Source organism: Phascolarctos cinereus, unplaced genomic scaffold (genome assembly GCF_003287225.1).
Source record: "Phascolarctos cinereus isolate Bilbo 61053 unplaced genomic scaffold, phaCin_HiC Scaffold_726;HRSCAF=1367, whole genome shotgun sequence".
Taxonomy (NCBI): domain Eukaryota; kingdom Metazoa; phylum Chordata; class Mammalia; order Diprotodontia; family Phascolarctidae; genus Phascolarctos; species Phascolarctos cinereus.
The window spans coordinates 159,664,458-159,952,815 of NW_027556098.1; the positions used below are offsets into that span (position 1 = coordinate 159,664,458).

General features: G+C 37.5%; 1 protein-coding gene, 1 long non-coding RNA gene and 1 pseudogene across 2 annotated transcripts in view; 1 reads left to right on the forward strand and 2 right to left on the reverse strand.

Annotated features, from left to right (window-relative positions):
• Window positions 1–79,451: 79,451 nt before the first annotated feature.
• On the reverse strand, window positions 79,452–236,085 carry NXPH2 (neurexophilin 2). The gene is made up of 2 exons (XM_021009491.2): window positions 235,556–236,085; window positions 79,452–82,367 (listed from the first exon to the last, which is right to left on the reverse strand). Exons 1-2 carry the CDS (start codon window positions 235,604–235,606, stop codon window positions 81,624–81,626), a joined length of 795 nt encoding a protein of 264 aa, XP_020865150.1. The 5' UTR covers window positions 235,607–236,085; the 3' UTR covers window positions 79,452–81,623.
• On the reverse strand, window positions 195,783–197,514 carry LOC110223782 (phosphatidylinositol-binding clathrin assembly protein pseudogene; annotated as a pseudogene).
• An 11,759-nt stretch (window positions 236,086–247,844) lies between the features above and the next one.
• Window positions 247,845–288,358, forward strand: part of LOC110223774 (uncharacterized) — a 47,001-nt gene continuing 6,487 nt past the window's right edge. Inside the window, exon 1 of the long non-coding RNA XR_002328780.2 lies at window positions 247,845–247,904. This is a non-coding gene — a long non-coding RNA (uncharacterized LOC110223774). The remainder of the gene's footprint in view (window positions 247,905–288,358) is intronic.

The window sequence follows — 288,358 nt, forward strand, 5'->3', positions numbered from 1 at the left end:
GGTTCTTTGGATTTTTTCCCTAAAATGTACTTTCTCATTTTTATCATAATTTTCTTTATTTTCTTTATTTTTATTGTCATAAGAGTGAAATTTGAGCCACATTCAGGTTTTTGTAAGCTTCATTTCAATGGTGAATCAGCTGTAAGTAAATTTGTAAAGCAGCTGTATTCTATCCAAATATGACACTTAGAAGAATTTTGTTATCAAGTAATCACTAAATCAACAAAGAGCTTCTTGAGAACTGAATGGTTGCATTGTAAGAGGCATTTCTGAGTCTCAGAGTGTAAATTAGGGGCACTTTGCTTAGTTGAAGCTGTCTAAGGAGGACATCTGGCTGACTCAGCTTAAATTCCTGACCATGTGTAACTTGTAAGTCTGTTTATATGTTCCAATCCCATAAATTCTGAGCAGGGAAGGACCTCAGCAGCCAACCAGCCTAACTCTCTCCTCTGATAGATGAGGAAGGTGAGACCCAGTGAGATCAAGTGAGTTGCCTAAGGTTGCCCAGCCAGTGGGCCTCAGGCAGGATTTGAACCCACATCGCTTTCTTTTTCCACTGTACTGTAGTTGCCTCTTCAGAGTGCATGAAACTTCAACAGGAAGTGGAAATTAGCTTTATAGTGCATTTAACAAGTAAATTTGTAAAAATCATGTGACTCACTTTTCCATTTGTCTAACTTGTTAGGGGGATTATGGAGTGAGATTAGCCATAAATAGAAAAACACCTCTACAAAAATAAAGTAATTTTTGAAGTTACTATTAAATGTGATAATGTTTATTGTGTGTGCCTTGGGGATCTTTTTTTTTTCTCTTTCAGAAGACGTGCTAGAAGTCAGTGGCAATCAGTATGATTGGAGATACATACACATGCTCATGTATTTACTCATAGGAAACAATTTTCATGCCTAAAGGAAATTAAACTTGTGGGATAGGGTTAGAGGAGTAGGGTGAAATAAATCAAAGGAATGGTAAAACTTTCAGATAGCTTAGGATCTCATGGGGTAGCACTATTCAACAAAAAAAAGGTACACATTTGGGGGACATTGTGGGAAATGTAATCATTCCCTATCTTCACCCATCTGTTAAATACTGCTCCAGGCATCTGGGAAACATAATCATTACCCCCTTCCCCCCCACTTTGCCAATGCTTGTAGCTGGAGTACTTGTATTCTAATCCATGCACCGCATTTTTTTTTTTGAAAAGTACCGACAAACTGAAGTATGTCCAGAGGAGAAGGACCAGAATGGCAAGAAGAATGAAAATAATGCCACATTAAGAATAATTGAAGGAACATAATACATTTAACCTGAAGAGAAGACTTTTCATAACTATCTTCAAGTATTTTAAGGCTGTCAGGTGCAAAATGGGTTGGACTTATTCAATGTGGCTCCAGAGGTCAGAATAAAGAACAATAGATAGAGATTGCATAGAGGCAGATTTTGGTTCAAGGAAAGTCAAAACTTCCCAACAATTAGAGCTGCCGCCAAAGGACAATGGATTGCTTCCAAGGATATGCTAGAGCCCAGTCATCCCTAGGGAGAGCAGATTGTTAAATTCTCCGTCTGAGGATTCATACCTCAGAAACTGGTAAATTCTATAAATCAGTGCTTGATTTATTGTTTTGTTGATTGACTAGATTTAAGAAAGCGATGGAGAAAATATTAATAATGCAGATTAAACTTTAAGAGTGTCATACGTACCTTCCTTCCCTCCCCCTCAAGAGTCAGTTGTTAAACATTTACCAGCACTTCCCCAGTTGCCTCTCAAAGAAGTGATTTCCTCATCCCTGAAGATCTTCAAGCAGAAATTAGGGGAATGGTATATAAAGAATTCCTGTTCAGGTAAAAGTTCAACCAATTTACTTTTGAAGCCCTTCATATCCATTAAGAAGCTGATTCATGAGATGTCCTCTGAACCTGAGAAAATCAGTAAATAAGTATTTACTTAGCATTTACTCTGTTCCAAGCAGGAAAGAGCTGTTAACTGGGTCAAAAACTGAAGAGAGGTCAAGGATGAAGATTTAAGGGTTGGGGGCAGAAAGGCCAATCAATTATGATATCATTAATGACCTTAGAGAAAATACTTTCAATGGAAAGATGAAGATTTCTCTTTTGGAACACACATAATAGATTTTAACTCCATTACAAAAGGTTGAGTAAAGATTGGATAGTCAAGAATTGAAGTCCTCAGATGAAGATAACTTTTTCAATGAATTTGGCAATGAAGAGAAGGAAAGATATGGGACAGTAGCTAGACCTTGACCAAAGGTCAAGGAAAAGCTTAAAAAAAATGGGGAGAATTACTGGACTTATACCCCAAGGAGGCCATTGATGAGAAGAAAGTCTCCATATACACCAATATATTTATGGCAGCACTTTGTGTGATAGGAAAATATTGGAAACAAGTACATATCCATCCACTGGGGAATGGCTAAACCAACTGTAATATATTAATTGTCACAACAGCCCTGGGAGGTAGATGCTGTTATTATTCCCATTTTACATCAGAAGAAACTCAGGTAAACAGCAGTTAAGTGACTTGCCCAGGGTCATTCAGCTAATAAGTGGCTGAGCCTGGATTTGAATGTAGGTCTTCCCATTCCACAACCAGCACTCTATCCCGTGTGCCACTGAGTTCTAAAGAATAGATATACGAATACACTTCCTGCTCACCCTTTTGCAGAGGAGGGAGGTTCACAAGTGTTTCATATCACATATATTTTCAGACTTTTTCAATGTATTGATTGGTTATTGGGCAGCTGGTTAGATAGAGTGCCAGGCTTGGAATCAGCAAGAGCTGAGTTAAAATCCAGTCTTATATTGTTGCTAGTTCTGTGATCTTTGACAAGTCACTTAATCTCTATTTGCTTCAGTTTCCTCACCTGTAAAGTGGGGGTAATAATAGTACCTACCTCCCAGGGCTGTTGTGACAATCAAATTAGATAAGAATAGCAAAGTACTGAGCACATTGCCTGGGACATAGTAAGCTTTATATAAATGTTAGTTGTTGATGCACATTTCCCCCACATTTTTGTCTTTAAAAATACAATTTGTTATATGAGATGTCTCTCTGAGAGGTGGAGGGAAGAAATACTGGGGGAAAGTGTGGTAATGTAAAGGCAAAAGATATCAATAAAACCTTATTTTAAAAAAGAATTGGAAAGACTTGAACATGTTTGTAGAAGGATGGAAAGGAGTAGTTTTGAGAGACTGACAACGTTATCAAAGAGAAGAGTATCAGAGAGTGGGAGTAGGACAAAGGTCACAAATAAAAGGATTGCCCTTGGTGGGCATTAGGGATAGCTCTTTTTCTGTGAGTGCAGGAATAAAGGAGACAGAGAGAGTGAGAGCATGGTCATGATGGGAAGTTTTGAGGAAAAGAAATGATGAAAGAGTTCATGTCAGATGACCTCAACAAGAGCAGGAAATGGAGGGAATTGGAGATGAAGAGAGGAGAAAACTGTGCATAGTTATCGTGTGTGCATTTTAGCATGAGGAGTTTACAAAAGGAAATTTTTGTTGTATGCTGCATTTTCACACTAGGAATCTGGAGTTGGTAATTCCAGTTTGATTTCATGGTTAAGGGGGAGCTCAAAGTCTTTTCAAGTTTTGTTGGCCATATCTGTGCAAGAAAAGGCAAGAATGTACCTGGGTAGGTAAAGAAGATAAGGACCTCTAATGCTCTCCCTGAGAAAACCTAAGAAGTTTAAAGTTTACAAACTAGGGAATTCCAAATCCCAGAGCTGCTTAGTAGTTGCATGGATAATGATCAGGGTAGCCTAAGCTTCACACATTAAAATCAGTTGGTGGAAGAAATGCCCACCATCAATAGGATGAGATATATGAAAGAGAGACTCGAGCTTCTGGACCAAGGTATTAGTTCAGAAAGATAGATTGGAGCCTGAGGGCACTTGCTGCAGCTAGGAAATTTGTTCCTTTTCCTAAAAGTTTAACAGAGGACACTGAGAATCTTCTGCTTGGGGGAAGAAGGATTTCAAAGCCAAGACTTTGAAAGGAACAAGACAGGTCATCCCATAAGAGAAAGAAGCTGAGATTTTTTTTTTTTGTTGTTGTTAATGTACTTTTTATTTGTTTTTAATGTAATAGAAGAAAAGAGTAACACTGTCAATACAGAACATAGAACTTTTCTTGAGCACAATCAATCAGGTAGCAAAAAAGAAGATATTACAGATTCCCTTCCTAAGCCTTCATCTCAAGCCCAGTGCCCGCTTCCTGTCTATCCCTCACTTGGCTCCTTTTCAAGGTCTTCCCAGATGATGTCTACTCTTCTGGGCATTAATAAGGTAATTATATTGACTATAGTTCCTACCCTTCTTTCCATATTTGTTCACCATCTGTCCTTTCCTCCCACACTCATTCCCACTTCATGCAGATGGCAAGGATTCTAGAAATCAAAGTCCTCAACAGTCACATCAAAAGAAAACTCAGGGAAATTTACGTATTGAAGATAAAACATTGAGGAGTCCTGACAACTCATGTGTGAAATATTAGGAAGAAGAAGGATTAGAAAGCAGCCAAGAGGACAATTAGAAGATTATGAAGATGAAGTAGCAGAGGAGGAAGAGAGTGGGGAAGAAGACAGAGAAGAAGAGGAAGAGGAATTCAGTCAAGATAACCAGGATGCTATAGACAGAGAAGAAGGATCAAAATATGTAGATACAGAGGATGAAGAAGAAAACTAAGATGAAGATTTTGAAAATATAAAGGAAAAAGAGGGTTTGAGTAATCAACAGAATCTTTCTTCATACTATTAAATATGATAGAAATTAAGCTAAATGTAAAATGAGTGAAGAAAAGCAGTTAATGAATATTCCTACAGAATTTCCCATGTCAAGTATAATGGCTATTTATGGAAACGGAAGTGCAAATTTATATGCCACTACACTTAATATAAAAAATAGCAATATTTTGTTTGGTTAACAAATGATTTTTCTTAGAAGGGCAAGATTTAGATCTAGAATGCACCTTACATCTTACCTAATTCATTCAACCCCTTAATTTTAAAGTTCTAAAACTTAGTTGTTCTTAGGGCAGATAGGTGGCACAGTGGATAGAGCGTGAGCCTTGGAGTCAGCAGGATCTGAGTTCAAATCAGGCCTCAGACATTTGACACTTAGTAGCTGTGTGACCCTGGGCAAGTCACTTAACCCCAATTGCCTTCCCCCTCCGAGAGAGAGAGAGAGAGAAAGGGGGGGGGATTTTTTCTAGCTCTGTTGCTAGTCCTATGGCTGAGAGCAGCTGATATCCTAAAAAGCCTCTCTGACTTTTGAATTGAAAGAGTTTTATAGGACACACTATTTTCATGAGGATTCGATAACTCTCCTATTCTCAAGGGTTTTAGCTGAAGCCAGAAGTTGGAAGTAGAAAAAGGTTTCATAGCCATGTTCCCACTCAGACTCTGCCTGGTAGCATCCAACAGAGACTGTTTCTGGTGGAGTCACATCCATTTGTGGACCGTGGAGTCATGTCTGGCAAATACCTGCCCAGCAAGACCTGGAAAAAATGAAAATAACAAAAATAGGGAAAGAGCTGTAGAAATGGATTTCATGTTCCTCAAAAAAAGAAAAGGCAATTGAAAGATGGTGGTAGAGTAACTATATGAACCTAGGGGTATGTCAACCCTTCCACCTGACTGAATGAGTTTGGCAGAGTGGAAAAAAAAAACAGTGTCTATTCATGTAGAGGGTGGTGATGAGGACAGAGTCATAGATCTAGAGTTGAAAGTGACCACAGAGACCATCTGGTGTGATCCTCTTATTTTATAGGATAAGTGAGGCCCAGGAAGACAAGTGACTCACCTAAGGTCATAAGTCAACATCAGAAGTAGGATATGAACCTAGATCCGCCGTACCATGTATGAGGAAGTACAAGAATTTGTTGGCAGTATGTGGGGGTTGGTAGGAAACAATTGCCAGATGTGTCAAATACTCCCAAGTGTACCAGGACCAGACTAAAATGTAATTGGGAAATATTTAACAAAATGAATCAAAATACAATAAAACATAGCTAACATTACTTTTCAAAACACAGTCAATATGGGATTAACAAAGATCTTGATGTATGCTTTAGTGGCCCCTGTTCCACCGAGTTTGACACCACTGGTCTAGGCCATGGGTAAACTGGATTCAAATGGACTTGGGTAAAGGTAAGGGTTTGAGAGGTAATTTGGGTATGCTTCTGGAACAATCAAAATAGATGACCAGGTCCAATGGGAGGCAAATTATTGTGGCATGCTTTCTTGGAAGCACCTTAACTCCTGCAAATTCTTAGATAGTTAAAGTTCTACCAAGAAGTATGCCAACACTAATTTACCTCCTGTTGGATAGGCTCTCTCATTCTGGTCATGTTGTCAGGCTGCCTTAGGTACAAGAAGTATGCACACAACCTCCTCTAAAACTCTCACCTTTACTTAAATCACTTCTACTTCTCTTCAGATGCACTTTATCTTACTGATTCCACTGTGCCTTTTGGATCCCCATATATAGCCAACAAATTCCTCTCTGTCTTCAAGCTGTTCAATGACTATTCCTTCTACCTTCTCACTTTAATGGTTTTCTGACTACAAAGTTTGCTCTCTATCCACTACAAGGCTAGCCCTGTAGCTACTACTTTGCACAGAGTCTTCCATGAGGCTATTTACAAAGGCCTGGCCTTGGATTGAAGTAGCAGACAGAAGATTTATAGTTCTAGAAGACTCATAACCTTATAACTACAAGACTTATAGCCTCCCTAACTTATACTTAGGAATACTGGATTTATGTTCTGCTTCTGACACATAATAGCTGTGTAACCATGGGCAAGCCTAATAACTACACTGTCATCACTTTCCAATGACCCCTCCACCCCCACCACTTTCCCTTATAAATGTACATTTAAGCAAAACAAACTAACACATTGACTATATCTTGCAAATTCAGCCTCATTCCACAGCTACAGTCTACAGTCTCAGTGTTTTACTATATCTGGAGGGAGTTTCTTTCCTTGGTGTTCTTTTCACGCTGAAATCACAGATCCTGAGGCCCCTTCACCCCTACCTCCCAAACAAGTGGTTTGGATTACATATGCTTCTGCAAGGTTTCTCCCCAGGTGACCTTCAGCTTCTAGGAAGGCGGTGCAGTGGGAAAAGTTCTGGCTGCCTGGGAAGATTTGCATGAACTGATGCCAGATGAAAGGAGGAGAACCAATGGAACAATGCATACAATGACAACAACTGTAAGGAAGAACAGCTTTGACAGGAATAATTCTGGAGAGGCAGCTGGTATATGATGTAAAATGAAATATATATTGTTAGACATGGACAATGCAGGAATTTTTTTTTGCTTGACTATGCGTATTTATTACAAAGGTTTTGTTTTGGTTTTGTTTTTCCATTGGGGCATGAAAAGGAAAGAAAAGATTTTTAATTGAAACTAAAGTTGATAGAATGAAAGAAAGGAAGGAAGGAAGGAAGAAGGAAGGAAGAAAGAAAGAAGAAAGAAAGAAAGAAAGAAAGAAAGAAAGAAAGAAAGAAAGAAAGAAAGAGCAAGTGAGCACTGGTACCCTGTCTCTGTCCCTTCCTACCTCGATCACTTAGTCAAGTCATTAATCCTCCCACCTCCAGACCTCAGTGTCCTGTATCTGGAAAATGAAGCAGTTGTCTAGACTATCTCTGAGGCCCCTTCAATCTAGATCTGTACCTGTGACAACACTTGTGACAGATCCTGTTCTTCAGGCAAGAAGGGCCCAAGAACTTCCCAAAAGGGGGTTGAGCCTTTATGAATTTTCTTCCCTAGTTTTATTTCTGAGTCATCCTTGCTACAGGACCTGTCCAGCATCTTGGGATTGATGTAGAGCTGGAAGGGACCATGAGGGTCATCAAATCTCTTATCTATTCTTTTGTAAATGAGGAAACTGAGACCCAGAGTGGTCAAGTGACTGTCCAAATTCATACCACTACTAAAGGCAGGGTTGGGATTCCAATCCAAGTCTTATGCCCCCAAATTCAGTGAGCCGTACTACATAATGTCCTGTCTTGTAGAGAAGGCTGAATGGGGGAAGGCAATGAGGCTGGGGGTGATAACATCTTTACCAAGTATGGGAATCAGGTTATATTAGACTAGATCAGAAAAAGTTTAGTGACTGATCAGGGTACTTTAAGTCCTAAAGGCTAAGCTTGCTAGGTTGTAGCCATGGGACAAACATATTTCTTTGCAAGTGGAAGGCCCTCCCCATTCCCTACTTCTCAGCATCATCATGATTTCACTCTTTATCTCTTTTTTATCTCCACAGAAGAAAAGCTAGCTTGAATATGCACTAAAACAGTGTCTTTCTTCCCAGACAATCTCAAATAATAAGAACTCAACTGGAGGAATCTTATGCTCTGTTTCTTAGTTTTGGCAAAGTCCATTTTGGATGTTTGAATCTCCTGTTGTTATGGTTCAGTCCTGTCTGACTCTTTGTGACTCTATGGACCTTACCATCCATGGAGTTTTCTTGGCAAAAGTACTAACGTGGTTTGCCATTTCCTTCTCCAATGGATTAAAGCAAAGAGAGGTCAAGTGATTTGCAGGGTCATGCAGCTAGTAGGTTTGAGATTGGATTCAAACTCAGGTTTTCCTGACTCCAGATCCATTGCTCTATCCACTGAGCCATCTAGCTGCCCCTGTGGATCTCCTAGGAAGCCTTAGAAGAATCCTAGAAGTACTTTACCTGCTTGTTATATTAATTCAGTGGTTCAATTCAGCAATTCAATTCCTCCCAAGTATATTGTCTTCCCAGGGTTTAATTGAAGTGGAAGACAGTCCACATTCTCTGAGTGTGATCTAGGGATTCCTCTTAGGTCATTGAAATGTTGGAAGGCAAGATGACTTTGCCAATGCAGTCATATTCCTGGGAGAATGAGGCTACCTCTAGAGGCAGCTGATCCGGAGACCAAAAGCTGCTGAGGTTTTTTCACCCACTGGGCCTAGGAGCAGCTGAATAAATAGAATGGCTTAGAGGAAGAATAATTAACCCCTTATGATAGCTAACATTCATATAGCAATTTAAGCTTTACTTAGTACTTCACATTTATTATTTCAGTGGATCTTCACAAAATCTCTGCCATTATTATCCCCATTTTACAAATGGAGAAACTGAAGCTGAGGTTAAGTGATTTGCTCAAGATCAATGAGTAAAGCCATACACACTTATTAAGTGCCTTCTCTGTACTAGGCACTAAGTGCTAGTAAGTATCTGAAGCAGGTTTTAAAATCAAGGGTTTCTCCCCACCAAGTCCAGAGCTCTACATATGACATCATCTAGTTGCCTAACTTACTTGCCTCCCTTATTTGATTAGTCCGGAAAAAGGAAAACATTGGGAAAAAAGAGAAAGAAATATGTAAATTTTTATGAAGAGGAAGCTGCTCACTATTATTTATCCATGAATTAGTTAGCAAATATTAAGTGCCTACTATGTGTCAGACTCTGTGCTGGGCTCTCAAGATACAAACAGGAAATGAAACATCTCTACCTGCAAGAAATTTGCATTCTAATGAGGGAGACAACACATACTTATATGAGTATAGTAGAAAAAGCAGAGAGATTATTTTTCCCACTCTTTTAATAATTGTTTTAGTTACAAATAAATATTTTACTTTTTGCTATAGATGTTTCTTATCTTGCCAACTTTTGTGGTAGGAATTGACTTCAGATAACCCTAGAATTTCCCAGATGAGTTGAAATGGGGGCCCTATCCAAATGAAGTACATTAATCATCATCTGCCTTTAGTTATAATTAGGAGGAAAGTTTTCGCTTACATCAAACTGAAATATGCCCTTCTACATCTTTCAACCATTGCTTCTAATTCTGGCCTCTGAGGCCCAGCAGATCCCTGGTTTCTTCCTCATTTGAAATTTTTAGGCTACTGCTATTCCAAAAAGTTATCCTCAACAGGAAGAGAAGTTGGTCTATTTCTTAGGCTAGGCTGGCAGAGTAGGAATCAGGGAAAATAATTAATTGCCTCAGCCCTCTGATTCCCATTAGGATAGTGTCTCTCTCATTTGTTATCTTTAAATGAGGTGAAATGGGTGCTATCAGAAAAGTGGTGTGTCTTACTCAGCTTGTTTGTGAAGTTTGGGGTTGGGGGAAGCAAAAATCTTTTCCTTACACTGATATTCATTGGAAAATTTCACTAGAAATTCTGTTTGCTTTTTGCGAAAGATTGAACAGGAAAGAGGGGGAGAATTTGATTAAATAAATAGTATATAGCTTCCCTCCCCAACTCCCTGGCACCTGTCTGAAGTCAATAGCCTTGCAGGAGCATTATTGTAGTATTTTTGGTGGGAATTTAAAATCATGAACTAGTATCAGCCTACTTGAATGGGGAGGATGATTCCAAAGTTTAGTTAATCAAAATACTATTGAATCATAGAATAGTAGAACTAGTGGGCATCCACAAGAATTGGATCACTTTTTACTTTACAGATGGGGAAACTGAGGCTCAAAGAGGTTCAATGTCTTTATCATAGTTGTATAGTGAGAACCCATGTCATGAATCCCAGATTGGTGAAAAAGGTCTATGTACTTTTTCTTTACTCACAATTCAATGATTTTAAAAGATAATAGAACCACGAATCCAGAACTGGAAAGAACCTTAGGGGTCAACTTGTCAAATGAGGAAGGTGAGTTGCATAGGGGTTAGGTGCCTTGCCAAGGTCACAAGTATTACATAAGTAATAAGTGGCAGATTCAAGATGTAAACTGAAATCCAATGATTCCTGGTTCTGTGCTCCAAGTCTAGGTCTCTTTCTATAGCACAATGTTCTAGTCCATCCTTTACTAGCAAGACCAGCCCTAGGCAAATATGTGACAAAGGACCCAAGTTTATTTTGGGGGTCCTGCCTAATCTCTCCTCCAGTATCATTTTGTATCATTTCCTGTATTCTCAACCTCCTTCCTGCAAGATCTTGAGCTGAAACTAGAGTCAGCAACTTTTTAGAAGGTATATGCTAAGGTGAATAGATACCCCTTTTAGGTTTATAGGGAGAAAAAGGCTAAATTAATAGTCAATTCATGTGATCATGGAGGGAATGTCAACCTAAAGTATATAGTAAGTGTTAAGAAATTTTCCTATACCCACAGTAATGCCTGTGTAAATCCTTAATATGGAAGGGTTATAGAGTCATGGTCATTGTAAACCACATAGGAAATGTTTGTTATTGGATGAATCAGTTGTCCTTTGGGCCTATATTTAAAGGAAACAAACTATTCAGAAAAGAGAAATATAGGCTTAGGAGTTTTTGTTTTTGTTTTTGTTTTGGGGGGGGGTTGTTGGGAAACTGTTTCCTCCCCCTAATAGATACGTTATTGGAGCTATTGGACCAGTAAGAAACAAGGTATCTAGACAGGAACAGTGACACCTTGACACAGAGGGATCGTCAGCCTAAGGAGGAAGTAACTTCAATAAAGCATGTAAGAAGTCTGGCTATTGATTCAAGAAAGTAGACTTTGAGCAACTAGATGAGGAGCCTTCGCAGCAGAAATGGGCATGCTAAAAAGAAAGGAAGGACTTCCAGGTCCTGACATACTAGAAATTATGAATTACCCTTGCAGCACCTATAGCTTACATGTGTGCCTCACCACCATTATACTTTAAGTTTGAGCCCAGCCTTCCCATGAATTCTGTGTGTATTTGTGGGTGATCATGGATCATGAAGAGAATGTTTTGTACCAACTGTTATTACAATACTAGCTTAGTAAATAGATGCCTTAGATAAGAGCTAACAGTGACTTTTGGCTGATTTTTAATGAGAAGCACCAAGTGAGTGTTCACGAACTACAGTAGTACAATAATTCTGACTATTATCCACTGTGTTATGCTTAGAATCAGAGGTAGAATCCACATCCCCAGAACCCAGTCTTTGAGTAAAAGTACAAGTTGGTTGAAGTGGCCTCCAGAGAGAGTGTTATAGCTAAATGCCCCAAAATAGTTTGATATCAATTTGGAAGGAAGTCTCCAGTGATCTGTGCTGTTTAACATTTTTATTAATAAAACTGGATAAAGACATAGATAGCAAGCTTATAAAATTTGTAAATAACACACAAATGAAAGGGTTAGGATCCAAAAAGATCTTGTCAGGTTAGAACATTGAATCAGATCTAAAGAGAAGTGTTACACTTGGGTTCACGAAATTAACTTAGGTTATCAGCTGGTAGAGATATGCTAGACAATAGTTTGAGAAAGATCTTGGGATTTCATTGGAATATCTCTCTGGCATAAATGAAGACACTAAACCCACCACTACTGTCCCCCCACAAAGTTTTCAAAGTAGGGAATCACTTTTCTAAAGATAAAGAATCTACTTTTGATTGATACAGAGATACAGTGAGTATAGAAAATAGACCAGGGTTGGAAAGAGAGAGGGTTGGAGGTTTGAAAAAAAATGTAGACCATGAAAGCATTTACCTTATCTATACCTACTAAACATGGTTCAACTGGGGAGTAAAAAGAAAAATAGAATCTCTGCTTTGGGCTCAAGGGAAGAAGGGAATCATAGAATATTCAAGTTGGAAGGCAACTCAGAGGCCATCAGGAGAACTATCTTCTATCATCCCTGATGGCCTCTATTTAAAATTTTCTAGAAATGTGGAACTCTCTAGACCTATTTCATTGTTGGATAGGAATTTAGAAAGTTCTTCCTTAGGGTTATTATCCCACTAAAGAAACCAAGATATGTGAGTTGGGTGGGTAAAGTTAAGGGAAGAGGTATATAGCCATAAACCTGAGGACTAGACCAGTCTCTCTCCTATTCTGAGGACAATTGAAGAAAGTTCCCTAAAAGCAGAGAACTAAAATCCTGGTTCTATACTCCAAGTCTAGGTCTCTTCTAATCTAGTCCATCCTTTACTGACAAGACCAGCTCTAAACAAATACATGACAAAGGACCCAAGTTTATTTTGGGTGTCCTGCCTAATCTCTCCTCCAATATCATTTTGTATCATTCCCTGTACACTCTACCGCCTTTCTGCAAGATCTGGATATGTGAGATTACACTGCTTTTGCACTAGTATTTCATTTGGAAGATTATAGGGTCATAAATACAAAGATGGAAGGGATCTGATAGTCCATGTAGTACAACTGGCTTATTTTACAGATGGGGAAATTGAATTTCAGAGAAGTTAAGTGACTTGCCCAAGATCATACGGATAAGCAAGTGGCAGGGCTGGGAGTTAAACTAAGGTTCTCTGGCCTTTAAATCCAGCTCCTTTTCACTGACTACACTGGTTATAGGTAGTGAACTTTTCAAGCCCTCTCTAGGATGGAACAATATAATTCTTGGAGTCTGTTGTTTTGGGGCAGCATTTCCTGTGAGTTTGTTTTGTGTTTTCCATTATGGTGTATGTCTCAATATGGTATTTGTAAATAATAGCTTCTTGACCTCCCTGTATGAATTTCATTTTTAAATTCCATACAACTTTCTCCTAACTTTCATCCAACAAGGAGAAATTCTATATTGGATAAGAGTTTCAGTAACAAAGAGGAATGGGTTACTAGCTTAAAAATTGTGGGAACCTTTAGGAGAGGTAACTATTGTCCCTTATAGTTTGTTATCAAGAAGGAAGGGGGAAATGGGCAGTCTGTCATACACCCTAGACTTGGGGAAAGCAGATTGCAGAGGAAATATATTTAAGATCTCATGGACTAAAACTCTACAGGGAGAGTCAACCCAGGAAGGATGGGAAACTGTCAAGAATCAAATTCTGAAGACAGAAATATAAACAATTCTAATGAGAAGGGAAATCAAGAGTTGTCTGATAGTACCCATATGGTTGCCTAGGGGACTCACAAATCAACTTACATTTTTAAAAGATATGTAGAAAAATTAGTAAGTGAGGGCAGGCAATAGAGGATGAATGTAAGTGCCTGGATAGAATAGAATAGAGATGTTGGGATGGAATATTGGAAAGAATAAAATGGAATACAAATGCTAAAGCAGGAAATGATTTGAGGCTGGTGAGAGAAACTGAGGACAACAAAAATGGTTTGGGCAGTTCTTTGAACTATGTTGGGACCAAGAAGGGGATCAAAGAAGGAATAGAATTGCTGTTTAGAGTAGATGGGACAAAAGAGAGGAGGTCCAATTCTTATTGCTCCTCTCTATTCTCTGCCAAGGAAAATAACCTTTGCCCTGGAAATGTTAAGAAAAAAATGGCTAATAGTGAGAAGTTGTTGTTGTCATTTGTCTTTCAATTTTGAAGGGGACCAATGACTCTGTGTGTGTGTGTGTGTGTGTGTGTGTGATGACTTGACTTGAGTGTGATTTGGATTTAAGTGAGACAGAGTTGCTCAAAGTTATCAGCCTCACTCTGTCTTCCAGAATCATCAAAGTCCAGTGGCAAGATAAAAGTCAAGAGGATGGGTGATGGCTCAGAATGCAGTGGATGACCTTGGTGTCTATGATGTCTGATCAAGTTTTGAGTGTTCCACAGCATCTGCTTCAGCTACCTTCATGACTCTTGGGACAAATTGTTCTCATTCACCCATTCCTCTGGGGGGAAGTCTTCACATGCTTGAAATAGACACCCATCTAACTCACTGCCAGGTTCGAGGCCTGTCAGTTGTTCTCAACCAGGTTAAGTAAGGGAATTGTAAGACCATCTAGTTGCCCTAGGCATAAATGAGTTGAAATTGCTTGATGCTGATGAACTATATCTTTGAGTACAGAAAAAAACTAACCAATGTGGTTTCAAAAAAGGGACCCTGAATCTTCAAGCTATAGGTCAGTGTACTTTACCTCTATTCTAGGGAAAATTCTGCAACTAATCATTATAGAAATTGCTAGCAAATATAGTCTTCTTTCCACCACCCCCCCACACCCCTATACCCCCAGCCTGCCAACTTCCAGGACTAATTGAATAACCCACTGTGGGGAGGTAATTTGTGATCAAGCCTGCCTGGGTCTAGAGAGTGCAAGAATCTACCTCCAAGACTCCAGAGCCCAAAACTTCCCACTTTGGTTAGTATCCCTGGAAGTTTTAAGGAGGGGCTGCACAAACATTTAGCAAAGAACACAAAGATGTCAAAGAGCCATTATAACTTCATCAAGAACAGGTCATGTCAGACAAACCTTATTTCCTTGTTTTGACAGGTTTATTAAACTGGTAGGTAGGTCAGGGGGATGCTAGAGATGTTGTTTACCTAGATTTCAGCAAAGCATTTGATAGAGTATTATGTTCTAATTTTATGGAAAATATGGAGAGATGTGGAATAATGGTAATACAATTGGATAAATTTGGAAATGGTTGAAAGGCCAAACTCAAAGAGTAGTTGTTCATGGTTTAGAGTTGGTTTTGCAAGAGGTCACCAGTAGAAGGACTTAGGGATCTGCTTGGCCTCATGCCATTGCATATCTTTATCAGTGATTTGGATAAAGGCATAGATAGCATGCTCATCAAATTTTCAGATGATACTAAACTGGGAAGAATAATTAACATGTTGGATGACAGTCAGGATTCATAAAAGGCAAAAATAAGGAAAAAAAACTTCCTAAAATTTGTTGTTGTTCTTTAGTCGTAGCCAATTCTTTGTGAATTTTTGAAGTTTTCTTGGCAGAGATACTGGAGTGGTTTGCCATTTCCTTCTCCAGCTCATTTTACAGATGAGGAAACTGAGGCAATCAAAATTAAGTAACTTGCCCAGCATCATATAGCTAGTAATTATCTGAGGCTAGATTTGAACATGGGTTTTCTAGACTCCAGGCCCTGCATTCTATCCACTGCACCACCTAGCTGCCCCTCCTGAAATTTAGAGCTGTTCAAATGTGAAATGGGCTATTTTAGGAGGTGTGGGGGGAGTTCTTCATTGGAAATCCTCTGGGAGGGGAGATAAACATTTTGTGGGGCATGTTATAATAGGGATTTATTTTCACATATATAGTAGGCTAGATGGCTGCTGTAGTCTATAGTCTATCAGCTCTAAAATTCTGTGATTCTGTGGTGTGGATATGTACATTAGCACATCTACTCTTCTACTTAATGTCCTATGAGATGTTTAAAGATAGCTACCACATATCTATCTTCAATATTCTCTTCTCCAGACTAATATTCCCAGTTCTTTCAACTTTTACCCATAGGACATGGTTTCTTTAATCAGGGTCTTTCTCCACTCTGATTGACCACCTCTCTTTCATTTGTTTGTCAAAGATGTAATGCAACGCAAAATTGGCTCCATTCCTGGAGTGTTTTAGAGGCTTCTGGAATGTCACATTCCTTCTGTAAGCCTGGACCATGTAATATTGAAGCCTTTCCTTGGCATTGTTCTCTGCATTCAAGGAAGACAGTTGGAAGGAGTGACTTCCCAGAACACTCAGAACTGCATGATCCCAAATTTTGTCATTGTATGTTGCTTTTTTTTTTTAAAAGAACAAGCTTAGTTCATTCAACCAAAACTAACAGATGCAATTCTAAGGAGAACTATCCAATATATTGGATTTTTCCTAGATATATAGCTGCACTGCAGTGCTCGGCATGATTTTCTCTAAGCCTTATGTGTTTTCTGTCAGTTCTGAGAGCTATGGATTTTTTCCCCCATGTGAATATTTGACTTTACCTTAAAGTTAAAAATCATTAAGGAAACAGAAAAGCATTTCACTCTTTGAATCTGCAATAAATATGTAGTTCAAATTCTTCCTGTTTTGCAAGTAAGCAGATTTCCAGGAATCAATTGACCACTGGTAACTTTTATTTAATTGTGCTGTGAAAGCATACAAAGTGACAGCAGTGCCTAAAAGAAACTCTTTTTGGTTTGGTTTAAACAGTCCCATGTGCATCTGACTCATAACCCTGTTAAGGGGCAACGAATATTGTTTCCAAGGTATAAAGAAAAGGACTTAGTATATGGTATTTAAAATAATAAGACTACGAAATACCCCAAAGAAATCAAAGAAAGAAAGAAAGAAAAGTCCAATATACATACAGAAATTTATAGCGGTACATTTCGTGGTAGCAAAGAATTGGAAACAACATAGAAGTCCATTAAGTGGGGAACTGTTGAACAGATTGTGGTACATGAATGTAATAGAATATTACTGTGGGGTAAGAAATGAGGAATATGAAGTATACAGAAGTATAGCAGTCATATGCAAAGCAAAGTAAGAAGAATCAGGGAAACAATAATCATAACTCCAGCAATGAAAATGGAAAGAATAACAATGTCCAAACTCTAGAACTGAATACTAATTATAATGATTGCTCTTGCCCTGAAGAAGAGAAGATACTTATGTCTCTTCCTTCTCTATACAGGTGGGTGACTAAGAGTGTAAAGCATTGCATAGCTGGTCAAACTTGGTTGACATGTTAATTAGTTTTGTTGAACTCTCTCTCTCTCTCTCTCTCTCTCTCTCTCTCTCTCTCTCTCATTTGCTTTGTTACAAGGCACAGCTCTCTAGGTAAAGGAGGGAAAGAGATATATTTGAAAGTTAAAGTGATGTAAAAACAAAATATATCAACACAAATTATTAAAAAAAAGTTTTGTTTGCTTTTTTTAACCAAGCTGTGTGTGTGTATATGTGTGTGTGCGTACGCGCAAGCACATGTGCACAAAGCCTCCAAAACAAATCACAGATTCAAGAAGGCAGAAAAATACTACAGGGCTGCAATATTTCAAGTAAATACAGTGACTTAAACTTTAAAAACACATATTAAAAAAATGAAACAAAGACAATATTTAATTCCAAACTTGGTGAACATTTAGAAAGCCCTAAATCCAAGAAAGATACCATTACTCCCTCCTATCATTTTTGATGGTAACAAGACACTGAGGAACTTAAAATATCTTCATCATGAAGGATAGCCCACAAAGTAGAGCTACTTTCAAGATACCCTTTTGTCAAATTCCACCCCAGTTACTTTGGCATTGGTGAGGCTAAAGGCCTATATATCTCTTGAACTTGTCATCTTTACCAGTTCTAATCCTGCCTCCCTTCTAAATTTCTTATTTTGCCTGTAGCAGGATAAACCCTGAATGAGAGTCAACAGTATATAGTGAGTGGAGAGAGTCTGGGTGTTAGGAAAACTGTGGCTCACATCCTGCTTTTAACACAAGCTACATGGCGAAGACAGTTAAGTGGCACGGTGGGTGGAGTGGATGGAGGACCTGAGCTCAAATCCAGCCTCAGACACTCACTAGCTGTGTGACCCTGGGCAAGTTACTTAATTTTGTTTGCCTCAGTTTCCTTATCTGTGAAATGAACTGGAGAAGGAAATGGCGAACCACTCCAGTGTCTCTGCCAAGAAAGCCCCAAATTGGGTCACAAAGAGTCAGATATGACTAAACAGCTACAACAACAAAACCTATGTGGCCCTGAGCAAGCCTCTTATCCTTTTAGTATTTGAGGCAAATCATTTATCCTCTCAGGGCTCACTGTCAGAGTCAGGGTCAGTGTCACTGAACTCAGATAGAAATGGGGGCCACTCAACCTTTCGTCAGGATCCCTGTGAATGCATATTGACCTCAACAACCACATATCAACATTATTTATGTTTTATTGTATTTTTATGTACTTTTGGTAAATATTTCCCAATTGCATTTTAATCTGGTTTGGCTGCACTCTAAGTGTTACAGCAGCAGCAGCAGCAGCCAGTGTTCCACACCTCCACTCGAGGCAATTCTCTAAGTTTATCCTTTCCAAGAGTTGCTGATCTATATCCCTGGGGGAGTTTCTAGGCTAGAAGTTTCCCATATCTGTGGATTTACAGGTCTAAACTCCATCCCTCCCCATAGAGTACTGAATTTGGAATCAGCCTAATACACTTAGGGCTAGAAGAGAATTCCAACCCTATCTATTTGGGAGAAAACTGAAGCCCAGAGACATTAATTGACTTACTCAGCGTCACTCAACTACTAAGTGTCTGACATATGTGTAGATAGTTCCTTCTGACTACAAGTCCTTTGTCCTATCCACTACATCATACTGCCTTTCATTGAGATTGAATTTTGGATCTGCATGACCTTACCTCTCTGAGCTTCAATTTCCTCATCTATTAAAAAGTGGTATTAATCAGCCTTGGCAAACCTGCAGCCTCGAGGCAGGTTCCCCACCCGTGGATTAGATGGTCTTAAAAGCTTCTTCAAGGGGCAGCTAGGTGGCTCAGTGGATAGAGCACCAGCCCTGATGTCAGGAGGACCTGAGTTAAAATCCAGCCTCAGACCAAACACTTGACACTTACTAGCTGTGTGACCCTGGGCAAGTCACTTAACCCTAATTGCCAAAAAAAAAAAAGCTTCTTCAGCTTTGAATTCTATGATCTTATGTTGATGATGTCACCATTTTTTCCAGTCACCCAAACTCTAAAACCTGGTTTTGTTCATTTGGAGCCTTCACTTTCTCTCACTGTCTTCACCTACATTGCTGTGTTCTACAAATTCTAGTTTGTCAGTCTCTCTAATGCTACCATGTTCTTTCAACTTCTACGCACAGCCCTTTGGTTAAGACCTTCATGACTTTTCTTCTAGACTATTGTATTATCTTCCTAATTAGTCTTGCTAGCTCTGTTCTTTCTCTTCTCCAATCCATACTTCGCACCTTAGCCATCTTCCTAATATCCTATTCTCACCAACTCCTCTTCCTCCTTTCAGAAAGCTTCTGTGGTTCCCCATTGCCAAAAAATGATCAACTTTTTAGCTTGGAATTTGTGACCTTCTCAAACATGGTTCTTATCTATCTCCTATATTTATTTCCTCTTGTTCTCTTTCATGTGTTTCTGCCTCCCACCAAAACTAGATTACTCTTAGTCAATGTTCTTGTTCTTCTCTCTCTTTGCTTTCCCTTTCCACTATGCCTGAAATTAATGGCTCCCCCTTCACCTCAATGTTATGTAACCCTTCCCTTCCTTCAAGACTCAGTTCACATTGGAAGAGAACAAAGATAACTTTTTGGGGAAAGAATGAAAGAAAAAGGAAAGGAAGAGAAGTTGTGTGACCTTGGACAAGTCATTTAACTTCTCTGTTCCTCCATTTTCTCATCTGCAAAATGATCTGGTAGGATTTGGCCTTCTTCCCTTTCCTTTTCCTTGAAAGTTATCATTTCCTGTTGATTTTTTAAAAATAGTATTTTTCCCGGACCTTACTCTCTACCAATTTACATTCTTTCCTTTATCTCATAATTATATTTGAACCCACCTATTAGATTATAAACTTCTTGAGAACAGGGCTATCCCATATGTACTTTGGTAGTTAGTGAATTGTACATGCTTAGTAAATATTTTTTGAATTGTTTCCTTATTCCCTCCACCCCATTCTGGTGGTCATTAACTTTACATAACTATGGAGTAAGGGAGTCTTATATTTATGAGGCACCTAGTGGTATAGTTGATAGAATGTTGAACTTGGAGTCAGGTAAGAGTTCAAATCCTACCTCAGACATTTACCAAAGGTGAGACTTTATCTGTGCAAATTACTTAATCTTTTTAGCCTCAGTTGCCTCATCTGCAAAATGTGGATAATAACAGGACCTGCCTTATAAGATTGTTGTGAGTCTCAAATGAGATACCGTAGGTAAAGTGGTTTGTAAATCTGAAAATGCTATACAAATGCTAGCAGGTGTGAGGATGGTGGTAATTCTGAAGGGTTTGCATTACTTGATGCAGTCATCATACTTACTTTTGTTATAGCCCCTACTTGGAAATCTTATCAAATATCTCCATTTGTAAGCCCAGTGAGAGGGGTACATTTGTCAGCTTTCAAGTACATTGACTGTCATGCATATTAAAGAAGATTTATTAAAAGAACAAAAATCAATAAAAATATTGTATGCAATGAGCTAGTGATAGTAACCTACAAATATACATGCTGTGATGTTCCCTACACACAATGTCCAATGTGTAGATTGAGAAATCTTTTTATGTTGAAGACTTCTCTTTACATGACCATTGCAAAGAAGTGTAAAGTGACCTGTCTGTTGGTATAAGCTTCTTCTATGAACTAACTACATCTCAGTCTACCCCATGTTGCCCAACAGTCACCAACACTGACTATTCCCAGGCAGGGTGATTAAAGTCTCATTCCAATAATAATGGCTTTCGTTCTCCAAAGAACTATTTCTTACTTTTCTAGGGACTGGTGAAAGATCCATATTATCCCCCAATTTCCTTTCAGCAGTTACTGCTTGGGAATCATTCCATGTACATAGCAGATACTTAATAAATGCATGTCAGATTGAATAGCCAAATTACACAAGTCCCCCAGTGTCTTGTTCTGATCACTGTATCTCATTCCAGATGTGGCCCTAAAACTGCTCCCCTCTCCTGCTGGAACCTGCCTTTTCCTCTTCTAGGTATGAACCATTGTGAGAATTGGGGAGAAGATCAGATTATCAGGGATCAGAATCCTCACTCTAACTAAGCAGGGACTATGCCTATGTCAAATATTGGCTAGAGAAGAGTTCTAAATAACAGATTAACAGATATGATGGATTAATACATGATTTTTTTTATCTTTACAAATAAATACAGAAGTGAGGCAGTCTGAATAGCTTATGTCAGTACTCTCAAAAGGAAGAAGACGTGTGAAATTAATGTGGAGCCAAAAACAGGTAGAATGACTGGTGAATTTATTAAATACAATTCCTCCACCAAAGAGATTTTATAAGCTTTTATATTTTACCTTATCTAAACTATTCAAGCGTGGCATATTCAAAGATGGCTGTCCTCTCTTTATACTAGAATGGTACATTTTTAAAAAAATTATATATATATATATATATTTTTTCAGTGAACAACCATTTGTTCTCTGTTACTTTCATCTCCCCTCATCCACTCGAAAAATAAAAATGAAATAAAACCGTTATTACAAATATGCATGAATCAAGCAAAATAAATTCTGACATTGGCCATGTTAAAAAATGTATGCCATTCTTCATATTTAGTCCAACATCTCTATTTTAGGGGATAACATTTTTTGTCATCAGAACTCTATAATCCTGGTCGTGATTCTTTCAAAGTTCTTCCTTTGTATTATTATGCTTATATTTATTTTATTATTTTTATTCTCATATTATTGTTGTTGTATAAATTTTTCTCCTGGTTTTAAAATCTCATTTCACTCTGAATCAGTTCATACACATTTTCTCAGGTTTCTCTGAAACCATCCCTTTCATCATTTCTTATAGGATAATATATTCTATTGCACTTATTCATTCATTCATTCATTCACCTATTTATTTATTCATTCATTTATTTATTTATCTATTTACGTATTTATTTGTTTGTTTGCTTGTTTCTATGATTGGGGTTAAGTGATTTGCCCAGGGTCACACAGCTAGTAAGTGTCAAGTGTTTGGTCTGAGTCTGGATTTTAACTCAGGTCCTCCTGACTTCAGGGCCGGTGCTCTATCCACTGTGCCACCTAGCGGCCCCTCTTACACTTATAAACCATAATTTGGTCAGTTTTTACCCAGTTGAAGCATACTTTCTTAGTTTTTTGGTCCTTGCCCCTACAAAAAAAGCTGCTATAAATATTCTTGTACATAGGGGTCCATTTCTCCTTGCTTTTGGGTAAAGGCCTAGTAATTGTATCTCTGGGTCAAAGGGTAGCGTAGTTTAGTTTTTGGGAGGGGGGGCAAACTACTAAATTGTTTTCCAGAAGGGCTATACCAATTCATAGCTTTATCAATAGTGCATTAATGTGCCTGTTTTCCCTCAATCTCTGAGAGTGCTGCATTTCTAAAAAGCTCCAGAATTGTTTTCTTTCTTCTGAGTATATAGTAGTACTAACCTGAAGCACCATGGCCCATTCCGAATCAGCCTGCAGTTATGGTCTAGGTGGGTTCCCTGCAAAGGTGTGCTGGTAAATGTATAATAACCAACTCTCCAGAAAAAAAAAGTTCCTACAGCACATTTTAAAGTTTATTCTGCATTATTAAGATTTTCTCTATCACTTTATAAGTCTAGACAATAAACAAACAAATCAACAAATAAAGAAAACAAGCCCTGATTTATATTGTTTGCCAATTGCCAAAGTATAAATGCTCACATTAAAAATTTTATAATTTACTCTTGTGAGCCCATAAGAGTTGGCTCCAGCACACTCCTGGTTCCTGGGACAATCATGTGTTCCACTTCATGAATTAAAATTAGAAGCAACATTCAGACCTGGGAAGCGTGGGATAAAGTAGGTTAATAGGTTCCTATTTGTGTGTGTGTGTGTGTGTTGTGTGTGTGTGTGTGTGTGTGTACCACAGACTAGTCTATATACCATCAATAACCATCATGGTATGATTATCCAAGCATAGGAGCTCCATTTCTATTCCTTGTCATCCCAAATTGAACTGGGAGACTAACACCATCATTGTCAATAAAGGCTGTGCTCCCCACATACACACACAGACACATAGACACACACACACACACACACACACACACACACACATACCTCTTTCTAAACTTTGGCCTATTGTTATACTCTGGCTTTTTGTCCATCTTACCCCTTATCTTTCTTGGTGTCACCTGTGGAATTTACAATTGATCCTCACTATCTTCTATTTTTCAGTCCTGAGAATGCAGGTTTGTGAATTGTGAATCTGTCACTTCTCCTATTTGTTGCTTCTGGACCTGCTTACTGATTCAAGCCTTACTCTTCAGTCATCCACAGTAGATGTATTTGTATATGGTAATTTTGTATAATTATTTTTCTTTAAATCTCTCTATATGTTTTTCCTTTCAGAGATCTAATTTTAGGAGCACAGCCTATGTTTCTGGGTGGACTATATTTGGACCAAAATGGTAACATGATGAAATGAAAGTAGAGAATGGGAAGGGGGCGGGGGGAAGAAAGGGGCAGAAAATCCAGAGAATATGATGCCACTAAATATATGTTGGGCATTTGAGATTTAAGTTGTTTCAGGAAAAAAAAAATGTATATGGTACTCTTAGAAAGTGCAGTGTGCTATTTTAAAAGGAAGGGGGTCTTAGTAAGATGAAATTTCATTTCTGTTCTCAGCTCTTAAAGTTCTCATAAATGGCTCAGAATGATGGCTATGTCAAAAACAGATTGAAAAAGATATGGAAGGAAGGAGTAAAAAATAAGGAGAAAATGATGGCCGTAAGAAGAAGTCGAAGAATAAATCAAGTGTAACTCTCAAATCACACAACATTGTGGAGAAAGAAGAGGAAATAAAGAAAACAGCTTCTGCTTTTGGAGGGGTAGCAGAAGAAAAGCACCAAGTCCTAACTTGTGCTCATTTTCAGGATGATGAATTTGTGTGGCTCTATATTTATTGGCCCCCACAGTATGCACAAATTTGTACCAGGCACCTGGGATTCATACTAAAAATTATACTCGGTGTTTACTCTTCAGGAATTTATGATCGAATAACAGTTAGTGAATCTCTGGGCTGGATGGATATGTGACAGAAGACCTCATCCATTCTTTTGCTATCAAGCGGGACTGTATCTAAACAAAATGGGCTTTTCTTGAATGAGCAATAGCTAATCAATGTTGATGACTCTTTCCAGGCCCATTATACTTAGAGTCAGTTCCATGAAGCCATTGAGATGGTATGACCATGCCTTCTTTACATGACAAACATGAAAACATAGCCTTTGCCTTAAAGGTAAGTATTACTTTTGTCACAGTTTCCCCCCACACACACACAATAGCCATTCTTGCAGAGAAGTCCCATTTTGGCAGGGAGGTGACCTAGAGTATTACAGGACAGGCCAGTGAAGTATAAACTCTGGCAGGTTCTCCCAAATAGGAGAGGCTCTGAGTCAGGGCTTGGCAATTTCATTCAATAGATATTTATTATATGACTACTACATACAAGGCAGTGTGTTTGGTAGATGGAGGGAGTGGGAAATAATTTTTTTTTTGGCGAGGGAATGGGATCAAGTGACTTGCCCAGGGTCACACACCTAGTTAATTGTCATGTATCTGAGGCCAGATTTGAACTCAGGTCCTCCTGAATCCAGGGCTGGTGGTCTATCCACTGTGCCACCTAGCTGCCCCAAGGGAGTGGGAAATACAAGAGCAAAAAAACGAACCAATCTGAACCCAATGCTAAGTCATGATTCCAGAAGACCCATGGTGAAGAATACTACCCACCTCATAACAGAGAGGTGATTGACAAATAGGCAGAATGAGACATGTTTTTCAGACATAAGTACGGATATTTGTTTTACTTGACTATACATTTTTACAAGATTATTTTTCCCCCTTTGGGGATGGGAAAAAATGAATGCCTGATAGTTGAAAAAAAGTAAGAATGAACCAATCTTCCACCCCCACCCCCCAAGGAGTTTATATTCTACTGGGGAGAGAGTCAGGGTGTGGAACTACAACAAGACACATAGATAAATAAATACAAAGTAATACAAAACAATTTGAAGAAGGAAACACACCAACAACTAGGGGACTGCAAAGGAGGGAGACTCAGAAATGCTTTGTAGGAGGTAGCACGTGAGGTAAGCCTTGAAAGATGTGCACATTATAAGAAGCAGAGGCAAAAAGGGGAACATTGCAGACATGAGGGACCGTTTAGGAAAAGACACAGAATTGGGAGATGGAATATGAGGAGAATTCCAGTTTGACTGGAATGGAGAGTGTGTGAAGGGGAGTAATATGAAATAAGACTGGAAACGGTGGGGGTGGGGTTAGATTGTATAGGGTTCTAAATGGTAGGCTGAAATTTTTGTATTTTATCCTGTTAGGTTTTGTATTCTGTCTAGACAATAAACTCTGTGGCTACTGTCTGAGGGTTGCTTTTGTAATCATACCATCAGAATACTGACCACCAAGTAATTTTTTTTTATCCATGATGATCCATGACTTTGCTTAAAACATACACACACACACACACACACACACACACACACACACACACTCACACTGGTCCTCCATCCTATGTAGTTCCCTTTCAGTGTTGCAGTGAAAATGTCAGTATGTTGGAAAAGGGGTTTGATTGTGCTAAGAATAGCACATATTGTAGAGCTCTACAAATATTAACTGCAATTTCTCAGTGTGTTATCTTTATTCAAAGATCATCAAACTGACATACTGTAAGACAAGCTGAATCATATTCAATTCACTGTATTTTCCTATGAATTGAACCCAAATACAAAGAAGTCAGATTGAATGAACAAAGGAGTTGTCCAAATAAACTCCATTATGTATCCACAAGTAATAAGAAACATCATGTTGTGGGATAATTTGGTCAATTTTCCACTCACTGTTCAAGGAGAACATAGGTAGGCAGACTATAATGAAAGGATCTGGCTTTTGTACCAGTATGAATTGCAGAAGATGAAGAACTAAAGAAATTCCAATATTTTCCAGTTAACATATATTGATGACACTCTATAACTTAGATGAGAAAGTGGAAATCAGGGAAGATAGCAAGAAATATGTTAAAAATATGATTATGGATCAAGAAATTGAAGAGGCCACAGACTACCTAATAGACCCACATGTACACATTATGAATACCTTTAGATGTCTGTCTGAAGGCACTGGATGTTGTAAACACAACAACCATAGAAAATGAAATTTACTTTACCTTAGAAGGCAAGAAATGACTCCTATGGACACAGTAATCCTCTGAGAATCAGCCTTGGGCAGGTAAATCTTCATGTCACCAACTTGTTAGGTGAAAGAACAAGTCAAATTAGAAGAAAGGACAAAGATGAGAAGGCAATGTATGTGATTACAATAGTTCAAATATGACTTGTTTCAACAGGCTGCTAGTTCTGAAAATGGGAAATGGACAGAAGTAAATTTCACTACCACCATTTTGTAGGCAACTTTCGTAATGCAAGATGGTCACCACAACAACAAGGGCAAAAAGGACTTAGATAAATCTCTGTGCCAAATGAAGAGGCGGGAAAACACTGACAACACTACTTTAGAGTAATATAGGGTCTTTTAAAAAATATTTTATTTATTCTTTCCTTTTGTTATAGTGATTTCTGGATGTCATTTATCCCAAGTAAGTCTTCTCATGTAGCAAAGAAAAAGCACATAAGCAAACTTGAAGGCACTTGTGGTGGTGTCCGATAGTATATTTCACATTCTGCTCTCATATTCCTCCACATATTCAAGTAAAGGAAGAAGATAATTTCTTCATTTCTTCTCCAAAAATAAGATTTCTCAATATACATCATAAATAGTACTATTCTTTCATTTAAATTATTGATACAAAATTATATATTGTTTTCCTGGTTCTGCTTGCTTAAATCTGCATAGTTTGGAAAATTCTCTTCAACTAAAAACAATTTTGGAAAACATTAAAGAGACTGAGGGAAGACTATGCGTAAGGACACTTCAAAAAACAGCAAAAAAAAAAGGAAAGAAGAAAATGAGAGCTTGTCATGACATCCAGCTAAGCCATATTATCTTCTGAGAATTTACACATGAAAATAGAACAACAAATGTTAAACCTAACAGATCTGGCAGCATATTTATAAAGATCTTTTTTTAAATAATAAGACAAATATCCAATTAACTATTGGTATAATTGTTTAATCATTTCTTTTTCCATCCAGGAGAATAGTGTTCCTTCACAGCAGACAGAATGATTTCACAAACAGTGCTTACTTAATGGGATACATTGTTTGTGTGCATGACTATTTGGACATAACCAGCATGGAAAACATTAGACCTTTGCCATAGTCTCAGCAAGGTTTTGATTTCCTTCTTCAGCTCATTCTTAGTAAGTTCCTGGATCAATAGTCCACATAAGGCATTCCTGACTATGGATTGCCCTATTAAGAACATTTCTCTGGCAGACTGAGGTTCTAGATAGTTAAGTGACTGTTCCCGAATAAGAGACAAGGAGAAGGTAAGGCAGATATATACATCCACCATATCCAACATGCATGTGAGGGAGCCTCCCCAAAGTAATTATTCATTGGAACCATCATTTGGATTCAGATGATTTCTTCCACCTAGGTACCTGATGCATTTTATAGGAAGGGGTGGCAACAGTACTGAAAGTAACATTGTGAAGTGGTTGTACCTGAACAAAACCACACCCGGAAGAAATCTATGCTGGGTGTGAAACAGTTGTACAGGCATTTAAGAGTTCAGTCTTTTCTCTAAAAAAGAAAAAAAATTCCAAGGTTAATTTACAAATCTGAAGCAGGTACTTTGTTCCATGTGGTTCAGGAATTAGCCTTCCTTTTCTACCCTCACCTAATTGCTCTTTCCTCTGTCCAGCAAGGTCATAGACTCTTGTTCCCATGTATTTTCCTTGAGTTTGGAGATAATCTCTCCATTGATAGAGACAAAATGGATCAAATCCATTGGTTAGGGATGTAGTCATTGGTGCTTTGGAACCTGGCTATGACCTGACTTCCAAAGCTTCCTTCCTCTGACCCAACCTGCAAACCCTTACTGCAGGTAGTACCAGGCTGGAAAAGATTGACCCTAAATCCTATAAACTGAGAGTCCCAGACAAGCACATGGCAGCATCTGAGTTTAATGACAATATCCTGGCAAGAGGGAATGTTTCTATTTGTTCCCATTTTAAGTCTTAATTTGGATTTCTTTTGTGGCCTGGGCTTCTACCCCCACACAGGGCTAAGTTTTGTATCTCAGTAGCTGACATTTTCCTGGGACTGAAATAACTCTATATTATGAGTTGGGAGTGAGATGGGGTCGGGATAGGGAAAGGATTCAAGAAACCCAGTTTAGAAGCTCGAAAAGAAATATCATGGACTTTATGAAACGGAATTCAACCTGGGACCCTAGAAGGTTCTGAAGAATGAGGGCTGCTGCTTCTAACATGTTTGACCTAGAGGGAAGGGGAAGGTTGCTTATCCCAGGACTGAAAATCTTTAAGGTATGGAGGGAGAAAGGTGCTATCCCTATCCCTCAGGGATTAATCTTTGAGATATATCAGTGAGGAAAAGACTCCTAGAGAATAGAAAAAAAGGTCACAAGTGGTGTTTTACCACCAAAAAAGGGAATGGAGAAGATACTAGGAACTATAAGCTAAACACCCACTTTCTCATCTCTGTAAGATCTTTATCAGAATAGTTCGTTCATACATGTATAGCAACTGGAGAGTTCCATGACACCCATCTTCCAGAGTAAATTCCCCTTCAGGGAGTAGCTAAATACTGTTTAAGGCTTGTCCTCTTAAAACTATTGCTCAGGGTAGGTAGGTGGTACAGGGGATAGAGCACTGGCCCTGGAGTCAGGAGAACCTGACTTCAAATCAGGCCTCAGACCAAACACTTAATACTTACTAGCTGTGTGACCCTCGGCAAGTCACTTAACCCCAATTGCCTAAAAAAAAAAAAACCCAAAAAACAAAACAAACAAACCAACAAAAAACCACTGTGGCTCATGAGCTTCAACTAGTGTGTTTACCTTTAATTGTCAGCTAAAAGCCACAATTAGCTCAATGCAAAGGTATTTACTGAAATGCTGTGATATGAAAAGTAGTGAAAAAAGATCTCCACCATAAATCTGAGGCCCCTTATTCCGTAAATATTCCCTGTATCAGATGGGAGAATGGACACATAGAAAAAGCAGAGAGAGACAGAAACAGAGACAAAGACAAAGAGAGACAGAGAGACATCAGTGGACTTGTTTGGAGAGGAAATTTCATGATGCTGATGTTGCATAGCCATTAATCTTTTCACAGGCCTTCAGCTGATCCAGTCGTTCCCAATACCATTCTGTTGGATGTTGCTAAATCCTGCTCTGATGGACACCACTCTTCTGTAGTCTCTACCACCTCAAGCTTCTAGTTCAGTTGAAATCCTTTTATGGTATTTCTATGCCCTTTTAGGAACTCTTACCTGGTTTCATGATCCAAGTAGGTTGTTGTGCAGAAACCATGTGAACTCTCTTCTTCCTTCTTTGAAGAGTAAGATACATAGAAATCTCTTTCTAGATGATTCAATGTCTGGAATTCTTAACTCATGAACAGAGTTATCTGCAAGATCACTTTCAAAAATGGTGCTATCCCACAAGTCTCCTTTTTCTGAAAGAAGAAAAGATTCTGGGATAATGTAGATTATCAAAATCCTCCCTCTTTTAAAAAAAGAAGGTTCAAGGAGCAATGCCCTTGAGTTTCCCTCTCAGGCTGTGCGAGCACATATCTTCTATATCCTATATACATTTGCTGCAAGTCACTATAACTGCTTCTGGTTTAGGGATGAAGAGTTTTTGTTTAGTTGTTTTCAGTCATGTCCAACACTTTGTGACCCCATTTTCGGTTTTCTTGGCAAAGATACTGGAGTGGTTTGCCATTTCCTTCTCCAGCTCATTTTACAGATGAAGGAACTAAGGAAAAGATGGTTAAATGACTTACCCAAAGTTGCATAGCTAGTAAGTGTCTGAGGCCAGATTTGAACCCAGCAAGATGAATCTTCCTGACTCTAAATCCAACACTTTATGCACTGTACCACCAAGCAGGCACAAGGGGAAAAGATTAAGAACAAATCCTCAAGTGCTGAGAGCCAGTAGAGTCAGGCCACCTTGCTTTTTATAAGCCAGGAGAGATGAGGCTGATCCTTAATTAGTCAATAACTAGAAGTTTTGTGAGTCCCATCAGTTGCTTTCATCCTATGATCAATTCTCTATAATCTCACCAGGTTATTTGAAGAACTTCTTCATTTTTATTTGAATGATAGTCAAAATCTTATTATATTATCAAATTGTTTAGGAAATTCCTTGATTTGATCAGGGATTTCCCCATCCATCTCCTTTATACATACATCCAGTTTCTCAATGAACACGTGAGAAGAAAATAGGCAGGCTTTATCAGTTGATTTAAGCAGCACACATCTTTATGGTTATACAACCCACTCAAAGAAGTGATTGTATGAGAATATAAATTCTTGGTAGAACAAAAATCAGCCTTGAAGGATCCCCTCAGATAAAATGTCACCCATGTATACATAAAAATTATAACCAATTCTATGACAATTGTGCCCACAGAGATAAATTTGTTTAACAATCCTTTGAGTATTGACATCAAGGAAGGTATAAAACAGTAAAACAAACTCTCTTAACATATTTACCATTGTCACAGAGGATATATGGTGCAAAGTCCAAAGAAAAGAAGTATGCTCTATTGATAGTAAAACCCACTAAATCCTCCTTTTCACAAATGGCATTGTATTAATTGCATTGAGCCTTGGAACTCTACCAAGCCTCTTCAGTGAAATTAACAGCATTGTGAAAGAGATCAATCTCATCACACTGGAAAAACAAAGAGGATGAAAAATACATATTGCCTAGATGTATTGCTGGGTGAATAACATATCAAGTCATTCTATCAATAAGTGCATCTTGGACATCTGCTGTTAATGATGAATAAGCTGGACCAGAACTGAGCAATGGGAATTTTTCTGGCTAGATCTCTTTGGGAAGGCATATATCATTTTTAGTTTCAGAGATCCTAAAATGTTCACTGTTAGAAAAAGTCTATCACAATAATGCATGAATGCTAGACCTGGATTTAGGAGGATTCTACTTCTGCTATTTAACCTCTTTAAGTCTCAGTATTGTCACCTGCAAAATGGGGGGGGAAAGTAATACTTATCTTACAATATTCTTATGAGAATAAAATATATATATATATATATTATATATACATATATATGTATACAAAAACATTTTACAAATGTTAGTGCTATTATTTTAATCCTGTGAATCATGAAATGCTACAGTCTCAGATAAATGAAAATTGCATAAAAAATGGGTGGAGACTGCCGCTGATGGATGCTTTCCAACGTGGCTTTTTGTCTGCCCTAAGATGTGAGACAGGGTGGCTGTTGTTCATTGGAGGAAACACTAAGGTGCCGGGCTCTTCTGAGAGATCTTGTGCTAGACACAGGAATTGGTGATTTGGTTTAAACTTCAAAAAGGTGAAGAATCCAAGGGCCACTAAGAGAGAAAGAACAGAGAGAACCAGAACTTAGCACTGAAGACAGTCAAACTTGGAGGGCAACGTAAGATGCAAGAAAAAACTTGCAGGCCTTTGAGAACTGAAGTTGCTAACAGGTGGCAGCTTCAACACATCAAGTGGCAGTTAGGGTAGAGAGAGAAAAGATCCCATGATGCTGACTGCAGTGCCAGGAGAAACCTATCAACCGTTCTCTGGCCTGGTCCAAGGAACTCCTGGGAATCGCTCCAAAGCCTGGCACTTGTTCCACTACACCATCGTGAGAAAGATCTACCAACAAGAGCAGCACACATTGGAAAGTGGTCTGAGGGCTGAATCTGAATCCCACATTCACCAGTTACTAGTTGTGTAGAAATGGGAAAGTCATGTAACCTCTGAGCCTCAGTCTCCCTGTGTGCAAAATGGACTTAAATAATACTTGCTTTTCCTACCTCTCAGTGTTTTTTTGAGAAGAAAGTGCTTTGTAAATCATAAAGCTCTATGTAAACAAGAGATGTTACTATTGCCCCATACTATCTCTGGCTGTCATGAACATTCCACCTGTCTAGGCATGTGGGCCCATTAATCTTCTGGCTCACAGGAGAAATACAGACTCTCTTTTATTTTGGCATTCTTTCCCGATACCAGAGCAATAGCTTTGTAAGTTTGTACAGAAATCGTAGGGATTTTCCATACCCTATTGAGTAATGTCAGGAGTTTTGTTATTACAGGATTTGCATTACTAAGTAAACATGTTTATTTGGTTTTAATATATCAGGTTTTGTTATTTGGGAGTAGATTAAGTTGTCAATCATATTCTCCATATTTCATATTGTGTCCTCTAGGCAGGAGCACGTGTGATGTTACACATGTCTCTCCAATAAAACAGCCCTCTGGACTGAAATCTGTTCAGGACATATAGCAAGATGTCAAATTAATTGTACCGAAATAATGAGTTAGCACCAAATGCTAATTAAATATTGATGAAAGTCATACTTTCAATTATCTTCATTATGGCACAATGTTTTATGTAGGCATTAAATGCTTGCAGTATGGGCGAGTCCCGTAATTAGCTGGGGACTATAAAAAGCCAGAGTTATTGCCCTCCATGTTAAAAGGGCTTGGAAGCTTGAGTTTGAAAATGACGTCCTTTAAAAACAAGGTTGTGTTTTTCCTTTCTTCTTAAAAATGTCTAAAATTCTATTCTTTAATTGTAGTTTCAGGTTAATCCTTCCCACATTTTAGTGATATCCCTTGCAAATATTGTAGAAACCTGAACCAAAAGTCATTAGGATGTTAGAATTCCATTCAAATGATGGAATTTACATATGCTCCACCCATATTGATTCCTGTTAGTCTCTTCCCTTTCTATTCATTTAAACTTACTTTTATTTATCATCTTATAGCTAGGCTGATAGACTCATTAGGACTTGGAATAATTTAAGAGAGGGAAATTGTGGCATCTCCCTGCTTAGTTCTCTCAGCTGGGTTGGATTATGAATTAGAGGCAGGAGAGGCGAGATGACTTCTTAAGGGCATGCTTTCCAGTGCTAGTATGCTTTGAACATTTCCATATTTCTGTCCCCTTTTCTGTTTGCATTTAAAGTTGTCCTGGAAACACATGACAATTCTGACTCCAATTTTTACTATACTATTACTTTGAAGGAGAGGAGGAAAACAACCCTCATTCTATAAAGCCAAATTTTTCACAGACTGAGGGAAGAGGAAATTAGATCAAAACTGATGATTGAGCGGTTTGCCCAGAACTGCTTAATTAAGCAGACTTCCCTGCATCGGCCATCTAGGGAATAGATGGGCAGTGAATAATTATGACATGAAAGATGGTGGTGTAAGGACAGTTCACAGGTGCAAAGGAGCTGTCTGAACCCTTGGAATTTAGGTAAGTGAAGAGTATGTTGCGGACAAGAGCCATGAAAATCAACAACCATTCTGCTCAGAATTACTTTTGCTGCTTGTACTGGACCAGTGATACTTGAGTGGAATTGGAGGAGCATTTGAAGAATCCTAAAAAATTTCCCTTACCTAAGGCCACATTAAAATTTCCCCTACTAGTGATGTGTTCTTTTGGCTTAAGCATTACTTTCTCTTGTCCCTTTTAAAATGCTAATGACCTAGTGTTATCCTTTATTTAATTTGGCTAACACTTCCTGATGTCTTCTGACCCCATTTGTAGAAAATGTCAGTATTGATGTGATTTATTCCTCCATTGTTTATCAGTTTATGGGACAAAGATAATGACATATTTGGGCCCTGGGAACCTCCCTCTCCCTTCAGTTTTCTCCTTTATCCACACGGTCAAGTCTCTGGTGTTTGCGTGAGGCGTCGAACTATCCTTGTCATCCACCCAACTGACCTTCCATTGTGGCTACACCTAATCTCCCTTTCTGTTAACTCCTATTGTGTTACCTCCAGACTGACCTGGCCAATTTCCACTCTTAATTCTATCTAGACTCCATTCTCCCTTGGCCACATGGTCCAGATCCCTAGCATTCTTTGTTACCTCATAGTTAACTCAGACTACTTGGCCACTGCTAGATCCCTCCCACAGTCTTTCTGCCTCCAGGTTCATCTTGGCCTCCAATTAAGGTGCTCAGTTTCAATTTGGCCCAGCTGCTTTAGTGATACAAATGCTTAGATTCCTTAACTCTGGCCAATACGGCAGATTTTTAGAATCATGTCCACCCTCTATCAGTGTTTTAATAAACCTTGTCTTTGGCTGAAAGAAGGTTTGGGTCAAACTCATTTAGGCAGGACCTTTGTGTTGTTATTTTGGGGTCCCAGCACCCCTAAATCTCAACAATATGACATCTACATTGGATGTGGTGGGGTACTGCTGTAGTCACTACTACTGGGAGGCTGAGGCTGGTAAATTGATTTGAGTTCAGGAGTTCTGAGCTACAGTAGGGCTGATGTTGATCAAGTGTCCACACTGAATCTAGTACCAATATGGTGAGCCCTGGGAAGCAGAGAACCACCAGCAGGCCTACAGAGGGGTACACCATCCCTTCTTGTAAAAACAGAGCAGGTTAAAGCTTCTGTGCTGATCTGTAGTGGGGCTGGGCCCTTGAGTGGTTGCCACACTTATAGCCCATGCGAGATAAGGAGATCCAGGCTCAAAACAAAATGAAAACTGTCATTTAGAGAGCCAATAATTAATACTTTGAAGTGTCCTAAATAGTATGTGTCTTAGCACCCCTGTGACTCATTTCCCTTTATTCTGCTACCATTAATATAGTAGAAGCAGTAGAGGAGCTCATAGAGGACTGAGGAGCATTTTATATTTTTTTTGTTCATTTTATGAATTGCTATGGCCAGATAAGTAATCACTCATTAGCAACTATTGGTGTCATCTTCTCTAAACATAGCGAGAAAGGAATTTAGTTTGAAAACAAAGTTTGTCCCCTTGACTATATGTTTTCCAGTTTGGTGGAACCTACTAGAATCTGTTTTCCCAATAATGAATGCACTCTTTTGACATGGCTTTCAAGAACCCATGAAGTTTGGTGTTAGGCAATGAGCATTTGTTAAGCATTGCAACGTATGAGGCACTGAACTGTAAAAACAAATACAAGCATAAAGAAAGACAATCTTTGTACTCAAGGAGTTTATATTCTGAGGCGGGAAGATAACACTGAAAAGGAAGCTGAAAAAGGGAGGATACACAGCATAGAGGCATGGGAGAGAAAGTTGGGTGTGAAGCTTAGCTCAGGGGAAACAAGGGACATGACATCTTTCTGTAACTTATACCAGTGGAAGAGAAGTTCCTGTCTGCTAGGTGGATGAATTAGGTTACAAAGCTGATGCTGGAATCCCAGGTTGGATCTCTCTCTCTCTCTCTTTTTTTTTTTTGCTTTTTTTGGTGACACAATCAGGGTTAAGTGACTTGCCCAGTTACACAGCTATTAAGTCACACAACTAGTAAGTATGAAGTGTCTGAAGCAGAATTTAAACTCAGGTCCTCCTGACTCCAAGGCGGGAACTCTACCCACTGTGCCACCTAGCCACCGCCTGGATCTCAGTTTTGAGGGAATTTGCATTATCTCAGAGGTCAATTACAGTTTATAAAACAAATGGCCCAAACACTTAATTTGAATTCAGAGGACCTGGGTTTGAATCCTATCTCTGCCATTTACCCAGCCCTGAATGATGCTGTTCATTACTTAAAATCTCTGGACCTCAGTTTCCACATCTATAAAATGAATAGATTGAATTAGTTGACTTCCAAGGTCCTTTTCAGTTGTAGGTCTGTGGTCCTATGATCTGTAATTCTGGCTGGCTTTAGTATAGGCAGTTGCCAATGGACTGTGATTTGAGGTAAGGCTATACCTAGCCCACTGCTGTGATTATACTACCTTAAATTCTGTTACTGTCAATTCATTCTTTTGAGTCAATTAGTATCTAATTTTAAAAAGTAAAGGCAAAGAACTAGAAATTGTGAGGATGCCCGTCAGTTGGGAAGTGGCTGAACAAGTTGTGATGTATGAGCAGGATGGAATACTTCTGTGCTATGAGAAATGATGAGGTTGCTGCTTTTAGAAAAACATGGAGAGACTTGCACAAAATGATGAATAATGAAGTGAACAGAACCAAGAGAACATTGTATATAGTAATAGCAATATTGTTTCAAGAACAACTTCGAGTGGCTGTCTTTTTGACTACTTTAAATACCTAAATTAACTATAAAGGACCTATGAAGGAAGATGCTATCTGCATTTAGAGAAAGAACTGATATGTAAAAGTATGCATAGGAAGATTTTACACACACACACACACACACACACACACACACACACATTTGTGTCTAATGTTCGTCGTCTCTGGGATGAGAGAAGGGAGGGAAGAAAAAAGGGAAAAAAGAAAGTTACTTGATAACTATTATTTATTTAAAAATGAATGGCAAATTACACACAATAGATTTGCAGTTACATGTGCATAACCTCTTATTTATTTATTTACTCATTTACTTATTTATTTGTTTATTTAATTGTTTATTTATTTATTTATTGCTTTTTGGTGAGGCAATTGGGGTTAAGTGACTTGCCCAGGGTCACACAGCTAATGCAGTAATCTCTTTTTAAAAACTCTCCTGTTATATAAATGCTTGTTTCATTTCATAAATTCAAAATAAAATAAATAAAATTTAAAAAAATGTAAAGGCACTTCCTCTCCCCCCCAAAAAAACCTTTTTGATAAGTGTAAATATCTCACAGAAAATTAAACTGGTTATTATTTTTGCGGGGATAAGGGAAAGGAGAAAGGGAAGCAGGTGATTTTGAAGCAAAAGACTGTTCAGAGACATAGGCCTGGATGGAGCATGAGGCAGGAGAAGACAGGAGACAGGCTGGCTTTAAGCAGCCATGGGCACCAGGACAGGAAATGCACTTGGGAAGAAAGAAAGGAATTAAGAAAGAGAAGGTATGAAGTCTACAAATACAAACTGTACAATTTTGCCGAAGAGGCGCTTCCTGTGTGCCTCCATGAATGGCCTATGCAGTGCTTTTTTGTGTACCTTCTTAAGGTTGCAGGAGGGAAGGAGCAGTTTTTGAGTACATGGAAACTGTTGCCTAACAATCAGTCATTGGCACCATTGGTCTGACTTTTGGGGGGGAAGTCATGTAACTTTAGTTACTCCAAAGAACTGAAACTCTGTAACAGGGATTATTCTCCATCTTTGGAAGGTAAAAAGAAAGGATTTATCTTCTAGTTGACAACAGTCTGGTTAGACATAAAGATTTGGCCAAAGATTTTGAGAGAAATTGAGAGAGCTTCTTGCCCCCTATTTATCTGGAAAAAAATTTTTTCTTTATCAGCTATGGAAGGATTACATATGAGTCTCTGAAGCATGTGTAGTAGAAATACTAGTAGACTTGAAGTCAGGAGAAACTCTGGCTCCAATCTGCCTCTGACACGTGAATGGCGTTACCTTGGGCAAGTCACTCAACTTTTCTCAGTCTCAGTTTCCACATCTGTAAAGCAGGGACAATAATCCTTGCACTACCTACATCATAGGGCTGTTGTAAGGATCAAGTGGGATAATGCATAGAAAGTGTTAACAAACCTTAAAGAACTACAGAAATGTGTTATAATTATTATATGAAAAATAACCATGATGTCCCATAACTATTTTTTAATTTTTGTTTTATTTTATTTCATTTTTAAAAAATTTTTTGTTAACAAATACTAAGACAAAACTTCTCTGCCCAAATGAGTGTCGGTATGTTCAAAGTAGGCTCTTTGGAAAGTTAAACACTTTTATCCCAACAATGTTGTCATTGTTCAAATCATTTGAGGAACTACCTTCTGGTAATTGTCTTTAGACCCTTAAGCACATTCCTTTGAATGTCTTCAGTGATGGCAAATCTTCACTTTTCTGTGGGTGAATATGATTTTTTAAAACTTCTATGTATTTGGTTATATAGCTCAGAATTGCTGGCTTTTGGTCTGTGTTATAATAATAACTACAACAGCAGTAACAACAATAATAAATATTAGCCTTTTTATAGTGCCTGCCATGTTCCAGGCGCTCTACTAAGCACTTTGCAAATATCTCATTTGATCCTCACAACAAACTGAGGAGACATATTCTGTTATTATTCCCATTTTACAGCTGAAAAAAGAGAGGCAAACAGAGGTTAAATGACTTGCCCAAGGCCACATAGCCAGTAAGTATCTAAGGCTATATTTGAATTCGGGTCTTCCTGACTCCATGCCCAGTGCTTTGTTCACTGTAGTACCTATCTGCCCCATGAAGCATGCCCTGGCTTGCCTTTTATGAAGAAGCCTAGTTAGAAGCAGAAGGCCAAGATGTGTAGCTGCTTTTCAAGTGCCACCTCAAATCGAGAACCTGGGCTTGCTGACCTCCAGTGGTCACCAGTCAACTTACGATTCTGTGATTATTTCGTGAGTTATCACACAAATTAGATGCCCTTCTACTTCCATCCCCATCTCTCAACACATTTCACTGTCTCATATCTTACTTTCCCCCTTTTAGTTTTGTTTTTGTCTTCTTTCCTATATGGAAGCAATGACCATGTATCACCTTTCAGGAGAATCACCAGTCAGTTCATTTGGAGCTCTTAAGATAAGGGAAAGGAAAGCCTAATTGACTACAGAGTGATGAGAGAAGGTGCTGCCTTGCAACTGGAAATGAGGTCTGGGAAAGGAGAATTGGATTTATTGCAGCAGTGATAGTGGAAATGGGTGTCAAACTGCCAAAGTCTGACTAGATTCATAGAGCTGAGACAGCAGGCAGGTTGGTAGAGATCATTTAGTCTAATAATCTCATTTTCCAGATGAGGAAACTGAGACCCAGAGAAGTTAGGTGATTCTCCCTGAGATCATACAACCTGATACCAAATCATAAAATGTTTAGGCCTGGAAGGGCTTTTAGAAATCATCTAGTCCATGAAAAAAAAGACCCAGGAGGGCATTGTGGAGAGAGAGCTGGCACATCTGCCACCTACTGGTGTAAAATAAGCCCTTTGTGCTCTAGGCAATTCTCTGAGACTATCAGTGGCAAAGAAGGTGCCAAACTTGCATTGGTAGAGGAAATTTCTTTATCTAGGAGTTCTCTAAAGCAATGAAATCACAGATCCAGCTCCTAGTACATAATATTATAGATAAGGAAACCTAGGCCCAGAGATATAAGTAATTTGTCCAAAATCACATAACTAGCCAATAACAGAGCTAGAACTAAAACCTAGGTTTCTTGGGTTCTGTTCCTTTTCTTTGCCCATTATACTAGTTATCTTTGCTACTGAGAGGTAGGGGTGGAACCTGGAAGCTTGTGAAATGATCTTTGATCATATCTGGGAGTGTAGAATGGGCCTGAGGAGGTTAAGAAGGGATAGTTAAAGTAGAGAAATTATAGAAGGGAACAAAGTCTGAAAAATTGCTCCTTTATGGTGCTTTACAATCCACCAATCCTGCCCTCACAACAACCCTGTGGCATAAGTAGAAAAAAAAAGTATAACTTCAACAGCTCAAGGACATGTGATTTCTGTTTTTGCACTCACCCCTCTCCCCACTGATGCAGATCAAAACCCCTCTGCCTTTTACTGGAAGATCTTCTGCACTGCTGTGGCTGAAAAAAAAAATTGTCCTCTCCTGACCCTCCCTTCCAGAAATCAAGACTCTTTATACTCGGCCAGACTGAGTCTCAGAACCCGGGCACATAGATTATCCCAGAACCTGAACTCCATGCTTTCCTAACTGGGGGGAATTGCCAGGAATCTTTCTTGGAAGAGAGATTTCAAGCATCCAAGGTCACCATTATCCCATGATGAGGTATTCAAGGAAGACTTCAATAGAGAAAATGAAAACTCAGAATGATGAAATGACTTGCTTAGAGCTTGTAAGTATCAGAGTTGAGTCTTGAACAGAGAAAAGAGAATTGGTTCTGGAATCATAGGGCCTGGGTTCAAATCCTATCATGTAACCATGGGCAATATTTTACCCTGGGCCTCAGTTTCCTCATCTGCAACATGAAGGAGTTGGATTCAATGTCTCCTGTGTTCAGAATTCTTCCAGTTTCATATCTATGATACTATTCCACTGGTCTAATGCTCTTTCCACAGCTACCAGGGGTTTTCCTAAATAAATCCAGGAGCAATTTCGAAGGAAGTTATATTCCTGGAATCTAGAGTCTGAAAAATGAATGAAGATGAAAGAAAATAGATGATGGTGACAAAAAAACATTCAGAATGATAAATAAGAAGCATGAAGCAAGAAGAAGGGAAAAGATCCCTGAGGGGAGAACTCCAAAAATAATTACATCTTATCCTTTGAATCTGTTTGCAACAATTGTTGGACAGGGAAACACCATGAAAAGAAATTTGAGTGATGATGTTGACAGAATGAAGAATGTTATTTATGACACTTGTTTGGCAGCCCTCAAATTATTCATCCTTCTCTCTCCTCTGGTTTCCAGAACTATGACTTACAGGTAAGAAAAGTACAAGATTCAAGGTGTTAACTCAAGGTCAGCAACCAGCTCAGGGGTTCTGGGCTCCAACCCCTGTTTTCCCAAGGTTAGGTCATGAAGCAATGATGGATCCCTGAGAACTGGGAGGTCAAACAATACAGCCTCTTAGATTCTTATGGACAAATTCTCCTGAATATCTGTGTTAACTCTAACAGTCACAGATACCTGGGCAACCTGAATGAGACTGTGGCACTGTCCTGGAGTTCAAAGCGGTCGTCTGGCATTGACTCTTGAACATGATCTAAATGGAGAAAAAAAATCTAAGGCTGGATGCGATAAGAATCAGTCAGCCAACAGGTATTTATGGAGGATCTTTATGGGACTAACTTTTTGTTGTCAGAGATATAGAATAAAAATTTAAAATCCTGAGGAACAACACACTGCATGGCAGAATCAAGATAGAATCCAAAAGCTCTCAGATTGCTGTGGGCTGGAACTAAAAATGACCTTTTGCTCAAAAGCTCTGGTGACCCCCTCAAAAAACCAAGGGGCATTTTGGGAGGATTTTCTCATATATCTTGGCTCATATGTGCCAAGGAAAATCTATGTCTGATATTCCCCAGCATACTATAATTGACTCCTAGTATGAAAGTCTAGTGGTCACAATGTTGCTGAACAAAACTTAATTAAAAGATGACAGAAAATAAAACTGAAACTTTGGGCTCAATCAATAAATCAAAAACATCTATTAATTTTTTATCGTGTGCCTAGCACTGTGCTAGGCACCTGTGGGAGAGAAAATTTAGATGAGACACAATTCCAACCCTCGTGGAGCTTTTTATGAAAATAATACAGACAACTTCAATCCATAACATAAGTGCATCAAAGAGTCGTAAAACAAAACACTATTGTGAGATCTGAGGATGGGGGAAAGGGCATTCCAGACATAGGGTACAGTGTAAGCAGAGTCACATAGGAGGAAGAACAACAGAGCATGTTTCTAAGACAGAACTGAATAGTTTGGCAATGAAGAGGAAAAGTAGCATTGCTAGAAAGTTACAGTAGGTTGGGTGATACCATTTTTTTTAAAAGATGGGGTCTCTCCAGCTCACCCAGGCTAGAAGTAACAGGGGCTACTTGTAGGCTCAATCCAACTACGGATTGGTACAAGAACTTTGATCTTCTCTATTATTTGGTTTGGTTCCCCACCTTGCCACCCAGCCCTCTCCCATTCCTAAGGACTTGCCATGTTGATGCTTGACTTCATATGGGCACCAGACCGACTTAGTTCACTGCATTTCAGAAATCCTGAGCTCAAGAGATCTGTCAGCTTGAGCCTCCTCAGCTGGGATTATAGGCTTATGCCACCATTCTAAGAAGTACCAAATTTCTGAGTCCTTTGAATGCCAGGCAAGAGTATGAACTTTATTCAGAAGGGAGCCACTGAAATTGTATGTGTGTACATGTTTGTTTTGTTTTGTTGGCTCATATAGAGTATTTGTTGCCCATGTAGGTTATATGTGTCCACCTGGTTCTTTCTAGATGAGGCTGCCTGGGAGATGTGAATAGATATATCACTAGAATTTCTTCCTCCACCCGTCTCCATAGGAAACTTTAGTTCCTGCATAGGAGAGGAGTAGGATATTGGCACTATCATCCTGACTATTATTCTTCTTTGAGAGGGGACACTAGACTAGAATTACAGATCTGTCCCCTCCCAATGTTAGTCTATTAAAAGTAAAGAAATGTATACGTATGTGTATCTATCTCTCTCTATATATATATTATATATGTATGTGGGTGCATATATACATATACATATACATATACATATACATATACATATACATATACATATACATATACATAGATACTTTTCTGATTGCTGTCCCTTCTTGGGTAAGTAGTGCCCCAAGCTCTACATCCAAAATGTTGACTCCCTTCCCACCAAATGCCTGAATAAAGTGCTAAGCCTGGAGTCAGGAAGATCAGAGTTCAAATCTAGTCTCAGATGCTTACTAGCTGTGTGACCCTGGCTAAGTTACTTAAATGCTGTTTGCCTCAGTTTCCTCATATATAAAATGGGGATAATAATAACACCTACCTCCCAGGGTTGTTGTGAAGATCAAATGAGATAAAAATTATAAAGGGCTTAGCATAGTGCCTGGCACATGGTTAAGTACTATATAAATGTTAGCTATTATTAATAACAAGTAAACCCATTTATCTAAGCAAATAGCCAACAGAAATTACACATGTTAGAATATAGTGGACAATACACTGAGTAAAGTGAGATATCTTAGCTCAACTGAAAGGAAGGAAGGAAGAGAGAGAGAGAGAGGAGAGAGAGAGAGAGAGAGAGAGAAGATAGAATCCCAGGATCCTGGGGAGGCTCCAGAAGGAGTGGGTGTTTGGTAGCTGTCCTGGTCTCCAGGGACTGAGGTGGTAGAGAGGAGAATGTGGCCCTGGTTTGGGGAGGTGTTTTTTTTATTTTTGCTTTTGCTGTATATTCTCTGTGTATATTCCTTTAAAAGTTATGTTAATTGGTTAACAAGAAAGCAAATGGTGAAATTGATTTTGGGGTCCTAATCACTGGGTCAATCAATGATATAGGAGAGATAGCAATTGTAATTGTTGATTGCTATTAACTCTTAAGCTGATAGTATTAGAAGAATTACCTCACCTCCTTGGGGTTACTCCTAGAGCCTAGAGGGGGAAATGTGGCTGACTTTCCCATGTGAATGGGAGTATATACCCTCTGCGATATAGACACTTCATCATCATTTGGAGAAGCACTTTCAAGGCTTACCAGCTGCTATTGCCTCCTATTTTGAGATTACCTTTTCTCTACACAGTAGATATCTTGCCCATACCATGATTTACATGTTATTTCCCCAGTAAGAATGCCCCTTGAGGTCAGGGAAAGGCTAGACATCTCAGCTCCTTCAGTCTGCCCCATCTGACATTGACTCAAGTACTTTCACCATGCTAATGTTCCTCCTCTGGACCTTCTCCATCGTATCAACGTCTCTCTTAACCGTGGTGCCCCAAATTGAACCCAATACTCCAGATGAAATCTGATGAGGGATGAGGACAGTGAGACAATCACCTCCCCATTCCTGGAAGCTGAGGTCCTTCTAACGTAACCCAAGATCACATTAGCTGTTATTAACTGCATCAAGTCGCTGACTCAGGTTGAGCTTTCAGCCCGCTAAAGTTTTACGTTGTTATGTAACAACTGCTGTGTCTTCATTTCTTTCTCATCTTATATTTGTGAGATTGATTTATTATTTTTTTTTTGGTGGGGAGGTGCCCAAGTATAAGATTTTACATTCATTCCTATTGAATGTCATCTTATTAGAGTTAGTTTAGCATGTCAAGATCATTTTGGAGCCTGATTTTGTCATCTATTAGCCGTACCTCCCAGCTCGGTGTTACTTGCAAATTTGATTGACATGCCAACTTTATCCAAATTATTGATTGAAATGTTACGAAGCACAGGGCTAAGCTCAGATCCTTGAAGTATTCCATTAGAGACCACCTCCCACACTGACAATGAGCTATGAAAAGATAATTTGAGTCCAGCTATCCAACTGTTTCAATATCTAGATGTTCAGCAACTTTAATGGTCTATTTTAGACTTTTCCTAGGGATCATAGTTTAGTTCACTGACCCATACTTTACAAACTGTTTCTTTCCATTAAAAAAAATTTTTTTGGACATTTGCCCTTTCTCCAATCATCTGATAATCTCTCCTGTTTTCCATGATCAACTACCTCCTGAAGTTTCTTGGTTGGGGCAGGGGGAGGGGGGAGATAGGACAGAAGAATGATGAGTGGGGGCCTGAATTCTGCATAGGACCCAGAGGTAGGGAAGGAAGTATAGTTCTGACCTTGGCCCTGACCTTGGCAGCATATAGTAAACAACATGTTTTTAGTGGCTTACTGGTGTCCTGAGGTCTCCATCTCCCTCGCCCTGGGTCAGTGTCTGTACCTCTAACTTACCTCCACCTAAGGTTCCTTTTGTGGCGATTGCCCCAGGTTCAGATAGAGGTACCATCATCCTCATCACCTGCCCGTGGGAAACCTGGACTCTATTTCTGGGACGCTGACCTCTGATGAGTGACCTCTTGTTACATCTGGCCTGGAAAAAGATCTCTATATTATTTCATGCTCATTTTCACACCAGTGTAATACCATCCTCTACTTTCTAGTTCCTCTTTATATGTTGTGTTCCTCCATTAGAATGTAAGCTTCTTGAGGTCAGGGACTGTCCTGTTTGTTTGTATGTATGTCCCTAGTATTTAGTGCAAATTAAGTGCTGCTTTAAAAATGCACATGCTCTCTTTCTCTCACTCCCTCTCTGTCTCTGACTTTCTGTCTCTCTCCCTCTGTCTCTCTTTGTCTTTGTCTCTCTTACTCTCTACCTAGGTACAAAAATTCCTACTAATGGCTATAGTCTATAAACAGTGGCATCATTAGGAATATCAGTTGCCTCATTTTAGATCCTCATTGCCACTATTTGAAATGTTGGCATGTTCCCTTTAGGAACTCTTTTAAATCTACTTCCAATTCCTGTCCCTCTCCCCTTTTCCCCCAAGCCCCACACTTGAACACATTACCTACTACTTCTCTGAGAAGATTGAGTCTCTATGGAATGACTAAGTGTCCTGTACATTATACAGAGGCTCAGATTTATCTATGGAAACCTCTGTGTCTCTCTTAGTGCCTATTGCAGGGCTCTGTAGGTAGAAGATACTTGCAGGAGGGGTGAAGAAGAGATGTTATAATCCTTTCTTCACTACAATCCTGTTCATTTCCTTGCCCTACTGATAGGTCTCTATTGGGATAGGATAAAGACTCTTTGTTGTTATTGTTGTTGTTGTTGTTAGAAGGGGGTAGGGATTTAAATATCAGTGTGTGTATGTGTGTGTTTGTGTGTTCAGTGTGAAGCATGACAAAGACAAGAAAGAAGTAAATAAATAGTATATGCTGTTATTTGAGAACTACCTGTTTATAGACTAGTCTTGAGGAGCAGATAGAAAAGTCTTGCTTACTGATCAGCCAGAAACTTCCTTTTTTTCAGAAAGGACTTAGACCCTGTAAGTAAATGGATCTGACGCTAACCGGAGAAGTAACCTGGTGTTAATCCTACAAAGAATCTCAGCTTGCTGAGAAGATCCTGTGTATTGTTATGTGACAGTGGTAAAGACCAGGAGGCAGAAGGCCCTTTGCACTATCAAATGGTATGAGGTACAGCTTTATTGCCACTTAATTTGTAACCTGACAAAGGAGAAAACATGTGTGCCATCCCCAGATCTTTATCTTTTCAAGGCTGTTTAATATTATGTGTTTATATTATGTGTGTGAATATGCACACACATATATGCGTGCATGTATGTATATATACACACAAGATGCTATGTGTATATATGTGCATATATATATTCCATTATATGTATATAACTATATGTAACTATAATTCTCTGTCTCTCTGTCTCTGTCTCTCTCTCTCTCTCCATGGATAGAGCAATCAGAAAGACCTGAGTTCAAATCCAGCCTTGACACTTACTAGCTGTGTGACCCTAGGCAAGTCACTTAACCTTGTTTGTCTTAAATTTCCTCATCTGTAAAATGTATTGGAGAAGGAAATGGCAAACCACTTCAGTATCTTTGCCAAGAAAACCCTAAATGGGGTCACGAAGTGTTGAACATGATTGAAATGACTGAACAACACAAATACACACATACACACACACACACACACATGCATATAGCATCACACTCTAGATAGCAAAATACCAAAGAGCCTTCTGCTTAAGTCTCTGGGCCAGTTGCTGAGCTCCACCAACAGCACTGAGACCATTACTGAAGGTAATAGGACTTTGTGAATGCTCCTGTAGGTGATCCAAGAGCCTCCTCTTCAACAGGTCAATAGCCAACCGGAGCCAGTCTGGAAGATCCAGTCTGTCTCTTCCAAGTTACTTCCTTAAATATCATCATGATTCCACAAGAAGCAACTACTTAATATCTTTTGTGTGGAGATCCCATCTCAGATGGTCTAGGCATGCATCAGACTCTCATATGTACACACACAAATGCACATAATATTTACATATATGCATGTATGTATATATTATATATAATATTCTCTATATAGGAAAAAATATATTATATTCTGTAATCCCAGTAAAAATCCTGCTGTTGGTCTTAAATTTACCCCCAGGCCTCATTTTTCAAGCCACCTGGGGCCCCCATGAATGAGGAATAATGACTGACATTTCACAAACTGAATAAAAATCTAGAAAAAAGGAGAATGCTATTGCCACATTAAAGCAAGCCAAGTGGTTAATTCCATGAGAAAGTTTTAAGTAAGCAATCAAAAATATCAGATTTATTTGACTAGAAAGTATCCCAGACTATAAATACATATTTTGAAATCTCAAAACTGAAGAAAATTTTAGTTGGTCTTGAAAAAATAGTGCCAGTCACATGACCAACAAGATGGCAGACTAGACATTTTCTCTGATGCCCATGGCCTCTCCAATCTCTCCAAAACAGAAATTACGTGCCAAAGACAAAACAATTGCAGCTGTTTCCATGGTCTAGGAAACATGGGATCTAAAAGGTTAAAAAAAAACCCCATGAACTGACACCTACCCTGAACTCACTTAGCACCCCTTCCCCATCTCCCACACTATCAGCAGCACAGTTGTTTTGCCATTTTAGATTCCTTGTGACCCCATTTGGGGTTTTCTTGGCAAAGATACTGGAGTGCTTTGCCATTTCCTTGTCCAGTTCATTTTACAGATGAGGAAACTGAGTCAAACAGGGTTAAGTGACTTGCCCAGGGTCATACAGCGGGTCAGTTTTTGAGGCTGGATTTAGGCTCAGAAGATGAGTCTTCCTGACTCCAGGCCCAACACTGTGTACGCTGTGCCACCTAGCTGCCCTGAGACTTCACTAGTTGACTCAAAGACAAACGAATAGGCTTGCATCAAAACCTCAACCTCTCACTCCAGTGCCCTCTTCTTCTTTCCAGTGCATCAGAGCCTCAGCTCTAGGCAGGGGACATTTGCTCAGGCCTTGACATAGCACTCTAGAAACAGAAGCATGCTGGGGCCCTGACAGCCAGCCAGCCAGCTCCTCGTAGTCAAGCAATGGTCTGTGCTGCAAAAGATCTCTTCAGGAGAGCAGAGGAACAGAGAGAAAGGTATAGGACACCTGTCAGGGCTTGAAATAAAGCCTCCCTCCTCCCACAGCCTGAGACCCGAACTGTAGAAATCATCCCCTCAGCACAAGTGCAGCAATGCTTTGATCTGCTAGTGTTAGACCAGGTGTCAGGCACGAGAGCCGAGGAAGAGTGAAAAGCCTTTGATGTTAAAGAACTTAGGTGATGTAATGGATAGAGTACTGGACTTGGAGTCTAGAAGAATCGAGTTCAATTCTTCCTCACATACTGTGTGTTCCTGGCAACTCAACTTACTTTTCTCAGCCTCAATTTTTTTCATCTATAAAATGAGGATAATAAAAACACCTACCTCACAGGGCTAGTGTGAAGTTCAGATTAAATAACAAATGTAAAGCACTTTGAAAACTGGATTGTGGTAGTGTGCTTGTGTGGTTTGTCCTTCATTCTCGAACAGGGCCATGGCATCAGGGAGATGATGACACGACTAACAATTGACTACGATTTGAATGTGGGCAGGCTGTGTAAAGCCACCAGCCTCACTTTCTCCTCCAGAGCCGTCTGCGTCCAGTGGCCAGATATAGATCAGGATGTCTAGAGACAGCCCAGCTTGAAAACTTGAAATCACTATATCAAGTGAGTTTTTACTAATATTATTAAAGACCAGTTATTATTATTATAATCTAGCTGGGGTTGACAACATGTACGTAATTACATATAGTACATACCAAAGAGATATGAGGTACTTGTACTAGAGGCACTAGCATCTGGGGGATCAAAGATTCTTGCTCCAGAGTCCATAAACTATATTTTTTTGGGAATCGATGAACTTGGATGGGAAAAATTATATCTTTATTTAGTATAGTTAGTTTCATTTGGAATTCTATTTAATTTTAACATTATACATTAATTTTTTTTTTCTGAAAAGGGATCAATAGGCTTTGCAAGATTGCCAAAGGGGTTAATGACACAAAGAAGCTTAAGAACCTCTGGTCTAAAACATGACATTTGAGCTGAACCAGTACATAGGGAAAGGAATAAGAATAAGGACTGGCCCAGTGATTTCATTGTATAGGGAACCAATTTGATCTTTTCCTAGAGCCCTGAGAAGTTAAGTGATCTGCCCAGAGTCACTCAACTATAGTACATGTTAAAAGCGTGACTTGAACCCAGGTCTTTCTAGCTCAAAGACCATCTCTCTACTATACCAAACTGCCTGTCAAGCCAGAACATATATACTGTTGTTCTCTGTGATGCTATAATAATAATTAGCTTGTTTTAAGCCTAGGAACAATATAATGAATCTTAAGGTCTACTTGGTTTCCTTCTCTTTGACTTTAGGGAGTTTATTTTAGATGAAAAAATAAGAGTACAGTCATAATCACCCTAAGCCCTTAAGAAAAATTCCTAATCCCTAGGTATTGATTAGGTCTCTTTGCCTAACCTCACATTTTTATCTGTCTCTAGTTAGCCCTGTTCTTTTTGTGGCTGAATCAAACTTGACTTTACTGGAAACATTTGAGTAATGATACAGCAGATTATGTTACAGTGTTGTGCACAGACAGGTATTGAGAGGGGAAGTTGGGGAAAGAGTCTACCTTTTCTTGGACCTTCGATCAGCCTGGTTCCTCCTCTTCATAATGAACCAAGGACTCTGCTAGATAGCTCTCTCATCCTTTTGCTCCAGGCTTGCTCTCACCTCTTGAATCCATAATGCTCAGAATCTCTGTTTCTGAATCTGAGATTGTTTCTCCCTTCTATAATATGGCATGACTCAGCCTCTCACACAATGGCTTTGATTGTTTCAAGGAGATGTACAGACTTTGTTCACAGTTCTGACTGATTTTTTAAAAAAGTCTTCACACAAGAGTTAGAGAGAATTATGAGATATAAAATGGATAATTTTGATTATGTGAAATTAAAAAGGTTTTACACAAACAAAACTAATGCTGCCAAGATTAGAAGGAAAGCAGAAAACTAGGAAACAATTTTTACAGCCAGTGTTGCTGATAAAGGCTTCATTTCTCAAATATATAGAGAACTGAATCAAATTTATAAGAATACAAGTCATTCCTCACCTGACAAATGGTCAAAGGATATGAACAGGTGGTTTTCAGAAGAAGAAATCAAATCTATCTACAATCATATAAAAAATGCCCTAAATCACTATTGATTAGAGAAATGCAAGTTAAAATAACTCTTAGGTACTACCTCATATGTATCAGGTTGGCTACTATGGCAGAAAAGGAAAATGATAAATGTTAGAGGGGATGTAGGAAAATTGGGACACTAATGCACTGTTGGTGGAATTGTGAACTGATCCAACCATTCCGGAGAGCACTTTGAGACTATGCCCAAAGGTGTATAGATCTGTGTAGATCCTTTGACCCAGTAATACCACTACTAGGTCTGTATCCCAAAGAGATAAAAAAATAAAGGAAAAGTACTCATATGTACAAAAATATTTATAGCAGCTCTTTTTTGTGTGTGTGCATGTGTGTGGTGGCAAAGAACTGGAATTTGAGGGGATGCCCATCAGGGGAATGGCTGAACAAATTGTGGTACATGATTGTAATGGAATACTATTATTATTCTATAAGAAATGATGAACAGGGTGCTTTCAGAAAAAAACCAACAACAACATGGGACATTTACATTAACTGATGTGAAGTGAGGTGAACAGAACCAGAATATTGTACACAATAACCACAATATTATAAGGATGACCGACTATGTATGACTTACCTATTTTCAGTGATACAATGTTCCAAGACAATTCCAAAGTACTCATGATGGAAAAAGCTATTCACCTCCAGAGAAAGAACTGATGGAGTCTGAATGCAGATATAAGATACTGTTTTTCAGTGTGTGTGTATGTGTGTGTGTGTGTGTGTGTGTGTGTGTGTGTGTGTGTGTGTGTGTGTGTGTGTGTGTTTGGTGGGGGAGGTGTCTGTGTTTTCTTTCACACCATGGCTAATATGGAGAAAAAAGACTTCTGCACCAAATTTTTCTTTAAAAAATTAAGTAAAACAAAAGTGGTGTCATCCAGAAAAAAAATGAAGTTTTTACACCTAGTCAAGGCACCAAAGCTATATGGGGTTGGTTTCAACTATAGTCTTATACTAGGATGTTAAATCATCCTAGTAGAACTATGTGACCACAACAAAGTCTACCTAAATTTCACTTTAGATACAGGTTGTATTAATCACTGAGAAGTATATTTTTTTTAACAAGGAATATAGAAAAGTATTCATGAACGTGCTGACAGTATTAAAATAGCATTTTGGAGTATTAATGATTGTTGTACCCTCTGTCATGTATGTATACACACACACACACACACACACACACACACACACATATATATATATATGATGCTATTTGCAAATAACAGGGAAAAGAGTTGACTATGAGGGGAAAACAGACTTAAAAATGGGAGTTGAAATAGAGAGAGCACAAACTAAGGAGTAAAAAGGAATCTGAAGGAAATGGGAAGTTGTGACAAGCAATGGCTCCTGAGCTCACAGTCATTTTCCAAGGAAACATCCCTGACCTACAAGTGAGCAGCTTATTCCGTAGTGGACGTCAAATTTCTTTTAGTACCAAAGGCTACCATGGTCTAATGGAAAGGGTCAACTTTTATTACTCTGGGCAAGTTACAGGGCCTCTCTGTACCTCAGTTTCCTCATTTGTTCAACAGTGGTAATTATTATTCTAGGCCAGTCTAATGATTCTTCAGGTTCATGGGTTAAAATACAACAAAGAACTCATCTAACATAAATCTGTAACTAAAAACCACTTTAATAAAAAGATTAAAAGATTTCATCTAAAGGCATTTAGCAAAGGTAAATTTTAGCAAGGCTTAAAAAAAAAATCTATGCACTTCTTCCAGTAGAATAAGTAGAGTAAAAACCAGGAAAGCATCCAAGGGAAGCAAAAGAAATGTGGTGAAGCTTTTCTGCCCGACTCCCCTTGGGATGGGGCTTTTGTATCTCAGGTTAAAAGCAATTTGGCCTCTTCCTTTCTTCCTTTCTCTCCTCCCTCTTAGAGGGCCAGTCTAGTCTACATAAAATAGGTGTTGCTCTTACCACCATCATAATGACCTTTACCTACCTCAGACAGCAGGCCAAACTGAAGAAGGCTGATCTCTTCACCATTTTACCAGTGTATCCTTTGGCCCACGAGACTGACAAAGGGGACCAGGCTCACAAGGAAAGGTTCAGTCTGGGAAAGCCTGAACCCAAAGAGGCAGGAGGGCTCAGATCTCTCTATCTGGCCCTGCCAGGAAATCTCTAAAGCAAAGCTTAGGTCTACAGTCTTCCCTAAATGTGAGTAATAGGGTCCCTTCTAGAGGAGGTATTATACAACAAAAGAATTGTATATAGGGCAACCTATATTTTCTCTACCTTTTAAGCTCTATAAAGAGCGAAAGCATGCATAAACAATCACAGAAGACATAAGTATTTCCCAAATAGTCCATTATATTCATTTTATCCTCCCAAATCCAGAAAGTAAAGATAACTTTGAGCAATGCTAGCTTGTGCAGTGGATGGAGTACTGGGTTTGTAGTCAGAAAAAACTCTTCTTGAGTTCAAATGAGGCCTCAGACACTTACTAGATGTATGACTTTGGGCAAGTCACTTAACCTTGTTTGCCTCAGTTTCCTCATATGTAAAAAGAGTTGAAGAAGGAATTGGCAAACCAATCCAGTATCTTTGCCAAGAAAACCCCAAATGGGGTCATGAAGATTTAGACATGACTGAAAGACTGAAGAATAACAAAGATTACTTTGTGGGACTTCTGAAAAGACCCAAGCTTAAGAAACCCTGTGAGATGATTCCTTTCCTGATATTTTAAATGCTTCTCAGACTTGCATTATCTGAGCAGTTGACAGAGGCCAGATCTCCTGTCCAGCCAGGGCATAGCTTTCTCTAGCTCCTTAAGTGCAGGATAATCCTCTTGGTAGACATAGTCTCTTAGAGAATCTATTCTTAAGGAATGAAAAATATTCCTCCTCTGGGGAGCTGGCATACAATTCAAGAACTCAGAAGCTCTTGAACACACAACATAACCACTGAAGCTAGAAATATGCACTTCTCAGGATCGGCAGTTGCTGACCTTGGTCAAGGAATCAAACAGAAAGTCAGAAGGTGGCAGCCAAGGGCTACAAGTCCAGTCTCAGGCCTGTACCAACAAACACATAAGCAAGCCACCATGTGATTATGCTACCAGCCCCAATTGCTGTTGGGGGAGGGGGGATGGGGAAGGGGAGAGATATCCCCTCTCCTTGACCAGAAATACAAGGGAGAGAAAATCAGGACTTGCCTGAGATGTGTCCAAAAACAGAGTCATTTCCATGGTTCTTATAGAATACAGATAAAAGAAGTTGTTCCATGGAAGTCTGATCTCCCCACAGAAGACAGTCCTCCATCACCAATTAACTTTGAAACAACCCCAGCCCTTACTTCTAGTCACTGGGGGCCAATCAACATTTCCTCATGTTACTCTAGCAAGTCCAAGGTTTCTCAAAAAGGAGGCAGTGTATATGTCTAGTCCCATGGCAGATGGTCCAATTAAATTTTAAAAAAAAATCAAGGGTTCCTCATCACTCTGTCATACTAATTTTTTTTGTGTGTGAAACCATTGGGATTAAGTGACTTGCCCAGGGTCATACAGCTAGCGAGTGTTATGTGTGTGGGTCTGAGGTTGGATTTGAACTTAGGTCCTCTTGACTCCAGGCCTAGTGCTCTATCTACTGTGTCACCTAGCTGCCCCTATACTAATCTCTACAGAGTCATAGTACATTAGAGCTAAATGGGACCTTTGGGTCAAGTCCTATCCCTTCTTTTTCCTGTTGAAGCTGTGTGAATTAAAGGGAGTTGCCTAAGCTCATCCAAGTAGTCATAAGCAGAACCCCCTATGATGATTTGTTCCTTGCCCAGCAGGTAGGATTTCCTGCATGAGGAAGAAATTACCTCTTGGTCAGTTCAATCAATACACCAATCAGCAAATAACTACGGCAGACACTGAACTATGCAATGGGGAAACAAGTCCAAAGAATGACACAATCCCTACCTGCAATGAACTGGTATTCTAATGGACAAAGCAAAGACATATAAACATATGCACAGCATAAATATACACTTTATAAAGGCAAACATATGTACATACATGTAACAAAAACAAAGTATTTTGGGAAGGAGGACAACTATTAGTTGGGGAGATCAAGAAAGGCTTCATGCAGAAGATGGTAAGTTGCATTTTAAAGGAAGACGAGGAATTTTTGAGGCAGAGGAAAGAAAAGAATGTGTTTGAGGTATAGGAAATGGCCAGTGCAAAGGCATAAAGAGAGGAAGGGGAGTGTTTTGGGTGAGGAAAAGAGAGAAAGCCAATTTGGCAGGATTTCTGAGATGGACAAATAATGTCTAACCACGCTGCAAAGATAGGTTGGGGCCAGATTGTGAAAGGACTTTAAAAGCTCAGTAAACGTATTTATATTTTATCCTAGAAGCAATAGGAAGTCAATGGAGTTGGTTGGTTAGAAGAGTCATGTGGTCAGATCTGTATTTAAGGAAAATGACTTTGGTAGCAGTGTGTAGGATGGACTGGAAAGGTGAGCGACTTGAGGCAGGGAGACGACTTAGGGGACCGGTGAGACCATCGAAGTGAGAGGCAACGAGGGCTTGAATTAAGCTGTGTAAAGAGAGAGAGGGTGAGATTTGGCAACTGATTGGATATGTGGGTGACAGAGGGTGAGAAGGGCAGGTTGATTCTGGGATGATGAATCTGAGGTACAGCAAGTCTTGCCATTTCTGGTATCTTGATTTGTCAGTGGAAAGAGTGACAAATTAGAAGACAGTAGACCTGATTCTGCTACCCACTATAGTAGTGGGCCAATCATTGAACTCTGCCATTTCTAATTTGCTCATTTGTAAAATGAAGGGATCAGGTTAGATAAGTCTCAACTCCTATGTTCATATTCTGCTTGCCTAGTTCCTGACCCACTGTTTTACCTTGACCTGCAGTACCTCTAGGACACTTCCTGATTCCTCCATGTTCACTTAATGGCTTTTGAATTTCAGCCCCATCTTGACTACTGGCTTCCAGGTAGTTTTAGTATCTAGCTCTCTCTCAAGCCTAATCCCTGTTTTTGTTCCTTATCTTTTCTTTTTCTTTCTTTCTCCCCCAGTCTTTGCTTTCAGCCCAATCTCAGAAACTCTTTATTGATCATGGCCCCAGCATGATAGAGGCTGCCAAAAACTTCTGAAAATCTCTTGATATGATGCAATTGTCAATAGCAGTAAAAGATAGCTCAAAATTAAATAGCATTAAGGAATGGAATACTGCTTACTACATATTTCTCTACAACATGTCTGGAAGCTTGGGAAGTCCTACCTAATCACCAGGCACTAGATGATTAAGCAGATATATGATGGCACCTCATCTTTGTCTCTGGTACCTTGATCTTCCCTTCAACATGTCTGCTCAGTGAGCTGTTATCATAGATCTCTCTGTGAGTTTGGTATGCTCCCACTGCTTCTCTTCTCCCAGCCTTTCACATTTTTGAAATTTATCTGTTCTATATCTCATTCCTTCAGGGCCCCAAGTATAAAGTATGTAACCTATATGATCAAGAGATGCTAAAGTATAGCTAGGACCTGATTACTGTGAATAATAAATCCTACTAAGAGATGGTAGTTTTGGAATTCTTGCTTCCTATTCCCACTGGGCTGGAACTAGTTACCATACTTTACATAATTATAAATTTTAATAGTGTGAATTTGAATACATGGGACCCTTTCATAAGATTCATTATTCTCATAACTTGGGACCTCACTGTACTTCTCAGATAAGATGTGTGTGTGTTTTAACTGGGGCTTTCTGGAGGCAGCGCACCTCACTTTCCTCATCTTGTTTTGTAAGCCACTAGTGTCTCTAATGGTGGAAATCACTGGCTGGGTTATGTGGGAAAATGGAGATATGGGGAATAGTTGGAACCTCTCAGATCACATCCTCTACAATTTTGAAACATCAAGCTTATTGGAAATTGATAAATGGTCAAAGTGTATGAACAGATAGTTTTCAGAAGAAGAAATCAAAGCTATCAATAGTCACATGAGAACATACTCTAAATCGATATTGATCAGAGAAATGCAAATTAAAACAACTCTGAGATACCACCTTATACCTATCATACTGGCCAACATGACAGAAAAAGAAAATGACAGTTGTGGAGAGGACATAGAAAAATAAGAATACTGATGCATTGTTGGTGGAGTTGTAAATTGGTCTAACCACTCTGAGAATAATTTGGAACTATTCCCAAAGGGCTATAACACTCTGCATACTTTTGACCCAGCAATACCATTGCAAGGTCTGTATGTCAAAGAGATCAAAGAAAAGTGAAAAGGACCTATTTGTATAAAAAATATTTATAACAACTCTTTTTGTGGTGGCAAAGAACTGGAAATTGAGGGGATGCCCATCAGTTGGGGAAAGGTTGAACAAGTTGTGGTAGAGGATTATGATGGAATATTATTGTGGTATAAGAAGTGATAAGCAGGATGGTTTCAGAAAAACCTGATAAACCTTACATAAATGCATTCAAAGTATGCAGAACCTGAAGAACATTGTACACAGTAATAGCAATATTGTAAAGATGACTAACTGTGAAAGACTTAGCTACTCTGTCAAGACAATGATCCAAGACAGTTCCAAAGGACCCATGGTGAAAAATGCTATCCGCCTCCTGAGAGAGAACTGATTGCCTCTAAGAGCAGATGGAAGTACACTTTTTAAAAACTTTTTTCTTCTTTTGTGTGTGTGTTTTCTTTTGCAAAATGGCTAATATGGAAATATGTTTTACGTGATTTCACATGTATAATCTATATCATGTTGCTTACCTCCTCAAGGGATGGGGGAAAGGACAGCAGGGAGGGAGATATTTTGGAAATCAAAACCTTAAAAAATGTATGTTAATTTAAAAAATGTAAGTGGGAAATATTTTTAAAAAATAAAGAGATTTTTTTTAAAAAGCATGCAGGCCTTCAGTAACAGGATCCAGTCATAGCCACGTAGGACCAAAACCTAATAACTGTAACAGCTAACATTTATATAGCACTTACTATGTGCCAAGCACTGAGATAAGCACTTTGCAATTATTATCTCATTTGATCCTCACAACAACCCTGGGAGGGATGTGCTATTATTATCCCCATTTTATAATTGAGGAAACTGAGGCAAACAGAGGTCAAATGACTTATCCAGGGTCACACAGGTAGTTAAGTGTATGAGGCCAGATTTGAATTCAAGTCATCCTGATTCCAGGCCTAGCACTCTATCCACTGTACCACCTAGAGAGCACAGACGCTATGTAACACAACCCCTCATTTTATAGATGGGGAAACTGAGGCCCAGGGAGGTTAAGTGACTTAAGGTCAGACAAGCAGTGATTATTAGAGGCGAGATTTGAACCCCCATTCTCTGACACCAGAGTCAGTATTCTTTGGTGAATGTTGGTGGGAGGATATTTAGCTGGGCATTAGGATACAGAAAGAATCTCCCATAGCCTTCATTCTATAGCCCATCAGGACTTTGGCTTTCTACTTATTCTATATTACTCTATCTTTTGATATGTTTAATTGCTGATGTAATAAATTGTTCTACAATCAATCTATACTACACTAGTACATTATGTATGTCCTGTTCTCTCCCAAAGAGTTAACACACAAACAATGCTTGTACCTTCTAATTCTTTTGCATCCCTCTAGTGTGCCTGGAACAATGTTCTCTGCAAAGCAAGGCCACACAGCTTCTTATTACCCATTGAGGGAGGAAAAAGACCTGAATCTACATGCGTAGGCCCTAGAACCTGAACACATTCCAAAAACAACGTAGATATGTTCCCCTTTGAATATTCTTGCTAGAAAGTAGACTATTAATTGAATGTTTAATTGAAACAGCCACATTGACTTGAAACCATAAGGCATGCACTAGGCAGAGCTCCAGACTAGAGGACTCAAAATAGGTACTGAGATCAGAATGAGGACAGTGTCAAATGTCGCTTTCTGGCTGCTTCACTGGGAGGAAGTTTTCTCTAAAACTGAGTGTACGGGCAAGGCATGCTGACTGGCTTTCGTACTCTGCTGCCATCATCAGTCTTGACATCAAAGTCTGGAATCCAAAGCTTTGAGTGGACCCTACATTGCTGCAGGAACCAGGCCCTTAGCAGATGGGTAGTGATTCAGGCAACTGAGGGGAGAGCAGAGAGGCAGAGTACTTTGCCAGCAGATGCTGGTCCTCTATAATTGGCTCGTAAACTAGTCCCCATACTCCCTCAAGCACATCTCTTCCCCTCTCCTCCTCACCCTTAGATTAGATATCCCCTTTTTATGACTCTGTTTCTCTTTAAAGATTCCTGTTCATACTCATTTTTAAACTTGATTTTACCTGTATGGATATTTTCGTGAAGGTTTTGCCTGGTCCCAGCATCCCCCAAACTGCCACACTGCTCTGAAGCCAGTCATGATTGGCAGTGCTCTTGAGACCTGAACCCTGGCCAGATTGTGAAATAGGCAAATTTTGACTTTCTCTCTCTTTCTGCATTGATACCCTGTGCCTTCCCTCATCTGCCTTCCTCTCCTCTCCCAGCTTCCCTCTTTTATCAAACAGGTGGCCTGGGCTCTCCTGTTTTTGCCTTCCTTCTATGAAAACCAGCTGTCACTGCTTTAATTTATATTCCTCTCAGAGGAATTTACATATTAAAATGCAAATGTGCAGAAGTAATGAATCAAAGTTCTCAGAAGCAGGGGGTAGAATGAACTGGGTCAGGCAATGTTTGGTTACATTAAACTGTAAACTGCTAATAAGACAGGCTGAGACCCTATCCACGTACAGGGCCTAGCAAAGTAGCTGGCCTAAAGAGGAGGTTTAATAAATACTTTGAGGTGGCTGGATTGTTTTTAGATGGGAGTCAATCCAGAACTCCTACTTGCTACATCAGTTTCTTTTCCAGAATGACTTCCTTGACATTTGTGAAAGAAGTCATATTCTTCCCTACCCCCCATGCCTGAACTCTATAAAGACCCAATTCTGTTTCCTTATAGGAAGCTAGCAATCAGGTCTTCTAGTCTCACTTGACACCCCCTACAATTAACAGAATTTAGAGCTTCCTACATACCCATAGAACCATAGAATGATGCAGCTAGAGGCAAACCTTAGAAATTACTGAATCTTCTTTGCTGAAGTGGGCACTATGGATGTGGAGTATTACATATGCTAGGTTGATGTGCTGGTCATTTTGACTGTAGCAGTTCTTCTTTTTCTTTGTTCATAAGAGAATGTTTGCTGATTTGGGAAGAGGAAGGGATATAGACAGGAATGGAGGTTATGTTAAAAAAGGACAGCTTATTTTATTTTTTTGTTGTCAATCATTTCAGTTGGGTCTGACTCTTCCTGACCCCACTGGGGTTTTCTTGGCAAAGATACTAGAGTGGTTCACCATTTCCTTTTACAGCTCAGTTTACAGATATGGAAACTGAGACAAACAGATTTAAGTAATTTGTCCAGGATCACATAGCTAGTAAGTGTGTGAGGCTGAATTTGAACCAAGGTCTTCTTGACTGTAAGCCATGCATCACCTAGCTGCCTCATTATCTTACAGATACATGTAATATGATATATTACTGAATAATGATAACATTGGCATCTTCATAGTGCTATAAGGTTTGCAAAGCACTTAATAAATATTATCTCATTTTTATCTTCACAGCTATGATGGGAGGTAGGTGTTATTATTCTCATCCCTGTTTTACAGATGAGGAAGCCAAGGCATAACTAGGTTGAGTAACTTGCACATAGCCACAGCTAATAAGTGTCTGATGCTGGATTTGAACTCAGATTTTCCTGATTCTAGGACCAGAGTGCTATCAACTATTCCACTTTACTGCCTCTAGGTGAATGAAGCCCAGAAATGTTCAGTGACATTGTATTTCTTAGAGGAATTAGAAATATTTTGTTTTCACTCAGTACCTACTTCACAAGGTGGATATTACAATCAAACTGACATAATATGTTTCTTCATTGGAGGGAATGACCTTCAAAGAGGAAAGTGCTTATATCCCCTCTCTCTCTCTCTTTCTCCTTTCTCTTCTCTTTTCCTCTCTTCTCCTCTTTCCTCTCCCCTCTTCCCGCCTTCTCCCTCTCTCTTTCTCTTTCTCTGTGTCTCTGATTGTCTCTGTGTCTTTTGACTGTCTCCCTGTTTCTATCTATCTGTCTATCTCTCTCTCTCCACCTCCCCCCTTCTCTATTCTCTCTTCTATATCTCTGTCTCTGTTTCTTTCCCTTCCGTCCATCCCAAGGCAGGTCTTTATTCATGGTGCCATCTTCCCTTTCTCTTCATACTCTTTTTGGTGAAATAAGATTTTATGGCACTCAAAGGCTAATGGGGTAAAATAAAAAAAAATTTTTCTTCTCTGGTCTTTTAGAAGAAAGTACTAAAATTAATAAAATTGAGGAATCTTGGTATCTGGTACATACATTATCATAATTTATGTGAGATGGAAGAGGATAATATAAGATTGACAGCTGAAATTTAAAGCTGTATGATTATTTATAAATAAATAGGCCTCACCATCATTATTATTTAATTCTTGTGACCATTATCACCTCATTTTTCTGATTTTTTAAATGAAGGGTGCTTATATTTTTATTGACAATTATAGATTTTGAAATAAAGGATTTTCTCTTGAGCTCAGATCCCTTCTAGCTCTATGAAATGAACCTGGGAACAGAGAAAGGAGTTCCTAATTAAGGTTAGCAGAAGAACTATTTTGATTCAGGATAGCTTTCCTGAGTAACCAAAATTCCTGAACCCAGAACTGACCCTCAAATCCACATTCAAAAGCTAGGAATTTGCCCTGGTTTATTTGGGTGGGGACAATACTTCTACCTGTTTGGAATGTGAAGCAAAGGTGACAGCCAAGACAAACAGGGCCAGGTTCTCTTTCTCCCACTTCTTCTCTTTGAGGAAGGAGAATTAGCAGCCTCCAAGTCATCGGGTGCTAGAATATGACACTTAGAAAAAACCGGTATGGAACTTCTTTTTGTTGGAGTCCACTGAAGTAGTGGTGATTCCCAGTCTCAGACTTAACCAGGTAAGACTTCTGAAGACAGATTTCTCTGAAGATTCTTGGTGAGTTTTCTGGCCACTTCCTCCTCATGAAAAGGTGAATTGGCAACTCTTAGCTTTTAAAAGCTTCATTTATGTTGAACCTTATTTGACGTCCTTTCTCTGCTCATGATTCATTGTATACGACCACAGAGCTGGAAGGGACCTGAGACCATTTAGTTAGTCCAACTCCCTTATTTCACAGTCTAGCATTATTAGTAAAATAAGAATATTTGAAGAAATTTGAAGAAAATTTTAATTATAGGTAGGATTTGGTTAAGTATCTTAAAAAGTCAATTTGGGGCAGCTAGGTGGCGCAGTGGCTAGAGTACCAGCCCTGAAGACAGGAGTCACTGAGTTCAAATCTAGCTTCAGACCAAACACTTGACACTTACTAGCTGTGTGACCCTGGGCAAGTCACTTAACCCCAATTGCCTAAAAAAGCCCCCCAAAACCCAAAAAAAGTCAATCAGTCAGGCAATAGTCATTTATTAAGTGCTTACTATGCACCAAGCTAAGCACTAGAGGAAAAGAGAAAGGCAAAAACACTGGCCTGGCTCAGAAGGAAGACAATAAGGTGCCAAAGGGTGGGGAAGTGGTGGACTGCATTTTATGAGAAAATTTGGAAAAAAATTCTATAGCCAGTTTCTCAGATAAAGGTCTTATATCTCAAACATATAAAGAACTTTGTAAAATTTATAAGAATACGAACAGTCAGTTTTTAGATAAAGGAATCAAAACAATTTATAGTCATATAAAAATTTTCTAAATCATTATTGATTAGAGAAATGCAAAGATATTTCGCACCTATCAGACTGGCTAAAAATGTTTAACAAGAAATCAACATATGTTGGAAGGGAAGTGAAAAAATTGGGACACTAATTCGTTGGTGGAATTGTGAACTAATCCAGCCATTTTGGAGAGCAATCTGAAATTATGCCCGAAGAATTATTAAACTGCTTGTGCTCTTTGACCTAGCAGTACTACTACTAGGTCTATTTCCAAAGATGACCAGTGAAAAAGGAAAAGAATCTATATGCTCTAACATGTTTATAGCAACTCTCTTTGCTGGCAAAGAACTGGAAACTGCAGGGAGCCCATCAATCAGGGAATGGCTGAACAAATTGTGGTATATAACTGTGATGGAATACTACTGAGCTATAAATATGATGTGCTGGATGATCTTAGAAAAAAAACATGGATAGACTTGCATGAAATAATGAAGAGCTAAATGAGCAGAACCAAGAGAACACTGTATGTAATATCAGCAAAATTGTTTTAAGAACAACTTTAATGAATGTCATTTTGACTATTATAAATACCCAAATTAACTAAAAAGAACCTATGAAAGACACCACCTGCATCCAGAGAATGAGCTGATAAATAAAAGTAGGTGTAGAATAATTGTATGTATGTATGTATGTATGTATGCTTGTGCATATATGTGTGTGTATGTATATATATACGTGTATATATTATATATATATATATATTTGTGTCTAATAGTGGCCATCTCTATGGTGGGAGGGAAGAAAAAAAGAAATTTATGTGATAACTTTATTATATATTTAAAAGGAATATTAAGTTGTACATAATAGATTTGCAGTTCCATGTGCAATTTTTTTTATTATGCTGTGTTATGAAAATGCTTGTTTTATTCCATAAATTAAAAGGAAAATAAACTAAAACAAAAAGAAAACAAAAAAGTTTACCCAGAAAAAAAAGAAAAGAAAGAAAAGGGCTTATGCAAGAGGTTTTGAACTTAGTCTGGAAGGAGGCTAGGGAAGCCAGGAGGCAGAGATGCACAGCAGGAGAATTCTAGGTAAGGGGAACAACAGCCTGTGAAAATACAGGAAGTTCTGAGATCAACTGACATGTGTCGAGATTAGAATGTGTAAGAAGGCTAGAATGCTCGGAAGAGGCCAGATTGTGAATGGCTTTAAAATCCACACAGAGGATATTTGATGCTGGAGGTAATAGGGAGCCGCTGTAGTTTATTTGGTTGGGGGATTGACATGATTAGATGAGAATTTTTTTTTTGGTAAATTTTTTGTTCATTTTAAACTTAAATACCAAACAAGAAAAGAAAAAAAAGGAACATATCCATGTATGCAACAAAACATGAGAGAATTCAATATAAAACAATAAATTTCCATTTCAAAAAACCTACATAATAAATACTGCATATTGTTTTTAAAGCTGCGCAGCTTTTCATTGCTTCCTTCTAGGTTTTCTTTTGTTCTCTGCTGTGTACTTTTTACTTTTTTTTTTCCTTCCACCCTCTCCCAGATGTGCTGTTTAAGAAAATTACTTTGATAGCTGAGTGGAGGATGGATTGGAATGGATAGAGATGATTCAGGGAGACTGACCAAGAGTCCAAGAAAGAGTCCAAGAAGGAGTCAGGAAACTGAGACAAAAAGAGAGAGAGAGAGACAGAGACAGAGACACAGAGAGGGAGACAGATATAGAGGCAGAAACAGATATAATAGATGGTAAATAGATAATAGCAGATAGATAGATATAGATAGATGTCAGAAGACTTTTTATTATGAAATACCACAATGTAGTGGATAGAAAGACAACCTCAGATTCAGGAGGACCTGGGTTCAAACCTGTCTCTGACATATACTGGCTGTGTAACATTCAACCTGTCACTTAATCTTTTGATGCCCTAGATAACTCTCCAAGAATATAAATTGTGAAACAAATATCAACCTGCATTGGTAGCAGGAATTTCCTCCTGTAGGGGTTCCAGGAAAGCTTCATTGAGGAAGTGATCGAAGGTATCACCCCTTGAAATGTGGGCAGGACTGGGAAGCAGTAGGAGCAAAAGCCCCCAAATTGGAAATAAGATGATGTGTTTGGGAAATAGTGAAGGCACAATCTTGGTTAGAGTGATTTAATAGGTACAGAACCCATTGTAATCCTTAAAGCACTATATACATGTTATTGTTGTGATTATTATTTTTATAATATCTGGAAGTTTAAATGATGCAGCAGAGTCAGGATCTAAAACGCAAAACAAGAAATCGAGTCTTTTATGAGCTAAACAGGGTTGAGTTCATACAGAGGTAAATTTACAGTTTGACCTGCTGAACTTGATGGCTCTGTAAATGTCCCTTTGGGGTTCTTGTCTTACTTGGGAACTAGCTATCGAGACTAACTGATTCCCCTTATTTGCCTTGATCTTCTAAGTAAGATTCTTCTGCTAGCTTCCTGTCGCTGCTACCATAATATTTCCCTCCTACTTGGGAAATGGCTTCCATTGAGCAGCTATGGACATAAGGGTGGGAGAGGGTGGGGGGTGGGGGTGCAGTGGGGGATTAATGAGATATAAGGTTGTATAAGTAGTATTAAACCAAGTTATAGGAAGCCTTAAATGCCATCCTGAGGAATTGGGGTTGGGACTTTGTCCTATGGGCATTAGAGAGCCATTGAAGGTTATTGAGTAAGGGAGTAACATGACAAAAACAATGTTTCTGGAAGATCATTCTGTCAGTGAATTAGAGTGTGGAGAGTGGAAGCAGAGACTATTTAGAGGCTGTGGCACTGCTACCATTGTGGAGAACTGAGGGCCTGGATCAAAGTAGAGGTTGATTGAATGGAAATAAAAGGATGTCTCTGAGAGATAATGGAATGAGAGACTCAGTAGGATTTAGTAAATAATTAGAGAGGGGGGATAGCTAGGTGGGGCAGTGGATAGAGTGCTAGGCCTAGAATCAGGAAGAAAGATTTTCCTGAGTTCAAATCTGGTCTCAGATACTCACTAGCTGGGTGATCATGGGGAAGTCATTTAACCCTGTTTTCCTCAGTTTCCTTACCTATAAAGTGAGCTGGAGAAGGAATGGCCATTTGGGAAATTATTGATCCTTGTTAGCATCAGTAACAATGACAGGACATGGGTGATTTGGATTATATTGGCTTCAGGAAAATGAAAAAACAAAAACATCAGACAGCAACAACCACAAAAACAAAAACAGAAAACCCAGAAACAAAGTCAGAGACTCTGCTCCTGAGAAGGTCATGTTGCAAAGCAGGAATTCTTAGGGGGTGGTGAACTTGGGCAGCAAAAAAACCCAAAACAAGCAAAAAAAATCATTTTCACTAACCTTTAATTGAGATTTAGCATTTCTTCCAATTATTTTATTTTATTTAAAATTTTTTTTTTTTTGGTGGGGAGTAGGCAATCAGGGCTAAGTGATTTGCCTTAGAGCCACATAGCTGGTAAGTGTCTGAGGCTGTATTTGAAATCAGATCTTCCTGACTCCAGGGCCGGTACTCTATACGCTTTGCCAATTACTTTTAAAATGTTATTCTGAAAAGGATCCCTAGACTTCCCTACACTGTCCTGTGTCCTGAGATCTACAGAAAAGGTTAAGAGCCCCTGGTATAAAGGAAAAGATAGTAAAAACATGACTCAAATGACAGATACAAATTACAATTCACAACGTGCTAGAATTGGTCAGAAAGAACTGAATTCAAATCCTGCCTCTGACATTTATTCACTATATGACCCTGGGCAAATCATCACTTTTTTTTTTAGCCTCATTATCATACCTTAAAAAATGAAGCTATCCAACTCTTTCTGTGGTCGCCAAGAAGTATAAATTGAAGGGATGCCCATCAGTTGGGGAACAGCTGAAGAAGCTGCGGTATATGAATATAATAGAATACTATTGTTCCATAAGAAATGATGAGCAGGTGGACTTTAGAAAAACCTTGAAAGGCTTGCATGAACTGATGCTGAATGAAATGAGCAGAACCAGGAAAACATTGTACATAGTAACGGCAACATTGAGTGATGACCAACTTTGATAGACTTAGCTTTTCTCAGCAATTCAATGAACTGAGGCAATCCTAAAAGACTGAAAATAGAAAATCCTACCCACATCCAGAGAAAGAACTATGGAGTCTGAATGCCGATCGAAGCATACTATTTTCCCTCCTCTCGCTTTGTTCTAATTCGTCTTTACAACATGACTCATGTGGAAATGTTTGATTGTACATGTATAGCCTATATCAGCTTGCATGCCAGCTTGGGGAGGGAGGAGAGGAAGGAGAGGGAAAAAAATTAAAACTCAAAATCTTATAAAAGTGAATGTTGAAAACTAAAATTAACTACATAATTTTTTAAAATGAGGCTATCATTATCTGCTATACCTATTCCACAGGGTTCTTGTGAGGATCAAATAAGACGGAATGTGCAATAAGCTTTGCACATTTTCAAATGTCATACAAATGTCACTTCAAAAACAATATCCCCATACATTGTACACGTGTGTTAAGAGTCTTGCATTCTTTTTGGACCAGACTTGGGATTTCACTACCATAGGGAGTACTAGCACTCTCTTCAGACCAATGTAGAGCACCTTCTCTGCAACTTCTAGTTTTCAAATAGAGTCACTGAGAAGTTAAATGACTTGTCAAGGGTTGCACAGCCATTATGTGTAATGGGAAGCATTTGAATCCAGGTCTTCTTGACTCCTAGGACAACTATCCACTGTCCTGCAGCAATGATACCTGTCTCTGAAGAGCATTTTAGAGCAGTTTTAGCTCTCTGTGGGGCATGGGGGAGGTACCCAGAGCCATGTGAAGTTAGTTTATTAAGGTGACAGAGGTGAATTTTGAACAGTCTAGGAAAGGAAAAGGAGGAAAGGGGAGAATTATTATTAAGAATGTTAATAATAGCTAGCATTTATATAGCACTTATTATATGTAATATGACAAGCACTTTACAATTATTACCTCACTTGGTCCTCACAATAACCCTAGCAGATAGGTACTATTGTTATCCTCATTTTACAGATGAGGAAACTGATGCAAGTGGGAGTCACTGAGTCAAACAGAGTCACTGAGAAGTTAAATGACTTGTCCAGGTTCACACAGCTGCTTAGTGTCTGAGATTGAATTTGAACTCAGGTCTTTCTGACTTCATGCTCACTGCACCATCAGCCACCCTTATTAGGGAACAGAGGCAGCACCAAGTTTCTCCCAGGCTAAGACCAGTAAGCTGGTCTTACTTACTTATGGACAGGAGAACTACAGAATGTTACCACAGAAATCATGAACAGCCACTTAAGAGGTGCCTTCAATGACCATCTCTTTCATTTTGCCTCCATGAAGAATTGGGGTAAAGAAGACCTCACGAATGCAAATGCACACGTTTTATAAAATTTCTTAGTGCATGAAGATGGAGGCTAGAACAAAGCACTAACTAGGCATCAGCTGCTAGATGCATTTTATTATTGTGTTTGGAATCCTGGGAAGAGCAACACCTAGCCCACCTCTAAAACTCTTTCTGCAAACTATTTAGCTAATGTTTGTTTCTTTGCTATTTGGGGTTCAAGACAGAAAACTAAAGATAAGTTGCTGGTGGCACTGATGTTATGGATGGTGATACCACTGCATAAACTAGGAGAAACAAATGGGAATGGGCTTCATTGGTTTAACCTCTACAAGAATCATGGGGCCAGGAAGAGAGGTTGTGGGAGGGGATCAATATTTGACAAATGAAAAGAGCCACACTTGTTAAGAAGGACATTTATTTTCCTGTGACATAGCAGAATAAATCACTTGTGGGATCTAGCATTTTTCAAGACTAAGTCTTTGAGGGGGGGAAAATAGCAATAAACCACAACACCTGTTACTCCTTCCCTAACATTTATGCCATGAAGTTCCTTTCTACATTATGTAAATTGAGAACATAAAAGGAATCCATAGGGAGATAAAAACATAATTGCCTCAGTAGATCTTCCATGGAAAGCAAATCTTTCTGAATGGATACCTTCCATTACCAAGGACTTAAGGCTATTTTGGTGATTGCTAATTCCAGCTTCCTCCATAGCATTGCTTTGTTTTCAGTTACTCATCCTGTCACATTATTTCTACCTCCAAATCATAGAAGAGGTAGAACAGGAAGCCACTCCCCCAGTAGAAAGCAAGTTTCTTGATCGCAGTAATTGTATTGTTTTATCTTTATGTCCCCATACCTGTTGCAGCACCTTGCGCACACTAGAGGCTTTAGAAATACTGAATTTAACTGAGATGAGGATGGATTCATTCTCCTTTAGCAGCAGCTCTGGTAAAAAGCTTAATGCGGGAATATTACTTAAAATGAAAGTTTGGAATTATCTGTGTCTTCAAATTACACATATATTCACATTTACATATATGCATGTATATATGTGTGGGCAGAGAGGACTTCTAGAGCAGATAATTGAGTTACACCTGGTCACACATATTTCTTACACTGTACCTCACTATTATGATGGTCTCGGTTTAAGCTTACTCCTCCCATAGATGCTACGTGTTAGTGTTGTGGTCTACCGGTGGTGGGAGCCCTAAAATGCAAGGGTATAGGGCAGGAGTCTGCCTCAAAAGAATTTTACCACTCAAGCCTTCTTTCAGTCCAAATAGTGAATTTATTAAGTTTATTAAGACACCAGTTGGGTGGGCCAGACTCCAATAGTAGGCCTGATTTTTAGAAATTGAGTAATTTAGTGGAGGCAAGATTAATACTTTTATAGAGAAAGACTGTGGGAAGATCTGGATTCGATTAAGGAGTGTGAAGTAATCTAATTAAGTAATCAAGGTGGGCTAGGGTAGGCCAGATGCCCCAGACAGATGCCAGGGATCTGGGTTCAGGGGCTGGGTTCCTGAAGTTTGTGGGAAAATTCAGGGCCTTTTAAGGGTCCATCATTAGTGCCCCATCATTAGTAGGTTTTGTATTAATTGCCTTTACCATGTTATCTGAGAATAGTAATTAATAGCTTTCCTCTGGGGACCCAACCTGCCAATTCAAATAGAAATTGGAAAATACTTCTATTACTATTATTATTTCTTCTCCTCCTTCCATCTTCTCCCTCTCCCTCTCCCTCTCCTTCTTCTTCTCCTTCTCCTTCTCCTTCTCCTTCTCCTTCTCCTTCTCCTTCTCCTTCTCTCTTCTTTCTTCTTCTTCTTCTTCTTCTTCTTCTTCTTCTTCTTCTTCTTCTTCTTCTTCTTCTTCTTTTTCTTCTTCCTCTTCTTCCTCTTCTTCCTCTTCTTCTTCTTCTTCTTCCTCTTCTTCTTCTTCTTCTTCTTCTTCTTCTTCTTCTTCTTCTTCTTCTTCTTCTTCTTCTTCTTCTTCCCCACCTTCCCCTTCCTCTTCCCCTCCTCCTCCTCCTCCTCTTCCTCCTCCTTCTTCATTTTTTTTCCAAAAAGCTGGGACAATTTACTTTTTGCCCTGAACAGTTTTCATTTTTGATTTCTTGAAATATAGCTCTAGAAAAACAGATTTAATTGCAGCTACTTGACTAACTCCCTAAACCCAAATCATTCTGACTTTCATTGAATGGCCTGCAATAGCCCTAGCCCAAGCCTCAGTGTCTCATTATTTAGGTTTGGTGGCTCTGATTGAGTTTTCTGTTCCGGCCAGAAACTCTGAGGGTCCTTCGCCTCCTAGATTAATATCTTTGTAATGGCAAATTGGGCCATCTTTTGTCTCAGTTCTTACCTAGCCCTTAGTCATTGAATGGGTGTGGCCTCAGAAAAACTGAGACCTGAGAAAGACCTTAATTTGGAAAGACCAAGGTCACCCACAGCATGCTGAGCCATTGCCGGTCATCTTGACCTTTGTCTTGCCACTGGACTCTGATGACTCTGGAGGAGAGAACCAGGCTGATGACTTTGTATAGCTCTGCCTCACTCAAATCCAATTCACACACAAGTTAAGACATCACCCTTGTGACATCATTGGTCCTCTTCATGAATGAAGGATAAAAAATATATGTCTGTATGTATATATACATATATAATTATTATATTAGATACATTAATATATTGTATTTGTATATATGTATGTTTGTACACACACACACACACACACACACACACACACACATGCCCCTAATGGGAGCACATAGAATTGCTGCCCCCTCTCCCTAACTGCGCAGGGCTGGGGGGAGAAGGGAGTGGGAGTGTGCAAAAACAAGAGAATACAGCTTAGATAAAAATGAACTAGATTTTACAGGTTGATGATCATGAGGAGGGGGCTTGGGGCAGGAGTAGCTTTATTGTTAGGAGGGTGGTAGACTGAGCCTAGTGAAAATAGAGAAGTTTTAAGGCAAAATGGGAACAAGAGCCCAGGATTAAGTCAGAGAACTGACATCGGAGGACAGATGAGTTGAGTATCCAGGGGCACAGGCAAGACCTTAACTGAGGGGATGTTCTAAGTTGTGCCTGAGCTGTTTGGAAACGAAACAATGATTCACCAGAATGTGGGAGACTATTTCCTTCTGTTCATGAAAAGGTATGTGACCTTTCATAATTTTTTTGTTGTATTAAATTAAACTTCATCAATGCGTATATCTTGCTATGAGCCTGTGATTGCAAAGGAACTGAATACTTCTAGAAAACTGAACAATCAACAGGAATTTATTAAATACTTCACATGTACCTGGTACTGTGTTAAGTACTGAGGATGCTGAGAAAAGGTAATTTCTGAGACACAGAAAGGTGAAGTGGTTTTCTGATCTCAATGAGCTTGCATTCTAAAGGAAAGGCAAGAAATCTGTCAAATTTAAATGTACCTAGGACTTCCCTGGGTGAGAGAAGGTGCAAGGTGAAAGAGGAACGTTATTGAAAGGGCCTGCAATGAACAGTGTGTGAGCTCAGAGTTTCAGTAAACGGTTATGTGTATTCTATATGTACCCTTTCTTCTACTTTTTTTTTTTAAAAAAGAATTGACTGTGTGTCCTGTATGGTTTTAGATGCTATAAAATGGTGTGGTCATTGCACTTAAGAATCCTTGGTGGTCTTGGCTTTTTATGTCCTTGAAATAACTAATAGATGGAATCCCAGTTGATCACATTAAATCATAGATGTAAGATGGAAAAAAAGTTGTAATTTTTCTTTCTAGTTAATGCTTAAATGTCAACGGAATAGGTCATTCCTTGGTCACTGTAAAGTTTATGTAGATGCCAGAAAAATTGCACTTGGTTAAGAAATGTTAATATAATTCTATCTTTTGAGATAATTTGTATTTTACCTTTGGAGTGAGAATGCAAGTTAATTAACAGCAGCTAGGTGACGCAGGTGGATAGAGTGCAGGACTTGGAGTCAGGGAGAACTGACTTCAAATACTGCACCAGATAATTAGTAGCTGTGTGACCCTGGGCAAGTCACTTCACTTCTCTGTGCCTCAGTTTCCTCATATATAAAATGGGGATCATTATTGTGAGGATCCAATAAATTACATGTATAAAACACTTTGCAAAACTTAAAGCACTACATAAATGTTGTTGTTATTATTATTATTATTTCATCAGGAGTAGAGACTGTCTCTGCCTTTCTTTTCATCATCATTGTGATAGATAATATTTATATAGCGCTTGCTAAATGTTGGGTGCTTTTAAGTGCTCTACAATTGTTATCTTATTTGATTCTCACAGCCACCTTGGGAAATAGATGCATTATTATCTCCATTTTACAGATGAGGAAACTGAGGCAAATAGAAGTGAAGTGACTTGCTCAGGGTCATACAGCTAGTAAGTGTCTAAGACTAGATTTGAACTTAGATTTTCCTGACTCCAGACCTGGCACTCTAACTATCACGCCACCTACCTGCGTCATCATCAACATCATCATCAAATACCCCGTCACAGAATCTCATTGTGAAGGACCTTACAAATCATTTTAGCTATACTTTCATTTTATGGAGGAGAAAACCACAGCTATGAATGTGCCTAAGTTGTATGAAGTTTAATTTAGGCCACATATGGTCCTTAATCTCTCCCTCCCACCCACTGCTACACTGACTTATGATGTAATTGTGAACCTAACAGGTCGAATTAAATTCTTCTTTTTAATATTCAACTTCCATCTTCATATATGATCACAGGCTATAGAATTGGAAGGAGTTTTAGAAATCACTTAGTCTAACTACCTCCTTTTATGTATAAAGAAACTGAAGCCCAAAGGGAGGATATGACTTGCCCAAATTCAGGAAATTTTAGTAGGAAATCAAACCCAGGTCCTCTGGTTTTAAAATCCAGTTTTTGTCACATTACACCTTCACAGATCTTCATCTCTACAGAGCCTAACCCAAGGTTCCCTATTTCTGCCCTCAAGAGATCTCTCCTGGACATTAGCCCTTCCCCTCCCACTGTCCTGTTAACATCCTCTCCCAGATCTGGTATTCCTTCACTCACAGATCTGCCTCTTTTCACTGCCCCCATCTTTTATTTCATGATTTTGCCTGGGTCCCCCTGTTACCCATAGATCAGCATTCAGACACTGGTGGCATGACTGAAAGTGGATTTGGTTGAGGGTGAGGAGTACTGGAAGTGGTTAAAATCCTGAGGTCAGTATAAGAAAGGGTCTCTGCAAGGAGAGCCTCATATCCCTTGCTGGACACATCTCTAATGGTAAAATAATGAATATGATTCCTTGATAGTGAACAAACTGTCTTTCCTGGTTTCCCTGTGTATTCTATGTACTCACTGACTTCTTTAGAAGGTGGATTAATATGTGGTCACTTACACATCAAAGCATATATGTGAAATATGAAAAAGTATGGCTTTTTTATTTCTAGTTGAATCTTATTCATCTTATTTTATCTTTTTTATTTATTATTATTATTTATTATCTGATTTATCTTATCTTAATTATCCTACTGAGTGCATCTTTTTTTTGGTCATTTATATACTTGCATAGATGTCAGAACAATTGTAATTGACTCAAAATCCGATTGTTGTTAATGTAGCACCTCATCATTTCTACTAGCCTTGAAAAGTCTGTACTGTACATCTCTGTTGGATCACAGCTATTAGAAATAATCACTTTATCTGGCTAAGATGTGGGGTGAAGGAGGGAAAACATCTATGGAAAACCAATGAAAGTAGTGTGACACAATGGAAAATTACTGGAACAAGAGTCAGAAGACCTGAGTTCTAGTCCTGACTCACAAGTCACAAGTAATGTCATCATTCTAAGCCTTAGCTGAAAAATGAATACATTGTACTAGATAATTTCTTAAGGTCTCTTCTGGCTTTACAATTTTAGGGCATGAATTTCCCCAGTAGCATCATGTTGTTGTTGTTCAGTCCTCTGGGACTCTTCATGACCCCGTTTGGGATTTTCTTGGCAAAGTTACTGGAGTAGTTTGCTCTTTCTTCAGCATATTTTCCATATGAGGAAACTAAGGCAAATAGGGTTAAATGACTTGCCCAGGGTCACACAGCTATTACTAGTGTCTGAGGCTAGATTTGAACTCATGAAGATGAGTTTTCCTGACATGAGGTCCAACACACTATCCACTGCACTACTTATTGGCCCATACAGGTACAGCATTGCAGGGAATACCTTAAATCCACTGAGATTGGGTTTCTAAGGCCAACCTTTGTTAACCAACTTCAGGAAGAGTTTGTGTTGCTTTTTACCCAGAAGAATATAAGATCCTTGAGGGCAGCCATTACTCTTCTTCTTCTTCTTCTTCTTCTTCTTCTTCTTCTTCTTCTTCTTCTTCTTCTTCTTCTTCTTCTTCTTCTCCTTCTCCTTCTTCTCCTTCTTCTCCTTCTTCTCCTTCTTCTCCTTCTTCTCCTTCTTCTCCTTCTTCTCCTTCTTCTTCTTCTTCTTCTTCTTCTTCTTCTTCTCTTCTTCTTCTTCTTCTTCTTCTTCTTCTTCTTCTTCTTCCTCTTCTTCTACACCCAGGGCTTAGGGCAGCACTTTGCACATAGTAAATGCTTATTGCATTGGATTGGATCAGTGACCAAAACAATAGGAATTGTCCCACTAGATTGTTATGTTTTCGGTCAGGACCAGATGGAAAAGATCTCTGTACAAGAATATTTATGCCAACACTTTTTGTTGTGGCAAAGAACTAAACTAAAAATAGGTAACTATCAATTGGGGAAAGGCTGAACAAATTGTGGTGTAGGAATACTAGAGAATTTTATGGTGCTATAAGAAATAAGAAAAATAACATATCTGGAAAAAGATATGGAAAAGCTTATATGAATGCTAGAGAGTCATGTAAGCAGGACCTGAGGAAAATTTATTATTGTAATGACCACAATAATATGAAAGGAAAGACCTTGGAATTTTGACTAAAATATCAATCAATCATTACTTAAAAAAGATGGATGATGAAGCATATTTTCTACCTGTTAGTAGTGAGGAAACTGATTAGATAATGGTATTCTGAGAAATAGTTAACAACTGGATCTCTGAAAAAAAAGTGCCTACAATACCCTTTTAAGTCTAATTTATGTTATTAATATTTTCTTCATCACTTTCTTAAATCTGGACCATAAATAAAGCAATAAATCCAACCCTGATTTGCTGCATTTACCAATTTCCAAGGTGAAAATTGACTAAGCATTTACAAATCAGCTCTCTGAAGTCAGTTCAAGCTAGTTCCAGCACACTCTGGGCCTAGAGGTACAGAACCAGATGTCCATTCTCAGGTATGACCAACATCTTGATCTTTGTTCCTTGACTTTTTATATTTATTATAAGAGAGGGCTTCAAACTGGGGGAGGGGGAGATAGAGTGTGGATTAGTGGGCAGTGAAGAAAGGGGAGGTCAAAACAGAGCAATTTGTTACTTCACAGTTAAGTAAACATGTTTATGTACATATGTGTCTATGTACACATATATGTGCATATTTTTAAAATCCACAAAACATTGTGGTAGGAGTTCTCAGTTTCTTTTTAGTTCTTTTCCCTTTTCTTCATGGTGTCTTGACATGATTGTGATACTTGAATTTGCAATGAAATATATGTATACATGCATGCACACACAGTACATGTGTGTATGTATGTGCACAATACATACATACATACATACATACATACACTTGCATGTATATACATGTGTGTGCATGTGTTTAAGATTGTAAGTTCCTTGTTGGCTAGAACCACGTCTTTTCCTTCTCTAACTCCCCTAGTCCTGTGCTCTAGTTTGAGACAGACAGCACGGAATAGTGGGTATAGGGTCAGCCTTGTAGTCTAGAAGACTTGGGTTTCAGTCCTTCTCTTTACACATGATGGCTAATGACTCAGTTTCCTAAGGCTGCTAGTGTCCTCTACTGAAAATAATCACAGATCCAAATCTAAAAAGAAAAAAAAAACCATTCCCCTAGCAGATTGCACAATGATCGGCACATAAGGATTGCTCATAAATTTTCTTGTGTTGTTCTGGACTTCAGTCAGAAAGTTCTAAAAAATTACTAGAGATTTTTCGATTCAGATACAGAAGGATTTGTATTTTATTGCAAATGAAACTTTGATTGACCAGAGTACTTAGAAGGTTGAAGTTTCGAGGTTCTGGGTAACAGCAGATTTTGATTCTTTTTCTTTCTTTCTTTCTTTCTTTCTTTCTTTCTTTCTTTCTTTCTTTCTTTCTTTCTTTCTTTCTTTCTTTCTTTCTTTCTTTCTTTCTTTCTTTCTTTCTTTCTTTCTTTCTTTCTTTCTTCCTTCCTTTCTTTCTCTCTTTCTTTCTTTCTTTCTTTCTCTCTTTCTCTCTTTCTCTTTCTCTCTTTCTTTCTCTCTCTCTCTCTCTTTCTTTCTCTCTCTCTCTCTCTCTCTTTCTTTCTTTCTTTCTTTCTCTTTCTTTCTCTCTCTCTTTCTTTCTTTTTCTCTCTCTCTTTCTTTCTCTCTCTCTTTCTTTCTCTCTTTCTTTCTTTCTTTCTTTCTTTCTTTCTCTCTCTCTCTCTCTCTCTCTCTCTCTCTCTCTCTCTCTCTCTTTCTTTCTTTCTTTCTTTCTTTCTTGAATGGAAATCTTTCTAAGACACTAGTCCAGCTTTGTGCCTAAGTAAGTAGGACACAAGGAGAATAATAGAATTTTTATTTGAGGACTGAGAATTTTTCAATGCTTGAGAGTTGTTATTTAGAACATTTACTCCACTTAAACAAAACATTTATTGATTGCTTATAGCATACCACCATTGTATTAGCTGCTAAAAGGGTTACAAAGGAAGTAAAAGTTATGGTCACTAGCCTTTTTTTTTTAACAGTCTTATTTAGGAGATAAGATATAATCATAAGAATCATAAGAATCACTATGCAAATGAAATAATAAAATAACAATGAATAGATGCCTATTTAATTCAACACACATTTATTTATTATTAAGAAATAAATAATACAGTTAATATTTGTTTATTTGATTTGTCAAAATTTAAGATTCATACAATAAGTGCTATAGATAATCAGGGAATTAAGTGAAGAGTTTGCTTTCTTGTTATTTCCTGTCTTATAAAAGTGGAATTACTGCCCTCTTGGCCAACATGAATTAGCTTACAATTAGCCTCTGCTTATCATACACACACACAACACACACACACACACACACACACACACATATGCATATAAACATATATACATGCATATATGATACATGCACATATATACATGTGCATTTGTAAATATATATGTATGCACTCCACCTTGCATCTGCCTGCTGCTCTGCCTGGTTTCAACTCAAGATGCCCTCCCAGGTCGAGCTCATCACTTTTAGAACTCACCACCCTAAGTCACTAACTTGAGCCTCGATTAATTCCATCTCCTTTAGTTTCCTCTCCCCTTTGTTTGGAGGGCTGGGGGGTAGGGTATCAAACACCTCCCAATGCCTTACTTTATAAAGGGCAGAAACTAGACTCTCAGATCACTCTAGCTTGCATTTGCTACCCTGCCTGGTTTCAACCCATGGAACAAGATGCAGCCCCCTCACCCACAAGTGCCCCTTGGTGACTCATCTCTCCCCATCTCTCCCCCACCCATTTTCTGCCTCCTTTTGTAGGCTGTCTTCTACCTTAAATTGCAAGCTTCTTTAGGCTACGGACTTTGTTTTTATTAATAGTATACCCAGTGCTTAGCACAGTGCCTGCTATATTGTAGGTGCTTAATAAATGTTTATTGGATGTTTGTATATTTATAAAGAGGACAGCTAGTCCAATCCCTTCATTTTATAGATCCAAGCCAGTAAATAATTATTAAATCCTTACTGTGTTCCAGGTGAAGTTGACATCCCTAAGGTCACAAACAGTTTAGTGGACCTTGGACCTGGACTCAGGTCTTCTAATGCCAAGATTAGTGAATTTTCTTTCCCATCATGTTGTCCTGTTCTAGGCCAATGATCATATTTAAAAGGCCAGTTATATAGACTTGGACTTTTATGTAGTCAATGTAATATACAACATCCCCTGGCTTAGACAAATCTTTATTTAATTTTTTTTTAAGCAATGGCCACCACTTATTTTGAAGTTAGCTGTCTTTTAATTTTATTGAATTTTGGTTCTTCACTTTTATGAACTTTCCTAAGTCTCTGGTTCTATCTGTACATTATGTTTTAAAATGATTTTATTTCTTTATTTAAAAAAAATGTAGTGGAGGAGGGGTGGAAGAATTGTTTTTCTCCCAATTTCAGTTGATATAATTATAGAAAGTAAGGAACAGACAACAAAGGGAAGTATTAATGTATTAAATGATCTTGAAGACATTTCTAGGATGTATCTGTGCTCTGTTATCCCATTTCAATGTATAAAAAAGTTTTCTGATGAAATTGGAAAGACAACTTGCCATTGGTTGGCAAAACATTGGCCATGGCCCTGGAAGTCTTTAAAAATCTTAGCTTGCCACTACTGGGACATTGGAAGCAGGAAGCTTTATGGAGTGGGACCTTTGTGTCTCTACCACAGGTTAGTGGGGGGAGGGATTTCTTTCATTTCCCCTTCATCCCTCAAGGTCCATGGCATCTTACAGTGGAACTACGTGCCCAGGGGGAAGAGTTTGAGTGATGCAGAGATCCAGGTATTGAAAGCAACTTGAAGGAGCTTGATCTCTGGCAGTAGAGAAAGGGGCAAATTAGGAATTCAGAGAACTAGATCTGGCAACTTGAGTCAAGATGTGTAAAGGAACAGACATAGGTAGCCCTATAGGTAGCCCTACAACCTGCTTAGTAAAGAGGCTATACCTATGGGTGAGAAGTTTAGAGATGCCACAAGAAGAGAAAAGACATAGGGGCTCTGCAGTGCTAGAGACAGAGGAAGAGCCTTTGGCTACTTGTGCTCCTTACACGTGTACTTCACTACCAGTGTACTCTAAGTTTGTGTCCACTTTTCCCCTTGATTCTATATATTTGTGGGAGAGTGAGTCAGAGATTTAGGGAGAAAATATTTAGTAGCTACCATTCTCATTATGCCATCTTTGTGAATATCTTTGTTTTGCACTAATTTTGTCTATTAGCTGACTATTAAAAGTAAGAATACCTGTGGGGGCTCATTAACTATAGTTTTAGGAGTGTAGACCCACAGAGTACCCTTAGATCCTAGAGTGGTAGTAACTCAACCTATAATCTGTGAGCAACAAGTCAGGGAAGTACACCCAGAGGTGGATTACACACAAAAAAATACCTGTTAAAAATGTAACAATTTTGAAAGGCTAGAAGGTCGAACATTCTAACACATCCATACTTGGTTTGGCGTCTGGATTTTGTTTCGATATCAGCTTACTTTAGAAAAAAGATTTCAGGAAATTTATTTTCTACCTTTGGATTTTTCCTGATGTAAGGTGGAACTATACCTAATGAAGTTAGCATTCAGGTCTTATTTTTGTTTTGCTCTTTGGCCATCAGCTTTGATTTGTCCTGTTTGGTAAATTCAATTCCCAGAATGATTGAATATTCTAACATTGGTTTGGGCTGCTTCTCTGGGGCTTTCTTTGTTCTTTTTGCCATTGGTATTTTAGTTGGGTTCTTATCTTAAGAAACACATGTGTGTTTTTCTTTATGTTTCTGAACAATTTGTGAATGGCTGCAAAAACTGGTTTACAAAACAGCTTTTGCCTCAACTGCAGTGCTCTAAGCCAATAATGGCTTTGTAATAATTTAATGTATTTGAGTGTTTTAAAGAAACCTAATTATATCATGCCAAGTACTCTGGCTGAAAATTATCAGGTCTTAAAAAGAAGCTATGATTTGGTATATTTGTGGCAAATATTCTATTCAATTTTAAAATATATCTATAGGAATGCATTCTTTTTTTCAGGCTGCATATTTTTCTATTCAGCTAAAACACAAGTGGTATGAATTGTGACTGGCTTATTTCCTTGCCTAGAATCAATGTTGCTCAAGGTTCTAAGTCACCTACTCTTGGAATTTTACCTTATCTCGTGCTACTTTAGCATCACTATTTCTATAATGGCTTGAATGTTGTCTAAGGGGAAAAAAATAATATTGAGTAGATTAACATCCTTGGGGTGGTAAGGTGGGTCTTTTAAAAATAAATATGTTGTGGTCAAGTGACAGATTTAGCAAATTCTCTTTATTTACATATAAATGTGTACACATACTCTATATGTACACAGGAAATTCTAAGTGTATATATATATATATACACATATGTTTCCACATACTATACAATATGTATGCGTTTTTAAATTGCTTATAGAGGAAGGTAAAAAGACATGTCAATTAAATCATCACTTACAACAATATTACAAAGCGCCTGACAAACTCAGAATAGAGCAACACATTCTAGTTTGTACTACCATATACCACGAAGTCCAATACAATTTATACAACACAACACTGTGTACAGAGCAGCAGCAAAAGGTAAGAAATGGAAAATTAAGTTTTATGACAATAACAATCGGGTTTTATGGCTAGTGAGGTAAGATCATTTTGTTAGGATACCTCTTTCTACTCCACTTCTCTTCTTCTTCCAACCCCATTGGAAAGAAAAAGGAAGGAAGGAAGGAGCACAAGAAATAAAGAGAGAGAAAGGAAGGAAAGAGCAAGAAAAAGATGAAAGAAAGAGATGGAGGAAGGATGGAAAGAAAGAAAGGAAGAAGGAAGTAAGGAAGGAAAAAAGGAAGGAAAGAAGGGACCAGCAAACAAATAGCCTTATGAATCCTGGCTTTTGGATGAAATCTATTTTCAACAGAATACCTTAGTCTGAAATTTTACAGAGCAGTAGGGGAAATGGGTGATCTATAATCTAGAAAGCAACTCATTTAAGGGACCTGTAAGCAACAGAGATTTTCTTTTTTATCAACCAGCCCATCCTCCTTAATTGAGTCAGTGATGGTCCCATTTTGTACCTTAAGAATTAACTTTATCATCTTAGAAAAATGTCAAGGTGACAGACACTGGATTATAAGTACCACACCCATTTGTAAGTAGACTAGAAAGTCTGGTTCATAACCAGGCATTTTGGATGTTAGTATAGCAACATTTTAACACTAACCTTTTATTTCCATAAAGCCCTCCCCTTCAGTCCAAAAATAAATACAACCCAGGGATAAATTTAGAAGCCAAGAAATATTAGGACTCCAGAGTTCTTGATTTTCTCCCTATCACTTTTAATTGCTTCCTTCATTTCAAAGGTGGTGAGTGTGTGTGTGTGTGTGTGTGTGTGTGTGTGTGTGTGTGTGTGTGTGTGTAAAATCCTGTGAGCAAATTAACAGAATGAAGTTATTTGCTATGGATGGATGGTACTCAAACATTTACTTTAAGTTTTGATGAACTCAGTAGGGTAATAATGATTTTAAAAAATGATTTTTTTTATCATTAAGATAGATTACATGGTATCTAATATCACTATAAAACACAAATAGAATCATAGATAGAGATAGAAGGGATCTAAGAGGTCATCTAGTTCAACCCCTTCATTTTATAGATGAGGAAACCGAGGTCCAAAAAATGAAGTGACTTGCCCAACGTCACACAGGTAGTTAATGGCAGAGCCAAGATTTGAACCCAGGTCCTCTATCTCTAAACACAATGCTTTTCCCACTTCCATCACACTTATTATTCAGATGGAAAAGATTGTAAGCATTAGGGTCAAAATAATAAACCAAACCATGTTAATTCACTATAGCACATCTACTTCTATTAATGTGTATTAGTTCCACTGTGGCACAGTTTCTTCCTTTAACGGTGAGTTTTCAAACAAGTTTTTCTCTATGATTTCCCATAAAAGTGATTACATGGGAATGAAAATAAGAAAATTATGAAAAAAAAGTCAATGTTAGAAATGCAACTCTTCTGTCCAACGCAGAGTTTTCAGCTGCTTCACTGTATCTGCTATTTTTTACAAGCAGAATTCTAATACACATCTGAAAGGCAGACTCATTTTCAAGAACAGTGCTTCTCACATGCAAAATTGTGTCCTTTCTTGTCTCATGTTGCTACCATCTGATACCTTCCTTACAAAAAAAAACCAACAATATTTCCAGATTATCATCTTAAATGAAAGTGATAGTACATAAACAGTTTGACTCTGTAGGTTACTTATGACACAGCACAAACACGGCCACGGACTTGAAGACTTTTTTTTTTTTAATCATTTTAAAACCTGGTAAGGAAGCAAGGTCCACTGTCCCAAACAAAAGGAATCTTTATGGTGAGGAGCTGAAATCCATTCTCAGTTATTCCAGTCACAAATGTCCCCCAGTCCTGCCATCTCATAAAGATTCAGCCAGAAGATAAATATGGAGTCTCACTATGGTAATTGTAGTCAGGACAAACCTTTTGCACAAGTTTGTAATCGACACTGTAAAAGGCAATGTAAATGCAAATAACCTTAAAGGGTTTGGAGCACAACCAAGAGACATGACTCTGAGTCTGTTCCTGGTAGCAGATCTTCGAAGGGTCAAAGTTGCACAATGCAGTCTTCTTCGCCCGGTCTGTTTTTTCATATTCAATGCGGCAGTTGAAAGATTTGGACTCCTTGGTCTCTAAAGTGGACTGAGGGGAGACTTCAAATTCTACCACTTTGGATGGTGGTACCAGACTCACTGAGACATTACCCAGACCCGTGGAGTTGTGTCGGAAATAAACACTAAAGGTTCCATTGCCATGGTCGACAATTTTTCCCGTGATGAGAAGGTTGAGTTTCACAGTCTTAATGTTGGAATGGAAGTCACCCCATCCAAACATTTTCTTAAATTTCCCTGTTTTTACTATTGGCCTACGCTTAGTTCTTGCCAATGGCTCCTGCACTTCCGTGATGTTGGACAACCAATCCCAAAAGTTTTCTATGCTGTCTGCATATGACATCTGACCGGGCTTTGACACTGGAGACTGTTTAACAAACAGGCGTAAAGGATTGATGATCCTGGAGTGGACCTCGTTATCGACCAGTGTGTCTGCAGCATCTTTGTCTTCCCAATCCAGCCCCTCTGAGGCATGTGCTATTTTTTTGCTGTCACAAAATAGCTGTTTGAAGAGAAAAAAAAAGAGAGAGGAATATCAGGTTGGTCTTTGAGTTCATGACTGCTGAAGTTAAAATACCTGAAGCATAAAAGGGAAATGGTGTCACTTCTACTTAAAGGGCTGCTAAACAGAATTTCACACACACAGCTGGACTTCACCAATGTACCAAGATACGCATTATTTCAAGCCCTATAGAACTGTGAGTGCATAGACATTAGAATGATGACTTGCAACATTAAAAAAAAACACACAGAAATTCATTTTTAACAAGTTGACACATTTTTAGCCCCTATTTCCCTAAACATTCCAACTTTGATCTTTTCTCAGACCAGAAGTGGGGCATCTTTGAGATTTCATTTGTTATAAGTGGTTGTTTAACCTATGGTTAAAGTGTACGGCTGAAGTATAAGTGGTTATTTCATTTATGAAATTACATCATCAAATTGGTTGAGGTCTTTTCTCTCAAGAAGAAGAAAAGGCCTCCTGGAAGTCTTGTGATTTATGAAGATCATCTAATTTGGATCTTTTGAAAACATTTTTTTTTTCTGAAAAAAAGTTTTGTTTTTCTTTTAAGTCTGGGTTTCATCATTGTGAGGAGATCATAGGATCACAGACTTACTTAGAGCTTAAAGGTATCTTAGAGGCCTCTGGTCCAATCCCCTCATTTTACAGATGAGGAAAACTGAGGTCCAAAGGGGCTAAATGACTTGACTGACATCATATAAGTTGTAAGCATCAGAGACAGGATTTGAATCCATGCTCTCTAATTCCAAATTTAGGACTATTCCCCTGTACCAAACAGCCTTTCCAGTATGGAAGTGTAGGGTAGAAACTCTTTCTACTTATGTATACACACAATTAGATGTAATTTGTAATCTAAAAAGTTATCTTTGGTACTGAAAGAACAAGGGATTAGTCCAGGGTCACACAGGTAATATGTGTCTGAATCAGAACTTGAACTCGGGTCTTCTTGGCTCCATGGTTGGCCCTCAAACCATTCTACGATACTGACTCTTGGCTGCTTGTTTAGAGGGCTAGTTTTGTTTAAAGACTTATGCTGTGCATTTTCACACCACTTGGAAAGATTTCACATCAGGTGCTGTGTACTACATGCTTTACTTTTTAATCTCTGGGATTTGAAGGCACATCTAGGATAGTTGACTATGCAGAGGAATGAATATTATGCAAATTGAGTCATATTAATTCTTTTTTTTGTTTTCATTTTTCATTCGGTACTTAACAAACACCAAATAAACTAGGCATTTCCATATACATAGTAGAACAAAAAAAAAAGAAAATTATTATGACACTTCAGATCTCTAGTATAAGTGTAGCTTGCTTTTCTTTTTAAATATAATAAACTCAACCTGTTAAGTATAATAAATTCAACCAGTTGAATAATAAATTAAGTTTCAAACGTGCTGTTTTTCAGTCTTCCTTTTTGTCCTTCCTCTGTTCTGTTCTTTATATTTTAAAAAAATAGTCTCAATCACCTTCTCTCTCTTTCCTTCCTTCCTTCCTTCCTTCCTTCCTTCCTTCCTTCCTTCCTTCCTTCCTTCCTTCCTTCCTTCCTTCCTTCCTTCCTTTCTTCTTTCCTTCCTTCCCCTTACCTCTCTCCTTACACTGGGGAAAAAAAGAAAAAAAACATAGCAATGCTTTATTTCTAAAGAACAGTGACATTCATTGCACTTTTTTAAAAACCAATTCCAAAATGCTGTTTCACATAATAAACATAGAAACACAGTTTTTTTCCCTTAGAATTCATACTGCAAAACAGGAAGTGGAATAATTTGGTTGTTCTCTTATGTACTTTTAGTGAATTTGTAAATCACTTCTAAAATTAAATTTGAGAAATAATTAAAGAATCTCAAGGGGTTACACTATCATATACCTAAGTTGCCTGGTTTGAATATTTCTGGTTGAGTTATAAAGTTTGGAAAATAGATGTTTGTTTCTAATACTGATAGATATTTATATCTAATGGTACAATCCTCTCTGTTGTAATGATTCTATGGAAAACTGTCAGTATGATGGAAAGGATGTGGTGCATGGGTAAGGGAAGAAGTAACATTATATTTGTATATTATTTCTGAAACTCTCAACCTTGGGGAAGCACCATGAAAGACCTTTTAATAGCTGAATACACAGAGGTAATTGCTTTGAATTCAGTTTTACAAAGAACACATGCATTTGAACTTCTGTATAATCCATTTCATAAAAGGTCAGAATTTGGCATAAAGCCTGGCAGCTATGTGGCACAATAGATAGAGCTCCAGGCATGAAGTCAGGAAGACTCATTTTTTTGAATTCAAATGTGGCCTCCAACACTTACTAGCTGACCCTGGGAAAGTCATTTAACTCTGTTTGCCTCAGTTTCCTCATCTGTAAAATGAACTGGAGAAGGAAATGGCAAATTACTCCAATATCTTTACCAAGAAGACCCCAAATGGGATTATGAAGTGTCGGACATGACTGAAAACAAATGAACAAACTGAAAGGGACCATCTTTAACACATCCAAAGAGATTTAGTTATGAAAGTACTTTAACTGCATTATTGTAAGGTGGTAATGATGGGGATGGGATCTGAACCCCTAAAAGGAAAAGACCATGTCTTTGGGATCTGGACCCCAAAAAGGAAAAGCCCCTGAACTTTCCCACGTGGCCCAGTCCCTGACGTTTACCTGTGGCATGGGCTCATCCCAGAATAATCCTTTTAACTGTCTTTTCATTGTGGCTCTGACCTTCAGTTCTCTGTTACCTCTAACTTAGCCCAGCCCTTCATTGTGTTACCTCTGGACCACCCCAGGCTATTTCCTACCCTTAGTCCAGTCTAGACCCCTTCTCTGTTACTTCCCAGTTGTCCCAAGCTATTGGCCACTCCTTGAGCACATCCAGATCTTCCCACAGTCTTTCTGCATATAAGTATCCATCTTGCCCCCATGAAATTGCTCAGAATCTTAACATCTGGCCCAGTTGACAATACAAGCATCACAAATGCACAAGTTCTTAAAATCCCACCTGCTTCTACTGGCAAAACAATAAACCTTGTCTCTGACTGAAAGAAGGCTTGAGTCAAATTCCTTTGAGTACGACCTGAACCTTTTGCCCTTGAATTTCAGGGTTCCCAGTACCCCTAGACCACAACAATTTCAACTAAAGGGTGGTCCCAAACCAAACTTTAGAATGTACCCTAAGCCAAATTCCAATGTATGTTTTAGGCTAAGAGAGAACAAAATGTGGCGAAGGAGTGTGGTTAATTTACCTCCCATCAATCTCACTTTTTATTGGTATTTAAAATATGAATTTCTTCTTTAATCTAATTAGTATTTGTTTTAAGATTTTGGATGGGGTATTAGGATGATCTCAATTTTGGGCTTGGGCTAGAGTAGCTAAATTTAACCTTCTACTTCTTGGTATTTGAAAGCAACCCAAAGTAAGACTTTAACTCATCTTCCTTGCCTCCACAGTTAGAGAATGATGATCTTCACCAGGCCTGACACCAGAGACCATTTTGGTTCTTTCTGATGTTAGGCTACTGTATTTTCCTGACTTTGAGTTACTCTACAATGTTCAGGATAAGGGCTTCAGCTGTTTCCCTTATGTCTTCCTGAATTCTAGTTGAACCTAGATGGAATAGAAATGTCCTTTGTCAATCCTCACAAATTGCCTGTAGTTAATGGCCAGATTAGATATAGCTTTCTTATAAGCCCCCCCCCTCCTCTCCAAGAAAAACCAAGCCAAGCCCCAACAAGCTTTACTGTGTTTCATTGAGTCTAATGCTTTATCTGTATACATAGGCATGTTTATAGATGTGTATATATTTCTATGTATATATGTGTATACAGGTATATATATATATATATACATATATATATGTATACACACACACATACAAACACACATTCATAGAGAGAGAGGAGGAGAGCAGAGGAGAGAGACAGAGACAGAGGAAAAATCAGGAGTGTGATTTCATCAATACAAGGAACTCTCAAGAAGGAAATTTCCTCAGTTAATACAGTTTGGTCACCATCTCTGCAACTTTGAGTATTAAAAAGAGCTAACACTGGCACTGAGAGGTTACATGGGTCATACAAGGAGGAGGTTGCAAAGGCAGGATTTGAATTCCAATCTTCTTGTCTCTTAGGACAGTTCCCTCTCTACTAGGCTTCACTATCTCCCTAGAGCAGATTTTCTATGAAACTTACCTTTCTCCCTACATATGACCTAAAGTAGTGATGGCTTTTGTTCTTCTAAAATATGGAATCAGAAACTTGATAACTGAAGGTGATCACAATGAATATTTTGTCTGAGTCTCATGATAAAGAGAAGATAAGTGACTAGCCACAACAGTGAGTAGCAGAACCAGTATGAGAACCCAGCTATTTTGAATTCAAGGCAAATGAAATCTTTCTACTATATTCTGCTGCCTTCCTCTGTTGCCTGGCTCATTATCTCTCATTTTTGGGCACAACCATTGAAAGTTCTTGGGTTTTAAGATTTTGCACCTCTCTTTTCAACTGAGTACTTGTCATTCAGATGGCCTAATTTGGCAATCTGTATGCTTTTAGGCTGCAGTCATTTCCTGGTCCTCGATTGATGGTGGCTACATTGTTTGCTAAGTAAAGAACTGGGCATGTGTGTATATGTCCATCATGTTTTCTTGGGATTATAGTTTGTGATACATATTGTAATTATCAAGAAATGTAGCGGCAGGCATAACTTGGTCCTACTTAGTGTTATTTGGTAATTATACAATTTAGAGTTCGAAGGGACTTCAGAGAGCATCTGATCTAAACATCGTTAAAAAAACACATAAGTAAGGAAACTGAAGTCAAGAACAATTGAATGCTTTGTACAAGGCAACATAGACAGAAAATAGAAAAACCAGGATTTGAACCCTGAATTGTTCGACTCCAAATACAGAGCTCGATGCTTTTTTAAAAGTCCACAACTTCATCAGTGTACTTCTGTTGATCCAAGTCACAATGCTTTTACTCCTTAGTAAATCTTAATAGATTTGCTTTGTTGCTGTAGCCCAAAATAATTCATGATGTGGTAGCTACCTGATGCTAAGATTTGGGAATATAATTTCATATTGCACTGATACTGCACAACATAATAGTTATATGGCAATTATTACTAGGGAATGGTGGACTAGGCAGGCAGAGAACCATGATTTCATACAGATTTATAGGGATGGCATTTGGTGGCTATATCTGGAACAAATCCTACTAAATACTTTTGGACTCATTAATCACCTCCAAGAAACTTCTGGGGAGGGTGGTTGGTTGAGACACAAGCATTTTTTCAGTTCTTACTGTTATCATTGGGGTCCACAGTATAAATGGACATGGACTGCATCCACTCTTTCTTCTATATTTGTCCTTAAATATGTATTTTTGCTGCTTTACTATTAGCCTTAAATTCATATATGTGTGTGTGTATTTATATATACACATATTCATACACACATATATGTGTGTATATATGTGTCTGTATGTGTGTGTGTGTGCATGTATATTTCTTTTCCCCTCTATTTTCCTACTGGTTTTATTACTACTTCCCTTCCTTTTGAGGGAGGGTGATGCCTTATTTGCTATTTTGCCTTTTTACATTTAACCTCAAATTTCAGGCATTTAAAAACCATTATCATCACCACTCCTTTACTAGCAGGCCTCGCTTTTCTCCATTAGAAACTTTCTCTTCCCCCCATACACATGAAACAGCCCTGCTTGTTACCAGTGCCAGCATCAAGCTCTTTTTTCTTTTCAATTCTTTGTTATCACATTTTCCCTTTCGCTTTTCCTCCTTTATCTTTTCCTTGATGTAGCACCCTGCTTGGTTTCAGTTCCTGGCTGCCATTGTTTTTATCCTATAAATCTTGAAGCCATTATTCATGAAGCTATAGGGAATATTTCTGGCTCCCTGAACTCACCCATTACTAATTGATGTGGTGGTAACAGAGGTTTCTGACCTCGTAGGGTATAATCTGTCTCATATTGGCACATTTCAGAATATATGTCAAATCCCACAAGATAATGAGGAACTCTAGGAGATTCTCCAAATCCTTGTTATATCACAATTTGGTTATATTAAATATTGCTTAAAACAAAGGGCATTTTGAATGAGATTTTTTTTTAAAGGAACACAGTTCTAGAGTAGTATACATGGTGACAATATTTAAATTCTATAGGTATAATCACTTTAAGAGTATTGGGATGCAAAAATTTAAATTTATTGGAAAAAACAGGATATGGTTCTTTGCTTTATAAATGGATTTTACCTGTTTTGAAAAATATGCATGGCTCCTTTAAATACTTCCTCAAATAACTTTAAAATAGAATTTGATTTACAATGATTCAATTTACAATTCTTCAGGTACACATCTGTTGGGTAAAACAAAGTTCATGTATACAGTGTAAGTGCTCCAACCTTATAATAAGCAGACTTGACTAACACAGTACAGATTTGCAATTTTCTCTTTCTCCCAAAGTAAAAATCTATAAGAACTGAATGGACTGTTTTGCCTTTTGACCTCTGCCTCTTCATGCCATCGTGTTTCTGAAGTCTATTACTAGGAATGCTTTCATTCCCCAAGCAGCAAAAGAAGTCAGTCACCCTGACCGAAGTGCAAATTTGACAAAGACCGGGCCCTTATTCCATTTTTGTTGTTCAGTCATTTTCAGTCACGTACAATCCCATTTGGCAAACATACTGGAGTGATTTGCCATTTCCTTCTCTGTTCATAGGTAGCTGTATATAGCCTGGTCAATGTTTTCAGACACAACGTATCCATGGGAGGAGCCACATTTGTTAGTGGCCATTCTCCCCAATCCCCCAAAATGGTGAAGAGCCCTACCAGAATCATGGATACCAATAGAGCTCCAGTTGCCTCAGTGAGCCCACCACCACTCATTCCTCCTCCCCCAACTTATCTTCTAGTCTATACCATTCAGCTCTTTCCTTCCCTCTTGCCCTTAATTATACTAATGGATGGCCTGCCTGTAAAAACAAAAACAAACAAACTAAAGGAAACAAGGTGGTACTTCACAGCAAACAGGTCTTCAAAGCATAACTTCTCTTCAGTTAAAACCATGACCTTCATAGGATCATAGATAACTGGAAATGACCTTGAAGGTTATGTGGCCAATCCCCTTATTTTTACAGAAGATAAAACTGAGACCCAGAGAAACTAAATGATTGGAATAGAGTCACACAGAAAATAGTAGAACAGAAAGTCAAACCCTGGCCTTCAAATTTAAATCTACTGCTTTTTTTTTTTCATTGCTCTTCCTCTTTCTGGACTTCCAGAATGAAGCAAATCCCTTTAACCTCCTTTGAGCCTTTGGGGAAGCAATGAGACCTAGATATCCACATAGACACATGTAACTGGGGACTCCAATAGTCTAGGTGAATGTGTCCTCCAGGTCACCAAGACATTAAACATCCTCTCAGTATCACTTAGGTTAACAATCAAGTAACTTGCTTAGTGGCAGATGTCAAGCTAATGACTAAACAAGCCTCATCCTTCTCATCCCTAGGCTTCTCATGGACACTGTCATGATATTTCTTCAGGGGTCTGTTCTGCTGGATACCGAGCTCTATCTAGATCATAAGGGAAATGAAGCAGAGGTGAGAGCAGCTCCAAAACGCTTTGGGAAACTTTTGCTCCAACCTACCAAATGAGTCAGCAAAGGGAGCTGATAGTATAAAGAGCCTAGCAGGCACACTCTTGCTCAAACAGACAGTTTCTGTGATATGACATGCAAGCAAAAGGTGGTTCTGAACCTGCTGTCAAACCACTCTGTCCAAGGCAAGATCATTAGATTTTATCTACGAAATACATGGGTGGATCTCCTCGGTAACTTCTGTGCTTCTCCAGGCTCTTCATGCTAATTTCAGCATCACTGCTTTCTTTTGTCCCATGTATTACAATAATAATGCAAAAAACATTCAGCTGCTGGAACAAAAACCTGAGTTTGAAAAGGGGGTGGGGGGGGAAGAGGAATTGCTATGCTTTATCTGTTTGAACATTCCATGATTTCAACACATTTATCAAAGCTTAAGTAATTTACGTCTTGGCAGAGTGTATCAATTTCACAAAGCATACACATTAGCTAGATATAATGATATCATATTAGCTTTTTCTGTATCTCACAGTAGAGCTTGAAAAGATTAATAAAAGCTCAAACCTTCATCAATTAAATAAAGCAGGTGGGGGGAGAGGGGAGATGAATAAAATTGTATTCCTTTGCAGCTCCTTTGTTGTTGGAAAAGGATGACAGGTTCTAATCATTCATCATAACAAGCTGAAGTTGAACTTTACTGATAATTAAATGTGCTTTTTCCCAAAAGGCAGAGAAGCTACAGTGACTTTTATAGTAGCAAATGTGAGAGCTGTCAGGAATTCTGTAAAGAATTTAGGAACTAAAGATAATCTTCCTTTGAGAAAATTGCATCAGCAGTCATTTGAAAAATTCTGCTTGCTTTTATTTTATTTTTTTATATTCTTACTTGGACTATATGTCTTTTGTCATCATAAACTAAGCTTAAATTGTATTTAAGCTGGCAGTACTTTGCTTAGGATTGATTTTTGACATTCGGTACATCTCATACACTTTAATTTATACAGACATGGAGTAGTTCTGAATAGCTTAGGATGACTCTAGAATTTTTGATGAAATCAGTCTATTATTTTGACACTAAAGTCATTTAATCACGTAGAGGCATCCTGGTATAATGGAAAGAGCATTGGTTTGAGGGTTGGAAGCTCTGGATTCCCAGGTAAACTTTGCCACTCACAAGATGATCTTGGACAAGTCATTTCAATTTTCTGGGTCCAGATAAGATGTGATGCAGTCCTCAGCACTCCCCAGTGTAGTCTCAATTATATTAAAATGTAATGGGGAAACGTTTAACAAAATAAAAACATACCTAATACCACATTTTAAACTAAATCAATATGCAGCCTGTAGGGATCCTTATATATGGATTAGTGGCCCCCATTTTTATTTGAGTTTGACCCCACTGGTGTAGATGACCTTTAAAAGGTGCCTTATAGCTCTAATATCCAAGATTCTATTTTTCATTAAAGATGTAGGTTTTTTTTTTAAATTGGCAGAAAATATGACTCTCTCTTAAGTTTATTCTCATTTTATTATCAGCACAGCCCTTGAATCTGGAAGAAATAAGCTCAAAGTCTTCTTCTGTTACCACTGGCTAGGTTATAGAGAAGTGACTATGGCACATCATTCAACCTCTCTGAATGTCGATTTCTGCATCTGCAAAATGTTTGTATCTCACAGAATTGTTGTGGGACTCAAACGAGATCATGGACGAAACATTTAAACTGCCATATAAATATTAATTATTATTTCCCAATTTAGGAGTCAATCTTACACATATTCTTCCCGGCGGTGCTTTGAAGGGTGCGCTTTACATAGCTACATGCTTAGACAGAGAAGATAGGGCTGACAAAAGAATGACCAGAGTCCTTCACAGACGTGTTTTTGTTCACTACTCTTGGTTTGTTTACGTGGGACTCATTGGTGATTCAGGACCACACACACTACCTGCTATCCTTTGGGACAAAGAACAATGGACTTTCACCTCTTATTTCAGTGTTTTTCTTCTAGACTAGTGGGTTAAGGAGAATAGGACTAAGGAAATGTAGGAAGGAAAATTAGGCTCTTTGGAATTTTGAACTTAATTGATGTTTTCTGGGTTTTTTGGTTATTGTTCAGTCATTCAGTAATCTCTGACTCTCTGTGACCCCATGGACCAGGGCATGCCAGGCTCATCTGTCCTCTACTATCTCCTCAAGTCTGTTCAACTCATGTTCATTGCTTCCATGACACTATTTATTGATTCCACCCTTTGCCAGCCCCTTCTTTAACTTTCAATCTTTCCCAACATTCAGGTCTTTTCCAGTGAGTCCTGTCTTCTTATTATGTGGCCAAAGTATTTATGTTTCAGCTTTAGTATTTGACCTTGCAATAAATAGTCTGAAATTCTTTCTTTAAGTATTGACTAATTTAATTTTCTTGCTATCCAAGGGACTCTTAAAAGTCTTCTTCATCACCACAATTAGAAAATATAAATTCTGTAGAGCTCAGCTTTCCTTACAATCCAACTCTCAAAGTCATACATTGCTACTGGAAAAAAAAATCAACAACATAGCTTTCACTATACAAACCTTTGTTGGCAAGGTGATGTCACTGCTTTTTAGTATGCTGTTCAGATTTGCCATAGTTTTCCTTCCAAGGAACAAGCATCTTTTAATTTCACGTCTGCAGTCACCATCTGCAGTGCTCTTTGAGCCCAAGAATATAAAATCTGACACTGCTTCCATTTCTTCTCCCTCTATTTACCAGGAAGTGATGAGACCAGTTGCCATGATGTTAATTTTTTAAATTATTAATTTATGTTAAACTTCAAGACAACTTTTATACTTTCCTCTTTTACCATCAAATAGCTTCTTAATTCTTCTTTACTTTCTGCCATAAGAGTAGAATCATCTGCATATCTGAGACTATTGCTATTTCTCCCAGCAACCTTAATTATGGCTTTTGATCATCCAGTCTGACATTTTACTTAATGTTCTCTGCATATAAGTTAAATAAAGTGACAACATACAGCCTTGTTATACTCATTTTCCAATCTTAAACTAATCAGTTTCATGTTCAGTTCTAACTGCTGCTTCTTCACCCACATCCAGGTTCCTGAGGAGATAAGTAAGATGATCCAGTACTCCCATCTCTTTGAGGACTTGTCATATTTTGTTGTGATGAACAAAGGCTTTAGTGTAGCCAATGAAGTAGAAGTAGATGTTTTCCTAGAACTTTCTTGTTTTCTCCATAATCCAGCAAATGTTGACAATTTGGTCTCTAGTTCCTCTGCCTCTTTGAAAACCAGTCTGTTCTGGTAATTCTTGGTTCACACATTGCTGAAGTCTACCTTGCAGAATCTTAAGCGTAACCTTTCTGTCATGTGAAATAAGCATAGTCATTTGGTAATTTGAACATTCTTTGGCACTGTCCCTCTTTAGGATTGAGATATAAATTGATCTTTTCCAATCCAGTGGCCACTGCTGAGTTTTCCAAATTTGCTGGCATTTTGAGTGAAGCACTTTAATAGCATTATCTTTTAGGATTTTAAATAGCTCAGCTGGAATCCCACCACCTCCATTAGCCTTATTGTAACTAATGCTTCCTAAGGCCCACTTAACTTTATTCTTCAGGATGTCTGGCTCTAGATCAGTACCACCACTGTGGTTATCAGTGAAAAAAAAATCTTTCTTGGATAGCTCTTCTGGGTGTAGTTTCTATGTAAAATACCCAGTGCTATTATTAAACACATAATCATAGCAGTACTTCACCTGCACAGTCCAAAAAGTCCAATGTCTATGCCTTATTTAATAAAGAGATTTTTAGTTTTTTTTTCAGGTCACCAGGATTTTAGACATTAATTAAGTACATTGCAGGAAGAACACTCAACTTAGGGTTAGAGGATTTAGAGGTGGAGAACCTGGGTTTGCTCCTTACTACCTGTGCAAACTTGAGCAAGTCATTACTTCCCTGGACCATCTTTGTAAAATAATGCAGTTAGTCTAGAAGGATGAACCTTTACAGATCTAAACGCATCACTTGTGCTACCACTGTGCCAGCCTTTTACAAATTTAGCCAGCAGCCCCTTTTGATTTCTCTCTTTAATTTGGTGCCTCCCTTCCCAAATGGGTGAAACCAGATAACAAAGCTTATATTTTATATTTAATAAGTGGACAGCCTTTGAGTGGTTAGGAATAAAGTACTCAGACTTGAAGTAGCTTTGTGATAGTTATTTTGTGTGTCTGAAGGCTTTTCTACCTTCCTTTCTAGTTTAGAAATGTTTCAGAGGGTTGAGGTAGTCTTAAAACTGACCTCCACCTAACAGCAAGAGCAACAATAAATTACATATACATATAGCATGTATGTAAAATTTATTTATAGCACTACAAATGCTTTCCCAACTATAACCCTGATGTGTCCTAATCTTTAAAATGGGAACGAACTTATTTGTGTTAAGTACCATTCAGGGTTGTTGTGGGGAAAGCATGCTACAAGCTTTTCAAACACTCTAAAATGAGAGTTGTCATTTACTTATTTAGACCACACCTATTAGGAGTCACCAGTGAAGAAGTTTCTCTGTCTTTGTAAATTAGAACCATGTCAGTAACTGAAGTCTTAGAATTTCCTGGGGTACTGACCAGTTTAAACCACTTGCCTGAGGTCATAACATTAACACAATGTCACTAGCTAGACAAACCTAGGTTTCTCTGATGTCAAGGCTACTCTTTATTCAAGTTGCCTCTCATTTCTTTATTTATAGATGAGGAAACTGAGGCTCAGAGAAGTGAAATGAATGGTCCATGGCTACACATTTGGGAAGTATCAGAGCCACTACCTAGCTTGACTCCATATTCAGCACTCTTTGCATTACACCAGGCTCTTACTGGGCTTCTTTCAAACACTCTCTTTAACTGCCACCAATGGGAATGGAGAACATGAATTAACATTTCCATGTAAATGATTGGCCATACACATAAAGACCTTAATAAAGTCACTGCTTCAGCTGCTTTTCTTACAGATAACCAAAATTCCATCTTTTATATCTATGAAACCAAGGCAACAAGACAAAAACTCCAAAATTCTGGCAAATATTCTCGCATCATGTTGACAAAGGCATTAAAACAACAACAGCAACAACAATAACAATAGTTGAATTGGATTGCTTTTACCTATGCCTTAATGTCCTACTCTCCAAGGTAGTTTTTTTTTGTGCCATTTTTGTCACTTTATTCAAGCAAGAAAATGTATCCATGCTGTTTCCTCGAGTCATTTAGCTACTTTCTGCCAAAGGAAGGTTAACCCTAATATGTTCCTCTATGCCTACAGGATTATTTTAAATGAGCAGAGGGCAGATATTTTTTCAGGAGAATGATTTTTTAAATGACTATCATTTGGTAAACTGATGAACAGATTGGCTAAGTGACTTTCACAGGAGGATTAACATTTCTAATTAAGTAAAATTCCTCCTGAATTTTAATTCTGGCTTTGATAATACCTGAACTTGGGTATGTGACTTAAACTTGTTGGAGCTCAGTTTCCACCTCTGTCAAGTGAGGGGATTAGATAAGATGATCTCTAATGTACTTACCATAATCATATGATTGTTGTTTCCAAGGTCAAACTGTTCCTGTTCCAATTGGGGAACTTTTAGAGCCTTTTTTTTTTCCTTCTTAACAATGTCCTCCCTTTGTTTTACCTCATAATATTCTTGGCTTACTTGCTATTTTAATATGATCTGATCAACTCTTGATGACCTATGTAGATAATTTGGTATTATGAATTTGCAATACAACTCAATACACATTTATTTTTAATCTCAGTCAAGAACACTGTGCTAGGCACTGGAGAAGATACAATGAAGTTTAGATAAAATATCATCCCTGCTTCCATGGAACTTATAGGGTTGTCTACTACTACTACTACTACTACTACTACTACTGCCACTACCACCACCACCACTAATAGTAATAATAATAAGATACAAATATAGATAACTACAATGGATAATATCATGTGATGAGCACATTAGAGGAGAAACAAGAGCCAACTAGGACCTCAGCAGCAGAGTTAGAGAAGGCTTCATGGAAGACATATTTCGGGCATAGTGAAAAGTGAGAGAGGTAGAAGAATGAGAGATTTCCCAAATCTCAGAGTTAGAAAGGACCTCAAAGCCCAGCTAATTCAGCTCATACCTGAATAAGAATCCCTCTACAATAGAGCTAACAACTAATCACCCAGATTTTCCTTGAAGATATCTGGTGAGGAGGAACTCGTTACTTCCTGAGATGGCCCATTTTATTTTTAAGCTCTAATTGTTCAGAAGTTATTCCTTACATTGAACCCAAACTGTTGTCATTGCTGTTCACTTATTTTTCAGTCATGTCTGACTCTTTGTGACCCCATTTGGTTTTTTATTTATTTATTTTTTTTGGCAAAGATATTGGAGTAATTTGCCATTTCCTTCTCCAGATCATTTTACAGATGAGGGAACTAAGGCAAAGGGTTAAGTGACTTGTCCAGGGTCATACAGCTACTAAGTGTCTGAGGCTGGATTTGAACTCAGGAAGATGAGTCCTCTTGACTCTAGGCCTGGTACTCTATCCACTGCATCACCTAGCTGAACCTAAATTTACCTTTCTCTAACTTCTACCAGTTGCTACTATTGCTGTCCTCCTGAGTCAACCAGAATAAACATGTTTACTTCCTCTTCCGTAGAAGAGATGTGCAAATATAGGAAGATAGCATGGCTCCCCTGTTACCACCCAACAGATGTTCTCTTCTGTGAACTAAATAGCCATAGTCCAGGAGTGGGGAACCCGTGGCCCAAGGCCACAGGTGGCCCTCTAGGCCCTTTGATTGAATCTAAACCTCACAGAACAAATCCCCTTAATAAAAGGATTTGTTCTACAAAAGTTGGACTCAGTCAAAATGACCTAAGGACCTAGAAGGTCACATGTGGCCTTGAGGCTACAGGTTCCTCACCAGTTCTTATATGACATAAACTTGAGGCCTTTCACTATGCTGGTTACTCATCTGGATACTTTCCAGTTTGAAATTATCCTTCCTAAAATGTGGTACCCCAAACTAAGTGCTATACTGCAGATTTGTCTAGCCAGGACAGAGTACAGAGGGATAACTACTTCTATAATCCTGCACAGTACACCTCTTAGCATGGCCTAAATCTGCATTAGACAGCTAAGTGGTGAAGCCGTCAGAGTCCTGGGCCTCAAGTCTGTAAGACCTGAACTCACATCTGTCCTCAGAAATTAGCTATGTGACCCTGCACAAGTCACAAAAGAGGGGCCTCAGTTTCCTTGCCTGTAAAATGAGGATAATAATACTATCTACTTACCTGGGTTGTTATTAACTCCCTCTGACAAAATGGCCAGCTCACCTTGCTTTGTGCTTTTTGGTGTAGACATCTGAATATGTAACACAGGTAGTCACTGAAGATTTTTGAACAGAGGGGTAATATCGCTAAAGATATACATAAGGAAGATTAGTCTTGGCATGTGGATAAGGATGGATTGTAGTAAGAACAAATTTGGAATCGAAGACCTGTTAAACTATTGTAACAGTGTGAGTGTGTGATACCCAAGACCTGTTCTAGGGTGGTAGCCATTGGAATAAAGAGTAAAGGACAGTTGCCTGACATATTGAAGAGGCAGAGTTGAAAAGACTTTGTACTTGAGTGGAAGTAGAAGGTGAACAGGATGGAAGAATCAAAGATAATCCCAAAGTTACAAATATGGGTGATAGGTGAATGGTGGTGCTTTTGTAAAGTGCTTTGCAAAGTGCTTGGCACATAGTTGGAGCTTAATAAATGCTTGCTCCCTTCCCCTTAACCCTAGTGCCACTAATGGAAAGAGTGAAATCAGAAAGAAGAGGTTTAAAGGGAAAGATAACAAGGTTGGTTCTAGATATATAAAGCAAAAGGTACTAACAGGTAGAGATACTTTACAGGTAGTTGGAGACATGGGTCAGAAGAGAAGTCACAGCTGGATTTGGGAGCCATCTGTTTAGAGGTAGCCCTCTCTACCCTCCAAAAAACCTGCTATAGTGCTGGGTCCTACTCTGCTGATGGGATAAATTAAGACAAAGAAACCTTGAAAGGATTGAGAGAGGGATGTTTAGGTAATTCAAGAATCTGGATAAAACTCATAGAAAACATTATGTTTCTCCAGTTATAAATTTTGGCCTAATTCTTTATTATCAAGATAATACAAGACCAGCCATTCTCTTCTGATGATGGAAAGTATTCTTTGGATTCCCTTCCTGAGAAGTCAAGATGTGTGCATGTGAGAGACTCTAAGCTGTGCTCTTTGCTTTACAGAGTCAGGAGCTAAGTACCCATCAGATCTAGCATCTTTGAATTTTAGTCATCACTAGGGAGGGGTATGAAATATATGATTGTTTTTGGGACTATTTTTATCATACCTTCCTAAACATATCCTCTACTCCACCTTATCCCTTCTTTACCTATCTTGGTCCCTTTATATTTGGAACCTGTCCCCTACCATTGGAACCTGCAGGCTGTTGCTACTCTGTTCCTCATCTTGTTTATCCCCTCTCCCATTATAACAAATGACAAATAGCTAATTTGAAAAACTAATCAATGTTAATGAGAATGTTTCTTTTTTCAGTAGCTAATGCAAGCTGACAGATCAATAAATGTTTGATAAATAGATGGATCACCCACAGCTATAAGAGACTTTAGAGGACATCTAATCTAATCCCCCACATTTTATAGATGAAGAAAATAAGACTCAGGGAGGTTGAGTTACTTGCTTAAGTTCACACAAGTAGTAAGTGCCAGAGTCAGGATTTGAACAAAGGTCCACTGAAAGAGCTAATGTTCCTTCTACTACTCTGACATTATTTCCCTCCTCCCCCTCCCCCTGACTTTCCATTATTGGCTGAAATGGTGGAAATAGTAAGCTAAAGAAGAGATTGTGTGTGTGTGTGTGTGTGTGTGTGTGTGTGTATGTATTTTGGATACACTCAATCACACATGTAGGAAGCTGTTCATTCTGTCTACACTATGTGTAGTAAGCACATAATGGATATTTGTAGAACTGAAGAGAGCATCTGTGATCAAACTTTCTCTTATCCCCCCCCCCCCTTTTTTGCTAGAGTTTTAAATCACATGAATGATGCTTCCCTCACATTTTACTTCCAAGTTACTGGACCAAGAAAATGAGGGTATTATCTAAGCCATCTCTCTGGATTTCAGAGAAGCATACGCTGTGGGACTTTTCATGCGCTGGATTGCAACATTAATGAGAAAAATTGTGGCAGCATTGAAGAAATGAAGACATGAATAGCTCCTGTGAAGTAAAACTGGTTGAGAAAGGGTGGAAGCTCAGCCAGGAAATAGTAAGGACCAAAGGCAGAACTGCTTTGATTCATTTGAAGAATGTTTGTTGAGGCAATCCTGTAGGAGGGAGGCTTGCTATGTGGGCAGAAGAGGGCACAAATGAGGAAGACTAAGACTCTGGAGGTTTTTTTCGGTTTTGAGAAGGGTCCTCATTGTTTTCCCTATCTAATAGCATTTTAATTCTAGCTGTTGCTTTTTCCTTTGTTCTCAAAAGTACGTATATATATATATATACACACACACACACACACACATATGTATATATGTATATATATATGTATGTGCGTGTGTGTGTATATATGTGTGTGTGTGTATATATGTGTATACATATATATACATATCTATATATATCTCTATCTATCTATCTATCTATCTATCTATCTATCTATCTATCTATCTATCACTGGATAAGAGGAATGTTGCACCTTGGTTCTAAACTCAAGAGTGCAAGAGTCTCAGATTTTACCAGCAATTCCTATCAGGAATAAATTCAACAATTCATCAAACGTGCATTAATCACCAGATGTAAAACAGAGGCTTTCTGAGCCAATGAGGATATAAAGACACACAATACAGATTGGAGTTGTAATAGAATAGCAGAAAAGATATGTACACAAATAACTGCGGTCGAAAACAAGGGAAAAAGAGTGCAAAGGATTGAGTTGGGCACAATGTCATGAGAGCTCTTGGAACAAAAGGTTGCTTTCAGTTGGGGAGTCAAGGAAAACATTATGAAAAAGTTGGCAATTGGAAGAAGGTCTTGAGAAGAGAGGGACTTCAACAGGAGAAGATTCAGTTCAACATTTATTCAGCTTTGATTACATAAAAGGCCAGGGGGGTGTAGAGGAACTACATTCCCTGGATGGAGAGCAGTATTGGCAAAATGCACAGACATGAGAGGGGGAAAGGGTGAAATTGGGATAGAGGAGTCTAGTTAGCATCCAGGTATTAGTATGTGAATGACAGCAACATGAGATAAGGCTGGAAAGGTAGGTTGCATCTAGCACTTTGAGACCTTGAAGACCAAGATCAGGAGTTTATACTTTATTCAGGCCATAAGAAAATCTGCATAAAGTAACGAATAGAGAGGCAGCCTTGGGGTCAGGAAGACCTGAATTCAAGTCTAGCCCTGGATGAATACTGGCTTTGTCACTTAACTTTTCAGTGCCCTTTCAAGTTAGACTATAACCTTCAGAGAAGTTATTGGTCTGCATTGGTAAAAGATGTCCCCTCAATGGAGAAGTGGGGAGGGGGAAAAATATTAATTCCCTATAGCAATGAAATCACAGGCACAGTTTTTATTTTTATCCATAGGTAAAAGGGAGCAATTCAAGTTTTTGATTAAATAACATGAGCAGAGAATGTGCGGTAGTCCAGAAAAATCTGTCTGGTTTTCTGGTCCTAGCCCTTTTTTTTTTTTTTTAATAATAGGCTACCTGTGTTTTAGAAACCATTGCTCTTCTTGGTTTAACTTTCCATCCTCGCCCTGTACTTCAGTCTTCCAATCTGGAAATGTCCCCTCTCACTAGCCAATGTCATTTCTCTGTGCCATTGGGGTGGGAAAACTAATCAAATTCCTTGAGCTGCCTTATTATGTGCAAAATGGGACCCTGACACTTGAGAGTAGTGACAAGAATGTGGTATAACTTGTGTGCCAACTTATGAAGTCTGTGTTGCAAGGTCCCTTTATCCTAATGCTCTAGCCTACAGTTTGTTGCACTCTGGACTTTGGAACCCTCACTGCTGATCGAGACAATTGTATACTTTAATCTCCAGTGAGTAACAGTAATATCCATTGTTTTATCCCCTTTTCATAAATATATTTATAAAAATAAATATATGTCTATACATATGCATATATCTTAACTAATAGTTAACAGCTAACATTCATACAATACTTACTATGTTCTAGGCACTGTGCTAAGATTTTTACAATTACTTAGCTCATTTGATCCTCACAACAATCCTGGGAAGCAGGTGCTATTATCTACATTTTAAAGATGAAGAAACTAAAGCAAACAGAAGGGAAGTGACTTGCCCAGGGCTGCGTAGCTAGCAAGTATCTGAGGCCAAATTTGAACTCAGGTCTTTCTGACTCCAAGCTCTGCACTCTATCCACTGCTCCACCTAGCTACCTAATATACTAATAACAAACATATACTACATATATGTATCTATTTCATATTGATATATAAGCTGTATGTATACATATATGTTATATATATGCACAGACATATACCCAAAATGCATGTACACACGTGCTATCTTTGACTTTCTTTGCTTTTGTTTTTTTCAGCTCATTCTTAACTATAGCACCACTAACAGTGTTCATGTAGGACCATTCCATGTTTTTGTATTCATGCCCTTTTACCTTTCTTTGATTCTATTTTTTGAATATATTTTAAAAAACTTAAATTAGTCACTGAGCTCCCTTTACATCCACCTTTGTCCTTTTAGCCAAGTGGAAACATACCTCCTCACTGAGTTGTCTTTGTTTTCGTGTTTTCAGAAATTCATTCTTGAAGTCTCCTTATCCTTCCTGGGCTGACTTCCTGTGAAGAATTTTAAGCTACAGAATTTTAAGCTATGTGGTGCATGTCTGATTATGCCCATCTTTCTTCTACTCTTCTATCACAAAATCTAAGATTGAATGCTTACTTTCCTCCAAGGTTTCCATCATTTCTATTTCATCAACCTGTCCTATCTGGTGGGGGAGAATCAGGACCAGACTGGTATTTCTCCTTGTTTCTTCCTAATCCTTTTTTTTTTTTGCAAACTCTAACCTAATAAGTGATAACCAGTGTCATAGTATGGTTTTTAATAAATGCTATTGACAGTGATGAAGGATTTCTAGCTCCCCCAGCCCTTTAAGAAGCCATAATATGAAATTGTTAATAGGCACCAAATCTGACTTAGACCCAATAAGAGTTCATTTTCACTCAACTTTGTAGTCTAGTGTCCTTTTATATATTCAGAGATGTGAAACTGTCAAGATATAGAACATTCCTTCCACCCTTAAGGGGCCTTATCTAGGGGGTGATTTTTCTGTCATTCCCTTCTCTTCCATGATATTCACTTTCTATCACCCTCTTCACCCAAGAACTCCATATAATTACTCTATTTCACAAAATAACTCAGTGGAAATAACTCTAATTTTGCAGTTACAGCATCTGGGTTTGAATCCTGGCTCTGCTACTGAATGTGTGACATTAAACAAGTGACTTATTTTCTCTGGGTTTTGGTTTCCTTCTCTATAGAATTAGGGAATTTGTCTGGGTGACCTCTAAGGTCCCTTCCCGTTATAAACATATGATCTTTCCCCAATAAACAACTCACCAATAATTTCTTTTAATCATTTCGTGTTGGCATGCTTTCGATGTATTCGGTTAGTTGCAGCTGTTTCACTCTAATAATGGGAAGCTGTCTCATCTCTTTATTATGCTGTAGTGTTCTGATTAATGTGCTGGTGGTGTGATGTCTGAGGCCCAAGGCCGGGGAGCACAGTGATGCATTAACCATTTGTTGTCCAGAAATGATATTTAATTTTGCTTTACAAAAAAGGGATGAAATGCAATAAGATTTTGTGCTGATGTTATACGTCCTAATTACCTAACACTGGTGTATTACCTAACACTGGTGATTAATATCTAATGTTAGCACAAGGGAATGGCTAATAATATTCAATATAAATAAAAACACGAGAAAAATCCTTCAGAACTGGGAGTCTAAGTCATCTTTTACAGATGGTAAAATTAAAGTCCAGAAAAATTCAGTGATTCGTCTAGGCTTTTACAAATAGTAATTAACACAACTTGAAGTCAAACCCAAGTCATCTGACTTCAAATCCAGACCTCCTTCCACTGTGCCATGCTGTCTCTTCTCACTGCAAGGTGATTTGCTTGGCTTAGACATCAAAGGTATAATCACAAAAATAAAATCCAGATCCATAATTAAAGTGCATGTTTTCTACTTATTTTTTACCTTTAATATTACATATTTTCAGTTCCTTAAACTAATATCCTTTATTATCCTTTTGTTGACTATTAGCTGTATCATTTAGATGTCTTAAGAATCATAAAGTTCCTTGTTACATTGAGCTTAGGTAGATGGCATTTCTTGGTTTTATTAAGGCTTTGCTGCTTGTCAAGTAAGGACTTAGAAGAGGTGCTGTTTGCTTCCTTCTACTTCCTTACCCACAACAGGGGATGTGAAATATGTGAATATCCCAGCTGTCCCCAGTCATCTCCCTTGGGCTATGTTTAAATGTGTATTTGCATAGTCATTTACATGGCTCTCAATAACTTTTTCATCTGCCTCTCTATTTCTTAAGATAATTTCTTGTCTTCCTTCTTCAATAATTGCCCCAAACTATCTATTCTAGGTGGGTGTTTTGATCCTTGCACGATCCATAAAGCAATTCCTGCCACTGAGAAATGGTTGCTATATCCTAACCATATATGTGATCCACAAGTGAACCTGAGCCCTCAGTGAGTTTGGTGCAAGGGGTTCTGGGCTCGGAATGAGAGGATCTGGTTTGAAGGACTACCTCTGCTACTTACTCCCTGTGGGACACTTGACACATTACTTCACTCTCTGGGCCTTGGCACCCTTACTTGTTAGAGATTGGATGGGCCTCTAAATTTTCTTTAAGTTCTAAATCTTTGTTCCTATGACCTTCCCACAGGAAAGTCCTTCCTATCATTGCTCCTAGGATAGGGGTGAGGAAATACTCCTTCAGAGAGTACATATTCCAAATTTAGATGTTTGCACTAAACTGAAGAGCTTGGTTTTTCCCTGTCGTTGGGGCTAGGTTAACATTGGCCTATAAGTGCTAGGTTAACATATGCCTATAAAAATATTTTTCAAAAACAACCAGTTAGCTTGCCCCTATGCTTTTTCCCCTCTTGGCTACTCTGAAAGCTTCTGAACAGTATTCTCATAGACTGACAACCATTGTTAGATGCCAAGTTGACAGGGGATACTGATTTGCTTAATGGATTTGTGCTTATAGCTATTAAGGATGGAAGATGTGTTGTCAGTCAATTAGTCCACAAGTATTTACTAAGTGTCTATTAAGTGCCAGACACTGTGCTAAGAGCCAGAGATACAAAGAAAACAAAAGACAATCTTTATGCTCAAGAAGCTTATGGTGTAATGAGGGAAAAGCATGCAAACAACTATATACAATCTAGATATTCATGACAAATTAGAGATAATCAACATGTGGAAGGTAATAACACTCAGAGGGGATTAGGAAAGGCTCCTTGTGGAAGATGGGGATTTAGGTAGGACTTGAAGGAAGCCAGGTGAAGATGGGGAGGGAAAGAATTCTAGGCCTGGAGGACAGCCAGTGAAAATGCCTGGAATTGAGAGATGGAGTTGTCTTGTGTAAGGAACAGCAAGGAGGTCAGTGTTACTGGCTCATAGGCTACATGGGGTTGAGTAAGGTTTAAAAAGACCAAGAATGGGGGGGGGCGCGCCACAGTATAAAGGACTTTAAAATCCAAACAGAAGATTTTATATTTGATTATAAGGTGATTAGAAGCCATTGGAATTGATTAAAGGAGTGACCTGGTCAACACGGAACTTTTTAGGAAATTCACTTTGACAGCTGAGTGAAGGATGGACAGGAGTGATGAGAGGCTTTTGGAGGGGAGACCAACCAAGAGATTTCTGCCACAGTCTAGATGATGAGAGCCTTGTTATCCCACTGTTTTAGAAGGCTAAGGCACCATAAGTAGGACACTGTCATGTAACCTGGAGGGAGCAATAAAATTCCTCTATTCAGCTGAAGAGTTATAGAGCAGCTATACCTATTGACCCATTAATGAAAGGTGGCCCAGAGCTTGGCTTCCGTAGCTTATATATAGCTCATAATTGGGTTGCCTTAACAATTCTGTCCTGTCTCCTGCAGTTAAAACTAAAACAACAAGCTGTTTCAGCAGGAATGCCCTGTCATGATCAAACTGAACATCCTATTAAATTTTTTGCTGGTAAATGAATCTTAGAAAGAGTTTTCCTCTCCATAGAGATCCTAAAGAACATCACCCCCACTGACGAACTAGGGGCTGGGGTCTGCTGAACCACACAGAGTGCTTTGGGTGATTGGTAGCATGGCTTACCCTACAGCCATATCTCTTGTGCACCATTAGGGAACTGTCAGAGCAGGATAAAAGGAAAGTGGCAGAGAGGGGATGAAGGATGACAGAATCAAATATAAATCAATACATTAATTGCCGCTATTAATATTTTGTGGCAGAATATGCTGCTGTTTCCAAGCTCAGACTAAAGGTAGCACCCAAAGGATGTTTGGGAAATGAAAGCTAAACCGTCCAAACACTGTCTGCTGAGTCTGGCAAAAACTCATTTCACCTTCTACATCCCCTTAATAGATACCCTTTACATTTCCCCAAATTGATACAGGAACTAACAGGAAGCCCAAATGTGAAGATAGAAACGTTTAAAGAAAGAACCAGCAGGAGAGATCTTTACTCTTGGCAGTGGTTTTGTTGCTAAGGTTAAATATGGCAACTCTTGCTTCATCAGGATGCCAGTAATCTGGAAAACAAGGTGACGTCAGTCCCTGCCAGAACTTATAGATACATATTTGGGCCCTCTTTCCCTGGAAATATTTAAAGAGAGGAGGTATAGGAGATCCAGAATAGAAACTTTATTTTGTTTGATAATAGCTAGGAAAAAAAGATCTTTAAAAATGAATTACACACAAGCATTAAGGCACTAACAGAGGCTCCTTCTGAATTCATCACTGATCCAGCTATGGCATTGTCTCATTTCTTGAGTGATGCAAGGCCAAGTTGTGTCATGATTTAATGGCATTTTTACAAGGGCCCGTAGTCTATAGGACATTCTCTTGATGAAACAGCAAAGAGAAATGACCTTGACTGCTAATTAATAAATGGCATAGTATGATTTTAGAAGTGATGATATTGAGAGCAGCATTATTTTCTTATAAATTTAACAAAAGTTTTTAAAGATTAGAAAAAACTCCAAATGAAAGAATATTCAGCAATTCTGATCACTAAAGAATTATGAAATTACCAAGTGTGAGGATCATTTTAAAACCAAGCCACAGATATAGTTTTGCCAAAATGGTAATAATGCTAGTTAAGGAAAATTAATCAACTGGAGAGAAGAAAAAGGCAAAAGCATTCCATTTGCTTATCAGTGTGGACTCAATTTTAGTGAGTGTTAGGGGCAATAAATGTCAAGGATAAAGCATGTATGTATTACCATATTCTGTTATAATTACATAACTGGAAACTGTATCTTTCCAACTCTGAATGCCTTTAAGAGGTATGTTTAGAAATTTCATTTGACACTAATCAAATGCTGCCATGTGGTTATTGCCTCCTGAGTACATTCCATCCTCAAATCTTATTCCAGTAACTCATTGTGGTGTAGAAGTACCCTAAGTACAGTGACTGGTTAGTTGACATACTATTGGAAGAACTGAAGCTACATTAATTATTGATATTCTAATGGGGAACAAAAGTAGAAAACAAAAGAAAGTTGTTGGGAAATGGAAGGATGGCTCACAGCTCCTCTTGCAGAGGCAAACAACAGAGTTGGCAGAATTAGTTTCATCATGAATTTCAAAGCAACAAGAAATATAATTTCAAAGGACATTTTACTTTTCAGAGCTCATGAAGAGAATAAGAAAAAAGACCATCATGAACAGTCAGCTGATGTGATATTATCTGTTGCAGTTAGAAAAGGAAGAGAAATTCTATGAAAAGTTGGCAAAATCCTTGAAACCAAGTCAAAATATACTTTGATACTAGGTGACTTTAATGTAAAGGTGGGTATAGGGAAGGATGTAAAGATATATTGTAAAAGTATAATCCAGGTTGAAGAAAGAAAAAGCCAGTGGCTTAAAGGTTAATTAAAAAAAACCCTATATATCATTAACACTTCCTTCAGCAGAGATGAAATCAACCCAGAAACTCACACCTACTTAGCACCTCCTACCCCTGGGGTCCCTCCTTTCCTCTAATTGGAGAGGGTGAAGGACAGACATTGGAAAACTCCCAGATCCTCCTCTGTTTAAGGATGGCACCCACAGAATTCTCCTTGTCATTTCCCCTCCACCTAGCCCCAGCTACTTTCCTGGACTTCATCATCCCCTGAAACTCATCATTCTTCAACATGAAATCAGCCTGGAAGCTCACATCTCCTCGGATTATTTCTCATCCTGGCTGCATGGCTTCATAATGTACCCCATACTGGGTAACACCCCCCACCCCCGCCCCAGATGCCCCACTTTTCAGTTTTTTTAATGTGCTGCCTCTCCCATTAAATTACGAGCTCTTCAAGAGCTGGAACTATCTTACACATTTCTTTGTATCCTCGGCACTTAGCATAGCATCTGGCACATAGTAAGCACCTAAATATTTATTGACTCTGACTCTTCCAAAAGAGTTGTGGAGGACATTGTATGCAGTGGTGAGTTCTAAACAATACTACCAAAAAAAAAAAAGAAATTGGCTTTATCTTAACAGACAGGGAATGACTGGTTACTGATGTGGGAGTCCTATCAGAATAAGCTGTGTATGTAGTGCCAGAAAATAAACTAGTTACACTAAAGGTGAAAATCAAGATCAAGAAAGAAAAGTTACTAAGAGAAGATATTTAACACAATTGTAGAGTACCTACTGTGTGTTAAGTTTTGCGTAAGGTAAAAAGTTTACGTTGATCACGAAAATTGCTCTTCTACAACTTAGCAGGAAAACAAAATACCAAATATAGATAACTATAGTATGCAATAGCAACTATGTGGTGTAGTGGATAGAGCACTGGGCTTGGAATCAGGAATGCTCTTCTTGAGTTCAAATCTGGCCTCAGACATTTACTAGCTGTATGACCCTGGGTGAGTTACTTAACCCTATTTGCCTCAGTTTTTTCATCTTTAAAAATGAGCTGAAGAAGGAAATAGCAAACCACTCCAGTATTTTTGCCAAGAAAACCTCAAGTGGTATTATGAAGAGTCAGACACTACTGAAATGACTCAACAACAAGAGTACGTAATATTACAAGATAAGATCATCATAAAGGTGAAAAATAAAATATGTGATGTATGAGGGAGGAGTGGGAAGAATTCCAGACTTCATGAAGGAGGCAGCATTTGAGTTGGGCTTTAAAGGATGGATAGAAATTCAACAGGCAAAGAAGAGGAGTGAACATAGGCATAGGAAACAGTGTGAAAAAGTCATGGAAAACACATGGCGGTACCATAGTACATAGTATATTGCAAGGGTAAAAAGTTTTCCAGTGTGGATGGAGCCTAGAATGTAGGGAGAAGAGTGATTTATACATACATACATACATACATACATACATACATATATATACATGGTGGAGGATGGTGGAGGACCTTGAATATAAGGCTAAGGAGTATGAACTTTATTTGTTGGGCAAGCAGAAGCCAATGAATATTTTTGATCAGAGAAAGGTCATGATCTGGTCTGATTAGGAAAGATTATTCTGGTAGTGTTATGAAGGGTGGAGAAGGAAAGAGAATAGAAATGGGAATGAATGTAAAAAGGCTGTTTGGGTGGTAATGAGGATCAGTGCTAGGGTAATTATAGTTGGAAAAGAGAAAAAGACAAGTGTGAGTGATATTATTGAGGTTGGAGACTTGGTGACTGATTAGATATGAAAAGTAAAGAAAGGATTGATATCTCTAATATTATCAACATGGGAAATTATTTTAAAACTGTGTGATGCCTGCTACCCATGTGATCTTGGACAAGTACAGACTTCCTGGATTTGTGTCATTATCTGTAAAATAAGAGGATTGGACTAGAAAACCACTGAGGTTCCTTTGAGCTCAAGGTCTAGGACTTTGTATTTTCTGAGTTGGAAGGAAGGAATAGGAGCAGAAAGGAGGAAGATAATGGTATTGGTTTGAGGCTTGCTAGTTTGAAGTGCCTAGAGGACATTTCATGCAGAGAAATCCTTTGAGGTGAAGATGCAATCCTATAGCATAGATATTAGGACATGAAATAAAGATTTGAAATATGTGCATTGAAGTAATAACTGAAGGATTAAAGAGGATGAGTGAAGAGGGCCAAGGACAAGGAAGCCAGATAGTAGAGATGAAAAGGGAACAGTCAGTGAAAGTGACCAGAGTAAGGAGATGGAGTGTCTTTTGAGAGTGAGGAGTCAGGGATAACACCTAGGTTGGGAGCCTGGGTGATGACTGGAAAGGTAGTGGCAAGAGGGGAGTCTTGAAGAGAGGAAGTAGAAATAATTTGGCTTAAAGATAATGAAGTGCCAGAATTGGATTCCTGACGTCAAATCCCACAATTGACATTTACTAACCACATGATCATAGGTGAGTCGTTTAACTTCTCTGACCTCAGTTTCTCAACCTATAAAAAGGGGATAATACCTATAGTGCCTACCTTAAAGGGACATTGTGAAGTTTAGATGAAATAATCCATATGAGGTACTTCACAGGCTTAAAAATGCTCTATAAACATCAGTTACTAAGTTGCTTCATTCACATTTGAGAAATCTGAAGTCTGGAGAGGTTAAAAGACTAGTCCAAGGTCCCAAAGGTAGCTACTGACAGAGCTGGGGCCAGGTCAAGTCTGTTGACTCCCTCTTCAGGGCTCTTTTCACTATATCACACTGAGTATTCATTCTAAAATAACTGTCAGTGTAGAGACACATCAGGCATTATAGTTGAATGTTCATTGCTCTCCATAGCATTCAAAGATGATTGCTAATGGCTTCATTACTCTTGGATTTGTGTAGCTGAAAAAAAAACCCCATAATACAGCATCTCTGAGTTTATATGTAATATGTCCTTGATTATTGGGAGCTATATTGAGCATTTGCAGTTCTTTTGAATTTTCACTACTTGGCATTTTTTTTTCTCAGATGGTTCAATGAGCCAACATGACCTGTCTAGGTCATGCTAGGGCTTCCCAGGCCACATAATGAGAAGAAAAGACTCACTGAAAAGACCCTGATCTGGGGAAAAATTGAAGACAAAAGGAAAAGTGGACAGCAGGGAATGAGATGAATAGATAGTATCATGGTAACAATGACTATGAACTTCAGCAGGCTCTGAGAGGTGGAAGATAAAAGGGTCTGGTGTGCTATGGTCATGAAGGTTGGGTTATGGAGAGTTGGGATATGACAGATTGACTGAACAACAACTACAACAGGATTTTGCAGGATAATATATATGGATATGATGAGCCTTGAAATGGAATTTTTATCTTTGTGAATTGCTGGGTGTTTGTGATCAGTAAGTAGTCTATTTCTCTTAGTTTTTAAAAAATGTGATGGGAATAACAATGTAATCCATATAAACTGACTGAATCTCTAAGTTATTTCACAGAATCACGTAGTCTAAGAGCTGGAACTCAAAGGCCAATTAATCCAACACATACCTATAAACCAATTCCTTCTAAAACAGCCCCAGTAGGTGCTCATATATAGTCTCTGCTTAAAGAACTCCAATTGGGGGAAGGAGGAGAGGAGTGCAGGGGGGAGAGGAAAAACCCCACCAACTACCAAAGCATCCCCATGCCTTATGGATTAATCTAATTGTTGGGAAGATTTCCCTTACATCTAATCTAATTCTTCTGTACAACTTCCACACCTCCCCCATCCTATCATTGTGTGAAATCAGTTTTTTTTGAACCCACAAGTTTTCATCATTTCTACTTTGGCAACCAATTCTTTCTTGATGGTCAAACTCAAGTTTAAAATACCACTGCTCTTGGTTGCTTCTTCTACCTTTTGGAGGTTTGAATAGAGAAAAAAGAGCTCCAGAGGATGTTCAGTTACCTGGAGTCTTTCATTACTAACATTTCAAAAATCTAAGCTGTGTTTGTGATGTTTTCCAAACTACTCATCTAGTTTCTCCTTTTGGTTATGTGGTCTGGAGTATACTTCCACATCAATATGCTTTTCTACGTCTGTGAATTCTTACCTAAATGTTCTCTACTATGTTATTTCCCTCAAGTTCTTGGATTACTTCATAGGACACTATCCTACTATACTCCCTCCCCTTTATCTTTTCTGTTTTTTCGAATATGTGACATTTATCCAGAGTTATATGAGCTATGGATCCCACCCCACAAATCTTAAGTAATGTTTTAGGTCAAATTTGTCTCCTTGTGTTAGAATTTCTGGTTTAATCTGTTCACCATTCAAGTTTTGTGTATTTATATAAAGACATTTGACACGACAATTTTATTGCTGCATTTCTTCTTGAATATTTTCTCCTGTGCATTGTTGATTCTCTCTTCTGCTGTCATACTGTACTTGCTATTCTGAAGTAGCAGAGTAGCAGGCTTCTCAGAGATATGTATGCAGTTTTATCCCTGCCCCTCTCCTTTCAGTTTAAATCTCTCATTAGCATCCTGTTCAAATTTATGTCCTTTGTTAAGTACACTAGTACATTTTCAAAATTGTCTTATTCTGGTATTTAAGCTACGGGCAAAACCCTGCCCCCACTCCCCAAAAAGAAAAAAACTCCCAAGCCAAAAGCAATTGTTTTCAGATGCCATCTTTTTAGCCAATTGTTTACCTCTCATATCTGCTTCTTTTTTTTCCTGAAGCCATTCTCTTTACTTGGCAGATAAAAAAAAAATCACCCATGCTCCCTAAGGTATTTTTTCTCCCCCTCTAAGACTTTATAATCCTTAGAAAGCCTTACAGGTTCCTCATGATGATATAATTTGTCCCCACATGAATCACCAGAAATGGAGTGATGTTTGTCACGTTTGACAGTTTTTTTGGGAGACTATCTGTCATGGCTTTATACTCATCCAGAGAAGTTAACTGACTTCATTGTTAATTAATTTTTAATAACAAAAAAGCTGCCATGGTGCCCCTCAGCAAAGAGTCACCTACCACTACTATTGTCCTCTTTTTCATCTATTATTGGATGACTTGTCCCCTAAAGACATCTATGGATCTAAATCAATCCTTAAAGCACAAGGAGCTGCTTCCTCCAGCTCTACATGGCAGAGGAAGAGCTTCATACCTATCATTTACTTCCAAGTTTCAATAATCCTTCCTGCCATCCTTCTCTGGTCACATTCTTCCACTTTCCAGCCTCCTGATATAGGTGAGTTTATATCCTTTTTCTTTTTTGTTTCTTACTAGAAACACTTCTTCCATTTGTCCAAGGAATACTCCATTTACTCTAATAATCTGCAGAGTAGAAATATTATTGTCTAACTCTCTCATATTCTTCTCTAGGACAGAAACCAATTTGAACTTTTAACATACATTCATGTAACATGGTTACTGGAAAAAATCCAAATATAACACAATCTCTACTAGTACAGCAAAATTCTCTACTTCCATGTGTTTGAAGCAATTCAACAGACCTTTTATCTTCTTTTCCTTTTGGTCTTGTTCCCTTGACTAACTCTTGTGATTAAATACTGTGCCAAACTGCTTTTTTTCAAGATGTGAGATTTGAGACGTAAACATAATGAGGTCTACCTAACTTGTCTCACCTTGTCCCTGATCTCCTTGGAAAAATCCACAAATGCTACAAATCAGGGCTTGATTTATTGTTTCATTGATTGTCTAGACTTAAGAAAGTGATGGGAAAAATGTTAATAATGCAGATTTCATTTTAAAAAGGTCTCAAGCACATATTTCCTTATTTCTCTTTCTTTTTTCTTTCCCTCCCTCCTTCCCTCTTCTCTCTCTCTCTCTCTCTCTCTCTCTCTCTCTCTCTCTTTCCTTCCTTCCCAATTCTTAAACATTCACTAGCACATTACTGGATATCCTCCACTAGTGCCATTCAAACTGCTCATTGTCTTTTCATCTCTTTTTCATGTTCTTCTACAAATCTTCCATGATGGGTCCACCCAGTACACTGGAGGCCTCCTTTGATTCTTTTAACATTGTATGTAAATCCACTGCAGCACCTGACCTGTTATACTGAATCTTCCATTCAAGATTGGTACCACAGTGGATAGAGCACTGGTCCTGGAGTCAGGAGGACCTGAGTTCAAATATGGCCTCAGACACTTGACACTAACTAGCTGTGAAGCTGTGAGACCCTGGGCAAGTCACTTAACCCTACTGCCTAGACAAAGAAAGAAAGAAAGAAAGAAAGAAGAAAGAAAGAAAGAAAGAAGAAAGAAAGAAAGAACTGCACATTTTTCATGTACATGATCATTGATAAATATCCTATAGCCTAATTATATCTGCCATTCACCCTTCCATTGCCTTTTATGCACTTGCAAAGGGGAAGGACTAATTTTTTTTTAAAAAAAGTAAAATGCACAATCCTTACCATTAGGTGATTTGTGGGCAGCTAGGTGGTGCAGTGGAGAGAGTTGGGCTTGGAGTCAGGAAGATTCATGTTCCTGAATTCAAATCTGGCCTCAGAAAGTTACAAGCTGTGTGACTGTGGCCAAGTTGCTTAATCCTATTTGCCTCAGTTTCCTCATTTGAAAATGAGCTGGAGAAGGAAATGGTAAACTATTCTAGTATCTTTGTCAAGAAAACCCCAAATGGGATCATGGAGAGTCAGACAAGAATTAAGCAACTGAACATCTACTATTGGATGATTTACTGATCTAATGAAATTATTTGATCTTTCAGGCTTTTATAGTGTTCTATTTTGTAGCTTCATTGATCATGTACACTTCTTTTCGCCTTCTCTACTATGTATGATATATAGTGGATAGAGGCCTGGGCCTGGAACCAGGAAGACTTGGGTTCAAATCTAACTAGCTGTGTGACCTTAGGCAAGTCACTTAACCTCTGTTTGCCTCAGTTTTCTCATGAAAATAATAATAGCACCTACTTCTCAAGATTTCTGTAAGAATCAAATGAGATAATAATTGTAAAACATTTAGTCTGACACATAGTGAGCACTATATAAATGTTAGCTATTATTATTTGGCATACATATGACCAGTGGTGTGTTGTTAAATGTTTAACAACAAGCTCTCTGAAACAAAATATGTAGGGCACATTTTAAAAATTTAATCTGCATCATTAACAGCTTCTCCGTCACCTTCTTAAGTCTAGATAATCAACAAAGCAATAAATCAAGATTTAATTTGTGGCTTTTGCTGATTTCCAAGTGTAAACATTGAGAATTTACCAATCAGCTTTTGTAAGGAACTACATGATGGTTTCAGAACAGCATTGCATGTGATTCTAGGTTCTTGAAGTAGACCATAAACACTGGCAGGTTCTATGAAGCCAGAAAGACTTCAGACACAACCTGATGATGGACTGTGTGAGTACCATCTGAGGATCAGACTATTTATATGGAGAGCCCCATCACCTGTATTTTGGGTTATGGAAAGTCATGAAAGCTATACTAAAAGCAGGGGAACAGCTGTGATCTGCCTCTCAGACTTTCTGAAATATTAGAACAAATCATATCTCCCCAACAAAATTATAAGCTCTTTTAAGGTAGGGACCACTTCTTATTCATCTTTGTATTTTTCTCACTGCAAACGTAATCATTATTTACTGCATGTTTGTTAAATGAATAGATGAAAAGATAAAAACATGGAGACTATAAAATTCTGAATTGACATAACACTAACTTGTATATGTAGGCAAATAGCAGAATACACACCCTACTCCCTTTTACTACTCTCACCCCATCCAAGCCCCGCAAGGCTGTCTGTGTTCAGTACAACTTTAGAATTGGTAGGAAAGATTTAGGTAGGCCAAAAATGTGTGGTGGTGGTATGTCTGACTTTTTGTGACACCATTTGTGGTTTTCTTGGCAAAGATAATGGAGTGGTTTGCATTTTCTTTTCTAACTTATTTTACAGATGAGGAAATGGTGGCCCAAAAGGTGAAGTGAATTGAGCAGCATCACACAAGTATCTGAGGTCAGATTTGAACTGAGGAAGATGAGTATTCCCGACTTCAGGGTCAGCACTCTATCCACAGTGCCATCTAGCTGATCGTTGCCCTAAAGGTCTACCCCAAAAAGGCCTACCTTGGACTTAAGTGATTTTGATTCAAGGACACCAGTACTCCAGGTATGCCTTTAGTTCTTGTAGATCTCTAAGAGCTCAGGTCCTTAAAAACAATTACAGTTTTTCCCCCAAAATATGAAGCATTCATTTTTTTCTCCTTCCTAGTTTCTTCCACCCACTGGAAAGAAAGAAAGAAAGAAAGAAGAAAGAAAGAAGAAAGAAAGAAAGAAAGAAAGAAAGAAAGAAAGAAAGAAAGAAGGAAGGAAGGAAGGAAGGAAGGAAGGAAGGAAGGAAGGAAGGAAGAAAGAAAGAAAGAAAGAAAGAAAGAAAGAAAGAAAGAGAAAGAGAAAGAAAGAAAAAGGAAGGAAGGAAGGAAGAACAGAGGTAAAGAGAAAAAGAAATAAGGAAAGGAAGAAAGGAAGGAAGATGGAAAGAGGGAGAGAGGGAAGGAAAGAGGGAAGGAAGAAAGAAAAGAATAAAAGGAAACAGATAATTTTCAAGAGAATAAACCATGACTTTTGATAGTTACATGAAAAATGGCTACAAATCACTAATAGTTAGAGAAATGCAAATTAAAGCAATTCTGAGGTTCCATCTCAACCCTATTAAATTGATAAAGATGAAAGAAAAAGAACATGACAAAAGTTTTAGGGGCTGCGGGAAAACAAGCACTTAATGTATTTTTGGTGGAGTTCTGAATAGGTCTGATCCTTGTATAAAGTAACTTGGAATTATACACAAAAAAGTTACTAAATAGTGTATGCCCTTGGACCCAGCTATGTTCCTACATGTTAAAGAGATCAAAGAAACAAGAAAAGGTACTATACATATAAATATATCTATTGCAGCTTTTTTCATAGTGGCAAAAAATTGAAGGAAGTGGGAATGCCCATCAATTGTAATTAAAGTTCAGGAGTTCTAGCTCTATTGAGGCTTAAAACCTCAGAAAGCCTTGAACTCCCTCAGAAGAACAAGCTATTGCTGTTTCTGTCCATGCAGGACTGACATTTAATTTTGCCCCATTCATTCAGCAAAGAAGAAGCACAAGTCAATAGTCTGTTCTCACAAATCAAAGTTAAGACATCTGGACAAAAGCAGGGTTTGGACCTTGGTGATTGGTATTAATGTTATAACTCTTTCACTTTGCCACAGGAATCCTGGAGTGTGGCTCTGTAACAGGTAGTAATCCAGCCCTAAAGGCTAATTCAAAGTGGATACCTCCAGAAGAGAAATAGATGGTATATATAAGCACTGTTAAATTAGTCCAGAAAAAAAAACCCAACTAAAATTGGGGCTTATTCCTATTTTTATTTAAATACTCATAGCAGATAGTTCCGTACATGATATATTTGACCTAGTCTAGTATTTTACAAAATGGGACAGATGCCTCTGAAAAAAAAAAATGCTCCAGATACTGTGGAATTTGTGATATTTATATTAGTAATCGTGCTATGAGCAGAGGACAACAGAGGACAGAAGAGTTAGGAAAGGCCTAGGGTTTCAAGGTAATTTAGAGGAAATTCATGAAAATCCTCTTGACAAGAAAAAAATAATGAATATTAACTTCCTTTTTATAAATTTTATTAATGAGTAATATATTCCACTTCAAGCATTTTTGTTTTACTAAAATTTTTTACAGAGGAAATATGTTATTAATATTTATTTTCCCCTAATCATGATAAATTCCATCAACACCTTAATATGCCTTGTCGTTTTTCCCACAGATGTACTTGTTAGTAACCTCTCATCCATTCAACTATCTATCCTGTGAACTCCAACACAGCTGAACTGGAAGATTAAAGACTCCAGTCTTTACTATCTGTCTGCTGCCACCACAGAAAACTCCCAGAATACTGAAAAACAGAAGTGCTACCTTAACTCACCATTGTCTGAAATCCAAGCTGTCAACACCCATATGAAAAAATGGTCCACACCAATAATAATTAGAGAAATGCAAACTAAAATAACTCTTAGATTCCATCTCATGCCTTTCTGGCAGACAGGACAAAAAAAAGAAAAATGGGAAATGTTACATGGGCTGTGGAAAACAGGCATACTAATAATGCATTATTGGTGGAGGTACGAATTGGTCCAGCGAGTCTGGAAAGCAATTTGGAACTATGCCCCCAAAGAATAGAAACTATGTATATCCTTTGACCTTTGTGCATGTTAAGTTGTTTTTGCAAAGAGATTGAAGAAAGAGGAAAAGGAACCACATGATCAAATGTATTTGTAGCAGCTCTTTTTGTAGTAACAAAGAACTGGAAACGAAAGGGGTACTCACTTATTGGGGAATGGCTAAACAAAGCATGTTATATGAACATAATGGAATAATATTGCGCCGTTAAATAATGGCAAAACGGATAGTTTCAGAGAAAACTGGGAAAACAATGAATTGATGCACAGCAAAAAGTGCAGAACCAGAACAATTCACATTATAAAAATATTTCAAAGAAAAACAATTCTGAAAGATTTGGGAACTCTGATCAATATAATGACAAACCACAACTGCAGCAGATTATAGATGAAATATATCTCCTGATAGAAATCTGATGGACTCCAAATGCAGAATGTGACATATGCTTCTGGAAATGGCCAATGAGGAAATTATTTTCCCTAGCTATGCATATTTGTAATGAGGTTTCTTTCTTTTCTTTCTTTCTTTCTCTCTTTCTTTCTTTCTTTCTTTCTTTTTTCTTTCTTTCTCTCTTTCTTTCTTCCTTCCTTCCTATTATAGGTAGAGAAATGGGAGGTAGGGAAAATAAAGGCTTATAATTTAATTAAAAATATAAATTAAAAAATAAAGTTTATGTGGGGTCTTAGATTGAGAATTAGAGGTCATAATATATAATTTGAAGACTATAGGTTCTATATCCTGCTCTCTTTATTTTAGCCAGGTTAAAATAACCAGATATTTTACAATACTCTTCCAGTTTCTGGATAAAATTGAGAAAGGAGATAAACTTAAGATGTTCAAATGAAGTCTATTGATGATTGAGCTATCATACCTTCCAAAAATTAATTTAGAAGGACTTAGAATCAGAGAGCCTGGTCTGGATCCTGGCTCAGCTGATAACTACCTATGTAAGCTTGGGCAAGTCATTTAAGCTCATGGGGCCCCAGTTTTCTCATTTACTTGACAAATGGGTTGGCTTAGAAGATCTTTATGATTTCTATGATCCTATAATGGTCAGTTTCATGAATTAATCTTAGGATCATCTAACTTCAGGGATGGAAGAGAACTTAGAGATAAAGTAGTTCAATCCCTTTATTTCATGGATGAGCAAATTGAGGCCCAAAGAAAGGAAATAGCTTGTCTAGGATCACATACCTAGTAAATGGAAGAATTGAAACTGGAGTCCAGATCATCAAGGTCCAAGTCTACTACCCTTCCCCATTTAACATTCTGCCTCAATGCCACTACAATACATCATATCAATACAGTAATACTAAATCTATCAGCAGGATTTGGAATATAAACCAGTCTTCTTCCTATAAGACAAGGAAAGATACAAATTAGTCCAATTAATTTGGACTTAACGTACAATTTACCTTCTCATATGCATCATAGGGAAAGAGAATATGAGTATAAGGAATCAGCCACTGACAAGCCATTGAAAACAGAAGATCTATACAAAAGTCTTAAGAGGAATGGGAGGTTTCCCCTTTGCTTTGGAGATGAGTCTTCTCTAATGTTATTTTAGGTCAGGTGTGAACTTTCCTTTTATCTTCATATACTATGTAGAACCTCTTTCCCATTGGGGCAAGAGCTATTGCATAAATTTCCTTGATCATTCCAAGTCCAAGAGCTGGCAATTTAATAAATCTGGCTATGTTGGGGCAAATGGGTAAGAGAATTGAGACATCACATTGCTGCTGTGATAAAGGAGCTGGAAGCTGGGAGGAGTGGCATATAGCAACATAGGCAAGGGCTAAGGCCTGACTGTTAACCCCTGTTTGCTTCCTTCTTTTTTATTTTAAAAATTATCATTTCATTTTTTCAGTTATCAAGCATTTTTTCCCTCCCTTCCAGCTCCCATAGCACACTGAAAAAATAAATAAAGAACCCTAGTATTACATAAGCACAGTCATGCAAAATAAATGTTCACATTGGCTGCATTTATGTGTGTCCATCATCTCTATGTAATGAGGTAAGCAGAATTCTTCTTTTTCAGTCCTCATGAGTCATGATTAATCATTTAGAGTTCTCAAATTTTTTATAATTTCTAATTTTTCCCAATTTTTTAGACATTTTTATTTAATGTTTTGAGTTTCAAATTTTATCCTTCACTCCCTCCCTTCCCTTCCTCCCTATGAGATTGTAAGCAATCAGATATAGGTTTTAGATGCACAATTATGTAAAACATTTACATCTGTCATTTTGTACAAGAAGACCTGAATAAAAGAAAAAAAATAAAAGCAAGTGAGAAATAGCATACTTCAGTTTGTATTTACTCTATCAGTTCTTTCTCTGGAGGTGGATAGAATGCTTCATCATCAGTCCTTTGGGATTGTCTTGGATCATTGTGTTGCTGAGAATAGCTAAGTCATTCACAGTTCTTCACTGAACCATACTGCTGTTATTGTGTGCAGTGTTCTCCTGGTTCTGGTCACTTCACTATACATCAGTTCATGCAAGTCTTTCTAGGTTTTTCTGATATCATCCTGCTAGTCATTTCTTATAGAACAATATTCCATTACAGCCATATACCATAGCTTGTTTAGCCATTCCCCAACTGATGGGTATCTCTTTGATTTCCAATTCTTAGCCACCACAAAAGAGCTGCTATAAATATTTTGTACAAATAGGTCCTCCCCCCCCCCTTTGGGGATGTCTTTGGGATATCGACCTAGCACTGGTATTGATGGATCAAAGGGAATGCACAGTTTTATAGTCCTTTGGCCGTAGTTCCAAATTGCTCTCCAGAATGGTTGGGTCAGTTCACAACTCTACCAACAGTGCCAAGTATGTGTCCCAGTTTTTTCACATTCCCTCCAACATCCAACATTTTCCTTTTTTGTCATATTAACCACTCTGATAGATGTGAGGTGGTAACTCAAAGTTGTTTTAAATTACATTTCTCTGATCAATAGTGATTTAGAGCATTTTTCATATGACTATGGATAGCTTTGCTTTCTTTGTCTGAAAACTACCTCTTCATATGCTTTGACCATTTATCAATTGGGAAATGACTTATATTTTTATAAATTTGACTCAATTCTCTATATGTTTGAGAAATGAGGGTTTTATCAGAGATACTTATTGCAAATCCCCACCCTCTCCCCAGTTTTCTGCTTTCTTTATAATTTTGGTTGCATTGGTTTAGTTTGTGGCCTACCCATGAGTAATCAATATTTATTCAATTGTTTAGATCTGACTTCATTTGTGTGAAAAGAGTTTTATGGTTGTGTTCATACAGTTCCTGGGTTTGTCTTGGCAGGTAGACTATCAAGTATTTTATATTGTCTATAGTTATTTTAAATGGAATTTCTCTTTTTATCTCTAGCTGCTGGTAATATATAAAAATAGACTTTTTGGTAATATATAAAAATGCTGATGATTTATGTGGGTTTATTTTGTATCCTGCAACTTTGCTAAAGTTGTTAATTATTTCAAGTAGTGTTTTAATTGATTCTCTAGATTTTCTAAGTATAAACATCATATCATCTGCAAAGTGATTGCTTGCTGATGTTTTTAGATAAATATTACTTATTTTAAGGTAAGCTCCATTTATTCCTACGGTCACTAGTGTTTTTTAATAGGAATGGGTGCTATATTTTGTCTAAAGCTTTTTCTGCATCTGTTAAGATAATTATATGATTTCTGCTGTTTTGTTATTGATGTGATCAATTATGCTGATAATTTTCCTTATATTGAGCCACCCTGTATTCCTGGTATAAATCCCACATAGTCATAGCGTATGATTCTTGCGATATATTGCTGTAATCTGTTTGCTAGTATTTTGTTTAAAATATTTCCATCAATATTCATTAGGAAAATTTATCTATAATTTTCTTTCTCTGTTTTGGCCTCATAGTTTGGGTATCAGCACCATATTTGTGTTGTAAAGGGAATTTGGTGGGACTCTGCATTTTCCCCCAAATAGTTTATATAGTACTGGGATTAATTGTTCTTTAAATATTTGGTGGAATTTGCTTGTGAATCCATCTGGTTCTGGGGATTTTTTTTCTTAGGAAATTCATTGATGGCTAGTTCAATTTCTTTTTCTAATATTGGGTTATTTAAGTATTTTATTTCTTCTGTTAACCTGGGTAATTTATATTTTTGTAGATATTTATCCATTTCCTTTAGATTGTCAAATTTGTAGGTATATAATTTGACAAAAGAGCTCATAACAATTGTCTTAATTTTCTTTTCACTGGTGGTGAATTCACTCATTCAATTTTTGATATTAGTAATTTGGTTTTCTTTTTTCCTTTTTTAAAAAATCAAATTAACTAATGGTTTATCTATTTTATTGGTTCTTTTCCATAAAACCAATTTCTAGTTTTACTTATTAGTTCAACTTTTTTTACTTTCAGTTTTATTAATCTCTCCTTTGATTTTCAGGATTTTCAATCTGGTGTTTAATTGGGGATTTCTAATTTGTTCTTTATCTAGTTTTTTGCCCAATTCATTGATCTGCTTTTTCTCTATTTATAGATGTAAGCAATTAGAGATATACATTTCCCCCTAAGTACCACTTTGACAGCATCCCATAAATTTTGGTATGTCATCTCAATGTTGTCATTTTCTTTAATGAAATTATTGATTGTTTTTATGATTTGTTCTTTGATGCACTTGGTTTTTTAGGATTAGATTATTTAATATCTAATTGATTTTTAATCTTTCTATTTTCCATTGCTGAATGTAATTTTATTGTTTTGTGATTTGAAAAGGATGCATTTACTATTTCTGCTTTTCTGCATTTGTTTGTGAAGTTTTTATGTCCTGATACATGGTCAATTTTTGTGTAGGTGCCATCTACTGCTGAGAAAGGTGTCTTCCTTTCTATTCCCATTCAATTTTCTCCACACAGCTATCATATCTAATTTTTCCAGAATTTTATTCACCCTTTAACTTTTTTTTGTTAGATTTATTTAGTTATGAAAGGGGAAAGTTGAGGTTCCCCCACTAGTACAGTTTCATTATCTATTTCATTCAATTCATTCAACTCTTCATTCATTCATTCATTCAATTTCTTCAAAAATTTAGAAACCATACCATTTGGTTCATATATATTTAGTATTGCTATAACTTCATTGTTTATGGTACCTTTCAGCAAGATATAATTTCCTTCTTTATCTCTTTTAGTTAGATCTATTTTTACTTTTGTCTGAGATCATGATTGCTTTCTTTGCTTTAGCTGAAGCACAATAGATTCTGCTCTAGCCCCTTATCTTTCCTCTACGTATATCTCTCTGCTTCAAATGTTTCTTGTAAACAACATATTGTAGGATTCTAGTTTTTAATCCATTCTGCTATCTACTTTCATTTTTATGGGTGAGTTCATCATATTCACATTTACAGTTATGATAACTGTGTATTTCCCTCCATTTATTTTTTGCTTATTTATCCCCCTCTCTCTCACCTCCTACCCTTTCCTTCCTCACAAGTGTTTTACTTTTGGTCACCACTTTCCCCAGTATACCCTCCCTTTTATCTGTCTCTTCCCCTTCTATTATCCCTGTCCCCTTTTACTTTCTTATGGGGTAAAATAGATTTCTATATCCAACTGAGTATGTTATTCCCTCTTTGAGTCTATTTTGATGAGGGTAAGGTTTGAGCTTTGCCTGCCACCCCCACCCTATATTTCACTCCATTATAATATCTCTTTTATGTGAAATAATTTATCCCATTCAACTTCCCTCCTCCTTTTTCCAGTGCAATTTTCTTTTTCACCCCTTTATTTTATTTTTCTGGGTATCATCCCATCAAAGTTTCCTTATATCCACACCCTTTGTCTACATATACTCTTTCTAATTGCTCTTTTAGTAATAAAGTTAAGAGTTATAAATATTATCTTGCCATATAGAAACATAAACAGTTCAAATTTGTTGAATTTCTTGTTTCTCTTTTTTGTTTCCTTTTTTACATTTTGATGTCTCCCTTGAGTCTTGTTATTAAGTTTCCACTCGTTCAATTCTAATTTTTAAAGAATTATTTTTTTCAGTGAGCTTTTGTACTTCCTTTTCAATTTGGCCAATTCTACTTTTTAGGGAGTTATTTTCCTTGGGAAATTTTTGTATATTTTTCCCTGTGCTATTCACTCTTTTTTCATGATTCTCTTGCATTACTCTCATTTCTTTTCCCAGTTTTTCTTCTACTTCTCTAATTTGCTTTTAAAAATTCTTTTTAAGCTCTTCCAGCAATTCTTTTTGGGTCTGAGACTAAATTACATTTTTCTTTGAGGTTTCACATATAGCCATTTTTGACACTATTGTCCTCTTCTAAGTTTATGTCTTGGTCCTCTCTATCACCATAGTAACTTTCTATAGTCAAGCTCTTTTTTTTCCCCTTATTTTCTGTCTTTTTTGTGACTTGGTGTTTTTATATGAATTGGGCTCTCATCTTGCCCTGTCCTAAGCTTTTTGTGCTGGGGCTCTGGGTCTTACTGCTGGCTTTCACTGAGCTTCAGGGCTTAGCTGCTTGCTTTCTCTGGAGGATAGGCTTCTCTTCTGGCTTGTAGTGGGACAGTGGGGACTCCCTATTGGCCTCCCCTTGGGGTGAGATTAGCTGCTGGCCTGCTCCATGGGTAGGGCCTTGCTGCTGAGTTGCTATAGAAACAGGGTCTCTCTGCTGGTAGGCCTCAGGGGTGGGTTCCTGATGTTGGCTAGCCTTGGGGTGGGGCTTCACTTCTGGTCAGCAATGGGGTCAAGGCCTCAGTGGCTTGTGTTAGGGGTGGGGTCACTGGGGTGGAGACTTGCTGTGCAGCACAAATTGTTCACTTGCCTAGAGGGTTATTGGCTTGCTGGAGGGCTGGGCCACACTGGTGGATTGCCCTAGGTTGTGAGGCCTAGGCTGGCCCCCTGCTGTGAGGTTGGCTTTTGCTGCTCATGCTTTTGGACCTCTTTCCCCTCACACCCCAGTGAGATAGACCTTTCCTGCTGGGCTGGTAAGCTGCTTCCCTGCTCCTAGATCAATTCTGAAGTGGTTTTCTAGTTGTTTGGAGGAGAATTTGGGAGGACTACAGAGGGTTCCTTCCTTACTACACCATCTTGGCATCGGAAGTTCAATTTCTCATTTTTATAATGCTGATATTATAAATATAACATAATATATATAAATATTTTAGATAATGTTGTTATATATTAATATAACTAAATATACATAATAAAACTTTTTCTTCTGGTTCTGTTTTCTTTATTTTGAATCAGTTCATAAAAACTTTTCTATGTCTCTTTGAAACCAGTGTGCATTTAGACATTTCTTACAGTGAAATAGTATTCCATTACATTCATATACTATAAATAATTCAACCACCCCCAATTTATGGGTATCTCAATGGTTTCCAGTTTCTTGGAAAGAAACATAAAGAGCTGCTATACATGTTTTTAAAAATATAGGACCTTTTCCTGGCATGGAATAGCTGGGTCGGGGGCATGAACTGTTCCATAACTACTTGTACATAATTTCAAATTGCTTTCCAGAATGCTGTGTCCCTTCTGAACTGAAAAGTAACAGTATTAATATCCACCTACATCACACTGAATATTTAAGATTTGTTTCAGATAGTTAGGAATTATGGAATTATATGCCATGTCTTTTGCATTAGAGTATGACTGACACCATTTCACCTGTAAAATGGAAATAATAATAGCATGTACTTCACAAGGTTGTTGTGAGATAATATTTGCAAAAAAGTACTTAGCACAACGCCTGGAAAATAGCAGGTGCTATATAAATGCTTATTCCCTTTCCTTCCTTGCTTGACTAGAATTCCACAAATACTCCCATATTTATGTATAATATAATATCTTTACTTATGATATCCCATATACCCTAGATAATACTACTATATTATCTAATTCATTTTTACAATTTCCCAATAGCCAACATAAAGGTGAGTGGTAATATCTTCATAAAGGTGAGAAGATTGGAACAGACTTTAAACTCACACAGCAAAAAAGAAGAAAATGAGTAGAAATTAGATTTCCTGACTACTAAAACAAATATACATATAATAGATCATTCTAATTTAATATTTAAAACCAAATGTATAACACTTCAAAGTCATCCCTCCTCAAAGTGATGAGATTTAATATATTGTGTCATTAACAAAATATACATGTTGTACTCTAAAAATATTTTTCAAAGGTCTGAAGCTTATTTTATTTGTGAAGGGAAGCTCTCTCCCAATTAAGACCAGGATCTCCTCAGTAACATAACCTTAGAGAGTTTTACAGGGCACTAAGGAGCCAAATTACTTGCCAGTGGTCAAACATGTATGTCTCTGAGGCACGACTTAAAGCCAGTTCTTACTGACTCCAAGATCCGTCCTCAATCCACTACTCTACGCTGACTCACTTAAACAAATACACATTATTTAAAAAATTAAACAATCCAACATTTTCATTTCCCATCATCTGAATTCTGGAATTCCTTTTTGGCTGGCAGGGTTTTTGATATTGCTAACATTAAAAGCAGAATCTCAGGCAGCATTAATATTTAATGATGCTATTAATTTCTGTGAGAGGAAGACAGAACCTTGTCATAGGCTTAGAAGGATTAAAAAGCAAATCATTTCTCCTTACTTTAAACTGAGATTTAAGTGTATTAGATTTTCATCTGAAATCTGATTACCATTTGACATGTATGTGGGCATTTCAGTTCACCTTTAATGAAATCTTTCCTTCCTTCCTTCCTTCCTTCCTTCCTTCCTTCCTTCCTTCCTTCCTTCCTTCCTTCCTTCCTTCCTACACAGCACATTGAAACTAGAACGCTCAACTCTCTATTAGACCAGCACCGGCTGACCATCCATCTGTTGGACTTCTTGGTTAATATTTCCCCCTTGCTTATTTCTTTAATGCCTGGGAGATCTCACTTTACATTTACTAAGATTAGTTCATTAAAATACTAATTTTAAACTGTAATTATCTGTTGGTTCGTATTGGTGGTTTAACCAGAAGTGGAACTGATACGTTTCTAACTGCGGGAGAGTTTCACATCTGTTCTCGTCCCCTGGAGCTTCGAGCAAGAGTTACTGTGGCACTTAAATGTAAGCAGCTTTGAGAGAGATGTTGGGAATGTGCTTTAAGGAAAGCAACAAAGACAGGCAGGGAGAATTGTATGTGTGGCAAATCGAAACAATTTGAAAAATATTCATGCTGATACTCTCCTTTAGGGAAAAAAGAGAAAGCAGCCATAAACAATAAACATATCAGGTAATAGTTCTGTTGTCATGTTGGGAGAATTTTAGCTATGAAGTAGCAAATCTAATTCCAAGGACTGCTCTCGAAGGGAGTTTGTGATCTGCTGTCTCAAGCAAGTTAGGATTTGTGGATGGATTCTTGTCTTGTGGCAGGGGTCAGCATCCCTCCTTAGGCCTGAGCACTGTCAGCAAGGCTAGTAAATGCCTCTGGGTTCCACTCATAGAGCTAAGGCAAAGTCAAATGAGAAAAAAAAGTGGGAAGAGAAAGCAGAGGGGGGGGGGGAGAAGGGAAAAAGAGAAGGAAAGAAAAGAGAAAGGCAATAGAAAGAAGGAGTAGGGGTAAACCCTCAACAAAGTGCCATGCCACTGAATGAGAACACTGCTATAACGTGTTTATTTCTGAATTAGGCTATCTTAGGAAAATTAGTAAAAGGTGCATCAGTTTCTTAAAATATTTACTAAAGAAAATGTTCTCCATTTTGGAAGGACTAAGTTATAAATCTGCATGGGTACAGTCAACATTTATGGCAATCAGTCTTGATTTGCTCACTATCACAGGGTAGAGAGATGGAGAGATGGTACACAGTCTCCTATGTTAGTTCCTATGTATGTAGAGAAAGAATATGCTGCTATGTATGTACAGAAAGAATATACTGCTAGAGGATTGCTTGCTGGCTCCTTGGCCATATGCTATGCTTTCTCAACTCCATGCCTTTGCATGTCTATTTCCCTCCCCCGAAATACCTTATTTGATGATGGTCTACTTGTCCTAATTTGATAAACTACTTTAACTAAAATGTTAGTGGCTGATAAAGAATGATGAATGGCCAGCATTTCAGGGAAAATGGCAGGGCTAACAGGAAGGAAATTTTTGGCAGAAGGCTTTTTATCACCTTCTAAACTTAACCATATGAGCACCTGTGCATTCCACTTACATGTAACGTTGGGCCTGCCCATGTATGTGCACTCTAGTAGCCATTTTATTTCTTTGTGAGGTAAAATCCTAGGCAAAGTGAGAGAAATCTCCTAAGAGTATAGGTGAGTCAAAGAAAACTCTTCATTTTTCTCTCTCTGATAAGATGCAAGGGGATGAATTCACCAAAATACCTAAGTCAAGAGACTCTAACTGTATTTTACTTGACATTTAAAAATTTCACAATATATATCATCTTTCAGCTTCTAATATTGTATTGAAGAAAAAGTGACACATCTTTTCCTCCATGTTAAGTGACAACTATTTAACCCCATAACTCAATGTCCATTTTTTTTCTTTTAAAACTGCATGACCTGGGGATTGGATTTTAATAATTCAGCTAAATGAAGAAAACTTAATGTTCTGAGTCTAGAAACTGGAAAATAAAAACCCAGTACTTGCCATCGATATGGGATACATAATATTTTAATGCTTAGGAGATCATTAACAAAGAAAAATATTACAGCTTTATCCACCCTTTGAGAATCGAACTAATGAACGTCTAACAGCTGCTGTTGAAAAATCAGCAACACCATCACTATCAATTCCAAGACAAAGCACAGCTGACAGATGTTTGATGTGATAAATCAGGCTGTACAAGGATTAAAATAATAAGTCCCAAATGTCCTTTAAAGACAAAGGTGCTAGAGCAAACTGTTTCCAGGCACTTGCCTGCTTTAGAAATTTAGAGCATGAGTACAATTATCTTCTAAGCCAGTATGGACCAATGTAATGCATTATTGAAATATAACACAACTTCTCTTAGGGGAAGTCTCAAGGACTGCTTAAGATATAACTTAAGGTGGTGTTATTGGAAAGTCTGAATTGGGTTGATAATTAACCCAAGTAGTGATGGTTTTTAAATAAGTTACTGGTTTTTAGGATTATGATCCAACTCTATTATGCTATCTTATTAGGGAAATGCCTTCCACTTATGCAGTCTGCAACCCATCCATGCTTGGTCATCTTACGTGACTTTTGTCCATGTCTGCCTATAAATATGTCAAAATATGTCCATACAATCAGTGTTCTAAGGGCTTTTCTCTCATTCTCCTAAAATTGAATGGGCAGTGTTGGAGCATGTAGACTATGTATCTGTTATCCCTTTCTTTTGGTACATCATTAGTGAGTTGTCTTTTTTTTTCCAGGCATATATTCCTCTGTTGAGGTCCTCTATACTAGACTATTAAAAAAAACCCAACAGTTGATTGAGATTGATAACCATTCAAAAGAATTTGATTAAGCCTTCTACAGGAGAAAAACAAAGTGGATGAAGACTGCCTATTACATCACTTATGATGCATTAATAGATAGTCTGCCTATATAGCTCTTCCATCAGCATACCTACCTTGAATAATGTAAATTGATAATGATTGGGCCCATAACTAAACATCAGAAGAAGAGTTGGCAGATTGCCTTTGTGAAATTGCAAAACTTCTTAAATGACTCCAAACTTCTCCCAGGAACAAAGGCCCAATCTTTTTACTCCTAATATTCTGATGACATTGTTATATGGCTTTCAATCATGAAAGGCTACAAGTCTCCAATGTAATTCAATATAAATATCACTCAGAAGGCAATGGAAAGAGGCCTATAAATAGGTTGCAACACATAATAAACTATTTAGAACTAGATTAAATTAATCATCAAAGCAATATATGATAAAAAAAAAAAAGAAGAGGGGCTTATCACATATTAAGAGTGAGAGCTGTGGACAGCCCATGCCCTCCAGTGATATCATTATGGTATTAGTAGGAAATGAATAAGAGCCTTAGCATGTTGTACCATCTGTGATGAACTTATGGAAAAGAAATTGATAATAATCGTATAGAATAGAAAGGCATAAATGGGTACAATTTGCATGTTTAGAGGAAACAAACACATCAATGAGATCATATACCCATATGCATATTGAATATTTGAGACTGGAACAAAAGGAGACAAGGTGTTCTGTCAATCTTCTTATGCTTAAAGCACCTGATGTACATGCAATGGTTTGAGATAGATTTGTAGACATATTCAGTGACAGTGCAGAATCTATTGTCCTTCAGAAAAAATGGGCTGTTCTAAAAAAATGCCCAGATTGTATCTGGGCCTGCAGAGTTCCCTCAGCCCATTCTTTGACAGTCAGGAAAGTTCCAGAAATTTTCCTCTATATAATTCTGGTTAGGAGACGTTCCTTAATCATTTTTTTTTTACTACTTCAGAAGATCCACCATCGCATTGATGTATTTCCTTCCCTCCCACTGACTACAACTGTACAGTCAGGAAAACTTGGATTCAAATTGTTCCTCAGACACTTAAGTAACTCTGTCTGCCTCTGTCTTTTCATCTGTAATATAGAGATAATAATAGCACATACCTCCCAGTATTGTGATAAAGATAAAATAATATTTGTAAAAGACTGCAAATCTTAAAGCACTGTATAAATGCTAGTTGTTCTTTTTTCTTGCCTGTAAAAATAATTCTCTTACAATAACTAGGGCTTCCTCTAAGTTTTTTTTTAAAAAAATATTCCATGGAAACATGTGAAGCTCTTGGACTATCAATCCCTCTTGTTACATGATCAGACCCCCCTCACCTCCTGCCACCTTCTCCAGTCATAAATTTACTGGATCTGAAATAGTGTTTAAAAATGAGAAATGTTAGTGCTCTTGGGGCAAATATTTGATTTGTCTATAATTTATATGTATTAACACATGCAGTTTAAGAAGTCCTTCATTAAGGCACGTAAACTAAACTAAATTAAACTATTCTAACCTTCTGTTAATAGCATCAAACCCAATACTGAGAATGCTTCCTCTGTGTATTTAAATGAATAGATTTATTAGTATTTTGTGAAATCAGGAATGCTACTAAAGATGAATGTTCATCAGCCTATCACTGACTGGTTTGATGTAGGCAGTGTGATCTCCCTGCTTAGAGAACCCTCAGATGCTCTGATTGCTCTACAGACTAGTAGAGACTTCGTTGGACAATAAAGACTATTCAAAGTATGCAGTTTCAATATTAAAAATCTGAAAAACTATTTAAAAGTAGACTTTAGTCAGATAAAATACAGGACGATATGTCTTCCAAGCACGGTTATTTCCTAACATGGTTGTCTTCACCTTTCAGAGAACTGTATTGATTGCCAGTCTCTAAAAATAATTTCACTGATGAATGCAGATGTAATGAGACATAGATGGCAAACACGCAAATTAATGTCGCCTTGACCTAAAAACAGTAAACCTGTGCAACACAGTATTCCACTGAAAACTGCTAATAAAAATCTGGAGACTATTCCCCACATCCATTTTTCTCCCTCCCCCCATCTTGTGAATCATCAAAAAGTTGGAAAAAGAGGAAGTTTCTTCTAGTTTTGAAAATTCTGCTGGTAGGTTTAGGAACAGGCCCAAAATAATGTGAGGTGTAGTGCTTGATTACCCTTTGGCTGCTTGGTTGTTCTAAATTAAGGTGACATGCTGTAGGAAAGGTAAGTACTGTGAACTGGAAAACCTCTAATTAAGTGGCTGGATTCCTACCTCTCCTTTACTCTAAGCTACTGGGATATTTGTCAAAATGTCAAGAAACCAAGGGTGTTCCTTTGGGCTGGTTAGGCAACAGGAAAATTTGATTTAATATGTTTTTGTGTTGACAAAATATGTTTTATGTTCATATGCCTTGGCCAATCTACATTAGGCAGACCAATTTCAAAGAAAAACAAAGGCAGCTGAATTCAAACGACAATAGAATGTGCTGAATTTTCTGGTACCCTGCCAAGAAGAAAGCTTCAGAAGCTAACATTTCAAATATATCCCTAACACAAATGGCTATTCTAATAACAGGGACTGATATTGTAGTTAACCGGAGTCCATGAAAAAGTTATTCAAGACTTAACATGCTGTATTCCTTGGAATGGTCAAGAAAGTAAATCTACCTCCTCATTTCTTGTCTCCATTCCCTTCTTTTCACTCACACTATAAGCATTTTCATTCAGCCCCACAACACCTCTCACCTGGACTATTCCAATAGCCTCTTAAATGTTCTCCCTGCCAACAGCCTCTCTCCACTCCAGTCCTACATAGCTGTCAAATTGTTATTTATAATGCATTGGTCTGACCATGTCACTCACCTTCTCAAGAAATCTCAGTGGCTCCCTATTGCCTCTAGGAGAAAACAAAAATTATTCTCTGGCATTTAAGGCCCTTCACAATCTGACCCTAGCCTATTCTCCCAAGCTGAATACCTCACTCTTCCTCACATGACTTAGGTTCCAACCCAACCAGCCCATTTGCAGTTCTACCTCCCACCTTTATGCTGGCTATTTCCCATTTATTCCTACATGAGCAGGAACGCTCTTCTTACTCCTGTCCTCATCTGAGAAACCCAATCTCCCTTCAGGTTTCAATTCACACGCCACTTCCTGCAGGACACTTTTCCTAGTTGTTGGTATCCTCACAGCTACCAAAACTACTTAGTGTTTATCTTCTATATACTTGGTACTGACTTTTCTGTGCACATGTTCTTCCCCCAGTAGAATATAAGTTCGTTGAGTACAGCGATTTAGTTTTTTTTTTTTCCTTTGTATCCTTGTAATTTAGTACAAATGTTCCCAGTTTTTTTTGGTTGCTGTACTCTTTGGCTTTTGGTAAAATTTTCCATTCTTTTTTATTCAACATGGCAGGTAATACATTCTCAACATCACTATACATATGCACACAAGAAATAACATAGATTACTTTCAACATTTGCTGTGATGTGGTTGTATAATTTGAATAATGTTGTTATTTAATTGTTTTCAGTAATGTCCAACTCTTTGTGACCCCATTTGGGGTTTTCTTGGCAGATAAATGGAGTAGTTTGCATTTCATTCTCCAACTCATTTTACAGATGAGAAACCTGAGGCAAACAGGGTTAAGTGACTTGCCCAGGGTCACACAGCAAGTAAGTGTCTGAGGCCAGATTTAACTCATGAAGATGAGTCTTTCTGACTCCAGGCCTGGTACTCTATCTACTATGCCACCTCACTGCTCTAAATTTGAATAATAGTTATTTCTCAAATATTTCTCAACCCCCCCCGACAAGTTTTTGACACATCTTGGCAGTTTGCATGGCCCAGATCGGGAGCCCAAGATTAAGTGGAAAGCCTGGTACACAGTGGGTATTTAATAAATGTCTGTCTAATTGAATTTTATTGAGTGGGAATTTCACCTGGTGTTTACATATCTGAAATGTTTGATACCCTCATGTTTTGCATTCTCTTAACTGGATAGAACCATTTTTTTATTATATTTGGGAGTGTGAAGTGATGGGATTGGACTGAATGAAATTCCCTTTATATACTCAATTTGACAGGTTGGATTTTTTTCAGGATCATTCTATGATCAATGAAAACTCCTTTGCTTCCAGCAACATAAGAAAAGGGTATCCTTCCATTGTCTTCTCTTGGAATTTAAAACAGGTGTCTACCATTTAGCATAGTCTCTGAATGACTAACATGTTATGTGAAAGTTTCAATATATGAATATATGTTCTCCAAGTTTTAAAAACAACAATGAAATAGATCCTTAGTTGTCTGAGATCCTTTAGGATTCATTATGCCAAAAAGGCAAGCATTTTGCATAGAAAAGATATTTTCTCCATTAAGATCCACTAAACCATATTTAAAAAAAAATATTGGTTCACATTAACCTGCAAGTTAAAAAAAGTCTTATGATTAGGCTTCATTAGGTCATCAGGATAAGGACAGAAATAGAAAAAATAGCCATACATTAACTTAAAAAAACTTTATTTGTGTCTAATGGTAGCCATCTCTGGGGTGGGGGAGGGAGGGAAGGAAGAAAAAAATGAAAAAAAGAAAGTTATATAATAACTTTATTGTATATTTGAAAGGAATAGCAAGTTGTATATAATAGATTTATAGTTTCATGTACACATCTTTTTTTTTCTATTCTAATATGTTATGGAAAGGCTTGTTTTACTTCTTAAGTTCAGAATAAAACAAGTAAAATTTAAATTTAAAACAGGGAGCATAAAACACTTTCTCCAATAAAATGTGACAAATATTAAATTATTATCTCCATAGTCTATTGGGTTAAAAAACAGAGATAAAAGGAAAAATGAAACAAATAAAAAAGGAAAAGAGGGATCAGTGGAATGAAGGAAAGAGAGATTAAGTCCTGAGAGAAATTGAGACTCTAAATTTTTCCTTTCTCCCTAACTCTGCAGTCAAAATTGGCCTCCAGGTAATATGCCTAGCATTTACTCCTTACTTTTTAAACTACTCCATTAGAGGGAAGCTCAGAAAAGAGAATTCCCCTGTACACTATGTTGGGATCTTTGTCTTAATAGCCAGAACTCTCTCTTAGATGCAGGTGCCATTGTATTTATCAATTTTAACTGCAGGCAGTAGGGATGAACAACTGATAGACACTTTAATTTAGAAAACTTGCTGCAGGCCAAATGAAATTAAACTAAGGTTGGATCCAGGGGCCAAAGGTTTTCCCACTCCTCACCTAGATGAACTCTCAAGATCCCTTGGAGCTATATGAAATGAGAAAAGTCACAACTCAGCAAGTTGTTTATTGAGCACCTACTATGTGCATTGTAGTATATAAACAGCTACAGAGAATATAAAATAAATGGAAGACATGGTCCCTGACCCTGAAGAGCTTACAATCGAGTTGAAGGTGCACTTTATTAATATCTTGAAACTTTCTTAAAGGAAGTTATGGAAATGGGTCAGTGAAGGGGAAGCAAGAGGGCACTTCCATAGGGAGATGGACAGTGGAGCTGAGCAAGAGAAGGGAATGCAAAGCCAAAGGCACAAAGCAGGGATCTGAAAAGAAGTGTGTTGGGAAGATGGTAAAGAGACCAGCCCAGCATGAGGAAAGAAAGGCTAGAAACAAGCTCTACTGGGGAATTAACAGAGATGAGATTGAATAGTTTGGGATAGGGAGTAGGGAGTTGATGGATGGCTTCAGTTGCTAAATGGGGGATTTAAATTTGATCAAATAGGCAATAGGGAGCCACTTTAGGTCCTTGAGTAAGCAATTCAAGAATAAATCAACATGAAGATTAACTAAATGAGGTAAGATGTGGTAGTAGAAAGAAAAGGGGAAAGTGGGAAGAGCATTGAGGAATGTATTATTTTCTGTTGTGAAGTGGATGGGTATGATTTAATAGGAAACATTCTTTGGGTTCCGCCCCTGTGGATACACTTAATTTGGCTCTTATGAGGCACAAGATTGGATAGATGCCCACAGAGAGATGAAAAAGACACTATTTTCCCAAGGAAAAAAAATCTCCATTGCAGACTACAAATTGAAGCAGAAAGCTAAAAATCAGTTCTCTCTCTCCATCCATGTGAACATTTGCATTGCTATTACACTGATTTAACTATATACGATTCACATAAAAAGAACACTGAAAGGTAAGGGAACAGAGGAAAAAAAAAACACTGCAATAACCAGGAGAGGTTGTCTCTTTTTGTATTCTTTAAGATTGTCTCAAATCTTTTCCACATTTCTTAAAATGTTGATCCCATTCTGTCCTCACTTTATTGAAGAAGCTGCTCTCTTTCTCTCTTCTTGTACCTTCCTCTCCTTTAGTCCATGTCCTTACTGCCTCTTCCTTTCCGCCACCACAACAGGATCAATTGTCCCTACTACCTTCCAAAGCTAACTCTCCCTCCTGTGCCCTTGACCTCACTATGACCTCCTTTTCTTTAGGACCCTGTTGCATTAATCATCCCCTTCTCAAGCAAAATTCAATCTCTCCCTCTCTGCTGGTTCATTTCCTTTGTGTTAGAAATGTTTTCAGGTTTTAAGAGAATATTGTACACAGTAACAACAATATTGTAAGATGATCAACTGTGAATGACTTAGTGGTTCTGATCAATACAATGATCCAAGATAATTCCAAAGGATTATGACGAAAAATGCTATCCACCTCTAGAGAAAGAACTGGTAGAAAATTGAAGCATAATTTTTTCATTTTCTTTTTTTTTTAAATTCTATTTATTTTATTCTGAACTTAAGAAATTAAACAAGCATTTTCATAACATAATAGAATAGAAAAAAGATTATACATGAGACTGCAAATCTATTTATGTACAACTTGTTATTACTTTTAAATATATAATAACATTATCATCTAACATTTTCTTTTTTCCTTTTTTTTCCTTCTTCCTCCTCTTCCCCCCTTCCCCCTGAGATGGCTACCATTAGACACAACACACACACAACACACATATATATACATATATATGTATGTATGTACACACACGCACACACACACATATATATACGTGAATGAACCATTCTATACATATACTCTATACAGGGTGTATATATATATGTGTGTATATATATGTGTGTTGTGTGTGTATATATATACATATGTATGTATACACACACACACACACACACATATATATATAAAACCATTCTATACATACCTCTATTTATCAGTTTTTCTCTAGATGCAGATAGCATCTTCCTTCACATGTCCTTTGTAGTTGATTTGGGTATTTATAATAGTCAAAATGACGTATTCAAGTTGTTCTTAAAATGATATTGCTGTTAGTGTATACAATGTTCTCTTGGTTCTGCTCATTTCACTTTTCATTATTTCGTGCAAGTCTGTCCATGTTTTTCTAATATCATCATGTTTTGTTTTGGTTTTTTGGCAACATGGCTAACATGGAAATATGTTTTGCAGGATTTCATGTGTATAATTGGTATCATCTCTTTTGCTTTCACTATGGGTAAGGGAAGGGTAGGAGGAAGAAGAAAAATCAGGACTCAAAATTAAAAAAATGAATGTTTAAATAGATAATAAATTTAAAATAAAATAAAAATAAATGTTCTTAGGTCACATGTAGCTTAAAATTTTTTTCCTTTGACCATTCAAATCCTTCCTCTATTGTCCTATCTCCTTCCTTCTCACCACTCTACTTACTGGGGAAAAAATAGTTCATATTCACTCTCCCTGCTTCCTTACTATTCACTCCATCTTTAACTCTTTGAAGTCTCACTTCTACCTCTACCATCCTTTCTACTTCTTTCTAGAGCTGCTGTTTCTACCAAGGTCCTCCTAATTGCCAACTCCATGGTCTTTTCTCAGTTCTCCACTTTGCAGTGTTTGACATCATAAGCAGCTTTCTTCTTTACACTCTCTTCTCCCTGGTTCCTCTGGCAATGCTGACAGCTTAGAGCCCAGGCTTTTCTCAATCCCATGAAATGTAGTTTCCCCTTACTCCCTGAAAATAGCACAACATCATTCTTTATTTTTGTTTTTGTAATTATACATTACTGCACACTGAAGGGAACTACATGTGTATTTCATTGAGTGATACAATAACAAAAAAAGTGGAGGGGAATTTTAAGAGCTTGACAGTGTGAATCCTCGTTCTACATACCACCTCTAGGCAAGTTAACATTGTTAGCCTTTACTTTCTTTCCAACTAGGCCTCTTCCACTAGGTTTTAGCCTTAATTTCACCTCAGTTATAACTCTCTGGCTGGTGGAGCCAGTCTGGAAATACTGCATTGTGTATCAGCCTGTTGGTATCTGCATCCCTAAATTTTAGCTTTGGGCATGGGAATTTAGAGTTTCCTGTCTTCTCTATATTCCTCTATCTTCAACTTTCCTAAAATCAGTCTATATTTGTGTGTTTTTAATATTTTAAAATGGCATAAATGTATATTTATATAATTTACCATCAAAATTTAAACAACAAAGTTGTATATAAGATAGTTACCACTAAACTTAAATAAACCTAAATAAAGATATCTAATCAGAAGACATTGTGGGCAGTGGAAATGATATTGAATTTGGATTTAAAGAACCTGTGTTTGAATCCTAACTCTGTCAGTTACTGCCTGTGTGACCTTAGGCAAATCATTTAATCTCTCTGGGCCTCAATTTCTTGTAATATTATTGATCTGGGTCAGACAGATGCATTCGTTCTTTCTTCTTTATTTTCCACTGTCTTTATTCACTCATCAATGTATTTGTGTTTATATTTTCCTCTTAGTTACAGTAAACATAAATGCTAATTTATTTTTAAATTAAATTAAATTTTATTTTTTTACATTTAATTTTTTTGTCAATTATATGTAAACAAAATTTTTAAGATTAAAAAAAATTGAGTTTTAAGTTCTTTCCCCCTTCCTGACTTGCCCCCTCCTTAAGAAGGCAAGCAACTTGATATAGATTATACATGTGCAATCATGCAAAACATTTCCATATTAACCATGTTGTAAAAGAAAACACAAATAAAACAACCAAAAATAATAAAGTAAAAAAAAAAGCAGGGCAGCTAGATAATGCAGTGGACAGAACTCTGGTCTTGGAGTCAGGAAGCCTCATCTTCCTGAGTTCAAATCCAGCACTCGGATACTAGCTATGTGACTCTGGGCAAGCCACTTAACCCTGTTTGCCTCAGTTCCCTCATCTGTAAAATGAGCTGGAGAAGGAAATGGTAAACTACTCCAGTATCTCTGCCAAGAATGAGGTCGTGAAGGTTCAGATGTGCTTGAAAATGACTGAACAACAGCATCAGCAACAAAAATGTCCTTTGATCTACATTCAGACTCTATCAGTTCTTTCTCTGGAGGCGTATTTTTCAGCATGAGTCCTTTGGAATTGTTTTGGATCATTGTATTGCTGAGGATAGCTAACTCATTTATATTTGATCATTATACAATATTGCTATTACTGTGTACAATGGTCTCCTAGTTCTATTCATTTCACTTTACATCAGTTCACGTAAGTCTTTCTAGCTTATGCTAATTTCTTGGTTGTGCTTTCTTCAGTTCTCATTCTTTCACATTTCTTTTTAGTCATAGCATCACATGATTTACCTGCTTCAAGTTACCTATTTCAAGCCCTATGAAGTTAACCTCTTTCAAAGTTTTCATTTTCTGTTGAGGAAAACAAAATCCAATGGGATCATGACTTGTTCAAGATCACACAGTAAGAATTTGTTATTCTAAATGGAATAATTATTCTAAATTAAACTCTAAATTCTAAATGCTTCTATAAGCACTCTTGAGAAGGTAGTTTTGTTTGTTTTTTATAATGTTCATAGGATTGTCTTTTGGATGGGATCTATGATATCACTGGTATGGGGAACTTCCACTGAGGAGATTCCCTCTACCAATGTAGATCAGCAGCTCCACTGTAGGGTATTAGGCATTCTTCATTCTTTTAGTCTTTCTTGTGTAGATGAACAAGACAAACTCCTTTGAGTGATTTCAGATCTTTTTAAAAAAGTCTTTGCAATGTCTTGTGCTTTCCGTTTCTGGCCCCCTTATGCCCTTGAACCATGGGCCTCCCTTGATGGGCATGCTACCCCCTTCTTTGTATTTACTTACTGTGTACATATTGAATTCCTCCCCCACCATGTGATAAAAGAATGTAAGTGCCTTAAAGGCAAAGATTTCATTTTTGTCTTTGTTCACTCAGAACCTGGCACAGCGCTTTGTATGTAGGTGTCTAATTGTTGATTAGTGATTTGAATTGAATTACTTGGCATAGCAGGCCAAGCCTAAAGCAGGTTCAAAGTTCAAAAATGAAATCAGCACTCATATGGTGCAAATTTCAATTAAAACGCAACTTTACTTTTATGCATGAAAAGCACAGCTTTTAAGTACAAAAAAAGATATAAAATATAACTCTCCTTTCAAAATCTCCAGGTCAGGAACTTAAAGAAATGGCATGAGGGAGGCTGAGCTTAGGCGAAATTTCTGCTTACTCTCACTCCCCAGGCTAAGCTTTTTATTTCTTAAATTTACAGGTTTGTGAGGCACTGGGTGGGAACTGAGCAGAAAAATGCAGGAGAAGAAGAAAGAAACTGTCCAGGATTTGCAAAAGGTGTTGGGAGGGGATAATGGAGCATGAGCTCTCTCTTGTTCACAAAATTCTCATGGGGCTGGCTTTCCCTCCCTAATGACAAGCAGACTCCTGCCATGCTTAGTAAGGATCTTTTGCTCTCTTTATGGTAGAGACTTTTCATTAGTTAAAACTCTCCAGATAGTCCTGATTATTGGTCAATGTCTAATTTTATCTATTTCCTATTTCTTAGTCAATAGCTTCTTCAAACAGGCTGGGTTAGAACTATTGTAATTATTCAATATGCTGCTTATTTTTATAATTTTCTTTTAAATTAGTGTTTACTTTGACTTTGGCCCTAATCTATTTATGATCTGACTGTGCACTACTTATTCTCGAATGGCTGCTATATCACTAACCAGTCATTTCCTTTCTGTCAATTGAATATTTGTAAAGTCATTTCATGCTCACTGTATCTAATCCCTTCCCACATCTCTTTGTGAATAAAATATTTATAATGCACAAGTGCTAGGCTTCCAATTAGTCTAATGGCCTTTGGAGTCTTTCATTTCTTCATCTTAATCCATATTTTCCAACGTAGTTTTTACTTTTTTCTCTTGTGCCTATTTTTGCTTGAAATCACTCAAAGGTAATGGATCTGCTGATTTAATTTGTAGTATTTTGTCAAGTTTGTTTCATATAATCTCCCTGTGTCTTCATTGTCTTCAGTGGATGTTGGTACACAAGCAACAATTATCTTCAAGGTTGTTATTATTCTCCAGGATCCCAATTAATCTAAAATCTTGATCTATCTTCCAAGTCTTTTTCTTCTGCATTATCATTAACTTTTATTTAAAAAAAGGTTCTATAGTATTTTTGCTTTTTTCCCATTTATTCTGCTTTTTGCTGAATCCATTGCAAAGCAACATAACAGAATTAAAAACATCATTTTTGTAAATTGTTCCTTTATCTCTTCCCTTGGTATTTTTGCTGAGTTATTATTTCCTTTAATATGCTTATTATTAATTAATATTACCTTGTGGTACATCTTGCTTCTTTTCTGTGTCGATTCAGCTTGTGGTTCTGTAGTAGTTTTGTCCCTAGGTTCTTCTTTGTTGCCGAATTTCTTTATCATGTGGGCACTTTTCTTTGACTTCCTCACTATTGTTTTCCCCTCATTATTGCTTATATGAATTTTGTGTATATACTGAGAGTCAGGACTCTGAATTTAACATGACCCACCTTTCTCACCTGGCCAGCCCTCACCTCTCAGGTCCCTATGTATTTCATATAAGAAAGACCACTTTCTAAATGGCTTCCCAAACTATTATCTTTGTATCTTGGGTTTCTCTCTCTGTCCTTTGTAGATCTGAATGACTTCTTGAAACTCTCACTTTTTTTCCTCTTCCTCCTGGGGGTGGGAGAGGGGAGAACCTGTGGCCTGGAGGCCACATGTGAGACTGAATCCAAACTTCACAGAACACATCCTTTTTATTCAGGGGATTTGTCCTGTGAAGTTTGGATTCAGTCAAAGGGCTGCACTTGAGGACCTAGAGGGCCACATGTGGCCTCAGGCAGCAGGTTCCCCACCCCTGCCTTACTCTACACTCTTTTCCTAGTGTATCTATTTAAAACAAAATTCCTTAAGCTAGACTGTAGTGGTTGGCTCTGACTTTAGTGGTAAAATTTCTTTTCCCTCTTATTTCCTTAGATTAATATTGAACCCCTATAGCCTAGGGACAAAAGCCCTGGGGTCTGGCTCATGCTATTCCAAAGATGAGGTTTTCTTCTGTACTGATTATTTGCTTTAATTCTGACTGGAAGTATAGCTTCCTATTGGCTTACCCCCCATCTTCCTTCATATTGAACGGACTGAGAGGACCAAATTCCCCTAAGGTCAACAGATACTAGATACCTGTTCCATTCGTCGCTACAGGGTCCCATCGCTTCACTGATCTCAGTTTGTTACATACTACTTATTTCTAGAATGTTCCCTTACTTTTTCACCTTGCAATATACACACCCCTCTTGAGAAACACTCTACTAAATTCCAGATAATAATTGGAAAGCATTCAAAAGCAGACTATACATACACACTAAACAGAGGTTTTCCCTAACCCCTGGTAACAAATCCTAGCCTGACGAATGCACAAGTTTTGTTTTTAACTCCTAACTTTCCTATGACTCTCATTTTACTTCTAACCCCTCAAGTCTGTGTTACACAAGGTTGTATCCTTGACCCTCTTCTTTTTGTTCTGCACATTATTTCTTTCAGAAATCTCACTTATAAGCTGTGTGAGCTGAACAAATATGGATGAATGAATGAAAAAAGCATTCATTAAGAACATACTATAAAATTGATATTGCATTTGCCCTGGGGATACAAATAAAAGCATTCAACACAGTTCTTTCCATCAAGGAGCTTACATTTTAACCCGAAAAGGCAATATATAATAGGAATATAGAAAAAGAATGTGAGTGGAAATGACCTGGAATTGTGGTTCTGGCAAAATAAGGCAAGAGCTTACCTACAAGAGCCAAGTGTCCCAGAGATGTAATCAAGATTCCAATGGGCAAGGAATAAGCAGAATGGCCAGAATGCAGGAATCATGGTTTGGAAATGGTTAGGAGGAATTTAACTCCTAATTTTGTATTTCTTGTCTGAACTTTTCTTTGTGGTTCCAGTGCAACATTTCTGCCTCATTTGCTGGTACTTCAAACTCAATACATCTAAAACAGAACTTTTCATCTCCTCCCCCATGTCTGCCTTATTCCTCTAAATAATATCTACCATTATTCTGCTTGCCCAGGCTTGAAACCCTATGGAGACATTTGGCTTCTTTCTCCTTCACTCTTATAGCCAATTAATCACCCAGTTCTGTTGTCTCTCCTTTGGCATGTAAGCTCCTTGAGAGTAGAGATGGTTTCAGTCTTTGTATTTGTATCCCTAGAGAGCAGCACAGTACCCATTTTTGTTCATTGACTGGTTGACTAGCTTCTCTATCTAAGTCTAGTCTCTTGCTCCTGCCAACCCATTCTAGACATTGCCATCAAATTCATCCTATTAAAACTAAGCTCTAATCATACTACAGTATTCAGAAAACACCAATGCTTCCTTGTCTAAACTTATTAGCATGGAATTTAAAAACTTCTACTGACTGGACCCAGCTAGCCTTTCTTACCTATCCACATATGTTTCCCAGAACTAACCTCAACCCTATAATTAATTTAAATTACTTGCCATTTTCCAAATAAGTATCATGTATTTTGGTCTTTGTGCTTCTGATCATTTTAACAAAATAAGATATCTAAAAGTTCTGTAGGTTGCCTTGGGACATAACAAATTTACCTCTTATTATTATGGCAGGTATTCAGCAACAAAGACTGGATGACCACTATTTAGATATGTTGCAGAAGCATCTATTATTCAGGTATTGTTTGGATTAGTTGACCACTGAGGTTCCTTTCAAATCTGAAATTTTGGGATATTATTATTTTTATTATTTTTATTGTATTTTTAATTTAATTTAATTTTATATTTGGGATATTATTCTACATACCTGAAATGGAATTTACCTTTTCTTACAAAACTGGACTGAACGAGTAATAGGAAGAGAGGACTGTCTAGACAGGAAGGAGCTAATATAAGCACCAGGTCAGACTTAATAGTTTCAGCTTTCTCACTTTTTTCCCCTTCTAATATATTTTATTAATGTCCTATCCTTTTAAAGAATATCATAGTCACATTTTAATGATACCTGCCCATAAAGCCCTCTCTTGTAACAAATAAATATAACTTTCTGGTACCTAATTATTTACTTCTTACTATTAGAATATAAACTCCTTGAGGTCAGGAATTGCTTTCACCTTTCTTTGCATCCCTAGCACTTTGTATAGTGCTGTCACTTGGTGTAGTAGATAGAGCACTAGACCTGTAGTAAGGAAGACCTGAGTTCAAAGCCAGCCTCAGACACTTAATAATGTGTGATTCTGAGCAAGTCACTTGACTTCTGTTTGCCTCAGTTTCATCATTTATAAAATGTGGATAATAACAGTACCTACCTTCCATGGTAATTATGAGGATTAAATAAAATAATAATTACAAGATGCTTAGCAAACTGCTTGGCACAAAAGAAAAGTTATATAAATATCAGCTATTATTATTAATTACTGTTACTATTGGTGTGATCCTACACAGTTCACTTAATCTCTCAGCCTCAATTTCTTCATCTGTAAAACTGAGATGACAATAATAACTACTTCACAGGGTTGTGAGGATTCAACACAGGTAGAGCACTTTGAAAACCATACAGCACAATTTTAATGCTAACTATAGTAAGGGTTTAATAAAACAATTTGTTGACCACCCAAAAAACCAACAACAAATAATTACAGTCAAATAAGACAGATCAATACATTGGCCATGAACCTGTAGATGTATGCCTTATTCCACACTGATTACCCATTACGTCTTTGTTGCAATGGAAGACATGCCTCCCCATCAGTCCTCTGAAGTCATGATTGGTGATTGCTTGGTCTAGAATTCTGAAGGCTTTCATTTTTACTTTCCTTTGAACTGTTTTGTTCATTATATAAATTTTGCTTATTTCATTCTCCATTATTCATATAGGGTTTCCCAAATTTATTTAAATTCTTTGTATTTGACATTTCTTAGGTTACAATACTATTCCATTACATTCATGTACCACAATTTGTTCAACTATTCCCCAATCAGTGGATATCTACTTTCCCCTACTTTCTTTCCAGTTCTTCACTAATGCAAAAAAGAAAGTGCTGATATAAATGTGTTTGGTATAAAAAGGCATTTTTCTCTGCCTCTGACCTCCTGCATTATGTTAAATGTAGTGACAGTATTCCTAAGTCAAATAATTTAGTGACTTTCCAAAAGTGTAATTCCAAATTGTTTGAAACTTGCAATGATTCACCATTCTAGTAATAGTGCACTGTATTCCTATTGAAAAATCTTCCAACCTTTACCATTTTTGTCTTTCATCATTTTTGCTAGTCTGCTGGGTATGAATTAAAACTTCATAGCTGTTGTATTTTTTCATTTCTCTTATTATTAGTGATTTGGAACATGTTTTCATATCATTGTTGATAACTTACATTTTATCTTTTAAAAATTATTGTGTTTTTTAAGAATTGATCTATTGGGAAATGACTCTTTTCTTATATGTTTGCATTAATTCTCAATTATTTTTATTTTCAATGATATTCTCCTTCCAGACTTTTTTATGATATAATATTTTATATTTAGGTCATATGTCCATTTGGTTCTTATTTTGATATATGGCATAACATGCTGTTCCAAACATAATTTCTGCTAAACTTGAAAAGCCTTTAGTAGTTGGTATGCTTAGGTTGACTAAACACTCAATTGATTACTATGTTCAGTTGATTCTGCGCCTTCTTTACCTAGTCTATTCCATTGATTAATTCTATTATTTTCAACCAGCCACCAAATCATTTTGATGACTACTAGTGGTTGTAGAAGATAAAATGAACATCTTAATTCTATGAAATGCTTTTGCATAAGCAAAATAAATGCTACTAGAATTAGAGGAAAATCAGTTAATTAGGAAATTATTTTTCATCCAAAATCTCAGAAAAAGTCCTGATATCTAAGATACACAGGGAATTGATACAAATATATAAGAACAAGAGCCATTCTGCCATAGCTAAGTGGTCAAAGGACATGAATAGACAGTTTATTGCATAGGCACCTTATAGGAGTTTAACAGATGTTTATTGATTGCTTGAATTTTTTAACCTTCAAAGCCCTCTATGATACCTTCAGTGGTAATCCCAGCAGAAAACAATAGCTCTCTTTTGTATTCCTACAACATTTAGCTGATCTCATGTTGAACATGGCACTTATCACATATATAGGCTCATATTTAGATACTTGGCCATCTCTACTAGCTCCCTCGATAAACTCTAAGTTCCTTAAGGACAGGGATACAACTTTGTATCTTCCTTAGAGTCCTGCAAATGGTAGGAATAAATATCTAATAGTACTTTTGGAATGAATGTATATTTCTCCTTAGGAAAGATTCTGATACCATTCCTTTCCTGTAAATTATTTCGCTTTACCAATCATCTTTGTCATGGGAAGCTTATTTGAGGTATTGTTTTCACCACAGAAAGAAAACTATAGAACTGTCTCCCTCTTAACCCCACCCCCCATAAAAAAGCAAGACAGAGGAAAATATGCAGCAAATATTTCTGATAAGGTCTGAAATCCAAGATATACAGGAAATTTACATACAACTATATAAGAACACAAGCCATTCACCATGCATGTTAAGAGGAGCTAAACCCTTATGAGCTAGGTTTGGGGCAAATCTGGTTTCCATTTTAGCCCAGCAGATTTCTCTCTCTCTCTCTCTCTCTCTCTCTCTCTCTCTCTCTCTCTCTCTCTCTCTCTCTCTCTCTCTCTCTCTCTCTCTCTTTCTCTCTCTCTCTCTCTCTCTCTCTCTCTCTCTCTCTCTCATAATATTTATACAGAATCTTTGAAGGCACTTCAAAGTCAATTAACTCAATATATCCATAATAATAGCTGACATTTATACAGCACTTGAAGGTTTCTAAAGCCTGTTACATACATGATTTCAATTGATCCTAACAACAACCTTGTCAGTTAATGCTACAAGACATTACTATTCTTATTTTATAGATGAGGAAACTTAGACTCAGAGACATTAAATGACTTGTTTATGGTGACACAGCCAGTAAGTGCCAGAGGTAGGATTGGAACCCAGTTTTCTTTTGAATCCAAGTGCAGGACTCTTTCTGTTGTGCCACACAGCCTGCCAGGAACAGAAATCCTCTCTCTATATACAGTCTCAAGGTTGCCAGACTTTGCTTGAAGATATTCAAGGGTGAAGAATTCACAACTTGTGAACAGGCCATTTCATTTTAGGACAAAGCTAATTGTTAGGAAGTTTTTGCTTTTGTGTTTTTCTTTCTTACCTCAAGCATATATCCTTGTACCTTTCACCTATTGGCTTTAGTTCTGTCCCCAAGGGCCAAAAGGAACAAATTCAATTTCTCTTCTACATGAATACTCTTCAAAAATTTGAAGACAGCTACCATGTCTCCATAAATTTGCTCTTCTCCATGGTAAACATCTCCAGTTCCTCCTGTCAATCCTCATATGACATAGTTTTATGTCCCTTCTCCTTCCTGATAGCCTTCTTAGTATTATTCTCCTGATGTCTAATGCCCTTCTAACTTTGGTCTGACCTATGCTTGGACAGGCACTAAGCTGTTACAGACATGTTACAACTTATAGGAGTGGTTCTAAACAGCTCTAAGAAGGAGCAATTATAAATTGGTAATCTCGCTTCTAGTGAGAATTTTTTTTTCCTATGGCAGGTAGAAGGCTTAGGGGAGGAAAGAAAAACTAAGTCTAGAATAGACTTCTTGTACTAGAAAACTTTACCTGCAGCTCTGCTATACAGGCAGTCTATTCAGTGTATTTTGCATTCATTGCCTTCTGATTTCTATGAGGAAAACAGCACAAAAAAGTAGGAGCATGAAGTAAGAAGGGAAATTAAAAAAAAAAAAGCCCAAACCCTAAAACCTTTCCAAAGGCAGGCTTTAAATGCACTTAAAGTCAATCTTAAAAACCTTTAAAAATCTTACTAAATTGGTGGAAGCAAAAACTCCATTCATCTTGCATCCCAAGAGTAATGCTATCATGATCCGTGTTCTGTAATTATGCAGTGTGCCTGCACAATAGGAAGGGGACATGAACAGCTAGCTCAGGGGGATCATTTCCAATCCTTTTGTTTCACTCAGAGCTACATTGCCCCCATCAGGGAAATCCAATGTGTTTCTTACCAGACCTTTTTTTGTTTTTAGTGTGAATTACCGAACAAGTCTCTAGATACTGATTTATATCTCTCCACAAGATAAATGTCAGTTTCTATTGGCACATTTCTATTCAGCCGTACCACTTTCAAATTATGTAAAAAGGTCGTGCAGGCAATTTGATTGCAGATGGTGGAACAAAACAGGCCAGAGAATCAGCAATGAGGGAAGAGCTTTTTTTTCCCCTTTTTTGTTGTAAAATTGCAGGAGCTAAAATGTATGTTCTGATGCCAGAGATCACCTCACTCAGTCTCCAAGTAATGGTTATTTGAGATTCATAACAAAAAAGACAACTAAATATCTGTCTATCTACTTACCTAGTGAGCTAGTTATCGATGAAAATAGAACTTATCACAGAGCTACTACTATATGTAGTATCCTATATCAGAGCGCTGCTCTGGCCAGTGCAGCCTCCTTTTATCTCCTGTAAACCAGAATTTCTCTGAATTAACAGCAGCTAGAGAAAGTCCATTCTTTTCCATCTACATACAACTTCTCTTTACCCAACATAGTAGGAATGCTAGCATCATTTTTTTAGTTATGTGAGATAGAAAAAAATAAAAGAATGAAACCATTTGGCAGGGTCCTTAAAACAGGAGACAAGCTCACCATATGGCTCCAAATTGGATCAGAGATGGCAATACTTCCAGCTCCATTTCCTAAAACCAATGGCTAAGTGATGAGGAGTCTCACACATTGGGGAAATAATAATGATGCTAGTTCAAGTGAAATTATCTTCTCTTCTTCCATTAGCCCAATGCTTAAATCACCTAAAGCACTGTAACAGATTCAAAGTCAATTAGCAGATGACCACAGGTCCAGGGCCTGAAAGAAATTGGAGTCCCTCAGGTTATATGACCCATTATGCCCCAGGGTCCCTGCTCTTTCCTCCAAGTAGCAAACCTTAGGATCTGGCTCAGTGATGTCTCATACTGATTTCTCATTACTACTGCCTCCTTACTTTGAACAGAGGCAGCCACGGTGTAGAGAATAATGGTACATTTAGGATCATAAAATCCGAGATTGAGAGCTATAAGGGACTTCAGAGGTCATCCAATCCAACCTCTTCACTTAAAAGATAAGGAATCTGAAGTCCATGGAGGTTAAGAGCCTTTATAGCCACAGGAACAGAGTTTGAATTCTTGCTCTGCCACCAACTTATCTGTATGACCTTGGAAAAATAATTTAACCTTCCTGGGCATCAGTTTCCTTATCTTCAAAGTAAGAGGTTGGACTACATGGTATCTAAGAGCCTCTTTGTTACTCCTAAATTCTCTGATCTAACTTGTATTCCTTCCACAGTAGAGGATGCAAGCCTTTACCTGTTACATGACATCAGATAACTCATGTGCTTTTAAGAGTTTTGCTGTTAAGTACAAGGAAGCATATAGAAGGCTCACAATAACAAACGAAAGAGGAAAGTTTATAATAATGGCTAACACTTACATATGGCAGCAAGGTAGTGCAGTGGATAGAGTGCCAGTCAGGAAGATACTGAGTTCAAATCTGGCCTTAGATACTTACTCCTGTGTGATCCTGCACAAGTCACTTAACACCATTTTTTCTCATTTTCCTCATCTATAAAATGAGCTGGAGAAGGACATAACAAACCAATCCAATATCTTTGCTAAGAAAACCCCAAATGGGGTGGCACAAAGAGTTGGATGCAACTGAAACAACTGAACAACTTGCTGACTCCAGGCCCCACCCTATCCATTGAGCCACCATGTTGTGTGTATATATAGGTATAATGTAGTCTATAGCTAGGTTATAGACATCTTATTGTTAATTTGGTTCTTAGGTGTAAATATCCCCATTTTACAAATGAGGAACCTGAGACTTGGTGAAGTTAAGAGCAGAGTCCATATCATGTCAGCTGCAAATCCCTTTCTGTGACTCCAACTCCAGCACTGTATATACTGTGCCCAGTTGATTGACTTCTGAATGTTTAGTGTGATCGATCTAACAAGATGATGCCCGGTTGAGAGATAGTGAGCTTAGCAGCTGGTAGGTTTGATTTGGCAAAGAATTTTAGAGGACTTAACCTTTCTAGAATCTGCTTCCCCATCCCTCTGTGCCAGATTTGGAAGCTAAGGTTACAGTGAAGGGCAATTACTACACTTTCTTCTGTGTATCCATTTGGACCTTATTTTGATCTATGGTATAAAATGTAGTTCTAAACCTGATTTCTGCTAAACTGCTTTCCAGTTTTCTCAGCAGTTTCTGTTGAATAGGGCATCTTCAGTAGTCAGTGTCCTTGGGTTTAGTGAACAGTAGGCTACTTACTAGGTTCACTTGGTTATGAGTCTTTCTCTAGAATCAATTTCCAACCACAGACAAGACTTCCTTGGCTTCTTTCTTATAAGGAAAATAACAGTCATATATTTTTCACCTCGAATCATCTGAGGGACATTTGAGAACAATCTGTGGAAGTCTTATTCTTGACCTTCTGGCTCCCTGTACAAGAAAAATCCTTCCTTAGTTTTTCTCCAAGAGTTTTTACCAGCTTTCACGTCTCTTTTTATCAGCTTTACAATTTCTGCCTCCCACCCCCCCCGAAACCATTACATTCTGTTTCCTAGAATCTCCTTTTCTTGCCCTTGACCTATCCTTTTGGGTTCCTTGTAATTTACCTGAAGCAACTCTTCTTGGCCAATTCTTTTAACAGCATCTTTTTTAAATGATTGTTTCTTCCTTCCCAGCACTGCCCTAGATTAGAATTTGAGTCCTCCTCTGAAGGTCAGGTGACCTGGGACTACAAGGTTAGGTCCATGCTGTCCTCTTGTGAGCCTGCCATCACTACACTGTCTTCAGCATGGGGTCTCATCTGAATCTGAATGTTTGCACTTCTCTGAACATGCACCCATCAGCGTAGCCAATGTAAAGGCAAGCTGTGATGGCTGACACTCTCTGGGGATGAATAAACACTGAGCATTTCTATATCTAATGGCCTCTTTGATCTCAGGTTTTTCTGTCAAGGTTCACTTCCTCTTTCTCTGGAGAGTAGTTCACTAAAATCCAGTTTCTCAATTATTAAAAAAAATTAAATTAAGAGTACATAATAAAAGTCAGTCAGGACAGATTCAGCTAAAAAACAATCTGACTCCATGAAAAAAAGTTTAACAAAAACTGAGCTACAAACTGGTGCGTCAGTATTGGAGTTCTTCAGGCACTGACGATGCTCACTCTCCTCAGCTGTATCACTGTTATAACACGGGGAAATGCTGTGAGGACCAGTGAAGACTTTGCAGGCTGTTCAGCATTTCCATAATCTGATAAGATGATGTCTACTTACTGCTAATGCTAAAAAAAACTTTAATTATGTGTTATCACATTTTCTTCACACTATCTAATGAAAAACTGGAAAGGTATTAGGGCCAAAAAAGCATTTTAAGGGTTTAGAAATTAGCTGTTGAACTAATGTTAAAAAAGAACAGATAGGAAGATTGGCTTCTAATATAATTAATAAGGTAACAGTATGATCTAAGCATTAATCTACCATGCGTATTTTCTTTGGTGGTCCACTTAATATTAATACCATCCTTTGCCACTGCAGATTCTTGCCGAGGGTAATGAATGGGCTGCCATGCCCATGTTGACCACACTATTCTCGTAGCACTTTTTAAGTAGCTTGAGACAATTATTCCAGCCACTTGGTTTGCATGGTGATGATGAATCAAGTTAGCCTAATCCTATCTTTATGGCACCCTGGGTATTTTTAATTCTCTCAAAGGCTGTCACAAAATTCTTAAAACAAAAACGTACTTTATTTCAATAAGGGGGAATAAAAGTATGTTATTATGGTATTAGAATCAATAAACAATGACAGTGTTACAATTCTACAAAGATTAGGAATCATGCGTATATGCAAAAAGGCCATATTGCACAAGTTTGTGTTAGCTTCCTCTTATTTTGGATTTAACAGAATGGCATAGTGGACAAAGTGCTGGACATAGAGTCAAGAAGACCTAGGTTTAAATCTCAACTCTAATTAATACCTGCAAGTTGTATGACCATGGCCACATCACTCACCTCTCTGATCTCCAGGAAAGTCTGTCAGACTATACATGATACATAGGTACGATCAGTGGAGGGGTTTTCCACATACAGATTACTAATGTGTTAATATGGTACAAGATAATAGGAAGTGAGATTTGAAGTAGACTGCTGATAGTCTACCATAGTTTCTTGAACTGTATAATAGGGCTCAAAATAACACCTACCTCACAGGGTTGTTGTAAAGACCAAATGAGATAATATTTGTAAAGTGCCTGACAAATACTAGGTGCTTAATAAATGCTTATTCCCTTCCCTCTCTCATTGATGAGGACAACATAAATATTTGCAGCCTGCTCAGAGGGTTGTAAGACTAATGACACTGAAATAAATCTTTTTTCTCTGTAGCTTGACCATAGTCATTGTTTTATCTTGCTTGTGGACACAACTGTTTTACCTTTCAGCATTGCCTACAAGCTAGTAAGCTTCTTGGAACAGAAGATCTGGAGAAGAATATACTTTTCTATTTTGTAATTTCATGTGTATTGAGGCTTGACCTACTTTGTGCATTTAGAATTTAATTCACATTCAGAACTCAAGTCATTTAGAAAGCAGACATAAGAACTGTGCCTTGTAGATAACTCAGAGAGTGGTATCTATTATCTTGTTCATCTTTCAGATTATAAATATCTATGCTCAGTCAGTTCAGGTCCTAAGTAAGGTCACAATTGAGTGTCAGTTATAGTTACAGAATATTCGAGCTAAAAGGGGAATTATAGATTACTTAATATAATCCCCTAATTTTTAGATGAGGTAAGCAAGAGCTAAAGTGATTTACCCGAGATCACACAGATAGTTTGTGTCAGAGATGGGATTTGAACCCAGTCCTTCTGGACTCAAAGTCTAGCACATTCTCTACCATGTTGTTACCTTTCTGGACTTGGAATCAGAAAGATTTGAGTTTAAATCCTTCCTCAGACACTTACTAGCTATTCTAACCTGGGCACACTTAACCTGTCTCAGCCTCAGTTTCTTCATCTCTAAAATGGGAATAATAAAACCATCTATTTCAGAGGATTGTTGTGAGGACAAGATGAAATAACATATAAAGAACAATGCAAACCTTAAAGTGCTATATGATGTTAGCTATTATTATTAAGCATACAGAATATACATGTGTATGTACACACACACACACACACACACACACACACACACACTGATTTGGGGTTGGGGAGGGGAGACAACCTGAGAAAGGTCTCTTGAAATAGATGACACGTGAAATGAGATAAACCTTGAAGGCAGTCAAGGTTTCTAGGTAAACGAGGAAAGAAGGGAGAAAGAATATTCTATGTATGTGTGAGAGAATGTTGTCTACAAGCAGGAGTGTTTTGAGCCTGATATGGCTCATGAGGTTGATTGTTAAATTTTCAATGCGACCATTTATACCTTGAAAATTGGCAAAGGCCACAAATCAGAACTTGATTTATGCTGTTGTTGATTGTCTAGGCTTAAGAGTGTGATACATTGTTAATAATGCAGATAAAACTTAAAAGTGTGTTTTGCATACATTTTTTGAGAACTGGTTGTTAAACATTTACCAGCACACACCTATGTACAAGGAACAGCAAGTAGGCTGTCCCAGAGGGACTACAGAGTGGATGAGGGGGAGTAAGAAAGACAGGTTAGAGCCAGAATGTGAGGGGTTTCAGATGCAAGACAGAGTACTTTATATTTTATCTTAGAGATAATAGGCAGCAACTGAAGCTTCTTGAAAAGAGGAATGACAGTCAAACCTCAATTTTTGGTGTTACCAACCTGGAGACTATGGAGATGAACGGTAAAGGTGAGAGATAGGATTCAAGGAGCCCAACTGGAAGACTATTGCAATAGTCTAGGTAAGACGTGAGGAACTTAACTAGGAGAATTGTTATGTGATAGGAGAGGGATTTGAGAGATTTTAAAGGGGTATAATCAATAAGACTTGGCAACTAAATGCATATGAGGGGTGAGGGAGAGGGAAGAGTCAAGAATGACTCTTAGGTTGGGAACCTGGGTGACTGCAAGGAGGTGCCTTCAAAGGACATCAGAAAATGGTTACTAGATGGGTCTGAGTTTTCTTTCTTCAAGACTAGTTTACAATATTGACTGAGAGCACTGGAGTGAATGAGAATTGTAAAGACAAGGGGAGCTGGAATATTTCACAGCATAGTGAAGATAAGAAGTTGTGAGGCTAGGATGAGATTGTGGTCACCCAGTGTAGCATCTATCAAACCCTATTCTCTCCAGTTTTCTGAGTTTTATTGCTGTTGACACTATACTGATAAGACAACACCCACATCCAACCTTAATCCTTTGACATCACTTCTATTGTTTACAGAAATCTTTTAAAAATCCGAATTTGTCCATGAATACTCTACCCAATCCATCATGCTCTCTTTAGACAGCTAATTCTTTTCTCCTTCAACTATTCTTGTGCGTGTCACAAGAATTTTTTTCTTGAGAAAATCACATTCCTCTTGGGTCTACTTCCCCTTAGAATTTTAGATCATGGTGTCTTACTTTTCTTTGAACTCTTAGAAATCTACTCTCCCCAAATGTAGAATTCGTATCAGATTATGCCCAGGTTTCAAGTCCTTATCTATCTTGAAAACCTGGATAAAATGATCACTTTCTCCATAGTTTCCTATCATTTTTTTTTTAGCACCAGTTCCTTATTATAGGTAAAGGCATAGTTCTGAAGAGTAATTCTCATGGTCACTTCCTCAGTATCTTTTCACTATTAAATTTATTGTTAGATGTTATTTCAGCATAAAAAATTTCCCAACAAATGTCTATACATTCCCTCCCTGATAAAGTACATTCCTCAAAACAATTATCTTGTTGATTGTTAACAGACAGGAGGTATTTATACTTTAACTTTGATGATGTGCTACTAACATTGACCTGTATTTTGTTGCCTTGAAATGTTGATTTTATTTCAATTGTTTTATTAATTGTGTATATTGTTCTTTGGACTCTTTTTTCACTTTATATCAATTTATACAACTTCTTATGCTTCTCCAAATTATTTGTGTTTGTCATTCTTTATGGGATAGTAATATTCCATTGCATTCATGTACCACAATATTTTTAATCATCGTGCAATCATTGGCACGTTTTCTTTTCTTCTTTCTTTTTCTTCCTTCTTTCCTTCCTTCCTTTCTTTTTTCCTTCTTCCTTGTTTCCTTTCTTTCTTTCTTCTTTCTCTTATTATCACAAATTATGCTGCCATGGATATTTTTGCAGACACGAATGTTTTCCTTCTGTCAATAACCTCTCTGGTTACTGACAGCAATAACTGGATATCTAGGTCAAAATATATGAACAATTTAGTAACTTTTCTTGCCTAATTCCAAATAATTTTCCAGAAAGAATGAGATAATGAACAGTTTCACCACTGTGAATCAGTATATTTGTCTTTCTACAACCTCTCCAACAATGAGCTTTTATCACGTTTGCTAGAAGTTGAATCTTTCTGACTACATACCTGGCACTCTCTACTGTAACTGCCTAGCTGCCCTATACATGTTTATCAGGCAAGTTTGAACAGAATAGAAGATTGTGAACAAAAAACTGATGGTTTTCTAATATCGTTTTAGTTAAGATAATGCAGAGTAATGTTTCATGAACAAAAATAATGCTACAGATGGCATTTATGTGGCACCTTAACTGTTTTACACCCATTATCTGAACTGAACTTCTCCTTATTCACTATCCCTTCACTATTCCATTTCATTTCATTGAATACCTACCATTCTAGGTGCTATGAGGCACACCAGAAAACTTATAGTTTCACTGGGAGAGATGAAGTGTACCTGAACCAAGACCTGATGAAAGATAATACATGACCAAATCTTCCAAAAATGGTATAAACAATAAATATTTTAAATTCTCTTTTATGAACCTGTTTAGCTCTTAATTAGCTTTTGGATTTGCCGGTTGTAGTATATGAGTAATTAACCCTCAACAAGCTAAGTAATTCATTTTTAGCAACTCTGCTGAAAACTCCTGAAAATGCACAGGTACTTAGCTGAAGTGGTTGCCATGCTATAGTGTTGTTTTATTTTCTATATTAGATAGCATAAATATTCCTTGTTGAATTAGCAGAATTGATGAACAGAGATGGACATTTGTTTAGCAAACCAGTTCTTTGGGAACTCTGGGTGTCCACGTTACAGTGTGGTTTACGAAGTATACTCACTTCTGTTTTCCATTGTGAGGTATGGATTGTGTGGCACTTTGAGCCATTATCACTGTTTTCTCTTACCTCTCATACCCTTTGTTATATTTTTCCTGTCATGAACAAAAACTATTAGACGAAGCACTACATTATCCTATTTCTGTGTCTTTGGCCAGTAGAGACAAGAAATGGCTGAGAATGGATATTTTCATGTTTTATAGAGGCAAGCACAGAAAACAGCCTAGCCAATGCAGACATTCATTGTCAGGTTTCACATTAACACAAATAAAAAGGAACTGTGTGAGAGTCAAGGCTCAAAGACTTAATTCAAATAGCTTTAATGGAGCCCTGCAAAGCAACAACCCAAACTGGCATAGTATGTAGTTGCAGAAATGATCAAATAAAAAAGAATCTCAAGAACATATTTATTTCTTATTATAATTATAGACAGTATATGTGAGAATATCTTTTTATGCCTAGTATCATGTTTGCCAGCTTGGAAAAAAATATTTACTTGATTGTAGATTGCTAGAAACTTCGTTTTAAGGCTTTTTTTTTGGTCTTTTTTTTTTTAAACCACTGGGACTTCTTTTCTTTTATTAAGTCACCTGGAGCCAACTATGAGGATGTTACTATCCAAATTTGTCTAATTTTTTTTCATGCAAAACAAGCAATTCCTTTTCAATTAATTATTAGGCAGCTATTATATCTGATTGATTGATTTCTGATTGATTCATTTATGCTGTTGCACTGATATACAAATATAATGGGAGTTTGGTGCATAACCATATCACCTAAGATGGAGTCTTCCATGTAGAAGATGCCAAGGACTTGTTTTTAGGAGACAGGAGAATCAGCAATGCATCAATATTCTGTTTGTCTCCTATGGGGTGGGGAGCCTGCATGTAGCTGGGAGCAGCCTTTTTCCATGGGGTACATGGCTGGAACTGTCTGTTTTTCTAAAACCATTTGACTGAGTACAGTCACCCCTTTTCCTGCATCTGCATCTATGGGTGAAGGACTTCTTTATTCCAGCAGCTGACACCAACTTCCCCTTTCCCCTTGTTCGCGTTACACATGAGCTATCCCATTCCTCAATAAACCCATTATTTCTTATGTGAATACTCTTTCCTCCAGTACAAACTGTTTCCTATTTAAGCTTCCCATCTTCCAAGTTCTTGTCTGTATTTTTCCATAAATCTTCCATAGAAGACTCCCCAGAGTACTAGAGGACTTCTTTTGAATCTTATAATATTTTACAGACACTAGTGCAATACTTAGACTATAATCCTTAATGCTAACATGATCAGTCGCCTTTCTTTGCCAGCCACCCATTTTCTAAGTATTGTCTTTCCCGCAAATTCTTGAACACAAAACATTCTTGTTTATACCAAACATTCCCATTGTCATTTGGGTCACTTGTAACTTTGATTCTTCTGAGTGTTCCATCTTTTGGAGTGTTAGGGGATGGCTTCTCACTAATACCATGTTCAGGTTCAAGGTTTTGATGAAAGGAGGCAGTTAGAAGTCATTGAACAGTAATGAAAATAGATTTACTTTGTCCTAATACAGCAAATATATACAATAAGGATATGGTTGTACTTAGCTTCTCTGAGTGCAACCCCTCTGATCTTCATATGGAAATGCATCCCATTAGCAGTGTAGGATATGGTGAAGGACGTGGTGACTTCTGTGGTCTTTATAAATTCACCAAGTCATAAGGGCCCCAAATTCCCATAAGTGGGACTTTTTAATCCTCATAGGTGACCAGGAACCTATGTCAAAAGAGGCAGGGACCAATAAAGTCTCAGGAACAGCTTTTTACTTTATTTTTTTACCTTTTAGGGAAAAGTAATCCTTATTGTGGAAAAACGGGAAAGTCTGTTCCTACCACATGGAGCCATCATTAGGATAATACTGATGCTAAATAGTTGGGCTTTTGTGCTAGTGAATTTCTTACAATCGTAGGAAGTGCTGAAAATTTTTCCAAATGTCATTTAGACTGATCACTTCCTCCTATTCATTTCTGGGCCCAGCTCATTGTCTAGTTGCAGCACTTGTCGAAGCTCCAAACCTACCGCCTAGTTCCTAGCAGGTGCTAGACATCTGCTCTTGGTGTATACTGATAGACTAACTCGAGAGTTTTTTTTTTATTTAACCGTATAAGATAATGTGGGTAGTATTCAGTTTTTACCCATTTGGTTTTCCCATGGTGAAAAATTAGGTCTACCTTTTTCAAGGTAACATAATCTGAAAAAAGAAGTATCTATAAAACTTCTCTATCAACAGATAATGCCCCAGCACTTGGCACAATGCCTAGCACATAATAGACACTTAATAAAGGTTCATTAATTAATTGATTGGTCAATATAGAATCTTTTCTCCTTGTTTCCCTTTGCTTTGATTGATACTGATATTCAGTCAAGCGTTGAACAAAATCATCTCCGTGGTCCCATCTGTCTTGGAATCTTAGTTTTTAATAGATTTATTAGGATTGAAAGTTGGAAGGGATGTTAGAGGGAATCTGGTCCCAATCTGTCATCTCACAAATGAGGAAACAAAAGATGAGAGAGGTTAAATAACTTAACTAATGTTACAAACGGATTAAGTAGAAGACCTATGATTCAAATTCAAGTTCTCTCACAAAAATTCAATGCTCTTTCCACTCTAACACATCACTTGATCTTAATATATGTATGGCAGATTCATTGTTGGAGGATGGCCTTTGAGCTTCCATTTTTCTTTATCAAACCACATGTTCTGGTGTAATCAAGAGACAGTTGGATCTCTAATTTGTTTTAGTTTAACTAAAATTTATTAAGCAAATACATGCCAAAAAGAAACTGGAGACCCAGCAGGACTAGATGCCACTAGGAAATCAGGAAACATCTCTTCTCCAGCTAACCTGGCATCCACATGCCAACAATGGCCTAAAGGCACAGTAGGAGCATGCTTCAGGGAACCTTATCCCCCTCAGCTCCATTCTCACTTCCTAGTTTCCACCAGCTGCTAGACATCCACTCTTGATTGGATGCTGATCTCCACTTCTTGAGGTAATCCAGAACCCCAATCTAACCTAAACATTGTGTCCATTATCTCCTAATAAATAGACATTGGTTGAGAATCATCTGCCATATAATTGCTACCCTGGGGTCCACTCAGTACCCTAAGGACACCCTGGCCTTTCCATTTGACCCAGATCTGAACCCTCCTCTATATGTTGTCTCTCCTAATTAGAAAGTGAGCTCTTAAGAACAGGAATGGTCTCAGTTTTGTTTTTGTTTTGTTTTGTTTTTCGTTTGTCTCCCCACTGCCTAGCACAGTACTTGGCATATAAAAAGACTCATTAAACACTTTTTCATTCTGCAACATATTGTATTGAGTGCTAGTGATACAAATATCAAAACAAAATTATTACTGTCTAGACCTCTCAGGTCCTCTCAATTTAGAGCCTTTTCTAGGACAAATGAAATACCATAGCCTCCTGACCAGGCTTGTATACATCTTCTTTGCTCTGCCTGCTTAAAGGCAGGTCTCCTGGGGCCTCATAGGACACAATATAACCACCTTTCATAAGGCTGAATCTCATGGGAGGATATGTGAAGTTTAATCTCATGCATCCTTAAGGAGTGAGTCTAGGAATAGACCTTTCTTTTACTGGTTAACATAGTTAATGGCTAGCACACTCCCACACCCTTATATCTACCCCATCCCAGGGATGCTGAACCCCTGGCTGCCAGTGCACAAACTACATTCCCCATCTACAAATGTTCACTTCTTCATGACTATCCACCTCACCTTTACTCAGAATATCCCACTACATAATTGTATTATTTGTTGTTATTTCTACTGCTATTATTTTTATTTATAATATATTATATATAATAACATGGCAATATAATAATAATTATTAATAATAATGATAGAATTTATATAGAACATTCCAATCCAAATCTCCCCTTGGACTTGAGTCCCTGGCTTCTCCAGGGCTTCTCTTCAGGACTGGCTGCTGCAGCATCCCACCTGAATGTTGGCTACAAGGTCATCAGGGCTCAAAATTTCAGAACTTCTTCCCTCTTCCGGCCTTCACTGAGACTTGCTTCTCTCCTGATACAAGTTCCCTTATCATCCTTTCTAACTCTGACTACTCTTCTCTTTTTAGTTCACTGGCTGGAGTACTCTTTATTATCCCTTGCAAATTCCAGACTCTTCCTCTGGCATCTTCACTAATAAATCTTTTTACCATTGAGGTTCATGCTATCTAAATTTATCACTGGCTGTAATTAATCAACTCCAAGGACATTCTCCATCCTTCCTCAAGTGTCTCTCCCAGTCTCTCTCTCTTCCTCACCTTCTGACTTCCTAATAGGAAGTCATATAGATAATTCCTGAAATCCCCTTATTTCTTGGTCCTTCAATCTACTTAATTCCCATGATGTCCTCCTCCAGTCTGCCTCTGCTAGTCAGAGATAGTCATATCCTTGATCCTGATATCACTCACTAGTTTCCACTTCTTTGTTTACAAAGTTCAAAATTCTTTTATCTGATCATAATCTTTTATTACTCCATCTTTTCATATGCTCTATAATCCATATCCCCCTTTCTTGGAGCTCACTATGAACTCTATTCCTTCTGTTCTTTTCCAGTCCATGATCTCTGCACAGGTTAAGGTTTTTTTTCCTTTCCCTCCTTATCTTGACCTCTTGGTCAATCAACAAAACTCTACACTTTTTTATGCTCTCACTCCCTTGTTCTGTTGATGGATATATCTTTGCAACTACCATCCTTTGACTTCACTCCTTTCCATGTGCTGCAAAACAGAACTAGAAGAAATCACAAAACTGTGATTGGGTACACAATTATTCTACTTCCCAGAGTTATTTTGAAGATAAAATGAGAGATTTGTAAAATATTTTGCCAACCTTAAAGCTCTATATAAATACTAGTTATCATTATCATTAATAATTATTGTTATAGTGCCATATTATTATGTATAATATAAAGAATTATATTATAAATATAGCTAATATAATTAGAAAAACAAGCAAATATAAGTAATAGTTATAAATAACAATTATTTTATATAAAAATTATAATTGCTAGTTATTTTTCTTCACCACCATCATCATCTCAACTGGTACCTAACATAGAAAGGTAAATATTTTATTCCTTCCTAATTGTTTTCTTGTATCTCCTTAAATCTCCCATGGTACACCCTCCCCCCACCTTTTTAGCTGAGGACTTTATATCATACTTGGAAAAAATTGAGGCCCTTCACCAAGAACTCTTTCTTCTCCCCTCCATCTTTTAGACCTTCCTCCACTTTCCTTTCTTCCAGGCTTGTATGAAAAGGGCCCCTCTTTTACCAAAGCCAGTTTAGATGAACACCTGATCCCTTCTCTTCTTGACTTCTTTAGCTGATTGCCTCTACTACCAATCCTTTCTCTTTCTTTATCTCTCTCATTCTTCACCTCTTTCTGCCTATGGCCCCCTAAAACCCAAGTCTCTCTCATCCTTAAAAAAAAATAATTTTGGTCCTACTATCCCAGACCAGACATCCCTAGTTCTCCTGTCTTAAATATCCTAACTCAGCTGCTTCCTGATTCCATTCTTTCTCCCACTGGTCAGTTCTTCTAGGAACCTTCATTTTGGAGAAGGCCTCAGACCAGCTATCTCTCATTCTCCTGACTTAGCCCCATGTCCTGGTACTTCTTCCCTTCCCACTCCCCTCCTCCACACCCTGATTCAGCTTCCAGTTTTTACGGATTGTTTTCTCTCACTAGAATGTAAGCTTCTTGAGGGTAGGAACTATTTGTCTTTTTCTTATATTTGTATTCCCAGACTTAGCACAGTGTGGGGCACATAGTTAAGTGCTTAATAAATGTTTGTTGACTGACTATCCTCACTAGTCATACCTTTCCTTTATGGCAAAACTACTAGAGAAAACCAGCAACACTCAGCCTTTTTACTCTCTCTAAATCCTGTGCAATCTGGCTTCAGGGATGGTAAGACAGCCTACCTGAAACAGCTGGACACCTCAAGGAAGAGAAAGGAAGCAGCATGCACTAGGCAAGCTACACCACCACTATACCACCTTTAGCACTATTTCCCCTCCTACTTTGATGGAGACAACCAAGGATGCTGAACCCAAGAGTCTTAGGTCCAGCAATGCTGACAGCCCAGTGCTCTCACTCCCTTATTTTGGGAAGCAACCCCTCTGGAGGTGCAGCTTAGAAAGTGCTCCTGTAGGTGCTACATCCACAACAGAAACTGAAGAGTAAGAACATAGTTTTTGACAACAAAGTCCTTGGCATTGTCAAATAATTCAATGACATACTGATACGATTTCATCAGTAGCAATGACATTAAAAAAAGAGGCATTTTACATTTGTTTTTCCATTGAGTCCAAAGGACCATGGCATCTTTCCATATGACTTGCAGTTGAAATACCTGTTGTCTCCTCCATTAGAAGGTAAGCTCCTTGAAGGCAGGGATTGTTACTTTTCATTTTGTATCTCCAGTATTTAGCACAGTGCTTTACACAGAGTAAAGGCTTAATAAACATTTTGTTCATCCAGTCATTCATTTTGACCTCATCATTTAACTGAAACTGTTATCTCCAAAATTATCAATTTACCTATTTAGCATTTAAAGCTCTTCATAACCTGGCCTCTTACTACCTGCTTAGTCTTGTACTTTTTTCTTGTCCTTATAATTCAGGATCCAGCAACACTGGTCTACTTGCAGTTCCTTGGACATGACACACTATATCTCCCATCTCACTGCCATTGTCACTAGCTGTCTCCTATGTCTGGAATGCCCACTCACCTCAACCTTTCAGTTTCCCTGGCTTCCTTCAAAACACAGGTCAAATTTAATCTTCAGGAGCTCTTTCTCAATCCCCCCATCAACTAATGCCTTCCCTTCTTAAACTGCCTTCCATCTACTCCAGATACTTTGTACATATCTAGTTATTTACATATTGTAAATGAGGGCAAGAGCTTTCCCCCCCTTTCTTTATCTTCCCAGTGGCTGAGAAGTAATATTTAATATGTGCTTTTTGACTCTCTTTGTTGACTGACTGAACACGTAGTCTTCTATAGAAAATCATCTGTAAAAACCTGCATGCTTCTTCGTGATTTCATCAAGGCTACCCTCCAAGAGTATAAACCTTTCGCAAAAAAATCCACTATCTTTAATAGCCTGATTAATAAATATCCATCTATACTTGTTTCTTGTGGCCTTTTCCCATACAACATATTTAAGCTATTTACAGCACATGGTACTTATTCTCAGTCCTCCTACCTAGAAGAGGTTTCTAAGACTGAATAAAGTGCATGTATTGAATGTCTTTTTTCTCATAAACCCCTCATGTTAAGTTCTTAAAGATACTCAATGTCAGGTTTATGCATCATATATGTACCATGGCTTACTGGGCCTGACATCGATTATGTTTTTCCTAATATCCTTCAAATTATGGATACTTTGGAATTACACTTCTCCAATTAGGCTTTGGCAAATTCTGAATCTACTCTGGACCTAACTTAATTAATTTACTGCTTTCCAAATAGTGGGTCTACATCATCTATATCTATATCCATTTCTATACATACTTTGTACATGATTCTTAGGAACATAATATACAGCTTGCTCCAATTCAGTATGGAGCTTTAGTATACATGAGTTACAGATAATTTTTTCCCAGTTAAAATTAACAGCACAAGAAAAGATTAGCAAATCTTGTTATAATGTTATAATGCTGTCTCATCGCATGCTGCATGGTAAGACTAACATGTATATTATTATCTTATGGTGCAGTGGATAGAGAACTAGTTATGAAATCAAGAAGACCTGAGTTCAAATTTGGCCTCAGATACTTGCTAGCTGTGTAATTCTGGGCAAATCATTTAAACTTCTGTCTACCTCAGTTTCTTCACCTATAAAATGGGGAAAATAATAGCACCTACTTTATAGGGTTGTTGTGAAGATCAAATGAGATAAGAAGTGTAAAGCGCTTAGCACAGTGCCTGGCACATAGTAAGCTCTATATAAATGTTAGCTTTTGTTATTATTATCAGCATTGGGCTTGTCTGAAGGACATTGTAAACTTTTCTGGAAGAGTCTATATCCATTTATGTTCCATTTTTTTTCTAATTTGTATTACTCTAGTGCCATAGAACCCTAATAATAACCTACAAAGACATTTATTATCAGTGAGAAGGAATAATAATTACAGGCAACTCTGAATTACCCATGTAAATGGAAGGAAGTAGAGCAAAGATAATCCCAAAAAATTTAAGATCCCCAAATAACTGTTGTTTACGTTGCCTTTTTATTTAATCAAAAGCATACATTACCAAAGTCCTATGCCAATGTCTCATTGCTACGTGGAGGTGATTCTGGGGTTTCTTTTTGTTTTCCTTTCCTTTTTGAATCAGGTTTATTTTAACTACCAAAACTTAAAAATAGTCATATTAATACATAAGTAATTCCATAGAAGGATATTGACCCTGAGATTCCAAAGACTGTATCAGAGAAGTAAAGCCCTGAAAGATTCGACCAAGATGGAAACGCTTAAAAAATGGATCTAGTGACAGACCACGTATCTGTAGGCTGAGGACAAGCCTAGCTAGCTAAGTTCAAGAGATTTGTCACTAGGCTGGTTGCGAACTGATGAAATGATAGGCTACAGCAACTCTACTAAAACCAGAGCTGGGTCATGATCTTCATCACTGGAGGGATTAAACACTTGAACAATATATAATTTTGCCCATGTGTTTGTCACAAACACATTGATTATGCCATACTTTGTCAATATAATCAGATGAAAATCCAGCCAATCAAATGACTGTTTTGTCTACATCACTCTAAACACCTAGATACTTAGACATACAGATATTTAGCATCACTTGTACTGAAGTATTTTTTTCCCTCTTTGCTTTGATGTAGAGTTAGTACAGCCTCATTCACACAGATACATACTCACACACAATCACCTACACTCAAATATACTCACATAACCCCGCCACACTTAACTCTCTGTCTAAGCATAGCTCTCCTCTTGGTAATTTAGGATTTGTTTGGTGTTCATTGGTACAGGTTCTTAACTTTTTTTTTTTATACCATGAACCACTTTGGCAATCTGGTGAAGCTTATCATCACCTCAACCCCTTTCAGAATGTTTTTAAATGCATAAAATAAAATTAAATGCATAAAATAAAATAAAAACACGATTACAATGGAAACCAAAAGACTAGTGAAATATATAGATAGATTTATACATATATATATGTATAAAATATGCATTTCTCATGCAAGTTCACAGACCCCCTAAAACCCATCCCTGGAACCCTTAACGGTCCATAGGTTCCAGGTTAAGAACCCCTGGTTTAATGTGAGTAAGGAGATTGGGGCTGTGGTAAACGAGAAATACTAGATAATACATAAAACCCTTTTTCTTCTCTCTGCTCACATGGTCACCATTCTAGTTCAAGCCAAACACCATTCATCATAAATTCATTGCTAGAAAAAAATCTGATCAAACTCCCTCATTTTATAGGTGAGGAAACAGTTGCAGAGAAGTGAAGTTACTTGCCTAAGGTTACGTAGCTAGTAATTGGCAAAGTTGAGATCTTTAATACCTCTTGCCTAGATTATTATAACGTCCTACTTGTTATCCTTGCCTGAAATCTCTTCTCTTTCCAATTTATTCTCCAAACGGCTGTCAAAGTAATCTCCCGCAGGTACAAGTCTGAGCATAGAGGCCTAAAAAACTTTCCAATGGCTCCCTATTGTATCCAAATTAATATACGAATGCTTTAGCCTGGCATTTAAGGCCTTCCACAATCCCATTTCAACTTATCTTTCTTGCTTTTTTTTCACATTACTCCCCCTTCATACACTAGTCATTCCAGCTAAACTGGCCAGTTGTATTCTCCAAATTGGATATTCCATTTCTTGCCTCTGTATAATCACATCATTCTCAAAGTTTGCAATGTACTCAATTCTGCCTCCCAGAATTCTTATCTTCCTTCAAGCCTTATTTCAGAGGGCATCTCTTCCAATTTCCCATGGTCTCACTTGTGTCTTTGTCAAATTACCTTTTGCTCTATGTATGTTTCATTCCTACGCCTAATAGAATCTAAGCTTTTTGAAAGCAAGGATTATATCACTTTTGCCTCTGTATCCTGGGCCTACCAAAGTGTCTACAAAGGTACAGGCATGTGGTTTTATTGGTATGATGAACTTCCAGTGTAAAAATTCCTTCCATTGATGCAGATCATTAAATTATCTGTAAATTATAGTTTTAGAGAGTTGCTTGGGGGCACTGAGAGGTTAAGTGGCTTGCCCATAATCAATCACATAGCTGATATGCATCAGAATTTGGACTTAAACCCAAGAAATTACAGCCCTCTATCTACTAGGCCACCTTTTATATAACAGACATTTAATGAGCATTTGTTGAATTAGATTGAAAGTAGATAATTCATTTGCATGTTATTTAAAATTGATGTCATTTATGAACATGTTAATGAGGAGCTCCCAGTTTTTCAGGGGGCTCTCTAACTCAAGGGTAGGAGAAGCAGAGACAGAATAAGCTATACTGTGTATCACCTAGCCTGATTCACCACCTTTAATTCACATGCTTGTCCCAGATCCAAGTCTCTGCCACCAAATAAACTATGTATGTCATTTTCCTTTATATTAGAATATAATGCTACTGACAGTGCATCTTATTACCCGAACTTCAATGATCAGTGGCTTTTTCTGACAACCTTTCTGTGCTTTTTTATTTTCCTCTGTAAAACCCAATTACTGCTTATAAAGAATTTTCAAATGCTAAGGTAAGAAACATTACCATTGTTCCTGCTTGTCTGCTTCTAAGTATTTACTTGCCTTTGAATTATTTCCATTTAGGTTATTCCTTCACAGATATACAAGTGTGTCTTGTCTGTGTTACTATTTTCTGCCTATATCTTAATATCCTAAAGTCCTTTCCATGCCTGCACATTATCTTCCCCTATTTGGTATGATTCATAACACCTCCCAATGTTGGACCAACTGGAAACTTAATTAACATACCACATAGACATGCCCCCTTTCCCCCCTCCTCCATAATAAGCCAAGGTGTGGAGATTATATTACTATGCTAGACCATTTCCTGTGTTTAATTTATTATTACACTGTATTATCCTTGGATGTTTTTCAGACAGTACAAATATCCAAGTCCTTTTCAACAGAATGATTTAATTTGTCTTTATTTCAAGATATTCTGCAATCTATCCTCACTGGCCTACTGGCAGTTCCTTAAACAGGACACTCCACTATCTCTCATCTCTGTTCCTTTGCATAGACCCCTCACCTCTTTGTAATTTACTAGGTTCCATTAGGACTTAGCTGAAATGCCATTTTCTGTAGAAGGCTTTTCCAGGTCCTCTCCCTCCCCCCCATCTTTGCTAATGCCTTCTTCCTCTTTCAGATTACTTTCCATCAACTTTATACACATGTATGTATATATACATACATATGTGTATATATACATACATATATACATGTGGGTCTATCTATCTATCTATCTATCTATCTATCTATCCATCCATCCATCTCCTAGTTATTGACATTGTCCCCCCACATTAGAATGTATGCTCTGGGAGGGCAGAAACTGCTTTTGTTTTTTGTGTTGTTTTACCTTGTATTTCCAGTGCTTAGCACAGTGCCCGACACACAGAAAGTGCTTAATAAATGCTTGTTGATGGACTGATTGACAAGATCTTTCCAATACTGTGTAGACGAAAAGGTGCATGTTGTCCAAGGCTATAATGTACAACTTTGTGATAGAGTGGAAAGTGTTCTGGATTTGAGGTCAAATACTTTGATTTGACTCCTGGCCATGCTACTCATGATCCCATGATCATAGCTAGAAGGGACTTTAGAAAACATCTAGTACAAACATGTCATAAGGAAATTGAGGCTTGGAAAAATTAAATAATTTGCTCAAGGTCACAAAGTTGCTAAGTGGAAGGGCTAGGATGTAAGTTCAGGTCCTCTGGCTTTGAATTCTGCACTCTTCACTATAACAACATTGTCTTGGATATTTATACTCCCTACTTCAGGGTGTTGTGAAGATCAAAAGAAATAATATGTGCAAAGTGACTTGTGATTCATTAAAACAAAACAAAAACAAAACAAAACTATATAGATGTCAGCTATTATAACAGGATCTTCGAGGTAAGAGCCAGAAGGAACCCCCTTTCTTCTCAATCAAGGTGGCAGTGGTTAAAGGGAACCTTGCCCTACTCCTAAATTCTCTGATTAAACAGAACTAGAGAGTGTTAAAAGACAATTGAAATGAAATTTGACCTATTAACAAGCAAATCAGATTGCATTTCTTTGAAATATCTTAGTAAGGCAGAAATAAATATTTTAGGAGAAAACAGGATTATAATTGCCTGATTCTGTATTCAAATTCTGCTTATGTAACTTTTGCAGAGACATGAATCTTTGCAATTGCAGCAGGGTTGTCTAACACTGAAGCTCCCCCCTACCCTTGCCCCTTCCACTACTATTGTCTGTTATGGGCACCTGCTATCGAACCTCCCGGAGGTACAATACCCTTCCTCCTCCCCTCATTACTTTTTAAGTATTTTCAATGTTTTGCTATGGCAGCCCCTAAATTAATTTGCACGGCCTGATAGAAAGACAAGGGAGAAGAGGGAGTGAAGGGGGTCCCTCAGAACCTTGAGATTCAGTAAGAGAGGCTGAGTAAACAGGAAGTACCCACCTGTCCCAGTCCTACCCACATCCTACTCCCAACCTGGGAGAGTGGGGGAAAATTTAGAGACTCAGTAGAGCCAGAAGAGTAGAGAATTGCCTGAGGAGACCCTTTGTGTAGTAAATGAAGCTGTGGGATTCAAGTAAAGAAGAAAGTGTGGGAAGGCCCCAAAGCAGTGTAGCCCAACAACAAATTTAGAGGCATGATTGCCCTGGAAGCTTATCTGAGAGGGAGGGGGACTGTTCAAGAAATGGCATTATCTCCTAGGGAAAAGAAATAAATGCTAGAGAACAATGGCTGAGGAGAGCAAACTGCTTGGGGAAGAGCCCATGATCGCCACAGTAGGGAGAGAATGAGAAAGGGATGCATGATGTTGAGTATCTATGGGAGGTAGAGTCACATAAGCCACAGCATGGTGGAGGCTAATGGGATAGATGCTGATGTGGAATGGGTTGTGGAGGAACAAACTCAGACCTCACCCCTCACTGAGGACTCATTCAAGGTGATATTGTAACATATGAATTGCACAAATCAACAAAAGGAGGGTGTCTCTTGCCTCTCTAGGAAATCTTGAGTTCTGCCCCTTTTCTGAGGTCCCTTTGAGAGAAGGGAAGGTGAAGATCCACCAAAAAGGGGGCTTGACTCTAGCACTGGCCCTGAAGTCAGGAGGACCTGAGTTTGCTTTTGTTTGCTTTTGTTTTTCCATTGCTTTTCTGAACATCTAATTACTTTTAATTGAATTTTTCGTTTTTCATCCAGTCCTTTGGCATTATATGTACACATCCATAATTCCTGCTCTAGACTACCTTAAGGTTTAATTTACTCCATAGAAATTATTTAAGGATCTAATGAGTTTTGAGAGGCAGTACGGTATGGTGCAGGGGTGGAGAATCTGTGACCTTCTAGATTCTTAGGTGCAATGTTTTGATTGAGTCCAAATTTTATAGAACAATTTTTTTAAGAGGGTTTGTTCTGTGAAGTCTGGATTCAGTCAAAGGGCCACACTTGAGGACCTAGAGGACCACATGTGGCCTTGAGGCCACAGGTGAATAGTGAGCTGGCCTCAGAAGCCAGAAGACCCAGATTAAAGTTCCACCTCTGAAACAGACTGGCTGTCTAACCCTAAGCAAGTTATTTAACCTCTCTGTGTTCCAAGAAATTCTGCAAGGACTTTAAGTTGGAGAGAAGATGCTGGACTTCATTGATAAAGGGAGTTCCTTCATCTAGAAGTTCCCTATATCAATGAAATCACAGGTCCAGTCCCTATAAACTATGAGCCTTAAATTAATAATGATGATAGTGACAATGATGATATTGATGATAGCTAGCACTTATGTCTTATATATACATGATCTCATTCAATTCTCCTAACTACCCTGTGAGGGAAAAAGTGGAGGTAGTTTGGAAAAGTTATGTGACTAGTCCATCATTATAGCACTAATAAACGTTACAGGTGGTATTTGAATCTAAATCTTTTTTTTTTTTTGGGCAATTGGGGTTAAGTGACTTGACCAGGGTCACACAGCTAATAAGTGTCAAATGTTTGGTCTGAGGCCGGATTTGAACTCAGGTCCTCCTGACTTCAGGGCCAGTGCCTATCCACTGCGCCACCTAGCTGCCCCTCTAAATCTCTCTTGATCCCCAGCTCCTTCTTTTTCCATTACATCATCCAAAACAGAATGAGGAAGATAACATGCAGGGATGCAACTTCCATACATCAAATACATAGACAATAAACTGAAGAACAGATGTTGGGTCTTGTCAGTTCCTAGATGGCTGGGATGTGTTCTTCCCAGGAAAGGATGTTGAATCCCGTTCTGGTAAGGTTGGAGTGATACAAGGACAAGATGAATTATCATCAACCCTATTTGAATTAAACACACGCGTGTCACACACGCACACACACACACACACACACACACATCATTCACAGTATCCTGACTAGATTCAGGACAGAAGCTCCAGAAAAAACAAGTATATAGGAACAAGGAGCTTTCTGTTGGGTTTGGTCAATAAATCCAAAAGGTGTTTGTATAGTTCAGTTTAGTAAGTATTTGTCAAGTGCCTTGGAACTCTGTTAGGTGATGGATTTGTAAAGACAAAAACAAAATAGTCTCCACCCTCAAGGAGTTTATATTCTAAGGTAAGAGAACAATGTGTACACAGGTCAAGTAAATATGAAACACATACAGTATAAATACAAAGAAATTTCAGGATGGGTGAAGGACACTCAAGGGAGAAGGTTACCTCCTTCAGGTGTGGGGCTGGTACTTCCTGCTTACTCAGCACATCTCTCCTTGACTCTCAGGGACTCCCTTCCCTCCCTATAGGAGGTCACCTGAACAGTGCCTTGATGGAGACTACTGATTCTACAAGACAAGAGTTAGGAAGGAGGACATTTGAGGGATGGGAAACAGCTTGTATCAAGGCAAAGAAGTTGTAGACAGAATGTTATGTAGAAGAAATAGCAAGGTGGCTAGTTTGGCTGAAATGGAGAATGCATGTGAGGGAAGGGCCCAGTAGTTTGTGATTAGTCTGGAAAGATTGACTGAAGCCAAATAGTGAAGAACTTTAAATGCCAAATAGAAAAGCTTGTATTTTATCCTATAGGTAACTTCTGAAGCTGCTCTTTAGGAAGATCAGTTGGTAACTATAGCAGATGTATTGGGGAAGAAAGTTATGGAGGCATGGAGATAAACCAGGAGATTATTGCAGTAGTCTACAGGCAAATAATAAAGGGCTGTGTTAAGGTGAGAGTTATGAAAGTAAACAGAAAGGGATAGACATGATAAATAGCATACAGTTACAATCAACAAGACTTGTCATTTGATTGAACATTTGGAGGCTAGAGTCAAGGATGACCCTGATTTTGCAAACCTGGTTATCTAAAATGATGGTGGTATCCTTGATAGAAATATAGATATTAGGGAAGGAGGTGGGTTTTGTTGGGAAAGAAAATGTGTTGTATATTGGACAAGTCTGAGATACCAATTCAGGTGATGTTCCACTAGTGGTTGATGATGCAGGACTAAAATTTAGGAGAAAAATTAGGTCTGGATATGTAGATTTAGGAGTCATTTGCAAAGGGACCTAACAAGATCACCACAGGAGAGAGGGAAGAAAAGACCTGGGTGATGGGAACTGTAGGAAATAGCTAAGATGAGTAACAACTTACTTATGTCTCAATGTATTTGAGTTATGTGATCGGAACGAGTGGAGTGAATGAAGGGAAGGAGTTGGTTGAGTCTGGCAGGGAAAGTCCAACTTTGGTCCGAGTGCTTGGTTGCAGGTTTCTTCTTGTATTGCCATTGTGGTAAATGGTGATGTTCACAGTTAGTGGGGTCATTTTAAAGACATAGCTTGCAGTAGTCTAGCTCACAAAATCTTGGACTAAATTAAAAGTCACAGTTTCTAGGAACAAGATAATACTTGAAACTTAAGTATTCTGTCCTGATCAGACAACATCTAGAGCATTGTGCTCAGTTCTGAATTCCATAGTTCAAGAAGGACATTGACAAGATGGAGAGCAGTCAGAGCAACCAGTATGGTTGTCACATGTCATATCAGGATTTGTTGATGAAACTCGGGATGATTCAGCCTGGAGAACAGAACATGGTAACTGTCTTAGACTATTTTAAAAGGTACTCTTGTAGAAGAGTGATTAGACATGTCTTACTTTACCCCATAGGGTAGAACCAGAAGCAATGGATGAAAGTTATAGAGTTTAATTTATACTTGATATCAGGAAAACTTTCCTATCAATAAAAGCTACCCAAAGTGAAATGGGCTGCCTTATAAAATGGTCATTTCACCATCACTGGAATTTAACAAGCAGAGGCTAGATGACCACATCAGAAACGTTTTAGTGGGGATTCCTTTCAGGTATGAGTTAGAATAGATGTCTGATGAGTATTCTTCTAACTAGTGTTCAGTGATTCTGTCTGTGAACATGTACGAGAATGGTGAAGTAAGTGATAATGAAAGCTGGTCAGATTTTGTCAAGTGCTCATTAAATAAATATTATCAGCTGAGCTTATTCCTGATTTTCCATCACTAGAAAGGAGATCCAGAAGTGGGAATAAGAACATATATAACGTGGTGTAATGGAAGTAACATGAGCTCTAATATTTGTTACCTGGGTGACTATGGAATAGTGGATCTGGAGATAGAAAACACGATTCTCAGCTCTGATGCTTATTAGCTGTGTGATCTCGGACTAGCCTGACTCAGTAGGTGCTTAACAAATCTTTATTGCCTGACTTATTAGTGACAGCTTATCTGAGTCTAAACTTTCTCATCTGAAAAATGAAATTCTATGATTCTAGCCTCCTTGCTGTTCTTCACACATGATACACCATCTCCTAACTCCAGACATTTTCACTGGCTGGCCCCCATATCTGAAACTCTCTCCCTCCTCATCTCTACCTCCCAGTTTCTCTTGTTTCTTTCAAATTTAAGTTAAATTCTCATCTTCTACAGGAAGCCTTTCCTGATCTCCCTTAATTTGAGCATCTTCCTTTTGTGAAAAATCTTCAGTTTATCCTGTATGTAGTTTGTTTGTGCATATTTATTTGCATGTTGTCTCCTCCATTAGAAAGTGAGCTCCTTAGAGCAGGAACTGATTTTTGCTTTTCTTTGTATCTCCAGCATTTATCACAGTGTCTGCGTGAGGTAAATGCTTAATAAATGTTAGTTCATTGACTGATTGACTACTACAACTTAACCAGTCTAAGCTTGAGTCTCCTTACCTGTAAAATATGACTAATGATAGTTACCCCACTGGGAGGATAAAATAAACTAATTTAGACAAAACACACTGTCATAAAGCATCACGTAAACATGAACTATTGTTATTATTTTCTTATTACACATTGTAGTTGGCATTCTTGCAAGGTAGAAATCTATGTCATTGGACTGGGCTGTCAATGGAATAATTTTTCTATGCTCCTATTTTTTTTTTTTTTGGAGAGGCAATTGGGGTTAAGTGACTTTCCTAGGTTCACAAGCTAGTAAGTGTCTGAGGTCAAATTTGAACTCAGGTTCTTCTGACTCCAGGACTGGTTCTCTATTCACTGCTTCACCTAGCTGCCCCTCCATGTTTCTAGATGGGTGTCTCAGGCCACTATAAATATAACAACCCTCAAAGTGTAACAGGCCCCTTAAAATATGGGTACCTTTTTTTTTTCAGAAGCTCTGTTTTTCTTTATTCAACCCTTTGCTCCTTCTTGGAAGCCTCTGTAAGTTAATTTCCAAGTTTGAGGGTTTTTTTTAAGCTAATTCCCTTAGTACTCTTGAGTTATACATCATCTAAACCTGCTTGCTCTGGATATAAGCACCTCTGCCAAAGTCTGAATGCCAGCTCTGTGTAGGTTGGTTAATGTGGGTGGTGTGGATAGAAATGTGTACAGCAAGGGGAGCATAAATGAGAAAAATGTGACTAATGTGGTGAAGTAGGTTAAGGAACTGGCTAATTACCCTTAGACATCTGGGTATTGATCCAGCCTATGTCAAAAGTGAAAACAGGGACTGAATGAGCTGCTTTTCAAGACCGTTGATTTTATACTTGTGTCAGAAAATGGTCTCAGCTAAAACTGTAATATCTAGAGGTCTTTAGAATAGCAATTCTCAATTTTTTTGGTCTCAGGATCCATTTACATTGTTAAAAAATTTTGAGAATCTCTTCCACAAGAACTTCTGTTTATGTTGATTATATCTAACAATATTTACCATATTAGAAATGAAAATATCTTATTATTGTAAAAATAATTTTGACCTCATAGATACCTGGAAAGAGCCTTGAGGACCCAGGGGGTCCATGAACTACATTTTGAGAACCCCTGTTTTAGAGAATGGTGGGAGGCATGTAATAAAGACCAGAAAGAAGTCAGGAGTCTCATTTAATGATGTTCTCAGCATAGTGTATCAGAAAGGTTTGAAAGAATGAGTGGGGATAGGAATCTAATGTGAAGATGGCAGAAAATGGGCAGTGAATGAAGTAAAAGTCTTAAATGGAGGGATGTCATGGTCACTTTTCTTCAGTAGGCAGTTATCTCTGAAACTCATCATCTGGGAGCCAGATATGGACCCTTAATTAAATGAGTATAGTTATGGAACCTAAGATACTAGATTTGGAAAAGGCCTTAGAACCACAGGAAAAATACTTCCAAATTTTGAAGATGACAAAAATGATGGAGGAATAGCTAATCTTTAGATGATTTTCTTGGGGTCAAAAGTATTTTAATAAGCTTGAATAAGTCAAAATTAACAAAATGATATAATAGGAATATATCTGAATTTGGATTATTTGTATTTGTATTGAAAAATAAATACCACAAGATTATATAAGCAACACAGCTGCTAATGTTTGACTCCATCTATAGGAGAACAAATCAAGAGAAGAAATAATTCTGTTGTAATTTCCTCTAGTCAGCTCACATGTACAATGGTTTCTTCCCTTTTTTGATATTACTTTTTTTTTTTGGCTAGGCAATGGGGTTAAGTGACTTGCCCAGGGTCACACAGCTAGTAAGTGTCAAGTGTCTGATTCAGGATATGAACTCAGGTCCTCCTCACTCCAGGGCTAGTGCTCTATCCACTGTGCCACCTAACTCCCCAGATATTACACTTTAATAGGAAGACTGATAAAGTAGAATATGACAAAAAAAAAAAGACAGCTAGAATGGAGAAGGCTATGGAAACTGTCACATGAAGTATGATTGAGGGCATTATGGATATAAGCTGGAACAAAACGTTTAGTAGAACATGATGACTGTCTTCAAATATCTGAAAGAGTATAATGCAGATGACAGATTAGATTCATTGTTTACTGCTTAGAGAGGTCAGAACTTGCAGTTACAGGAAGGTAGATGTCAGGTCAATATAATTAACAACTTAAAAAAAATTATAGCTCTCAAAATCAATGGGACCAAAGTTTGAATGATCTCACTCAGAGATATTGTAGGGGGATTCCTGTTTCAGGGTAGGGGAGGCTAAACTAAATAGACTGAGGCTGCTTCCAACTTAGAACCCTCCTAAGAGTTATAAAAATGGATTTCTATGACTTATCTGGTGTTCCCTAATGCCCTTCTTGCTTCACTCTTTGCTCTGGCTTTTTAAAAGACTTAGTGACTCTTAAGTTCCCCATCTCCTTACTTCATCCCTCTTTTCCCTCCTAGCCTCAATAGTGGTTTAAAATAAGCTGGACCACCACTCTACATGGCCACCTGCACTGGTTGCCTTAGGATCCAAGTTAGAATATTTATCGTCTTTTCAGTGTTTATGTTACAAGGATCAAATAAATGAATCATCTCTACAGCTTCCCTTACCATGTATATTTCTCTGAAACATTTTGGCAGGGTAGTCTTTTTTTGGTGTTAAGAAGCCAATGATTACATCTAAATAAGTTGTTTGATTCTCCTGTGAAATAGAACATCACTATACTGTATTTCATTTTGTAACACCCCCTACCCACCCCTTATGCTCTTAAAAAAAAAACCCAATAACTTTCATCTAGTCTTTGGTGGCATGCTCAGTATATAAACCAAGAGTGTAAAGAATCTTTAAAAAGTGCTGGGATTTCAAGGCAGTGATAAATGAGCCTTTTGTGAGATACAGATTACCTAGATTCACCTAAATGCTCATTATAGAAATGCTTTCTGTTCTTCCTCTCTCTCTCTCTTTTTTTAAAACAGTTTTGTTCCGACAACAAAGGAAACCAAACCACCAAAGATCAATGCTTTGCAGTCCAAGTCTGATCAAACTACACCAAGGCTAGGAAGCACAGAGCTAAGGGTAAATCTCTGGCCTTTGTTCTCCTTGTTCTGCCTAGTTAGTACAGCATCTTGGAACAGTGTGTTATCTCACACACCATATGGGCTGCAATATCAAGGTGCAACAGGATGCGTTATATTTGGAATTTCAACCTCAGAGCAGCTTTTGTGGGGAGAGGTCAGATCTTTAACACTGCTCTCAGAGATGTTTTGTTTTTGCCATTTACTGAGGGACTAGAGAAGGTACAGCAAGGGCCAACTAGAATTCAAGATTTTTTTTTTTAAAACTCAGTAACTTAAGTATTTCTGGGAAATGAGGTCTATTTTAGAAGTGAGACTTCTGAAGAGGCAGGGTTAGAGGCAGGGTGAGGGTCAGTTGCAGGAGGCTGTGTTCTACAGCTCCTTTGGCACAGTTTTAACAAGCTAGGTGCCTGAGGACTAGAAACACATTGCCACACACTATGCTAAGCTATGATAATACTAATAGTTATTGAGTGCTTTAAGGTTTGTTAAATCAGTCAAGCATTTATTAAGTACATACTCTGTGCCAAGCCCTGTGGTAAACACTGGGGATATATAGAAAATCAAAAGATATTTCCTGTTCTCAAGGAGCTCACAGTCTAATGGGAAGAGACAACATTCAAATAGCTTTGTACAACCAAGATATACACAGGATTAATTGGAGATAATTAACAGAGCAAAGGAGCTAGCACTAAGAGGAATTGGGAAAGGTTTCTTGTAGAAGATGAGATTTTAGCAACAATTTGTAAGTTAGCCAGGGAACGTAGGAGGTAGAGATGAGAAGGGTGAGATTTCCAAGCATGATGGCCACTGGAAATCCCAGTCATCTTGGATAACCAAGGATTCTTCACTCTATGGCCACACACACCCCTCTCCTCCAGTTGTATATAGCTGACTTTCAGATGGGATTAATTTGCAAGAAAAAGTTACATGAGATTGAAGGGCTGAATTCTTTGCTGGGCAGAAGCCAAAATGTCTAAACATTTACTAAGTACTGTATGCAAGGCATTGTTCTAGGCCCTAAAAAGAATTGAGAGATGAATAAGACATAGTCCCTGCTCACAAAAAAAGCTTATTACATAGTAGGACAGGAAGGTAATGGACATAAATAGACGTGTTACCAAGTACATTGTTAAGTGCATGGAAGTTATAAGGCATTTACTATGAGAGTTCCTAAAATGGAAGGATCCCTGTTAAGGGGAAGAATTAGAGATGTCTCTATGGAGAATATAACGTGTGAGTGGGCCCTTGAAGGATTAGAGTATTGTTAGGATTTCAACAAGTAGATGTGCATGGATGGATATTACAAGCTATTTCCATAAGCATAGAAAGGCAGAGAGAAAGTATGAGTCAGACATAGCAAATATTAATGAACCCTTAGAATTATAATGAATCTTAGGGAACATATACTCTATCCTTCCTCACTGCCTCCCCTCCCATTTTACAGATGAGGAAACTGCAGCCCAGATTGATTAAATGACCTGCTCGAGATCCCAGAGTGAGTTAGTTGCAGAGTATACCAGAATCTAGGTCTCCTAACTCTTTCCAAACATTTTCTCACATGTAATGAAGGAAATGGAAGTGTGTGTGTGTGTGTGTGTGTGTGTGTGTGCGCACGCACGGTGCATGAATGTGTATGTGTTGTGGTCCACTGAAGTCAGAGCACATGGAGTGAAAGATTGTTTTTTTTTTCCTTTTAAGAAAGATAGTGTTAAAGATTACTCTAACAGTTAAATTGAGGTCAGATTCTGGAAGGCTTCAAATTCCAGGCTTAGTGGATTAGTCTTCACATATTAAGACAACGGGGAGTTTTTGAGCTGGGGTATACCATGTTTAAACTAGCTGTGGTATATATGCGGAACAGATTGGAGGGGGAAAACCTAGAATCCATCAATCACTGAACAGGCAGATTTGTATCACTTACTTAAAGGCAATATGCTAGGCATGGGGATGCAAATACAAATGCCTTCAAGGAAGTTACATTCTACTGAGCGTCAGGAGTTCAGATAGGGGGAAAGAATGAGTCATTAGACTGTGCCTATTAAGTTGTTTCAGTGACAGATTGGTCCTAATTCCTCCACACTTATGCATCAACTTCCCCTTTTTGTCAAGATCCTAACACAACTAACAGATGTGCCCAAGAGAATTGGGAAGAGCTCAGAAAGCTGTCAACGGTCTTGTAACACAGAGCATTTCTGCCCAGCTTTACAGCACGGCACAGGATTTCCTCCAGGAACACACACAACACAGGGGAATGCAAACACGGACGTACAGGGAAATTCAGCCAGGTAGCCAGACTTCTGAGGCAACAGCACTCTGCCATAAAGAGGTCTCACCTGGATCTCTTGGTCTCTCTCCTGTCAACATACTCAATTCTGAATGCGAAGTTCAGTTTAGGGAAAGCCAGCCCAGAGGCTTGGACAAGCTGCTTTTGTAAACTGCCCAGAGGCAGCCTCAGAGTAGGAATGAGGCTTGGGTCACCATTAGCTGCTACCTTCCTGCTCTCCTGGCTTAACTGCTCTACTTTCTTCATTGTTGTAACACTTGTGACCAATAACACATGTTACAAAATGAAATTGGGCATGAAAACTATGGCCTTTGAAAAAGATAAAGCGACCTGTCCCATACTGGGATTAAACCCAAACTCTTATTCTCATTAGAACCATCCTTTTGCTAACTGAGTTATCCAGCCATAGGCTATGACTGTAGCAAAGGAAATAGAGATATGGTAATTATAGGAAGAACTATTAATATCTTTTATAAGGAGACAATAAAATATGGGAGGAGAGAATACTAGAAGCATAGTTATAATTTCTGGTTTTCTGGACAGCATAGACATGGAACCATTTTCTAGCTTTTTTCCACCTGACATTGTGTGTGTCCTCAATTAATATGCCATGCAGGTATCCAATTGTTCTTGAACTTTCCTTATTTACTTATACACCTTCTAAGAAGATTATCAGACTGTGTGGAGAGGGGCTTCTTGTCATCCTCAAACAAAACAGCTAATTAAACTAATTTTTTCCTGGGTATATTGCATAGTCCAATTAAATTGGGAAGCCAATCACATCAGAATAAATCAACTGTATTGTTACATAATTCTTTTTAATAAACAGTTATAATTATATGAACTTGATTCTGAGGGTGCCATATTTAAGCTGAGGGAACCTAATTTATTTCATTGATTTTGAGAAGTTTATTCATGTGTAATAACTTTTATCATCAAAAATGTTGACTCTTATAGCTTTATAAGGTTTAAAGTCTCCTGCTTGCTTTATAGATCAGAAAAAGGGATTAGGTTAATTGAAGGGTGGGGTGAGCAAATGTATTATATTTAAAAACCACCCTTTATCCCACTATTGAATCAATGCTATTAATGATGGATGACCCTCTCCTCTTTAGCACCAATTGAATCTTAACCAGTAAGCAGTATATTTTGGGGAGGGGGATGAGGGAAAGGAGAAGCTGCCCTGGGCATTCCAGGAACTAAGGAGAGGCAGAGAAAATGCCCAGAGCTGAGAGGAGTGTTTTGTACATAGAACAGCCAGGAGACCAGTGTCACTGGATCAAACGGTATGTGGGGTTGAGTAAGATGTGAGAAGACTAGAAAGGTAGGAGAGGGCTAGGTTTTGAAGCACTTTGAATGCTATTTTGCATTTGAACCTGGAACTGATAGGGAGCCACTGGAGTTTATTGAGTAAGAGGATGACAGGATCAGACCTTTGAATTACTTTGAATAAATGAATGAATGAAAAAGCATTATAGCCCAAGAACTGTGCTAACTGCTGGGGATACAAAGAGATAAAGCTAAACATGCTTGCTCTTGAGGAATTCCCACTCTAACTGGGGGGAAGAAAACACATAAAAAAAATTCAACTCCTGTGTTGAGAAAAAAGCCCAGGAGTTCTAAGTGTGCACAGTCTAAAACTCTTTAGAGTACTTTAATAGTGAAAATGACCATTGCTAGAAAGCCCTTCCTAGAATTCACTTAATTGTGTCCTTATTTACTATATGTGATTATAATAAGAACATGTCTTATTTTCTATTTACTGTTACCAAACAGTTTAACATAAAATACCTCATTTGACCAACATGATAGTCTTGTGAGGTATGACAGATATAATTTCTATCACAGATAATCAGACTGACAGAGAATATAAGTAAATTTACCAAGATCATACATGTAAAATTGAAAGAGCTGAGACTTGAACTCGTACTTTCTGGTTCGGTGCTCTTTCTATGACTCTATTCAGTTCAGTGCTCTATTCTATGGTATTGTGATATCATAGAATCAAAACACCTATCAATGGGCATGGAAATGGGACTGGAAGGTGAAAATGTCTTCTTCCCAGCAGCTGGCCCAGTTTCTCACACAGTCTTGGAAATATTTTCTTTTTTCCATAGTTTCCCTGTTGGTAGAACAGAATCAAAGCATGCAATGAAGATTAGTCAATATTTACATAGGATTCCAAAGACAGTAGTAGTTGTCTTTCAGAGCTGAAGATAGTTCTGGGAAATACTGTCATCAGTAAGCCGTGGGTGGCTCATGCCATGTCACACTTCCTCATTCCGTATCTCAGTTCCTCGGCACACATAAGTCAGTGGGTTTGAGTGTCAAGAAAGGAGAGAAAAATGAGTGGGGAAATGGCATAATTCTAGAATCCCCTAAAGCAATAATTTTTGCTCCTCATCTTCTACCCCCATGGTGACTTCAGAGTTCAGGTGACTTCAGACACACATATGTACATGCATGTATGTGTGCATATAACATACATAAACATGTTTATATGTGTATGCACATAAATATATACATGTATATATGTATGTGAATATAAATGTATTATAAATATGTGTGTATACTGTATATTTATATGAAATATTTGTTTACCAGTTTTTCTTGAATCCTAAAGTCATTACGGGGGAGATGATAAGGAGCAAAAATTTGTTGCTTTAGGGTACACTAAAAGTATACAATTTCTAACTAATTTTCTTCACTTTCTGGATGCACAAACATATATATGTGTATTCATGTATATGTATATATATTTATTATATACCATATATGCATATATTTCTCACAGTTTCTCTGTTCTTTTATTCCATTGTTACTTTTAAAACTTTAAAAAAATCTCTCAGTGGAATTAAGTTTGGTCACCAAACTATCTCCCTTTTTATTGTCTTCATATTATAAATAGATGCTGTTGTTATTGTTTTTATTGTTCAGTTGTATCTGACTCTTCATGATCTCATTTACAGTTTTCTTGGCAGACACTAGAATAGTTTGCCATTTCCTTCTCCAATTCATTTTACAGATGAGGAAACTGAAGCAAACAGGGTTGAGTGCCCAGGTCACACAGCTAGTAATTGTCTGAGGCCAGATTTGAACTCAGGAAGATGAGTTTTTCTGATTCCAAGACCAGTGCTGTATCCACTGTACCACCTGCCTGCCACAAATAGATGCTAATTGGGAAAAAATAAATGAAATTATTTTAAGCCAATTCATGCCAGTAGTACTTTGTGCTTAGCCTCTATATTGATAACAATTGATGAAACTTACATATCAATTAAAGATATTTAAGGTATACAAAGCACTTTAATAGAGGGGTCTGTTGAACAAAAACAAAAACAAATTTAGGTTGTACAAGGTAGCAAAGATTTTAAGATGACTCAGTGTGGTTAACTGCATAGAACACTTTTTTTGGGGGTGATATAAGTTAGAATCAATACTAGCCTGAGCTTTTGACAATAAGCAGTGAATATCATTCTACAAATGAATCTAAATTCCATCTTGCCTCTACACTTCAAACCATTTAATTGAAAGTAGGATGGATAGAAGTGGATCACTACAATAGCAGAAAATGCATTATATATAGTGTCTTAGAATGTGGTGATGAGAGCTATCTTTACAATGGAAAAAAACCCCATCAGAGCTAATATATAGCTATGCCTTCAGCAAAATAGAGCACATTATATTCTACATAGCAGTTCTTCAAAGCCAGCTACAATTTGCCATTAGCACAGGTTTTCACTGAGCACTGTAAAGGGTCCAAAGGAATAAGAGTAACATAAAACATAGCTCATACTGAACAAACAGTTTTGGGACAAAAAAGCCTAAGATTTAAAATCTATGTATTTTTTGTTCCTCAACACTTTCAAAACTAGATGTTTGACAACTGAGAGATGCAAGATGATTGTTAATTAGTCCTAGAATGCCATCCTCAGTTGCCTTAATTGACAGATAGTAGTCTTGAGGAATTTGTTGATTTTCTAAGGTACTTTGTATAGGTTATGATACTAAGTTACTGTGGGATAGGAAGAGATTTAAAATAATTTAGAGAAACAATAAATTAGTTGTGAACAAAAGAAGGAAAGCATTTGTATCTTTTTAATTAAGAAATTTTTATTTTCTCTTCCTCTTATGTTTTTCATCCCCCTACCCTAGGGGAAAAAAAAAAGGAAAATGTAAAACCCTTATAACAAATCTGCATATAGTCAAGCAAAACAAATTGGCACATTGGCCACATCCACAAATGGATCAGGAAAGGGTATCCTCAATGGTCCTCTGAAATCATGGTTGATCACTGCATTGACCAGAGTTCTTAAGTCTTTCAAAGTTGTTCACTTTTACAATGTTGTTATTGTATAAATTGTTCTCCTCATTCCACTCAGCAACAGTTCATACAAGTCTTTCTAGATTATGAAGCCACACATTTCATAATTTCTTGTGGTACAATAGTATTCCATTATATTCTCATAACATAATTTGTTTCCAAGTGATGGCCACACCCTTAGTTTCCTTTTTTTCCCCACTAAAAAAAGAACTATTCTAAATATTTTTGTATTATGAGTCATATGTGTCTTTTAAAAAGGCACTAGAACATAACTTATGCAGGGTTCTGGTCCCTGTCAATGAATACTTTTAAATGCCTACTAGTGGCTGGAGTCATTCCAAAGCTTCTGTATAATGATATGATAGGTTCTATGATGATGTTCAGAGGAAATAGGACTAGGTTTCTTCCACTGGTGATCCACTTTCAGGAGTTGATTTAATTTTATCTAAAATACTACCATGCAGACAAAAAGAATTGTAAGATTCAGGCAAACTATGAGGCTGTATAAATCATGTTCCTTAGTTAGCAATGGGCACATCTTAATAATGGCTGACATCTATAAAGCACTTTAAAGTTTTTGAAGCACTTTATATATATATATATATATATATATATATATATATATATATATATATATGCATATTATCTCTTTTGTAAGTCCTAGGATAATTATCCTCATTTTATATATGTTTCAGAGAGGGTAAGAGATTGACTCTAGGACACACATTTATTAAGTGCCAGAAATAGGATGTAAACCCATTTCTTTCTTCTAATTCCAGTTCCAGCACATTTCCCATTATACACACTGACTTAGCATAGTCAAAAAAATCTTGCACACACACACTCTACCTATATTTTCTACACCAAACATTATGACAAAATAACTCCTTATATCTAAAATATGTCTGAAAAAGGTTGACAATTTTAATCCAGCCTCAGGTCTTCTAGAGCCAACACTGCCTGAACATCTAAGGCTTCAAAATCAGAATCAAGGAGACTGCTGCACAGGCATCTCAGAAACTGATTGTGCTACAAGAGAAAAATGAAAGTGATGGATGAACTGAAATATTGGTCTCCCTCAGGGCTAATAAAAAACAAAACACATTTTACCCACCATGTTAATTTCTAAATTCGAGTGTGTTGAGATCATTTGTAGAGACATTGATGATCTGTTCTACTCTTCGCTCCATTAGTTAATTTGTTACCTAGTTTAAGAAATGACTCCAAAGTCAGCAATATGAAGTTTGCTTCAAGAGACTTAAGATCTTGTCAAAGCTCCTCTTCTGACTTTACAAGAAAGGGAATTTGTGCGAATTAAATATTATCTATCCCCATTACAGTGGTTACTGGTTACTTTTACAAATCTAAGTTTATTCTGAGAGGTCACATGAACTCCTAAGAGTTCAAGCCTTTCAGTCAACAAACCTTTATTAAGTACCTGCTATGTGTCAAGGTCTGCTTTCAAATCCTGTTTCTGATACAAACTGGCTGTGTAATCTGGGACAAGTGAGTTGCCCCTGGACAGTCCTCTAAAACTACAAATTGCAGAACAGGTGACAATCTACATTAATTATTATAGTCTTTATATAGCACTTTAAAGTTTGCAAAGAACTTTATGAATAATTCTCATTTTATCTTCCTAATAACTATGGTAGGAAGGTGCTGTTATTATCCTCATTTTACCAATGAGGAAACTGAGGCAAAGTAAGTAGTTTGCCCAGTGTCACACAGATAGTGTCCAAGGTAGCATCTGAACTTAAACTTTCCTAGTATCAGGTCTCATGCTCTTTCCACTGCACCATCTAAAGGGTTCCTCATTGTGAGCTCCCTGCACTAAAGAAAATATAACCAGAACAAAAAAACAGTTCATCTTTAAATTCTTGGACATTATTTGATCACCGGATTGACAGCTGGAAGGGACCTTAGAGTACGTGTAATATCTCCTTCCCACACACCTGGGTGCACACACACATACTCACACATGCCTCTTGTTTTATAGAAGAGTAAATTCTGGCCTTGAGAGGCGAGGTGATTTGCATATGTCCCATGGTCAGTAAATGATAGAGCTACGACCCAAACTCAGATCTTTTGGTTCTGCATCTAAGTGTTTTTTCGGCCATGCAGCTTCTCAGACTATACTACATCGACACTTGGAACGTAAGTATGGAGTAGTGATCAGAAAGAACCTGGGTTCAATTTCTTCTTCTAACATATCCTAGTCATGTGACCATGGGGAAAACCTGTCTATGCCCCAGGAAACTCTCTAAACCTGAGGTGGGGAACCTGCTCTAAACCTATAACTTGCATATGAATTGCTAATCTACATCCTCAGAGGTTTAGAACAAATAACAAATATCATCATTTCTTGGATGAGATGATGAAGAATGCCATTTCACTAGTTTTTAAGAAGATGCCAACCCCACTCCTATTTAAAACAAAAAATAAATCCATCCCCTTTCCTTTATTTCCTAGTTTCAAGCACTGACTTTGACAATGTGAAGGAAATCATTGCTGATGGAACAGAGACTGGGCTTGAAGTCAGAAATCTTTATATGGCTCACAGCTGCCATACATTTACATGTAAATATAAACCTCCTTCACCCCTCCCCTTCCTTCTCCCGTTGTGATACATTTGCCTTTTTTTTCTCTTTCATAAAGACATTCTATAAATTCACAACTGGGCTTGTGATAGGACCAATGTTCTGCCTAGAGAGGAGAAAGGGAAAGAAAACAGGATGGCCTTTTTATAGAAAGGAAACAAGAATCTACATTATTTGGAATTCCTTCTTTATTTCATACAGCTAATTAGAGGCTAGTATAAGCAGGAATTCAATCTCTCTGCCTAAATGGTAGTAGAAACAACCACTATGACTGACATATTCAGTAGTCAATAAACACTTATTAAATGACTAATTTATGCTGGGAATTTGGTTAGCACTGGGGATACAAATTTGAAAAAAAGAAAGTCCCTGCCCAAGGAGCTCACAGTCTAATGGAAGAATACAACACCGGAAAGGCTACAAAGAGGCTGGTGGAAAGTCACTCGCCAGAAGTCAAAGAAATCCAAAACAAGTGCAGCCAGAGAAGTCAAAGACTTTTCTCTAACGTAGCTGAGCATTTTGGCATTGTATAAACAACCCAAATGAAAAGTAACAGAGTGATTTAAAAGTATGTGACAAAAACAACAAAGAACAACAGCAGACTAGGAAAAGAGGATTATTGAGATTAGTGGTTAGACTAAAAACATGAACTAATAGAACTGCCATTTCTTTTCATAAAGTCACATATAATTGCTAATACAATAGTGAGAAAAGCAAAAAAAGATTTCAGCTTAAATGATAAACTAAAGCATCTTTACCAATTAAATAAAGAATTTTGATTTCAGAAATCCAAAGGGAGCATGACCCTTAAAACATAAGAATACATGGAAACATTAAATAAAAGCGGCATTTTGTTTATAAGATGAAAAATACTCAAAGTTAGTCCCCAAGGGCTACATTTTGAAAGACAATGCATCTTCTGGGACCAGAGGAATGATGAACAAAAACAAAATTAAGAGACATGGACTGTGTTGCATTCTGTTTTTCTACCACGTGTTTGTTATCTACCCTACAGTCAACCAACAATCATTATGAAGTTGATATGTAATTCTGATGTGAGAAGGCTACAATATGTAACAAATGAGAAATTTCAAATAAAAATAAAGTTAAAATATTATCAAGGAAATATATGATTGGAAGAGAGCAGTCATAAGCTAGCCACATGGTCAGAGTGAGCATGACAGGAGGACAGTGAAGTAGAAGAAAGTTGTCGCATTTCATGTTTCACAGACACACAATTACAATAGTAAAATACTGATAATAGAAATATCAACCTTTGTTTCTGAGAGAAGCTTGAGGCCATTAAAAGAGCTTAGCAATTTCCTAAAGCTAATCCTCCTTTTCCTTTGTTTAGTTTTCAGCCTAACTCATTGTCCATTTGTACTGTCTGCTTCAGTTGTACTTACTGATGAACGATCATTATATATTTTCCATCTAATTGCATATCTTAGTCTGGGCAAAAGACATTTTTCATTCATTTGATCTTTCCTTCATGGATAGTCAGGCCTAACTCTTTCGAGTAGTACTGATATCTTCTCTGTGGCTCTGAAATGTTCTGCAGTTTGATGGAAGTAGCCCAATGTCACTGGCAAACAGAAGCAATTCGAAGTATTCTCTATCCCCAGAGAATCCCTCTTCAACTTGGATTTTGTGTTGCATAACCTCACCACAGTGATGACTTTCCGTGAGCATACCTCTCCTGGTCTGATGCATTGCTTGATGTTTATGACCAGAAGGTTGTTGAATAAGATTGTTTTTTGTTATAATTTTCAATGATTTGATGAAAGCATAGGTGACTGTTGGGAATAAGCCTTCAAGCTGACATTCTGCTCTACTGAATTCAATCATAATCAACAAACAATAAACACAGCAGAATCTTTTGTTCCCTATGTCTTTCAGTCACTTGACAGATGGTAAAAAAGAAAAAGTAGTCTATTGTAAAATATTATTTGTGAAAGCTTGACCATTCCCTACTAATATTTTCACTGAGGATGCCTTCAACGTGTGTGTAGGTGATTATGTAGCAGTTGATGACTATTATTTTTTTTTTATTAATAAGGTCTAAGATTTCTTTACTATCCTTTTGTTATCTTCACCTCCTTCAGATTCCTTAAAAACAAGCCCTCAATACTCTTGTAATTGTGTTCCCTTCAGCAGAAATCTGTTGTATATACTCAGTCCAATCTAGCTGCTTTTCCCATCTGTTCTCTTCAAAGACATCTTTTTATCTATCTATAATCACATCCAGAACTGTGATTTGATAGAACAAATACAATAGCTATATTGTATTTAATGGCAAAAAAGCTTATGTATATAATATATATATGTATTATATATTATATAAACACATGCACATACATGAGTGAAACTTCTGTAAAATATTATAATTAGTACTTCTGTAATTTCTACAATCCATTATACATTTTTATGATATTAATAAGAACAATGCCTTCTATCTGTATAGTATGTCACACTTTTAAATGTAATTTACACTTTTAAATGTAATTTAATGTACATTATCTTATTTGATCAATATATTTCGAGATCTTCCAGTGATGAATATTACGGGAAAGCAAAGCATGAAAAGAATATATCCTGTCCACAGAGCAAGATTTTCAGTAAAACTTCTCAGAAAATATTTTCTAAAATTAAGGAAATTTCCCTTCCCATCACTTAAATTATTACTTTTTAAAATCTCCTTTCAGATTTAGGGGCCTATTAACTGGAACCAAAGGCTAACCAAGGTATTTTTAAATCACAAATGTTTAACAGCATGATATACAATTTCAAGGGTGAAATGATAAAGTTCCACTGATGTGAAAATATTTCATTTATGAAAATAGCATAGTCTTAGTTCTGTACCCTGTAAACTATGAATTTAAATGAGGAAAGTTTTTTTTGCCAACTTAATTTAAGAGCAATGCAATGATTTCCTAGTGTCTAAATCATCCCAGTAGCTAGAAGTTTTGTAAAGAGTACTTACCTTTTTTTAAATTCAGAGGTTAAGCAATCCTGAAAAGATAATTTTTGACTAGAAACTTAGAGTTCTGTGTGCAGTCCTTTGAATTAGGTGGAATTGGTTGGGGATCAGCTCCATTTCATTAGTAAACTTTAGTTTCAAGGATGTTTTGATGTTTTCATTATTGGTCCTATGCAAGAAACACACACATACACATACCAGAAAATATTTAGGATGACTGACTAAATTCAAGAATGATAGTAATGTTGTCCTTATCTTCATTCTGCACCACAAGTTTTCTTTTGATTTTCAGGTCTTTTCATGATAAGGATTAAAATGATGCTTTTTTGGGGTATCCATTTGTCAATTTCAAAAGAAAATTCTTTATGGATATGCAAGTTATTCCTCGTGTCCTATAATTACTCCATCATTTTTTCTACTTCTCCCTTTTCAGTAGGTACTCATAAATTGGGGATAGAAAAAGCTGCAATATTTTGTTCTACTTTTAGTTCCTCTTCAGAGGCATAAAGTGCCAGCAAATATGTGCAAATAATTTAATTCTAAACACTTAATAAACAGTTAAGTCTCAAGATACCCCATGTCATATGCAAATTAAGTGATAAAATTAATATTGAAGAAGATGAAACTGAAATCTTGGTGGAATGGTGTGTGTGTGGAGGGGCAAGGGCTTAGCAAAATTCATTGAGTCAGCAGCAAATTTGTAAAGAATCACATTTGATCATTTGAGCTCATAATTAGAGTTATAAACCACTAAAAGTGAAGTGTAGATGCTAGAACTCTGAATAATTTTAAGGCTTCAGTAGAGAAAAAAATGAAGCTCTCTCCCTTCATTTGGTGGCATATATCCCATACCATTCTCTTAGACCACTGACAGTAGTTCTAGACTTTAAAAAGTATTAGGAGCTCTGAGGTTTTATATACTCTGAGAGCAATTTATAAATAACAATGATTATTTTTCTGCCCATAATACATTTCATCCTAAAAGTTCCCTCATCAAAATATTTGAAAAAACTGATGGAACATATCTCTGCACCTGAAAAGAGGTAAGCTTCTGTTTTAGCAGAGCTAACTTTGACTAGTTTAGGTCTCCAGGAAGTACCCTGAGGAATACTTTTTGATATTTTTATAAGTGATTATTTTAATGAAAAATCCATCTCTCGATGTCACATATGTCTGTATTTTATAATGTCAAGCAAAAATAACAATGTCCAGAATAAGGAAGGTGATAGACCCTCTGGACTCTACCTTGGTCAGGCCACATATGTAGGCTTGTGCTCAGTTGTGGGCAACACTTCGTAGAAAAGACTTGTATAAAACTGGAGGGTGTCTAAAGGAGGGTGAGCAGGGGGTTAAGATGCCTCAGGATTATGTCATTTGAAGACTGATCGAAGAAACCGATGTGTAATCTTCTCCAGGATGCACTCTGTACTTTTTCTATTCTACCCCAGAAATCTCTTCATCTTGGAAGCTCACTGCAACCAAGGAATTTACACATTAGAAATAACTTTCACCCTTGAGGTCTTTCCCTCTGATTGGATGGCTCCCCCAAGAATCTCCATTTAAGGAGGGTGCCTAGGTCAGTCATGTCTTAATCAAACCAGGAGAGATATGCTCACCAAAGGTCATCACTGTGGTGAGGTTATGCAGCACAGGGTCCAAACTGAAGAGGGCTTCTCTGGGGATACAGAATTCTTCTAATTACTTCTGTTTGCCAGTAACATTGGACTACTTACATCAAACTGCAGAGCCACAGAGAAGATATCAATACTACTCAAAACTAACTCAATTAGACCTGGGACAGCTAGATGGCGAAGCAGATAAAGAACTGGTTCTGGAGTCAGAAGGACCTGAACTAATGAAGAAATTGCATGATGGTGAACAGGTTTTGTGACTGGAATTTCACAACTGGCACATAAATGATACAAGAAGCTGTCCCCCAAAACTTGGAAAGATTTACATGAACTGATGCAATGTGAAGTGAGCAGAACCAGGTGAATATTGTACACAGCAACAGCAATATTGTACGAGGAATAACTTTGCTATTCTTGGCAATACAGTGATCTAAGACAATCCCAAAGGGGCCACAATGAAAAATGCTATCCATCTCCAGAGAAAGAATTGATGGAGTCTGAATGCAGATCAAAGCATATCATTTTCCCCTTTTCTTCTTTCTTTCTTTCTTTCTTTCTTTCTTTCTTTCTTTCTTTCTTTCTTTCTTTCTTTCCTTCTTTCCTTCTTTTTTTGTTTTCTTTTGGTCTGTGTTTTCTTTTACAACATAACTAATATGGAAATATGTTTTGCATGATTGCACATATATAACGTATATCAAATTGCTTGCTGTCTCAGAGAGGGGGCAATGGATGGAGGGCTGGAGAGAATTTAGAACTCAAAATTTTAAAAAAAATGAATGTTAAAACTATTTTTACATGTAATTGGGAATTGTTTTTAACAGAAGCTATTGCCATATTGGAAAGTATACCTTAACAAAACTCTAATGCTGGCTAGTCCACCCTTGGTATCTCAAGTGAAGTAATATGATCCTAACTGGAATAGTGTATTTAGTGGGATGGCATTAATATTAACACTGATTTGACTAGAGCAGACTAGAATCTTCTTAAGGACAAGGAATGTGTCTTAAACTTCCTTATATCCACTGCAGCACCTGGAACAGTCTTTTAAATATAGTAGGAACTAAAAAAAAATTACTCATTGATCTGAATGTCTACTTGGCTTTCAATTACCTTGTACATTTATAATTTGTAAGACTTTTCTTGTTCTATAGGAACACTAATCAGGGGTTACATGATCATAGCCTGAGAAATATAGGATCCCCAGAAAATAATCCAGATCTCAAGATGAGGATAACGTGACCCCATTCTTCCTACTCCCTAATAATGTGTAAGATTCTTGAAGGAAATGACACTCTGGTGGGAGCCCTGAGTCAGATCAGAAAATATTTCCTTTCCTTAGTTATAGAAATTGACAGATATTAAGGCTATCTGGAAAATCCCTAATTTTATCAGAACTAATCTTGGCAAAAGGGATTGATTTCCCCTGTTAACAAACAGAAAATTCCAGAGAGAGGACAGAGACAACTGAAAAAGTCTAATATTACCTGGTTATCTAACAAGTGGTCCATTGTTGGCTATTAAAGAGCATTCTGGAATTTATTACAGGAAAAGTAGAAAGCTGGATTTAATACTCTGAGAATAAAAGCTCCCAGATTTCCTTCAGACAGGCAAAACAAAGGGGTATTAGAATGCCTGAGGCTATCTTTGACTCACAACCAGGTATACATAGTACTAGAGAGGTCTCTATGCTTGACTATCTTGAACCTTTATCTTTAATTTTGAGCTGCTCTTGATATTAGATTCCTGATCCTTTTGGACATCTTGTACCACAGACATCTCAAATTCTTATGTCCAAAACAGACCTTATTATCCTTACTCACAAAATATTTCCCTTTTCCAAACTTTCCTATTACTATCAAGGGTACTACCATCCTTCAAGTGACCCAGGCACCCCAAACATCTAGTCACTTGCCAAATCTTTTCATTTCTAATAAGTGTAACCTTCTTTTTACTCATGCAGCCACCAACTGTTCAGGCCCTAATCCTCATTCACCTGGACTACTACAAGAGTTTTCTAATAAGTCTCTCTGCCTCAAAATCTATCACCACTCTAGTCTATCCTCCATTCAGCTGCCAAACTGATTTTTCTGAAACCTAAGTCTCACCATGTCATTCCTCTGCTCAATGGATTTCAGTGGCTCCCTATTATTTTCAAGATCAAATAAGGCCCCTTTTGGCCTTTCAAATTTTTTGACGCACAATTTCCCTCCATGCACACTATAATTCTGGTACATTACCTTACTTGCAGTTCTTGGATGGTACACTCTTATCTCCTGTCACATTACCTTTGCATGATTGGTCTTCAATGCTTAGAGTGCTCTGCCTCCTTACCTCTGCCTCTGTTTCCCTGGCTTCTTTTAAAAATCAGCTCAAATAGGACCTCCTATAATAGGCCTTTCCTGGTCCCCACAGCTGCTAGTGCTTTCCACTCTCAAATTTCTTCCCATCTACTCTGTATATATTGCATATTCTCTTAGTTATTGCCATGCTATTTCCCCTATTAGAATGTAAATTCCTTTATGAGTAAGCAGTTCTCAAAGGAAGACTATGAAGTCATGAAAAAATATTCCAAATCTTTATTAATTAAATAAATGTCCATTAAAGCTACTTTGAGACTCCACTTCAAACCCATCAGATTGGCAAAGTTCACAAAAAAGGAAAATGATAAATGTCAGGTATATTAATGCACTGTTGTCAAGTTGTGGTCTAGTCATTCTAGAAAGCATTTTGGAACTATGCCTCCAAACTCACTAACCAGTACATACTTTTAGACCCAGTGATATATATCTACTAGATCCATAATTCAAAGAGAACAAACAAAAGGGGAAAGGACCTATATGTACAAAATATTATAGTTCTTTTCATAGTGGCAAAGAACTGGAAATTAGAGTGTGCCCAATAATTATGGAATGGTTGAAGAAATCATGGTATATGAATGTAATGTAATGCTATTGTGCCATGAAAAATGACAAAAAGGATGATTTCAAAGAAACCTGAGAAAATGTGTGTGAACTGAGGCTGAGTTAAGAAAGCAAAACCAAGAAAATAATTTATACAATAATAACTACAATATAAGGATAAGTAATTTTGAAAGACTTAAGATCTCTCATTAATACAGTGAACAACCATGATTCCAAAGAACTATTGATGATCTAAGCTACCTGCCTCCTGGTATACAGGTGATACATACATGATGTAGAATGGGACACACATTCTTGGTCATGCGCAGTGTGGGAATTCATTACTGTGCGGATTTGTTATAAGGGTTTTGCTTTGCTTTGCTTTTAAGTTTGGGGTAGGTGAGAGGAAGAGAAAAATAAATGCTTGTTAAATGAAACATAATATAAAAGGAAAGAAAAATCCTTTTCAGAGAATTACAGCTTTCCTATGGGAAGCCATTCTTTTTTGCTTTTCTTTATATCTCCAGGACTTACTTCAGTGCCTGGCATTTAGTTAATATTTCATAAATTCTAGCAGACTGATTGACTGACTGAATGACTGACTCCTCCACTGTTTGCTTCGATCCATAGCCTTTCATTGACACCCATACCAGCTCCCTAATCGTGAATTGCCTGACTTTGACTGTAACTTAAATCTTTGAATTACTTTTGATTTATCCACTTCTTTTCCTTACCTCATACAATCAGTTGTTAAGGCCTACAGATGAGGCTCCTCAATCTCTCACACCCAACGCCTGCAACTATTCGAATGTATGCCCTTATTGCCTCAACCTAAACTCTACAAAAATCTTCTACCCAGTTTCCTTATCTTGAGTGTCTCCCCCCTCAGCAGCAAGACTAACTTTTTTTCAGTGAATATGTCTGATCATATTACTACCCTGCTCAAAAACCTGCACTGACTTCTCATTGCTTACAATATGGTATTCAAAGCCCCCATCTCCCACGGACAATCAACAACAAAACCACTTTTCCTGTCTTACCTCCTATGCATCACTTCAGTAAGACTAGACTATTTACCTTCCCCTGAATGTATTCTCATACTTTCCCACCTTCATATACTTGCTCATCCCATGAACTTTATCTGCAATCCATGTCCCTTCCCAACCCATTTCAATCATTTGAATTCAAATTTCACCGAAGGCCAAGCTCAAATGCACACCTTTTCCATGAATAGCTCTCTGATCCTTCAACCAGTAATAATCTCTTCCTTCTATAAACTCTTCACACTTGTTTAGATTCTCGTTTCATGCATTTTTAATATTCTGTTTTATATTTTTATGCATTTCATATTCTACTTTATGCATTTATTATATTCTGTTTCATATTATGTTTATGTATGCATATGCTTAATGTCCATTAGTATATCAGAAGTTCTGGGAGGAGAGTGACTATCTCTTATTTTTGCTATGTCTGTAACCTAACCTAGTAACTTGTGTATAAAAAAGAGTTCAGTAAATATTTGCTAAATGGATGGAAGGATGCCTATTTGTATCCTGAACTGGCAACCTGACTTACCATCTCTGTAGACTAGTATTTTCTTGCCAAATCTGCTTCTTTTATTTCTGTAATGCAGAGATATTCTGCCTCAGGGCCACGGCCTCTGCCAGTGGAGTCAGAATAAACAATGGGATCCAGGGCCTCCATGGTATAATGGGGAGGGGAAGAGGGAGTTATTAGGGTCCAAGGCCAGAAAAAGGAAGTTTCAAACTAGATAAACCAGAACATATATATATTATCCAAAGGGGAGGGCCAGAATCAAAGTCAGTAGGGTTCCAACATTATAATACTAAAAGGAGAGAGTCAATATCCAAAGCCAGAGTTAAAAATTGGGTATAAGATTGATGCAATGTTGGTGAATCTGTGAATTAGCATAAACATTTTGGAAAAATGCAAATAAAGTGACTAAAACATCCTTATCGTTTGACCCAGAAATTCTACTACTAGGCATACATAGCCCAAGGAAGTAACTGACAAAAAACAAAAGGCTCCATATGCATCAAAATATTTATAGGAGCTCTTTTTGTGGTAGCAAAGAACTGGAAACAAATTAGATGCCCATTGATTGGGACATGGAAAAATAAATTATAGCTTTTGAGCATAATAGAATATTCTGTGTTGAAGAAGTGATGAATACAATGGACACAGAGAATCATGGAATGACTTACATGGATTTATGCAGAGTTAGGTAAGCAGAGCCAAAAAAAAAAATCCAATACACACAATGATCACAACAATATAAATGGAAAGAACCACAAAACAATTGAAGATTAATGTTGCAAAATTACAAAGACCAAACATGATCCAAAAGAAGAAATACGAGAAGATACTTCCCCACCTCCATTGCAAGGGTTGGAGGTTCACAAGCATGGGATATTGTATACATTTTCAGATTTTTAAAAGCATATATTGACAAGTTTTACTGTTGCTTTTTCCTTTTCTTCCTCTTTTATATTCAAAAATTTCTCTATTATACAAGATAATTCTCTGGGAAGTGGGATAAATAGAGAAATATAGGCCATGTAAAAATACAAAGATAAAAGTTTATTTTTAAAATATAAAATTATAAAAAATAAGCACATCCCCAAAGAAGAGATATGAGAAGATCCCACCATCCCCCCCCCCCACTTCTTTGCAGAGGTGGGAGGTTAATGGGAGTGGAACATTCTGCTGTTAGAATTTTTTATCGTGTACTGATCAGTGTTGATGGGTTTTTCCTCTTCTAAAAATTCTTAGTTATATGGGATGACTTTTTTTGGGGGGAGGAGGAGTGATACAACAGGGAATTTAAGTAATATAAAAACAAATATAACAACAAAATACACACACACACACACACACACACACACACATAAATTATCATACTGGAAAAGGGTATCCTGCTTCTAACCCTACATTACCTAAATGGCAAGTGTTCAGTCTCTTCTTCTTCTTCTTTTTTTTTTTTGCTAGTGTTGAGTAATTAGTACTTAGGAAGTGGATCGTATGTGGAACAGGAGAGATGGTAGCAGGACTCCAAGTCGTTGATGTACTCATCTTCACCTGCCAATTCACTCCCCCAGTCAGTGTCTTCTCAGTGGTCTGATTCCATTGTATATCAGATTTTGTGGGGGCTCATCCTGAAGTCATTTCCACGAAGTTAGCAAAGGAGGAGTTCAGGTCATTCACTAGGATTGTACCACTGTGCTGGCTGGCAGTAACTTCTTTATGCTCCTGAGTAGCTAAGGCTTGTGGCACTGTGATGTTATCATTTGTAGCTCTGTACTCAGAGACCAGTGACTTTGTTCAAAACACATAGTCAAAATCCACAGGAACTTCTAAAGGGGTAGAACTCAAAAGAGCTGACAGAGTTTGGTTTGCTCCCCAAGTTTTGGTTTTGTAGTGTTCTATGGGTTCAAAATAAAGGAAGGCTGAAGACCAAAGAAATCACCAGAGATCTTGGCCAGACAAGTATAGACATCATGGGGGCAAAAAGGTCTACATCAAGAGAGGCAGCTATGCTTTTCCCTACTAAAATCCTCAGAGACTCAGGTACAGGGGCAGAATTGGGGACCACTAGAATTTCCTTTAAATGTTACTCCTTCAAGACCTTAAGTCTTGCCTGATCTTCATCCAACATCCATTTCTTCTGCTTCTTGCCCATTCTGCCAAAGGCATTCTAGGTGCCTACAACTGTAGATGCAGCACTCAATAGGCTGTTTGCTCTGAAACCTGCCAAAAGCTCCTCAGTCCTGTGACCTTTCAAAGAAACTATATGTTGTTCTATTATTTTAAAGAGGTTCCTTGTGGCCTGAGTAAGATCTGGAATGCCAGCTGGATCAATGCCAACTTGCTCAGTAACTTTCAGGAACTCCAACAATTTGCCCATTTTCCCCAGGAATTATTTTTAATTCTCCAGCTCTTCTTTGCACTGGTTCTTCTTCATGTCAAAGTATTTTTCAAGCAGGTTAATAATCCCTTCATTGTAGGCCACAAACAGCCCAATGGAATCCTTAATGAGGTGCATGAAGGCCGAACTGATGACACCATTAGCGAGTTCATTGAGATGCACATCAAAATCAAGCAGAATACTGAGGTGGTTCTGAATAACTGGAAGGGTTTTCAGGACCTTGTCAGTACTCATGGTCCTCATGACTCCATTGGGTCCTCTCTTCATTTTGGTGAAGTCAACTGCTACCAGTCTATGTGAAAGGGCTTTTTCATTCAAGTATCTGCTATATTGCCCAATGAAAGTAGATGTATCATAACCCTGTATGATGCTTTTATCCAGGAAGTTGGTTAAGTTGAACAGAATATTTGGTCATGCAGGTACTGCATGAAATGGTCTTTGCTGTACATCATGAGGTGGTAGGTGGTGATCAGGGCCTCAAAACTGACCAATCAGCTGTTGTTGGCTGTGCAGGGACATATTGGCCCTCTGTGGTATGCTCATGTTCATCTCATTTGTGTACTGGATCGGGTAGTATGGGTACTTTTGCTTGGGCCCCACCATTTCATGAGTGCTTGCCTTGCAGACAGCTTTGGCCATAAATGACTCTGTGAGACTGTGTTGTGCCACTGTGATCTGGTGGGTAAGTGACCGACCTGACATTGTGACTAGCTGTCCAGTGCTAGTCCAGGGTATCTTCTGCTGGGTGGTGGGCCAGGGCTGGGACTCAATAAAATATATTTTAAAAAATCAGATGTGGTTCTGATATATGGGAATTTTTAAGGAAAATCAGGGCAAGTATTCAATTCAACTGAATAAACATTTATTAAGTACCTACTGCATGCCAGCCACTGTGTTAATCACTAAGGATACAATAATAAAAAGAAAGACAATTTCTACCCTCAAGGAGCTTACAATCTAATGAGGGAAGACAACATACAAAAGGAGGCAGGAAAATGGGCATAGGAGAGTGGGCAAAATACCAGGGGGTACCTGCAGTAGGGCACCTTTTTCTGGGGAGTTAAAACCAGACAGAACATCAAATGCAAATTGGAATGAGCTGAAAGTCATCTTCTCTCTACAAAGGAAGGCACTGAGAGGGGTTTAGTACTCCACTCTCCAGCCCTCCATTCAGAGGGGAGAGCAGGCTGAGAAAGATGATGTCAATCAAGGCTTCAGTTAGCAGCATAGTGATGAAATTAGAAGTGATGAGCTTATTCTGAGGGGTGAGGTGGTGGTGGTGGAATTTTGTTCTGTGGAGTTGAAACCAGGGAGAGCAGCAGATGTAAAGTAGAGTAGATCAATGACCTGCTCTGCAGACTTTCCGGGAATTGCTTACTTGAGGATTTCAGATCTTACATTGGACTTTATCAATAGACACATATACCATGAATTATAATGGGCCTTTGAGAACCCATTTTGCATCAAGGCTACCAAGATCTAGATCCAACAAGTGTGTCAAGAGAATGACCCTATTTCAAAACATATTATTACTTTCTGAGTATACATTAAAAAATTTTGCATATACATATACATATTCTAATTATTTGTTCCTCCTGGTAAAATATAAATTCATTAAAAGTAGGAATCATTGCATTCTTTTACTGCATTTTATTGCTACATTCCAGCACAGTGCTTGGCACTTAACAGGTGCTTAGTAATTGTTGATCTATTATAATGATCCTGTCATAATGAAACAAATTCAGAAAACATTACGTAATCCTATTTGGGATGAGCTCACGTCAATCCTGCTGCCCCTAATCTAAGTCATTTTCTTAGTACTAAAGAAAGGAGATGCCCCTGAAGATGATACTGTCTTCTCCATTCCAAGCCCATAAGCCAAAGCCTTAGGCCTCTCCCTACTTTAGTGAGAAGATAGGTAGGGGTCTTTTGACATGAACTTCCTCAGCTTCCCCCTCTATATATACAATTTTCTCTGTATTTCTATTCCTGACTCTTTCCCTCCTGTTTCAGAGGAAAGAAGCATCTCCTTCACTCCAAGGTTAACCGTTTCACTGTATTCTTCAAATCATTCCATTCACTTTTCCCAGCTTGGGACACAGAAAATATACTTCCCCTAACCCCCCTTCAACCTTGAGGAGGAATTGAGAAGAAGTCTATAGAAAAACTAGCAAAGGACAGGTAATTTTTGTTTGGCTATAAATCATGATTTGACAATACTGGAAGGCACTGGAAGACTATACTGAATACAAAGAGAGTACTTCTCCAGCTCTGGCTTCCTGCCAGGCTTCTGGCAGAACCTCAATTGTGTATGTGTGTGTGTTTTCCTTCCCACTTCCTATGGCCTCATCTCTCTCTCTCTCTCTCTCTCTTTCTTTCTCTGTTCCCTTTCCCCATATTTCTTTCTTTCCCTTGCAAGTGTCCCAACCACTTCATCTCTCTCTCTCTCTCTCTCTCTCTCTCTCTTCCTTCAGTTCAGTGGTCAAACAACTTCTTGATTCCCATCTTTTCTTTTTGTCCTCATGTTTGAACTATTAGGTTGTGTGCTGTCACAGAATCTTAATGGTTGGAAGGGACCTCAGAGGGTACCTTAATAGAAATGTCCTCCATACCCTACCTGACAAGTGAGAAAAGGTCATTATGCCTTTTCTTGAAGACCTCCATTGAAGGAGAATCCACTGGTTTCTGAGGAATCTCATCTGAAATTGGGGTAGCTCAAAGTCAAATATGCCTGATAGGAACTGGGAAAGCTACTTAGTTAATAATCTAATTACATCTTCGTGAGAATGTGTGTGTGTATATTACACACATACATACATATGTATATATTTATACATACATATGCCTATAATCTTTGAGTTATTCTTAAAATTAGTCTCAATTTACAGATATTCTTTCTAATAGATTTACATAGTTTTTACTATAATGGGGGAGGGGGATTGGGCAGGAAAGAGATGGCTCAGTGATTTTTTTAGTATAGGGAACTCCTGGTGTGCAGTGCATATTACATATATGAATATCACCAACTTGTCTATAATCTAGTCTTAGAGAATTGTCTGGGGCACTGAGAGGTTGAGCCATTGGCCTAGCCAGTATGGCAAAACCAGGAGTTGAAACCAGGTCTTCCTGAATCCAAGGTTAGTCTCTAATCCATAATATGCCACATTGGATGGTCTTTTTTGAGGAGGCAGCTAGGTGACACAGTGGGAAGAGAAACATGCCTAGAAAACCTGAGTTCAAATTTGAATTCAGATACTTAGCAGCTGTGTGACCCTGGGCAAGGCACATTTTCCTCATCTGTAAAATGGGAATGATAGTAACATGTACCTCTCAGGGTTATCATAAGGATAAAATAATAAGGATATAAGGATAAAATTGTAAAATGCTTAGCATAGTGCCTTATATAAACATTAGTTATTATTATTATTATCATCATCATCATCACCACCATTTTGAAATAGATATATATTATTCTGGATTTAGTAACCATCAAGAAAAAACAATATTCAATTAAAAATACAAAAAATAATAAGCCTTTAAACTTCCACATACAGTTTGTTTTTCAAAAGCTTATGTTTCATATACCCTTCAATGAGACTACTAAAATGTTCTGCTCATTTTCAAGGCTCCTTTTGAACTACTTTTCTTTTGTCTATTTTTCCTGATTTAGTTGCTGTCATGATTGTATCTCCCCTTCTTGTCCATAAGTGTATTGTTGTTTTGGTTTTGCATTTTTTTTTGTTCTTCCTTACTTCCTCCAGGCATCCAAGTATTTCTTTGTCAATTTATTTGTAATTTGTCATTTTTAAAGGCACAATAATATTTCATTGAATTCATATACTATTTGTTCAAACACTCCCTAATTATACCAATATGTGGTATACAATATTTTTAGTATTTTTTTGTTATATGAAATTATACTGCTGTAAATATTTTTGTATAAAGAGGTCTTTTTTATTCCACTGTTATTAACATACTTAAGGTCTGAGGTACATGCTGATAATTTACAGATCTAGGGATGTAGTCCTAGTTTCATCATGAGCCTCATTCTCACATCACCAGTTTACTCACTATTTCCCTCCCAAAAATTCCTCCCTCTCCAAGACTTCCTCCTTCTGTTCAAAGGTGCCACCATTCTTCTAGGGTTCCAGATCTGTATCCTTGGTATTACCATTGCTCCTCATGTCCTTAACCTACTTCTTGAAACAGCTATCAAATCTTGTTATTTCTACCTCCACAGCATCCTTCTGGTATCTGACCCCTTCTCTTTTCTCAGAGCTACCATTTTATTTCAGGCCCTCATTACCTCTCACTTAAATTATACTAAACACATCTTAACTGGTCTCTCTGCCCCAGGTCTTTTTGAAAAAATCATTTATTTATTTATTTATTTTATAAGCGGCATTTTACTTTTCCCAATAGCTTTCAATATTCATTTTTTTTGGTTTGTCTTCATTCATTTATTCATTCATTCATTTATTTATTTACTTACTTATTCATTCATTCATTCATTCATTCATTTGTTTATCTATTTTAGGCAATTGGGATTAAGTGACTTGCTCAGAGTCAGACAGCTAGTAAGTGTCAAGTGTTTGGTCTGAAAGCACATTTGAACTCAGGTCCTCCTGACTTCAGGGCCAGTGCTCTTTCCACTGTGCCACCTAGCTGCCCCAATATTCATTTTTAAATAAGATTTTTAGTTCCAAATTTTTCTCCCTGCTTCCCTCCCTAGCTTCCTCCCCAAGATGGTAAGCAATTTGATATAGGTTATACATATACAATCATGTTAAACATATTTCTACATTAGTCATGTTATGAAAGAAGAAACAGAACAAAAGGGAGACACCACAATTCCTCCACCCCCTCCCAAAAAAAAAAAGTGAAAATGGTATGCTTTGATCCGCATTCAGACTCCATAATTCTTTCTCTGGATGTGGATAACATTTTCTATCATGAGTCTTTTGGAATTGTCTTTGATCATTGTATTGCTGAGAAGAGCAAGGTCTATCATCATTAATCATCACACAATGTTGCTGCTACTCTGTACAATGTTTTCCTGGTTCTGTTCACTTCACTTGGCATTAGTTCATGTAAGTACTTCCAGGTTTTTCTAAAATCTGCCTGCTCCTCATTTCTTATAGAACAAATGCAAATTACATTCATATACCATAACTTGTTCAGCCATTCCCCAACTGATAAGTACTACCTCAATTTCCAATTCTTTAGCACTACAAAAGAGCTTCTACTACCCCAAGTCTTTCCCAACTCCAGTTCATTCTCCACCTTGCAGCTAAAGTGATTTTCCTTAAGCAAAGATCTGACTACATCACTCAGTAAATTTTGGTTCTTTGGATCAAATATAATGTTCTCCGTTTAGATACTTAAAAATCTCCACAACCTTGACCCAATCTAGCTTTCTGACCTCATTGTCAATGACTCCTCCTCCCTCACTCAGCAATCCAGCCAAACTGACCTTCTGTCTGTTTCTCACATATGATATTCCATTTTTCATCTCTTGGTCATCCTCTGTAAATGGAATGTACTTCCTTCTCACCTCTGCCTGGTAGAATCCCTGCTCCTTTAAGATGCAGCTCAAACACCACTATCTTCTGCATGAAGACCTTCCTAATTCACCAACTACTATTGCCTTACTATCTTGTATTTAACTACTTTGTATATTTATTATCTTCATATTTGTTCTCTATACTTATACAGAGTATCCCAAAAGTCAGTGCAGTTTTAAGCTTCAAGAGCTTAATTTTTTAAGTTTTAAGCTTAAAAAGCTTAAAATTTCACTAAGACTTCTGTTACACTTTATAACGTTTTGTTTCCTAGTATAGTATAAGCCCCTTGCCAGTAGGGATTATTTCATTCATTGTATTTGTATCAACAATGTCTGGCCAATAGAAGGTGCTTAATAAATACTTCTTGCTTGGATAATTGATTAATAGTAGGTCAAAGGGTTTTGAAAGTTTTGTAGTTTGGCTAGAAATTTGTCTGAAAGTGCATGTGGTTTCTATTCTTCATTAAATATTCCTATCTCTCTAAAGCAGAAATTCCTAACCTTTTTGTGTCACAGATTCCTTTGGCAGTCTGGTGGCACATATGGACTCCTTAGAATTATGCTGTTAAAGACCTAAAATAAAATCCCTGGGACTACCAAGGAAACCAATTATATTGAAACAAAAATATAAAAACTTCCCACTTTAGTTCATGAACTTCCTAAAATCTATTCATGGACCCCAAGTTAAGAACTACTGCTCTAAATGTAAGTTGCCTTGGTCTGTTTTTGATTCCGTATACTACAATTATCAGCTGGAGTAGTTGAATTGAACCCTAAGTCCTTCCTCCATTTATAATAATCTTTCCTTGTTGCCATCCAGGCATCCCACTTCTACCACCCTAATTCAGATCCTAATTACTTCTCACCTGACCTAAATATTCTCTTCACTCTCCAATTTATACTACACCTGGCTATCAGATCTTTCTAAAATATAGTCCTGATGAGGTGACTTACTTGCTTTAATTTTCAATAGCTTTTGATTGCCTAACAAAGAAAGACCAAACATCTCATTCAATTCCCCAAACACAAACTGTGTTTTATACATTACCTATCCCTGAAATGATATCTCCATCCATCTCTGCTGGTCAAAAACCTATCAGTATCTCAAGGTACAAATGAAGTATCAGTCTCCTGCATGAAGCCTTTTCTGATCATCTCACTGTTGTCTGAACTCCCAGGTATCTTCCCAAATAACAGCAGGTCCTTAACTACCAACCATTAACTTTTGCTTGACCAATGCTGGTTGACTGGAGATGACAGGGACAACCAATCTCTTAGCTTGATGCATTAAGGTACTATCCCAGTACCAATCTCAGTCTGAAATGACTTTGTTCCATTTAGATACACTGGGTATAGCCAACAAATACAAATTAGTGTCATGGTAATAAGTTTCATGAAAAACTTATGGACCAAAACTTTGCAAAAGGTACTGGTATGCCTGCCAGGGTGAAGGAAGGATCAGTCAGCAACAGACAAAGCATCTGAGCTTCTTCATCTTATTTCAGCCATGCGCTAGCATTGTCATACCTCAGACTTTAACATCTCATGAACTCATCTCACAGAACTACAACACCTCCAACAAACTGAATTTTATACTTTTACCTTTAGACCACAATATCTTATCTTTCCTGAACTTTTACTGTGGCACAGTGGATAGAAAGCTGGGCCTGGGTCACATCTTCCTGAGTTCAAATATTACCTCAGACATTTACTAGTTGTATGACCCTGGGTAAGTCACTTAACTCTGTTTGCCTCAGTTTCCTCATCTGAGCTGTAAAATGAGCTGGAAAAGGAAATGACAAACCACTCCAGTATTTTTGCCAAAAACCCCTAAATGGAGTCACAAAGAATCAGACACAACTGAAATGATTCAACAATTCTTATCATGGTACCTTCTTTTTCTCCCAGTCAATCTCTCTCAGTCTGGTTTAATTTGACTCCATATCCAGTTTAATTGGTCCCATGTTCTGCCACTTTAATATTGCACTAGTAATCGCCCTAGAATTCCTCTTTGTTTGGTTTTCCATTATTTCTAATGCGAGTATCCTCATTTCTGGTAACCCCTGGCAGCCAATTTCTTAATATTTTAACTGAACAAACATTTTAAAGTGACTGCAATGTATAAGCACTGAGATAAGTGCTAGAGAGGCAAAGACAATATGAAACTACATCCTGACACCTGGTCCTAGTCCACTAACCTTCTCTTGAAAATCATGAACTTGGGCTGATTTCCCCATTACAAATCTATGAGGTGTAACCACAGCTGGGTCTACATCACTCTTCAACATTCCTTCTACTGTTGGACTGCTGTTGACCCACTCATTCTCCACAGCATCTAATCCACAACTTTTTCTGTTTCCTTAGTATCCCGATAACATCACTATTCCCCATATGTGCAACAATCAGCAGGTCCTGGCGGTATGAAAGCACCATGTCCAAAATAAGTTAATTATTTTTCCCTCTAAACCTTTTCTTCCTCCTGATTTTACTGCTTCTATAAGTGACACTACTGCTTATCAACGCTCTCGTGTTGGAAATTTAATGCTTATCTCTGATTCTGCCCTCCCCATTATATAATGATAAAAAATTGGATTTGAGGCAAATGATCTGGGTTTGAATCTCATCTGTGCCTCTTAATATCTACATTTAAGACTGTCACTTAACTTTCATGGATCTCAGTTTCCACATCTGTAAAATAAAGGCATTGGACTACATGGTTTCTGATCCTATACATACATGAGCTTGGTCAGGTCACCCAATTTCTAGCTTCTTCTTGTATTAGATGAAATGGTTGAACTAGATGACCTCTACAATCTCTTCCAGTTCTAAATCAATGATTCTAAACTTTATTTAGCCTTGCCAAGCCTTGTCTTCCTCAAAAATAATATTTCATGTCTGTCCCCCAATCTCTATTCCTACTATTATAAGCCCCATTATATATTGCTTGACCTAGAGTCAGCAAGACGAGTGCACATGTGGCTTCAGATATTTACCAGCTTTGTGATTCTGGTCAAGCCACTTAACTTCTCTCAGCTTCAATATTCATCTGCAAAACAGGAATAACATTAGCACCCACCTCACGGGGTTCTTGTGAGTATGAAATGAGATCACATTTGTAAAGTGCTTTGCAGACTTTAAAGTGCTCTATAAATGCCATCACCACCACACCACCGTAATACCTACTACCACCACTACTTCTTTCCAAATGGACTACTGTAATAGCTTCCTAACAGGTCTCCCTAGCTCCATTTTTTCCTTCCCCCATTTCACCCTCCATAACATTTCATCCTCCTAATTTTATGTATGTATAAGTCTGATCATGTCATTTCCCTGCTCAGAGATCTTCAGTGGCTCTCTATTGCATACTGAGAAGAGCACAAAGTCTTTTACCTGTACCTATATCATGTGGTACCAATCCCACTTTTCCAGATTTATCTCATACTACTCTCCTCTATGTATTTTAAACAGCTCACCATTCCTACACATGGATCTTGAGCTTTCCTATCTCCATGCCTTTGTTCATAGTATTCCTTCTCATGTCTGGAATTTTCTCCCCTTTCTCTATTCTAACTTTCAAATTCCTACCTGTCTGGTTTTTTTTGGGGGGGGCTATGCAATGGGGTTAAGTGACTTTCCCAGGGTCATATAGCTAGTAAGTGTCAAGTGTCTGAGGCCAGATTTGAACTTAGGTCCTCCTGATTCCAGGGCCGATGCTCTATCCACTGCGCCACCTAGCTGCCCCTCTACCTGTCCTTTTAAAGCCCAACTCAAAAAATATCTCTTCTTGGTAACTTTCATTCACTACCCTAACTGTAATCAAGATCTCACATCCCATTTTGTTTATATTTATGATCAAATGGTCATGTAGTATTTTGTATTATCATTATTTATAAATGTCACATCCCCTTATTTGACTATAAGCTCTGTGACAGTAGCTACCATTTTTATCTAAACGTTATATTTCTCTCACCATATTGTATAGTTCTCTGGACCCAGAAGTTGCATAATAAATGCTTATTGACTTTACTTGAGTTGAATTAAATTGAACTGAATTGAGATAGCATGATAATAGTGGATAGTGTGCTAGGCTTCTGTTCAGGAACGTCTGGGTTCAAATCCTTCCTCAGACATCTATTAGCTGTATGATTAGTGAAATCACAATCTCTCTCTGTGCCTCAGTTTCCTCATCTAAACCTAGGATTAGACTTGATGGCCTCTAAGATTTCTTGTAGCTCTAAATCTATTATTCCACAATCTTATAAACCAAATTGAATTACTGGTTCCTCAGTCATCTATGTTCAGTCATCTATGAAAACTGTATGGTAATGAAACACATAGGTAGGCAGTGGGAGGAGATTTACATGGATATGCCCGATTCACCTCCTACCCTTCTAGTCTTGCTTATGTAGTGATTATGTTAGGAACAAGTAGTGCTCCTAAGGCAAAACAATTTCTCCAAGGATGATAATAATAATAGCAATGACAACATCAACATTAATAGCTCATATTTACACATCTCTATAAAATCTCTAAAGCAATTTCCCCCACACAAATTCATGTAAATAGTGCAATTTTTTTTTTAGTCCCATGGATAGATGAGAAAACCGGGGCACAGACAGGTCAACTGACTTGTCCAGTCAGTTTTCCACAGGTAGTCAATGTCAGAATTGAGTCTTGAATTCAAGTTTTCTGATGCTACATAATACTATACTGCCTTCTATACCAAAACCCATTTAGGGAGCAGTTTAAGTGGTAGAAAGCACCACTCCAAGAGAATATAGTCTGGGCTTTTCACAAAAATGTGAGAACTTCCATGATACTTTTAGGATACTGAAGTGGACATTTTCTCAAATATATCATCCTTAGAACTATGCAATCAACATAGTGCCTAGCAAATATATTCTGGTAGGATGTATATAGTCTCTGTTGGAATTTAAGAGAAAGGATCATCAGGATTTCCTTGACAAAAATTTGAAAGATTTACTCATCTGAATCACAATTCTTCATTGGGTTTCCTAGTTCTCTATAAAAATGAAGAGGGTGAGAAGTGTGATTATATATTGACTACTTGCCATGATTTCATTCCCTATCCTCAATTAAGATTTTCTTTGATCTCTAATGCATCAATACCTAAGGGCCAAAGTGTTTATTAAGCTCCATCTCTGTGGGGTCATACGATTTTGACTCTCTCATCTGTATGTGGTAGTATTTTCAAGTCCACTCATTCCATTTGGGCTCTTTATTGTACTTTCCATTGTCCAATGTATTATGAATCTTTTACATATCTTTTAAAACCTTGTGAGCCATTAAGTAATTTACTTCTAATATCCAGATTTCCTTTTGTGATTTCTACATGTATTCTGTTCCATTCTCAACCAAATCTGTAGCTATTAAGAAAGCATTTCTTTTAATATAGGAGGGGTTCTTTGGACACTTCATTTCCCAGCAAGTCACTGAAATAAATCCTTACAAGTTCAGGGTCGTCCCAGACTGATGTGTGCTAGTGAATGTCATTTACTTTCAGTGATTATAGGTGGGGGAAAGGGTGGGTCTTGGTCTAATTCCAGTGTCTTATTCACCAAAATTCCTATCCAATTCCTGACTAGTATCACCCTTTGACTAATCTATTTCCCCCAAATCCTCCCCTCTATTGGGTCCCCAATGTCCCCAGAGAACGCCAGCTTTTCTAAATACTAGCTCATAGTAGGCCCTGTTCTTGATAATCCTGATCATGTTGCCTTTCTCCATGAAAACATCTCTTTCACTGGAGTCTATTCACTCAGGTTGACTATATTTCTTTGTGGTTTGAAAACTGTTTTGTGTGCTAGATTTTAAGCAAGAATCAAGTACTGTGGTATAGAAATGAGTGTCATTCTGCATGTAGATGTTAGAAATCTCAAAGTGTTTTGTAAAATCTGGAGGTGAGGATGAAGAATATTGACTTGTGTTTTAAGTCAAATATATCTGCCCTGATATGGCATAGATAAAATAGAATGTGTTTTGCATATAAAGAAAGATATGGAAATAAGCATTTATATAGCACCTACTATGTGATAAGTACTGTGCTAATCACTTTCCAAATAACATCTCATTTGATCCTCACAAAAACCCTGTGAGGTAAGTGTTGTTATCATCCCCAAGTTACAGTTGAGGAAATTGATACAAACAGAGATTAAGTGACCAACCCAGGTCACAAAGCTAGTAAGTGTCTAATACAGGATTTGAACTCAGGTCTTCCTTACACTTCAAGTGATATATTCATTATGCCACCTAGATGTGTCTAAGTATATATTTATCACATATGCTCTGCTCTCACAGTGCTTAAAATTCAAATATTCTATTTGGCCTTTGGAGAAACCCCACCCAGGCACTGGCTGTGGTTTAACTAAACACACTGACTGGTATTACCCTAATAAAGAGCATTCTATAATCAAAGTATAAACTGTGTCAGTAAATGAATAAAGCAAAAATGTTTTAAAATAATTAGCTGGATGTTACCAAGGCCTCCAGTAGGTTAATGAGAATTTAGCTCTATAAAAGTCTAGGGGAAGCCTTTAAACCAGCAGTCACAGTTCAGTGTGACACCTGGCCTCTGATTCCTGATTGATCGAAAGCTGATTGCGCCTATAGAGAAAGAAAGATTACAGTCTATGAGTGGGCACATAGGAATCCCAGCTGAAGACTGAGGAGACTACCAGATAGGGCACATGATTACCTAATTTATAATGCCATGTTAAGAGGAATGTTTTCACCAGCACTTGAGAGATATCAAGAGATGAAAAGTACCAAGAAGTAGACTCACATATGTGTCAGTTTGTGATGGTACATATGTTCATGTGTTAATGTACATATGTTATAAAATATGGAATAAATACATGTGTATGTGTGCACATATACAATACAAACATGGTTTGAATTCTTAATGAATTTGGCATTTAGAAACATCAACTCTTCTTTTCCCTATTAGAGACCTAAATAGGTTTTAATGAACCAAAATTATCCCTCTGCACTCCTACCTTTACACCACACACTAAGTTAAATAAGGTGAGGAAGATAGTTATTAGGCAGCTAGTAGGAGCAGGAACATTCCATTCCCTACTCCTGATTTCTGGTTGAAGAAAGTATCGTGTAAAAGATAATATTCTCACTTAGTAAACAGCCAAACCTACTTAATCAATTAAGGGCAGAAGATCATTTATATGTCACCAACTTATGATTCAACTTAAAACTAGAAGGGACCTTAACTGAGTGCAACTGCTTAATTTTACGTATGAGAAAACAGCTATAGAGAAATGAAGTGATGTGTCTAAGGCCACAGAGGCAGTAAAAAGCAGAGCTGTTATTGAAATCCAGGTTTTCTGACTCCAGAACCAGTGTTCTTTCCATTATACCAAATACATGTAAGAAAGTATTTGAGATGCAAGATAGGGAAAGTTAAGTGTTCAAAACCATCATTAATGATAAAAGAAGATACACAAAGAAAATGTCACAGCAGCACTACTGGACATACAGAGGAAATGTCACAGCCTAAATCTGAGGCTGGCTAAGTTGAGGCTCAGGGTTAATGCTACTAAAATGTAGAATGTGGTCAGGTGAAGGCACTGGTGAATCTGTCAGCAGCTCCAGGGCTGAATTGAACAATTCCAATTCCTTCTTAGTTCTGGTGCCTTCCGCCTACTGTTAATTATTTCCTATTTATCCTGTACATAGCTTGATTTCATGCACTTATTTACTTGTTACACACTGACACAACCACACATACCCCCACCCCCCCCACCCCATTAGATTGTGAGCTCTTTGAGAGCAGGCACTGTCTTTTGCTTCCATTTTTTAAATCAGTGCTTAACACAGTGCTTGGTACATGATAGGTTCTTAATAAATGTTTACTGATTGACTAACTAAAATACATACGCAACTGGAAGGAAAACACAGGATCTCACAGGATCTCATGACAATATATTTGAAACTCAGAAGTTCATTGGGCAGACATTCCTGCTAAAAGCATGCCAAACAGATTCAGAGTCAAGAATAAAAGAGAAAAAGAGAGAATAGTAACAATTTGCCACTTAAAAACAGGTTCACTCTTCCGTGGCCAACATGTGCTGTTTCTAGAGGGGGAGGTATGCAGTAATATATGTGTACTGAAATGTTTGGTGAAAGCATCACCGTGAACATATCACTCCATCACTGGCTCCCTACTGCTTATCAACTAAAGTATTAAACTCCTTATCTTGGCATTCAGTATCCTCTACACATTGGTTCCACTCTATCCTTCTAGCTTTATTTTGTTACATTGATAGGACAGTAGATATAGGGATGGAAAGCCCCTTAGTGATTTAATCCCTTATGTTAGAGATGAGAAAAGTGAGTATCAGGAAAGTTAAATGACTTGTCCAAAATCATACAAGTAATAAGTGGCAGTCACGCTTCCAACTCAGGTTCTCTGATTCCACATCTCATTCTCTTTTTCTCACACACACACACACACACACACACACACACACACACACACACATATGTCCCCTCTCCTCATTCCTCCTTCACATCTCTTTCAAAGAAACACAGAATCATAGAATTTGAGAGTCAGAAGGGACTTCACAGACCAATGCATATGTAAATAATAATTACCTCTACCACTTGTCTTTAGGAAGAACTTTATGGAGAGGGTAATATTTTCTAGCAATTAGAGATGCCCAAATTAGAATAGGTTGTCTCTAGAGGTGATGAGTTCCTCTTCCTCAGAGGTCTTCAAACAGATCCCAGATGTCTATTTGTAAAGCATGTTATAGGGGGGATTACTGTTTTATATAGGTTGTATATAGTGGCCTTTGATGTGCCTTCAAAATCTCAAATTCTGTACTAATGGTATCCTATTATCCTTATTATACTATACTTCTCTGACTTCTCCCTCATCAACCACATTCTGATTCAGAGTACAATTATTTGTGAACATGTGAATAGCAAACTTTAGGTTTCTATATCTCCAGCAATTGGTACAATGATTCAGACATGTAATTGTTGTATTATTTTCATATTCAAATAAGACTTATTATATCCCATACTTTCATTTTTTCCAGAACTAAGAAGAGTTGTTTCCTGATAAAAATTTTAAAAAAGACCTTCATCTTTTCACTTAGAGAGTGACCAAATGCATTACGATGCTACAGTGGTACAGAGAACCCCATTTCCATCAAATGGGACCTTTTGAATTTGCACAGCTTAAGCCTTAACTGTATTAAGATGTTATTTTCCAAATGAAAATCAACTCTTCTCACTTACCAGAACCTTTAAATTACTGGAAACATGTTTGCTTGGTATAATGAGCATAAGCACCACTTCATATGTTTAACTCTCTATCAGAGAACAAGCCTATTCATTGATAGATTCCTATAACATTATGGCTATTTGCCTACCTGGTGAGGGAGTAGTGGGGTTATTAGGAGCTAGCCACTATTAAAGGGAAGATAAATTAAAACGGTTATTAGTTGGCACCATGATGAATACGTTAAAACTGAATATAGTCCTTGAACAGCATTAAAAGTCTCATTCACAAAGCAATCAGCCTAATTAACACTAAGTAAAATTCTGATAACACTTGATTAGAATAGGAAAAAGTCCACTGAAGAGATGCTAAGATATCATCCTTATTATATAGCTACCACCAAATTAATCTTCTTGCCTAATGAAAAAAAATAACAAGTTCACTCAGAATACCATTAAAATATCAATATTAAATGGCAGGCTAGTAATCTTGCTCATCACCTCAAAACATTTGGGTTGGATGAATATCTGAATCCTTATTATTGTATTATTTTCCCTATCAAACAGTAGAAACTAAGCTTTCAGAAATAATAAGCTTCTTCTATACCAGCTAAGTCTTTATTTGCATAGGTATGCAAATAGCAAGGATAAATAAGATTAGGTAAATTCTTGAACTAGAAACCTAAGACTTAATCAAGTTAATATGTATGAGTATATTTTTTTTTGCAAATTGGATATTGTAGAGAAAGTAAATATTATTTTTCCTCTTTTTGTGGAAAATTTTACTTGAATAAGTTTAATGGAATCAACCACTTCTTGGACTAGTAACTTTATGATGTGCTTTACTTTTTCCTACAAACTAAAGCAGATAGGTAACAAAACAAGAGATCTGGCAGAATTACATTTAAGATGAGTATTTCAAAGAGCAGTGCTGATTTAATATTAGCATCTAAATATAACTTGATTTTTATAACTTAGTAAGCATGGTCTTCCTATGTCTTTATATTTTTTTTAAACAAAGGAAGCTTATTTAGAAGGTAATACAGGAAGTCACCAATTTATGAATGAGCTGGGTTCCAAAATATCATTTGGAAGGCTGCTATTTGAAACAGAGTACATTTCTCCAAGACAACAGCATTGTAAACTATAGTTAGGTTCCCAGTCCAGCATAAAAATTCAATTAAATAAATACTAATTAATACCTACTGTGTGCAAAGGACTATGTCAGGAGTTGAAATACATTTAAGATAGGCTGTATTTCTTGCCTTCATTGAGCTTAAAGCATAGTAGGATAAAACATACATACAAATAACATGTACAAAATAAAATATAATCTGAAAAGTAAAAGCAAACTCTTATGTGAAACCTGAGAGAATAAAGTAATTACTGGTAGGAGAAGGATTGAGAAGGCTGATTGTCAGGGGCAGCAACTCAGTTGGGCTGTAAAGAATGGATAGAAATACACTGTTGAGAAAAGTGGTTGAGTATTGGAGAGCGGGTGTGTGTGTGTGTGTGTGTGTGTGTGTGTGTGTGTGTGTGTGTGTGTGTGTGTGTGTGTGTGTGTGTGTGTGTGTGTTTGTCTGATACTATCTGTCTTGGTGTGTGTGATTATGATGGCACAATCCAAGCATGAGAAACAAATTAAGGAAAGACATAGAAAGAAGCAAGTATAGTAGCAAGTAGGTACAGGAGATATCTATTAGTCTAACTTGGCAAGAATATATAGATAGAGTATGTGAAGGCAGATATAATGAAATAGGTTTGGAAACAAAGGATGATGCTAGATTATGGAAGACACTGAACGATAGAAAGTTTAATGTTTAGTGGATGGTAGGAAGCCATAAGAAAGTCAAGTATGTCAAGGTAGGCAAAGGATGAATTAGAAGAAGGAGAGAGAGGAGGCTGAAAGAATTATTAGGAGGCTATTGGAATAGTCTAAGTCACTAGTATCCAGCCTTTCCTTTGTTTACATATCCCATGAGTAAAAACATTCCCAAGCACATATACCCAATCTGTACACATTGAATTGTTTGTAACTGTGTATTGCTATTATATTAATAAATACGTATGAAAGTTAAGCAAAAAAGCAATTCAAAAGGGATGACAATGATGAAATAATATTTTATCGTACAGACAGTAAGGCATTTATTGAGTAGGGGAATGGTGGGCTCAGATGAGTACTTCAGGAAAATCACTTTGGTAGTCACATGGAGGATGGTTTGTAGTGTGGAAAGATTTGAGGCAGGAAGGCCCACTAAGAGGCTATTGCAATAGTCCAGGTAAAAGATGATAAGGACCTGGACTAGGGTGGTAACTGTGTGTAGAGAGAAGGAAACAGATTTGAGAAAGGTGGAAGTATAACAGATATATGGATGTTGGGTCAGACAAAGTGAGGAGTCAAAATGATGCTTGGTTTTGCAAACCTGAGTGACTAGAAGGATAGTGGAAGGATAAAGAAAAGTTTGGTTTTATGTAGACTAAATTTAAGTTATGTGTGACAAATACATATGGACCTGTGCTATATGTACTTTATGAAGTCTATCCTGTATACCACCTCCTGAGAGAGGATAGGTATATAGATGTGGGAGTCATCGTCATAGAGGCGATAGTAGAAGCAATTGGGAGTGAATGAGACTGCCAAGGGAGAAGGATTATAAAGATTGAAGTGCCATAAGGAATCAGGAAGAGTAGTAGCAGCCAATGCTGGCCACAGTAGTGGTCAGAAAGGTAGGAGAATCAGGTGGGATCAACAAAGTATTCCATAGGAGAGAATGGTTAACAACATCAAATGCCACCAAAGAGCAAACGAGGATAAGGATTTTAGAAAAGCCATAAAATACAGATACAGAACATGTGGATTTTAGCAAGGTGTGACAAAGACTCTCACTATATTCTTGCAGACCAAATGACAAAAATATGGGTTGAATAACAATACAGTTGCTTGGGTTTAAAACTAATGGAATGATTAGACCTGAGTTTTAGGTTTGTTGACTTTTGAGGACTGTTTTTATAGAGTAGTGGGTACTGAAATCAGATATCAAAGAATTAGAAAGAGAATTGGTGGTAAGAAAATGGAAACATCAGATAGAAAACTTTTCCAAGAAGCTTGACTGAAGAAGAGGGGGAAAATAAGGAGGATAATAAACATAGCCAACTAGAGTAAACATGATCTCATAGTTATCACTGATGTTTTGCGTTATTTGACTCAAAATTGGTATTAGAAATGGAATAGACCCCTTGTTCAAAGGGAAGAAATTAGATGAATGGAGGCCTAGGGTTGTATTGTACTTAGTCATCATTATCAAAATCGGTATCATTTATATAGTACTTTAAAATTTATGACACTTTAAAAATACTATTTCAGTTTATCCTAGTCAACAGTTCAAAGAGTCAGAGTGTTATCATTCCCATTTTACAGATAAGGAAACTAAAGCAGTCAGAGGTGAAATGACTTGCACAGAGTCACACAGCTGGTAAATTTCTGAGGCAGGATTTGAATTCAAGCCTTTCTTGCCTTCAAGTCCAGCACTCTATCCACTAGGCTACCTAGCTGCCTCATAAAATATATAATAGTGTGGAAATTCATGAATCTGAAAGGAGAAAGAATTTGGGTAGTAGTGAAAAAGATGTGACATTATGGTGAGGACATACTATGGCCAAATTGTTCTTAAACTTTTTATATAAGAAGACCTCTTTTGAAAATTAAAAAAAAACCACAACTGCAGACATACATTAAAGTAATTGCACCATTAGTAACATGGAAAACATATATGGCAAAACACCCTATTAATTTAGTAGTGTTTTTAAATGAATCTGTACTTTATTACCAGAGGCCATTCTCTGCTTCATTTTTTACCTAGCCTTAATCACTGAATGGGCATTGCCCCAGTCAAACTGAGACCTGTTAAAGACCTTAACTTAAAAAGGCCAAGGTCTCCTGCTGCATCCAGGGCCATCTCTAGTTGTCCTGATCTATAACTTGCCACTGGACCCAGATGGCTGTGGAGGAGAAAGTGAGGCTGGTGACTTTGCACAGTCCTCTCTCGCTTAAATCCAATTCACTTGCATGTCATGGCATCACCTCCCTGATGTCATGGTCCTCTTCAAGAACGAAAAACAAACAACAAGCAATGTTATTATTCAAAACAGCATCCACCTTCATTTGAAAAGCAATAACATAATAAAATTTAGTTAGTAATCATTTATTAAATGCTTCCTATCTGTCAGGCACTCTATATACTGCAGTTACTGGATATTATTTAGTCAGCCTACACAAGATGTTTTCTTATTTATAGATTTGTATGTGGATTTTTGAATCCCCTGCAATAACTCCATGGCTGCACAGTGATTGGTGATCGCAGACGGCAGCTCTGGATTTCAGTTGCCAAGGCAGCTGGAGGAACTGGATGACAGGTTTCTGACAAAGATCACAAAGCCTGGAAAGTTAGAATATAATTGCAATGGGAAAAGTAAATTCTTTGAAACCTATGGAAGTCTGGTAAAGTAAAGTAAGTCTGATAAAAGCTGAGCAGTTAATAAATGTTTGGTTTTCTTTCAAGATAATTTTATTAACTAGAATGTACACAAGGCAATCAGCTCACATTTTAAAAAGTATACTTAAAAGAGATATAAATGAGGATAGATAACTGATGAGTCTATGACTATAAGTGGAAAGGCTTTGTAAGAATATTATCAGGAAGACTAAAGTCCAGAGTAAGCAGGGGCTTAAAATAACTGCTAAAGGCAATGAAAAAGGCTGTAAGGAAAAAAAAAATCTATACTGGGGACAAGAGAAAAATTAAGGAACAGACCTGCCTGAACATGGAGGCTCCCAATATTACTTCCAGTTTGGGAATGGAAACTGCAGATTAGGGAGGAGATGGCAAGAGAACACTTAAATACCCTTCCTAAATGTTCTCAATTACATCAGATTACCAGCCCTTGATAAACTGCATCATAAGTATCCAGAGAGTCTGAGGAAATTGTTGCTAAGGCAGCTGTTCATGTTCTTTGAGCAAACATAGTCATAGTACGGGTGACAGGAAAATACCCTAATTTTAAAAAAGCTGAAGGTAGACATTTTGAACTATAGGTCAGTGAGCTTGACATCAATTTTTGGTAAAATTCTTAAACAGATTATTAAGGGGCAGTTTGTAAACTCTTAGAAAAGGAAGAGGTGATAACTATGAGCTAGCATGGTTCATTAAGAGCAAATCATGCAAGAATAACCTCATTTCTTTTTTGACAGGGTAACCAGACTAATAAATCAGGGCAATTCTGAAGAAATAGACTAAGTGCATTTTTAGCAAGTCATGAAAAAGTTTATCATGATATTCTTGAAGATAAAAATGACCAAAAAAATGTGCTGAACGATAGTACAGTTAGTTGGGTTTAAGAACTATTTGAATGAATGATTAGACCTGAAAAGTGTTGATTAATGGATTGATGCAAGCAACAGATTTGGAATTGGGCAGAGAGATGAGGAGAAACAAAGGTTTGCATTCAAACCTCAGTTCTGCTACTTACTACTCTGGATGAATTTGGGCAAGTCCATTAACCCCCTGGGCTTCCATTCCCTCATTTGTAAAATGGCAGTGTTGTACTAAACGATCTTAAAGGTACTTCTGAACACCAGTCCTCTAAATCTAGATAAAAGATCTAGTGGAGTGACCCAGGTCTCCCTATCTTTGGCCAATATCTGTTAAATTTTAAATCAGTAACTTGGATGAAAGCATAACTAGCATGATTATAAAATTTGCAGAGGACAGAAAGCTCAGAGGGATTACTAATACAAATGATGATGGAATTGGGACCTAAAAAGATCATGCCAGAGTAGAAGTTAACAATCTAAAATGTAAAATCATGTTGAAAAAATCAGCTGCTACAAGATGGGGGTAACATATCGAGAAAGCAGTTCATTTTTTAACAAGAGCTGAGGGCTTTAGAGGACAAAAAATCTTGACATGAATCAGCAGTGTGATGCTATTGTTATCTTAGGCATATTAATAGACATATAATGTCCACAATAAAGGAGTTATTAATTCCACTGTACTATTTGTAGTGGGGAAAAAAGTGATTACTTTAGAGTCACAAGGAAGTTCCTAGAGAGCAAGGACTTTTTTGTGTTTCCTCATTGTATCATATTGCATTATTAGAACCTAAAGTACTGTGAGAAATACTTAGAACAAAGTAAAATAGCATATATTGATATATGCCTTATAACTTTTTTATATCTTTAAAAATGGTTAATATGCATCATAGCTTTCTTTTGCTGCAACCATTTGTTTTTACAAGATTTGGCATTGAATTCACAAGATTTTGACATATATTCCTTAATTTTTCATGATGAAACTACACATCACATTGCTTATTAATTATACCTTTGCTCAAAAGTCCACTTTTCCAAATCTAGCTTTTATTATAGCCCATGTGTTTTCATTGAATTTTAAATTAAGCTAAGTCCCAGGCCTCTGATGCATGCTTATCTCCATCTCCTGGATAATTTTCTTAACCTTTCATGATGAGTAATATGACACAAGACCGTATAATATTATTCCATTTCCATTTGTGAATTTCTGTAATTCCAAACCAATTCTGATCTTCAGCATATCAGTCTTACATTTGTCAGCATATACACAGGTATGAACACATATACATACACATGTATATGTACTGACATATATACCTATGTATATGTACTGAAAAATGTGAAATTTATATATTGTACATATATATATATGTGTATGTATGTGAATAGTTTATCATTCCTTCAAGGAAGACAAAATTTCTAGGTGCACTGGAAGTGAAAGATCCCCCAAACATTTCTGTGGTAGCTGTTTTACAGTTTTAACAAAGATGCTAAAGATCTTCTACATCCTCCTGGATTTCTGATGATGGTTTCAGTATAGCCTTTAATTTATAAAAATGAGTTTCATGAGTAAAAATTACCTTTTCTTTTTCAATTTCCAACACTCTAGGTTTTGTATTATCTTTGCCATGACAAGTATTTTATTTTTAGATAACAATTTAAACAATTTAAAAAATCAGTCTTCCCATTTCTTTTTCAAAATTCAAGAAGCCCATGCGTCACTGGAAATGAGAAATCAATAATAATACTTCATTGATCCCTCTAAAGGTCTTTGCCTATTTTCTGAAGATTAATCATGGTGTTTCACAACAATAGTTGGTCAGTTCTTGGCATTTTGGTTTGTTTTCAAGTGCCCTTTCCATTTCACTTTAATGGGGCTGATCCTATTAATTATAAGCTGAAAAATCTTTAAAATGCTTCACTTATTCACGTCAACAGTGACTGAAATGCTTCTAACAGTCATTGAAGTGTCCTTTTTGAGGTTTACAAGTTCTCCACATTTTCTTAGAATAATATACAGTCTTTAAACCCACAGAATTTAAAACACAGCAAAGGAGAGCAATGAAACCTGTGGAGATCGTGAAAGCCAGCAGTCAACTGAAAGAGAACTGAAGGTAGGGAAACAGTTACATCTGGTCAAAGTCAGAAGATCTAAGGCTCTCTCACTTTAGCAACACAGAGAAGGATACATCTATTGTCCCAAAATGAAATCATATTGTAAATATTGCTCATCCCAAGTAATTCGCACACCACTGTAGCTCAGTGCTTTGTGTGTTGTAGATGATTTTTAAGTGTTTGTTGAATGAAATTTAAATAAACTTAACATCTCAGAGTTCCAGTTCCTTGTTTATAAAATGGGCATACCTTTGAGACCTTAAATTGATATTTAAATATTACTCTATATTGGTCAGGTTACATCTGGCATAGTATCTTATTCTTGGAATTTATTTGTGAAAAGACATTTACCAAAAGTAAAAAAAAAAGACTTCTAGAAGAGTATAATCAAGTCTGTTAGGGAACTCAAACCGTATCAAGCCTAAAAAGAAGATTTAATGGAAACATAATAACTCTTTTAAAATATCTGAAGGATTGTTTTGGGGAAGACAGCTAAGTTTTATTCTGCTTCATGAAATACTCAGAGTTAGAGGCTATCCACTGAAGCTATCTAATCCAACCTATCTCTGACTAAGATCTCTCTCTCTACAATATTTCAAAAGTAGTCACTCAGTCATTACTTAAGAATCTCTAGTGTTTGGCCTCAGAATGCAAAACTAAGACCAAAAGGTGGAATTTATATGGCCAAAACTTTGACTCAAAATAAGGGAAAACATTTCTAACAATTAGTGCTAATTCACAATGGAATGGGTCACCTAGGAAAATATTGTATTCCTTATTAATAAACTGCAGAGTATAGATAATAATTTCTTGTTACATTTGTATTTATACATAATGTATATATTAAAGTTTATCACAACAGCTCAATGAGGTAGATCTTGCAAGTATAATTATTTATAAGATCAGGAGTTTTAATAAGAGAAGAGAATAATTAGGGAAAAATAATGGAAGGGAATATAGGCAACATTAGGGAAGAAGAACCATAATTTACTAGCTTTTATAAAGAACATGTAACTTGAAGAGATACCAATGTCTTGTCCAGTGTCACATATAACAACTAGTGTCAGAGCTGGGCTTCCAACTCAAGTCTTATGGTTCCAAGAAGAGTGCTCTATCTACTTTTCCACACTGTGATTCATGCCTGAGGTAGAGCTTAGACCAGATGAAAGGGACTGTAGTAAGGGAGAAAGAGCAGGTCTTGGAGTTAGAAATATAATGGTTCAAGTCCTGCCTCTTAGACCTATTGACTATGAGACTGGAGAAATCAATTAGCCTCTCAGTGATCCAGGTTACACATTGCAGAACAGTTGGTAATCTCCTTACGTATAAGGCATTTTCTCCCAAGGGAACTCCTTACATTAATGAAAGTATAGGTTCAGTCTAGACTAAATGACCTTCCCAGTTCAAATTCCCACCAATTCCAAGATTTTGTGATTCTATACACTAAAACTTTGAAGTTCTTCAATATTTTATTTTTTTCATATCCCAGAAGGAAAAAGAAACATTTCAAAAATAACCAAGGGACACATTACAACCTATAAATACTCATAATCAAAGTTGTCCCTGGTATTCATCAGATTCCAAACATTTTAATCTTCCTCTAGGTTTCAGTCCTGCTCTCCTCTTGCCCCTTCATTTCTTGATTTTTCTTTTCCTTCACTATCAGGAGCTCCAGACACTGACTCTCCCCAACTTCTCAGCAATTGAGAGTTTTTTGTCCTTGGTGGGGTGACAGAGAAAGTTGAAGAGGAAGGTAGCCTACATGGCAGGCAGGTCTAGAGCCTGAAAAGAAAGTGAGGAAGAGGGAAACGTACATGCAGGAACAGCAGTAAAGGAAGGAGAATTTTTGAGACAGTCTAGCAGGTGTTCACATGTGAGTAATGTAAATATAACAGGGGCACATAAATCAGGGACTGTTTGCACACATGTGGATTAGTAAAAACTGAAAATAAGCAGGACCTTTGTGAGAACATCATGTGCATCTTGGCAGGATTTCTCTCAACATTTCCAAGTCTTGATTTGCCTCTTAGATGTCGTTTTGAACTTAATGGTGACCAATGTTTAAGAAAGCTAGAAAACTATGGCTCTTCTTCCCTGATGTTGCCTATGTTTCCTTCCACTCCCTTAATCATTCTCTTGTCTTATTAAGACTCCTAATCTTTCAAATATATATTTTTAATTAAAGTGGATGTTTCATTTTGTTCACCTAGAACAGGTTTTATGGGAAATGTCACTGACCACATTATCATCAGAATCAACACCACCAACAGGTTTTTATTAAGTACCTTCCTATTTATGACCTTGAGTTGTACACAGTTAAACACTATTTCTGTAAGGAGAAAATCAATAAAATAGAGAAATAACATGAGGCAACTAGGAGGCTTAGTGGACAAAGCATTGGGTTCAGGAAGACCCAAGTTCAGATCTGACCTCGGAAACATATAAGCTGCGGATCCTGGGCAAAGCATCCTCATCTATAAAATGAGAATAACAATAGAACCTATGTCTCATGGATTAGGCTTGTTCTGTTTGGCTCCACAGCATAGAACTATGATTGATGGATAGAAATGCAGAGGGCTGGATTTAGCTTTGATATAACAATTGTCAATTAGTTATCACTGAATACTCTATGTGAGGGTAAAACCTCCCATTTGTTGAATCACAATGTATTAATAAGGACTCTACAGTTCTTTATCTCTAATTTATTTTTACTTGTTTTTAGTTTTTCTTTTTCTACCAGTATACTTTAGCTTGTATAATAAATAGGATTTCAGAAATATTATAAACAAATGCTTGTCAGTGGAATCCCTTGAAGTGATTTGAGAATTCACTATTTACAAAAAACAAACAAACAAAAAACCAAAAACTGATCAGTAAAGATCTTTGTACTTTAGGATTTTTCACATATTTAGTTTCCTTAAAGTGGGGTGCAGTTGCTTTTAGGATTTCCAAGGTCTTCAAACTTAGTTTTCCTGCAGTGAATTTTTTCCCTGGTGGATATGGTGAATTAACAGACCTTTTATTTCATTTTGTTTTTAAAGACAAGAATTTAGTGCAAAATTTCCTTTCCATCAATATGTGAAAAATGCTAGAAAAATAAAAGAAGTCACAATTTTGTATTGGAAGTTAGAAGCTACTAACTGACTCCAAAACTCTCAACACTGGCAATACTAATACTAATTGCTGACTAATTTTATGTTCAAAAGGCTAATTTAAAACACTTTTTTTTATCTCAACCAGTAAAATGACCACATTGTCTGACACATAGTAAGCCAACATGCATAAGTGGATGTTGACTGAATGACTTCTAATTTTTTTTTATATTTACACTTTTTTTTTTCTTTTTAGGCAATTGGGGTTAAGTGACTTGCTCAGGGTCACACAGCTAATAAGTGTCAAGTGTTTGGTCTAAGTGCAGATTTGAACTCAGGTCCTCCTAACTTCAAGACCGGTGCTTTATCCACTGTGCCACCTACTGCCCCCTATAGTTGCACTTTCACAGAAATATTTTGTTTTAAGATTTAACTTGGGAGTAGTATTTATTGCAGAATTAGTTATTTGTAATTATTTCCGGTGTGTTCTTGGTCCCTGGCAGTACATATTCATAAAGCCCCAAGTTTTTTTTTCAAATGGGGAGCAAATGTGAAATTTTAGTTGTCATAGTCTCATATGCAATAAAAATACTAAATACAACAATCCTAGGACATAAAGAACTATTTATTACTCTATAAAAGAAAAGCAAAATAGTTCTTTTATTTTTTTCAGCAAACTTCAGAATCCTCAAATTTAAAAATATCTGACACTAAATTCAGTTCATGAAGTTTATCATGTCTTTGATTTTATTGCTTTTAAGAATCTTACAGACTATCAAATGTAGTATGCATGAAATTCTGAGCTCTGATGTACACATATATCTCTAGCTTTGATGTCAGCAATGTGCATCTGGGTTCACAACAAATTTTTTCATAAATGACACCAAGTATAGTATGTGTGTGTGTGTGTGTGTGTGTGGATTTACTTATCTTTGTTCATATCTTTGGTAATAGTGATTTTAATGATTGTCATTCATTTGCTCAGTTGTTAGTATGAATTAATGATTCTCCTATAGTTTTTTTTTAGTGTTACATTTTAAATACATATAAATAAGAATGTAGTGCCAAGAACTTCAGAGGTAACATGGAAAAACCAGTAAGATCTGAGTCTTAGAGTAAATAAACTTCTCTTGGGGACTAAAGTGGTGTACTGGGTGAGGAAGCTATACGCTGTGGGATTCCAGAGAAACAAGCATTATTTAGTTCCTTGAAAGGACAATTTATCAAATAGAAACCTGCTTCTGGAATTTAGCTAACATACTCTTAGTCGATAAATAAAGACGCTAAGAAATCAGGTCTATGAAGAAAATTAGTTTCTATAGAACAGGTCATAGAATCAGAGTTTAATTGAAAAAGACAAGCCTTAGAAGTCATCTAGTCTTATTTTCTACTCAATAAGAAATCTCTTCTACAGCATCTTTGACAACTGGCCTTTTCTTCCTTTGGGGGGCAGCCCATTGCTCTACCAGACAGCTAGCTCTTCATGTTAAAAACTTCTTCCTTATGTTGAACTTGAAAAAATTCTGAACTCAACATTAAGAGAAATTGATGGGCACCAACGGAAAAGAAGTCCACAGATACAGAAACATGTTTTGAGGCTGCCCATCCCCAAATAAAAACTCTATGTTTTAGCAACTGTGGAATTCTTTTTAAGATCAAAAGTACAGTACTGTCTAAACAGTAGTTAAGAGTACTTCTAATGTAAAAATTTTCATTCTCTTATTTAATCAAAAGGATCTTCTGAAATGACCTTGCTTTGGAGATGGTTACAGAGTTAAAAACCTTTCTTGAATAAAATCATTCATTATGTTCTTTCATATATTTTGAAAAAAGGTTCTCCTCAGAGTAACAGCAATACCCTGGCCATAGAAAGTCTTAGTATTCTTCAATCTATTGCTCAACTAATCAATAAACTGCATTTATTGAGAATATTCTATGACATCAGGACTATTAGAGAATACAGAAGAAATATAAAGTGTAGTATCTGCTCCCAAGAAATTCAGAAGTTGGTTAAGACAAGATGAAATCACATGAAACAATATGCCATCATGTGTTATTAAGGGATATAGTACATGGTAAACACTATACACATTACAAAATTTCAAAGAAGACCAGACTTGATGATTCCTGGATTAGTTGGAGAATGTTAAATGGAAGAGTTTATGGCTTAGTTTGAAGGATAGGTAAGAAGATTAAGTAAGACTTAGAGAGGCAACAGGTTAAAGGAGGGCATTCTAGAAGAGATCAACATGAATGAAGGTCTAGAGTCTTTTTAGCATGGTATATTCATGGACAATGAAGAGATAGGCCTAGCTAAAACAATGGGTATATGTTGAATGGAAAGAAATAAGGTAGGATGGTACCTTGGAATCTTACTGAATAGGTAGAATGCAACTTTTGACATGTAGACAGTGAAGTTTACTCTTAATGATACAGGAGAGAAGGAGTCAATGATGGTTTATGAGTAAAGGAGTGGAAAGTACTACTTAAGAGAAATTATTCTGGCAACAAAATCTTAAAAGGTGTTGAGAAATTTCTTCTCAAGATAACTAATATATGAAAAAATAACATATTATTACTACTGAAAAAAAGTGACTGAGAAAATATGAATTGCAACAAACTCACATACCTTCTTTCTCATCTCTAAAACGTCTTCAAAATATCCTAAAGGTTATCAAGGGCACTCTTAATGAGGGAATAGACAGACTTTCACAGATAATATTATACAACCAACCACATCTTTACACTCACTAAATTGATGGACAGATACGGAAAAATAGCATGTCTCTCTAGATTTATTGTTTGTTGACTATTAAAGGACATTTGACTCAGCAAAGCAAAAGCCACCTTGGAGGTCCTTCTCCAAGAAGGCATATCCTATGCATATATTAAAAAACAGGCAAAATTCCTTGGACACAATAGAGATAATTTTATTAAAGTTACTGTCAAAATTAATATGAAGTGAGGCATAAAATATGCTTGCCACTGGTAGAGAGAAGTTTAGCACAGTGTTCAAATTGAAGAGGGATTCTCTACAGATGGCAAGGTCCTCTTCAATTTGGACACTGCACTAAATTTCCCCTACAACAATGCCAAGGATTAAATACATAAGGATTTAAATATTTAAATTTTCCAATCTAAATATTTAAAATTTCCAGTTTAAATATTTAAATTATTATTTAAATTTTAAATATTCCTATTTATGGGAGTGTATAATTCATTCGATCAAACCATGGAACATTATAGAGACAACCAAATAAGAAACATCATCAGAAGGATTTAGGCTAAATTTCTACATAGGAAAAACCACGTGAATAAACAATACCTGTTATCCAAACTATAATATGGATTTCAATGGAAAGCCCATATAGCTAGTTTGTCAGTACATATATCGTGGACAAACATTGTAAATGGACAACAAACCAGGACTGTCATTGAATAGGAGGAAGCAACTTGGCTGGATAGCAATTAGGAAAGTCGCTGTAATAACTCCAAGCTTCTACAAGAAACCAAGGTTCATTTTTAGAATGATCTGAGTGATACTACATAGGTCCAAATCATGGAATTTCATGATCTTAAAATCATTAAAGTCACCCAAAGGGCAATGAAGAAAAGCATAAGGGAAATGGGTAGGATCTAGCACATTAACAACAAAGTATTATTTACCAAAATAAAAGTAAAGGATGTCACCAAAGAGATGTACAAACAGAAAATGAGATAGGCCTGTTAGGTGGTGAGACCAAGGGTCAAAAGATGGACAAACTCCAGGCATAACCAAATCAAAATCTTAAGTTCTGGAGAAAAGTAAAGAGTAAAGTCTCGTTTTTTTCAGCATCATATACATAGTAGGTGGTCAGTACATCTTTGTTGAATGAATGAATAGATGAATGTCACAGAGGCTTTTTAGGAGGCTATTGCAAGTAATCCAAACTTGAGGTGATGGCAGCAGTAAAAGATAAAAAAGAACAAGAAAATCATAAGCTCCTTGAAGTCAAGGGCAATGTTACTTTCTATCTTTGTATCTTCAACTCCTTTCATAGTGCTTTGCACAGAGGAGGCACTTAATAAATGCCTATAGAATAGAATTGAAGATATTTTGAAAAAAAGTATATGTGTGTGTATATGTATATATGTGAGTGTGTATATAAGTACATGTGTGTGTATGTGTGTGTGTGTGTGTGTATACACACACACACCCCTTCTAATTCATCCCTTGTATATCAGCTTTACCTTAACAGGATATAGGGAACAAATTAGAAGGAATAAAAAATAATTCCTAAGTTTCAAGACTGAGTGAAATGAAAAATAATGCTTTTCTCCTCTACATTAAATCCTGACTTAAGAAGGTTGAGCTCCAAAATTCTGGTCATGAAATATCCATGTAACTGAGACATAAAGTTTCTTGCACATCCTTTTTGTGTTAATGAATATTAACCCAACCTGCTTAGAGTTTCTCCTATGGTACTCTGACCCCTCAAAGGGTTGGTTCCAGTTTTTTTTTTTAGTAAGAATCCCTGGTCAGACTTGCTTTGTCTATTCATGGACAGTAAGAGCAAGCTGGGGATATTCTCAAGTCACAGCAAGAATCAACCTCTCATGCTATCTGGTCCTAGGTTCTGCTGAATCAGTGCTTGCCTGGGAAATATCTGTTTGAGGTTTTTCCTTTCATTATAATAGAAGGTAGTATCAAGGGACATAGTTCTTAATATTCCTGTTCTGTGAACATTAATAGGAATATGGTATTTCAAAACCATCAGTATACACAAGAAATAGTTGAAAATGATTACCTTGCATGAGAACTTGCAGTGATACAAAGTAACATTATGCTCTTTGTTGTTATTATTTTTTAAAAAATTATTCCTGCAATGCTCTCTTCAATTAGTTTTCTGTCCCTTACCTTTTACATAGTCTGTTCATAATGGTGCCAATCAAATTACCGTTAATGTTCATTATTCCCTGGCTATATCTACACACAGAAAGTGAATTGGAGAATTCTGGACCAAATGAACTCTGCTATCTTTTCCCATTCCCAACCACTATCTTCCCATTCCATCCCCTACTTGTAATTCTGGATATGTATACTATGTCACCATGAATTTGGTAACCTTGAAGATTTTTCTTTTCTTTTTTGCTTTTTGGTGAGGCAATTGGGGTTAAGAGAGTTGCCCAGAGTCACACAGCTAGCAAGTGTCAAGTGTCTGAGGCCAGATTTGAATTCCTGACTCCAAGGCTAGAGCTCTATCCACTTTGCCACTTAGCTGTCCCCCTTGAAGATTTTTCAAAACCATCAAAAAGTCAATCAATTAAGCACCTACTATATGCCAGGAACTATGCTAAATACTTGGGGTACAAAGAAAGGCAAAAGACAGTCCCTGCTCTCAAGGAGCTCACAGTAAAATGGAGAAGATAGGGAAACAACTGTGTACAAACTAGACATAGACAGGATAAATGAGAGATAATCCACAGAGTGAAGTCGTTAGCAACAACAGGATCAACGAGAGCTTATCATAGAAAATGAGATTTTAGCTGGGGCTTGAAGGAAGCCAGGGAAGAGCAGGAAGGAGAGATGAAAAGGTAGAAAGTAGCTGAAAAATAGCATCTTGTTTGAGGTACCTTACCAGAACACAATGGTTACTTGCATGATGTTAGAAGGCAGATTTTTAAAAATTATTATTATTGCTAGAAAGTTGACCCTTTTAGATTTTCCATGTACCTTTTTGGAACCACATGGTAGATAGCATGGTGGATAGCACCTCTGCCCCAGCTTGGGTTTACTTGTTAGGCTTTGTTTCCTAAGATTTAGGGTCCTCATGTTCTGCAGATCTCCAGTATTTTTCTTTGTTACATTTATATTATTTGAACTTATGTATCCAGAACCTTTGGGGCAGCTAGATGGTGGACTGGATAGAGTGCCTAGCCCTGGAGCCAGAAAGGCTGATCTTCATGAACTCAAATCTGACCTCAGACCCTTACTTGCTGTGCAACCCTGGGCAAATCACTTAACCCTGTTTGCCTCAGTTTCCTCATCTGCAAAATGAGCTGGAGAAGGAAATGGCAAACTACTCCAGTATCTCTGCCAAGTCCCAGATGGGGTCGTGATGAGTAGGACACTACTGAAAAATGACTGAACAAGAAAGGTAGAACTTTTAGATTTGTTATAAACATTTCTTAGCTAATCAGAATAAATACTTCATTTAGGAGAGTGGTATCAAGCTGAAATATAAACTGGTCTTACTAATCCACACATAAGGCCATATATTGACTTAACAATACCTGTGTTCTTTTGCATTTTTAAAATTTTTGTTAAATATTTCCCAATTACATTTTAATGTAGTATCCTCCTGGGAGTTTTCAGGACTTCATGCTTTTGACACATCTGATTTAGAGATACTAAAATCACTTAATCATCCCTTTACTCATTCTGCTGTAGTGTTGAGAACTATTAGTCCTCATGCCATTACCCCATTTATGTAAGTTGTTCATTCGTTTCTGTCATGTCTGACTCATGACCCTGTCTGGGGTTTTCTTGGCAGAAAAACTGAAGTGGTTTGTCATTTCCTTCTCTAGCTCATTTTATAGATGAGGAAACTGAGGCAAATAGAGTAAGTGACTTGTCCAGGATCACAGAACACTAAGTGTCTGAGTTTGTATTTGAACTCAGGGAGATGAGTCTTCCTAGTTCTGGGCCCAGCACTCTATCCAATACACCACCTAGATGCCCCAATTTACAAAAGACACTGAATACCTTTTCAGTCGAACTGGCAGCAACTACAAAAATCACTTGAGAAACAATCATTTTCTTTTCATTAATTACTTATATTGAGTACCGTTATTGCTTACAGCAGCTAGGTGGCACAATAGATAGAGCACTAGACCCGGAACCAAAGAGACCTGAGTTCAAATTCGACCTTAGACACTAGTTATGTGCCTGTGGGCAAGTCACTTAAACCATGTCTGCCTCAGTTTCCTCATCTGTAAAATGGGGATAATAATAGTACCTACCTCCCAGAGTTGTTATGAGGATCAAATAAGACACTTGCAAAACATTTTGGAAACCTTGAAGTGCTATATAAATATTAGCTGTTGTTATTATTATGTGTGCCAGTAACTGCTTATCAAGCCATCTTGCCTATTTCCTGCACACTTTCCTCATCTATATAGTGGGAATAACAACATAGTATAAATCCAACATAAAATCTGAATGTAAAGTAATTCGTTATTTTCATGGAGACTATATGGTACAGCTGAATCCCCAGTTTAGAGTTAGAAGATCTGCATTCAAACTAGAGCTCTGCTATTTACTGCCTTTGACACTTTTAACAAGTAGCAATACCTCTCTGAACCTCAATTTTGTCATCAGTAAAATGAGACAGTTGGTTTACTTTAAATGATCTCTGTGATCTCTTTCAAGTTTAATTTTATGATGCGATCAACATGTAAAATTCATAATCTCATTGTAACTCAAAATGTGCTTCCTTGTTAGAAAAAACCTGAAAACACCATTTTAATGTCAAAAACACAAGTTAAAAACAATTTTCTACAGCTAATAACTGGACAATAATTATGATGATGAAGAAGAGGAGGATAGCAGCTAGCATTTATATATGGCTTAAGAATTTGTTTCGTCTTTAAAACAACACTGGGAAGTACCTCTATTTTACATATGAAGAAATGGAAGCAGAAAGAAGACATTAAATAAGTTGGACAGGGTCGCACAGCTATTATATATCTGTGGCTGAATTTGAACTCAGGTCTTCCTGACTCCAGATCCAACTGTATTCACTGACAAAGTAAAGGGAAGTATCTGTCAAAATAAGATTTAATTCCCTTCTACATCAACCATTTTATATAAATTTTAATACTTTGTGTATGAGATGAATTTTGATAAATTCTTGTCACTTTCCAACTCTTCTGTTATGATAGGCCTTTAAGTATAACAAGAAAAAAAATCACTTTAATGGTAAAGATGACTCTTTGATCCTTAGGTAAATTATTTGGCTGAGGGAAAAGATTAATGTGTACTTAGAAAACAGTAGTACCAGTATTGCTTGTATTTCTATCTCATAGCACTCTGGAAATAAGGAAGGAAGGAAGTAAAGAAAAATTGAAAGAAAAGGAGGAAGGAAGGAAAAAAGAAGGAAGGAATACAGAAAAAAAGCAAGCTATGTGGATATATAATTATAGTCTGTCTTTTAGTATGAGAGACTTTCCATGATGACAGTAAGTTTGCAGATTTCCACCATTATTATAAATTAAAATGTTATATTTTATGAATGTCATAAAATAAAAAGTTTAACTAGAAATAGTTTTATAATGTAAAAGTCTGTATAGTATAAATTTTATTTTACAGGTTTTTAAAATGTTCAGTATTACAGTTTTAGGAACCGAATTGTAGCCTTGAAAATCATGGATCATGTCAACAACTAATGAGAAATAATTTTGAATAGTCTATTATTTAACAAATATGAATAATAATCTCATTTGGAATACTAGAAATATGTATAATAAAATACTGTATTGTAAGGTGATATGACATTGCTCTTATACTTGAAATAATCTCCAAATTTTTTTTTAAATAATGAAAATCATAAAGCACTATGCTACATAAATTTTGGATGAGTTAATTCTATCATTCTATATATGAAACAAAATGAGTAAACTCTATATTTTCATATGTTTAAAACTAGTTTTAATTTTTAAAATTCAGATTCAGATTGACTCCCAAATTGAGATGCCAATTTTTAGACCAGAGAAAATCTCATGGCTAAGATAGAAATGAGTCTTCACGGAAATGCTGACACAACCCTAGCTATAGATGTTTGAGTGTATGGCTATAAATCATTTTTCCAAATATTATACTGCAAAGGTTCAAGTAGAGGAACTTGCAGAATATTTAAGTAGTTGAAAACAATTCTGTAACCATAACAAAATTACAAAACTGTGACCCTATTTGCCCATGAGTGTAAAATACTGAAAAGCTATAGCACTATAGAAATATCAGTGACTTTGGGTGGTAAAATATGGGTAACATGATGAAATTAACATTTTTCAATTCATTTACTTTTCAAAGTATGTAGTTACATTTAAACTGATGCAATGCAAAAACTTTAAAACATTTTTTTTTTGCAAACCTCTCAACTTATTTAGCATATTTAACCACTAATCAGGATAAGATTATAAGACACTAGAAATTTAGGTTGAATATTGAAAAAGCTTTTTCCATTAGGAAATCTATTAAGCTATAAAATAATCTCCTTTGAGAAGGGGTCAGGTTCCAATGAGTAAGGTATTTAAAATGGGAATGGACAACACAATACCAAAATAGGCCAAGAGAAGAAACCTTTTACTGGGAGGTGGCTAGACCAGATGGCTTAATTCTCTAATTCTAATTCAATTCTAATTTCTTCTCCTCCCCCTACTCCTTTTTAATGTCTAAGGTAGGGGTAGCAATAATGAGGTAATTATGCCACACCAGAGGAGACTGATAAACATTAATTTCAAACTAGAGACAACTCTTATGTACTGACCATAATATGGTCTAAGTAGCGGAATTATTTTCTCTTCATTGTCATTTAGGCATTAGTTGAATAGATAACTATTGATTACATGCTGTGAATTAATGTTTTGATATTTATTGACTAGAATAATATAAAGCAAATTGTGATTTATGAATGCAAGATATTCATGAGCTATCACTTCTGGGTAATATGATACCAGTTGAGTTTTGTAGTGCATATAGAATATTAGAATATAGAACAGAGAGTGAGTGTAAGCAGTGAACTATATTAAGCAATTATTCAAGTGGAGAAGTTATGTTATAATAATATATCAATATATTAGATACTGGATAAAAGGATCTACATAAAATATATTTATGTCACAAACATGATTTTTAAAACAATTGAAAAATTAACACTCTGAAGTAAAAATTTAATTTATATACTTTCAGTATTAAAATGCAATTATTATGTTAGCAGGAAGACAATTTGGTATATATAATAATATTAATTTTTATTTATTAAAGCCTCACCAAATCTTAACCTTCATTTTCAGCTGAATGTTTCATTTAATTTCACATTCTTTTTATCATTTAAATTTTGCTAATGTATAAAAACAATGAATTTCAACTTATGCAAATTTATTAAAAGTTCATTAAACCGATCTTTCATTGTATATAGTGTGGTGATGCAACACATCTTTTTGCATCATAAATTTAAATTGCCATTTCTCTCTTGATAGTATGTTAGGATAAGAATTTCATCTTGTTAATCATTCCTTTTAATAAAATATACTGGTAGGTAAAAATTTAAAAGAACAGAAGAGATTCCAAAATGAGTATGTAAATTTTGCATATACCTGGCTACTAATCCCACTATTTGGGTTCTAAGAATATACTAGTCATTTGAAATACTGAACATTTGAAACCCTAAAAAAAATTTACATAGTGGCATCCAACATACAGCCATTCTTAACCCCCCCCCATTATTTTTCAAATCAGCAGCCTATTGTTTTCTTCAAAACCCTAGATATCACATCAGTAATTACAAAGAAAAGAATCCTAATCCTCATTAAAATAGCAAATAACTACAACACTACTTATTTATTTATTTTTGTGCAAACGGTAGTAAGGTCATTTGATGGTGGAGTTGACCATGTTAACACAATCAAAGTTTCAAGATGCCTCCCCCTTACCATTGTTCCATTGTTTCAAATTACCTTAAGCTTTAAAGAGGTTGTTCTTGAATTACGGATACAATATTTTTTTGAAAAAGAATATTTTCTATCATCTAAAAACAGATCCTTAGTTGAACACTATTTTCATATCCAGTTGAGCAGCTGATTTTTTAATTTCCAGGCCCAGCTGCATTTATGCAGTAGCTATTGGGCCATAACAAAGAAGCTCAATATCAGGTGGAAAAGGTGGAATAAAGCTACAATACTGTCTAAAGGGGCAAGTTTTAATCCACCCTTTTTGATATCTACTAGGGGTGTGTAGGGGAAATGTTTTAATTTAGAACTGTCCTGTCAGCTACTATGTTTTCCATTCACATCCCAAGCCCCTTGTGCTGTTCAGTTGGAAGCTGTGCTATAAGAATGTGAAGAATGTAAACAGCCTTTTATTGTACAAAAGGATAGCAGTGTTTAAGAAATGTGTGGCTTATCGCAGGGCTGCAGCTCTGTACTTCACCACCATGATAAAGTGCTATAGGGGGAAAAACACATTACAAGACAAGCACAACCCCAAAATGGATTACAATTCTACAATAAGCTTTCTTAAAAACTAATCAATCAACTTATGCCACGATGTTAGAATCGAGTTCTTAAGGAGGATACATAATCCTTTCAAGATTTATTATGTATTCCCTATTTATTCATTATGTATTGGAGTATAAGTGACCGAAACTACCCACAAAACATGAAAGCCTTTCAGATATATAATAGGTGGTAAGTAAACTTTTGCAATATGACCTCAAAGTGATCTGTCCTTGTAATGAATGCATTCATGAAGACAATGTACATACTGAAGACAGATACCTGTACTTCTCATTTTTTCAGAGTTTTCAAACATACTAGAAAAGCCTTACCTTTTTTTTTAACTATTCTTTAATAGGAACCTATTGTAAATAGTCTAACTAAAAATACTATGTATTAGGATTCTGAATTGTATCTTGGTAAAGCTTGCCAAGTCATTATATAAACTGGAGGTATTATAATATGCAAAATAACATGCCTAATTTTTACTTTAACTTTAAATGAGTTGACAAATGTCCACTCTTTGTTACCTCTGCCAGACATCAAGAAAATTAATAGAAAACAGTGTAGATGCAGCTTTTTTATGTTATAAAACTGTGGATGGGGGTGCCCTCAGGTGGGCTGTCAACAACAGGAAAAGCCTTTAAAGTCAGCTCATATAACTTTCAAATAAGCATCTATGCTCCTCAAAGTCTCAGTACGTAACCATATTGATACAATTTAAGTAGAGTTGAAAAACTTTTACCAGCTTGGGGTGGTGTTTTTAAGGGGGTGGTGCTGTTAAAAGTCTGCATTCTTAAGTTCTTAAAACGTTACTGAGTTGGGTTGAAACAGAAGTGCATCTATGAAGACTAAAAGAAATCATGGTATACCCCTTCCCCCCAAAAAAACTTCCCTTCCCCGAAGCACCAATTGTATTAGGACAATCAGTCAAGTACCTAGAGATGACAAGAACATAAAAGAAAAGCTGACCAGATGCTTACAACCAGATGCTTAACCAAAACAAAGCAGAAGTGGCTTTTTTATTCTATTTTTAAAAGTACTTTAAAGGTTTTGATTTAAGGTCTCCATTCAATGTAATTAGCTAATGACAACGAATTAAGACAAACTGCAGCAAAGGAAGCACGGATACCATGCAGGGAACCAGCTCAGAGTCGTGAACTGGACATGGATTTGGCCTCGATCTTTCAACGACCTTAAAAAAAAACCCTACCTACTTCACTCCCGGCCGGCAATGGCCAACAGCCGGCGGAAAGGTACCCGCGGAAGACTCTGCGGTTCCCTGAGAGCTCCGGCTGGGAGTTGCTGGTGAAAGTTACATCCTGCCACCCACTAGCAGACAGAAAACCCCAAGCCTTCTACCAGAAGCACAGGGAAGAGAAAAATGCCATCTGCCCGAAAAGCCAACCTTCTTCCCCACTTTCGACCCCTTCCCCATATACACCAGTACATCTGGTACTGGGCAGACCAGACTTATCTTTATAAGAGGGAAGGATGCAGTCAAACTCAGGTGCAGGGGAGCGCTTTTGGGGAGATCTATACCCCAAACTAACATTTACAATCCCTCAAATCATCCAAAATAAAAATTTTTAAAAGAAAAGAAGCCTCAAACTCCTCCAAACCATCTTCTAATTGACTTGGAGGAAGGTGTCCCTCGGCTTAGTTTCCCCCATCTTCTCCGTCAGTCCCCAGTCTTCGCCCTCTGGGTCCTCTTTACCCTGGTCCTCATCTGCCTTCTACCCACTTCTCCGTTCTCCTTCACATCCCTTCCTTGAGTATCCCTACCTCCCGTCCATATCTCTCAACCTTAACCCTATCCGCCTCCAGGTCCATTCTATCTCAGACTCGGTGTCTCTCCGTCCCCACCTTCAAGTCCCTTCTGTTCCCCCAGTTCTCCCTCTACTCCCTCCCACCTCGCCTTTGTAACTGGCCGGGGGCTCAGCTTCCTTCACCCTCCAGGTTGGGTTAACATTTCCCGCCGAAAAGCTCCCACTGGCAGAGCGAGCCCGGGAGAGCGGGGCCGGCCAGGGGCTGGTGAAGGCGTGGGAGGCCGAGACGTAGCACTGGGGGCTGCGGGCGGGGGCCACTCACCAGCTGGAGGAAGCCCGGGACCACGACAAGGGGCAGGGGCCGCAGGTACATGGTTCCGGCTCTGCGTCTCACAAGCTCCGCTCCCTCGCTTGTCTCTTGCACATCTCCACTTCGGGGGGCAGGACTGAAGAGGACAGGGACATGCCACTGCGCTTTTCTCTCCCCCCACCTTTTTTTTTTAAACTCCAAACACCGAACTGAAGGGTGGGTGAGAGAGTGGGGAGGGATATGTATTGGGAGTGAAGAGATGGAAAGAGATCTGAGTTCTTCCCCCCCACACCCGCACACTCCTTCAAGAAGACAAAAATAATAATTAAAATAAATTCTGAACAACCACCACCAACAAAGTCCAGTGCCTGAGCAGAGCTGAGATGGGGCTCGCTTGCCTTGGCTGCAGGGGGGCAAACTGAACTGGATGCCAGTGGGCACCAGGCAGTGGCTGCTGCCTCGCGCTATCTGCGGCTCCTTCCTTCCCCTAGCTCTTTCTCCAACGCCGCGGTAGCCGCGCAGCTGCCTTCCTGGCCTGAGAAGAGCGGGGCTGGCTCAGGAGTCCCGGGGGAGTTCCGGGAGGCCCCGTTCCTCCTCCCCCCACCCCTGACTCCCGCCCAGCAGGGGGCTGGTCCAGGGCAGCTCAGCGGCAGAAGCGAGCCTAGCCCCATTGGCTCTCAGTTTGAGGGAGGGGGCTACAAAATAAGAAGTGGGGGGTGTGGGGGACGGGGTGGGGTGGAGACCAAGGGGAAAGAGTGCAAAAGAGAATTCTTGTATGCAAAAGGACTGGGTGAGATGAGGCGGCGGGCATGGGGGGGGCGTCACTGAAGAAGATCCAGGGTGCAGTTTCAGGGGGAAGCTTGGGGCTGGAGACAGAAAAAGGGGGATAAGATGTGGAACTGGGGAGGAAGCTAGAGAAGCAGGGTTACGGCTACTAGAGGGTGCGGTAAGAGAATGATTAGGGCAAACTGGAGATCATGGTGAAGTCTAAAGAGGCAGATGAAGTCGGCGTAATGGGGAGCATGGGGGAGTTATCGGAATGATGGCTGTGAGGGACAGAGAGTTAGGGCCTGGGTGTATGTGACCTCTGCATCTGCATGATATGCAGAAGTAGAAGGTGCTCCGGAAGAATACCCAAGCTAGCCAGAGGGAAAACTAGCTTTCGGGAGTATAGAGTAGTCACCTAGAGATACCTCCGAGTTCGAACAAGGGCCACGCTGGTGCAGAGTGAGAGTAATTCTCTAAGTATGGCCCTCAGGTCATTCCTTGATTGGGCCAAGAGACAGCGCAGTATAAAATTGAGCAACAGCGTTGTGCAGAGATTGCCTTCCAGAGGAGTTCAGTAGTATGAGTAGTATCTATGTCTGTCCTTCACCTCTGGACTTGTCTCACTTTTTGTAGGAGAAGATTAAGGAAGGTGGAACTCGATGCTGGAGAGTATATATCTTCAATCCCTTTTGCCTCTACCCTATTTCTCAGTCCACTGGGAAAAGCATCCTTGTACTCTATCGGTACCCCTAGGGACTGAGATTTGGTGAGGAAAATTAAAGGCCAGCATGGAAGCAAAGAAAAGAGAAGAGGCAAGAGTTGTTTATTTCACTTACAGAATTTGGCCTTTTTCGTTGTTGTAGTTGTTAGAATTCTTTAAAAGGATACTTCTAATCCATCCCCCCCTCCTGAAATGAAAATGAAAAAAAAAATCCGTATTAAGAAGTCTAAATGCTCATTTTCGAAGTAAAATGTCCTCAGCCCTGAAGGTCAGCCACACTCCTGGATAGGAATTGGTGATCAGAAGGGCAGAGCTCTTGCTCCTAAGGTTGGCTGAGGCTGCAGTGCAGGGAGGATGAGGAACAATGTATAAAGCATCCCTTGAGTATGGGAGGATTGGAGAATATGTTTGTCTAAATAGCCCTTAAGTATAGGAAGTGTCCTGCCCACACTTCTACCTCTATTTCCTCTTTTCTGTGGAATAAAATGCCTAATTCCTTCTATCCTTTACATCATATCCTGATTTCCAAAGTAGTTGAGGGGAAAGATATAGGCAGTTGACCCAAAAGGCCAGTAAATATATGTGAAAATTCTAGAATGTATTATTATGCAGACAACTCATTAGTACTAAGATAAGTAGTGATCTCTAGGAGCCAGTATGGGGTCACTTAAAACCATCATATTGAGTTAACATTTTCTTTGTTAATCAAATTAGCACATCAGCAGATCAGGAAAATGCCTTAGTGTAATGTATCTGGATCTTGACAAGATATTTTACAATGTATCTCATGATAACTTTTGGTTGAGCTAGATGTGGGGTGGATGGTAGTAGAGTTACATGTTGATAAAAATAGCTAACATTTATATAGCACCTACTATATGCTAGGCAATTAACAAATATTTTCTCGTTTGACCCTCACAAGGACCCTGGGAGATGGGTGCTATTATTATCCCCACTTTACAGATGAGGGGTTAAGTGACTTGACCAGGGTCCCACATCTGTAAGTGTCTGAGATTGGATTTGAACTTAGGTCTTCCTTACTCCACGCCCAGCAATCTGTCTATTATGTCAACTAGATGACCCTGCAGATGAATTTATAGCTGATATAATAGCATATTCAAAGAGTGTTGATTGATAGAGTAGTGTCAATGTGGAAAGGCAGATTGCTAATGGCATGACACAGGAGTTTGTTCATGGTTCAAGTTATTTCATTATTTTCCAATAACTTAGATGAATAAATAGAAAGCAGGATTATCAAATGTATGTATGACCATGCTGGAAGGGAACGTTAACTAAATGGATGACAGTCAGGCTCTAAAAAGAACTTGACAGGCTTAAAGGAGAAGCTTAAACTAAAAGAGGGAAATATATATATATATATATATATATATATATATATATATTTATATACAGTCATATATATGTGTGTAGTCTTGCACTTAGGCCAAAAAAATAAACTATATATGGGAAGAGAATAGGATCAACAGAAGTTCACGTGAAAAAGTTTTAGGGGTTTCAGATTACAAAAAATTGAAAATGATTCAACACTGTGATGTGGTTGCCAAAGTGAAGCAATAGTCATCCTCATTAATAGAGACAGAGTATTGGAAACAAGGGAATTTTAGTCCCATTGTATTCTTTGATGGTTAATCCACACATGGGGTTTTATATTGAGTTCTAGGTGTTATATTTTAAGGGACATATTGACAAACTGTAGTTCATCCCAAGCATGATGAGGGACTTGAAACCATGACAAATGAGGAACAGTTGAAGGAACTAGGAATGTTTAGAACTGGAAAAGAGAAGTCCTAGGGGGAATAAATACTGTCTTCAAATATTTGAAGGTCTGTCAGTGATGGCCATTCCATAGATCCCAGGAGATTAATGAAGGCAGCAGCTGCACATATTTTTCAGCTGACTGCAGTGTGGGTAAATGGAAGAACAGTGTTGTTGGCAGACAAATATACAGGCTTGAAACTCTCATCTGCTCTTGGCCCCCATTTCATTTTTGAGTGTGAAGACTTGAATTCATGTTATTTGCTAGCTTGACCCCTTTACTGTCTCCTGCCATATTGTACTGTACCTCTCACTTCTATTTAGGTTGGAGCTTCCTCTTTACCCTTCCCCATCTATTCCTGGAACATTATCATTATGAAATCCTCTTGCTAGAACTTGATCAAAACCTTTTCAAGATCTTGGCTGTTCTGGCCACCACAGTCATGTAAAAGGATTAAATAGGCTTTCTCTGAATGTAGATCCAGAAGAAAGAACTAAGCTCTGGCCCCTGGTGCACTCCTGTTTTCCTACATTTTTCCTTTGTTAATTACATCCATTCCCCTGGCTTTAACAATAACCTCCACATTAATGACTTCCAAATCTTTAACTCAGCATCTGTTTTAAACTCATATATCAAGGTGATGTATTTCCAAATACCTCCTAGATATCTTTACCCTATTTGGATTTTGCCTCTTGTACCTCAAACTAAGTATGTCCCAAGCTGAACTCACTACCTCCTTTCCAAAATGTGTACCTCTCTTTATTTCTATTGATGGTGCCATGATGGCACTGGTCACTGGAAAATGAAACCTTTATGTCACCTATGAATCACCTCTTTTTCTCACCTATCACATTCAAAAGGTAGCTTGAGATAAAACTCTGGACTTAAAGTCTAGATGACTTGAGTTCAAATCCCACCTCAGATACTTGCTAGCTATGTGACTCTAGGAAAGTAACTTAACCTAACTGTTCCTCGGTTTCTTCATCTCTGAAATGAGAGGGTTGGACTCCATGAACTATAAGGTTCCTTCTGTCTCTAAATTTATGATCCAACTATGTGTAATCAGTAAGGAGAATTATAATCTTTTGAAGGATTATGTCCAAACTCACCTCCATTATGTGGATAAATCCACTTTCCTGATAGAGTACAAAGGAAGCTTGACTTCAACCTTTCAATACTAGCCTGCAGCCTCATTGTAACGATAGAGACTGCTTTAAATCCTCAACACACTTGCATAAGCAGACACACACACACACACACACACACACACGTGTCCTCACAATACCATCCAGGAAGTGGTAATCTACTAATTTTGACACATCCACCACTTTTGAAACCTTACATACTAGAAAGATACTTTCCCTTAAGATTGGGGATACTTAAAAGGTTCTTAATGCTAGAAGGGACCTAGAGGGTTTTTTGTTAGATTAACTCTTTGACCCTAGGCAAATTCCAATACAATACAATACAATCTGATAAATATTTATTAAGCATCTAAGTGCATGGTGCTGTTCCAGGTATTGGGGATACAAGGTCAAAATGAAAAATAGCTCCTGCCTTCAAAGAGCTTTCATTCCACTAAAGCAAAACAGTAAGTTATTATGGAGAAATTTCACATTTGGCAGGATTAGCTTGGTTAGTGGAGAAGAATATCAGAAGAAGTGTGACAAGTATACCTTCTGGACAACTTTTGGATCCCCTTCCAGACAGTTTGAGAAAACTATTAAGTGTCTCATGTAATTAATAAAAGTTACACAAATTAAACCCAGCTATTCTTTTTTGATAATTGGAACATAGGTAGCAATGTTTCCCTAATCCTACTCTATCTCAATGTGCAATTCCTACCATATCTGTTTATTCATACCCATGTCATTCTCAGCACACTAAAAGCAATTACTATTTCCTTTGCTTGGATATAATGCTAATTCATATTTTCTTTTTGTGGTTATTGGTATTACTATTGTATATGTTAAGATACTTTATAATCTCCTAGTTTGTCAATGTTGTCTTTCTCAGACAATAGCAGGAAACAGTTTAATTCAATTTGTAGAATGCCTATTAAAAGTGATCTATCACAATAATATATAGAATGACTATTATAATGTAAATGAAAACAATACTAAAAGACAGGTAAAATTTAATTAAATTAAATAACTAACTAAATAAAAAGAACAATGTTAGCTGCAGATAAGAGATTAAACATGCTTTCCTCATCTCTGTAGAGGGTTGTATGGGGAGGCCTATGAATAGCATATACTTATAGGTCTGGGCTCTGTGCTGAGTTTGTTAGCTTTTTCTTCCTTATGAGAGTGGGTTCTGCAGTGACTATGGGACAAGGGGAGGTAATATTAGAAAATTATTTTTGCAAAAAAAAAATGGGGGCATCAATTAAACTTTTAAAAATATCTTTTTTCCTCAGAATCCTCATAGCATCTGACCTGAACTTTCCCCTCATACTTTTCATAGTCTTCATTGGGCAATTATTATTTGTGTATTTTTATTTCTTACTATTAGTTTGTAAGTTCATGAAGAGCAAAATCTGTATCTAATCTATTTTTGTCCAAGGTACTTAGTACCCTGTACTAAACACATTGCATATAGTTAGTACCTAATAAATATACAATGAATTTGATGCTTTGTTCTTTGTCCTGCTCAGAAAGGCTTTCTAATAATATACATGTATAATATGTAAATATATTGCATATTTATTTTATATGTATAGATTTAAATATATCATATATAGTATATATAATTTATACCTGCTATATGTATACATATACACACATATTACATATATACCCACTTACATATGTACTTTATCTATCGATCTATCTATCCACACACACACACACATACATACATACATACATACATACATACATACATACATACATACATACATACTTGACTAGGGCAATTTTCTTTGCTTGAACAATAAGAATAGACTCCAATTCTCCATATGTGAATAGTAGAGAAGAGAAGTAGAATGCAATGGAGGGACAAACTGAAAAGATGGAGTATTCTGATTGTGTTAGAAAAAAAAAGGAGGAAATTGTGGAAAATATCACCAACCTTTACCTAAATTCTCAAATAAGTTTCTGTTCTAAATTTATTCTCTTCTCTGCTTTGCAGTCATTATTGGTAAACTGATTTAATATCAACCTAAAGATTCTTTTATTCCCATTACATTCCCAGATTTCTCAGAAGCTAAGATCTAATCCTATGGGTGCTAAGAATCCAAGTGTATGTCTGGAAGATAAAGGAAAACTGTCACGGTTGAAGTACTTTCAGGACATAGGAGGGCTAGGTTTTGGCAGCCAAGCTTACAACCAGATATATTAGCACCTAAAACAGCAAGGCAGACTCAGTACTACCTCCTACTGGTATCCCACCATGTGTAGCTTCCTTTTTTCTTCCTCTACTTACCTCTTTCCCATCTTCTTCCCTCATTCTCCCACTCCCTTTCCCTCTTCCTATGCCTTATTTTTCCAGTGGCACTTAAATTTTTTGTTTAACCATTTCACCAATGACATAAAGTAATACTATTGTCCTTTGGGTAATAGAGCAAATGAAACAATATCTGCTAAATGCTCAGCACAGTGCCTGGCACAGAGTAGATGCTTAATAAATGCCTATTTCCCACTTCTTCCATTCTCCTTGTTGGATTTTCTGACTGAAAATTGCCACAGTAGTATGCAAGTATAACTCCAAGCTCTTCTCTTACCGTTTCCTTCCAGATGTAACCAAGTAAGAAATTCTTTCCTTATTCTATTGAAAAGAGAAGAATAGATCTAAGCTGAGTTAGTTTTGGTGCCAATGGCAAAATTTATTTGGAAATGGCCAGGTTGTTTGAGAGACTTATTAACCTGCAGGACATCTATGGCATCAGGGAGATTAAGGACTCCTGAAAAACAATTATTTATGGATTATTTTTTAAAAATGCATTTAAATTGTAGGACATTATTCTATCCACTCAGGTATTACTTGGATGATTCATCATGGCATGGAGGTGACCTTGAGTTTTTAAAGGCTGTGCCAGTGGAATACAAGCTCTGGCAAACCCTGCCAGGCAGGAAAAACTGCAAATAGGAGCTGTGACTGTTATTCGGTTAAGATCAGATGGGTTAATCATCAGTGGTTTAACCACAGGGTGTTTTTTTTTTCTTCTTCTTCTTCACTACAGCAACTCATGAAGACCATCTACCAAGGCTTAGATAGGTCATCATGTCCATTAATATAGATAACATCCATACTGATAAAATAACACATTCTTGAAGAAGGACTGTGTTCAGAAACTGTTACAATATCTTATATTTTTGTTGTTTTATTTATGTATATGATTTAATAATATAATTAATATGTATGTACCTTTGACTTTGTTGATATGTACACTGAAGCCAGAAAACAAGTGTTATATAGGCATAGGAAGAGGGCTAAATGTAAGTTCAGTCAGTTGTACTCATCACAATATATTATTCTTTACATAAGATCAATTATAGCCCTCTGAATTTAAAACTATATTGTAAGCTCCTTGGAGATTAGGGTTTTATCTTTTTTTCTGATCCTTGTATCTCCCCACATTGTCTCAAATGATGATGTGGCTACAGTGGATGCTCAATACTTGGTGTTGATTGACAATATACAAATATGGATGAAATAACATATAAAACAGTATTTTGAATCAGAAGCTATGGCCCTCTTCTCCCTCCCTCCCTTCCTCCTTCCTTCCTTTCCTTCCTTCCTCTCCTCCTCTTCCTGTTTTCTTCTTCTTCTTCTTCTTCTTCTTCTTCTTCTTCTTCTTCTCTTCTTCTTCTTCTTCTTCTTCTTCTTCTTCTCCTTCTCCTCCTTCTCCTCTTCCTCCTCCTCCTCCCCTTCCTCTTTTTCCACCTCCTCCTCCTTTTCCTCCTCCACTCTTCCTCCTTCCACCCTCTTCTTTCTCCTCCTCCTCCTTCTTCTTCAGAACAGACATTGATAGAAACCTGATGAAATGAGCACTTTAAATATGTGAAGGAAGGGCAGAGGATCATTCCATAGTTATACTTTTTCAGTTGGTTTCCTAAAGAATATATAGTTTTTGAGAGTGGATGAACACAAAACTAAAGACTGGTCATCTACCCTGATTTCATGTATCTAGGTTCTATATCTCATCTTTAGCATTAATTTATTAGTCATGTGACTGTACCAGTCATTTTAATGTCCCAGGCCTCAGTTGCTTCATCTTTGAAAGGAAAAAAGGTTGAATTGGATGATTTCTAAGGTGGCTTACAACCTTAAAATTTCTGATAAGATTTGCGTGATTTTACAAATCATCCATTTGAACAATTATGTGAAACTTAATCTATTTTTGTTTTCCCTCTTCCACTTCACTATATTTATTCTCCCTAAATAAGCTTTTTAAACTAATATTCTTTATTTCCTTTTTGTAGACTCTAGAACACAAGTTCTTAAATTAAAGTGTGGACTTAATGTTTTGATAACTATATTTCAATATAGTTGGTTTTATTTATAATCCTATGTATTTTATTTTATGCATTCAAAAACATCATTCATAGAAGAGTTCCAGATGCTTTGCCAGACTGACAAAGGGGTCCATGACACAAGAAAAAGTTAAAAATTCCTGTACTATTTCTCTAAGAGATGGCACTTAAGTTTTTTAATGGATAGCTATAGAACTGGGCATACTCAGGAAAGAACTCTATGAAACTATGAGTTTCATCTGAAATATTCACCCCAGTGGCTAGCCTCATTTTACATAGAAACAATAAGACAGGCCTGTCTACCAAGGAAGTATGTGTTTATTTGTTCATTCATTCATTCATCCAAACCTCTCTTTATTGACCACCTGTTGTATAGCCAGGACTTTTCCTCCATGCTATGAGAAATAGAAATACATTTTCTAGAGTTTCTTCCCCAAAAGAGCTAATCAAAGGTAACATGATTAAGACATATGAATCAATTAAATAGATGAGATGCCAAAATGGATCTATGACTACTTGACAAATCAATTGTAAAGATAATCATTACTATAAAGTAGAAATTATCTTCTTCATTATTTGGGAAGTAATAGGGACATTTTTATAGGTATAATAATATATTTGCACTAATTGATTTAGATCAGATTCAAATGATAACACTTCGCTAGAGCGGAACTGGATTCTCCCTTTTGATGACTGCTGTGCTTACCACATTCCTTAGGGAAAAAAAGGCTCAATTTCCTGTGGTTGATACCTCTTTCCTAGAAGAAAATATTGGGGGAAAGAGAAGCATGGATTTCCTAGATATCTTTGGGATGAATAAAACAAATAGATCAATAGTCAGTTACTTTGGGATTGCAGGAGCAACATAATGCTATTTCCTAGACTATACAAATCACATCTGTGCCAACCTGGATTGATTAAGATAAGAAGCTTTTGTTACCTTTACTTCTGTGTATTCCTTCATTCACCAATACATGTGAACTTAAGACTGCCTAGTCTATAGTCATCTTTTTCTCTCTAAGTGCCCAACATAATGGGTGTCACATTGGCTATTTCACTTCCTGCATCCAGTATACAAGTCAGGAGATGTGCAGATAGAGATTTTACATCTCCCAAGAAAGAGAAAAATAAGGGAAAGGAGCATACAGACAAGTATTGGAGTATCACTCCTAGCCTATTAAATGAGAACTCCTTAATTCTGAAAAAGCTTTCCTCTCAAAATCTCTAAATAAAGTCTATTCTTTCTTGAATTTCTTCAGTGGATGTGTGCTCTTATTAATGTGGGTACCCCCTTGCTATGGTACAGATTTCTACCCATCCTGACCTGTGTGACTCATGTCCACCTACTCGTATAAAAATCCTATAAAACATCCAAGAGTGTCCACTCATCAAACTGTGTATCTTCTTTTATGTCTCCTAATAATAATATATTGGTATCAATGCAGGCTTTCTATAGTTTCTGCATTTACAATCAGTAAAGTGCAGAAAAGATGATATGAAGGAAGAGCATGGAAGAAGACATAATACTGTAGCTTTCCCTCAAGGACATGAATCAGAATTATCTCATCTTTTAAGCAAGGAGGAAAGGTATGGCATTTTTTTTTTTCAAAACGCAATGATTCTGAATTCAACAGAACCCTTACATTGCTGGCGCTAGAAAAAGAAGATAACATCTACTTCCTGGGCTTTCTATAATAAACTGAGAGTGCTGCAGTGCTATATATTACATAAGGAATGCAATTTGGTCAGCAAGAATAAGGCCAGGTACCTGTGGTCATCAATGTAGGGGACTGGCAGGTGAGGGAACTCCTTCTACCAATGCAGATCCACATCTTCCCTGCCTTTTACAGTTCTGGTGAGTTGCCAAGAGTACTGAGAGGTTAAGTGCTGGGGTCACTCAACCAGTAAGGCTCAGAAGCATGACTTGAGCCTGTCATTGTGCTTCCAGCAGAATATAACATTCAATTTTATGATACTATGGAATGTTTTCTCTAAATAGGGCAAATTTAGAAAATTCTTAAAGCAGCTTACAGAAATGGCACTTTCAAGTGCAGATTCTATCACCACTAAGGAGAGTTGGCTGTAATAACCTTCAAAGGTTTGTGGTTGGTTGGGCCTTGAGAGAGAGGTAGAAGTTGCCTTCCCTGATTTTTTTTTTTACAGGTGTTTACCTCTTCTACTTCCCACAGGTCAAAAATGTAAATGTATCTTTGGTTACTTCCCCAAATTGAATTTGCAGCTGACTTTTTTCTTGATATGGTCTTTCCTCACTGTATTGCCTCAAATATCATTTGGATTTGCCCTTTCAATGGCTCTCTACTTCTGGCTTCCCCAATTCCAGTCAGCTGTGACAGGATGGACAATACATATATGCTACATCCACCACCTGGGCACCACACACATGAATTAACTTTAGCAGATACATTGTGATTGTTGAACTGCACCAGTTTCTTTTTCTTTCACATGTGGCAGATTATTCAAAATATCAGTGTCAGCTTTTCTTGTCACCCTTTACACCTAAGTGATTATTGAAGTTTCCTTTATGCACACAGGAAATCATGTCTAGACAGAGCAATTTGCCTCTACATTCAAAAACAGGTTTCAACAAACCAGGGTATATTCCACTTGCGTTGCAAAGTTAAAATTCATTCCTCATTGCCACCTAGCTTTCTAGGTCCCCCCATCTCCCCCCCCAATACACACACTCAAGTACAGTATTTGTCAAAAGATAAGCCATTTGCATAATACCCTTCTCTATAGTAGGATCAGAGAGTCTTACATGGTGTTGCATTTTAAGCCTTTTTTATTCTATTTGCCAAAATAGAAGGATATAACGAGGTATATGACTATTACGCAAGTGAGGCTTAGTGTTGGTAATCAGCTGATTTTTTTTTTAATGTTTCCATTCCTATCAATGAGTGACTCCTTCCTGTCTATAGACAGTAATTGCTTTGGGAAACAGGTGGGCTAATTTTCCTACATTGCTCATAACATACAGGTATGCATTAAGATGCCACTTGATGATTGGTAGGAAAGCCTTCATTTATAATTACACAGAATTGACGATTTTCTCCTCTGCTGAGATACAGATGGACTTATCCGCTGTTCATTTGGTAGAGTAAAAATCACTCCAAGATTTCTCCTCTCTATTTATTGAAATATCTTGAGTGCTATCTACTGGCCAAAGGTGGCACTGCCTACAAATGTAAACAGGAATTTGTGCAAATAAATTATAACTTTTTTTTAAAAAAGATGATACTGTTGCAGGATAAGGGACATGGTACATGATTATTTGTAATTGCAAAGTACAATTTTGAATGAAATGTAAAAATTTATTATCGTAGAAAAGAATGTTGTGCATGATAAGTTCAAAGATTAATCCACTTAATTGCCTTCTAGTGGAACAACAGTGTTTTCAAATACTACAATATTAGCCTATTAAATAAACACAGACTCAGTTTAAAGCATAACAGAACTATCACACAAAACAATAAAGTCCAGCTGCACAATGTTCTATTTTGGAACATTGAAGTCACAATAGCATCCACAAAAAAAATAATTCTACATTCAGGACCTACAGTAGCAGAGGAGACTGGCCTGTATCCAAATGATCCACAGGTGAGTCTCAAGCCATATATTACAGATTATTGCTATAGTTACCTCCCCTACCCTGCCATCCATATATTAGAATGAACCTTCTGTTGCATCTCTCATTTCATCTCTAATCTATCTTCTCATGGACAAAATTGTATTGAGGAGTGTTTGTGTGTGTGTGTGTGTGTGTGAGTGTGTGTGTGTGTGTGTGTGTTCATGTGTGTTTATATGTATGTTCAGACCAGGGGTGAAGAACCTGCAGCCTCAAGGCCACATATGGCCTTCTAGGTCCTTGGGTGAGCTTTTGACTGAGTCCAAATTTTACAGAACAAACTCTTTTATTAAGGGGCTTTGTTCTGCGAAGTTTGTATTCAAAGGGCCACACCTGAGGACTAGAGAGCTACATGTGGCCTTGAGGCTGTGGGTTCCCCACCCTTGGTATAGACTATTACTGGATACTCTACTAGCTAGTTATCTCACCAACTAAAACACACTTGAATTCAGGTATTGTCATGTTTGCTAACGGAAAACTTCCTTTTTTGTGTGTGTTTGTAGGTGTGGTTGAGTGTGAAACGTGACTTTGTGACTTGCAAATGGTCAATATGTCCCTAATGAACTCCTGGTCAGAAAAATGACAAGTCTAGTAATATGTGTACTTGGGAATAGAGAGAGACCACATGAGTTGAAAATTAATTTGTTAAATAATGATACAGGGGAAGGCACATCCAGTTCTTTGGTTACTCACTGGGAAAGACCATGACTAAGTGGGAAATGGGGCAGCAATCACATTTCAAGTAGACATAGACATATGAGGGTAAAGAGCACAGCAAAGACAACCAATGAAAGGGATACAGAGTCAGATGGTGTGGGGTATACAGTAGGGATGGGGGAGGAGGAGAGGCAAAGAGTATCAGACACATAAGCATGAATTAGAGTTGGGAATACTAGGCATCATAGACCTGATGGAAGTGGAAGAGTCCTGAGGGAGGGGAGAGTTTAACATCTCATTTTTATAGTGTTTTTTGAGGGGAATGGACTAACTCTTAGCTATTCCGCGTTGGGGTAGTACAAATCATCCAAAGGTGTCAGTAAAACTTTAAAGTTAATGTGTCCCCATTATCTCAAAATTATCAGTACCTTTTGGTAATCTGCTGAATGTCTGGAACTTGTCTGACATTTACATATTATAGGACCAAAAGGCTCTGACCATGGCACCAAGATGGCTTCTGCTGATTCAACACATACTACCAGGATGGGAATTTTGGTTAACATATGATACAATTCGTTAATTATGCTCCTTTGATCTTTAGGATGGTTTTTATGTGACTTTCAGGTCCCCCTTTGCAATCTTACATCCTGCTATTGCCCCTTTCTACTGGCTACTTATAAACTTATTTGCTATATTGACTAGAAGAGGGGAGTGGTCAGGGGGACCAGAACAAGATACAATTTTAATACACCATAGAACGTGTGTTCTTTTTCCCTGCCCTGTTCCTTGCTGCCTCACCATCTCTCAATGCTGAACCATCCTGAACACAAACAAACTGTAAATAGCCTAAGAAACACAGCGATCCCTATCAATTTCCCATTTCAATATTATTCTGCCTTCTCAATTGATATACTCTTCCTCAAATGCAGAAGAGATTCCCATACACTTTAAGAACTTGTACACTGCATCAGACAATATCATCCTAGAAAAAGGGTATGCTGAGTAACTCTTAATCAATGTCAATATAATTAATAAGGTGAATGAGCTAGTAGGCATCATATCTTATGGCACAACTGCCAAGCTCAACCTCCAAGACAAAAGTGACATACCAAAAGAACAAGACGCCTTCCTAAGTCACGAATATTGAGTTACATCCGAGACTCAAATGGTCAGTTCAAATGTTTTCAACCACACCTCACTCCACATTGAAGGAAAATAATTTAGCAAATGCAAGCTGCTAGTAGATTGACCAGTGCAACATGATTTACCCAGCTAGAAAGTCACTGAAATAACATTCTCATGTACTTAACTCTTTAAGAGCTTGTTTTCCCACACCAAACTAGATGTATTCTAGGAAAAAAGGCCGCATGCTGTGAATGATTGTGTTGGTATCAAGAGGTGATACGGAGCTAGTAGAATTTTCCCTCAGGGTATAAAATGGAGATTGTGCCAGAGAACCAATAAAAACCAGCCCTTTTTTTGGATCTTTGATCTGCCCGGAGTCCTGAGATGATATCACAAATTACAATATCCCAAACTTCTACAATTCATGCATATTGGGCATGTGATTTATTAAGAGGTACCTTATAAGTGTTTATGTCTGGATAGGAAAAGACTATATATTTCTCTGAATTCCATTCCCCATGTAGCATTGGGGCAGAAAGCTTTGTTCCCTGAGAAGACTCTCTGAGCTGCCTCCCACACAAACAACAGCAGCATCAACATCAGCAACAACAAGAGACATATTTTGGACTCCACACGTTTTGGATTCCAGATTTTGATCTTGCAGGTACACTTCTAGCGTGAACAAGAAGATTGAGAAGCAAGGAATGCAAAGGTTGAACGAGAAAGGAAGGACAAGGAGGTTAGAAAATGGCTATGTGAATACTATAAATATTCAAATCAACTATAAAGAACCTGTGAAGGAAGATGCTATCCAACCTCCAGAGAAAGAACTGATAAATAGAAGTACAGATAGTATGGTTTTACATATGTTTATAAATCTGTGTCAAATGGTGTCCTCTAGTTCAGGTGGGGAGGGAAGAGAGAGACATTTCAGAATTTAAAATGTAACCAAAAAAATCAAAATTTTAAAAAATGGCTACAGAAAATGGAATCTCTCCTTTTCTCCTATTCCACTGGGGATGTGCAGAGATTGAGGCTATTCCTCATGCCATCAGATGCCAAGCTTGGCTCTGAGTCAGGTGTGCTAGACTTGCCTTTTGGGTCCTTTCCTTTTCCATGCATTAGCTTTAGGATTCTAAAGACTTACCAATCCAGCTGCAAAAGGTGAAGGGAACCTGTCAAGAAAATGCATAATCATTCCATATTATCAAATGGGCAAAATTTTAACCTAGTTTCCTGCTTGCCAAGTGTGGGCGTCAGGCTGTTAAACACAGCTCAGAACTGAGTCAGTGGCAGGTACTTTTGTTTGAGTAAAGGCATTGAGGGTATTTTCCAGACATTTGCCCTACATTTCTTATTTAAGTTATCTTTTTTATGGGGGGCGGGCAGGAAGGAGCACCTTTAGAATATACATCATGTGATTGAGGCAACATGGTGCAATGAAAAGAACAATGAAAGAGTGGAGAGTCATAGCACCTGAATCCTATCTGTGTGACTTTAAGCAAGTTACTTAATCTTTCTGGGCCCCAATTTCCTGATGTGTAAAATGAGCAGCTTGGATTAGGTGAAGATCCTTTCCAGTCTTATACTGATGACTCTATGATTAATTTTTGGCTTATCTGAGGAAGGGGTTTCAGAGAAGAGAAATGGGAGAATGAAACAAGAATTTGTATAGGTAGGAACCCAAACAAGGTTTAAATACCCTATAACTTTAAAAGGGTGTTGTTACATAAACTTACTTTGTTCTCATAGAAACTCCAACAAACAACCCTCTTCTATAACAATCCAAAGCTGTCATAGAGAAGGTAGATTGGATTTGTTCTTTTTCAGCTCTGAAGTGAAAATCTAAGAAAGTATGGCTTGAAGCTACAAAGAGACAAATTTGGTCTAGATATTCAAGAAAGGGAATAGTATAGTAAGTTTCCCCTTTTCTACACGATTAATTTTGAGAAGAAGATAGAATATATGTTGAGTTCTTAGTTTCTTATCTATAGGATGGGCCTGAGCATCATTACATATCTTTGACTTTTTTTTTCTTTTCTTTTTTATGAAGAGAGAAGACAGAATGCCATCATTAATTGAAGTTTGGTTTCTCTTTGACTGAAAAATTGAACTAATGCTGTCATGAGTGATCCAATACATTCTTTTAGACATAATTTTTTTTCTTGAATGTATCTAAAATCAGTCTTATTAAATCCTGTCTCTAAAAAGCTATATTGATTGAGCATATGCTAAGAAAACTTTAGGGACTTATTTAAAGACTAAAGACTGATATATTATTCAAGATCGTAAAATTTCTAGAGTGCAGAAGCTGTTTATATCTAATTACTGCTGTATCCACAAAACAACAAGTAGTTAGACACTTAATAAATCCTTTTAGGGGATGATGCAGAAAATATTGGAGATTATTATCTTTCCCCTTTGTTTCTAAAATCACATCTGAAACACCACAATGCAACTAGTTAAACTAAGTTTCACAGAGAAGAAACTAGAGTTTAACTAATATGACTAATATGGGTAGAGATGACTGACTTTTAAAAAAAACTGATTCTTCTATGCTTTAGCATATTCCAATTTGCTAGCCAGCTTGTTAAATGTGGTAATATTTTGCTGCTGATCTTATCACTGATGCTTCCCATTCTGGAGTTAGCCCATCAAGGAGATCAGACTCAGAGGCACTAAATCTATCTGCACTGATTTAAAAATCTACAGAGGCTCCCAGTTAGACTGAGCACAACTAAATGCAGTAAGCCCTTTTTATCGCTCAGACCCTCTCCTTTGACCAGCCTTATTTCTGGTTTTGCTGACTCTGGCTTTTACCCTTGACTTCAATTCGGTCTCCACCCTCAGATTGAATTTCTACCTTGTTGCAGACTATTTCAGTAGCTCATAAAGACATGCTTTTTGCCTCTAGCCTGCTTCAGCCTCTGTTTATAACATGGTTTGGGAGTATTTCATCAGACCACAGATAAGAAGACTCCTTGACCATGGACAACTCGAAATTCAAGCGTAGGCCAGATGTAGCTGGCAAATTACCAGGTGTCCTTTTTTGAATTTGGTAACTAAAAATAGTTCATATTTGTTGGTCTTTTTCCGGAGTCAAGTGTACGAGGAAAAAAATAAGTCATTAATTAAGAATGAGGTTCTCTAAACAGCATTAATCAATCACCTTACGCTTTTTTATGAACGTGAAGGAAAAGCTAAAGGGGAAATTAAGATAATTTTTTGTAGAAAAAAGAGCAAACCATCAATGATCATATCATTCTGAGAACACTTCAGACTCATCTAAGTCCACAGAGTTTAGTAGTCAAATCATGTTATCTTTTAGGTTTTCTAATGCCTTTACTTTTCCTCTGCCTCCTAAATGATTTGGAAGAGTGTAATTTTAATCAAATTTGCCCAAAAGAGAAAATTAGGAAGGAGTTCAAAAACAGTGAGGGACAGACATCAGAAAGTGTTTTGTATGGAAATAGGGAAATAGCCACAGGATCTTACTTAATTTAGCAAAATGAAAGATGATGATGCCATTTAGTGTAAATTTATATTGAGAAAAGGCAGAGGGTAGGAAACTACCTCTTGTTAGAGTGTAGCAATCAAGTCCTTCTGAAGGATTGACATGAAATTAGATAAACTTAAAATGTGACAATGGGTTCTTGAAACCTAAATTAGTGAGGCAAAAACACTGGGGAGTCCTGCCAAGGTGGAAAGGTTTCTGGCATGGGTCTTGATGATAAATGCCATGTCTGTCGTCTGAGGCCCAGCTGAGCTAAGTTCAGAGGCCCATCATCAGAAAGTTGGCTATTTTTTAAATTTAAATTTTTTCCACAAGTATCTACTCTGACAGGGAAACATTGTAATGTGAATCAATGGAGGCATTACAATGATAAAATTGGATCTGTGGAAGTACTGAAGTAAATGAAGTCGTAGTTAGAAGTAATTACACAGGCAATAATTTTATGCTTTCTTAATTGACTCTCTAGCCTTCTTCCTTGTAGTTGTTATCCAAAAATATCTTCTTTTCTTTCATACCCCGCTCCATGCCATCCTAACTTCTCCTGCTTCCTATCTTTCTGAGGAAATTGAGGTCATCCATCATGAGCTCCTTCATATACTCATCTTCATATTTAAAAATGTCCTACATCTTTACCTTTCTTTCTTTCCTCCATTAATGGAGGCAGAAGTTACCCTTCTCCTTTGCCAAGGCTGATACCTCTACTTGTGTCCTCAATCCTGTTCTCTTTCTTTTCAAGTTCTCTCTATCTGTCTGTCTAGTCCAAAAAGAAAAGGAAATATCCTTTGTCTGCCATCACAAAACCAAAATTGTAAACATCCACAGAGCTTAGGTCCTGGAACTCCTATTTTTTTTTCCTCTATGTTCTCTCCCTTCATGACTGCATATGCTCCCATGGGTTAAATTATCATATTTGTGAAGATGACTTAAAATCTAACTGCAGTCCTAATATCTTTCTGTAATTCTACTTCCACATCAACTTTCTATTAGACATGTATACCTCTATGTTCCATCAATTTCTGGAATTCACCATGTTCTAAAACAAAACTTATTACCTTCTTCCATAAATACACTCTTCCAAATGTCTTTATTTTCATAAAGATACCCAGCACCCTTCTAGTGACTCAGTTAACTGGGTATCTGAAGAGTTATTGCCACCCTCATCCATCTTAACTCTTGCCTTTGCCTCACCCTCAATATCTAATTAGTTGCCAAGTCTTATTGTTTCTACCTCCACAATATCTTTTACATTTGTTTCCTAATCTTGATTCACATGACCATTACCTTAGTTTAAGCTCCCATCACCTCTTCTCTGTATTATTGGGAATGCCTCCCTGATTTCAGTTTCTACCCATCCAATCCATCTTCCATACAGTTGCCTAAATAAACTTCCAAAATAAGACACAACCTTGATTGTGTCATTGTCTGCCCCCAAACCCTCAGCTTCCTATTTATTACTTCCAGGATAAAATATAAATACCTCAGCTTCAGATTTCAAATTTTTCATAAGGTTTTTCCAGCTAACCTTTGTAGGTTTATTCCATAACACACACATTTAAAAAAAGGATGGATTTCAGGCTATAATGGATTGTAGACATTTACTTGCTGGCAAATATATTTCTTGGGTTGAAATTGATAAAGTGCATTAGAAATTAGACTGAAGTCCTCTTGATACTACCACCATCCATGTTCTCTTATAGAGTCTTAACCAGATAAATCTGTATCTCTTTATATTCCAACTACTCTAAGGCCTTGGTCTCTAGAGTAATTATATAAACCTAGTTGATAACTAGGATAACTAGACAGATGTAAAGAATTTCCTATGTGAGCCAGAGTCGGTCAGATTGCAAAGAAAAAACATTTAGACCACCACAAATGTTCCTCTAAAGTACTTAGGAAAGGTCTAGAGTTACCCAGAAAAGAAAGGATCAGAAGAATGGCAAAAGGAAGACATCTTTTCTTAGAAGCTGTCGTCATAGATAGATAGATAGATAGAGGCAAAAATATAGATATAGATATATAAAAGTTATACAATATCAAGTACTCCTAGGGATTCTGTCCTCCAGTGATGAGTTTTTCTGCATTCATCTTCAGAGAAGCTTTCTTTGTAGTATTTCCTTGGAACTCATATGGTGGAATAATGAGTTGATCTATAAGTGACTCTTTAGAGTCAGTCAGTTCCATCAGTGTCATTACACTATAGTTTGTTGTTGATCTAAAAACATTTTTTTTACACATACACACACCAACAAGGCCAAATTTGTTGCCAAGCTATATATATATATATATATATATATATATATATATATAGATAGATAGATAGATAGATAGATAGATAGATAGATAGATAGATAGATAGATATTTTCACCATGTATTTATATAACTGTCATTGGAAGGTTTGTAGGAGGTGATTCAGAGTGAAAGAAGCAGAAGCTGGAGAACAATATGTATAAGGATTACAACAAAGTAAATGAAAATGATACTGGAAGGCAGCTAAAGACATTGTAGTATAGTGGTCATTCTTGGGCCTTGGGGAATAGATGATGAAATATACCTCCTTCTCGGTAGAGAGGTGAAAGATTAAGTGAATAGAACATAAAATACACTGTCAGAAGTGATTTCAGTGTCATTTGGTTTTCCTGAACTGTTTTTGTGAGGAAAAAGTTCAATGGGAGAAGGGAGGTTGGATTTCAGGTAGCAGCTGATACAGAGGGTCAAGGACTGTCTTTTAACTCTTTTAAACCCAGAATTTAGCACAGTATCTGTAATGTTGCAGGCACTTAATAAATATTCATTGACTAATTGACATAAATATCAAAAGCATTTTTTTTAAATAAGAAAAATATGGATTTCATTTAGTGAGGGTAATTTTAAAAAAAGTCTCAAAATTGCTTCCTTTTACATTGTACATTTCCCCCAAATTGGCTTAGTAGTGCTTCTCCAAAGTTGACATTTCATCTTTGTGCCTTTGCATAGATTGTGTCCCTAATCCCTATATTGTAGTCTCTCCTCCTCTCTGCCTCCTTTGTCTTTCTTTAAAGCTCATCTCAGATTCTACCTCCTCTTTGGAGACTTTCCTGACTCCTTCAGTTTTTGTACACTATCTTTACTCACATTGCTGTCAATTTATTTGTATGGGTATCTTCCCCCTATTCCTTGCCTTAAAGGCAAGGCTTATTCCATATTTTATCACTGGGTCCCCAGTCTTACACATCTAATATATATCTTATACATAGTAGAAATTTAATAAATACTGCTTAAGTTGAGAACTGCCTTTCTCTGCCTGTCTAATAACACAGTAAAAAAAATTTTTTAAAAAATAAAGGAAATTGGGCTGTTCTAGCATGTTCGTTTTTGTTGAAGCCATATTGGCTCATAGACATGACCACTTCCCTTTCCAAAATGCTCACAGAGCATCCTTTTATTAAGTTCTAGAATTTACCCAAGACTCAAAGTCAAACACTAACTGTAGATCACAACCTCTCATCTCTTAACTTTTTTGGGGAATACTGATTTTTTTAATCCCTGACACCTTTTTTTGTTTGTTTGTTTTCCACAGTCTTTCAGAGGTGGGACATTATCAGTTCTTTCAATGCCCTGACATCTTGTTCATCTGCACCTGGTGACTTGAACTCCTTAAGTTCAGGTAGTTGCCCTCATATTATTTCCCTTTTTATTCTGGGTTTCAATTTCCTATTAGCCATTCTTGTTCTGTTCTTTCCAGTCCAAAGATCATTCTCCTTGGCAGAGAAAACAGAACAAAATAAGGTTTGAGAAGTCCTGCATTTTTCCATCATCTATTACCATTATTCCATCTGCTCTATCACTTTTTTTATTTGCTTTTCCCTAATATAGAAAAACAGAAAAAACCTTTGTTGTCGTAGTTATTGTTCTTAAAATTTATCACCAATCTCAGATCATTTCTGACCTTTAACATTCCAAACACTATTTTTTTTTGCAGAATCATGCTTTTGTATTCACTCTCTATTACTTGCAATTGCTTGAATTTTTTTTTTTACATCTTTAAAAATATCTAGGTTAGTTTATGAGTTTCTTGTGTATACACATCAATCTCTCTAGATGAATACTTTTCTCTCTTGCTAACAATAACTAACCTTTATATAATGGTTTATGTTTGCAAAATGCTTATACAACAACCCTTCGAGGGATTATTATCATCTTCATTTCACAGATAATGAAACCAAATCTGAAAGAGATTAAGAGACAGGGAAGTGTCTGAGGTAAGACTAAATTCATGTCTTCCTGATTCCAAGCCTAATACTCTATCCATTGCAACATCTCTCTAGTCTCCACTGCCCCCCTTGGTTAGGTTAGCTTTTTCAAAGTGAAGGAACATCTTGGCTTGGGAGATTGGAACATGGGAATCTTAATATTGGTGAAGACAGAGAAGTTTTGATACATGGATTAGAGGAGATAAGGGAGCTCGTGATACAATGCTTTAATCTCAGTAAATTAGGAACAATGTCAACTGCTGAGACAAAGAGATGAAAGTAGAATTAGTGGTTTAAGAAAAGCAGAGGATTTGGGATAGCTGTTGTGGGCAGTGATCAGAAGTAAAATGAAATGAATATAAGCATTGCTATCTAGTGTTTATGGTTCAGTTGGAGGTAGGTAAAATCCAATCCAATTCAATAAGCATTTATTGATTATTATTAATGTTCAATAGATCCAGTCTTATTAGCTTCATGACTTCCTCTAAGAACATTTAGTCACTTGGGAGTAGCAGTAAAGAAGATGGAGCAGGGATGGCCCAGGGTCAGTGTGTGAACAATACAAGGTCAAAGGGATAAGTGATTCAAGGATTCAACTATAGGTACAAGACTGTAAAAGAGAGGGCAGAATAGGGTAAGGAGACAACAGAGCTGAGGGATAACTCAGAGCAGTGATGAAGAATAGATCTATGAGAAATGAGATAGTAAGAAAGGGAGGAGGACACAGATTGCATGGTCATAAAGCAGGATCTTGAAGTTTAAGATCTTGGAGGAGGAACAGTTTCTAGTAGCAAGGTCAAAGGTGTGATAGCTAAAGGATAACTGAAGTAAAATGAAGACAAAGGTCTTGGAATTGAAGAAACTTGATGATGATCTGGGAGATAAGGATGTTAGTAGGGTTAACATTAATTCAGATGAGAGCACAGAGAAGAAGTGTGTGATCCACTTTTTTTTTAACTTAAATTTTTTTTAACTTAAACATTTTTTTTAATTTTTAACATACGTTTTTAAAACTTTGGGTTACAAATTTTCTCCCTTCCTTCCTCCCCACCCACCCTCATTGAAAAGGCAAGCATCTCGATACAGATTATTGATGTGTAGTCATGCAAAACACTTCCATAGTAGTCCTGTTGTGAAAAACTAAGTATATTTCCCTTCCTCCTATCCTACCCCCCATTTATTCTATTCTCTCTTTTCACCCTTTTCCTCCTCAGAAGTGTTTGCTTTTGATTATCCCCTCTACTAATCTGCCCTCCCCTCTATCAACCCCCTGATCTTTTGTCGCCTTCCTCCCTTATTTTCCTATAGATTTCCATACCCCATTGTGTATGTTATTCCCTCCTTAAGCCAAATCCTATAATAAGATTCACTCATTCCCTCTTCCATCCCCCATTTCCCCTCCACTGTAAAAGCCTTTTCTTGTCTGTTTCACGTGAGATAATTTACCCCATTCTACTTCTTTCTTTCTCCTTCTCCCAGTGCAATCCTCTCTTACTCCTTAATTTTATTTTCCAGATATCACCCCTTCATCTTAAACTCACTCTGTGCCCTCTGTCTTTGTATATATACATATAATTTTTTTCCCTCCCACTACCCTAATACTGACAAAGGACTCATGAGTTAAAAATATCATCTTTCCATGCAGGAATGTAAACAGTCCAACCTTAATAAGTCTCTTACCATTTCTCTTTCCTGTTTACCTCTTCCATGTTTCACTTGAGTCTTGTATTTGAAAGTCAAATTTTCTATTCAGCTCTGGTCTTTTCCTCAGGAACGCTTGAAAGTCCCCTATCTCATTGAATGACCATTTTTTACCCTGAAGGATTATACTCAGTTCTGCTGAGTAGGTGATTCTTGGTTGTAGTCCTATCTCCTTTGCCCTCTGGAATATCATGCTCCATGCCCTCTGGACCCTTAATGTAGAAGCTGCTAAATCTTGTGTTATCCTGATTGTGTTTCCACCATACTTGAATTGTTTCTTTCTGGCTGCTTGCAATATTTCCTCCTTGACCTGGGAACTCTGGAATTTGGCTACAATATTCCTAGGAGTTTTCCTTTGGGGATCTCTTTCAGGAGGTGATTAGTGGATTCTTTCAATTTCTATTTTGCCCTCTGGTTCTAAAATGTCAGGGCAGTTTTCCTTAATAATTTCTTGAAAGATGATGTCTAGTCTCTTTTTTGGATCATGGCTTTCAGGTAGTCCAATAATTTTTAAGTTCTCTCTCCTGGATCTATTTTGCAGGTCAGTTGTTTTTCCAATGAGATATTTCATGTTCTCTTCTATTTTTTCATTCTTTTGGATTACTGTTACAGTGCCTTTATTTCTCAAATTGTCACTAGCTTCCAATCTCTCCATTCTAATTTTTAAGAAGGTATTTTCTTCAGTAAGCTTTTGGACTTCCTTTTCCATTTGGCCAATTTTGCTTTTTAGGGCATTCTTCTCCTCATTGGCTTTTTGGACCTCTTTTGCCATTTGGGTTAGGCTGTTTTCTTATGTGTTATTCTCTTCAGTATTTTTTTGGGTCTCTTTTAGCATCACTCTCAGTTTATCCTCTACTTCTCTTACTTGCTTCTCAAAACCCTTTTTGAGCTCTTCCATGGTCTGGGACCAATTCAAATTTTTCTCTGAGGCTTTGGATGTAGGAGCTTTGGCTTCATTGTCTTCTTCTGGTCGTATGTTTTGATCTTCTTTGTCACCAAAGTAAGATAATATAGTCTGACTCTTTTTGCACTGCTTGCTCATGATCCCGGCCAATTACTTGAGTTATAAACTCTTTTTAGGTAGGAATCTGTTTCTGGTGTGGAGAATGTACTGTCCCAAGCTTCAGGGGTTTTGTGCAGCTGTTTTCAGAGATACTTCTAGGGACCTGTAAATTTTCGGTTGTTCCAAGGTGTTATGATGAAGGGCGAAGTGTTTACTCCTTTTGTGTCCTGTGCTCTGGCCTATGAGTGACCACAAGCACTGTCTTCTGTCTTGGAACTGTGAGGGTTTTCTCTTCATAGCTACTACAAGCTCCACTACACCAGCACTCCTCCTAGCCGCAGAATCGCCACCCAGAACTATGACCAAGATCCAAGCATGAGCAAAGCAAGAGAATCCTGTACCAGCAAAGAGATCCTTGCAAACCCCCTCTGATCAGCCACTTGATTCCCCCTCAGTCTGTGGGCTGGAAGCTCAGGAGGTAGCTGCCACTCTGGGGCTGAGCTCAGGAACTGGAGCTGAGACCTCACACTCCTTTCTCACCCCAGAAACAGACTCTTCCCACTGACCTTCTAAGTTGTCTTTGGCATGTGTGGACTGAGAAGTCTGGAAACCACCACAGCTGCCCCTGATTCAGCCCTCCGAGGCCTGCTCCAGGTTCACTGAGGCCCACAGACCCACACCAAACTGTGCTCCTTTCCCTGCCTGGCATGATATACCCCTCAGATCAACCATCCAGGTTGTCATTGGCTGGAAATTTGTTTCACTCTGTCTTTTTGTGGGTTCTGCTGCTTTAGAATTTGTTTAGAGCCATTTTTATAGGTATCTGGAGGGGTTTGGGGGAGAGCTCAAGTGAGTCGCTGCTTTTACTCACCATCTTGGCTCCACCCCCAGGCAATCAATTCTTTGAAGAAGGAGAAAGAATGACCAGAAGGTTGGTAGATAACAACAAGAAGACCTAAATCAGATAGTACAAATTTCAAAAGAGTTGAGATCACTGAGTTAGAGGGAAGGTCTAGAAGTGGCAGGAAGGAGCAAATAATATGCTGATTCTTCTTCCCAACTGGGGAGGGCTGCAACAAGAGTAGCTTTATTGAAAAGGGTGATTAGAATTGTTCTATGTTTGGGAAAAAGTCAGGTTTTAGCTCTCCCCAGATTCTCTTTATATTTGCTCTGCATATAGTTACATATGCCCTTGTTGTCTCCCCCATTAGAATGTAAGCTCCTTGAAATAAGAGATTGTTTCATTCTTTGTATTTGAGACCTCAAGGTCTAGCCCAATCTAGGCACATTGTAAGTACAATCTTGTTGATTAACAGCTCATTGAAGACTTGGGAGGGGCAAGGACTAGCTAGGGGTAGGAGAAGTATCAGAGAAATGAGTTTTTGTCAAGGAAGATCAAGGGTGATTCTGAGTCACTGGGATTAAAGGAGCCCATTTCTGTTTCCGAGTTGCAGCAACAAAAGTGGCTTGGTATCAACATTGATCATGATTGAAGCCAGGTGTCCTGGATTCCTTTCTTTGGAAGTAAGATAAGAGCAACTAGCAAAGGGGACTTTTTTAGTAGGGAGTGGGGCACATAGAAATAGAAAAAAGATAAATATCTGCTTTCACAAACAATGACAAGACTGTTTCAGAGGAGAAAAAATGTCCAAATTTGTATGAGGTGTTATCCTGCCCCCAAGATGATCTTTGTTATCACTCATATGTTTGGGCTGACAAGGCTGACACTCCAGAGACTATTTCTTCTTGTGCAATTTATCTGTGGTTATGATAAGCTGCTACCAGGTGGAGAGTACTTTGATCATTCCTTCATGCCCTAAACAGCTAGGCCTCTATCCTTCTCTAGAAATCAAACTCTTATTAGTGAGTAATTACTAATAATATAATAATAATAATATAATAACTCACTTTGTAAACTTTAAATTATTCTTAAAAAAGTACTTTCCTCAAACAATCCTTTGTGATAGTATATTATGATATCTTAGCCATTATTATTATTTTAGATTAGAAAAGTGAGTTGAGAGATTAAACAGCTAAAAAGTATCACAACCAGGAATTGTAGGCAGGTCTTCTGGCTCAAAGTTCAGGATTTTTGCCATTATATCAAAAAATACCTAAGATTAAATGTTAAATAAGTTCATATTTAAAGATGGAATATGATTTAGAGCAACAATTGGGTATAATTGATTGTGTAGCCCATGGTACAGAACTAAAGATCTGGGTTTGTAGATATCAAATTCAATCTGGGGGGGGGGCAATTCACAAATCTCTCTTTTTAGCTCATGGTTTCACCCATGGGAGCAACAGCCTTTGGCTTGTTTGATCCCCAACTAAGATTTTCTCTGGGAAAATAACAACATAGCTCCTAAGGCTCAATGAAGCCGCTTCCTTACAAATATTCAGACTAAGAATACAACAAGCTTTTATTTAACTTCAAATAAGTGGAAAACAGAAAGGACTTGCACCAGAGCCCTTCTATAGTCAAAATAATGTTTTTTTCTTCTCTAGTGACCTTTCATCTCTTTTACTGACTACCCCAGTATTGAGGCTCCTCTGTAAGAGGAAAATACTTGAGCTTGCTATAAATTTAAGCAATTTGCCTGCTATCTATTGTGAGCCCATCTCCCTTGGGGAGCTGAGTAGTTCTTCAGATGACCGGTGCTATACCGGGTAGAAGCTGATTAATGGTATTCTTCTACTAGGGGGAAAGAACTATTTGTTGCTTAAGCACTTACCCCTCTGGCTAAGCCCGTGTAATTCATACTACTACTGGAGGGCAAGGCCTGAGTTTGCTTCCCCACTTCATAGCTCTCTTTCTTGCTGCTCTTTGCCTCTGGTTCTTGCTTGATACCAGAACTCCTTTGGTTGAGGAACTCAGTGTTGTTCAGTAACTTCTCTTCAGAAAGCCTGGTTAAAGAGATTGGCTTTCACCTCTGTCTAGGAGGATGATTTATCGCGGTATTCGTTCGATTGTCTGCCATTGTTCCACCATCGCCTCTCTCTACTAACATTTCTGAGTCCACATGGTTCTCTTTCCTCCAGTGGTCATGTGGTTCCTGCTCTCCTGGGGTGTTAATGCATAAGTTTCCTCTCCAGGACGTGAGGTCTAGTTTCTCTGTGTAGCACCCCACTACATCTTACAGTTTGAGTTTCCTCTCTCTGTTGAGCTTCCTCTTTAAAAGATGAAGGTGTGTAATTGATATATTGCTTGCCATCTCCATAGGGGGAGGGAAGGGTGGGAGGGAGAAAACTTGGAACTCAAAATTGTAAAAGATGAATGTTAAAAATAGAAATAAATAAATAAAAATTTATAAGATTAAGAAAAAGGTGAAGACCAAGGATGGATACCAGGTGGTATGAAACTGGCCATGAATTCCTTCTAATGAATTACCTCTAATGTTGAATCCACGGGCCAACAAATATCTGGGGAAAAGAGAACTCATACTCCATAAAAAAGACCGTATCAGTATCAGAACAAAAGCTCGAGTGTGGTGTCAGTAGGGATCTTTTATTTTCTACAGGAAGACATGTTCAATTATAAAATGAAAGTCTCATCCTTTAATCTTGCTAACCTTGACCAAGAGACTGTTCAATCCCTATTTAATCTAACCCAAGTTCATTTTACAACCTTTATTTCTACTCATCTTGAATCTTTATAACACTAGTTAAAAGCTGCCACCATATCCCCTCCACCATATATGATTCTGACTCTGGTATTTCAGTCCATGTATTAAAATGATATTGTCATATCTGTGGTTAGCCTTCCTTGGTAATAGAAACTAGGCATACGTTGTCAGAATGATATGCTCAGACCCAAGTAGATGTAAACTAGTGTGGGGCCAGTTTTTATCAATATCCAGCATATCTGGGAGTAGCCAGTTTAGACATTCTCTAAACTCTCCTATCCCCACCATATAGACACAAACCATCATCTTTCCTCCTTACAAAATGCTTCCTAACTCCACTCTAGAATATCTTGTTTTACCACAAACATTAAGATAAGACTATTTTCCTTGGACCATGATTATAGAAAGAACATCTATAAAGAAGGTATCTGAATTTCTATCAAATAACTTTACTGAGTCTATAAGGCTTTGACCTTAGGGAGAGGTACCTTTGGACTCTCAGAGAGGACTATTGAGGGTGTGTGTAGGAAGAAAAGGGGAGGTTAGAAACCAGGATACTACTGAAGTAGAGCTCCCTTAGGAAAATTCTAATGAAAGCCTCATGAATCTAAGGCACATTCAGAGTCCTTACTCTATAGGAAACATTAAACATGCTTTCCTTCCCATTTGTACTGTCTATATTTTGTATAGTTATTTGCATGTTGTTTCTCCCATTAGAATATGGATAGCCAGAACTGGAGGCAGCTAGATAGCACAAAAGATAGAAAACTGAGCCTGGCATCAGGAAGATCTGAGTTCAACTACATTCTCAGCTACTTACCAGTTCTCTGACCATGGGCAAATCACTTAACCTTTGTTTGCCTCAGTTTCCTTAACTGTAAAATGGGTGTGATAATAGCACCTACCTCACAAGATTATCATGAGGATCAACTGAGTTATTTTTAAAGTACTTTGCCGAATGCTTGGCATAAAGTGGGTACCATATAAATGCTAGCTATTATTATTATTATTATTATTATTAACTTCTTGAGGTTAGGAATCAAGTTACTGGTACTTTTCTTCGTATCCCTAATGCTTAGCACAGTGTCTGGCACACATTTAAAACTTTTTTTCTTTTTAGGAAATTGGGGTTAAGTGACTTGCCCAGGGTCACATAGCTAGTAGGTGTCAAGTGTTTGGTCTGAGGCCAGATTTGAACTCAGGTCCTCCTGATGTAAGGGGGGGTGCTTTGCCATCTAGCTGCCCACACATTTAAAACTTGATAAATACTTGTTGACAGGAGAGGAATAGCAAAATCATCAGATCACTAGCCTTAAAGGTGTCTGGGATACTAGTTAATATATCCCAAGGTTAATTGCTCCCAGATACAGTAATTGCTTTTTTTTTTTGGAGGGGAAGGCTCAGTCTTTGCTCCCTATGAGACTGCTCTTAGCACAAGCTAGCCTTCACTCCCTCTGTCAATTGTGATAATCATTTCATTGGCAGATGCTCAGTAATTGACATAGGTCTTGCTCCTTGTTGTGTAAGGCTGATTCTCTGTGGTTGATTTCTGGGTATATTTGTTCAAGAGTCTGGAATGTCTCGTGGTCAAGTGCTCTGATGTCATCTCCCACTACCCAGGCGCTAGCTTTCAATTAACAAATGATCAGAAGAAAATCCTCCATTTGCCTTTATGATGTCTTCTTTCTTCTTATTTAGCTTTGTATCTAGGGAGAGGGAAGGGGAGAAGAAAAGAGAAAGGGAGAGAGAATGAGAAAGAGGGAAAGAGAAGGAGAGCGATTCAGATACACAGAGAAGAGACCGAGACAGAGAAAAAGGAGGGAGGAGTGGGAAAGAGAGGGAGAAGGAAAAAGGAGAAGGAAGAGAGAGAGAAAGAGAGAGAGAGAGAGAGAGAGAGAGAGAGAGAGAGAGAGAGAGACAGAGAGAGACAGAGAGAGACAGAGAGACAGAGAGACAGAGAGACAGAGAGACAGAGAGAGACAGAGAGACAGAGAGAGAGAGAGACAGAGAGAGAGAGAGAGACAGAGAGAGACAGAGAGAGAGACAGAGAGAGAGACACACACACACACAGACAGAGACAGAGAGAGACAGAGAGAGAGACAGAGAGAGAGACACACACACACACACAGACAGAGACAGAGAGAGACAGAGACAGAGAGAGACAGAGAGAGACAGAGACAGAGACAGAGACAGAGAGAGAGAGAGAGAGGGGAGAGAGAGAGAGACAGAGACAGAGAGAGACAGAGAGAGACAGAGACAGAGAGAGAGAGAGGGAGAGAGAGAGAGAGAGAGAGAGAGAGAGAGAGAGAGAGAGAGAGAGAGAGAGAGAGAGAGAGAGAGAGAGAGAGAGAGGATATTGGTGTTACAGGCAGCAATGATGAGGATGGTTTGTTTGAAATCTCTTGATTGTTATTTTCCAATCAGAAGGGAGTAATTTTCCCTTCTCTCCACTTGACTAACTTGCTTCAAGCTTTCTCTCCTCCTTTCTTATCTGTAGCTTGAAATTGGCATACAATGTTTGCTCATTAAACACTAAGCACTCCAGCTCCCCTGCAACTTTTACAGCCTGACCTCTGAAACAGATTGCGCTGTTTTAAAGAGATCTTGTTCCTTTCCACAGAAGACAGCATTTTTATGAATACATTGAAGTGGAACAAAATAGATTTTAAAATGGAGATATCAAAGAGTTTCCTCAGAGCAATCTAATTTCTCTATGCTCAATGCTCTGTTTACTAATTTAACACCTTACCTGAACCCTTGTTACCCTTTTCTTCCCCCTTTGGAGGCCAAAGAAGAAGAAGGTATGTAATCTCCCATTTCACAGGATACAAGTTACTTACTGTACTTATTTGATATGTTTGATAAGTCAGAACTGTGTTATACAGTGATAGTCTCTGCACTATTTGCAAGGAGAAGGAAAAGATGGATAAGGAGAATAGTTCATTACAAGAATTTATCCTTACACAGTAGTTAATAGTAACAGTCTTCAGTAATTACTTTTATTTAAGAGCTAAAATTGGGGTGATAGTAATATTTGTGAATATCCTCCAAGATAATGTCTATGTTCTTTAGACTTAGATGCATGGCTCTCTTTTCTAAACAATCTGTCAGCTACTCCCCATCACAGAACCTTTGTTCAAGGTAAACTGGTATACTAAGAGATGTAACCAGGGCAAGGTAAATGGGGATTTGTCTCAGGACACTGACATTTAGAGGACACTGATAGCGCTTTCACTCCTTAGCAGTAGTACTCTGTGGCTTCCTCCACCAAAATTACTTTGCACTCATTTTGTAGTTACTTAGCAATACATATGCTCTTTTCCCCTTATCTCCAACTAACCTGGATTCTTTGAAGGTAGCAACAGTTTCCTTTTTGCTTTTGTACTCCTAGCACCTAGCACAGTGCCTGACATGCACTAAGTATAGAATGTTTATTGAATTGAATCCCATGTTCCCATTTCCTTTCTTATATTGTAAGCTTCTTGTGTGTAAGGACTTTGTCATATAGCTCTTTGCATTTCCCACAGTATCTAGTTCAATGTCTTTCATCTAGCAGATGTCCATTAAATATTTATTAATTATTCAGAAAGAGCTAACATTAAAAAGTTGGCAAATACAAGAAAAATATTTTATTAAGATAATAGAATGATTTTACAAACACTCACACACACATGTGCACACATATATTTGTGTCTAATGGTAACGACCTCTAGGGTGGGGAAAGGGAAAAAAAGGGAAAAAAAGAAATTTACATGATAATTTTATTATATATTTAAAAGGAATAGCAAGTTGTATACAACAGATTTGCATTTTCATATGCAATCATCTCTTTTTTTAAATTATGCTATATTATGGAAATGCTTGTTTTATTCCATAGATGAAAAACAAATTTAAAAAAGATTGTAGTAATGACTTGAAATAGTTCTCTGGCCTAAGAAGTTCATAGCTGGTCAGGGCAGACTAGACAAAGTTTGGTTTTTTTGAGTCTTAAATCTTTATTTTCACTTCTCCCTACTCCTTTTTGTTATTCTCCTTCCCAATTTTTCTCTCTAGTTACTCAATGCCATTGTGATGTCCCATGGCTTAATCATTTTCATAGACTGAACAGAATGTAGGGCTGGGAATAGTCACAAGCTCATCATCACCGTAAAGATCAGAAATCTGGAAGCTTTTCCTGTTATCAAAGCAATAGTTTGAAGTTATAACCTATTTTCTCCTAGGCCATTCTTCTAAAACAAATAGACAAATACAATTTATCCTCACTCCTATACTAGTATTACATTACTATTACCGTCTTATCAGTGGGGTTTCTCCCGTACTATCTAACTCACCCTGAATCTTTTCCTTACAATCCTTTCTGATCAGTTAATAAGCAAGTATTGCTTACATACCTACTATGTGTCTTCTAGTGATTAAACATGACTTTGGGAGTACAGGTCATTTTAGAAGGAGACATTTTCCAGCTCTTCTCTAATGTGCCAAGTTTCTAATTAGCACAGGCTTTCCTGGCCCTTTTAGAAGCTTCTCATCTCTGTTACTATTTTCTTCATCTCTCTTTTTGGCTGTCATGAAACACAGAATTAGCTAGAACAATGAATAGAGAAAGTGTCTCCCCTCTGATTTCCATTGGCTTCTAGAATTATTTGTTAGACAAACAGATAAGCACACATAAGCAAAGTGCATAACTCTGTCTCTATGCTGAAAGTAAAAAGATCCTTTGCCTAGATTTTTTTAGTCCTAGAAGGTTCCTTTTGACTTGAATACATTTCCATTTTTACCTTTTAAAAATAATCTTTTTGAGAAAACGTTCTCCTTGTCTAATATCTTATTTTGCAAACAATGGTTCCCATAGCAACTGTCCAGCAGTCTACAACTTTTATCTACTGCTTCAGTTATAGGAAATATCCCTTTCTACAGAATATATCTTTCAAAAACATTCATATTTAACAAGGTAGAAAAACAGATTTTAAGTGATTTCATTATATTCAATAGACACAGATATTTTGTCAAGGTCGTAGAGGCCTTAATAGCCAGCTATTTCCAAAAGGAAGTCCTAGGATGTGGCTGCATTCTTATTACCACCACCATTTCTTTCTGGGGCCATCACCAGTCATCTTGACTCTGTGGGACGGCAAAGACCCCTACCCAAATTGACTACTCAGGAGTCACTCCAAGTAGGGTGCAGAAAATTTATTAGAATCTCATGAGAAGCGGGCAGTCCCACTGTGAGTGGAAAGGACAACAGAAATGCTCACAGCAGGAGGGCCGCTCCCCTGAGCGAGTGTGCAGTTTTTATACATCAGTCCTTATCTAACATCACATGACTGAGGCCTCCAGGCTTCAGCTAATGGAGCTAACAGTTACATACCCGGACTGTGAGTTCTTCACCTATCTCATACAATGACCTATGTTTTGCCACTGGACTTCGTTCGATGACTGTGGAGGAGAGAGTGAGGTTGATGATTTTGCACAGCTCTACCTCACTCAAATCCAATTCACTTGTAAGTCTAAGACATCACCCTCCTGATGTCATTGGTCCTCTTCAAGAATGAAGGATGAACAACAACCTTTTCTTTCTGACTAGGTGCTAACCATCTATTGTGGAAGAGGATTTCAGGGTTTTTCTTCATTAGTCTGGAAGCTCATTGAGAATAGGGTTTGTTTCATTCTCTACACTTATTTCATATTGCCTAGCACATAGTGAGTACTTAAATGCTTGCTGGTTGACTGATTGGTTTTACCCTTTCTCTACTCCCCAAAACTACACAATCTCTTGTTTCTGTTTGACTTAGTTTTTTTGTTCATGTGTACCCATAGGGAAACATGCAGAGGGTTAAAATATCAAATAAAGAGATAGTCTGCAAGTTTGTAAAAGTCATAACAGTTAATCTTGCTCAAGGAGTAAGAACTCGGCCTTATCAATTCCTCTTCCTTATTGACTGATTCTCTTTCGTTCAAGTCCTAGAATAAGACCTCCTAAGTTTCATATTTATATACGTATTCCCCTTTTAATCTTCTAGGCTCTAATTTTCATTGAATTCTGCCTCTATCCCCTTTTCTCAGTCAAGACAAAATGGGCTCAAGTCTTGCCTCTAACACATACTGGTTTTTATCACTGGACAATTCACAACTTCTCAAAGCCTCAAGCAGCTTTAATACTTTTAAGTTGTAAAACTTCTCTTTATGGCTACAAAATGACTTACATAGATTATCTTCTTTCATTCTAAAAACCACCCTCTGAGGTACATAGTGTAGTTGTCATTATTCCCCTTTTATAGATGAGGAAATTGAGGCTTTGAAGGGCTTAGTAGCTAGGATAAGGTTAAAAAGGGGAAACATAGATCCTGAGACTCAGGCTCAGATCTTCAATATTTTTTCTACAGCCCTAATTAATCATCATCAGTAATAACTGTTCTGTATATTTGGTAGGATACAGTTAAAACATGAAATAGACTCAATTCACAGTCTTTCTTTGGGCTTTTAGTCATTCTATCCATCAGTTTCCAATAGCAGCTGTAGATTTTTTTTTCCCCACACGATAGACAGTCTTGCCTGAAACAATGGTTATGTGGTAAGAATTCTGCGTTTCTTTCTGATTTACTTCACTGGTCCTTGACTCTCCTACTGAGAAGAGGTATTTTTCCCAAACTCCAAGTACCAGGACCTTCATTTTGTGATCTTTTAGCTTTAACACTAGGAACTAATTAGGTTTTCATTCACCTGAGTCCCCTTCAAGCTTTTGAAATGTACTCTACCAGCCGGAAAGGTTACAAATTGCTGATAAGGTTTAGCTCAAGAAAGCAAACACACCTTAAATCAACAAATTCTTGGCCAATTCCTAGCTATTTCTAGGCTTGTCCAAATCATATTCTATCTTTGGCAGTAAAAAAAAAAATCAATGAAGAATGTTTAACACAGAAAAGACAAGGGTTAAAAGGCAAGCTTACATGCATAGTAAAATGATTCCAATATTCAATGCGCTACATACGTACCCACATAGAAGCACATTGATCAATGTTTCCTAACTGCTGAATTTGCATAATATGATCATAATATTTATTTATTATGACTTCTACTCAAGATTAAGGAACAAACCAGCGAATTCTAGATTGAAACTAAGAGTGGCAAGCATTGCTTTCTCATTACTTTACTGTCTTATTGGACATGAAATCTTCTGGTGTTATGTGTTACTCTCCCATATTTTTTAAGGAAGATACTACAAAATTAATTGTTTCTTTTTAGTGGTGACATTATTTGCAATATATTTTTCTACAATTAACCAGAGTTAAAGGGTAATAGGACAAGCCAGACAGGGCAAGGTGCTAACTAAGCAAACATTGAGAGTTACGTGAAGGTTTAGTGTCTGAACGTGGGAGAGCAGACATGGAAGGAGAAAGCCAGCAACTGAACATTCATATATATATTATATATATATATATATATATATATATATATATATATATAAAGGCAGGTTTAAAATTTAGAGTCAAGTCCATGGGTAAAAGGACAGGTTGGGATGTGAGAAGCATTGGTTAAATATACAAACTAAATATAAGTTTCCAAGACTTTGAGGAAGATACCATGCATTGGAATCCAGTGTGGGGGTATCCAAAAATCACTAGTTATCAATTAAGATCCAAGAAGCAGACAATTTGCAGAGGTCAAGATACTGGTACCAAAGACTTTCTCATGGGAAATTATATTCAGGAAAAGAATTTTGAGGCTAATGAGTATTCAATAAGAAATGAAATCATTGGGAAGAATAAGAATAATGAAGGGTCCAGTAACTGAGGAACAAGCTTAGAAGCAGGAAAACAATTTATTAGGAAATTGTTAGATAATTCAGTGATTCATTCAGATTGAGAGTTAAGACTACAACCTATATACTGGAGGTCTAGGTTACTAAGATTATCACAGGATCAATTCAATTCAATTATTTATTAAAGAAATTCAACAAACATTTATTAAGCATCTACTACTTTCCAGGCCTTGGACCCAGTACTGGGAATGAAAAGACAAGGATGAAATAACCTCTACCCACAAAGAGCTTGCTTTCTATTAGGAGAAAATAGATTATTAACAGATTAACCAATACAAAATATATAACAGATAAATACAAAACATTTTAGGGGAAGGCCACAGCACGAACAATGTGGGGATCAGAGAGGACCTCTGTAGGAGGCAATGCTTGAGCTGACCCTTGAAGAGAGCTAGGGATTCCAAGAGTCAAAGATGAGGAAGGAGAACATTCGAAAGATGGGGAACAGCTTGCTTGAAAATGCAGAGCTGGGAGACGGACTATCAAGGTCACCACCATATAGCAATGAAGGAACACAGTATTATTTTGAGGAAGTGCATATCAGTGTTTGACCTCTGACTCAAGGATAAGCTGTTGAGCCATTGATCAAGGCTACTTTTATTTTCTTTGCCTAGGAGCAGGATTGGGGTAGACTTAAACCTACAGATTTAAAGTTAAGGTGGTTTCAGTATAGGCATATCTAGTTTTATTGTGCTTCTCTTTATTGCACTTTACTGATATATATATTTTTTAACAAATTGAAGGTTTGTGGCAACCCTGCATCAATCAAGTGTATTGGTGCCACTTCCTAATAGCATGTGCTCACATCATGTCTTTGTGTGACATTTTGGTAATTCTCACAATATTTCAAAGTTTTTCATTATTATTATATCTGTTATGGTGATCTGTGATCAGTGATCTTTGATGTTACTATTGTAATTGTTTTGGGCTGCCCCCAACAGAGGCCATGTAAGACAGTGAACTTAACCGTTGAATGTCGCGTGTGTTTGTACTGCTCCACTGACCAGTCATTTCCTGTCTCTCTTCCTCTTTTCTGGCCTCCCTGTTCTCTGCGATACAACAATATTGAAATTAGGTTAGCTAACAACCTTACAATGGCTTCTAAGTGTTCAAGTGAAAGGAAGAGTCAACTGATGGGACAAACTTTATTGTTGTCTTATTATAAGAAACTGCCACAGTCACTCCAACCTTCAGCTACCATTACCCTGATCAGTCAGCAGCTGTCAACATCGAGGCAAGATCCTCCATCAGCAACAATATTATGAGTTACTGAATGCTCAGATGTGTTTAGCATTTTTTGTACAATAAAGAATTTTAAAATTAATGTATATACTTTTTTTGGGGGGGCTAGGCAATGGGGGGTTAAGTGACTTGCCCATGGTCACATAACTAGTAAGTGTTATGTGTCTGAAGCCAGATTTGAACTCAGGTCCTCCTGAATCCAGGGCTGGTGCTCTATTCACCATGCCACCTACCTGCCCCAATTTAGATGCATTTAAAAAAAAAGATATAATACTACTGCACACTTAATAGGCTATGGTATTGTGTAAGCATAATGTTTATATATATTGGGAAACAAAAAAACCACGTGACTCATTTCATTGTGATATTTGCTTTATTGTGGTAGTCTGGAACTAAACTTGCTACATCTTTGAGGTATGCCTGTACTAGACAAAAGGACTTCAGGGACAGGCAGCTTGGGGGGGAGGAGTCAAGGAGAGCTAAATCCTCATTTTCCTTTAGAAAGTTTTTATTTTACTTCACCAATTCTGTGATGATGAGAGTTAGTTCTAACTGTTCTCCCCATATTACTTACCTTTTTGCCCTCCCCTTCTTTTTATTTAAGTCAAATATTATTCATTTTATTCAATGAAAATCTGCCTTCTCTCCCTCCCACCTCTCCCCAACTGAGAAAAGAAAAAAACAAAACAAAACCAAATCCATATTACAAACACACATAGTCAAGCAAAACAAATTCATGAATTGGATATCTCCCCATAAAAATAAAAAAAAAAAGAAGCCTCCTCTTCATTTCAAGTCTATCAACTCCCTAGGCACAGGCAGCATCTTCTGTAATCATTCATGGTTGGTGACCATATCAATAAGAGCTCCTAAACCTTTCAAAGCTGTTTGTCTCCACAATATTATTAACATAACTGTTCCCTTGGTTCCACTCACTTCATTCTACATCAGTTCATGCCAATCCTCCTAGGTTTCCCTGAAACCATCCTCTTCATTATTTCTTATAGCGTATTAGTATTCTATCACATTCACATACCATAACTCATTTGGTCATTGCCAAATTAATTGTCATTCTCTCAGTTTCTATTTCATTGCCATCACAAAAAAGAGTTACTACAAATGTTTTTGTACATCCTAGATTAGAGTTTGTTTTGCTTAGGATTAATGCCTCCCTTAATCTACTTTTCCTCTTATTCCCCACATCTACCTTCTCCCTTTCCTCTAATATTTTCCTGCTGAGTGAAATGCATTTCTATAGCCAATTGGATGTATGTCTACTGTGTGCTTTCTTTTCTTTGGCCATTTCAGAAGAGAGTGAGGTTCAAGTGTTGCCTCCTTTTTTTGTTTGCATAGACTTTACTCCTGTACCCCAGTAATGTGAGATATTTTCACCCGCCTTCCTCTTTTCTACTGCTCTCCAGAGTATTCCTCTTCCCCTTCCTTTCCATTCTATGTTTTAAGATCATCCAAAGTTAAAGGAACCACTCCTAGGATCTCTGTCTAATTAGACTCTTTCTATGACCCTTGATAAGGATATAATTCTGAGGAGACAAATCAGTCATTTCTCCATTTTAGAATATAAATAGTTTATCCTTGTTTAGTCTTTTATGACCGTTCACTCATACTTTTTTTTTTTACTTTTTTATGTTTCTTTTAGCTCCCATTTGCACTTTAAGTTTCTATACAGTTCTGATCTTTTCATCAGTAATACTTGGAAGTCCTATTTTCTTTAAAGGCTCATTCCCCTCTTCCTGACTTCTCAGAATTTTAGTTTTGCATGGTAAGTTATTCTTAGTTGCAAGCCTATATCCTTGCCTTCTGAAATATCATAGTCAAAGTTCTTGACTACTTTGTAATGGTGGTTGCTAGAATTTGTGTGTTCCTGACTGTGGTTCCTTAGTACTTGAATTCTTTCTTTTAGGCTATTTATAGCTTTTTTTTCCTTTGATGACTTTTTGGCAATAATGTTTCTAGAGTTTCTTATTTGCCTTTTGGTTCTAAGAGATTTGTGCAGTTACCTTTAATAATTTCTTGAAATATGTTGGCTGAGCTCTTTTTTAATCATGGTTTTCAGGCACCTCAATTAATCTTAAATCTAATCTTCATCTGTATTCCAGGTTAAGTGTTCTATAAAACATATTACGTTTTCTTCTTTTCTTTTCTTTTCTTTTTTTTACTTTTTTGATTTGTTTATCCACTTCTTTTTTTTTTGCTGTCACCTAGAGTCCTTATCTTCTATTTGGTCCTTTCTAATTTTCAGGAAGTCTGTTGTTTTGGTAAGGTTTTGTAACTTTCATGCCAAATTATTAATTCTTTTCTCCATAGTTCTCATTTCTTTTCCATTTTCCCTCTAATTCTCTCATTTCATTTATAAGATAATTTATCTTTTTAAATTTATGTGTATATGTAAATCTATATCTCTATATGTCTATCTTTATCTCTATCTATCTATTTATCTATCTATCTATCTATCTATCTATCTATCTATCTATCTATCCTTCAACTCTTCTAGGAATTCTAGTTGAACTTATGCCCAAGTTATGTTTTCCTTTAAGGCTTTGCTTATAAATATTGTTGAGTCATTTTCTTCCTCTGGATTTGTGGCTTAAATATCTGTATTATCATAAAAGCTTTTTATTGTGGTATTATTTTTTCCTCATTCTTCTAGCCTACTCCATGACTTTGAACTTTATGTTAGGGCCAGACTCAATGCAATTATGGAGGAAATGCATTGACCTGAATTTGTATCTACTTCATTACTATTTCCGCTTTCTTGAGGTCTTAATTGTTGTAGTATTCCAGGATCTCAGGGATAGCTCAAGGAAGGAATCTGGAAACTGTCATTGCTCCCAAAGTGGTCTGGTTGAGGACAAAATCTTATCACTGTCCTCCCAGCCTAAGCTCTGCAAGTTCCTTCCCAGAATTTGGGTCTGAGCAGCACACCTGTGTCCTTTGTTAGAGTTCCAATAGACTACTGCTAGACTTAGTCAACTATCAGTAAGCTGGAAAGCACTGCTGGTATAGGGTGACAAAATTATAGGTTCCACTTTGGTCTGGAATTTCTGTCCTGGTTATTCAACTGCAGGCTCTGACTGGGCTGAGATGGTTCTCCACCCCTATAGTCTGAACCATATACTAATTTTATTTTCTGGACTTGCATGTTGCTTGGTACCTAGTCTAGGGCCTGCAACAACTTCTTTACTCAGGAACCACAAACCTAAGACAGGTCCCTCCATCAGGATTCTTCAAGTCTCAAGCATTCTTCCAGTTGCTTTGAGGACTTCTGGCTTCCAGCGTTAGGAGAGAAGGTGGAAAGGGCCAACCCCACTTCAAGTTGCTGAAGGAAAAGACTCTGGGAAGGCAAAGTGGATAGAAAAAAGGCAGAGTGTAACTGGTTTCTGTTTTTAGATCTCCTATAAACATTGCATTACCCATTGATACTCTAAATGAAGATCTTTGGCCAATGATCAATAAGTGGACAGACAAGTAAAGAAATGAATAGTATTCACTTCTAAATTCTCACAGTAAATGTAATCAGAAGACAAATGAAGTTGAAACTAAATGGACGGATGGCTCATTGATTCTCCTTGGAAAGGCAAATAAAAGTCATGGCAGAATTCATTTTATCTTTCATTGAGAAGCAATGAGAATTTTTTTTCAGGATTATTTATTCATATCATATTGTAGTACTTGTGATAAGCATTAACAAGAAGTCCATCAGGAAATTAAATCTAACTTGTGCACCAGTGGAATTTGGTATGTTTGCTTTAAGCATCTGAACTGTACTTGTTTCAACTCTGAAAGAGAAACAGTTAGATTGAGATTTTGTTCTATGGAGGACTGGACAAAAACCAAGGTAACTTGGGTAGGGATATTAAAGCTTGTGGTTGTGTGAACATATGAATGAGAGTTGAGGCTAGTATACTTTTATTACTGCATTGAACATTTATTCTAAATAGGATGGAACTTACTAATTAGGAACATCAGTGAGGTACTTGGGATGAATGGGATGTGCTTTCTAGAGTAGGATGAAGGCTTAGAACTAATAGTCTGATTCAGTAATCCCCTACCCTCAAAGGACTAGAGTAGAAGAAAGAGAACTACCTATAGATTGGCAATTACTTAGAGTGCCCTCTTCTGTTGGGTGCTCATATGTGAAGCTGAGCAATATAGTGAACACATTTGCTCTGGGAACTGGTCCTGATTCTCCCCAGCAGTTATAAATTTTATAGCAGCATATGTGTCATCTTGTAGGATTGTAGATTTAAAGCAGTAAGGAATTTTAGAAGCAATCTGGTCCTACCCTCTAATTTTATAGGTGAGGACTTGAGAAACAGGTCCTTTACCTGAGTTTAAGCAGATTGCCCATGGTCTATTGTAGAAGATAAGGAAGTAGAGAAATTATATGAAGGACTTGGTGAAACCCTCAGATTAAGCCGATATAAACATTTTGATACTCAATTATTTCAATGCAAAGCTGACAAAATATGTTAGGAAATATGTTTCAGGAATAAGAAAGAAGTGAGGCCAAAGGCTTGTGCCTGCCCCCCAAAATTTGTATTTGTATATCATAGATATTTTCTTTGAGGAAAGAGTTGGGAGATGCTGGACATGGAAAACACCAACAAGAGAAAAGAAATAGATTAATTATAAGAGATGGGAAGCACAATAGTCATTTCCAGATCAGTTGTGTGTGTATAGTCAGAATACCTATTTGTTAGAACAAAGAATAAAATGAATATAAAAAAGAAGGAATAAAACTTTGAAAAGAGTATTGCTTTGAGTTAGTTAAATAACCTCAACACTAGAAATGCAAAATGAACAGAAGAGATATTGACAGAGTTTTAACCATTTCTTAAGCCAGCATTATAACTAATGAAGACAAAAGAGACCAAAAACGCTCTTGGCTATCAAACACTTTATCTTTTTGTACTGCAGAAAGATATGGTCACTAAAGATGGTACCAATTTAGAGCAAAAACTCATATGAAAACTCTTACGGAAGAAGAAAGTGGAAGACTATGTCCAATATAACATGATAAAAACAACAGAAGCCATAGAGGAGGAAAATTTAAAGAAAATTCAATGAGATATCCAACTATGTACAATTATCCTAAAGACTTTTAGGTATGAAATTGGATGAATCATTACAAAATGATGGAAAATGGAAAGTATGAAGTTGGGTTTTTTAATGAAAGAAAAAAAAACTTTTCACCATCAAAGAGTCACCACATTTGAATTCTAATTACATTTTGCAAGAAGTTAAAATAGAACAAGCCATTCCAATCCAGACATCTGTTAAGCACCTACTATGTGCCAGACACTGTACTAAGCCCTGAGGATATAATTAATAAGAAGAGACATTCTCTGGCTTCAAGGAGCTTACAATCTAATGGAAAAAAGACAACACACAAAATCAGCCAAAAAGGAGAGTGGGACACCAGGGAACACCCAGATCATTCAATTGCTTTTTTCAGTCATATCTAACTCTTCATGATAGCATTTGGGGTTTTCTTGGCAAAGATACCATAGTAGTTTGCCATTTCCTTCTCCAGCTCATTTTATAGATGAGGAAACTGAGGCAAACAGAGTTAAATGACTTGCCCAGTGTCACACAACTAGTAAGTATCTGAGTCCAGATTTGAATGTATGAAGATGAGTCTTCCTGACTCTAGGCCTAGTATTCTATTCACTGTGCCACCTAGTTGCCCCTAGTATCCAGTGCAGGGACATCTTAATCCATCAAATTGAAACCAGAGTAGCAGATGCAGAATAGAGTGAGTCAAAAAAGTCCAGTTTCTGCCTTCTATAAAGGAAGGTATTGGGAGGAGTTTGGTACTCTCCCATCAAGCCCTCCAATTAGAGGGGAGAGAAGGCTGAGGGACATGGTGTCAATAAATGCTGGAGTTAGCAGGGTGGTGATAAGATTAGAGGAGATGATCTTATTCTGGGAGGGGCATCTTGCTCAGTAGAGTTGAAACCAGGAAGAGTAGCAGATGCAGAATAAGTGATAACAACAACAACAACAACAACAATAGTAGGAGAAACTGGACTAGACCAAGTATATAGAGAGGGGAAATCTGCATTGAAGTTGACACAATTTTGAGGATACTGAGTGACTGATTCTTAAGATACTTGAAAGAAGGATACCAAAGGCATGAATAAAATCTGGGATTTTATTATTGCTCAAACAAGTCTATCAAGAGACTATCAACAACAACTGACTCATATGTGTATTTTCACATTTTTAAAAAATTTGTGAGAATAGGGTATAAAAATGTTAAGCATATTCTTGATGAAGGTATGTGAAGAGAACAACAAGGTTTCAAAAAGATATTCTATGTGGACCACATCTTTACAATCAACAATACAAAATTCTTCTATACTTTTTTTTGGTAGGCTTTAAAAAAAGCATTTGATTCAGTTGAACAAGATGCCACTTTAAGGGCTCTCTTCAAACGAGGTATTTCCCATGCATGTGTCTTAAGTCACAAATTATACTATGGAAAAAATATAGCATCAGAAACAAGTTTATTTAATGAACTTGTATTTATTAATATGAAATAAGACAGAAGCATTCTTCTCCAAATATATTTGCCACTCTCATGGAGGATCGCCAGTTCAGAATACACACTGAAGATGTGATATGGTTCACTAGATACTCCTGTTTGCAGATGTCATTGTGTTAATTGAACAAGCCCAGAACACCGCCAATCTTTTTGTATGAGATTCGTAACCATTCAAAAGAAATTGTCCTAACTAACCACACAGAAAAAAAACAAGTGGATAAAGAATACCTGTTGTTTTGATCATGACCTATAGCTGGATGGGCAAATATGGAGTTCATACATCAACACAAATATCTAGTAGTCACACTGTAAATGAACACTAGGCTGGACTTTGAAATGAGACTGAATAGGAGGAGAACAGACTAGTTCGTGTTTGGGGAGTTGTTCAGTCCTAAAATGACCCCAAGTTTCTCTCTGAAAGAAAGGCAGTATTCTTCCAGTGATGTAGCATCACTGCAAATCACTAAATACTACCATTTCCGAGTTTGAAGTTGAGATACACCCCAAAGGAAATAGATAGACATGTGCTGGTTGTGAGCAGAGTGCAACAAATTATACAGAAGTAGTGATGTATAAGATGCTAGCAGAGAAATGTATGCCCCACCCCAACAGACTGAAGGGTCATGTTAAGAGTGAGAGATATCCAATGGGCAGCCTACATACTTCTTTGGTACCCATGTAATGTAAAAATTTCGAAGGTAGTACCATGCCTAAATTTCAGGGGCTCTGGCCATATGCATACATATATGCATATGGTAGACACATACACATATGCATATGTATATGTATGTATATCTTTATTTTCACTAGCTTTTAACTGAAATTGATATTTATTTCAATTTTGATATTCTATATCAAGCCACAGTAGCAACTTTGTCATCAATAAAAATTACAGGCATTTTTATATCACATTGCAATTATTACAGATATCATGTATGCTCATTACTATCTTGAAATTGGGTTAACACCGTCTTCTTGTGTACTGACTCTATTTCAAGTTAATTGATCTCCTTTGTAATCCTATGTATTTTATTGTAGGTATTTTAGGTCATTATTCTGAGAAGGGGTCCATACACTACACCGGACCACCAACAGGGTCCAAGATACAAAAATGTTAAAGAATCCCTCATTTAAAAGAAGGCTCCCAGCCTTCTAAGATGTGTAGGCATGAATGAATTATATTATCATTCACTGGAGGGATGAGCTCACAGATCTATCAAAGTATCCTAGGTTTAGACTGTCATTCATTCTCTGCTTTCCCCTCCAAAACTAATTTTCCTTATTCTACCTGAATCAAAGGGTTCTCTGTAAGATACAAGAACATGAATGACTTAACTCATGCAATCAGTTGACTTGATTAAATAATTGGAGATCTTTTTGGGAAAAGATAAAATGAGAAAGAATAGAATATTTTATTTTTTTATTCTAGAAGAGACAAGAGAAGTCAGGGAGAAGAAAAACCTTAACTTGAGAAAATGATAAAAAGCAATGATTTTTGTAGGCAAAATTTTTACATTATGAATATGGGAGAAGGAAAAGTAATGTGAACTTCATGCTAGAAAGCATTTGGAATTAATTTCCTCTGGTTGTGTGCAGCCTGGCTTTGTAGTCAACCTCAAAGTTTCAAATCAACATCCTCTTTGCTTATCTTCAACTCCATAAAATTAGCAGAATGTGAAATGATCATAATATATTCCAAACTGGCTTACCTGATGTTTTGAGGATTTGTATTCAGGATTTGGATGACAAGTCTACAATCCTCATTGTGCTGTGTGGCAGAAAAAAAGACCATGTACTCATGAGCCTGTGGCCCAGGCACAGGGGATGGTTTGACCTGGAGAAGAAACATGAACATGGGGAAAGAGAATAAAAATCTTAGAGAGAACCCAGGAGAAGCAGCATTGAGGAGAGGACAAGACATGCTATCTGTGGAATTTTAAACTGTGAAGAATAGAAAGAAAAACTTGAGTGGACAGAAATAAACTTCTAGTAAGGCTGCTGGATGAAGAGATGAGGCAACAGAGTGATGGAGATTGCTGGAGCTGTAACTGAAGACTGGAGTGACAACTAATAGTTACGAGGTAGGGCTGCTTCCTCCAGTTTGCAGGCAGAAATCTGGATGGAAATGGGGAGGGAGCTTCCTTTGTGAATAATACTGGGGAATAGAGAGAGAATATAGCCATTTCAGAAATGGTTGCTACCTTTGTAATATTTTTCTTTCTTTCTTTCTGTTTTAATTAAATTCTTTGGCTAATTCTATGTAACATTCCCCTAGCAAATTTTAGTATCTCCTTAGTGTTTCCTTAGTATGGCATAGCTGAGTATCTAACCAGAGTGGACTTTAAAATCAAGTTGACTTTCTCTCTTTTTCTCACATGTGACATTCCATCTTATATTTCTGTGCCATTGTCCTGGTCATTCCACATGCCTGAGATAGATACCCTCTTTTTTAGGGTCCGTGTCTTCTAAAACATTTCCCAATTTGCCCCACTCATTTACAATTCCCTCCCCCCCCCAAAAAAATCCCTTGTGTTAGAATGTAACGAGAGCCCCAGAGCTCATTGATATGAGACTCTCTCCTTTTTCCTGATCAGTGCCCCACACCTACATGAGGGAGTGGGACAGAGCTGGTGAAAGAAGGGAGATCTGATCTTTTCTATGTCCTCAGTTTTTTTTAGTTGCTTTTGGCTTCCAGATGCAATAGAAAAAAGGAATGATGTCAATTCCTCTTCAGGTTGCTAAAGAGAAAAAAAGACTCTGGGAAGAAGCCAACATGAGAGGAGCTGAAAGCCTCCTCCATGTTCCTATCCCTAGCTAGAGGACTTTGGGGAAATTTTTCCCTGTGTAAGATATAGGACTTTTTCCTCTTAATTGAGATGAGATATCCCATTCTCAATGTGAAAGTGGTTTTGCTCTCTATTGCTTAGTATAGATTCTCATATGTATACTTTCTCTCACTCTTGTTTTGCTATATACTTGGATAAATGGGATTCTTCCCTATTTGCTATGTTTTCATTGTAGAACTGGCATTTGATGGGAAGGGAATCAAGCTTTGAGTATAAATCTAGGTGCCCTCTTTCCCAATTAAAAATAATAATCAAGAAGGTAACTTGAAAACTACATTTCCTACACTAAAAATATTTAGTGGAGTAGATAACTGTAATTCTAATCTGGTACTCCCTCTGTCTGAGGAAATCATAATAGCCTCTTACCCTCACCTTCTGCTTCCCTTCCTGGCAAGAACCAAAGTCTCATTGGAGATGGGTGTGTGTGTGGCGGGGGGGGGGGAGAGGTTCAGGCCTGCTGGGTGTTGTGTCAGTTTCCCTAGTTTTCAGGCTTTTATGGGAGTACCAGGGAAGTTCTTTTCTAGACTATGCTGGAGATGAGGATATGCAAAGATGAATAAAGTGAAGTCTTGTGAGGGGCATCATTCCAGGCAGGAGGAAGAGACTGAGAAATGATGCAGAGGGAGTATGGTCATGATGCATGGTGGTGCTATTAAGGAGAGAAAGAGCAGCTTCATGGGATCAGAAAGCATCTATTCTGAGCATCAAGTGACAAAGGTGGTAAGATAGAGCTCAGAGAGAACTTCGAAGGGTCTCAAAGGCCAGACCTAGGTAAACACATTTTTGCTGTGAAGATTACACTTTGTAAATCTATTCTACTTAGCATTTGAAAACAAACAAAAATTGAAATCTATTAAACTATTAAAAAAAAGCCTGAGGAAATCCTCCCCAGAGGCTTTCATTTGCAGTGTGAAACCATTTATGTAGAAGGTCTGTAGCAGAGATGAAGAGATAAAACTATGACTTAGCACCAGTAGATATTCCTACCCAGCTGGGGAGTCTTTGTCAGAATAGATAGTCTCTAAATGCACAACTGAAAAGCAAGTCAAATGTACTCTGGGACGGGCTGAAAAACATGAAGCCAAGCATGATAAATCATGGCAAGTGGTCAGCTGTAGAAAGAATTTGGCTCAGGGTACGGCCACATGTCATTTCTGGGAGTGGGTTGCTTATTGTTGGTATTCATTTAAAGAGCTGAACCTTTTCCCGCAGACAAAACATGGCCAGTAAATCTTGCATGTATGGCCATGTGTTATTCCCCATATGAAATGAGATACTGATTAATATAAACATTCAGTATTGTCTGGACTGGCCACAATTATGTGTGATCCAATCTTTATGATATTAGGTGGAAATAATGCAATTATCCTCTCACCTCTGTTAATCTGCTGTTTTAATGTTTTGCATATTTCTCTGCTCTGGTTTGATATCCTCGGCTATCTCCCAGGCATCATGTGATATGAAGCCAAATTCTCTTCACTGGTTTTTTTCTTTTTTATTGGGAAGCTGTAGCATATTCACATGAATGAGACTGCAGAAATCCTTTCTGTGATAGGCACAGAACTTGCCTATAGCAGAACATTCCAACTTCCTGTCTTATCTGGGCCTTGGTTGGAATTGCATTAAAAAAAAATTCCAGCAACAGAATATATTTAAAAGATGACAAGCTACAACCTCCGTGATACATTTCAAGCAGTGACTTGTCCTGAGGCTGTTTTTTTTTTTTTTAAGCAGACGTTAAGTTGGGCTGGAATAGATGGACTCATAGAGCTAGCTTTTAGTTTTTGTAACAGCTGGAACAATCTGGCAAACCTGCTCTTGGACTATTAAAAGCATTTAAATATGTAATGATGGTAGATCCTGGTTATGTTCCTTTCTCCCTTGCTATTAAATGGGTACAGTGAAGAGGTGCTTCTTTGTGGTCGGAGGAATTTTTCCAAAATAGTTCATTTACACACAGAGAGAAACAAAAGGGAAAGAAAAAAAAAGACACCTAATATAAAATCAGAAAAGAAAGGAGAAAATGAAAAGATAAGAATACTTGAAGGATCAAAAATGGAAGAAGCCATAAAGGCAAGCCACAAAGACCAGAGAAATCTCATCAAAAAAAAAGTATAAATAGTTTGTTTTAAACACTAGCATGAGCTAGATTTTCCTTGGAAAAAAAAGATTCCGTAAATACTACAGTTATCCCTTCTACATAGAGGGGGTTAGGAGGATGGTGCCCCCATGATCTACAAAATCCATATAAAAATTTTTGGCCCCCCCTTCATAATGGAGAAATCTGAATTTTTAAATTTTCCTTTCACGGGGGCATTCATACCACCTTATTGTAAAATTTGGGTTAAGTATTTGGTCATAGGTTCTATGTCATCTGCTGGCCTTCATGTGTTATCTGCAGCTTCCACAAAACTCCTTCCAAATTTCCATTTAATTTCTTATGCTGACCTGCCATATAGTGAAACCATGATGGGAAAAGTCATGATGAGGAAGGGATAGCTGTATAATATATCATAAAAGAAACGTATTTTCACAAAAGTAAAGTGGCAGGTCATGAACACAGTTCTCCTCAGGTTCATGTCTTTGGCATTACTCTAATTCTCCCTCACCCTATATATTAAATCAATTGCCAGGTGGCGATATTTCTGCCACATCTCACAAATACAATCCTTTCTCACACAGTCACCACCTTTGTTTAGGCCTTCACCCTGCCTCTTAGACCACTGCAATGGTATCCTAATTGGTCTCCCTGTCTCAAGTCTCCCTCAATTCCAATATATCCTCCAAACAGATGCCAAAGTGATTTTCCTCTCCAGTGACTCCATATTGCCTCTAAGACCTCACAACTTGGTCCCAGCCCATCTGTCTAATGCTGTTATACAGTACTTCCTTTCTTAGGCTCTATAGTCCAGACAAAATGGACTTCCCTCTGTCATACACAGCATGTCACTTGATATATCTCTGCCTTTGCTTGATCATACCTCACTCCTGGAAAGCGCTTCTATCTCTTTTTTACTGCATTGAATCCCTCATTTCCTTCCAGATGTAACTCAAGCCCACCTTCTTCATGAAACTTTTCCTGAATCCTCCTACTCCTAGTGCATTACCTCCCAAATAATCTTGTGTTTATGTTGCATACATTTGGTATATCTGCAAATACTGTCTTCCCCAATAGAATGTACTCCGAGAGTAATGATTGTTTCCCTTCCTTCCTTCCTTCCTTCCTTCCTTCCTTCCTTCCTTCCTTCCTTCCTTCCTTCCTTCCTTCCTTCCTTCCTTCCTTCCTTCCTTCCTTCCTTCCTTCCTTCTCTCTCTCTCTCTCTTTCTCTCTCTCTCTCTTTGTATTTTTATCCCTAGCATCTAAAAAATGATTGGCACATAGTTGTTACTAATGAATGTTTATATATGTGTTTTATTATGTTAATAAATGCATATATATATATATATGTATATAGTAATATACCCTTATATATTTATATGTTCTTTGTTTTTCAGGTTTTTTTCAGTCATGTACAACTTTTGTAAACCCACTTGTAGTTTTCTCGGCAAAGATACTGGAATGGTTTGCCATTTCCTTCTCTAGCTCATTTTATAGATGAGTAACTGAGGCAAACAGGGTTAAGTGTATATTACTATATTTGTAAATACAGTTTGGCCTAACTTTATTAATATACGCTTGTATAGCATGTACATAGAAACGTGTACATTATCTATCTATCTATCTGTAGCTATATCTATGTACACCAATATTTATTAAGCACATATTATGTTCTTGGATCTTTCTTAGGTGTCACTTTCCATATGGATTTTATATACACATATACACACACACACACATACACATACATATACACACATATATACATATACAAACATATATGTATAACAAAATAGCTTTCTACATGAATGTTATATATATGTATATATATACATATGCACATACACATGCATGCATATACAGGTATGCATGTATATCTCTGAATATATATGTGGATATATATAAATATGTACATACATATGTAATATTCCTATGGAATGATATTCAGAACACACGGATAAATAAAGTGTACTAAGAAGAGGGTCTGAGCTTGTTGGGCTACTGAAGGTTTCCTTCTAGTAGGTGAGGGTGGCATCTTAGAGTAAAATAGTCTAAAACTGGTTATTAGGCAATGAGTATTAGGCAACTAAGTATACAAATTTTTAATTCATTCAGCAAGTATTTATTAAGTATCTTCTATGTGCAGGTTTCTGTGTTAAGTAGTGAGGGGAAACACAAAATTGTATAAGTCATAGCCTTTAACTGCAAGGTGCTGGCAAAGAGTAGCATGAAATTATGTCTCTTAGAAATACTAGAAGTATTAAAATAGGATTAGGATCACAAGTTTGAAGGGATATAGAGGTGCAGGTGTCTTTAATGTGAAGTAGGTTGAACAAAGATGAAGGATGAACATGAAATCTCATTATTGGAGTATAACCTCAGAGGTCATCTAGTCCAATCTACACCTGAATAAGAGTGTCTTCTATAGCCTTTCTGTTAAATATAGGCTTTATTTGAAGACCTCCTCTGAGGTATACTTATTATTGTTCATTTCCCCCTCAGGTCCACCATTTTGGAAAGGACTCCAGCCATGCTTTGCCTCACTCACTCTTACCTCAATTCTTCCTGGACTCCACTTTGTCCTTGCCTCTATGTGGATACTTTTTCTGTTTTGTACCCTTTAAAGTACTGTTCTGTGTTGCCTTACTCATTAAAATATAAGTTCTTTAAGGGTAAGAACTGCCTTACTTGCTTGTATTTGTATTCCCAGTGATTAGCACAGTGATGGCATATATCAAGTGCTTAATAAGTGTTAATATAAATCAATCAACATCAAACTGAAATTTGCCTCAGCACCAATTGCTTCTAGTTTTATTCTATGGAACCAAGCAAAACAGGTCATTCCTCTTCCATATGCCAGTTCTTCAAATACACAAAGACAGCTAAGTCTTCTCTGGGCTAAATTCTAGTCTCCTTCCCAATTCCTGCAGTTGACTCTCATATAAGATCCCAATTGCCCTCTTATTCACACTCTCTAGCTTGTCAGTGCCATTCTCCAAACTTACTCCTCTCATTCTCCATGGTTTGTTTGGTAGAAAGCCTTTTTGTCTTTCCTGCCTCTGCAGGGACATGACCTTAAGAATCAAATAAATAGTGTTCCTTGACCAGTGAAAACTGATTTAAAAAAAAAAGGAATATGAGCCTATGTGAAAAATGGATCTCACAATGGAAGGCCAATGGTGAGTAGGCATCTGCTTGGAGATGATCTTCAATGATCAATAAGACACTACAAGAATGAATAGAATTAAACTGTGATTGGTAAAAGCAGAAGATTCATACATAGTTCCACTAAAACAAATATGAATAACCAGGAGCATAGTGGAAAGACCTCTAGCATGCCTGTAATCTCTGCCACTGGAAAGACTGAGGCTGGTTGATGTCTTGAATTCAGGAGTTCTGATATGCAGTAGGCTAAAGTGATTGGGAGTCCACACTTATTTCAGCATTAATATGGTGAGCCCACAGAGTGGAGAAAGAGATGGGGGTGAGAAACAGCTTGATCAAGGCAAACTGGCTCAGGTTAAAAGAGAACAGTTTAAGTCTTCCAAGGTGATCAAAGTGGAATTGGGCCAGTCCTGTGAGTAGGACCTAAGCTTCCAGCCTGGGTGAAATAGGGAGACCCAGCCTTAAACAAACAAAGAAATTTAAGAACTTTCTAGGTATGAAAACAAGGGTTATTAATAAGAACCACTTACATTTATGTAGTGCTTTTAAGATTATAAAATGTTTTCCTCACAGTAACACTGTCAGTCGGTCAATATAAGTATTGTTACCCTTATTTTACATATGTGGAAATGGAAACTCAGAGAAATCAAGTGACCTGTTCAAGACCACATGTAATGTTGTCGAGGGACACATATTCTTCCCACTGTCCCTATTTCCTTCTATTGTTCTGTATCACTGGATTGGAAAACAGGGATATCTATTTTGATCTCTCCTTACTCTTAGCAAACTCCCTCCCTATAAAAAAAAATAGAAGTTCAGGCTTGGAGAAAAG

Excerpts from the sequence above, each read along its gene's own strand:
- NXPH2 (XM_021009491.2), bottom strand. The coding sequence starts at position 235,606 with ATGTACCTGCGGCCCCTGCCCCTTGTCGTGGTCCCGGGCTTCCTCCAG. Across the intron at positions 82,368-235,555 it reads TCCCGGGCTTCCTCCAGCTG|CTATTTTGTGACAGCAAAAA; the intron begins GTGAGTGGCCCC and ends CTCTTCAAACAG.